Here is a 253,042-nt window from a genome sequence, read left to right on the forward strand (position 1 = left end):
GCAGACCAAACCAGATGAAAGTGCGCATTCAGCGTCTGCTCTTCCAATAATGCAAGCGTATAAGAAGAAATGTGCCGTTTACCTGTGCAAAGAAAGAAACAACGAAAGAAAAATGTCTGAGGACTTCAGTGTTGAGGAAGAGCATGAGTTCTTTGCCAAGCTGAATGCGCTGGTTTGGTCTGCCGGCTTCCGTAGCGTCGGGATCGCGCATGTGCGCGCTTTCAGGAAATCCTATACACTACTGTTTATGCTCTAAAAACATTCTAAATGACTTCGTTTCAAGTAATTTCTGGATGCTACCCACTCAGGACACTTGGAATACATTGGACGAGCAGTATGGAGGAATATTGAAACGTTTTTTGTGGACTTTTATGGACCTTTCTGTCTCGGTCACCATAGACCTCCATTATTTGAATGTCAGCAGACAGCAAGAAGCCTCCCAGATCTCCAGATGCATTTGAGGAATCAAAAAAGTACTCCAGAGTGTTGTTCAGCATGGGGGTGAGTAGAAAATGAAGGCTAATCATGTTTTGGGTGTACTATTCCTTTAAAACAACAAAAAAAAAAAAAAAAAATTAAAATAATTAGTTTCATCCAGACAATTAATTTCTATGCGGTTAGACTCAGTGTTGCCCCAACTTTTTGTTCACCACATATTAAAATAAATAATTTTTCAAGATGATGCAAAGTTAAATTTTATACGGTTACCATTAGTTATAAAACTAAGAAAATTAAGTTTAAGGAAGTTATCATGAGGAACTGTAGAAAATTTTTCCTTTAATAGGGTATTGCAGGTCAAGCTTGCACTACCCTTGAAGCTTTCTCTCTGCGGTTCGTTTCCTGAAAAGAGATCACTCGGAACAAACTCGTTAAATAACGCTTCATAACGTATATGTATAAAATAACTGGGAGACAGGACAACAGATTTTGATAGAAATTGCAATCTTACTCAGATCAGATGTTGCTTAGGGTTACAAAAGGCAGCTGCTTACCAACCAGGCTCACTTCTCAGGAATAAGCATTTTTTTTACAACTCCAGTCTGCCACATCTTCACATCAGTACATCATGCACGTTTGTAGATGAGGAGACATCAATGGCTCCAGTCTTATCAAAATATTACACTTTGTTCTTAGTTGAAGGACGCCGCTCTCATTCCATTCCCAAATCTTTGCCACATACATAATGAAGATTATAATTGTATATAGCCGGACCGATAATTAGATAAACTACTGAGGAAAACATCAGTTCTGGCATGCAACAGGCAGGTAATATTAAGGTGTAATGAACTCGCAAATAATCAATGATAATTATCCTAACATACAGTAAATCTACTGTCCATAATTCTTTTTTCCTGCATTACTTTAAAGGCACACTATGCAACATTTTTCAGTTAACTAATGTGTTCCATAACGTTATGGATGACTAAATGAGTCATTTCAGGTTGAACAAAGGTATTCTCGGCCGCCCTGGTGGTCTGTGGGGGAAATACTGCACTTGCAACTGCAGGAGCACCAACCCGCACCCACAGGCTCAGAAGTCTCGTGAGAGTCAGTCTTGCTTTACGGCGAGAACTGCTACACGCCCCCAGTTAAAAGCATGCTCGTTGCTAGCACAGTGGCGATATTTGTGCAGTTATGCTACGTTCACGCAGCAAAAGCAGCAAAATTGCGTCTGCTGCTTCCTTTTTGCTGCTTGTACCAGTTAGTTCTGACCCGCAGCTGAAGCAGCTTTGCTGCTCTGGCTGCGCGGTGCAAAAGTGTGTCTGAGGCGCATTGGGCGGAGCTTCACTATCCTTTCTCTGCCTTGCAGCTATATTTGCTGTGATCAGTGGGAATAAAGTAGTTTTAATATGTGTTTAAGTGAGAAAATACACCTGAAAACGTAATCAGTGCAGTCAGTTCATTCAGATTATTATCCTGCCTTCAATATTTTTTCTGTCGGAGCCGCTCAGACCCCCACATACCAGGGATGCGCCGACAGTATGGATCCCTTCATCAGCAGCGGTTCACCGCGGCAGCTGGTAGGTGTTTTTCATCTAAATAATCCAAACTGCATATTCTGCCGGCAGATTTCTGCATTTTAAGTTAATTTAGGCATCAATAAACTGTTTAAGAGAAGTGATCATCAGCGCTGTGTCTCTCTCCCTGCGTTAAACGCACCCGACGCGCTGCTTCAGCTGCTCAGATGTGCTGCGCGCCGCGGGACCTTTTGCTGCGCCTTGACGCGCGTCAACCATTGACTTTGCATGTAAACTCTCTGCTTCTGTCGCGCCAGCTACGTCCAGTGTGAACGCAGCATTAGTCATTCGCTGCTAAGCTCAAAACAACCGCGCCTGGCTTGACGGAGAAACCAGGAGAACAGCTGAGCATATTTACGACAGTGCACTTTTACTTTCGCCCTCTGGGGGGAGCCTCGCTGGAACATCAACACCGGTTGCATAGTATACCTTTAAGTTTTATACTTTAAGTAGTTTTAAAAATTTTCCTTTAACAATTTTACTGTCGTAACAAGGTTAAGTTGATCCTCTAAGTTCAACAAAAGTGTTTTTAAACAGTAGGCTTTATACTTCTGCTGGAGTAATAAACCTTAACACCCCTGGGTTTCATATCTACAGCGCATAAAATAAGTATTGAACAAGCCACCATTTTCCTCAGTAGATATATTTCTAGAGGTCCTATTGACATTTTCACTAGATGTTGGTAACATGCTTTCACACATACAAAGAGATCAAACCATAGAAGTCCAGAAATTAAGTAATGTTTAATAAAGTGAATATTGAATATGTGAAGAAAGGGAGGTGCAAAAAGGCATGAAAAACCAAGACACCACCTGAAATCTCTCAGTAATTAGAAAGCATCCTTCCTTTTGTCAGTGCAAATTAATATCAGCTGGTTCAGTCTCAAATGATGGCCTATAAAAAGATGGTAGCAGTTATTACTAACCATTATTTAAAGCGGCTCTTTGAAGTTGTTACACCCACACACACCTTTTTTTTTTTTTCTTTTCTGGAATCTGGGGTACGTACGATTATGGTTTTAATCTATGCTCTGGATTACCCATAATTCCAAGTGGTATTGTAAAAAAATTAAATACTCAAATCCATTGTTCTTTTAAGATGCTGATGAAGATTCTCAGTCATCCAGGACATACTGTAAAAGTTCAAAAAAATATCCACTGGACTTAGTTTCCAAGATTTGAAGACGTTTCACCACTTCTCCAGGAAGCTTTCTCAATTCAAATGTCTGGATCCGCAGTGAGTTTGAGTCTTATGTAAACAAAGCCTTGCATTGCCATTTGCATGTTTCCAAGCAATACAAGGCTTTGTCTATATAAGACTCAAACTCACTGTGGATCCAAACATTTGAATTGAGAAAGCTTCCTGGAGAGGTGGCAAATCGTCTTCAAATCTTGGAAACCAAGCCCAGTGGATATTTTTTGAACTTTTACGGAATTCTTTTAAGATCTTTATTACTGTTTGAAACATATTATAGAGTGTATTTTTTTTTTTTACCACCCCTTTAATGAACTATACACAGTTATTAACATAGTAATTAAAAGGACCACTGTCTGCTTTGCTATTGGTGTCGTGTTTAAACACCTTCATGTTGAAATCTGGCATGTGTTGCGGTATAAATAAGGTCTGGTCAGTCTACCTAGTATCAGTTGGGATAAGACGAATTTTTCGCACCATTACATCTGCAAAGAGACATCCTGTGCAGGGGGGCAACCAGGTGTCAGTGATGGGGCCCCTAAGGGGTTTGGGGCCCCTAAGCAACTGCAGTCTCTACTTTCCGATAGTTACGCCATTGAAACCATCTACTGCCTTGCTTTTTATTCGATGATGGCCTCACCCTGACCCCCTGGTAAATGCGGTCTAGAACCGCCTCTGTTTCCACCAAAGCGCGTGCTTTTCTCAGCGCTAAAATATACCATCATCATTCTTAAAGCCACAGCACGCAGACTTCACCTCAAACTCTTGGTGTTTTTAACTATTTTCCAAATTAAATCTTTCCTGCATCCTTCTGTTTATTTCCCCCGCCATGTCGCCCTTGGTTACCGTGTACACATCCTTCAAATCGTCACCGCCTCGTTTTGAAGCGGTAGGTGGAGGGTGTTTTTTTTTCCACCTGCGTCCCTTCTCCTCTCCCCGCCCTTCATCTCACCTCCCCTTCGGCGGCCCGTTTCCTCATCGTCACCGCTGAGGTCTACCTGCCGAACCTGTGCCACTGACCTACTTCACCCAAACATACAGCATGTCGGCGTTCTTCTAAATCCACTGCCGCATAAAATGAAGGGAAACGGTCGAGTGTTTTAACTTAAGCGCCGCCTTTGCCGGGTGGAAATGCAGGACAAAAGCGGTAAAGGAGCAGCCGTCGGAGGAGACGCAGCAGCCGCAGCGCAGGTAAAAACCCTGGTTTTTGTTTTTCTTTCTGTCTTTATTTATGGGTGCTCCAAAAACATACGCTTTTAAAACTAGAGCTGCTCTTATTGAAGCTTTTCCGCTTTAAATTTGGGCCCGGTACCTACGGCTAACCTCCCCGTCATCAGATGGAGCGGTCTAACCTGTCCGCCGACATTTCTGTGGGAGGTGATATCAGTCCTTAAGATGTACAGATGTGTTCACACAAACTGTTCCCGTGCCGTTCCAACACAGGAACAGCTGGTCGGCCTAGATACTTATCATTTGTTAAAAATAGACCTAAAATATAGACTTAATCATCTCGTTTACTTATTGAATTCATTTAAAGTTATTTTAAACTCCTAAATTAGCTGAAAAGAAAACTAGTTTGCATTATTTTCGCATCTAAATAATAGACCATTCTCATCTCCAGTTTAGGTGAACTCTAAATTTCTTTGTACAGACCAATTAGTTCCTCCAGAGTTCTTCCTCATTGTGTTTTTTCAACATTTCCTTTGGTAATTACACGCCTTTAACTTCCTATCCTTTTCCAGGTTTGTAATATATGCAAAACCTGTAAAGTAGGTCAAGGTAGATGTTACCTTTCAGACTCTAATATCAGCTGTAATCATAATAAAACTGAACTCAGCTCAGCTCTATTGGTTTTTGCTTCCTGCTTCCTGTTTGGACCTGTTCACTTCCTGTTTGGATTAACTGAGTGTGCAGCTGTTCAGAGGATCTCCATCTGAAGTTAAGTTATTTTCTCTGTGATATCTCTGTATCTAAGTAACTCTAACTGACTACTTTAAAACATAGCACCTTCTGCTGCACTTTTCTACTGAGCACTTGTCAGTTTCACACGGTTTTATTTCTGATAGCAAGAAGTAGCTAGCCTAGGCTAGCGCTAGCTTAGCATTGCTATGGCTTCTCTCTCTCCCTCCCTTGACTCTTTTCCAACTCTTCCTTCTTCCTCTCCTCTCTCCTGCTCTCTGTGTCAGATGTTCAGTTATTCCTCTGCCTCCTTTAGTGATAATGGGATGTGTAATAAGTGTAGTATTTTTGTAGCTTTGGAGGCGAGGGTGTCAGAGTTAGAATCCAGGCTTCAGGCTGTTGAACATCCAGGAGTTAAAGTAGGCCCCCCACGTAGCTGTCCTCCAAAAGTGCCTGAGCAGCCAGGCGATTGGGTAACTGTACGCAGAAAGCGTAGTCGTGGATCTCTGCCCACTGGTCACCACCAACCCGTTCACGTTTCTAACCCGTTTTCCCCACTCAGTGACACACCCACTGAGAAGCCCACTCTGGTGATTGGCAGCTCCATAGTCAGAAACGTGGCATTAGAGACACCAGGGACCATAGTCAAATGTTTGCCGGGGGCCAGAACGGGCGACATCAAATCCTACCTGAAACTACTGGCTAAGGATAAGGTTAAATACAGTAAGATTGTTATTCACGCTGGTGGTAATGACACCCGGTTACGCCGATCGGAGGTCACTAAAATTAGTGTTGCTTCGGTGTGTAAGTTTGCCAAAAAAATGTCGGACTCCGTAATTTTCTCTGGTCCCCTCCCTGATCTGACCAGTGATGACATGTTTAGCCGCATGTCGTCATTCAACCGCTGGTTGTCTAGGTGGTGCCCTGAAAACAACGTGGGCTACATTAATAATTGGCAATCCTTTTGGGGAAAGCCTGGTCTGATTCGGAGAGACGGCATCCATCCCACTTTGGATGGTGCAGCTCTTCTTTCTAGGAATCTGGCCACATTTATTAGTCCTCCAAAACCCTGACCACCCAGGGTGCAGACCAGGAAGCAGAGTTGTAGTTTAACACACATCTCTGCAGCTTCTCTACTGTTACCCACTCTTTACTCCATCCAGACAGTGTCTTGCCCACGACCAAAATCTAATAAATTAGCAAAGATTCCCAAAGGAGTAAATCATGATAATCTAATTAAAATCAAAATAACTCAAATTGGGGAAAAAGTTAAAACAATTAAATGCGGTCTGTTTAACATAAGATCGCTTTCCTCTAAAAGTCTACTAGTTAATGACTTGATTTGTGATAATCACATTGACTTGTTTTGCCTTACAGAAACCTGGCTGCAGCAAGAGGATTATGTGAGCATAAATGAGGCAACTCCTTCAAGCTATTTAAATTTTCACATCCCCAGAAGTTCTGGGCGAGGAGGAGGAGTAGCAACAATCTTCCAGTCTGACTTACTGATTACTCCCAAAACAGTTAATACCTACAACTCTTTTGAACATTTAACCCTTAATTTCCCTGATCCAAATTTCAAGGCAAGAAAACCTCTTCTTTTTGTAACTTTGTATCGTCCACCAGGTCCTTACTCTGAATTTTTAGATGAGTTTTCAGAGTTCCTTTCTGATTTGGTATTAAATACTGACAGGGTCATCATAGTGGGAGATTTTAACATCCATGCTGACATTGAAGGCGATAGCTTAAGAGCAGCCTTTAATGCTATCTTAGACACTATTGGCTTTGTTCAAAATGTGAATAGTCCCACGCATTCTCATCTTCATACTTTGGATCTTGTGCTGACATACGGCATAGAATGTGAAGAAATAACAGTATTTCCTCACAACCCTGTCCTCTCTGACCACTTTCTAATAACCTTCAGGATTACTTTAACAGAGTTCTCCTCCCCCAAAAGAAGGTTCAATTTTAGTAGATCTTTATCAGATAGTGCAGTTATAAATTTTAAAGAATCTGCTTCACTTTCTCTCTCCTCTGTGTCACTGAGCAGTGCTGCAGAGTGCAAAAGTTTAGCTTATTCCCCTTCACAGGTTGATGATTTTGTTGATGGGGTTGCTAGTTCTCTGCGTATTGCCTTAGACAACGCAGCTCCTTTGAAAATGAAAACCGTTAAAAATAGAAAGCTTGCTCCTTGGTTTAATGCAGAGCTGCGTACTTTGAAGCAAAATGCTAGGAAACTGGAGAGAAAATATCGCTCCACAGGCCTGCGAGAGTCCTTCCTAGTCTGGAAAAATGGTTTACTGCTGTATAAGAGGACCCTTTGTAAAGCAAGAGCAGCATACTTCTCCTCATTAATAGAGGAGAATAAGAATAATCCTAGATTTCTTTTTAATACAGTTGCCAAACTCACCCAGAGCCATAGCTCTGTTGAACCGTCCATTCCACCTGCTCTTAGCAGCAATGACTTTATGGGATTCTTTATAAATAAGATTGATCTTATTAAAAATAAGATCATAAGCACTCCTCTATCCGCGATTGTACCTGAGGTAGTCATGGAATCTGAACTGGGTTTAGACTGCTTTGATCCAGTTGAACTCTCTGAATTAGCAAAATTATTGTCTTCATCTAAGCCTTCAACTTGTATGTTAGATCCAGTTCCAACCAGGTTATTTAAGGAGGTATTCCCTTTGATCTCCTCCTCCATTTTAGATGTGATTAATCTATCTCTGTTACAGGGATATGTACCTAAAGCTTTTAAGGTTGCTGTAATTAAACCTCTGCTTAAGAAACCGTCTCTTGACCCAGATGACTTGGTCAATTATAGACCTATATCCAATCTTCCTTTCTTATCCAAAATTCTTGAGAAAGTAGTTGCCAAACAAGTTTGCGATCACTTCCACCATAATGAACTTTTTGAAGAGTTTCAGTCTGGCTTTAGAGCTCATCATAGCACTGAAACAGCTCTGGTGAAAGTCACTAATGATATTCTCATGGCCTCAGATAATGGACTTGTATCTGTGCTCGTCCTGTTGGATCTTAGTGCTGCATTTGATACAGTTGACCATAATATTCTTTTAGAAAGACTTGAATATTTTGTTGGAATTAAAGGAACAGCACTAGACTGGTTTAAATCTTATCTATCTGATCGAATTCAGTTTGTTCATGTTAATGATAGATCTTCAACACGCTCAAAGGTTACCTGTGGAGTACCACAGGGATCAGTGCTAGGACCAATTCTCTTTACTTTATACATGCTCCCAATTGGTAGAATTATTAGACAGCATGGGATTAATTTCCACTGTTATGCTGATGATACCCAGCTATATCTGTCTATAAATCCAGATGAAGCTAACCCATTACATAGATTACAGGCATGTCTTGAAGACATAAAAACCTGGATGACTCTTAACTTTCTGCTTCTGAATGCAGACAAAACAGAAGTTATAGTCTTTGGACCAGAGTCTCTGAAAAAGAAACTGATTAGCCAGTCACTTCATTTGGATGGGATTAAACTGATTTCAGATAATAAAGTAAAAAATCTTGGTGTTGTTTTTGATCAGGACCTGTCATTTAGGTCCCATATCAAGGAGGTTTCTAGAATTTCCTTCTTTCATCTGAGGAACATTGCAAAAATTAGAAATATCCTGTCCAGGGGTGATGCTGAGAAACTAGTCCATGCATTTGTTACTTCAAGGCTGGACTATTGTAATTCTTTACTATCAGGAAGTCCACAAACTGTAGTTAAAAGCCTTCAGCTGATCCAAAATGCTGCAGCCAGAGTTCTAATGAAAATTAAAAAGAGAGATCATATCTCGCCTATCCTGGCTTCTCTTCATTGGCTTCCTGTTAAATCAAGAATAGAATTTAAAATCCTCCTTCTCACATATAAAGCCTTAAATGGCCAAGCTCCATCTTATATCAGAGATCTGATTGTTCCTTATGTTCCTAACAGAGCACTTCGCTCTCAATCTGCAGGTTTACTAGTGGTTCCTAGAATTTCTAAAAGTAGAATGGGAGGCAGATCTTTTAGTTATCAGGCTCCTCTCCTGTGGAACCAACTACCAGTTTTAGTCCGTGAGGCAGACACCCTGTCTACTTTTAAGGCTAGGCTTAAAACTTTCCTTTTTGATAAAGCTTATAGTTAGAGTGGCTCAGGTTATCCTGAGCTATCTCTATAGTTATGCTGCTATAGGCTTAGACTTCTGGAGGACATAGGGACCCCCATTTCATCATTCTGCTTCATTCTCTCTCTGTTCTCCTATTCTGCAGAATCTGTTAGTTCAATCTCTAACCTTCTGCTCTCTCTGCTTTTCCTCAGAGTAGCTTTGCCTCGTCTGTTCCTGTTTGGCTGTGACGTCATCCTGGAAAGAAACATCAGCTGTGCTGCTTCTATCAACACCCTTGTTTATAGATGTTGGAGATCGGCCTGTTTTCCAGTGTGGTCCTGTTTCTCTGACCGTGACTGAGTGGATGTGCTTTCTTCGTCCTCTGGCATGGGAGCTGCCTTGGAGCTCGTCTGCCTGGCTGTGTGTTTCCTGGACGGGGCCGCCTTTTACAGCTGCTTTTTGTATCTCTGCTTCTGTCTCCTTGAACCCCAGTCGGCCTCGGCAGATGGCCGCTCACACTGAGCCTGGTTCTGCTGGAGGTTTCTTCCTGTTAAAAGGGAGTTTTTCCTCTCCACTGTCGCTACAAGCATGCTTAGTGTGGGGGATTGTATTTGAGTCAATGAGTCAATGCAATCAACTGGTTTTCCTTAGATAGAAAACTTTGTATCAATTTGATCTGGTTGAACTGTAAAGTGCCTTGAGATGACATGTGTTGTGAATTTGGCGCTATATAAATAAACTGAATTGAATTGAATTGAACTCATATAAGTAATTCTTCTTTAAACCCTGAACAAATAGTGTGACGGTGTATAAAGCAGAACCTCTGCTCTTATCACCATTCTAGTTCCTCCTTGTGACCCAGCACAAGTTCCTCCATGGTTCAGAGGTCGATTGCTTATTGGAAGAATTACATAGTACCTTATAATTCTATGCATTTTTAAGTTGTTCAGTTTAATCCAAATAATATTTGTAATACAAAGTGTACTTAAAGCTATTTTACCTGTTCATTGTAAAAGTATTCTCAAACATTTTGTTTGACATTTTTAGCATAATACTTAGTAGCTACATCAGCCCTGTTAGTGTTAGAAAAACAAACTTCCACATTTTGAGAGATGGTGGTGGCAGAATCATGCTGCGGGGAAGCAGTCTCTCTCTGTTCTGTTGATGGGAAGATGCTTGGAGATAAATAGAGGTAAAATCTTTTAAGCTAAGCCCCAAGAAATTGCAAATAAAATGAGTCTAGGGCAGAGGTTCATGTTCCAGCAAAACAAACCACTTTAAACCTGCAGCCAGAGATACAAAGCCAGGCTTAAGGGGATGCATATTCATGTGTTGAAGTGGTATCTGTATCAGGCATGTAGTACTTGTTCTTGTACAAACGACCTGATACTCTTAACCAAAACAACTTTGATGTTTGATGAAACTCTTGGCATCAAAACAATGAAGTTAACTTTAGCTGCAGCTTTCAATCAGAGCTCCCCGATGCAGAAAAGGGCCTTTCTACTGTATTTCAGCAGTCCTGGGTCTAATGTTTTTATCTGCTTAACCATTCAGAGAATATGAGCAAAACTATTTGCTAAGACAAAGCTTTTATTTTTTGCTCATATTCAGTGCTAGAGGTAGACTGGTACATCAGCAGGGCGATGTATTTGTCTGATATTAATGGGGGTTTTTTTTTATATCAGATTCAAGCACCTAAAACACTGTAAGACAAGGAAAGAAAGGCACAGAGTCAGAATTCTTTTTTACTCATGAGAAGAGTAGTAAGAGTCTGTACAGTTACAAACTCCAAACCACTCAGCCAGCCTCAAAACTCTCCTCACAATTTATTAGAATCAGGCATTCCCTAGCTACATATCTCAGAGCTGCACTAAGGGAGGAGGGAAAAGGCTACAGCTCTCAGACTCAGATAACATAAAAGTAACAATTAATTTCTGCTAGACATCGTGCTTCAGTCATGGTTGGGCTTAAGCAGGTGCTGTGTTGGACATCAGTTGTCAGAAGGTGCAATGCTGCCAATAAGTCAACCACAACTTCCTTAAAAGCAAGCTTACCGGTACAGATAAAAGGTGTTTATAATTGCATACACACAGCATACAGTTTTATGCATTATAACATTATACAGATACATTTCTGTACAATTACTCTAACATTTATATACGCTGATAGGTGTTGGCGTTTCCATCAGTGCATCCAGCAGCCATGCCCTGAGGTCATGTGAAGCGGATGCATTGCTGCTCGCTCAGTCTGCTACCAATTGTTAATTTTTTTTGTTTATTTTGTCAATAAATATTTCCAGTGTTTTTTTATCATGTAAATGGAGAAAGTGAAAGCAATGTCAGCCTAAACAACCATCTCGAAAACTAATCTGCACACATCAGGGATCGGTTAATTTGATTTTAAAATCTGTTTAGAATCAACATCTGCCTTGGGGAAAAAAAACTGTATCAGTCATTCTCTATTCGGTATCAGTTGTTTCAAGTATTTATAATCTGATTACTTGTGCTTGAACTCAGTTTAAAGGAATCTGGTATAGATTCATCCCTAATATGAGGCAAGATGTAAAAAAAAAAAAGGAATGTTGAGAAAACTTTCACCTTTTAGCCTGACTGAGCTTGAGCTGTTTTAACAAAAAGAATAGGAAATATTTCAGTCACCAGGTGTGGAAAGCTGTAGTTGACCTAGTTGCTCCTCTGGAAAAAGCCATCATAGGAGCTGGCCTTGCCACTAGCTACAAATTCTTTTTTTTCATACCATAGACGTATCACCTGTTGCTTATGTTCCTCGCCCAAACGAAGGCACTAAAACAACCTGTGAAGCTTTTCTTTATAAAATGTGCTCCAGCAAAGTTCTGCTGTTGGTTTCTTTATGTCATATCTGGGGAAGTGTTGGCCTAGTGGTTAGAGCAGTGGGCTTGTGCTCTGAGAAGGTTGCAAGTACCTGGTTCGATCCCCAAAGCCCCTGGGTTCCTGAGCAAGACTATTAACTCCCGATTGATCCCTGGGCGCAGCACACTGACAGCCCCTGCTTCCCAAGAGGATGGGTTAAATGCAGAGAATTCAGTTCGTTGCTCTGTACTCGTGACAGTGTAATGACAGTAAAAGCTGGGAAAAAAAAGTTTAAAGGGAGTTATTTCTTCCCACTGTTTGCTAGTTTTTGCTAAGCCTGATTTAATGACTGAACTAGGATGCTATATATATATAGTCAGCAGCTCAACAGGCCAATTAAATTGAGCTGCATGGAGCAGCGGCATCAACTTCTCTGTCGGAGCAACATACCCCGTCTGATAATGATGGTTTTATCTCCCATCATAAAATAACTTGGAGTGTTGTTGAAAATATTTAATGTTAATAAGAGATGTTTACAAGTTTTTAAGAAAATGGCTGCCTATCAATTAATCGTTAACCCATTAGATCAATCAATTTCAGTTTAATTCATTTAGTGATAACTTTCATTCCTAATAAACAGAATTTCACCCTAAATCGATCTAGAATGCCTTTTTTTTTATTGCATTTGAAACTAATTAGACTGATTTTTTAAGACTTATGTTTATAAATGCTTATCTTGTAAAGTGTGATTAGATAATATTTGTTGTGGCCTTCTGTAATCAAATTGAATTACTCTGCAATAGTTTATCATAGATCCAATAGATTACTTCTAACTGAGAAAGTTTGACATGTTTAAAGTGGTGAAATAATGTCTTAAATTATTACAATGGCCATATTTATGCATATTACTCAGCTTCCCATTGATTAACTCTTATTAACATTGAATAATTCCTTGTCTTATGATGCATTTCTACTAATGTCACCATGTTTGTCTTATTGTTCATTTCTTTTAGAACCCAGTACATTTGAATGGGCATAGCACTCCTTCAAATGGCTACAGCCAAGGAATTACACCGACCCCACAGCAGCCGTCGGATTCCAGCGCCCCTTTTCCTGGGCCCCCCCCAGCCGCGGTTGTTGAGAGGGATCAGTGGGGAGGGAAGTACGAGTTCCTGCTCTCCTGTATCGGTTACTGCGTGGGTCTGGGCAACGTGTGGAGGTTCCCTTACCTGTGTTACCGTAATGGAGGAGGTGAGTTACTATAAAGCATGTTGCATATCCTCCTTTTAACTCTGGTGATCTTTTTCATTTTATGATTCCTGCCTTTAATTTTATTATTTATTATACACCCTGATGAGACCAACTCATCAGGGTATGGGCTTTGCTCCCCTGCATGGCAAACTTAGTTTAGACATTTGTGGAGAAATAGAATAGAATAGAAAATCCCTTTATTGTTCCAATATGGGGAAATTCTGGTTTTAACAGCAGCAAGAAGATTATAGTAAAAATGGTCACAAAAATGTGGACCTTAGAAAAATGTGTAAGACTAACATAACAGTAAAGAGTTAAAGATAAACAATAAAACACTGTGCTGTAAAGTGTTTTAACAATATATATACTGTGCACCTTTAGAATAAATAACCAATATCCAGCTATGGACATTTTTACAGCTATGAAAACATCAGCAACATCAGAGATGTGCAAAATGGCAGCAGCATGTTATTTAACTGACTAACGTAGAAACTGTGCATAATCAGCATGGATGTAACAACTTATTGAGGTTGTTGGGAACAGTGGTGGTTATAAAGTCTTATAGCTGCTGGGAGGAAGGATCTGTGATAACGCTCCCTGGTGCCTTTAGGGTGCAGCAGTCTGTCACTGAAGGAGCTCTCCAGTTCTGAAACAGCTTCATGCATGGGGTGGGAAATATTATCCAACAGAGATGTTAATTTAGTTAGGATCCTTTTGTTTCCTCCTGCATTGAGTCCAGAGGGCGTCCAATCACAGAGCTGGCCTTCTTGATCAGCTTATCCAGCTGCTTTCTCTCAGCTACAGATAAGCCACTGCTTGAACAGACAGCTCCATAGAAGATGGCTGATGCCACAGCAGAGTCATAGAAGGTCTTTAGGAGCGCCCCCTGCTCTCCAAAAGATCTCTGTTTCCTCAGCAGGAAGAGTCTGCTCTGATACAGAGCTACAGAGATACAGTTGGGTGCTCAGCCTCATAGCTTCAACTGTGTTTTCCCTCAATAACACACAGGAAATAAGGTCCCTTTTTCTATGCCAGCAATATACTCATCTGAGATAAAACATTTTGAGGCCTGACTGACTGTAAGGCTTTCTATGAAGCTAACTCTTAAACTGCATGGTCTTATCATTAAAACCTAATCGAAAAATATTTTTCTCTGATCCTTACAGGAGTGTTTCTCATCCCCTACTTCATTATGCTCTTTGTGACGGGAGTACCTCTCTTTCTCATGGAGCTGAGTTTAGGCCAGTATGGCTCAGCTGGCCCAATCATGGTGTGGAAATGCTGCCCTCTGCTTAAAGGTAATCACCTCCTCCATTATAGTTTTTATTAGACACCCTTTGGGTAATCATTTGTCTAAACTTAATGTCCTCAAGCTCATTGCTGAGCCGTTGAACTGTGGTTCCCACTGTAAAAAGCACCGTAAAGCCCCTGAATTAATTTCTAAGAAAGCTCCATGTTTGTTTTGTGTCACCAATTGCGTCAACCCAACAGCAAACACATACTCACATAGTATAAACAATGCTGTTAATCATCTGAGCTTGTGATGTGTCTTTTAATTTAAAATAGGTGGGTTGAGTATCCTAAATGTGTACTCAAATAAGAAAAACAGCAGTGCAACATTTTCTTTTTTCTTAAGTAAAGGTAGGGAATAGTCACGTTAAGAATTTATTCAAGTAAGGGTTAAAAAGTACCAAGTGTTGGATCATAAGGGCTTGACTAACATTTAGAAATTATGCAAGAAGACAGACTTTATGCGCAAGTTCTGGTATTTTAAAGCCTTTGACACATAAATATAACAAATTAATAACATGATTATGAATTTTCTTTTTAAATTAGAACAGGGTAAAGACTTTCCACTGATAATATTTACAGTAATGATTACTCAGCTGATCTCCAAATAGCTGAAGATACTCTGAGTGGGCGGAGCAACCAGAAATTTCACTTAAGTAAGATTAATGATACTTAAAAAGAATATTATTCGAGTAAAAGTAAGAAGTGCAGCGTAGTAAAACGACTAAATGTGATTTTTTTTTTTTTTTTAAACGCTACTCAATTAAATCTAACTAGTTACTTCCCTCTTCTGCATTAGGGGAACAATTTCTATAGCATCAAGAAGGAGGATATTATGCGGCATATCAATGAATTACTAAGGTGTACATAAGAATCTGGTTTACTCTCATTTATAGTACAATTTTCAGGGTTTTAATAGGATGCTAGTGTAGCTGAAAAGGATAAAAAAAAATAAAAAGTCAAAAAGTATTTGTTCACAGTATTTGTATTTATTCATTACATCGTGGTGTGCAAAACCCGACCATTGAGGTAAATCTTTTAAAGTGCAAAATGCCACAAAGCGTAACATGTGATGACTTAAGTGTTCAAAAACATATAATTTAACAGGTAGCATGCATAATAAGAAAAGCTGACGCTTGCAGCCTCGCAGCAGTTATTTTGGTATCCAGGGGCGACGAAACTTCATGAAAAAAAGCACTCATTGATGAGGTACCTCCTGCACTTTTATTACTTTAATGTTAATTCGTACTTGCAAGCTATTCAAGTGCAGCTTTCCATTGACTGCTTACGTCCAAGTCGCCTCGACAAAGTGTGCAGAAGCTATGGAATGAGTCTTGACTACTTTTCGTTATAAATTCACGCTCTTTTGTCCATTGAGAGATAAACAGGGTCTTGTGTTTTGGCACGATGCTAACTTTCTGTCAATGAATAACTAAGTATCACTCTGAGTCTTGTTTACTTTTTAACCAATGACAAGCAGATATTTATCTGATACGGCACCACTCTTAGCCAGTCATCTGTTAGACCAGATAGTCAAAAATTTTTTTATATTCTATGATTGGATATTGTGCTGCAGCCCAGCAAGAATGGAAATAAATCTGCTCTTCCAGCCTTGTACCTCATAAAGTAGGATAAATACTCATCCAGCTGTGCAATGAAAATCCGGACTGTTCACCCAAAGCCCGTCATCTGTCACCCTACTCTGCATATAAACTGAAAAAAAAAACTTAAAAAAAATAGATATTTCTTTAGATAAGTGTGTTTGCCCCTTAATTTAAGCAGATAAATAAGATAATCTGACATTGGAATTAGTATTTTTCCACTTACATCTTGATAATTTTATCTGCGCTTGAAACAAGATAAGTTTTCTTAATTTAAATGTACGTTTTATTTCATTGGCAAACTGCCTTTTTTATCCACTTAAAACGAGGGAAAATACACTCCTTAAAAATGAATTTAATTTCTTTTTTTGCAGTGTATCACGGGTAAACCAACCATCAAAAATAGATATTCGCAATAGAAATCAATGAATGCAATTTTTCTTTTAAGGCCAAAGCTCACATCAAGTATTTTGTCTATAAACGATCCTCGAAATGTGCTGCTGATTTTTTTATTTTTTTATTTTTTGGGAATATTAAATTAGATATTGTTTTTCCTCCACTTCTGTGACAAAAGAGATACAATGATAACAAACTTTACTAGCCTGGGTGCCATTCCGAACTTAGTCCCGCCTACAAAGTTTGAGGTCGGGGAAGTTCGGTCTGGCTCTGCTCCATAGTAGCGCGAGTATTATCGCCCACTGCCAGGCGATCCAATCAAATTGTCAGGGCGGGCTTTATACGATGATGGACAGATGACCAACAGTAACGTAATCAACCACGTGACCAATGCGCGCTTGGGTGACAACAATGGCTGCCGCCGGAGAGTTGAGGTGTGTAGATTCTGCTATTAGGTCTGTTCTAGAAGATATCGACAGCAAATTAATTTTAAAAGAGGAACAGAGAAACGCGATCAAGTCTCATCTTCTTATTATAGGCGTGCAACTGCACGCTTTGATTTTTGTGGACAACAACTATGCCTCGCTTAACATACGTCACGCACTCCGTTGCTCTTATTGGTTGTTGGTCTATCCAATTGAGTGCAGAGGCATTTTTTTTCCTGGTTCGTTCGAAACACGCCCCATAATCACAGCTCTATGGAGCAGTATCAGACTCATATTCTGACTAGAATTGAGTCGGACTACGTCAGGCTAAAACTTTACACTAGTCTCAATTGAAACAAAATATAAAAATTTGTTGGGAAATCAAACAAAAGGTTAAAAACGGATGGCAAATGGAAGGAGGCCGGATGGATGCACCTCACATGATGTAAAGGCATGGCTGTAGGATACACTAATGAATAGGTGAATGCATGCATGCATTGGCTTATGCAGATACAAGAAAAGAACTCCTGCAAGTTTCATCCCAAAGTATCAGCCTGCCTCTAATCTTCTGTAATGGTTGAATAAATGTGCACATCCTGAAGCTAGTTTGTCATTGAGGAACCTTTTTGTTCAAATATAGCATCAGGCTTTTTTAACAGCACATCTCAGTTAAGCAAGTCAAACAGGATTTTCGTACATGTTGTTCTTTTCCATCCATTAGAAAAAGCTACTGTCTGAAAATATGCTGCAAAAGATCAAAATGCTCTTGTTGTAAAAAGTTTAGTTTAGAAACACAACACAAGGAAGGCAGTCAATGTGAAAAGATGAAAAAATAGGAGTGAAACTGGTCAGATGGGCTACCGTGAAGCAGGAGGCGATGCAGAAAATGCTTCAGGAATTTCTAGCCGGTCATGGTTTTGCACTTCATGACAAAAAAACAGCAACTGTCTCTATGCTTTTTATATCTGGGATAAGAAGCTGTGCTATAACAGAGAACTTCTTTGTTAGAGTACAAAGAAACCGTCCACACACCTGCTTGAAATCTTCCAAAGCCTTGTAGAAGACACGTTTCTTGTTTTATGAACCTTAAGTAGAACATATCGATCACAATCCCACAAGGTGTTTGGTCTTTAATGTTCAGTGGTTTGCAAGAAAATTTAATATGTTTTTTTTCACCACCAGTGTGTCCAAAAAGAAGACCAGTTTTTTTAAAGAAACATCTAGGAACATCTATGAGGATGCAATGTACAAGGCTATGTTTCTTTTATTCTGATGTGTTTGGGGAAACTTGAATAAGCTAGAATTGACTTGTAATTGATATGTTTAGATGTAGGATCCAGGTAAAATTTTACAAAAGTAAAATAAAATTTAATATAATGCTGCTTTAACTATGTTTTTTTTGTAACGTTTTATGCACACTCTTGCAGATAATCTCTTTTCTGTTTTCTTCTTTTAAAGATTTATTTGTTTTTAATTGAGCTGTTCTGGATAAAAATCAGATCTCTTTGGTTTAAAATGATTCATCATAGTCTGTTTTTTTTACACTACAGAAACATTACGTTTTAATAAAGGTGTGTATGCACTCTGAGAGAATGTGTTGGTAGTTCTAGCCTTACTCACCAAAAAATAAATACTTAAATTGCCGATAATGAAAATAAGAAAACCTGCTAAACTGACTTTTATCGACAAAGCAGATCTAGTTTAGAATCCAGGAAATGTTCCTGTTTCTCACTAACTTTAGTTTGCCACCTTAGCAAACACATCATATTGCTAATGCTAATGTTGAGCACCTCACTGCTCTGCTGGTATTAAAGTTAAATATATACATTTAATCGGAAATAAAAAAAGCATGAGCTTTTTATAAAAATGTTTCAAACATAAGTATTTATCATAAAGGTAACTGAATTGTTCAAGCTATGCAAGGCAATCAATGCCCAAATCATGTTAGGCTGTTTCTGTCCTTGGCTGCACCATGTCTTACCTTATCATCATTTTACTAACAAGTATAATTTGCAGACAACCAACGTTTAGAAATAAACTGTGCATCTTTCTGCTGTTTTTCTAAACATACTCATGTATCATGTCTGTGTCCAACTTCTGCCCTTGCATGTGTATGCTCATGGTGCATTAAAAGACAGCTTGGAAATGGAAGTTGCTTCACCTTAATAACGGGTTTAAGTGTTATAACGGTGAAACAGGAGCCATATTTTCCCACATTTCATTTAAAAAATCCAACAAAAAAGCATGGCTTGCTTAAAAACAATAGACTACGTGATTGGTCAACAACATGTGCTCATTGATGTGTGTTGCCTTTCAGGCTGCCCACCAACATGGCAGGTATATTGACAGTCTCACCCAATCACAAAAGTTACCTGCATTTGGAGGGTTGGCAGGTTCCAAAAAAATGCCCTGGACATTTTACATGCAATGCATCAAATTGATTTTAAATAATAGTGTACTATTGGTTTGTCATATGATCCTTACACCACCGTGTCTTTTTATGCAGGCATTGGAATCGGGATGCTGTGTGTGTCCACGTTGGTGTGCCTCTACTATAATGTGATCATAGCGTGGACATTTTACTACCTGGGCAGCTCTTTCCAGAGCCCCCTGCCCTGGTCGTGTGATGCCCTGAGCAACGCTCTGATCTGCGGTAATGGCACCGTTGGCAATAGCTCCATGGAAGGACGGCACAGCCCAACAGAAATTTTCTGGAAGTGAGTGTTTTGTTTGCATCAATGTTGATACTCGTCAGTGTAAATGTTATTTCACCTTTCAATATAACTAAACCTAAATGTAAAGGAAGCCACATATTCTCTAAGAAAACTTAATAACATTCACAATTCTGCCCCAAAATGTTAGCAGAAATATTGGGTGTGATACTATTGGCTAATGGAGGATTTGAAAAGTCTGATCAAAAAGAACACAGAAATCTGTTGAAATCAAAGTTATTATTATTATTTTTTTTATTATTGTGATATTTTGCTTCTGCATTAAATCAAAATTGAAATTTGTTCAAAGTTTTTTTTTAAACATAAGTGCTGATATTTTAAAGGATGCTGTACAGATAGATTTGTTTATGGGAATATGAATTTGATCCATATCCTCTTTATTAACTATGATTGGAAGTACTAAATATTATTTCCATTAATATTTCAGAGCAGGATGTTTTTTTTTGTTTTGTCTATAATACATCTCAGTGCTGATGCCACAATCCTCTCATTATGTCATCAGTAAAGAATGAGGTTCCTTGTATTCTTTATTTTAAAGCTCATAAATCTATTCTGCTCGTTTGCAGTGAGAAAGTTCTGGGTGTCGTGAACAGTGAGGGCCTTCATGACCCGGGCCCTGTGCGTTGGCCCCTGGCTCTGTGCCTCTTGGCTGCCTGGATCATCATCTTCCTCTGTATGCTGAAAGGCATCCGCAGCTCTGGGAAGGTGAGCTGCTGCTGTGTTTTACTCCATATTAAATTAAAAAAAACACTACTTATCCATCAAACCTACTGTGCTCCTCCTGCCGCCACATTGTCTCAGTCTAATGTATTTCTGTGTTCCTTAGGTGGTCTATGTAACAGCTACCTTCCCATACTTTGTCCTCATTGTTTTGATAATCCGAGGTGCCACACTGGAGGGTTCTCTTCAGGGCGTCGCTTTCTACCTCACACCAGACTGGAGCCGTTTAGCTAACGCACAGGTACGCCAGAGCATCCGTCCCTGCTTTCTGTCAACATTCTTAAATTTTGTGACATAACAAGACCTGCACCTATAAATTATTTTATTAATCAATTAATCTATCCGTTTCTTTTTAAAATAAACCAGTATTCTAAATGTTTTTCTGTGTTTATTTTTATGGGCTTTTTTTGTATATATTTTACACAACAGGAACTGATTTGTCTGGTTTACTTTAATTGGCAGTAGTTTATTTGTTTATTACTATAACTTTGTACTGGGTGTGCTTCGGTGTAGCAGTGGTTAGTGGAAACGACCCATGTTCGGTGGCCGATCTGGGTTCAAATCCAACGTGTAGTCCTTTGTAGCATGCCTCTCTTTCTCTCTCATACTCCCTTTCCCGTCAGCCTATTGTTTAAAAAAAGGAGCCACTAGAGCCGTAAAAAAAAAAAACTTTGTACTTGACTTTACAGTCATGGTTTGGTTAACAAAAAGACCCTTCAGTCTTACACCCCTTACCTATTGTCTTGGCCTTTTATATCGTGTATTCTCTGGTGTTTTTAAACTGTATTGTGAAGCACTTTGTGGTTTTGGTCTGTTAATGTGCTATACATAAAGCCTATAAATAATCTTTGGACATCTAGAAACTCAAATTCATGTTTTTTGGGAGTTTTTTTTCAGTCTTTTATTGTCATTATATCTTGTTTTTTTTTTTTTTTTGCAAAATGCCGTAGTTCAAAATTTTACTTTTCACTTTGCGATCACGACTCATAAGGTTGGGAGAAGATCAAATATGTAAAAAATTCAGTCGGCCATCGTAAGGTCTTCATGGGTTAATCCAGCTGTGAAGCAAAGCTACGAGCCGATTTACCAGAACCTCGCTCTGCGCAGATTGACGAGAACCTTCTTCTTCCAGATTGACGAGTCTGACCAGCGCCATCTCTCGGCACTGAGTCCGACGTGTGGTTTTTGGACATGCAGAGCGTAGGGCTGCACATTGTGAGAACATACATTGTGAGCTGTGAACTTTTAAACCCTGAGGTTTCACTATAAAGTTTGAGCTGTAGCTGAGTACAATAATTGAAAATATCATGTATACCCGGCTTAACCCCGCCTCCCTGCACAGTGCCTGCGTCATTTTTGTAATTTGTCGCCGCCACATAAAATCCCTTGAGTTCCAACAATGCACCTTTTCATAGTGCATTGTGGGAAATTTCGAGTCCACTACTTTTTCATCCACTAGATGTTCGGACAATCATCTAAAATGGTGTAACCACTATATAGTGATTAGGGCGAATGTTCAGACACAGCCTTACTGTTAGCAGAACTGCTAACTAGCTTTTTGGCACTACAGAACCAGAGCAGGAGAATGTGAGTGCGCCACCTACTGGCCAAGAGGAGATACACTTTTATCAATCATGTCGTCAATATATTAAACGCAGCAGTGAGACAAGCAGATCCTGAAAAAAACACTCTACTTGAAGCAGCTGTGTCAAACTGCACAATCTACTTCACAACTTCTCTCTGCATGAGCCAACCTCTGGGCTGAGAGACTTTAAAATAAAACTTGTATTTAATTTCTCCATAATCTAAACCCAGTTTTTCCTTAAACATTACAGGTGTGGAACGATGCCGCCTCTCAGATCTTCTACTCTTTAGGCATAGGGGTTGGAGGGCTGCTTTCTATGGCGTCTTACAATAAGTTCGACAACAACGTCATCAGGTAGGGCTGCTGCACCATTGTGTCTCATACAGTCAAGTCTGAAGATGATGTTCAGATGAAAATTTTCTCTGATTTCAGGGACACCATCGTTATCACAGTTGGAAACTGCAGCACCAGCTTCTTTGCAGGATTTGCTATATTCTCCATCCTGGGTCACATGGCGTGGAGGAAGGGAGTGCCTGTTGGAAAGGTGGCAGACACAGGTAGCTTCCAGGCTTCTCTCTGTCCGCATCTTTTGGGTTGCAGCCAGTAAAGGCCGTCAGTAGAAATCCTAAAAATGATCCTTTGTTGTCTTCAGGTCCTGGACTGGCTTTTGTTGCTTATCCAGAAGCGCTCGCTCTCCTACCAGGCTCTGTTTTTTGGTCTATCATGTTCTTCCTCATGCTATTCATGCTTGGGGTCGATACTCTGGTAAGACGAATTAGACAAAAACCCCATTTACACTACCCTTTTGAAACTGTGTCAAAATCAGTCCGAGCACGGTAACCGAGGTAACTGCTGAGTGTAAATGACATGCACAACTGAACTGGACCGGGTCAGACACAACCGAACCGTGCTAAACTGGTCCTAGTTCATCAGTAGGGCTCGGCGCGGTTCAGTTCTGGCTCGGTTCTCAGATAACTAAGAGCACATGAGCAGACAGCATCATCTCCTTACATTCAGCCTCCGTAATCAGGAAATTTCAGACATTCATAAAAGTACTAACTTCCCTACCGTGCCACACGATTTCCACTAGGGTTGGGCGATAAGACAATGCATATTGTACAGGCGATAGAAAAGTGTCTATCGTGCTTATTCTATTCTATTGTTTCTATAATTTCTAACACCATTTAATCTCATATTCAAGCAAATATTTCTTGAGGAAGACTATCAGGAACGTATTAGTGTAGTCATGTAGCCTAGGGATGGAACGGTTTATGAAAACCATCTGAACCGTTCGGTTCGACTGTCTCGGTTCGGTTCGCGTGTGTTGCGTTCGGTTCATGCGCTGCTCCTTTTTCTCATAGGCGAAGTGATTACACTCCAGAGCAGAAGGTGGGGGTACTGCGACCAAAGCCAACCACCAGTAGTAAGCAAGGAGAAGAAGCGAAGCAGCGTAGCAGAAAAAAAATCAGTTGTTGTGGAGAATTGTGTGGGTATGGCGAGTGGGAAAGAACAGGAGTTGGAAGACGCGCCAGCAGCACTTTATAGGTCTGCTGTATGGGACCGCTTTGCATTTAGAGTGACCTACGATGACGCCGGAAAGAAAGTTGTGGATAAAAGTGCAACAGTGTGCAAGCATTGTGCAACACGTTATGTTTATGCTAACAGCAACACGACCAACATGTCATGCTAACCCCGAAATCCCACATACTCCGTCAGCGCTCCGCTCCAGACCGGCTGCTCAAAGCAAAGCCTACAGCCCGTAAACGAAACCGTGAACCGAACCATGGATTTTGTGAACCGTTCCACCCCTAATGTAGCCTCAACAAAGCTTATATAAGTTATAAACAAGATTTATATTTTTTTTACTCTACAAAAGAGCACTGTCTTGTGGTTTTACAAGATGATGCTGCTTCACAGCTTTTGACTCACACGCGGGTTTGAGACAAACCCGCGTGTGAGTCAAACAGTGACAGCTACGCAGGCAGCCCAAGATGAAGCACTTTTACCAAAAAGAGGGGGTACATCTGTGATTTGGTTACATTTGGATTTAAAAAAAGCCAACATGGAGTAGACAACGCTCGTTTGCAATGCTCAAGACTGTTCCCTCATCCAACGGCAAAACACATTAAACCTCTTCTATCACCAAAAGACGAACCATGAAAAAGAATACAAAAGGATCCAAAAGTGCAAGGTAAAGCAAGATGTGGGAAACAGTGGGAAGAGGTTGCAAAAACAAAAACCACATCCAGCTGAAGATAACAGAGTCGTTGGCACACTTCACCCAGTATGAGAAAACTTCTCCGTGCCATAAACAAATCACAGCTGCCATCGCGCATTACATGGTAACGGCATCATTCCCGTCTATGAAGCTGAGACGGAGAGATTCAGAGACCGTGTCAAAGTCCTTGACCCGAGGTACTTTATGCCCAGTCACATCGGTTTTCAGAGGGTAGAGTAAATGGGGTAAAAAACTGCAGGAATATGATGAATCTGTTGATCAGTGGTTGACACACACAGTCCCCACCCCCCACCCCCCCTTGTCTCCTCACAGTTTGGCAACATGGAGGGCATCACCACAGCCGTATTGGATGAGTTCCCCAACCTCAGAAGGAACACCTTCCATAAGGCCTTGTTTTTGGGCACGCTGTGTTTTGTCTTCTACCTGATGGGCCTCCTGCTGGTGACGGATGTGAGTCTGTTTGGGAATAACGTGAATTTGTTTCCATCTGTACAGTGCCTTGCACAGGGAAGCACTCATGCAACACACAAGTGGATTTTACACAGGGATTTTATTATACAAAAACTAAAAAAATGGTCATTATAAAGTATGTAGAGAATGTTGAAAATAGGTTATACACAAAATCTTAAAAGTGTGACATGCCTTTGTTTTTTATCTTAATTCATTGTAAGGGAATATTGGTGGATACACTTCCTCCCTTCCTGTTTTAGGTCTATATATTATAGCAACAATGACACATAATCGCTACTTTAAAAAGTGGCAGCGGCAGCATTATGCTGTGGGCCAGCTTTTTTTTTGCAGTGGGAGGAGAGTTTTACATCTTGACAGGACAGCCTCCCTTAACAAACAGTCAAAACTACAATGCAATGGTTTGAATTAAAACATATCTGGTTAGAATGGCCTAGTCAAAGTCCATGCCAAAAGTAATACTGACAGTTTGTCAGAGATGGAAAGAGTACAAAGATAATATACTTAAATGAAACTACAGTTACTCTGATGTTTTTTTTCCCAATGTAGATGTTATTGACCAAAGTAAAATAATAATCAAATAAAAGTAAAAAAAATACGTAATTAAAATTTTTTTTTCTGTCAAAGTTTTCTTTTTGTGTGCTGAAGAAATTCACTCTCGAGCTTTTTTTTTTTACAAAAACCACATATTGGTCTGAAACAGTTTTTAACTTAAAGGACTTTTGTTATAAATGAAAATATTACTGAAACATAAAGCAGCTCAACAAATGAAATCATCAGTATTTTGTAGGTGTTAGGCATGATTATGATGCAGATCATCCTCAACAGCTTCTATAAAGTTGAACATGGTTTAGGCGTTCCAAAAAAGTCATCCACTGGACTTTGTTTCTAAGTTTGAAGATGTTTTGCCTCCCATCCAGGAAGCTTTTTCAACTCAACATGTCTGGATTATGTATGGGGGTTGGGGTTGCGATGATAATGGGAAGGAATCAACTCTTATGCTGCATTGTAGGTTTAGGCATGTTTACATGTTCATAGTGGTGAATATCAACTAGATAGTCCACCAACGTGCTCCTACATCCAATGATTACATGCCCCCCAGTTAGCGCTATTGGACACCCCCCAGTTAGCGCTGTTGGTACTTTTTTTAGCTTTGGGTTACGTCCAGCTATCATGTAAAAAAAAACACAACAAATGCCGATTTGCAAGTCAGACACCACTTTCTAACAAGAAACATGAACTTAAAAATTGCTCTTTCTTTGCCTCCTCATTTAGGTTTGATGTCAAGTTATTGATTTCATCATAAAGCTTTTTCCTTTTTATATGCTAAAACTTAATCTGGTGTTTTAAATATGGCCACGGGCTTGTTTTCTCAGTTTCTTTCTTTCCCAATGTTGAAATGTGAATCATACTTTAGCGGAGTTTGCTTCCTGTAATGTCTGATTGTCCCCCCTCCATATCGGTATCTGATCGCTCTGAAGCACACAATGGATCACTAGCAATGCTTTCAGTGTTTTTGCTTTTTTTTTGTTTTTTAACTCATTAAGGGATTTGATTTTTAAATGTGACTAAGTGGATAATCTTGAATCAAATTCTACTTATGCTCAGTTTTTTTTTTAAAACTACTCAAAACAGTACAAAGTGCTCACATATTGGACTTATTCAACAGTAAATGTAACCAGTAACTTTCCACCTTGGAATCGGTGGCCAGATTCAAAATAAATAGAGCAATTCAATAAATTAGAGCGTTACTAAATTTGTTTAGTAAATCAGTTAACTGAGTGAAACATTTAATATGGAGTAAATTTTGTTCCACTGATGTTGGAAGCAAAGGATGTAAAACGGAAATTTGAACAAACTGCAATCCAGAAATGAAACTTTGATAAACATTGAGATAAAAAAAAACAAAACAAAAAAACATTTGTTGAGGAACTTTGCTTTTTTTCTCAGATTTTGGAATTAAACTGTTTTTATTCATAGTTTTATTTTTTTATTTAAATTTGTTTTTTTCAAAACTCTCCTTTTTTTGCAGATTTGGTATTTCAAATATTTATTTATTTTTCTAGATTTTTTATTTTCTTTTTTCAAAACCCTGTTTTTCAGATAGAGTTTTATGAATTGCATTTTTTCAAATTGCGTTTCTCAGATCACATTCTCTTAACAAACTCTCACATTGACCAATAGAAACGTTGCTAACGGTCAGCTAACCAATAGAAACGCATCTTCACTTCTCATTCCACAGGAAAGCCTCAGAGAAGAGAATATGATTTTGTAGAAATAAAGTAAAGTAAATATAAGCCTATTCTTATATATTCTAAGTGTTATTTTATAAAAGTAGCTTCTAATATGACTAAAGAGAAGGTGTGTTCATATTAACTGACTCTGACTGAGATATTCTGTAAAGAACAAAAAAAAAAAAGACCATAGAGGTGCAAAGCAGGTAGATGCAAACCCACACTGCAAAACCTGCAGGGGATTGGTGGCCTAGTGGTTTCAGCATAGAGCTTAGAATCCTGAGGTTCTGAGTTTGAAAACCACTCCCACAGACCACCACACTGCTCCCCTGGCGCTGCACAATAGCAGCCCACTGCTCCCCAAGGGGATGGATTAAATGCAGAGAGTGGGAAAAAAAAAGATCTTAAAATGAGTAAACAATTCTTAAAATAAGCATATTTACCCTTAAGCAGGTAAATACGATGATTTGGAATGGAATGAGTTTGTTTTGCCCTGAAATAAGATAATTATTAATTATTCACTTGAAATAAGAAAGTGCAGTTGTTTCTCTTATTTTAGATATAAATCCTCGCTGTGTGTGTCTCCATAGGGCGGGATATACTGGTTCACTCTCATTGATTCCTTCAGCACCAGTTTTGGCCTCATCATCATCACCCTATTCATGTGCATTGGCATCTCCTTCTTTTATGGTATCCCACCTCACATTCTTTACCCTCACACATCTTTCCTTTACTAATCCCATCATTCCACCGTACCACTTTCAGTTAGTCTCCGATATCCAGTCTCTCATAAATGTCTGTTCACTACACTTTTGTTTTTTTTTTTGCATTTTTCTTTTTTCTTTATCAGGAGTCAATCAGTTCTGTCAGGACATCATTGACATGATCTGCCACTGCCCTCCTTGGTGCAGCAAAGTGCTGATTTACTTCAAAGCCTGTTGGGTTTTCTGCACACCTTTTCTCCTTCTGGTGAGCCAAAAAAATGTCTGATGTCACTTCCTGTTTCTCACAATAGTTTAAAAAAGAAAAACCCCAACCTGTATGAGATCATTCTCACTATTTCAGCTCTTTCTTACGATGTGTGAAAAGGTAATTTGATCAGAGCTCAAACACTGAGTAAAGAACTGAGATGGAAAAGAAATAATTAAAGGATCCAAACCTACTAAACAAACTAAAGCAGTTTCAGTTGCCATTTGTTCTGGAATCCTAATCCAGCTTTTTTTCTCCCTGTGTCTCACCACAGTTCATCCTGATCTACATTTTCTTAGAGATGTACAACACACCCCTCCAGTATGGCTCGTACGTGTATCCGCGGTGGGGCAAAGGTTTAGGTGTGTGCATGGGTGCGACCTGCTGTTTGCAGATCCCCATTTGGGCCATTGTGGCCATCAGCAGGGAAACCGGGAGTCTAAAAGAAGTAAGTATTGCCTCATTGGAACCTTTATACTGAGGTCGAGTTACAGAGGCTTGCAAACATTCAACTTTTACACATTTAGTCACACGACAGCCATTACAGTCATTGTATTTTGTTTGGATTGAATGCTATTGGCCAACATAGAATAATTAATGCCAGCTTTGTTTATCAGAGGAGCAGCCAAGGAGCCCAAGGTTTTTCTGTAAGAGCTACAGTCATCCGCTGCTCAGTTGGAAGAATATGTTGAGATTAAATCTGTTTTGTTTTTTGGAATACAGGCAGCCATGTGTTGGAAGGGGAAGTGGCGGCTTAGTGGTTAGTGCATTGTGCTTGGAATCCAGAGGTTCTGAGTTTGAGCCCCACTCCCACAGACTGCCACTCTGGGTCCCTTAACCCTTAATCCCACACTGCTCCCCTGGCAATATGGGGTTTCTTGAACCGCTGACCTTTCCAAAATGTGACACTATAGATGTATCCTTGCACAACGGCCATGCTATGCTTATGTCTCTGGCTATGCTGGCAGGGCAGCTAACTCTCTTATCTCCATGATTCTTGAAACACAGTTCAAAGCATGCACTCTTGCCAGCTTAGTGACTGTTGCAAAATTTGTGACTTTTCGGACTTTGACCTTCTGCACCATTTGATGTCAGTAAAAGCAAACCTGTTTGTGGAGAACAAATTTATAGCCTCCCATTTGGAACTCGAAATTCAGAGGTGCGGACCTAGCGTTGAGGCTGCGCTTGCGGTCTGGTTTGAGGTGTTCGGATTACTGGTCACTTTTGGCAACGAGTATAAACCAAGCTTTAGTCTGAAAGAAGAACAACTCTTCTGTTTTCCTACTTAAAATAGGTCCCAAATGCGCAAAACTTCCACTGCTGGGAGATATAAATACAATATTTAATGTGATTTCTTTTTTTACTGTCGCACTAAAATAGATCCCTACCTTCTTATAATTCATACATAACTTAAAGGAGAATTCCGGTTTTTAACACTTTTAGCCCATTTTCTGTAGTGTCCAGGATGAAATCGAATGATCGACACCAAAATTTTGACAATTGGTCCTGTCTCTGCTTTTTGGCTCATGCAGAATCCCCCCCTGGCTGCTTCAGAATGGCTTCCATAGTGCATGTCCGATAATGTCCTTAAAACAACCTTAAACGTTCTTTTTTTAAAATATGCTACTCACCGGGTCGTCAGCGCTGTTCAATGACGTTCCAAAAAAAGTTTCGTGAAGAAAAAACGTTCCTGTAGTGTTTTATTTAGCATTTTGTAAATCCCATTGAGTTCTGTTGGAATAGTCAATATCCCTCCGCCACCGGAAACCGAAATGGGGCCTGTTTACACAGTTGTAGTCTTTTCGCAAGGCCCAAGTGTTTATGCTTCACTCTGTGTACTCCGACGTCGAGGTGCTAACGTCTCTGTTAAACACTTTAAAAAACTCTGAAAATGGAATACGAAAGGTGGATTCTTGAGGAGGACATATTGGACTTTGAGTTTGACGGTAGAGGATACCGTCGCCAACTAGTGGTCTGGAGTGTGCAACGCTTCAGATTCGAAGCGGAAGTTTATAAGCGGTTGTGATGTATCGGAAAAAATAGTTCTGGGATTTACAAAATGCTAAATAAAACAAGACAGGAACGTTTTTTCTTCACAAAACTTTTTTTGGAACGTCATTGATCAGCGCTGACGACCCGGTGAGTAGCATATTTTTAAAAAAGAACGTTTAAGGTTGTTTTAAGGACATTATCGGACATGCACTATGGAAGCCATTCTGAAGCAGCCAGGGGGGGATTCTGCATGAGCCAAAAAGCAGAGACAGGACCAATTGTCAAAATTTTGGTGTCGATCATTCAATTTCATCCTAGACCAGTGACGTGCGGTCAGGGGAGGCAGGTGAGGCAGTGCCTCACCAGCCATCATGGAAAGAAAGAAAATATATAATCATAAAGTAATTTAAATTGTTATATTCATCCGGTGGTTTGTACTAAAAAATATTCATTTTTCATGTAGCTTCACCAATTTCGATTTTTATTTGTTCAAAATCGCTGAATTTTCTTATTTTCCCATTCAAATGCTTGGAAGCGATGCCGGTGAGGCAGCAGCGAGCTCTGCCTCACCTTGGATTGCGCAACCCCTGGCTCTGCGCTGGCTGCAAAGCGGAGAGAGCATGTTGCTGTACGGCGTCAATAAAATGGTTTAAACAAATGTAATATGTGAACTTATTTCTAATAATTTGGCTTATGTATATAATGTACAGAGCTTTTTGTCACCAACTGTGTTTGTGTAACGTGTTTCGTGTAATGAGCGATTATAAACGGCAGAGAACAAGTTCGAGGTGAGGCAGGCAGTTCTCTTGCCTCATGGCAGGGGGTGCTCAAGAGACTGAAAACATAAGGCAGGAACAGGACGGATCAAGGAAGGCTTTCTTCCCTGGCAGTGATCTCCATTGAGACAGAGAGACTTTTAAAACTGAAGGAAGATAAGGAGGACTTCTATTCATTTATAAGTAAAGGTAAGACAGTAATAACATTTATTTTGTTTTGTTTTTTAAGGAAATGTGTGTTTTGTGAGCTACAGTTTGTATGTGTAAGGATGCAGAAGTGAAACATAACCTGTAAACTGCTGTCAATCTATGCATCTATTTGCAAATCTGATTCTGATGACGTCAGTGCCTCACCAGCTATGAACCTCACCGCACGTCACTGTCCTAGACACTACAGAAAATGGGCTAAAAGTGTTAAAAACCGGAATTATCCTTTAATCCACTGTGACTCTGCTAATTTTCTTTAAGTCAAATTTGATAACAATAAAATCTGATGGATTCAGATGGAACCAAAACTTAGTCCTATATACACAGGGGCGGATTTAGGAAATTTGGGGCCCTGGGCAAACACAGGCAGGGGGGGGCCCTCTGAATTGAGAAGACAACACATAAAACAGACCCATTATACAGATACAGAAGTGTTAATAGAATAGACATACAATTGTTGTTCTACGTATTGCCCACTTCTTCTTGTCCCTTTTCTTTTTGTTTTCCTCTCTATGTTTTGTACTCAGCTGACTTTTCATGCATCATCTCCCTCTAGTGGTCTGTAGCACCTCTGTTAACCAAAGCTGCACCGTAGCTTCTCTTTATTGTACTTTTTTTTTTTTTTGCCTCTTACTGTATTTATCCTTTGTTTTAGCATCATTTATGTATTTACAGTTGTTTGCACTTTGCTGCTTTTTTTTTTTTTTTGCAGCATTTCCTCTTTGCAGCTCTTTTTTTAATGTATTTTAGTCTAACTTTTGTTAGATGTTTATGCATTGCTGTACTTTTTAACGCCCAGTGATCATTATTCTTCCATTTAGTCATTATACAGCATATTCATCAGTCACTTTAGATCCCAAAGGTTTGGGGTTTTAACACAAGAAAATGTGAACACTTGTGTCCTGCTGTCATAAACAACTTTGGATATCCTAATTTAATAATAATAATCGGTGTGCCTCTGACTTCTTCTCCGCAGCGCTTCAAAAAATCAATCCGACCTCTGAACTCCTGGAGGGTAAACAACTCAAACCGCGCAGCGATTAGCGAGGAGCAGGTGGAGCCTGAGCAAGTGGAGGCTCCTTACACCGTCACGCTCACAGACATGGATTTTACAGCCATGACCTGGGAAATGGGAAGCGATGCATAAGGAGACGGCAGGGATGGGCATTTATTGAAGAGCAAACTATTTGTTTAAGAGACAGATTTTTCTTTTTGTTTTTTTACTCGCCCCAGCAAGGATCTGGTGGCTGTTGGATCTGGTGTCCTGCTGGCCAGTGTGGAATAATAGATTTATTTATTCTACCTTGTATGTATGTATAAATGTTGTTTTTAAAGAACCTGCCTTGGATTGATGCCAGCATACAGAGGTTAAGTTGACCGTCTTGTATAATGAACTTGCTGATTTAAAAAAAAAACAACAAAAAACAATATCATCATGAAGCCCCCTCCATGGAAGGACATGAAGGAATTGATATTTATATCCGACTAAATGGTATTCCCCACAAACCCCTTCATCATCGACATATTTTAACCAACCTTCTTATTTAAACGGAATAAAAAGTATTTTAAGGATAAATACATCAGATGATTTGTTAAATTAAGTATTAAAGAAGTTTCTTATGAATGTTAATTTTTGCTGGCAACTTATATATTTATTTTATTTTCAACATTGTCCGACATGCAAACACTATATGTGTGGAGGAAAACTAGCACTGCTCATCTTCTGGGACACACCACCCCCACTGTGAAACACGGCAGTGGCAGGATCATGCTGCAACCCTTTTCCTTCAGAAGGAACCAGGAAGCGGGTCAAAGTTGATGGGATGCAGGACATAGATTTAATACTATGTTTAATCCTAAAAGTTAAAAACTGTCTGTAAAATGTAGAAAAATAATGTATTGGTGTTTATTTGCAGGATTGGCCTTAATGCATTTATGTACGGTAGTAATGGTGACATGTTGGTGGAACTGTAGTGGTGTTGCCAAGTCTTTTGGTATCAGTAAAGAAAGGAGTTTATTTATTTTCATTTTTTTTTTTTTTTTAGTGACAAAATGAACATGAACCTTCCATTTTTGTTTACCAAACTAGTTGCACTTTGGACCCTGTGTGCCTGGAGGTGGGGTTTGTTCTAAGAAAGCACCTTGAAAGCTGTATACTGTATGCTGCCTTGTTAAACAATCTAAAAACTATTACACTGTTGCTTTTTCAAAAATTTGTGCTTCAACATTTCTTTATTTCTAAATTGTAAAACTTTTCAGCTTACCCCCCACACATGAACTTTATTTTATTTTTTCATATCTACAAATGATCATTTTAACTGGACAAACGTGCACTGATGAAGCACTAACCTTTTAGTCTATTTGTATAGTTGATGAGGCATCAGCTTCACCTGATTAATTAAAGCAACTTTTCACAAATGAGGAGCCTCTGCAGTGGGGAGGGATTTTTACTGCAGGCAGGGAGCTGCATGAATGTATAGGTGATGCTGATTGGCTGAGGAGCTGTAATGTGGGCGGGTGATTAGCATGTGTTTTACTCATTAAATGGTACCATGCCAAATGATAATACAAAAAAAAAACACTTGCTGAAGTCAAAACCTAAATTTATGTTAGATTTGCTCGTTATATCTGGTAATTGAGACGTGATTCAAGTGGAAATGGCTGTAATGAATTTTTTTTATTATACATTATTTAAAAAATAAAATTTATTTCTAGTTTTGTTTGTTCTTCCGATTTAATTTCACAAATTGCATTTTTTTTTTTTTTTTTTCAAATTAAAGATTATAGTGAAACATGATTTGAGAAGAATGTTAAACTCAATCTGGGGGGAAAAAGTACCAAATACTGTAAGAATTAAATTGGAAAGGACATTTGAAAACATAATATCTATAAAATAAAAATGGAAAAACAGAATTTGATAAACACATAAAATGTGACACAACTAATTATTAAAACAAAATCTGTGAAATTCTCTCCATATACAGGTGCTGGTCATAAAATTAGAATATCATGAAAAAGTAGATTGATTTCAGTAATTCCATTTAAAAAGTGAAACTTGTATATTATATTCATACATTACATACAAACTCATATATTTCAGATGTTTATTTTGTTTAATTTTGATGATTACAAATGACAACAAATGAAAATCTCAAATTCATCATATCAGAAAATTAGAATATTACTGAAGACCAATAAAAACAAAGGATTTATAGAAATGTTGGCCAACTGAAAAGTATGAACATGAAAAGTATGAGCATGTACAGCACTCAGTATTTAGTTGGGCCTCCTTTGGCCTGTATTACTGCAGCAATGCGGCGTGGCATGGAGTCGATCAGTCTGTGGCACTGCTCAGGTGTTATGATAGCCCAGGTTGCTCTAATAGTGGCTTTTAGCTCTTCTGAATTGTTGGGTCTGGTGTATTGCATCTTCTTCTTCACAATACCCCATAGATTTTCTATGGGGTTAAGGTCAGGAGAGTTTGCTGGCCAATTAAGAACAGGGATACCATGGTCCTTCAACCAGGTACTGGTAGCTTTGGCACTGTGTGCAGGTGCCAAGTCCTGTTGGAAAATGAAATCTGCATCTCCAAAAAGTTGGTCAGCTGCAGGAAGCATGAAGTGCTCTAAAACTTCCTGGTATGTGGCTGCGTTGACCCTGGACCTCAGAAAACACAATGGACCAACACCAGCAGATGACATGGCACCCCAAACCATCACTGACTGTGGAAACTTTACACTGGACTTCAAGCAACGTGGATGAAGTGCCTCTCTTCTTTTCCTCCAGACTCTGGGACCTTGATTTCCAAAGGAAATGCAAAATTTACTTTCATCAGAGAACATGACTTTGGACCACTCACCAGCAGTCCAGTCCTGTTTCTCTTTAGCCCAGGCAAGACGCTTCTGACGCTGTCTGTGGTTCAAGAGTGGCTTGACACAAGGAATGCGACAGCAGAAACCCATGTCTTTCATACGTCTGTGTGTGGTGGTTCTTGAAGCACTCACTCCAGCTGCAGTCCACTCTTTGTGAATCTCCCCCACATTTTTGAATGGGTTTTGTTTCACAATCCTCTCCAGGGTGCGGTTATCTCTCTTGCTTGTACACTATTTTCGACCACATCTTTTCCTTCCCTTCGCCTCTCTATTAATGTGCTTGGACACTGAGCTCTGTGAACAGCCAGCCTCTTTAGCGATGACCTTTTGTGTCTTGCCCTCCTTGTGCAAGGTGTCGATGGTCGTCTTTTGGACAACTGTCAAGTCAGCAGTCTTCCCCATGATTGTGTAGCCTATAGAACTAGACTGAAAGACCATTTAAAGGCTTTTGCAGATGGTTTGAGTTAATTAGCTGATTAGAGTGTGGCACCAGGGGCCATCAATTTTGAACCTTTTCACAATATGCTAATTTTCTGATATGATGAATTTGAGATTTTCATTTGTTGTCATTTGTAATCATCAAAATTAAACAAAATAAACATCTGAAATATATGAGTTTGTATGTAATGTATGAATATAATATTCAAGTTTCACTTTTTAAATGGAATTACTGAAATCAATCTACTTTTTCATGATATTCTAATTTTATGACCAGCACCTGTACATTCATCTGTCAGTACATTAGTTGAAAATTGAATATTAAAAGTTAACAGTTAAAGATTGTGTATGATGTTTACTCATTGTAATTACTTTTTGCTGTTTTTTTTATTCAAAAATTAAGACAACAAAATCTATTTTTCCAGTGCAATGTTATTTTTTTTGTTTTTGAAGGATTTTCAAAATCTGATCTCATTTTTTTTTTTTTTTTTTTTTTTTTTTTTTTATTATTTATCCGTTATACAGACTCTGCTCATTGATAACATGTACAATTTCAAATATTTTATTATATTCATTTGCCTTCACATTTGGATCTTTTATATAAGAAAAATACAGATCAACAATCTCACACATACACCGGTTTTACCCCAAGAGGGCAGCACTAACAAACTACTGAATATCTCAGATTAAATCAAAGTGTAACAGAAGCGACCACTTCACTGGATGTTTGGGTTCTAACGTCTGAGACTTACAATGTCAGATGAAAATATATTTTCAGATGAAAAAGTGAGTGAGACTGTGACTATATATATATACATACATATACATACATACATATACATATATACACTATATTGCCAAAAGTATTTGCTCACCTGCCTTGACTCACATATGAGCTTAAGTGACATCCCGTTCCTAATCCATAGGGTTCAATATGACGTCGGTCCACCCTTTGCAGCTAGAACAGCTTCAACTCTTCTGGGAAGGCTGTCCACAAGGTTTAGGAGTGTGTTTATGGGAATTTTTGACCATTCTTCCAGAAGCGCATTTGTGAGGTCGCACACTGATGTTGGACGAGAAGGCCTGGCTCTCAGTCTCCGCTCTAATTCATCCCAAAGGTGTTCTATCGGGTTGAGGTCAGGACTCTGTGCAGGCCAGTCAAGTTCATCCACACCAGACTCTGTCATCCATGTCTTTATGGACCTTGCTTTGTGCACTGGTGCACAGTCATGTTGGAAGAGGAAGGGGCCAGCTCCAAACTGTTCCCACAAAGTTGGGAGCATGGAATTGTCCAAAATGTCTTGGTATGCTGAAGCATTCAGAGTTCCTTTCACTGGAACTAAGGGGCCAAGCCCAGCTCCTGAAAAACAACCCCACACCATAATCCCCCCTCCACCAAACTTTACACTTGGCACAATGCAGTCAGACAAGTACCGTTCTCCTGGCAACCGCCAAACCCAGACCCGTCCATCAGATTGCCAGATGGAGAAGCGCGATTTGTCACTCCAGAGAACGCGTCTCCACTGCTCTAGAGTCCAGTGGCGGCGTGCTTTACACCACCGCATCCGACGCTTTGCATTGCACTTGGTGATGTATGGCTTGGATGCAGCTGCTCGACCATGGAAACCCATTCCATGAAGCTCTCTGCGCACTGTTCTTGAGCTAATCTGAAGGCCACATGAAGTTTGGAGGTCTGTAGTGATTGACTCTGCAGAAAGTTGGCGACCTCTTCGCACTATGCGCGTCAGCATCCGCTGACCCCGCTCCGTCAGTTTACGTGGCCTACCACTTCGTGGCTGAGTTGCTGTCGTTCCCAAACACTTCCATTTTCTTATAATACAGCTGACAGTTGACTGTGGAATATTTAGGAGCGAGGAAATTTCACGACTTGATTTGTTGCACAGGTGGCATCCTATCACAGTTCCACGCTGGAATTCACTGAGCTCCTGAGAGCGACCCATTCTTTCACAAATGTTTGTAAAAACAGTCTGCATGCCTAGGTGCTTGAATTTATACACCTGTGGCCATGGAAGTGATTGGAACACCTGATTCCAATAATTTGGATGGGTGAGCAAATACTTTTGGCAATATAGTGTATATATATATATATATGTGTGTGTGTGTGTGTGTTTATGTATACTGCTTCAGTTTGTATAACAGTAATTTGCATATACTCCAGAGGGTGATCAGCGTAACAGCAATAAATTGCAGAGGTCAATATTTGCCTAGAAAATGAACTTTATCCCCCAAAACACCTTTCAACTTCATTGCAGCCCTACCTTAAAAGGACCAGCTAACACTGTGTCAGTGATTGCTCCATTGACACAGGTGTGGGTGGTGATGAGGACAGGGCTGGAGATCAATCTGTCATGATTAAGTAAGAATGACACCACTGAACACTTTAAAAAGAGGCTGGTGCTTGGCATCATTGTTTCTCTTCTGTGAACCATTGTTATCTCTAAAGAAACAACTGCAGTCATCATTGCAATGCACAAAAAATGACCCAACAGGAAAGAGAATCACAGCAAGAATGATTGCACCTCAGTCAACAATAGCGCATCATTAAGAACTTCAAGGAGAGAGGTTTCTTTGTTGCCAAAAAAGGCTGCAGGGCGCCCAAGAAAGACCAGCAAGCACCAGGACCGATGCTGAAACACTCTTAAAAGTGTTTCAGCACTGGGCTACCAGCAGTGCAGAGCTTGATCAGGAATGGCAGCAGGCAGGTGTTAGTGCATCTGCGCGCACTGTGGGGCGGAGACTCTTGGAGCAGTTTGGTGATGAACAATGGCTTTTCCAGCATGATGGAGCACCTTGCCATAAAGCAAAGGTGATATCAGGGAACAAAACATAGAGATTTTAGGTCCATGGCCTGGAAACTCCCCTGATCTAAATCCCATTGAAAACTTGTGGTCAATCATCAAGAGACGGGCGGACAAACGAAGACCTAGGAATTCTGACAAAATGCAAGAATTGATTATGCAAGAATGGACTACTATCAGTCAGGATTTGGTCCAGAAGTTGATTGAGAGCATTGCCAGGGAGAAGTATAGAGGTCCTGAAGAAGAGGGGTCTGACTTGCTGCATTAACACATTCTGTCATTAAAAGCTTGTGATTGCAATTGTATCTCTGTGTACGTGATGACAACATCTGACATACACACCTGAAAACCAGAGGGCAGCAGATCATGTGAAAATATATTTGTGTCATTCTCAATACTTTTGGCCATGACTGTATACATACATATATGTACACACACTTGCATATATATACATACATACATATATATATATATATATATATATATATATATATATATATATATATATATATATATATATCCCATCAATATAAGAATGTTCAAAAAATATTCTAAAGACATTTTTTCACGTTCTAAAATAACGAGTAACTTCAATTTCAGACAAAATATATGTTTATTTTACACAATAACAAAGAAAGTTTCTGTTCTTAATTCTAAATATACCTAACTGACAATGCATGTTTGCAAGATCAATAAATAATAAAAAAAAACATTCCGATAAGTGTTTCCTATATAGACGAAGCAATAAGCTTAGAATATCCGCCTTTCAAAACCAGTTAATATTTCTGACGGATAGTGGAGACACGTTTTCCCAAAAATCCCCCAAAACAAAGGTTTGGAAGCAACAAACACCCACTCTGTTTTCAACCCTCGTGGCGGGACAAACGCAAACAAGCGGATGTTGCGTATTTCGTTTTCCCGCGTTTTTCTTACCCCCGTCTGGGTACGTTTGATTTTTCATCTCTTGTCATCTCAATCAGGTCAGCGTCATCAGGGGAGCTAGGGTGAATTAACATTTTGAGATAATTTCTAAGATATTTATAACGATAAAATCTACCATATTGGGCTAAATATTATGTATTATGGTTAAAAATGGTACCTATTTTAATATTTTCTTGAAATTGAGAGCCTGAAGAGCTGAGGATATGATCACCGCCCCTTAAACGGTGGACAGCGGCTCATAAAACAAGCACACTTTATATCTGTTTCAGGAAGTAGATTTGAGTTTTCTGTATTGTTGTCACAGAACTTGCCCAGTGGGTTTTAAATTTCCCCGAGCTTTGCTTTGACCCCATAAAATTACCTAAGTTTTATTTATTTGATCAACTCTTCAGGTAATAAGAGACTATTAAGAAATGCCGCCTAAAAAGCGCCTTTTCGGAGTGAACCAAAGGAAGGAGCCGAAGCCCACCGCTGACAGCGCTTCTTCTCCAGACAAGCAGGATAGCCCAGAGTTATCTGAGAAAAAGTAAGACCAGTTATACAGAAATAAAAAATGGCATTATTTTACCACCCATCTCCATGAACACGCCACCATGTATTTAAATCATGAACTGATTATTTAATTCCCGTTAGCTTGACTTAGGAGCTGCTGGACAAATTAGTTAGCACATTTGAACAGCAAGGCCTGCTTTTAAAGTAAAACCGGGGAGTTTACAGCCTGGAACATAAAATAAACCATAAACCAGGATATTAACTGGCAGCTAGTGAAGTATGAAGCTGTCATAAAGCAGGCAAATGTGTTTGATTTCTAAATAGCATTGTTACCCTGGGAGGGGATGCTGCTGTCAGCTGCTCTGACTCTTTTTCTGCATCTTTAGGCACAGAGAGAAGGATGCCAGGTTTGTGAGTCTGTGCAGAAGCCTCCATATTTCAGACCTGGTGTGTGAGCGAGCCTGGGCCCTCTGGAAAACTGTTCAGGAATCCTTGGATAAAGTCCCTGTATGTACCTAATACACACCCACTAATGCGTTCTGCACATGTTTAACATATCAGAGCCTAAATAGCTCTGTCAACCCAGCTGCTAATGTTTAAGTCACATTTGTTTTCCCCTTTAAAGAGGTGATGTTTTATTTCAGTGTCCTGGTTGTGTTTTGTTTTTCAGGGAAGTCAGGAGAAGCTTTGGGGCGGCTGTTTGTTTGTTATCGTCACAGACATGGACACCTTCTGCTTTACTGTCACTCAAGTTTTAAAAGCTGTCAGTCTGAAGTAAGTGTTCTCCATGCACAGTTACATATTACCCACAATGCACCAGAACAGTGTCTGATAGGATGCATCATGTGAACAAGCAGAACAGGACACCGAATGTGGTTTTTAACAGGGGTCATAATTAATGAGGGGAGGACATGTTTTTATGGGGCACAGAAACGGCGTGTTATAGACACAGGGAAATTTTTCATCCTACATTGGCTACAGAACCAAAGAACCCCCTTCAGCTCTGCTCTGAATGGTGGGAAATATCCACATCAATTAGTTAAATTCAATTTTAGGTTGTTTAAATTCAAAAATTGTATTTGTGACTTGAAGACGTTGGTTTTATTGTACCGAAAATAAAAAATCCCTTAGCATGGAAAACAGTAATTAAAATATAATTAGCTGCAAAATACATTAGGGCTGAAACAATTGATTAGATTAACCATGATTATTGAAATAAACCTCAACTAATTTAATAATCGATTGTTAAATGGCTGACAACCCACTAAGGTCAACAATTATATCAAAACTATAGAATAATATTTAAACATTTTGCATTTAAGATTAAAAAACAAACAAATAATCTGCTCTATCCAGACTCCTCAAGTGGAAAAGTTTTAGTTTCACCTTTTTAAATTTCGTTAAAAAATCTTCTTTAAGCAACCTTTGGCTATCTGATTATTAATCAATTAAGCAAAAAAATTATAAGCAGATTAATCAATTTTCAAGATAATCTTAAGTTGCAGCCCTAAAATACATGCCTACTAAATATAAACCAAAGTTGTTATTTGGAAGATTTTGTCAATGGTCATCCATAATTTAGAAATGTTACACATTTTTGACTTATTTGTAATGAAAATAATCAGTTTTATCGAAATCAGAATTAGAACTTACAGGTGTAGTGGAAAAGGGTCTGCTTAGTGGCACAACAGCAGGGCCGAGCTCAATTCGTGGCAGTGGCAGCTTTGCAGCAGTTCTGGTGGCTCGTTGGCACATGACACGGCTTTAGTCCTGGCTGGCACGGCGTATTATGGGACGCAGCCACTAACTTATTTTTTCATTTCGTTTTTTACTTATTTTTTTTGTATTTTTCTTGCCGTTTTTCGGCAAATGACTTATTTATAGTACCCCTAAGTAGATAGATTTTTGTATATTGTGATGTAATTGCTTAATAACCTGCATTAAAACTTTTATAATGTCACATTTACTTGATGAAACAAAGTAGTTTATCTGCCAATAAGTGGCCTCTGCCGGCAGCGGTCACTACGCAGCCACTCGGTGGCAGGCTTTGCCAGCAGCGGCCACTATGCTGCCACCATAGTGGCAGCGGCGACTATGGTGGCAGTCTCATAGTCGCCGCTGCCACTATGGTGACAGCATAGTCGCCGCTGCCACTATGGTGGCAGTCTCATAGTCACTGTTGCCACTATGGTGGCAGCCTAGTGGCCGCTGCCACTGTGGCAGTCCACTATGGGGGCCACTTATTGGCAGGTGAACTACTTTGTTCCATCAAGTAATTGTGACTTTATAAAAGTTTTAATGCAGGTTACATCACAATAACATCACAAAAAAACAAAAACTATCTACTTAGAGGTACTATAAATAAGTTTTTTTGCCGAAAAACGGCAAGAAAATAATTAAATAAATAAATAAATGAGGCCGCTCGGGCAGCCTGCTGGCAGGACAGCCGGACTGTCATCATAGTGGCTGCATACTGGCCGTTGCTAATATGCTGCCAGCGAGTGGCTGATGGTGGTCGGTGCCGGCAGAGGCCACTTATTGGCAGATAAACTTCTTCGTTCCATCAAGTAAATGTGACATTACAAACATTTAAATGCAGGTTATTAAGCAATACCATCACAATATAAAAAAAACAGAAAACAATCTACTTAGAGGTATTTTAAATAAGCCATTTGCCGAAAAACGAAAAGAAAATTACAAAAAAAAGTTAAAAAAAACCTAAATAAAAAAAAAATATATATATAAAAAAACAATCTACTTAGAGGTACTATACATAAGTCATTTGCAGAAAAACGGCAAAAAAAAGGAAAAAACTAAATGAAAAAACAAGTTAGTGGCTGTAGCCAGTAATACGCTGTGCCAGCCAGTACTAAAGCCGTGTCTGGCCGACGAGCCACCGGAACTGTCACCATGAGTCAAAGAGCAACCGAAACTGTCACCGGAACTGCCGCAACGCAGCCACTGCCACGAATTGAGCTTGCTGTCTCTCTGGCACAGTGGGTAGCACGGCTGCCTTGCAGCAAGAAAGTTCCGGGTTTGATTCCTTTTTTGCATATTCTCCCTGAGCATGCATGGGTACTCTCCAGGTACTCCAGTTTCCTCCCACAGTCCAAAAACATGACTGTTTGGTTAAATGGTTTGGTTGTTTGTCTCTGTGTTGCCCTGTGATTGACTGGCGACCTGTCCAGGGGCTGTAACCCCGCCTCTCGCCCGTAGACAGCGGGGCTTATCCCTCGCAACCCCTTCTTGGGATAAGTGTCACAACAAAGGGATGGCTGGATGGATGGTATAGTTGAGGTTTTTCGCTAATTTTTGAGAAGGCACAAGCATCGCTCATGCAAGCTTACTTTCCAGAAGAAGATTGACATTTTTTTTCCCACTATGTCAGCGTCACTACCAGTAAGTGAAAATGGGGATGAGCAGGTAGGACGGCCTTACGTAAACATTTCACCAAAATGATTGACAATTAGAAGGACCACTTATTTCATGATCCATCCAGAAAAAGAACATCCTCCACTGTAACTTTAACTAAAGTTCGTATATTCGCTATAACAACTTGTTTAAAATGTTTAAAAATTTGGTTCAAAATAACATTCAGCAGATGTATGACTAAAACTTTGAACTTAATTTTAAATAATAATAACACAACTTTTAAGGCACTGTGTTTTTTTTTAGTATTATGTCTGGAGTACAGGGGCCATAACAGGGGCCAGTTGTAAAAGGGCACTGGCCCCCTGTCGTTCCCTATCTAAAACTGTTCTTGTTTACGAAGAAGAAGGTTTAGCAAAGAGAACAGGCATGCCTTGCTACATCCTGTGGTTTTCTGGTATTTCTATCTGGTGAGAAGATCTGAGAAAACAGCAAACTGCTTTTTTTAGGGGTTTTCACAACTGTGTGGAGGAGGAAGTCAGATCCGGGTAAAATAATCAGTGAGGACTCTGATGGATGTTGATTTACTTTTGACATCTTTGTAAATATGAAACGGAAGAAGAAGAAAAAAAAAAACAGAGAGATGGTTGAATCACGCTGCTGCAAAACGCAGCTAAATGTTTCAGTCCTGGTGCCGTGATTATGAACAGTGGTTGTTTTCCACTTCAGAGGCTGTCTCCTCTAAAGGTCGCATTTGTAAACTGATTACATCACGGCGCTGTGCTAAATGCTGTTCTGATCCATGAATCCTGTCAAATACATCCTTCATTTAAACTCATCTGAGGGATAGATCAGGTGTATCCTTTGTGTTCCCATGATTAAGCGGATTGGTGGCAAAATTCTGAATAAAATGTTCATAATATGCTTTTTCAGACCCAAAATAAATTTCTATGATTTTTTTTTAGGCGAGAATGTGGGTCATTCAAACCTAAATATTTATACTCTGTTCATTAAGATCATCCTAAATTAAATATTCAGCCCCAGCTCACCTCAGCGGTTGTGAGCCGAGCCGTCTGGAGACCTGATTCCCGGCTCACCCCTCTGAACCCACCGCTGGATTAAACTACTGGGTGAAAGTTAAACCCATAACTCATTCAGATTATATCGAAATACCCATGTTTGACTTATTTAAAAAAACATTTTTTCTTGTTCTGTGAGTCTTTGCTGAAATTAAAGTTAAGCTATAGAACGAGATACCTTTATATAACTACTGGATTAGGGCTTCAACTAACGATTAGTTTGCAAATCGATTAATCTGTTGATTTTTGTTTTTGATTAATCGAATAATAATCGGATAGATAAAGGTTCCTTAAAGATTATTTTTACGAAATGAAACCAGGTGAAACTAAAACTTTTCTACTTGAGGAGTAGAAAAGTTTAATGCTTAATGCTAAAATACTGATATATAATGTTTTACAATCTTGGTAAACACCTGTTTTACAGTTGCTATACTCCAGTTAACGATTAATCTTTTACTAAATTAGTAGACAATTATTTCAAAAATCGATTAATCTGATTAATTGTTTCAACCCTAGTTATGTTTAATTTGTTTTTTTATAGACCCGTAAAAGTTTTCAGTTCCTTGATGGCATTTGAGCTTTTTGATCTGTTCTCCAGAAACTAAAAGTCAGATTTCAATGTTTAAGTTAATCTTACAATCAAATACTCCTGCAATTTCTTCTTTTCTTTCCCTAAAATATATTCATTTATTTCTGTTTTGTTTTAGCTTAAAGCAGTTTTTAGATGTGGTGAGACAGCTGGATGTGAACCTTGACACCATAACCACAAAGGTCAACTCTGCACTGACCCGGCTGGAGAAGAAGTACGACGTAATGCTGGCTCTTTACCAAAGATATGAGAAGTGAGTGAGCTCAACAACGGAGTGCAGGTTCAACTTCAATGTGACACAAATAGGACGAAATATTTTTGTTTTGTTTCAGGACTTGTAAGAGTATCTTTGCCTCTACTCCGGATGGCAGGTAAACTGAGTTTCTCAACTGTCATTGATTGTGCGGCTCCATGCAAAAGTATTCACACCCCTTTTATGTTATAGCCCAGCAAAAAGCAATGCTTCAATGAGAAGCCTACATTTAAATGTAAAATCAGATTCATAAGGCTATATAAGCATAAGCAAAGGTGGAGTTAAAGAAACACTCCAACATTTTATGTTAATTTGAGATAAATTCAATTATATTCAGGACAGTATTCAGCATTCAGAGTGTATTGTACGGAGTTAATTTTGTTCCCTTATCTTTGCAAGCAGCGAACATGTTTTGTAAATGCAAAAAAAAATAAAATAAATGAAATCCAGAAATGAAACATTGAAAAAATTTGTAATGGGTTTAAAGGGAAGAAAATTTAACTTTTTAGGCAAAAGAAATGTGAAAAATTACAATTTTGAAAAATAAAATATGAAAAAAGGAAATTAAGAAAAAAAAATAATTTAAAAAGATAAAATAAAAAAACAGCTAATTTACTAATAAAAGCTTTTTTGTTTGAATTTCTTTATTACTTTTTTTAAATTTCCGTTAAAGGAAAATTTTCCTTCCTAAAAAAAAAAAAAAAAGAAATTCACTTCATAGTATTGATGCTCCATGCCGGTTGCCCTTTTCAAAACCTCGCCTATGTAACTTCAAAAGTTTGGATCCTTCACACAACTCTCTCAATGGCTCATGTGACTCAGAATGCCGCTTTACAAAAGTCTGAGTTCCCCTCAAACACCAGCGCTAACTAAGCTAACAGATGTTAGCCAACCAAACACATCTGACCCTTATCTGATCAGACATATATATCTGGTTCTCTGATGAAGGATTTAATCTACAGCAGGCATCCTCAAAGTCGGTCCTCGAAGGCTGCTGTCCTGCAGGTTTTAGAGGTTTCCCTGCTTTAGCACAGCTGATTATGATGATTGCAGTTGAGCAAATGCCTGTTAATCAGCTTTCCATTAAAATCAGCTATGCTGGAGCAAGGAACCTCTAAAACCTGCAGGACAGCGGCCCTCGAGGACCGACTTTGGGGATGCCTGATCTACAGGGATGAATGTGGCCTCATCTTAACCAGCCTGCTGAGGCTCTAAAACTGGAAGGTCTAGTGCCCCTAGTGGCTAAAAGTTGTTGTTGTAACAGGAGGACCTCTGTCGGATCCTCATGTCAACTCCAGTCCCTAAGGTTCAGTTTCCTGCAACTTTTAGATTTGTCCTTGTTTTGAGTCAAATGGATGATTTCATTCCTCTTAATTATCAAGTTACTTTATTCAGGTGTGTTGGACCAAGAACACATCTAAAAGCTGCAGGATAGCAGCCATCAGGAACTTGAATTGCCAACCCCTGCTTTAACATGTCATCTATGAGGACTGCCCTGTATTTTCCTCTTTCTATCTTCCCATCATCTGCTCCCAGCTTCCCCAACTTCAACTGCAAGAATGATTGTGATGCCGCTTCCACCATGTTTTACCAAATGGCAATACGTTTATCCATACTATTCAGGGTGTTTTTAAAAAAAACACATAGTTTCCCTGTCACTTTGTCAGTGGAAAGAAACACTAAAAAGTTCAGGGGTGTGAATACTTATTCTATATTTTTTAGCTCTAATTTTGAGGATACCAAGGTCATTATAAAATGCATTTTTCTCCTTTTTGAAGGGAGCGGGAGACCATGCGGAACTGCTGGACGCTGTTTCTGTTGGCAAAAGGTAGCCAAAACTTTTTGAATAATAAAACCTGATCAGGGGGATCCTCTTCATTCAGTATCGTCTGTTGTTTTGCTTCGCAGCTTCCTGCTCTGTGCTGCGCCGTAGCTATCAGGTTGATTCGAACGTCATTCTCCTCACGGCGGCTTCGGGGTCGTCGTGATGGAGCTTCTCATGTGTTCTTTCTGGTCATGTTTGCAGGAAAGGCCTTGCAGATGGAGGATGACCTGGTCATATCCTTCCAGCTGCTTCTTTGCACGTTGGAGTTATTTATCAAGCGCTGCCCTGCAGACCAGCTACAGCCTTTGTACCGTAAGATTCAGCAACATCTCTCTCAGACTTTGTCTTTAATTCATACATTTTGATCACCTTACAATTATTTAATAATTTCATATTACTTAAACATAAAGATTTAGTTGCTTTAAAAATTACAAGTGGGGTTTAGTGTCAAGAATAACTTGAAAAAGCTTTTTATTGACAAAGACGAGGCTGAAAAATACTGAAATAAGATTTTATATCTGTTCATATATGGACGTCGAGTGAATGTTTTTCTCTGTCAGCATTAGGGATAAACTTATGGAGCAGTTTGCAATAGATATTAAAGAGGGTCAAAGCATCAATGAATTTTGGACTGACTAAAATTAGGGATTCAAGTTATAAATTAAGGAAATGTAACTTAAGGTTGATTAATCTTATCGATTGACTGACTTATTTAAAATTGTCAATTTTTCTTAAAAACATTTTTCTCTTGTAACAAAGCAAGTTTATTTGTATAGCTTAAATCAGTAAAATGGACAATTGTAAGTGCTTTACTTGAATTTGATATTAAAATAGAAGAAAAATAAAAGCCGAATAAAAGCAAATAAAGATAAGAACATAAGTAAAACAATTAAAACAGTTGGACCCCAACCTTAAACTAATTATAACCTAGTTAGCAGTTTAACTTCATGAGTCAAAGGCAGCTCTAAACTAATGGGTTTTTAACTTTAACTTCAAATACTTCAGTCTTTCAGCTGAGTTTATTCCAGATCAGTGGAGCCTAGGAACTAAATGCTGCTTTTCCGTGTTTGGTTCTAGCTCTGGGTGGACAGAGTCGGTTTGAACTAGAAGGCCTGAGTGGTCTGGGAGGTTGATACACTGACAACAGATCTGTTATGGATTGAGGTGCTGATCTATTCAGTGATTTCCAGACTAACAGAAGGATTTTAAAGTCTATTCTCTGAGCTACAGGCAGCCAGAGGAAGGACTTCAGAAGTGGGCTAATGTGATCTACTTTCTTAGTTCTAGTGAGAACACAGGCAGCAGGGTTTTAGATCAGCTGCAGCTTTCTGATGGACTTTTTAGACAAACTTATGAAGACCTGTTGCAGTGATCAATTCTACTAAAGATAAATGCATGAATGAGTTTTCTAGATCCTGCTTGGATATTAGTCCTTTAATCCTGGGTGTTCTTCAGCTGATAAAAGGCTGACATAGTAACTGCCTTTATGAGCCTCTGAAGGTTCAGGTCTGAGTTCAATATTACACCAAGATTTCAGCCATAATCAGTGGTTTCTAGCTGTAGTAGGTGAAGCTGGGAGCTAATTCTGGATCTCTGCTCCTTTGGTCTGAAGATTATTACCTCAGTTTAGTTTTTATTCAGTTGGAGAAATGTTGGTGCGTCCACATAATGATCTGTGCTAAACATCTAGCAAACGATCTGATGGGTTCAAAGTCACTTTCCTCACTGCTGGAGCATTTATATACTTTAGAAAAATGGTACTCTATAATGAAACAGCTTAAACTGGGAAAGGAACTTGGCTTTCTAAAATGGAGGCTTATGAAAATAACTATTGATAAAACAATGGTCAGAGAAGGTATGAGAGATATGTGTACAGTTGTTAAAGTCATAGAAAAATCCTTAAAGACCTTAATGACGCATATGATCTAACAAACTGGGTTTTATTGAGATACCTATGAATGTGAAATTATAATGAAAAGTGTAAGATAGATAATGACAAGATTCCCCCATTAATTCAGACGTTGGTAGTGGCATACACTAAGCCTGTGCTGACAGTTGTGTTAAACTTGTATAAACATGTCACAAACATGGCAAGAATTTGCCTGTAAAAACCAAATCAAATATTTTATCAGAACTCAAAAGTAAATATTTTTATTTTTTTGCATACAAATGGTAGAATTAAAAGATAAACTTATAATAGACAAGCCGACAACCTGGAGTTGCTAAAAAACTTTGGAAAAGAGACAAGAATCAAAAAATCAACGATTCAAAGTTGCGATATAAACCTGGTTGGTGTTTAAAAGTGTTTTTGTTCTGTTTTGCTTGATGTGCGACAGAATCAGCCATCAGTAAAGTTCAGAGCCCTCCGACACGAACATCCCGTCGCAGCCAGAGCAAAGCCAAATCCCGTCCTGCAGAACGAGAGCTTGATATGCAGCTTCTAGAAACCTTATGCAAAGACAACGGATGCAACATGGAAGAGGTTTCACCTTTTTTTTCCCCCTCTGTTTAAAAACAGTCATTATTTAAACCTGTATATGTTAGTGTCGCTCAGCCACCTTCTTCGTTTGCAGGTGATGAACGTGTACCAGACCAGCTTTGTGGCTTTTCTGGACTCCATGGATAATTTGAGATCAACTGATTTTCCTAACGTGAGTGATGATTGTTTTTACAACACCTGCTCTCCTGTTTCGCTTTGCATTTCTCCATGGGGACACATGGTTTCCTGAGTTTCTCCTCTTGCTTGCTGTTGCAGTGGATGACTGTTTGATTTTCCAACAGATGTCGCCTGTCAGTTCTCCACCCTGAAGTATTTGTTTAGACGTAGACGGAGTCAGGAAAGTCAGGGTCTTTTTACTGTAGAGGCAGGCGTGGAAGCGTGCAGACGGGATGCCTCTGTTTGCTGACATCAACACAGCTCTGTAAAAAAACGCTACAAGAGATATTAATTTGCCCCGGCAAAAGGACAGATGGTCAACATTATAGACAGTGGTATATGTTTGAATGTTTGCCCGACCATATTTATGCTACCGTATTTTGGTTTAGGTAAACAGTGATGAAAAAATACGGCTCTTGGTGAGATATAAGGATAGATAAACGCATGCTTTTTTTTCAGTTTTGCAAACAAGAGTTTTTTGCCTAATTTTTTTTTCTACATGATTGGCTTTTGTATCTGAGGTCTCAATAAAAGCATATAAAGAAATAATCATCACAGCTGAACTTCTGCGACTACAAACCTGTTTTATTTAGGATAAATAGACCAATATAAAGCAATGACAACTGGTGTGACAGGGCAGTATTACTTTTTTCACTCTTAAAGGAATAGTACACCCAAAACATGATTAGCCTTCATTTTCTACTCACCCCCATGCTGAACAACACTCTGGAGTACTTTTTTGATATCTCAAATGCATCTGGAGATCTGGGAGGCTTCTTGCTGTCTGCTGACATTCAAATAATGGAGGTCTATGGTGCCCGAGGCAGAAAGGTCCATAAAAGTCCACAAAAAACGTGTCAATATTCCTCCATACTGCTTGTCCAATGTATTCCAAGTGTCCTGAGTGGGTAGCGTCCATAATTTACTCGAAACAAAGTCATTTAGAATGTTTTTAGAGCATAAACAGTAGTGTATAGGATTTCCTAAAAGCGCGTTCACGAGTCTACGGAAACCGCGGCAGACCAAACCAGACGAAAGTGCGCATTCAGCGTCTGCTCTGCCAATTATGCAAGCGTAGAAGAAGAAATGTGCTGTTTACCTGTGCAAAGAAAGAAACAACGAAAGAAAAATGTCTGAGGACTTCAGTGTTGAGGAAGAGCATGAGTTCTTTGCCGAGCTGAATGCGCACGTTCGTCTGGTTTGGTCTGCCAGCTTCCGTAGCGTCGTGAACGTGCTTTTAGGAAATCCTATACACTACTGTTTATGCTCTAAAAACATTCTAAATTACTTTGTTTCGAGTAAATTCTGGATGCTACCCACTCAGGACACTTGGAATACATTGGACGAGCAGTATGGAGGAATATTGACATGTTTTTTGTGGACTTTTATGGACCTTTCTGTCTCAGGCACCATAGACCTCCATTATTTGAATGTCAGCAGACAGCAAGAAGCCTCCCAGATCTCCAGATGCATTTGAGATATCAAAAAAGTACTCCAGAGTGTTGTTCAGCATGGGGGTGAGTAGAAAATGAAGGCTAATCATGTTTTGGGTGTACTATTCCTTTAAGGCACTTAAACTCTACCTCAGTCATTTAATTCCTGCAGCAGATCCACCATAAAACAACATATGAATCACATGAGAATAGAAATAGATTTTAACACCATAGAAAGTTTTAGAATTTGGCACAAAAGAGATTCTTACAGATTGATAAAATATGTATGTATCAGGTCTAACAACTAAAACACTGTAAAACAAGGAAAGAAAGGCACAGAGTCAGAATTCTTTTTACCCGTGATGAGGAGAGTAGAAAGAGACCGTGCAGGTACATCTCCACCCCACTCTGCCGGTCTTCAGCTTTCTCCTCACTATTTATTAAAGTCAGATGGGGGGTCCCTAGTTACACAAGCTAAGGTTGCGCTAAAGGAATAGGAAACAAGAAATACAATTCAATTTGTAGCCTCAGTAAACAGCTCAATTTGCATTTAAATATCTTGCGGTCAAATGGTCCCAGAACCTCCTGGTTTCGTTAAGCTAGAGCAATACTTCCTGAGAGTTGACCTATACTGCTTGTGCAACACCTCTCTGGAACAGTAATATAATACACATTATACCTCATAAGAACAAACATTAAGTATCTGATACATAATTACTCCAACAGTATGCAGTTTAAAGCCACGACCTCTTAGAGGCTCCAGCTTTTAGGCAAACTAGATAAATTTCCGATGAGTGCTTTTTTAGTTAATTGTGTTTACCATAAATGGCCTTTTCTATCAATAGCAGATGTTTCCTATTAACCTGTGCCCATTTGATAAGTGGTTTGTATGCTCTCAGAAGGACAATGTCTTTAAACTCTGCCATCCCCAAGTTTCAATTTATTTCAAAACCAAAATAATTTCCATGCAGAGGTTGTTGTTTTGCACATTTTGGGATTATTTTGGCAAGAAATAAAAAATAATAAATCAACTATCAACTAAATATTCCTGTCTCTGGTTGCAGTTCAGTTGAAACAAGGCTTTAAAATAAACTCCTAATCTAGAACCTGCTTTAAAACATTGAATTTCTCTACTGACTGGAATCAACCAGCGTGTTACTCTCTGGTCCAATGTTCTCCCCAGGTGGATGATATCAACCAACAGTACGAAGAGCACTACCTGAAGAGCAGAGACATCGACGGACGTCTGTTTTTTGACGGGGATGAGAGCGTTCTTCCTCCGAAAGTCGAGATGTAAAATTCCTGGATGATCTCTGCAGTGGTTACAGCTGACTTGGTGCAAAGAAAAGGACAAATGGTTTCAATGTTCTTTGGTTCAGATCACAAGTGGAGAGAACTCCACAGAAGAACCAGCTGGATGAAGACGGGCCGGTGGTTCCTCCTCAGACTCCCATCAGGTTAGTAGCTGGATGTCTCTGCTGGTCAGTGAGTGTATATTAAAATTTAAGTAAGTTTTCAGTTAATTCTGAAGCCACAAAATAAAGTTAAAAGATGCATATATATATATATTTTTTTTAATGAAATATTTAGATCAATAATTTTTTGACACGGCTCTGATGCCGGAAGGAAACTTGAGGGTCAGTCTTTGTTTACCCAATCACCATGGTGCGTGTTGTTTCCTCCTCAGAGGTTTGCTGAACTCTGTTCAGATGCTAAAGGGAGATCTTCCCTCCAACGGGGACCAACCCTCCACCACCCTGGCCACGTATTTCAAAGTGAACCTCTCACTATTTTCTTACCTGTTAAACAGACTTAAGAGTCAGCCATTTGTTGAAAAGGATTCTGTCCATTATTCTTTATCAGAACTGCACCGTGGACCCAACACAGGATGTGAAAAAGCGTCTGGAGACGCTTGGACAGGCGTTCAGTCAGAGGTTTGGCGAGGCAGTGGGGCCTGGCTGTGTCGTGTACGGCAGGCAGGTATGAACAGACCCTCTTGGCGATGGCAACCGAACTGCAGCGCATCACAACCTGAACCAATTTGCACTCTAATAAAACATCCCTTCATCTTTCAGAGATTTGCCCTTGGTGTCAAGTTGTACTACAAAGTAATGGAGGCCATGCTGAAATCGGTGCAGTAACCACTTTGTTTCTGCTTGGAAACTTTCAGTATAAAATGGATGTATCCCATTGCTTACATTTAATTTATTTTATTTTGCAGGAAGAGAAACGTCTGTCTGTGCAAAATTTTAGGTATTTATCAGTATTTTTTATTTTTTATGTTTTTGATAAAATGAAAATATACAAAGCTTCTTTTGTTCAGTATTTAACTTTTACATTTCTTAGCGATACATGCCGTGAATGTGTAATAGTGAAAATAATCTACACCCTCAGTCAAGTCTTGAGTTTTGTACATCAGGTCTTTATTAGAATATGAAATAATTGAAATCTAATCTCCGAAATACAAAAAAAAAATTCATCATTCTGATGTTTTTAATCTAAGATTAAGTCAGATTGAAAGTGTGTGGAGTATGAGATGATCCAGCTGATAGTGGGACAAACCTTAATAAGCCATATTTGTAGAGCAGTCCTGAGGCCTGATATTAAAAGACTCCAAATAAGGAGCATAGCTGTTTCACATGCATTGGCCAATTATTTTTATTCTAGAGCTGTTTTAAGGATCTGGGAACTTTATTCTAACTAAAGTTGCTTGTTTTATTCTTACATTTTCACTTATTCTTGCTGAGTTCTGCCTCTGGGGCCTAGCATGTACCTGTGCTGTTGCAGACGTTCATTTCCTTACTTAAGTAGAAATGTTGGCTATCTATATGTTACTGGAGTAATTATTTTTTAGACAACTTTTTACTTCTACACCTTAGATTTTAAAAATAGGCTAATTAGTTTTGTTTAATTTTAGCTCATTTTCATTATGGCCTGTTGGTATTTACAAAAAACAAAAACAGCATCAAAATAATTTTTTTCGTCCAGAAAATTAATTTATTTGTGGTTGGACTCGGTGCTGCCCCAACTTGTTGTTCACCACATACCGGTACCAAAATAAATAGTTTTTTGAACATGATGCAAAGTTAAATTTGACACTGTTACCATTAGTTATACAACTAAAAAAATGAAGTCTAAGGAAGTTATCATCAAGAATTGTAGAAAAATGTTCCTTTAATAGGGTAGTGCAGTTTCCCGCATTACTTTTAGTAGTTTTAAAAATGGTCCTTTTACACTTTTACTTGAGTAAAAAGATTAAGTTTATCCTCTGACTTCAACAAAACTTTTTAAACAGTAGGATTTCTACTTCTGCTATAGTGATAAACATTAATACTTTTCATACCTCTGTGCAATTGTTGAAGGAAGTTTTCTTTCTGCTTTTTTACTTTCTTTAAAGGAGCACAGAAACGTAACATGCCTTTTAAAAATTACTACACCAATAGTTCACTTTGGTCACATACAAAAGGTTTTTTAACTAAATGATGACACCTCGTTAGGTGAATATATTTTTGTTCTGTTTTTTGAAGTATTTGTTTGTAAACTTAAGCTTTTTTTATTTGATCAGACACGATTAGCACTCAGAATAGATATTAATGCTGGAGTTGAATGAATCGGGAGCTATAGCTGTCGAAGCTATCAGTTTAATGGTTGTTTGATAGCCTGGTTGAGACTCTGGTCTTAAACTGACCCAACCAATCACAGCGCAGGAGGTGCGAGTTTACTCTAGCGCCAGAATTACCCACAATGCAACAGAACCTTTTTGTAACCATATGAGTAAAGACTGCAGCTGCAACTGAGCAATGTTTTATTAATGGCCTTTATTATAACCTGATTGAGCTTGATATGTCTATAGAACTCCCAGCAAACGGCTGCTGTGCTTTTCTTTTTAGGGAATACATTTTTGAGTCACACCCGTACTTATCTGATTGGTTCTAACTTGTCTCTGCTGATGCTGTTAGTCCCGCCAGACTGATACGCCATGTTAACAACACATAAATGTGGCTGCCTAGATTAGATGTAAGTCCTGCAAACAGATCGCGATGGTGTACAACGTTCCTTTTTGCTAATTGTACACTGTGCAAAAGTTGTTCTTATGCTCATTAACCACAAAGTAAACACTATCAGGATATATGCTTGTGGTATATTGCTTTATTCTAAGGTGAATAAAGATGGTGTCTCCTTTAAAAGGTTTATTGTGTAACTGGGCCCCTTTTAAGAAGATGATGGTGCTGAACCTGTTGTATATTTTAGATTTAACCCTAAGTTTTTTTTTTTTTTTACCAAAATCATATTGATTGTTGAATTTTTAAATATTTTAAACATTTATGTTTTTTTTTTTTTGTTCTTGTTCCACTATATGTACTTTTTAAGTATTTTGATATCAGTCGTGAACTTCAACCAGATCCTGTCTTCTGCTTTTCAGTAAACTCCTCAATGACTCCATATTTCACACATCACTCCTGGCCTGTTCTCTGGAGGTGGTCATGGCAACATATGAAGGTGCTTCCCATAATCCAACCCTGAATTAATCATTACCTACATTAATCGTTCTGTTGTTCTTTATTTTAAACCTGGCCTTGTTGGTAAATAATGATTGTGATTAACGGTTTGTGCATTTGGCCAGAGAGTAGCTTCAAGGACGGAGGAGGTGAACAAACGGGAACAAACGTTTGCTTTCCCTGGATACTGAACGTCCTAAACCTCTTCGCATTCGACTTCTACAAAGTGATCGAGAGCTTTATCAAGGCTGAGCCGACACTGAGCAAAGGCATCATCAAACATCTGGAGACCTGTGAGAACCTCATCATGGAGAGGATCGCCTGGCAGACGGTCAGTAACACATCAGCTCTGTGAAGATGCTTACATGCAATTTATTCTTCATCAGTAAGGAATAAAGGAAAACTTCAACAAACTATCAGGGAACCAGGTTCACATTTAACAGATTATACTCACAGATTGTTTATTGTAATTTTAACAAAAAATATTGTGGTCATTAAATGCATGAAACTAAAAGCTGCAGGTTCTGAAATAACCGTTACCATGAAGTTTTTACTTTGGATGAAATAACCAAGTTCTGGTCCTCTGATCCAGACCTAAGAGTTGTAGATCAGTTTTCTGCAACCTTTATCTGTTTTGACTTTAGTCAAGTTAAATGATTTTAAATAAATAAAAAACTTGAATAAAGAGAATAAAATTAGATTAAATGTTATTGTTCACAAAATGTAGATAATCTGTCAGATACTACAACAAATATCAAACATCATAAGCATTCGTCATCAAAATTTTAGCTAAATTTGATCTGCAAAAACTAGTTAATTTGTCGGAATAAGGCAAAAAGGGATTCTTAGGTCTGTCCGTCTGCAACATGGCACCCTAAATCCCTCCCACATGGCAAAAGTTCAAATTCACCTTTCAACACATGAGGTGAGTACATAGAGATTTTATGTGCCAGTCGTAGCCTGTATCAGGCTCAGTGGATTTATTCTCCTCTGAATGGCCCATGATTTTGGACTTTTTCATGTTGAGGAGGCTCCATAGCTTGTTCTTCAGCTGTATAATGAGGCCGCTGAACCACACTCATAAATGCATTTTCAATTGGTTTCTAAATTGTGTGAAAAATTACAATAAACATTTTACCATTTAGAAAAGATCTAGAAATATATTTGTATTTTATTTAACCATTGAGACTCATATAGGTCAAACCCCCGAGCTCAATGCTGAGTTTCACAACTGTAGTGTAATCTTTCCCATATACAGACCTTTAGTTATAAGATGATAGTTTCTTCATTTGATTTTGTCTTTTACTAATGATGAAAATATGTAGCCAAATGGGTTTATTTGGTCATGTGATGCAGCAGTGCATTGGACAGAGAAAAGTTCTCTTAACAGTTATCTGGTAAAAGAACTAGCTCTCATCAGATTAATCAACCATTTCACGTTGGATATTTTCTTTTTCATTTATGAAACGGTACAGTTTGAATTCCAAGGAACTTGAGTGTTTTTGTCTGTGTTGAAAACCGTTAAAACTTTCCGGAACCCAAACTTTGTCATCAACCATGGGTGTTACACAAGCCGATGGGTTGTGTAACTCATAGGTTATTTTAACAAATTGTTGTAGATGTTATAACTTTGAAATGATCTTCTGTACTTGGTTTGTCTTGATCTGGGGAATGCTTTGACTAAACATACTGTTGTTGTTGAACAGTCTTCTGAAGGGAATACTTAAGTTTGTCTGTGATGTTCTTCATTTTATGAAAAATTCCTCTCTGTTAAATTATCTAGATGAACTCATCCCTTGGGTTTTTCAGTCATCTTTAGAAAAAAAATACAATACCCCGGTGTGTCTCACTTAAACACACTGGATTCGGGGTTTTGATCCTGACCTGCAGCAATGTTTCATTAAAAAAAACATGCTTCATTCCTTAGGTTCTGGCTGGGTCCTTGGAGTTGAATAGAAATAGAATACAATATAATAGAAAATCCCTTTATTGTCCACAATGGGGAAATTCTGGTGTTTACAGCAACACAAAGATTAAGAAGGGCTTGGAGATCTTCTATCCTGTTTTCTAAAGATCTTATATTTCCTGTAATGATTAATAGAAGATATGGCTTGAATTTCCTTCTCTTCTCCTAATGCACCTGCTCTGCATCCTCTGCGCTTCCCTTGAAACTCAGCTGGGATTTGTAGAAGTAGTTTTAGTAATTATTATTTCAGCTTTGAGATGTTAACAAGCTACTTCCAAGAGGAAAAAACAACTTGATATGGGTGCTGTTGTTAAGCATCATAACAAATGTCTAAAAAAAAAACATGAAATAAAAAACATTTGCAAACATCCTTTCAACTGCACAGCATCCAATATCAGAGATAAAGATAAAATAAAATAAAAAGAACATCAGAAAAAGAAATTTCCATCCAACATGGAGGAACTGAAATTCTTTTTGAAAATAATCTCAGAATCCAAAGGGTGTTTTGGAACTTTAATATATCTATTGCCCACCCCAGTAGGGGTGGTAAATATGTTAATTAATCAGATAATAATCAGCTCTCAAATATTTTTTGTAAATAGGCGTCCTTCTGGCTGGCTGTTAGAACAACAAATTGAAGTGTAAATTGAGCCAAAAACTCACGGATCGGTACGAACCTCCATATGGACCCTATGGTCCGGTACAGTGCAGAAAAAAAACACGACCAAAATGCTATCCTCAAAGGCAGCTTTTTATTATTTAAATTTCTTGCTGAGATAGCTGCAACTTTCTCTAAACCAACTGTCGTTTGATATGTGTCAACATATTTGAAGTGTTCCCACTCACTTAATGAACAGGTGTCGAACAACGACGACAGACCGTCTTTGCTTTGTCAACCACTCGCTCTCCATCGCCATTATAACTCACAGGGAACCCAAAGTTATCCCACACCACTGACTTGAATGATGATTGTGGGTCTTCTAATTCTAATTAATTGTTAGCACTCTTGCAACAACAAAGCCAAAGCCAACAATGTTACCTTCCCACAGAGTGCAGTTTGTATTTTAAGTTGGCTTTAAGGTGGCATATATATATATATATATATATATATATATATATATATATATATATATATATATATATACAGTTGTGTTCGAAATAATAGCAGTGCCTTTAGAAAAATGAGTAAATGTCAAAATTCTTCAAAGAAATTGTACTTTAATGAACACAGATACATTGGGGACACAGTACATTCTATTCCAAAGCAAAACAATTGCGCAAAGTCATCAAAACTTAAATAATAATAATAATATTTCAAATAAAGTAAGAAATGGCATGTTCAAAAGAATAGCAGTGTTGCCATCTTTCCTTGGAAACTCAAAAATGTACTGTACAAACAAAGAAATTCTTGATAAGTGAACCTAGCTGAGTATCCTAAACTAATATTTTGTTGCAAAACCACGGTTTCTGATGACTGCTTCACATCTGTGGTGCATGGAATCAACCAACTTCTGGCATCATTCCACAGGTATTGCAGCCCAGGATAATTGCACTGTATTCCACAATTCCTCAGCGTTTCTTGGTTTTGCCTCATGCACTGCACTTTTTATGTCAGCCCACAAGTTTTCAATGGGATTAAGGTCCGGGGATTGTGCTGGCCACTCCATCAGTTGAATCTTGTTCATCTGGAACCATGCTTTTGCTCGCTTGCTGGTGTGTTTGGGGTCATTATCCTGTTGAAAGGTCCACCTCAAAGGCATTTCCTCCTCAGCATATGGCAGCATGACCTCTTCCAGGATCCTGATGTACTGGAACTGATCCATGATCCCTTGTATGCGGTGAATCGGACCAACACCATAGTATGAAAAACATCCCCATATCATGATGCTTGCACCACCATGCTTAATGGTCTTCAGTGAGTACTGTGGCTTGAATTCTGTGTTTGCAGGGCGTCTGACATACTGCCTGTGACCCTTAGACCCAAAAAGAACAATCTTGCTTTCATCTGTCCACAAGATATTATGCCATTTCTTTTCAGGCCAGTCAATGTGCTCTTTGGCAAATTGTAAACGCTTCTGCACATGTCTTTTTCTCAGCAGTGGGACTTTGCGGGGGCTTCTTGCTGGAAGGTTAACCTCAGTAAGACGTCTTCTGATTGTCACAGTACTCACTGTCAACTGAAGGTCTTGCTTGATCCTCTTGGATCCCATCATTGGCTGAGTCTTCGCCAGTTTGGCTATTCTTCTGTCCATTCGAGGGGTTGTCTTTCTTTTTCTTCCTCGTTTTTCAGTTTTTTGCTCCCATTTCAGGGCATTTGAGATCATTTTAGCTGAACAGCCAATGATTTTCTGCACCTCTTTGTATGTTTTCCCTTCTTTAATCAATTTTTTTATTAGGAAACGCTCATCTTCAGAACAGTGTCTTGAACGACCCATTTTCCTTGTTTTTTCAGGACAAATGCACAGCCAGCATGCCAGTTGTCTTGATCCTTAAATACGGATCACCTGTTAACACCCTTTTTTCCCAGAATACCCTCCCTAATTGATGCCCTCTCTAATTGAACTCACCACTGCTATTTTTTTGAACACACCCTTTTCAGTTAATCATTCAATTTCACAGAATCCACAGTATGCATGGCTGTCCTGTTGGGTTTGTTGGTTTTCTATACCTTTATTTTACCCCCCAGAAACTTATCTGGGGTATAGAGTTTGAAATGTTAATAAAACAAGTGATTTTCTTGCTGCTGTTGAGGCACTGCTATTATTTCGAACACAACTGTGTATATATATTAGTGCTGTCAAAAATATCGCGTTATTATCGCGTTAACGCGAGGCCATTTTAACGGCGATTATTTTTTTAACGTGAGATTAACGCTATGTGGTTTTTATGGTACAATTTTCCAAGTGCATCCCGCTGCAGCCTGCGGGAAGGCGGGGCTATTTTCCCCCAGTGTATGCATTTCTCATAGGCTTCGAGAGCGGACCTCCTCAAGGGAAAAAGACGCTCATACACTGGGTGACGCTAGTGCCTTTTCTTTAAGCCCCACCACCAACAAACAAGTTGAGTGTCTGGTGCCTATAGCAACCTGAAATACGCTGAGAAAACAGATTACTGAGGTGAAATGGAATCTGCTACGGCACTCTTGCTGTCTGTGTACGTCACAGGTCGGTATCGTGTGTGTGTGTGTGTGTGTGTGTGTGTGTGTGGGTGTGTGTGTGTGTGTGTGGGTGGGTGGGTGGGTGTGTGTGTGTGTGTTCTCATTTTTGTTAAGAGGCTGAAAAGTAACTTTCTAGAGCATAGACTACCTCCATCTAGTGATGTCGGTCTATTGATTTTGATGTATTGATTGAAAATTGTTCATTATTACCTTGGTTAATTAACATCTAATGTTAACTCTACTAAATTTTATAGCAGTTGGGTAAAATGCTTGTCTTTTTTCAAAATACTGTATTAACTGTAAAGACTGTCTTTTACATCAGCCTGTTTTCAGGGCCTTTTTTTTGGCTACATATTTGTTATTTTTGGCATAAATCAGTATCTGTGACCTGTTTTCATTTAAAAAAAAGAACATTGGCACAAACCTAGCCTGTATGTATTTATTTGTATGTCATCGAGAGTATTTAAATGATTTTCAATCAGGAAAAAAATGTGCGATTAAAATGCGATTAATCGCGAGTTAACTCAGGCATTGATGCGATTAATCGCGATTAAAAAAATTTAATCGATTGACAGCACTAATATATATATATATATATATACACTATATTGCCAAAAGTATTTGCTCACCCATCCAAATTATTGGAATCAGGTGTTCCAATCACTTCCATGGCCACAGGTGTATAAATTCAAGCACCTAGGCATGCAGACTGTTTTTACAAACATTTGTGAAAGAATGGGTCGCTCTCAGGAGCTCAGTGAATTCCAGCGTGGAACTGTGATAGGATGCCACCTGTGCAACAAATCCAGTCGTGAAATTTCCTCGCTCCTAAATATTCCACAGTCAACTGTCAGCTGTATTATAAGAAAATGGAAGTGTTTGGGAACGACAGCAACTCAGCCACGAAGAGGTAGGCCACGTAAACTGACGGAGCGGGGTCAGCGGATGCTGACGCGCATAGTGCGAAGAGGTCGCCAACTTTCTGCAGAGTCAATCACTACAGACCTCCAAACTTCATGTGGCCTTCAGATTAGCTCAAGAACAGTGCGCAGAGAGCTTCATGGAATGGGTTTCCATGGTCGAGCAGCTGCATCCAAGCCATACATCACCAAGTGCAATGCAAAGCGTCGGATGCGGTGGTGTAAAGCACGCCGCCACTGGACTCTAGAGCAGTGGAGACGCGTTCTCTGGAGTGACGAATCGCGCTTCTCCATCTGGCAATCTGATGGACGGGTCTGGGTTTGGCGGTTGCCAGGAGAACGGTACTTGTCTGACTGCATTGTGCCAAGTGTAAAGTTTGGTGGAGGGGGGATTATGGTGTGAGGTTGTTTTTCAGGAGCTGGGCTTGGCCCCTTAGTTCCAGTGAAAGGAACTCTGAATGCTTCAGCATACCAAGACATTTTGGACAATTCCATGCTCCCAACTTTGTGGGAACAGTTTGGAGCTGGCCCCTTCCTCTTCCAACATGACTGTGCACCAGTGCACAAAGCAAGGTCCATAAAGACATGGATGACAGAGTCTGGTGTGGATGAACTTGACTGGCCTGCACAGAGTCCTGACCTCAACCCGATAGAACACCTTTGGGATGAATTAGAGCGGAGACTGAGAGCCAGGCCTTCTCGTCCAACATCAGTGTGCGACCTCACAAATGCGCTTCTGGAAGAATGGTCAAAAATTCCCATAAACACACTCCTAAACCTTGTGGACAGCCTTCCCAGAAGAGTTGAAGCTGATCTAGCTGCAAAGGGTGGACCGACGTCATATTGAACCCTATGGATTAGGAACGGGATGTCACTTAAGCTCATATGTGAGTCAAGGCAGGTGAGCAAATACTTTTGGCAATATAGTGTATATATATATATATATATATATATATATATATATATATATATATATATATATATATATATTAACCACAACTTACATTCAAAATACAATAGTTTAACAAAAATCATACAGTTCCAAGTCAAACATATTTCATTAAAACCTCTTGACTAGACCATCAAAACTCTACTCAACTAAGCTGCTATGAAAACAACGAAGAAAAGCATGGTTGAAAACCTTAATCAATTAAATGATGCAATGATATCACCGTTTTGCATGGATTTTAAGTTTGAGAACCAGTTTATCTTGAATTTGGAATGTGGTAAGATTCGCTTTTTTTTATTTAAAGCAATTGGAATGGAAAACCAATTCACAAAGCAAATCCAAGAGGTTAATTTTTATTATTTGGAAAATAACGTTTTATAATTATTAAAGAATTTGGTAATGATAGTGTAATGAGCATATGAGAAAACACATGAACATTAAGTTATGAGTGTTTAAACCCTTAGTGAAACAAACCTGTTTTAGCTTTCTAAGGTACTGCTCGAATAATGTCAAACATGTGGTGCAACCTGTTAGCTAAGCATGTCTTTAACCAACAGTGAGCACATGAAATGATAAAAAAAAATCATCAAACATATATGGGGTATGACTAATTTGTCTTATTCCTTTTGTAATTACTTTGAAAGGCTCTGGGATAATCATACAAATCAACTTAGCGATGTGGTTGCCTAAACATGTAAACATCAACAATAAAGAAGCCAGGTGGTCCCACAATCATCACTCCTTGCAACCCCGCCCCCTCCAAAAGCCCGAATAAATGGCCAAGAACTGGGTTGCTTGAGGGATCAAAGACCCATGAAAGGAAAGTGTGGGTAATGCAAATTAGTTGCGTTATTCTGTATGGAGAAAAAAATGCAATTTGCAAAGCCATAGGCTTTTGGGGGGCAGTGGAAAAGGGGCTAAAGGAAAGTTTCAGATGCTTCAGAAAGTTTCAGATGCTGAAAGTTTATGAAAAATCTGAAAGAAATGCTGCAACAGACTATTTTACAGCAATTTGGTACTGATGTCAGCCACCTGGTCCACTTAGCGTTAGGTAAGTTTGCCGCTTCTGGTTCCTAGAATTGGGGCCATGATGGTGTCTCTTTGATGTGAACTGGTCAGAGAGCAGTCCCCAAAGAGAAAGAGAAGGCCTGAGACAGTTGCTTTGTCCTCAAAACACAGTGGGGGGGCAAAGCCAGTATCTTGTGATACTGTCTAGGTGTGGAGGGATGGGGTGTTGAGCAACGTCAGCTGCGGGGTAAAATTTTCATCTCCCTGACCCATTGGACATGTCCCACACTTATCATGGTTTATGGCACAGGAACTGTAAAGCAAGAAGTTACTGCTAAAGCAAACACTAAATTTTTCTAAAGTTAACATTTGAGGCTATCTTTAAAGTTTTAGAATAATCCATCCATACATCCATTTTCTTTCTCTTTATCTTGGGCCGGGTCGCAGAGGCAGTAGTCTAAGTAGAGATCTCCAGACTTCTCGATCCATGCACACCTCCTCCAGCTGCTCTGGGGGGACCCCAAGGCGACACCAGGCCAGCTTGGAGACATTGTCCCTCCAGCGTGTCCTGGGCCTTCCATAAGGCCTTCTCCCAATAGGGCGTGCCTGGAACACCTCCTGAGGGAGGGTGACCAGGGGGCACCTGGAACAGATGCCCGGGGCACCTTAGCTGGCTGCTTTCGATGTGGAGGCGCAATGACTCTACTCCCAGCTCCTCACCCGAGCTCCTCATTTAGTTTAATTTCTAATTCAATGGAAACACTGCAGTTATGTCACTTTATTTTAACTTTAGCAAAGTATAACTAGGGATGGGAATCGAAAACCGGTTCCTGTTCAGAACCTGTTCTGTGTGTTCCAATTCTATGGCACCGTTTGGCAGCTCGCTTAATGATTCACTTATCGATTCCAGGCAGCACCAGAGCCTAGGGCTGTGGGCAGCATGGCTTACGTCACGTTTTTACTCATTCATTAAGTATGACGTGACCAGGTGTAAGTCTAGAAAAGCATAGCACTAAAAATGGCGTCCCATCGGGTAAACCGGTCAAATGTTTGGGTTTATTTTAGGGAAGATAAAGAAGGCGCTTTGCAATCATTGCAAAGTGGCAATAACATCTGCGGGAGGAAATACATCCAACATGCAGAAACACCTGCGCACACAACATGGCATATATTTTAACGAATGGAGTGTTTTTGACGCTTCCGGACAGAAGCTAAAGTTACGACCAGCATGGAAGGCAACTCTGGTGGTCAGTAGCTAGTTTTATACCGCTGGCTGTGCTTAATGTGGTTCCTAGTAAATCATATGCAATTTCTGGAAATAAACCAATTTCCTACCTCTCTTTGGGTTTATTAAGGGAGTGTGCCTTTCTCGTTAACCCAGCCCTTCATTGCTAGCATGTTTAATTAGAACCACTGGTAGCTGGAATTCTTACATGGTTCTAGCTATTGCAATGGATGTAACGAAACATGCTACAAAGTTGCTTTGCAGTTCAAGGAGCGAGAAAAAAGTGATGCTCGTTTATTTAAATCAGGGGGAGATGAGTTTATTTTCTGAAATTGTACAGTAATGCTTTTGCATTAAACGGATGCCTTCTCCATTAGATTTAGATGGCTGTGACAAGAATCGATAAGAAAATCAATAAGGAATCGAATCATTTCACAGAAACGATCGGAATCGTGAAAATCTTATCAATTCCCAACCCTAGTTATGACCAATGTTTTGTGTACATTTCTAATGAAAACAAAGCTACCTTTACTATTATTATTATTATATAAAAGGTTGTCTCTGTATACATTTCTTGGAAATACCATATCTCCAGTTTAACCTTTTTTTATACCATAGTCTGGATAAATACTTGATTACCTGCAGGGTGTCTTCCAAAAAGTCTACCAACCTCCACTATAAAAAGTTCCTGTCAAACAGATTGTTTGCTCTAAATTGCTGCGCAGGCTCAAACGGCAGTTGGTAATGCCAAAACAAAATTTAGGACAAAAATAACAGCTGCAGCTTCTGCAAACTAAGAGATATCAAATAGTCCACTAGGCCACTTCCTGTAAAAGGGGTATTACTGTATGCCTTTTGGGGTATCAGAAAACAATGGACATAACAGCTTGGTTGTATTCTACTCTGATTTTACTTGCTCGAAGTCTTGCTTTGTCTCGGTCTCACAGCCCCCTTCCCCAGAAAACAAAGATGAAGTTTTACATGAAAGAAGAGCGTTTTCCTGCCAAAGAACTTTACATCTCTGTGCTCTCTCCAAAAGAAAAAAACAACCAGATTTTCTTTTTTTTTTTTTATAAAAAAAGAATTCAAAGTAGCTGCTTCCACATGTCGTATTTGTATTTGTAACATTTGTACACTTTATTTATTTTTTTATTCTTCATAACAAAAGGAAGTTCTCTTACGGGTACAAAAAGTTTGAAATTAAAGGGTGTATTCCTTGAAACTATCCTTATGCACCCCCTGAAGCTTCCCTGTGCACCAGGCTGCTGGAGAAGTAATAGATTAGTGGATTAAGGCAGCAGTTAAAGCTGGCCAGTGAAAGAACCACAGGGTGCATGATCATGGTCAATCTGGCCAGGCCGCAGTGAGGCAGCAGCTTCAAGTGTGTCAGGGTATACCCCAGCAGGTTGACGTGATAGGGCAGAAAGCACAGCAGGTAGACACCCAGGACCCAGTAAATTATTTTAAGGGTCTGACGACGGTTGCGGCGCTGGCGAAGACAGCGTTGCCTCGATTTTTGGACAACACTCAGCACTTTGCAGTAGCAGTAGAGAAGTATCAAAGTGGGCAGCAGGAAGGACCCCAAAACTAAACCCAGAGAGACCAGGATGAAAGTCCTGTGGTGCATAGAGGATGGGTCCAAGAGGCAGGGCTGGTTATGACGAGAAGCGGCCAAACGGAGCAAAGGTAGACTCACACTGAGTCCCAGCACCACACACCATATCGCCCCGCTCACTGCCTGCGCCACACGTTGCCTGCGGAGGGTCAGGGCAAGAGGATGCACCACAGCAAAGTATCGGTCCACAGCAATACACACCAGGAAGAAGATCCCCCCATACAAGCTGATGTATTTTAGGACGAAGGTGATCTGGCAAAAAGCTGCTCCAGAAGTCCAGCTGGTCAGGTCACTGGTTTTGGACCAAGCTCGAGCCTTTTGGAGGTAGTAGTAGATTCTCATTGGTAGGGAGATCACAAAGAACAAATCTGCGAAGGACAGGCTGGCCATGTAGACGCCCGTGCTGTTCATGGTGCAAGGAGACGTGCACAGTCTGCGCAGCGCCAGGCCGTTGGTGGCCAGTCCCAGCAGGAAGATGACGCTATAGGTCACCTGATAAAAGGTGTAGCGGTAGCTTGTGTCCACAGAACAGTTAGCCGTCGAGGAGTTTGGTTTCCATTCCAGGTTGGTTATATTCCACAGCTCCATATCTGAGAAGTTCTCTGAAAACCCGAGTCACTGCATCGCTCTCGTGTCCAGGGAGGTGCCTCTACTGAAGCTACTGTTCAGGATGTTGTACCTGTAAAAAGGACAAATTAAAATGGGATATTTTTATGAAGGTCACTTAACTAAAAATGACTCCTATAAATACCAGTTTAACTAACATGATTGGATGTATAAGCCAATGACATTTTAAAGCCAGCTATTCCTCATAAAATGGGCAAACATTTGATTTCATTATGTTCACAGTGAGCAAAAGCAGCACCGCTCAGTGTTTCACTATTTACACGTTAAATAACTTGTAAAGCTCATGTTGGATTGAGATGGTCAGCTGCTGTAATTCAGGATGTTGGCACATAAGCAAACACGTTAAACATCTTTCTGACAGCCTTATGGGAGGCTTTGACTGTAAGTACTCTTTATTAATGTTTACTCTGTGTTATGAGATGTTTTGGGTTTTTACCCTGCTCATCAGCATTTTCAGTTAAAATATTGGACAGTTGTTTTAAACAGGATATTTCTTAATGTAGTTTGCAAAACAGCTGCTTTGACAGTATATAATAGTTACACTGCAAAAACTGATCTAAACAGAAGTAAACATCTTTTAAAGAAGTGTTTACCTTTGATTTGTGATTGTTAATAAGATGATCTCCCTTTGAAGAAGAAAATTCAATAATACTTATTATGATACGCTGATAGGGTGGTTTTTTTCTTGTATAGTTTAAGAATTAAATGATCTTAATGGTAAGTTATTTGATTTGGTTGTTTTTTTTTTACATCCATACTATGAAAGCATTTAATCAGTTTTTAAATGTACTGTAAAAATGATTGCAACAATGACTTATTTTGTCTAAGAGCACCAAAGTTTGCGCTTAACAAATTTATGGAAAAGTACAACATTGAAGAAATAACACATTTGAAATGCAAAGGGATTACTGTCAACACATATAGTATCTGAAAGGGTTGAAAGGAGGAAGTAACTGATGTCCTAGTTCAAGAGAATGCGGTGCAGAATAATTGCGGTTCCCAGCAAACCTTGCACCTGTGGGTGTTTTGCAGCACTGTTTAATGCCATCATTATGTAAACAAAAGGTGCTGGATAACAAAAGTGTTAGTGGATGAGAACAGCATTTTGGATGGCAGTTTAGTAGATTATTATTAAGGGAACGAGGACATAAAGTCCTATTTCCACTGTTATCAACACCTTTTCCCCCAAAAAAGTTGAGGAATTTTGAATACTGAGATGCTGATTCACTTTCCTAAGACATTTTGAAGGAAACTGCATCTGAGTTCTTATTGTCAGATAATTCACAGCCTGATTTAAAACCACAACTTTCAAGTTTTTACAAAATAGGACAACCATCCGGAGCTGTACGCGTCTATTTACTGATCCAGGCACCAACCCAAACTTATCTGAGGGAAAAAGGACTGATTCTTTGTTTGAAAATGTGTTTTATGTCCATTACATCCCATCAGTTATCTCACCTAAATGTTTTTCTGTATTCCAATAGACAATCAAATAGGCGTGAGCTAAAACTTTATATTTTTACTTTATAATTTATCAAATAAATATGATGAAGAAATGAACATCAAACCTCCACCTCTGCCTGATTCAGTGATTTGTTTGACAAATATATAAATATACAGCTTCCCTTTTTTTTGCCATAGAAATAGTTAAAACTGTCTAACTCACCTATATCTGGGCTGCAGTGGTGATGAGCAGTGAGCTGCTCTCAGGCGACTGTTATTCCCTGCTGCATCATCCTACTGATCAGCATCTCTCCCCTTTTTCTCCCTCCATTTACCATGGTCCACTCCCACGCTCCATCCCTTCACCATCTAGTTTAAATATTTGTGTCATTAGAAAACATAAAATATCCTGATCACCAGGTTATCTGTTTACCAAGCCAGTTTTCTTATTGATTTACACATTTATTAGCCTTTTATTAAAGCCAGATTGCCTCATTTACTCATGTAGGCAGTTATATTTATAGCTTCTGTAGAAGGTAACCTTTAGAGGTGATTAAACATGATTATTAACTTGATTTCTGTCCAGCTGATGTATTGATAGCATCAAGAAGCTGCTGCAGTCATACATTGTTGTAAATCTGTCCCTTTAAGCATCTGAGGGCTTAGAAACTCTCTGGAGATATGGGGAAGTGTTTTTATTTTTATTCTACTTTTATTGCCTTTTTATCTGCAGCTTCAGTCAATATAAAACATTGTACAATTATTTACTTAAAAAGACTTAGTAATGCTGTTTTTTCATGAATGCAGATTTTTTTGGGGGTTACAACAAAGATTTGTTTTGCAAAAGGAAAATATTTGCTGTTCAACTACAGTATGGCAAAAAACGTTTTCCTAATCTACCTTAAATGTTTTAGGGATCATCAAACCAATTTAGTTTAAAGTAAAAATGTAAAATAAAAATGAAATCCTTGATTAGATTAAAAAAAATATTTCAAGCTCAACACAAGCAGAAAATAGAATCATAGTTCTTAAGAAAATGCACAAACCCAAACCTGTTTGTTTGGTAAGTGGTATTTCTGCTGAGATCTTAAGCTATATTTATTTTTAAAACAACAATAAATGAAACCAAAGGGCTGTGTGTGAAAACCTTCACCATTCACTAAGCAATGTGCAGCCACAAGGTCGATCTGCATCACATCCCTCACTTAGAGCGTTGTTTAGATGCATTTAGTACTTCCAATTCAAGCAAAGTCGTTTCATGTCATTCTGAGCATTTATGATAATTATGGTTTACTGATAAATGTGTATTTCAGCTCAGATGGACATGCAATGCATCTGCTCGGTGCACACGGCAGCCTCCAGACGAAGCCACTGGCCTGAGCTAATATGACTGCATCACACCTGCCACCATCGCATTGTTGTGTTCTGTGGCTTTCAATAATGTCTTGTTGATGGGTCAACTTTAACCCTTCAGTCTTTGATGTTTCCGTTGATCGCACGCTGAGATGGGTGGAATACCCCAAAATTGTACTCGAGTAAGAGTAGCACTACTTGCAGCACTACTTTAAGATTTTTTTACTCAAGTAAAAGTAAAAAGTAATCATCCAAGAAATTACTCAAGTAAAAGTTTTTTTTTAAAACTATTCGGTTGAAAGGCTTCTTGAATACTGAGTAATAGTTGGATACCAACATCTGATTTATTGTTTAGAAATTATGCACGCAGACAGACTTTATGTTCATGAGCTGGTATTTTAAAGACTCATAAAGAACACATAAATGTCATGAATCTAAAAGAACAAATTCATGCAAATAAAACTTACACAATACTTAGATAACTGATCCTTACAGTGAGAATTGTTTATATTTTAGGACAGGGTAAAGAACTTTGTCTGTTAATATCTCCTGTTTTCTGTATACAGTGAATTTGGGCATCCCTATTAATCTTAATTATTTTTATTTCTAAATATTTGGGGGTTGAATTGAATTTTAGTATTGAATTGAGGTTTATTAGACTAACAGAAAATGTGCAATATGCATTAACACTAAATTTGGCAGGCAAAAATATGGGCACCTCAGCAAAATGAGACATTAATTTTTGGTAGATCCTCCTTTTGCAAAAACAACAGCCTCTAGTCTCTTCCTGTAGCTTTTAATAAGTCCCTGGATCCTGGATGAAGGGATTTCTTACCATTCTTCTTTGCAAAACAATTCCAGTTCAGTTAAGTCTGATGGTCGCCGAGCATCAACAGCCTGCTACAAATCATCCCATAGATGTTCAATGATATTCAGGTCTGGGGATCGGGACGGCCATTCCAGAACATTGTAATTTTTCCTCTGAATGGATGCCTGAGTAGATTTGGAGCGGTGTTTTGGATCATTGTCTTGCTGAAATATCCATCCCCGGTGTAACTTCAGCTTCGTAACTGATTTTTGAACATTATTCTCACAAATCTGCTGATATTGAGTGGAATCCATTCGACCCTCAACTTTAACAAGATTCCAGGTGCCAGCATTGGCAACGCAGCCCCATAGCATGATGTAACCTTCACCTAAACACAGCAAGTGTTTTTCTTAGAACGCTGTGGTTTTTTTTGCCGCCATGCATAACTACTTTTTTTTATGACCAAACAACTCAATCTTTGTTTCATCAGTCCTCAGGACCTTATTCCAAAATGAAGCTGGCTTGTCCAAATGTGCTTTTGCATTCCTCAAGCGATTCTGTTTAGGGCGTGCTTGCAGAACAAGCTTATGTGGCATCACTCTCCCATACAGCTTCTCCTGGTGCAAAATGAGCTGAATTGTTGAAAGATGCACAGTTCATTTTGCACAAAATGAACTGTGCAAAATGAGTGAATGAGCTGCACGATTCTGCAGCACGATGATGCTGCAGGTCTTTGGAGGTGGTTTGTGGGTTGTCCTTGAATGTTCTCACCATTCTTCTTCTCTGCCTCTAGTAGCTACCGCTACACCTTATTTCAAGTGACCTATAGCGTCATCTTCCTGCCTATTTTTCTTGGCCTATCACTTCTGGGCTTAACAAAATCTGTCCCTGTGGTCTTCTATTTCCTTACTATGTTCCTCACAGTGGAAACTGACAGTCTAAATCTCTGAGACAACGTTTTGTATCCTTCCCCTGAACGACTATGTTGAACAATCTTTGTTTTCAGATCATGTGAGAGTTGTTTTGTAGTGCCCATGATGACTCTTCAGAGGAGATTCAAACAGGAGAACAACTTGCAACAGGCCACCTTAAATACATTTTCTCATGATTGGATACACCTAGATATGAAGTTCAAATCTTTTCCAATTTTGTGTTTCAGTAAGTCATTGAAAAGTAGTTAAGGTTATTCAAATCAATAAAATGATTAGGTGCAAAACTTTACAGGTTTTGCACATGTCAAGTTTTGTTTTAATGCATATTGCACATTTTCTGTCAGTCCATTATAATATTGTTATAATATCTGTTAGTCCATATAATATTGTTGTGTCAATAAGTTATTAGATACATTAAAGTGAAATAGCTGTTGCAAACACCCAAAATAAATAAAAAAATAATAAAGAATAATAATGGTGCCCAAACTTCTTCATATGATTGTATTTACCTGATTTTGGTATAGTTGAAATGACTTACAAAGGACAGAGTAGTCAGAGATTTCACTCGAGTAGGAGTAGCGATACTTTACAAGAATATTACTCAGTAAAAGTAAGAAGTAGGTCACAGTAAACCTACGTACTAAAAGTACATTTTTACTCAAGTTACTCAAGTAAATGTAACTAGTTAGTACCAACCTCTGACCGCGAGGCATCAAGAACAATTGTAGATCTGAAAGAAGCTAAACTTGTTAACATCTAATGGTTTCGATGTTGAGTAGTTTTGGGACTCCAGCAAACCAAAGTGAGAGCCATGACATTAAATGAAGGAAAGAAATACGGTTAACCTTACCATGAACAGAGGTGTTTAAAAAACTGCAATTCTTATTTAAGTAAAAGTACAGATGCTTGTGTAAAAATTGACTCTAGTAACGGTGTAAGTTCTGACTTAACTCCTTTACTCAAGCATAATAAAAAAAGCCAATATTTGTTTCCTAAATGATAAAATTTATACATTCTTAAAAAGAAAAAAGAGTTTCTCTGTGCAGAAAATAGGTTATTTCCTCTTTTACTCACTCTTGGTCGGGAGACCATGAAAATATAAAAACCCATTTATTAATCAAACAAGAGAAATGCTGGTGAAGATTCCCAGTCATCGAGGTCATAGTCATTCCAAAAATGTAAAAAAAAAACAATTCGCTGTACTTTGTTTTCAAGTTTTAAGACATTTCGCTTCCCATCCAGGAAGCTTTTTCAAATCAAAATGTCTGAATTACCATTGAGTTTGAGGCTTTATAGAGTGGACCAAAAAAAAGCCTTGTTTTGGCTTAGAAAACATCCAAACTGAACCAGATGAACGGGTCTGCCCCTTAGGAATGGGCAGTCGTTTGGTTTCTTTGTTAGCCTGCTATACCCCATACCTGTCTATGTGTTTGAAAGGGGAGTCATTAGAGGGAATTGTTGGCCTTGCTGAACAGGCGAGGTGTTCTCTTCCCCTGTAAGGGGGTGGGGATGCGATAATAGCGGGGAGTAATCAACTCCATCGCTGCATTGTGGGCTTTTGAAAGCTGAAATAAGAGGGAGTGGACTCAGTTTTCAAAGATCCTGGCTCCTCCAGGACCTTTGAAAACTTGCTAAAATGAATGGAATCATGAACTCTTTGCTTTAGAAAAAACCCTCTTGGACATATTCGTCAAACTCAATGCCTACAGGCCGAATCCAACCCACCACAGCAATTTATCAGGCCCCAACAGCTTAAAAAGGTGCATCATGTGGCATGCATGCTTTTAGAGGGTAAACAAACAGCTAAGGAAATGTAGGTAAAACAATATTACCAGAGGAGTTTGATATTTTGTTTTTATTTTTACAGCTGCGTCTGTCCTATTTTAAAGACATGATAATGCTGAAGTTGCCCAATATAAACATTAATTGGACACCCCTGCTTTAGGAGGTCGTCCAAACTGCTGTTCAGAATCTAAACTAAAGCTAATTTGATTATTACGACATCAAGTTTATCTGTCTGGATATCTGCAGCAAGGGAGATCATATGAATCCTGTTTTATATTCTTTATCAGTTAGCTTCGGTTGTAGCTCCACTGTTCTCAACAAATATTTTTAATTAACTTAGAATCACAAGAAGCCAGAGAAGGCCTCACAGAACAGAAATATGAGGGAGGTTCAATAAGTAAGGCCCCTGATCTAATTCTAGTTGTTCGATTTAGCTGAAATGTTACATGTGCAATTATTTATATCTCTATAGAGTAAGTAGCAATTCACAGCTCTGAAATAATAGTGGTTTCTGATTAACAGGTGTTTGAACTGAGTCAGGCCTGAAACGGAGCTTGTTGAGTGACAAGCAATGATCCAGGTTTTTGTATTTGAAATGACGCACACTACAGGAAACTTTTCATGAAATGAAAGCAACTTATGGTGATGATGGCCTTAAAATGTCATATAAAACCTGATTACTGCTCGGCTCAACGGGCTCCATTTCAGACTTAACTCAGTTTAAACACCTGTTAATCAGAAACCATGATAAGTTCAGAGCTGTGATTTACTATTTAATCTATAGAGAAATAAATAATTGCACATCCAAAGTTTCAGCTAGTTCAAACAAGAGGAAGATGGTCAGGGGCATTATTATTGAACACCTCTCATTTACACAGAGTGTATCTGGGAAATTCTTTAACACAATGCTAGAGGAGTAGTTATTTAATACATGACTTGGAAGTTTCTAAGCTACATTTCCAGAAAAAGAAAAGGGCTGTTCTATATAATATTAATATATACACACTATACATTAAATGTGATTAGTTATTTTTTCATGTCTAAATACACTGCAGACTCCTGGATGACTTGCAGAGACACAGACCTTTGTCCTCTCCCCTTCTGTATTTGTCATCTTTTATGTTTGTATAGTAAATATGAATAAATCATTTAGTAGTGGTGGCCACAGGGGTGGAGAATGAATGGCTAAAGGTAACCATGGCCACCCTGGACCCCCATCTGGCTTTGCTCCTGCTTTCAGTTTAGATTGCTGTTTTGAATTTCTTACTACATAGAAAAAATCGGCCTGATCCAGGGTCAGTCCTCTGATTTTTGCACAAAATATTTTGTTGGTTTTTGTCTTTATTTTAGGCACTGATTTTTCTGTTCTTTCAGGCTTCTGACTTAAAACTGGAGCCTTTCAGCACGTGGCACCAAGATTGCAAGAACCAGCCTAGCTCTACAGCTACAATACGTTGCTGAAGCTTTCTAAAGCCAGTTTAGGGCTGTTGGCAAAGATGCCTCCCAGCAGTACCTCACTAACCCACTAGGGGGTTAAAAGCCCATGTTAAAGAACTCATTTACATTGTCCTTCTTTTAACAGGGTAGTATTTGAACCCAGAACCTTCTTGGATCTAACAGCTAGCAAGTCCACCTCTGAAATCTCAAAAAAACAAAAACATTTATATTGAATGTTTTGGGCTGTTTTAGTCAAAGTCTAGACCCAGATCTGATCCAGAAGCTTTAATAAAAGCCTAATCAGTACTTTCATAATCAGAAACCCTACCGAATTTAAGCAGGCATAGAAAGAGTGTCCATCTTTCTTTGACACAAAAGTCTTCTTTGGCAGTTTAAACAAACAGTTATTAGTTTTAAGCGGTCATTACTCTGAACATTTTTTATTCGTCAGTCTTTTTTTTACTAAATATCTTCTCACAGCAATGAATTTTATCTGTTTTCTGCCTACCCATTAATTCGTGCTGAATACATGTGGCAAAGCTATAGCCCTCCCTGCTGTTATTTGCTTAAGTTTTCTGCTGAAGAAGCATCTTTTTGCTCGCATGTTTTGGTTTCTCCATCCCTGGAGTGAGTCTGTTCTTGTCGGGACAGAGCCTAAGGCAACAACGTTGAACAAAAATGCTGTAATGCTCAGTCTTGTCGTGCATAGCTTTTATGAGGAGGAGCACATATTTCACAAGCTTCCACAGTGTTCTGTTTGCAAAGAGCTATGGATACACACTCAGGCTACAGCTTAATGGGTTAAATTTGACTCTCAAATCAAGAACATTTTCATGCAACGTTCGTTGAATTTGGTTTCCGTGTATGCCTTAGCTGGTTAGTAAATGCAATAATAGGGATAGGGGTTTATTACATTCAAGAATAGACATTTTAAATGTTTGCCACATTTAAACCTTTTTCAGATTTTCTCCCTCTTTTCATTGCCTCAATGTTTCCACGCACCATTTCCTTTTTAAAGCCCAGCTTTGAATGAAACACTACCTTAAATTCATCATAAGGTTTTTCTGATCAGAATTTTAACACTGGAGTGAGAAGGGGTTTGTAAATGTGCTGAATTGTGAGTTGAAAATATCTCTTTGAACCCTGAGTAGTTGATTTAAGTTCTTATCAACTGTTCGATATCTGCCTGTAAAAAGAAGGTTGATTAAAACTCAGACCTTTTTAAAAAAAGAAAATACTTTTATTTTCTCAGCTTGTAAGTGAAAGGTATTCAAAAAAATGCTAGGTTTTAAAGTGCACATTGGACTTAATGTGACTAAATATGACACACAACAACAAACGGCAGAATACAGCACCCTTAAAAGAGCAATAATACTGGTTCAGCTCTAATAAATAAGATCACAGAAGCATTATCCTCAATAATTGTTAGTTAAACTGGAGCTTATGGGTTCGTTTCCCAATCCAAGCTTGGATAAGGTGTGACATAGTTACACACAGTTGCAACACACCTTTCTGTTTTTATAGCTCCCATTGGGATTTAAGTCCAAAGTCTGTTTTGTCCTGATGAAGGGAATGTTTCTGTTTGGATTTCTGTTTGCTTCACTTCAAGTCTCAGGAAAATATGTTATGTTGTGTTGCTACCAACAACAGTAGCGCTGTTGTCACACGGTGGACTCATTGTGTTTTGATCCGGGTCTGATGCTGCTCAGGGTGAGGCTCTTGGTTTGTAGACTGGGACTGCTCTGTGAGCTGTCCGTGTACAGTTTGTCGAACAGTCTGGTCCCGTTGTACCAAGCTGTCGACTTCCGTCTGATGGAGCTTTGAATTGTCTCCGAGGTGAAGTAGTAAACGACCGGATCAAAGCAGCAGTTGGTCACTGCCATACAGAGAGCTATGGGGTAGATGGTTCTCACCACCCGCTCTGCTGAGCACCCTGCGATGACCTTTGTGCGCACCAGGGTGTAAAAGATGAGATTAACGTTGTAGGGGATGAAGCAAAGGCAGAAGATAAGCAGATGAACAATGATCATCCTCAGGACCTTCTGCTTGTTGAGGCTCCCCCCTCGGCTGATGGTTGCAGGGTTCCTCAATGTCCGTAACACCATCATTGAGCAGAACACGTTAATCATCAGTGGAAGTATGAAGCCCACAGTCTCGATAAAAATCACCACCATCGACAGCTCGTTCTTCCACTGCTTTTTGGAGTAATTCTCGAAGCAGTAGGAAACGTTGGTCTCGTTCGGCGAGCTGGTGTCCAGAAGGAACCCCGTAGGTATGCTGCCAGAGAGAACCATTACCCACACCCCAAGGCAGGCCAGTTTGGCCGTCTTTTTTGTGCGTATTCCCTGCGAGCGGAATGGGTGAACGATGGCCAAGAAGCGATCCATGCTGATGCAGGTGAGGAAGAGGATGCTCCCGTACATGTTGGTGTAGAACAGCGCCACAGAGATCTTACAGAGGACGCTGCCAAAAATCCACTCTCTCTTGATGAAGTAGGCAATCCGAAAAGGCAGGCTTAGGACGAAGAGGCTGTCAGAGACAACCAGGTTCATCATGTATGTGGTGGTCTCATTCCGGATCTTCAGTGTACACATGAAGATGTATACCGCTATGGCATTAAATATAAGCCCCAATACAAACACCAGGCTGAAGACCGTGCTGTACATGGGGTACTTGAAGTCATCATTGTCACAGTTGCTGCTGTTATTCATCTTTAGAGGCTTTTAGGAAGTTAACAATGTTCAAAAATAGTCCTCAACTTTTCCTGTAAGTCAAAAGTTAAAGCCTCCACACCCAGACGCTTTGCAGATTACCTCTCTTGTCTTCCAAAGTCTTTTATTTCTCCCCTTTGTGAAATCTTTCCATTGTTCAGTTCTTTGCAAGTAAAAGAAAGCGTCCTCTCAGTGGAAATGTTTAATCCTGCAGGAAACCCAGTCATGTGTTGCTCCTCAGCTCTACAAACGGTTGAGTGGCTCTTCCCCTTTCGTGTTCTTCTGTCTGTTCTTGCAGTTGTCTTGAGGGCACATGGTGGTTGTTTTACCAACTCCTGGTTTACTGTAAATCAGACAAACCCCAAAGCTGTCTGCTCATATGAAAGTCATACAAGGAACTGGTTGGACGGTTAAAAGGCAAGGCGGAGCCTTCACCTGGAGCCAAAGTCCTCCCTCTTTGTTTTGCAGTGTGAACATTGTATTTAAAAAAAAGCACTGACTCATTTGGAAGCCTGCTTTCTGCACAATTAGCCATGTCTGTATATTCACAGAGATAAGATTTATGGTTTTATCAGATATGTGACACACCTTGCTGATTTCAACCAAGGAAGCTTACAAATACATTGATAAGCTGTCTGAAGAACCTGATTAAAAAAGTCACTGTACTGGTATCTGTGCGTCATCCAGTACGGTGGAAGCTGTCAAATAGTGTGTGCTTTTGAAATTTCAGTGGCGTCAGCATGCATTTATGGCGTGTCTGTGCCTGCAGTAGATTTTTTTTTTTCTACCACTCGCTAAATCTAGACATCCTCCGAACGTGTGTGGTTTGGTGTTGGTGGGTGGGGGTGGTGGGTGTTAGCTTGACTCGCATGCTAATCTTGACATCACTGATTAAAAAAAGCGTGTAGTCTTGATAAAATGAGCTACAGCTGAGGTTTGGCAGTTAGACTTGTATTTGCCCATTGGTGACACATACAATGAGGAGTGTCTTCTGTCAACATCATGGAAAAATGGGTGTTATCTGATCACATATCCCTCATCAGGGTTGTTATGGGGGGGAATTTCTTGAAAGGGAAACATGTTTTGTGAAAATCAGTCATAAATAATTTCCTATGACTATGATAGATGTTGATCACAGCAGCATGAATTTAAAATCTTAGGTGCTAAGGGTACATCTTTCTCAGTAACTATGGTAATAAAGAAAATCTGTCTTTAAAGTACCAGAGTTTATTAACTAAATGTGGAAACTTTTTTTTTTTTTTTACACATATTGGTCAGCACTCAGAAACGCATCATGTAAAGAAACATCATGATGTTTTATATTGATTTTGATTACATCTCTTTTTATTTTGAAACTATTAAACTAAGGCTCTAGGTTTGATATTAGGTATTGATATTAGGGGTGAAACATTAACCGGATTAATACGGATTAGTGAAATAATCATCAACTATTTTAGTAATCATTTAATCATTAACTGGAATGTAGAGTAGGGTTGCAACTAACCTAAATTAAATCAGGTGAGACTAAAACTTTTCCACTTAAGTAGTTCTGGATAGAGCAGATGGATAGAAGAAAAAGTTATTTTTAATCTTAAATGCAGAATGTTAATATACTGCACTAAGTGGGTGACTCTGTCAGCTCAAAGCAGTTTAAGTTTTACAGTCTCTATACTCCAGTTAACAATTGATCCATTACTAAATTAGTTGATGATTATTTAAATAATCAATTGCAATTAATCTGATTGATTGTTTCAGTCCTGTTATAGAGACTCTAAAGCATGCCTTTAGCTGAGAAAGTGACCCACTTAGAGTAGTAATTATACTATAATTGTAAAAAGAAATAAATCTAAATATATATTTTTTTGGGCATAAAAAGGTTTTCACCTGTCAGTATGCTCTATCACTCAACGAGTGGAAAATTTTCAGTTTCACCTGGTTTAATTCTTTTAATTATCATTATAGGATATATGATGTCTGATTATTATTCGAATAAATACCCTAATTTTCGGACTATAAGCTGCGACTTTTTCCCCATTTTTCGACCTCGCGGCTTATATAACAATGCGGCTTATCTATGGTCTTTTGCAGCTAACGGCCACTAGGGTAATACCTAAATCTATAGATTTTACCATCCAACATGTTAACGTCACATTTGCTTCAACGCACAAGTAGCCACGCTGGGGATTATGGACGTCCTCCGGAAGCAGACTCCGAGGAAGACGGACATTGCGAGCGCAAGACAGTTTGTGTGACACCCTCATTATGGAAAACAAACGTTGAAATGCATATGATGCAGCTTTTAAGTTAAAGGCAGTCAATTTGGAAATAGAACCGCTGCACGTAACCTTGGAATCAACGAGTCAATGGTGAGACGTTGGAGACGCCAGCAGGAAGAATTGTCTCAATTCAATTATGTTGAAATGTTAAAATATTGTAGCTTTGCCAAAAAGTTGCCTCTTTCCCGACAATACTCTCGGTGCACGAACCATACGGTAATTAAACATAAATAAACTGCAGCTTATAGTCCGGTGCGGCTTGTATATGTACAAATCATGCAATTTAGTTTCTGCAGCTTATATTCAGGTACGGCTTATAGTCTGAAAATTACGGTAATAAACAGATTAATAGATTAGCTAAATGATGGCTAGTAGTAGCCCTTTTATTTATATATATATATATATATATATATATATATGAACTGGGAATTGTGAAGCAGCCCTAATGTTTCTGTTCTTAGTGAATATGTTTCTCTATTCCTTTGAACTTGAACTCCGACCAAGATGAAAGCAGCTGAACCTTTAAATCATGGGTACACTGTTGGTTTGTCACGGAAAATGTGAGCCTTTTTTCACTAAAAACCACAGTTGCATCTGCATCATGGTGGGGAGGTTGTTATGCCATGTACTTTCCACATTCCACATTTATTAGCAATAACTAACTTCAACAGCTTCTTTGATAAATAGCAGCCCAGAATAATACCCAAGGTGTTTTTGATAACATGCTTTAGATCATTTAAGGTTTTACTTCTTGGACGATGGTTATTTTGTACAAGCATGAACCAAAAGTTTCCTCATGGCACGATTTTCTTGCAGCAAAGATTTATAGTTCGACATCATAAAATACAGACAGCAGTGTAATGCCGAGTATGTAGATAACATGTCACATTCAAATAAAAATCTTTAGAGCCATGTAATGTTCACTTTCCTCTTTGAAAGCACTGGTGTAAGTTTTATTTATTTATTTGATGCAAGGTTGTTTGACAGACATTGTGCTGATGCTTGTCTTTGCAGGGCTCACCTCTATATGAGCTGCTGAAGCAGGAGCATGCGAGCTCAGCAGGGGAGCCAGTTGAGACCACAGCAAGCCTGAACCAGCCGCTGCAGCACAACCACACGGCCGCTGACCTGTAAGTTATCGATCAAACAAACTGGTGCTCAGATACAGTTAAACCGAAATCAGATCTTAGTCTGCCAAACATTCAGTGCATCATCATGTATCTCTTCTTAGCTTGTTGTCTGGTAAGAGGAAAGTTTTCTACCCTTTGTCAGTAATTGGACTGATTCCTCCTTCCGCTCCCTGTGTTGTGATTTCCAGATACCTCTCCCCAACACGCCCAGGCTTGCGGGTTTTGCCCCCTGAATCCCCGGCCACACCCCCTCAAAATCCCGCTGCCTCTCAGTCCGTCCCCCAGGCTCCCTGCCAAGCTCCAAGGCAGCCGAAGTCCAACTCGCTCAGTCTTTTCTACAAAAAATGTAAGATGTATACTGTGGTGCTTCTCTACTCTCCTTCCTTAGAAAGTTTTTACATATCACAGATATGAGTGAAGGATCTGTTCCCTCTAAAATAAAAGGTGTTAAAATATTAAATAAATATGTGTATATAAACTTAAATGCAATTTTCATTTTTTAAACACTCCTAAAAGCAAAAAAGCTTTTGCTGCGTGATGCTTGTCCAAATTGTCAGATGTCCAGTAAAGTGTGTCCAGATGTGTCTGATGTTTCTGCTGCTCCTGTGTTCAATGGCAGAGAGTGGCTTTGCGATATTTGCTTTGATCAGTGGGTAAAAAGTAGTTTTAATATATTTTAAGTGAGAAAGTCCACCTGAAAACATCCTCTGTGCACACAGTTGATCCAGATTACCATCCAGAATATTATGCCTCTGTCTGAGCCGCTCAGACCCCCACATAGCAGCAGTGCGGCGTCATTGGGAATCCCCAGCAGCAGCTGCCTCAGGCCCGGTCGCCTCTTGTGGGGTTTCCCCTACTGTTTGTGGTGGCTGGAAGTAGATGTTAGGGTTTTTCAGGTAAGTTGGACAGGTTTCCAAATTTTAAGGTTTTTTTAGGCGTTAATAAAGTGAGTAAGTTAGTAAAGGGAAGTGATCATAGCGCTCTGCATCAGTAGTGCTGTGTCTGTCTCCCTGCCAGCACCCAGATCATCTTCTCTGATTGGTTCATGTGATGCGTCTAGCAGCAAAAATGTAATTTGCTCATAAGGCGCTGCTGTGATGCATCAAGGTGTGTCGCTCCTGCTGCTCTAGACGTGCTGCAGGACCATTTGTTTCGCCTTGATGCGCGTCTACCATAGATTTTGCATCTAAAGCGACCACTTCTGCTGCCCAAAGCACGTTAGGTCTGAACTTAGCCTAAGATAAAATTACAAACTGATAAACTGAAATTTTTTATCAATCTTCTGGCTAAATAGCTCCACCTCAGTCAAACTGAATGAAAAGAAACAGTGGGGTCATTTTTCAGTTCTTTCCTAAGAGTTACTGATATTGATATTCTAGCTGTGATTCTCTTTCCTGTTGGGTCATTTTTGTGCAGTGCAATGATGACTGCAGTTGTTTCTTTAGAGATAACCATGGTTGACAGATGAGAAACAATGATGCCAAGCACCAGCCTCTTTTTAAAGTGTCCAGTGGTGTCTTTCTTACTTAATCATGACAGATCGATCTCCAGCCCTGTCCTCATCACCACCCACACCTGTGTTAATGGAGCAATCACTGAAACCATGTTAGCTGGTCCTTTTAAGGCAGGGCTGCAATGATGTTGAAATGTGTTTTAGGGCATAAAGTTCATTTTCTAGGCAAATATTGACTTTGCAAACTTTTGGCCATGACTGTACTTTTAGAAATTCTAGGAAGCACTAGTAAACCTGCAGATTGAGAGCAAAGTGCTCTGTTAGGAACATAAGGAACAATCAGATCTCTGATATAAGATGGAGCTTGGCCATTTAAGGCTTTTTATGTGAGGATTTTAAATTCTTATTACTCACACCTAATCGAAAGAGAGTAAGTTTGCCATTTCTCAAATTTTGATGATGTCACGAGAAACAGTCGCTCCAATTTGGCTTTTCTACTTTTTGGACATTGTCTTTAACCCCTCTTATTAGACGCTCCTGTCGGGATGTTAATGTCCGTGGATGGCCTGAAAGCCTCTGTGAGATGGCTGCATTTTCATTGGATCATTTCACCCCAGTATTCTGACCAATATGTAAAGCTTTGTAGTAGTAGTAGGGAAACACAGAGACACACAACCATGCATACTCACAAGAAGCTGATTAACCTAACAGTCATGTTTTTTGGACTGTTGGAGGAAGGCGGAGTACATGGAGAGAACCCATGCATGCTCAGAGAGAACATGCAAATTCCATGCAGAAAGACCCCGGGCCGGGAATTGAACCCAGAACCTTCTTGATGCACGGCATCAGCGCTACCCACCGCATCACTGTGCAGCCCTAGGTGATTTCCTATCTAGGATTTTTTGACAATTGCTTTTTACTTGGTGTCATTGCTGAGAACTTTGTTTTAGGGCTGAATCAATTAATCATATTTACTTGTGTTTAATCCATTACTGAATCACTCTTGAACTAATCTAGTTATCGATTAATTGTTAACTGGAGCAGAGACTCTAAAACATGCCTCTAGTGACTAGGGGTGGGTATTGCCAAAGGAGTCACGATTCGATTCGAATCACGATTCACAGGCCACGACGCGATTCTATCACGCTGCATCACGATACTTGAATTATTGCGATGCATTGCAATATTTTCTCCTCCATGTTTTGTTTTTGAATGACTCGGCGCAGTAGAAATGCTTGTGACACAAGGCAGTGTGCATCAACACATCCGCAGCGACATCTACTGGACTGGAAGTTGTATTACACTTGTTTTTGGCTGATGTTCGCCAACCATTCATGCAATTTTATTTACTAATTTTTTTAAATTAATAATCGATACTTGGCGTCAAAATCGATGCAGTAGATCATGAAAATTAGAATCACGATGCATCATCATGACGATTATTTTGCACACCCCTACTAGTGACCCTCTTAAAGCAGCAATTAAATCAAAATTATAAAAAATATATAAACAAATTTACATTTAAGATGAAAACTAAATCATCTTTTTTGTCAATGCTCTCTGTCCAGAACTCCTCAAGTGGAAACGTTTCAGTCTCACCTGGTTTTATTTTGTAAAAAGTCTTCTTTAAGGAACCTTTGGCTATCCGATTAGTAAACCATTAATTGAAAAAAATAATCGTAAGATTAATCGATTTGCAAAATAACCGTTAGTTGGAGCCCTAATTTGTTTATGCATACAGAGTGAAGGAATTATGTTTATTTTCCAATTTTTTTTTATTTTTCATAGTTGTTTTTTTTGTATTACGACTGTTATTACCAGTTAAAATTTATTTATTTTTCTTAATTGATTGTTCTAAATGTATTTAATGGGAAACTTAAGTTTTGACTGCAGTTCACAATTTATTGGTATAATTCATATTTGATTAATGTCATTAATAAATTAATACTTATTTTATGGTACATTAATTATAAATGGTAAACATCACAATGATTGTAAAAACCATCTTGCCACCCCCACTTTGGTTCCAGTTAAATTACACGCACCTGTGGTTCTCATATCAATAAAAGTTTTTCCTCTTAAGGTTGAGGTGCAGCCCTTTCAGCAACATGGAGTTGAAATAATTTATTTTAGAAATTACTTTTTTGTGTTTGCAAATAAACAGATATTGTTTCCAGTTGATGGTGTACATCTGTGGGAATATTTTGTAGTAAAGTAACTGGTAGAAAATGTCGATTCTGAAAAACTAAATATTTTCAGAGAAACCTGATGATTGTACTCAGGAATGCTGAGCTTCATGTGAAAAGTTCAAAGCAGAGGAATGTTTGTGATAAACTCTGTACCTGTTACGTTTATCTTGCAGTGTACCGCCTGGCCTATACAAGGCTAAAGACACTCTGCTCCTCTCTGCTGTCCTCTCACCCTGAGCTGGAGCCTATAATATGGACCCTATTCCAGTACACGTTACAGAACGAGTATGAGCTGATGAGAGACCGCCACCTGGACCAGGTAGTCAGGCATTTAAGAGTTACCATTATTCATTTCCCTCTCATAACCCCGTTGTACGGATTTAAAGTTTTCTCCTTCTGTGTTTGTTTCTGACTTTGTTAGCTGATGATGTCAGCCATGTATGCCATATGCAAAGTGAAGGGTGTCGATCTGCGCTTCAAGTCCATTGTCTCAGCTTACAAGAACATGCCCAACACCAACCAGGAGGTGAAGCATCACTCATGGAAAATGGTTTCATTTCAAAAGTTCAGCACTTTCAATCCCATGCTGTTTCTCTCAATCCTGCAGACCTTTAAGAACGTGCTGATCACTGAAGGCCACTACGACTCCATCATTGTCTTCTACAACCAAGTGTTCATGCAGAAGTTGAAAACAAATATCCTGCAACATGCGTCCACCAGGGTGAAACATCTTAAGTCTCAATTATAATGAAGTATTGGACTTTTTTCTGTAAACTCTGAGCTCATCAGATGTCCTTCTGCTGTTCTAGCCGCCTCCTATCTCTCCCATCCCCCAAATACCCTGCAGCCCTTACAAGATCCCCAGCTCTCCTCTGCGTGTGCCTGGGAGCAACAACATCTACATCTCCCCTTTAAAAAGCCGCCACATGTCGCCGATCCCTATGACCCCTCGCTCTAGGTCAGCCATGCCTCAGCTTCTGATGATTTTACATAAAACAATGAGTACATTCACCCGTTTTGTTTCTTTATAAAATCAAATACATTTCTTTATTCTGGCTTTACAGAATGCTGGTGTCCATTGGGGAATCATTCGGGGTAAGTAGCAGTTTTCATCTCCACATTAGTTTGACAGTATTGTATGAAATGAATTTTGTTCCAATATCATTACAAGCAAAGAACACTGTTTGTAAATAGTTAATCATTAATAATTATAAAAATCATAATTTAAACTTGGAACAAAAATGTTAATCAAAACAAGATTTTTATTTCCTTTTTTGCATTTTATACTACTACTACTTTTATAATACTACTACTTTAAGATGTATGAGATAAACAAGCACAGTGAAGGGAAATAGAATAATGAATAATGACCGAATAAAAGGCTTAAACATGCAAAGTATTTATTTAAACATTATTAAGACGTTATTTAAAGTAAGTTACATTTCTAAAAGACCATCTTAAATTTGAATCAAATCTGTTTATTTTTAAAGCTTCTATAAACAATAAGTGTTTTAAGGCATTTTTAAAGTAAGTCACTTAGATACAGTACGTCCCGTTTGGATTCTAGTTATAGAAAGAGTATTAAAGTTCAGTTAACTACATCAGAAGGACGCGGATCCTTAAAAAGTCTTAAAAGACATTTAATTCTTCAATGTAAAATTAAGGCCTTAATTGGTATTAAGATGTCTTAAATCAGTCTTTCATAGGTCTTAAAAACATTACCACATCATAAATGTGCGGGGCGTGGCGGCCTAGTGATTAGGGCATAGAGCTTGGAATCCTGAGGTTGTGAGTTTGAAACTCACTCCCACAGACTGCCCTGAGAGAAGACCGTGAACCTGCTCCCCGGGCGCAGCACAGTGGCAGCCCTCTGCTCCCCAAAGCAATGCAGAGAGTGTAATTTTGCTGCGCTGTACTTGTAATGACAATAAAACGCTGGGAAAAAAGAAAATAGGATTTTATTTTTTTAATCCATATCAAACATTAGAATAAGGTACAATAATGTTTTTACATTAAAACGATTCTGTGATGCGCCACTATCTTTCTATCTGGACAATGTGGGGAAGTGTAAATTCAATGAAAATTGTCTAGTTTTCTGCATGGCTAAAACCAGAACCAGGGAATGTAGATGAGGCACGAAGTCACTCCAGCTTGGCGCAATGGGAATCAAGGCAGTGGACTCACACATGCGAAGCGTGAAAACCAAGTTATGGAGAAGCAGCAGGCAATTCTCCGTCCTGTTCCTCCACAGCGTCTCCCACATCAACAAACCAGTAGCAGCAAACCTCTGGATAGTGTTTGGCAGTTTGCCTATAATGAAAGCAGAGCTATTATGGACTTTGAGTTGGGATCAAAAATAAAGTTTGTGAATTCAGTTCAGTTCTTGTCAAAAATAGATCTGTGCGCAGAGGTGCCGCAATGGTTACCACACACGACCCATAAACGAAGGCCTTAGTCCTCAACGTGGCCGACCCAGGTTCGAGTCAGGCCTGTGGTCCATTGCCGCATGTCTCTCCCCCTCTCTCATCCCCCCTTTCCTGTCAGCCTACTGTCCAAAAAAACGAGCCACTAGTGCCGTAAATGCTAAAAAAATATATGTATATAGATCTGTTATTTATGTGATTTTAGCTTTCTTCCTCTATGGAAAGTTTTTCAACTTTTTAAACATTTCTAGTGGGCCAGAAATTAATGGTTTATGTTAATATACAAGAATGAGTAACTCTAATTTAATGCTTTTTAATGCTCTTAGAAATCAATTGAATGCCATCAACAAGTACCCATGTATATACACGGCAAAATCCGTCGTCCTGTTTACCATCGACAGGCTGTCCTGAATTCTTTGTTTTCCAGCCACTTTTGTTGAAATTAGCATTTTCCCATTCTCTAGCTTTTTCTCCTCATCAAGCTTTTTGTCCGGACATAAAGTTTTACAATCAACCGAAAGCAGTTCTGCGCAAATATATCGCAATATATAATATATCTGACAAAAATGTTTTTTTAATGACCCGCGGAAACCCTGAGGAATTTGGGAAAATTTATCGCTACTCAGTTTCTTTCATTTATTATGAAGTTGGTCTTAACTTTTTTTTTCTAGTGGCATTAAAAAGTCTTAGGAAGTCTGGAATTTAACTTGCCTTATGCTGTAGGAACCCTGCACTAGGCGCATCTGCCTGTTGGTGAGGTGTCTGTCGCTCTGATGGCCGTCCCTCCCTTCTGACCTCTAGAGGCCACATCAGTTGAGTTTCATGCTCTCATGTAGTCCTTTTCCTCACCTGCAGGTGTCGAATCGCTTCCAGAAGATCAACCAGATGGTAAACAGCAGCGAGCGCTCCAACAAGAGAAATATGGGTCCGGGAGCCACTCTGAAGCCTCTGAAGAAGCTGCGGTTCGACGTGGACGGGCAGGACGAAGCCGACAGCAGGTTGGTCAAACACCTTCAGCTGTCAGCCAAACACTCTCTCCCATGTTTTAAAAACGAACAAACTAGTCGGTCTATGAGGTTGAATAGTTTTTTTCCGGAGCACGAAAGACAAACCATTGCTGCAGCTCATCATTGTATTTCAATCGAGCTTCTCTGTTTCCATGCAGCAAACCTGGAGGAGATTCAACCCTTATACAGAAACTAACGGAGATGAGTGAGTGAAAATTCCCAAAAGTTTCCAGTTCTGCTTTTCACCTTTAAAGCCTTTTAATTGCCACCGCAGTCCTTTGCTCTGTTTGGTGTTTGTTTACAAAGCGTGATCTTGTTTCCCCAGGCTCCACATGGAGTCGCATGAACGAGCAGAAGAAGGAGGACCCCGAAACGAGGGACGAGTCACAATAGAGACATCCAGGCTGACCTGCATTATTGTCTCATGGCAAACACTACTGTTGGTTCACACAGAAAGTGGAAGACGCAAAGTTTCTCTGTATATTCGATGACGTCTTTTAGTTCTTATTTAAATTGCTCCATAACCTGAAGATACAAGAGAGCTTCTTCACTTTTTGTGTTTTTACTAAATGATTTTTATTGGTTGGACTTTTAAGAGTTCAAAGAACATTTATTTGGTTTTTAGGAGTTTTATTGGTTGTTTTTCACTAAGGAGGTTAACGTGTCCCCCTCTTGGAAAAGATCGATCATGATACAACATTTCTAGTGTTAAACAATGTTTATTTTTCACAGTTATTAAGACCTCCAGGCAACTTCTGCATCAGGATCATTTTTAGATCAAAACAATTGAGATCAGTTTAACCTGAAAGTCTCTTAAAATACAGTTTAGTTTTTTATTTTTTTTTTTTTAAAGGAGATCTGGAGTCAACAAGTCATCTGTCATGCATTTGTTCTGCCCAGGTACTGAAACAGGTGGGTCCAATCTGCACAGATTAAACCAGACAAAGGACACATGAAATCTTTTTATGTTGTGTAAAGTTTTTATGCTTTTCTTTTTGTTGTTGGAAGAAAAGATGTGCCTCGTATGCAAACATCTCCAAATGGGTTTAAGTTAAAGTATTTCTCAAATTTCTCTTTTTTTGTCTTACACTTGTAATTGATTTTAACCTTAAAAGTAGCAAAGGATCCTGAGAAAGGAAGAAAAGCATTATTGATCATGTTTAGAGAGCTTAGAGTAAAGGTTAAATGTACGTTATGTAAAGTTAAATGTGTTTATAGTTTTATCTATTTAGCAGGTCCCATATTGATTAACAAGGAGAAAACTATCAAGTTTTGAGTGCATCTGTTTTTCATTTGTTTTTTTTTTTGTTTTTGCTGTTAAACTGATTATTGGGGGAAAAAAGGATTTCAGCTGATGTAATTTGACTCCATGTTTGTATTTTTCGTGAATACACACTTTTTCAAACTTTTAAAGGCTTTTCGTGTTCATTGGAAAATGTTCTTTATTTGAAAAGGTTCTTTATTTTATGTCTTTTTTATAATAGTTTTTTTCTTGAAGAACCAGAGTGTGTGTGAATGCACCTTGACCCAGATCCTTGTTTTTTTTTGAATGATTAAATAAAAATTTGTTTTTGCTATCAGGACGATTGAAAAACCTTCTTGAAACATCAGGACACACTGTTGACCTTGTTAGAATATCAGTTTAAAATAATTATGTTATGAACGTTTTAGAACATTTCCTCTTTTTGTTTAACTCTGTAACTTATTTCCGTTTTAAATATCAAACAATCAGAGGCTCATTGCGTAGAGGCAGCCTCCTACGCTGAGCTGATAAAGACATTTGCACATGGCAGCAGTCCATCAGGCTTCCTCTTTAGATAAGGCTTTAGTGTGTTTAGTTGATCAGTAGTGAAAAGATGGAAGGAAATCTGAGTTATGCAACAAGTAAACTGCAAACTTTTTTTTTGGGACTTTAGTGTGATAGATGCAGATTAGTCAAACTTTTATCAATACAAAGCTTAAAAGTGGCATGCATTGATGTCAAATCCAACGGTTCTGCAATCACAGTTTTATTTCAAGGATGTTGTTATACTTGGCAAATTAAGAGACAAGGTTAATTTGACTGTTTTCAGCAAGCAGTGAGTGCTGCTGTGAGCTCACAGCTCTGAGACTCTTTCTTCTTCCAGCGTTTTTTTTTTGTGTCATTACATTTAAAAGTACAGAGCAACATAATTGACTCTGCATTCAACCCATCCCCTTGGGGAGCAGTGGGCTGCCATTCTGTGGCACACGGGGAGCAGTGTGGTCTTTCTCAGGGAGCCAGGGAACTCAGAACCTTAGGATTCCAAGCACAATGCCCTAACAACTAGGCCACCACTCCCCAAAGCAGGCATTGGCATAAAGGGTCTCACCTAAGGACCCACACTGGCAGCTCATTCCCCCTAGCTGAGATACGAATCCAGGCTTCCCGTTTGAAGGAGAGGGGTGACTTACCACCTGAGCTAGTCAGCCGCTCTGCAGCAAACTATGAAGATGCAGACAAAGAGAAAAGCAACTCCCCTCTGCTCCTCCATTAAATCTGAGTAGTTCTCTGATCCCGCTGGACTAACAAGCAGGATGGAAATATATTTAAAATAATGTTTATTTTATTTCAAACTTCATCCCATACTGCATAGAATTTATACACATTCTTATCTACTGTGTCGGCCTCTGTTAACTGTCTTTTAGTTATAAGATTGATTTATATACTATTGGTTCAGGTGAAATATTATGAAATACAATTTTTAAGAGTTAATTTATAGTTATAAATATATTTAGATTTTTTAAAGTAATTTTCTGTATTTCCGATGTTGGTTTGTCTCTCCTATGACTGGATCAAAGCATTACTGAATGTGCAAATCAGGTGATGATGTCATCTAATGACTATTAGGACAGCCAACAGCGACTTTTCTTCCTGCAGAGTTGCCAACAGTGGCTGCAGTTATTGGTCATACTTTTGGAAAGGCAGAAGAATGATATTCCAAACTTTCATTTACAGCTGCTTCAGTGATTTATTTATCTTTTTTTTAGCTTAACTTTGAGCAGAACAGCAATCCCTCAGCGTAAAGCTGTGACCTCTGAAGACCGTGTTTACAATCTTTTATCTTTTTTTAGCCGCATGCAGCATTTTGCATGCTATTCACAAAGTTCAGTTTTGCTCTCACCTGACCATAGCAGCCTCCCCAACATGTTTGTTGTGCCCCCCTTCCCCAAAATTTTGACATCAGATTAATTCCTGTGATATCGTCCTGTATTAAATTCTCTAAATAATTTAGCAGGGCAGGATATTACAATATTGGCTCCTTCTGTTGTGTACAGAGGACTAAGAGAGTCACTCAAAAAGAAAAATAACCATTTCAAAATAATCTTTTTCCTTATTCTGTTTCTAAATTGGGATTTAAAAACCACAAATCTTAAACCATTAATCTGATTAATGGTCAATTATTTTTCATTTTGTATTTTTCAATTGTCTTCTTTTCCCCTCTTCATTCATTAATTGCTCGCTGTGAATTCTCTTAATAGTTTTCCTTTCTCATTAAGCTTTTGTGACCCTTGTTAATAAGCTGTTAACAAACTGTTAATAAGCAGTTAATGAAATGTTTAGAAAGGAAAGCTAAAGCTGTTAACAGGCTGAAACTGAGCCGTAAACAGATGGAAATCAAACTGGTGCTAAACCATTAAGCGGAGCTGCTAATCTGCTGTAACCAACCTGTTAATAAGCTGTTGTCGGGTAACTTAAACACTAATTACAATTTCAAAGTGCAAGGAGAAAAAAATATAATAGAAATGGAAAAAGGAATTACCTTTTTAAATGTGTGATATGGAAATGTCAATAGATTTATAAATTGTGGTTTTTAAAAATCTGTTTAAAAATATTATTTAAAAATGGATAGTCAAATTACAGAATTTAATACTTGATTTACAAATTTGAAGACTAATTCCATGATTTAAACGTTTGATTTGAGATAGTTGTTTTTTTCTATGATTTTCCTGATCTTCTATAATTTTATGCCAATTCAGCACCTTTGATAAAGAATCTTAGGTTTGAATCCTGATGGTGTCAGGAATTCTGCCAAAAGGACTCACTATTATAATCAGTACTAAAACAATTAGTCGATCCCTTATTATTGGACTAATTTGATAATGAAATATTCGTTAATTTGAGTGTACAGACTCTAAAATATTTATGGAGAGAACAACCCACTTAGAGATGTATTTCAGCCATAACTCTACCAAAACATGTTTATATTTTGCATTTCAAATGAAAAAACCTTCTGGGTTTGTCAATTTTTGCAATCTAGAACTCCTCAGGCCAAAAAGTTTTCCTGGTTTAAATTAAGAAGTAATCTCCTTTCAAGGAATTTTTACTATTCACTTAATCATAAATGGGATGGAAAAATTAGGCAACCAATTTCCATTCGCAAAATAAACGTAGGTTGCAGGCCGGATTAAAACATGCTTTATCATCAGCCTTGGAGGTTTTTATAAGAAAGTTATGCAGAGATTAAATGGGCAAAGTCTGTTGTAAGAAGAGAAAAGAAATCTAAGAAATCAATTACAATAATTAGTGAATCTTTAACTCTGAGCTGTTCCTCTAAGCTGCTTCAAGCTCCCTACTGCTTCTCGGGGGAGCAACTAAGGCAGCCGCTTTAATTGTCCTGTGGCAGTGTTACCAATGTGGAGACCAGGGATAATTCATGTTTGAGACAGTTTGTTTTCAGCCCAGCCAAGCATGAAACACTTTAACCAGGTTACATTTTAATTGGCTCTGGCCCCGGGGACAGGAAATTTTGTTATTGAGTTTATGGAAGATGATGAATCCATCTAGTCAGGCGGTAGCACATGATCGCCACAGTGCTCTGTTCTCTGATTGAGAGTGAATGTACAAGACTATTGGTATCTTCCACCTCCATCTCTGGTGCTCAAAATAGTTGCTAGAAATGTACTTCATGTCTCCAAAGACTCTGATGGGACTTTCGCTTTAGGATTCACATCGATAAAGCACATACTGGTCTGTCTCCGGGAATGGATAACCTCACGGTAAGTTCTCTTATTTTGATGTGCTTCATAGTGTGAACATCGACATAAAGAGTAGACTTTGATTTGTTTGTGCTGTAAACGTGCTTAAAACTGTTTCCAGTTCTGTCCTTTTTTTTACTTTTATGAAGCAATACCAGTTCAATGTACCTTCATCAGAACAACGGATATTTAGTTTCACTTGCATCATATCTTGACCTTTTTACATTGGTCTGATTTGTAACTTTCCTGCCTCGCTCCCAGCCGGAGCAATGGCGCGAGATTATGAACAAAAAGATGCGCTTCCCTCCGGAGCTCCTCAACGCCATTCAGGAGGGGAGGATAGAGCTTCTATGTGGGCTCCTGAGGACTGGGGACGGCATCATTCGCCAGTTGGATGAATCAGAGGACCGCCAATGGAGGGAAGCTCTCAACCTCTCCATCCGCCTGGGCAATGAAGATGCCATGGATGCCCTCCTGCAGGGGGTCAAGTTTGACTTCCGGCAGATTCACGAGGCTCTGCTGGTGGCTGTGGACACAAATCAGCCCAAGGTGGTGAAACGCCTGTTGGATCGCCTGGACCAGGAGAAAGGCAACAAGATGGACGTACGATCCTTCTCTCAAGCCATCTTCGACCGGTCCATTGACGACTCACAGTTTGCACCTGGTGTGACTCCTCTGACACTTGCTTGCCAGAAAGATCTCTACGAGATAGTCACTATGCTCACTCAGAAAGGCCATGTCATCCCATGGCCCCATAAGATCTCCTGCGCCTGTCTGGAGTGTCGCAACGGCCGACAATACGACCTGTTGAAGTTCTCCTTGTCTCGCATCAACACCTACCGTGGGATCGCCAGCCGTGCCTACCTGTCCGTCACCTCCAATGATGCCATGCTCAGCGCCTTCAGTCTCAGCAGAGAGCTCCGCAAGCTGTCCCAAAAAGAGCCAGAATTTAAGGTATCCTTTCACAAATGTATTCTAATTTCTTTACGTCAGATCAGATAAAAAGAACACAAGAAAGTAGAAAAACTGTTTTGCGGTGTTTGGTTTATTTAAGGGGAAAAAGTAAATTCATCTAGATGTTGTTGATTATGGCAATGTTTGCCGTCTTTGAGATTGCTATAAATAAATTTAGCTAAGCCTGGTTCTAGCATGTTAAAGGTCAACCCACATTATTTTCTGAGTGTGGATTTTAAATATGCCACCTCCATTCTTGCTCTTTGGAGCCATTAAAAGGTGAACTTTTGAGTTTGCTTTTGATTAATCTATGGCCCAAATGGGATTGATGTTATCATCTCATACAGTACAGCTGCAGGTTTTCTTTCCAACCGAACAATAGCTCACTAGGCTCCATTCATCTCATCAAGTCATCAGGTTAAGACTGGACTCACTTGATGAGATGAATGGAGTCTGGTGTGCTATTGCTTGGTTGGAAAGAGAACCTGCAGCCACACGGGCCATTCTGGAACCAGTTTGTAACCCCTGTATTAAGTTGTTAAGTCTAGTGGTTTTCTTCCAACCCTGAAGAAAAACACTTGCTATGTAAGCAAAGCCACCTCTTCCTGTCGGGGTGCATCCCATTTCACGATGTTGCAGCATTACCAAATTTCTCACAGCTCAACAAAGTCAAAGACCGCATTCAATTGAACCGATTTAACAACTTTATATACGGTATTGTTTTAAAATAAGAGAGTTTGCTGCCCTGAGGAGATTAGCTGCTTAAAGAGCCATTTGGTCTTCTCAAAGCCATTACTTTGCCTCACATTCCATCATTGTGCAACATTTTAATAAAGAAATATCCTTATGAAATATTTCAAAATAACAAAAAAATTATTTTAAAGGATATAAGCCATTAAAATCCTGACCTGTGGCATAAATGGAAGCAAGTGATGTCTGCAGTGTTTTTCATGATCTGAGTTGTTTAGCAAACTCTTGAGTTGTTGATTTGGTTATTGGTTAGCTCTTACAATAATTTCAGTACGCTGACAATTCTTGGGAATTTTACCATGTTTTTTTCTAATTGTAGAACATGGCCTCAACTGTGGTTTGTTAGAGTCTCAAAGCCTTCCTATGACCAATGTGTGATTCTCCTGCAGCCTCAGTACCTGAGCCTGGAGCAGCTCTGTCAGGAGTTTGCAGTGGAGTTGTTGGGAATGTGCCGCAACCAGAGCGAGGTCACCACAATCCTAAACAGCTGCGGAGATGAGAGCCAGGACGCTTTGGATGAGCAGGCCTTCGAGGAGGGAATACCCAACCTGTCACGTCTGAGGCTCGCTGTCAACTACAACCAGAAGCAGGTGGGCGAACTGAGGCATGTTCAATTTGGTATGTATGGGAAAACCCTTAATTGCCAACCTTGTCCTCTCTCTGTGTTTGTTAGTTTGTTGCCCATCCGATCTGTCAGCAGGTCCTTTCTTCCATCTGGTGTGGAAACCTGGCAGGGTGGAGAGGTAGCAGGACCATCTGGAAGCTCTTGGTCTCTGTTGGGATCTTTTTTACTATGCCCTTTCTTTGCCTCGTCTATTGGGTTGCCCCAAAGTCAAAGGTTGAATGGAAATTGCTGCTGAGTTTCAAGTCTAGAAATAACCAATCTTCCCAGGGGACAAGCTTGACAGTCTTCTTGTTTTTCTCCAGGCAGGAAAAATTCTTAAAATCCCAGTGATCAAGTTTCTCCTTCATTCTGCATCCTACCTGTGGTTTCTCATCACATTACTTGGAGAATCTATAACTATGGAGATGTATCGAGACAAATTTGCATCCCGTCAGCAGAACATCCTGCACAGCTCATTCCACATGGTGTGGGTGGTTGGTGAGTCCGGCCACTCGGGTTCAACTTTTATGAGCAACTCTGGCATGACTGACATTTAAAGGGGGCTTGATGTCTTTCATGTAGGATTCTTCTGGTATGAGTGTAAGGAAGTCTGGATTGAGGGCTTGCGGAGCTACTTCCTGGACTGGTGGAACTGCTTGGACGTGATGGTGCTGAGCATGTATTTGGCATCCTTCGCACTGCGTGTGCTCATCATGCTCAAAGGTCACTTCCTCTGCCATGATCAGAGCAACAGCGACGAATGCATCTACTTCACTCAGACTGGTGAGAAAATGGCATTGATTTATTCAGCTACAGTGTTTCTGTAGATATTCATCCCTACAGATTCCTAAAAAAGTTGAAAAACAATCTACTGGACTTTGTTTCCAAGTTTGAAGATGTTTCACTTCCAATCCAGGAAGTCATTAGAGGAAATTGTTGGCCTGGCTAAACAATTCCCCCTAACGACCCCCATCCTCCCTTTCAGAGAGATAGACAGGTATCGAGTATAACAGTCTAATAAAGAACCCAAAAGACTGCCCATTCCTAAGGGGTGGAGCCGTTCGTCAGGTTCAGTTTGCATGTTTTCTAAGCCAAAACAAGGCTTTGTTTTTGGTCCACTCCATAAACCCTCGAACTCAACGCTATTTCTGACATTTTGAATTGAAAAAGCTCTTGGATGGGAAGCGAAATGTCTCAATCTTCAAAACAGAGACCAGTGGATTGTTTTTTTTTTAAACTGTTTTGGAATGACTATGACCTGGAATGAGAATCTTCACCTGCATACCTGCAGATGTTTTTTACATTTCAACATGTTGTAACAGACCTCCATGTATTTCATTGAAGTTGTAAGTGATATACCAACAAAAGTTAACATCATTGTAAAGTTAAGCAACAAAAGTCATATATAATTTCTTGTAATGAATTCTAATTGATACATTACATTATACATTAAATATACATTAAAACAGATACACTAAGAAAAAAAAAGAATAAGAGTACAACAGAGAAGGAACCTAACCCTTCAGGAGGCAATTATACCAATGTCTCCAAAGCACAGATGAGTATTTAACTGCACTATATATGACATTGGTCATCAGTAAAATAATTATATTATTAGACTCATTTAGACGACAAATAAATTTATACATAAGCTTTCTCAAAACAGCCATAAAAGTCCTGACACTAACAGAAACAAACAATGCACTGGCACTGGTCCATCTGGGCTTATTTAACAAAAGTCTTAGTGCATCATTATAAGCCACCTTCAACTTATGAAGACTGGCTTTTTTAAAGTTGCACCACAAATATGCCGTATACAGTGATGTGCAATATGATCTGAACAAGTTCAGTTTCACTTTGTCAGAACAGAATACAAACTTTCGGACAAGGATATTTGCCTGAGCGTATATCATTCGGACGTGACGCTAAATGTCCTCATCATCAGACAGACGGTCTGTCAACACATGACCAAGATATTTGACTAAATTTGAGACGTTCAATAAAATACCAGATAGTTTAAAATTTGGAAATATTATGTTTTTGTCCTCTTTAGTGCGACAGATCAAAATTATACTTTTTGAAGGATTGAATTTGACGTCATGAAGCTCATCATATGCTGAACAGACATTAAGCAGCTTCTGAAGACCAGCTGAACTTGGACTAAAGATTACTAGGTCATCAGCATACATTAAATTATTTATAATTGTATCTCCAACCATTCAGACAGTTCTACACAAGTTTAGCTGCTTAGAGAGGTCATTCATATAGAAATTAAACAGTATAGGGAACAAAATGCTACAATAATAATTGACATTAATTAATTGAAATCTAATTACCATGTAGAACATTCTTTGGCTGAAATTAAACCTGCATATATTTTGGATTTCTAACTGCTATGCAGATGTAGAGGGTGATATTTTTGCTCATTCTTTTGGGAGAAATATCTTATGTCGATCTAACATAGATTTTTATGTCTTTATGAACCTTAGTTATATTTTATTCTGAGTTTTCTACCATGCCCTGTGGACTTATGCACTCATTGCTTCTCGGGTTTATTGTTGGAGCTGCTGTCCTTCTAGAAGGTAAATCTACACAGAGCCAACTTTCACCTCAGCAGGTTTTCTTCTAGAATCAGAATAATCAGATTTACTGTCTATGATTGTAAGAATAAAAACATCCCCACAGCATGACACTGCCACTTCCATGTTTTACTATGGGGTATATGTTTAGGGAACTGTTCTGCTTTTTGCGGGTAAAAAAGCAGAACAGTGTAAAATGTTCCCCTTTGGTCCAATCTGACTAAAGGTTCTTTCTCTACATGTTTGCCTTATAGCTTTGGACATATGGCTCATGTCAAACTTAAAAAAAAGCTTCCATCACTTCAGAATGACCGTTTTCCCCCAGCAAAATGCTGCTGCCATCATGTTTAATGTTACAAATAACAAATAACTGTTGGATACTCCTCAAAAAAGGATGACCACAAGCTTTCGTAAAACGTATTATTATAAGTTTATTATTATCTTTGATCAAATTTTGCATAAGTGGACTTAATTCCCTGCTACTTCTTAAGGGAATCGCATGCACTAGATTTTAATTAGGGGATTTAATTTGATGGGAACTGAATACAAAGAAAAGTCCTTCTTTTCAATTTTCTATGAAAAACTATTTAAAACTGGCTTATTTTCCTTCATAATCAGGAATGTCAATGGGTCACATAAAATCCTAAAGGGACAAAAAGGGCATTTGATCTTAAAAGAATAAGGTTATATTCTTTAAGCATCCAACCTGATAATGATCAGATATTTATTTTTGAGCCTAAATAGAATTCCAGAGCCAGGTGTGATGAGCAAACATTAACAGACATGGCTCCATCTGTTGGCAGTACCGTGGAACATTTAGAAAGCCAGACAGCCACCATTAAAGCAGGTACTTAATAGAGCCTGGCCATCCTACTATGCCTTGCGGTGAAGCTGCAACTTGGTGTATTCGAAGACCAACGCAAAAATGATTTTATAAACCAATCTATTGCATCTTTAAGTTCTAGTTAATCCTCCTCTGAGCCTCCTATCAGAACATCAAGGAAAAAGAAAATTCCTGTTCCTAAAAAACACAAATAGGGAAACAGGGTTAAGTTAAGAACCAATTAATTATCCCTCCATCCATCTTTTCCGGCTTAGTCTTATTAGGGTCGCGGTGGGGCTGGTCTCTATCTCTGGCAGTTTCTGCAAACTCCATGTAGAAGGACCCCGGGCCAGAAATCGATCCTAGAACCATCTTGCTGCAAGACAAGAGTGCTACCCACTGCAGCACCGTGCAGCCCACCAATCAATCAGTCTACTTCTAATGTTGTTTAAACCTAGCCTATGGAGGTTAAGAATCACATTGCTATCACGAGTATCTGAATTAAAAGAATGTTTACTCGGGTGTCCATCAACTTTGCAGCCACATCTGGGCACTTCGGCAGCTTTAGCTCCCGCTTGGGTGAAAATCAACATTTTTACTGTATTCCGAGTGCCATTGAGGTCTTATTTTCACACTGTTCTTCGACTTTCCTTTATAATTTTTAGTGGGAACATTTTCTCATCTTTACCCCCTGCATACATAATAATAATTTAATGTTATTGATCTCACATTCAGGAAACTTACCTCTGCATTTAACCCATCCCCTTGGGAAACAGTGGGCTGCCATTGTGCGGCACCCGGGGAGCAGTGTGGGGTTATTGGGTCTTTGCTCAGAGACCAAGATTGGCAGTCTGTGGGAGTGGGGCTCGAACTCACAACTTCAGGATTCCAGGCTCTATGCCCTAACCACTAGGCCACTACTCTTCGCCCAAGCACATGATCTTGCCTCCTTTGTTGTTGTAAAACACACACAAGGCTTTGTTTGCTAACAAATTTAGAAAATAAATTGGTGCAAAAAAGCCCCCCTTAACTTTGAGCCTTTAATAAGAAGCATTTAAAGCATTTTCTTTTTCTCCTGAAGTCCGTGACAACTGGCACCAGGAGGACCCACAGCTCATCTCTGAGGTGCTGTTTGCAGTAACCAGCATGCTCAGCTTCACCCGGCTGGCTTACATCCTGCCAGCCCACGAGTCCCTGGGAACGCTGCAGATCTCCATAGGGAAGATGATTGACGACATGATGAGGTAACAGCATCACTGCATCTGCATATTTACCTTTCTTAGAGAAAAAGTCAGAGAATACTAGCCTGATAAACCAGATTAAATGTGAGATTAAATGTGTAATTTAGTCTGGCCCCAATTAATGCGACATCAGAAGATTGTTGATGAGTCTGTGCCTATTGGTGAACACTCTAACCAATGAGCACAACTGACTGTGATGTAGTAAGCGCAACAGAAAGCTGGTGAGGGAGTGAAAAGAAAACAGCATGTCGGTAAAATGGCGAATACGTCCTTCTCAAAAATGAATGAGCGTAGAGCCTCTGCCTGCTCGCGTTTCAACGAAAACCCCAAATCTAATCCTTCCAAAACTGATTCCAAAGCTCAGTCAAACAAGAACTGTTCAATAAGTGTTGCCATCTTCCTTGTGGTTTCTCCAGCATCGCACAGCTTTGTCGTCATGCCTTCAAAACCCCGCCCACTTTGTATCCAAAAATTCAAAACACATCTCTGCGTTGTGATTGGCCCTCCAGATTTAGGGCCTGGGGCATAGATCGAGGCTAGACCAAACTCGCAGGCAAAAATGATTTTGGCCGCTGGCGGGTGGGGCTAGTTTACTACGCTAAGAGAACACAGCAAAGGAGGTAAAAATAACGTTTTTTTGTCCTTTTGCAGATTCATGTTTATACTGATGATCATTGGAACCGCCTTCCTCTGTGGCATAAACAATGTCTATGTTCCTTATGTCATTTCTCCACATCTTGGCAGGTGAGAACGAAGGCTTTTCAGTTACCTACGTTCTGTAGTTCTACAGAAATGAATGCATTGTGTCTGCTGTAGTTTTCTCTTAAAAGATTGTTACGATATCAACCCTGCTTTATGACTCTTCTGCAGGTTTAATGAGACCTTTAACTTCTTATTTTGGACCATGTTTGGCGTGGCCAACCAGGACTATGTGGACATGCCCCAGTTTGTTTTAGCAGAGTTTGTAGGAAGGATCCTGTACGGCATCTTTACCCTCGTCATAGTTATTGTCCTCCTCAACATGCTCATTGCCATGATTACTAATTCCTTCCAGAAGATTGAGGTAAAGAGTCAGAGGTCTTCTGTGTTCCTGTTTTGTAGAAGATAGAGCTCAGCGATGCAGCCTGACATCTGTTCTGTCTTTCAGGATGATGCAGACGTAGAGTGGAAATTCGCTCGTTCTAAGCTGTACCTGAGCTACTTCAGAGAGGGCCTCACCATGCCTGTGCCTTTCAACATCATCCCTTCACCAAAAGCTATCTTTTACATCCTGAGGTAAAACTAAATCTTCTACCAAAAAAATATGCATGTTTTAGTTTAGATTTATAATTGGGTTTTCTTTCCAGGGGGATTTTTAAACGCATCTGCTGTTGCTGCAACTATAACTCAGAGCAAAAATACCCTCCGATAGCCTCGGTGGTGAGTGTGCGTTCAGTGATCCAAATCTATTTTGTTTTCTGTTGCTTTAAAAATGAGTTTAATGAAATCTAATCTTTGGAAAAAGTCCAGTGATAAGGGATCGGAGGACAGCCTGCCTTACCGACAGCAGGTCATCAGAGCTCTGGTCCAGCGCTACATCGAGTCAGCTCGCAGGGAGTTTGAGGAGACCAAGAGGAAAGGTAACCAACTGGTGATATAAACACACCCCAAGTACTGCATTATGTTATGGCAAAGAATTAAAATAGCTTTTTACAGTTTTAAAACATATCAGGAATTCAGCAGTTGGTGCTTTAACATATTATTTTCACTTTAAATAAAAAGAAACCTGAGTTTTTAAAACTCTGATTCCAAATTACTGTTTTGAACATACAAAGATATTTATTTTGTTTCTGTTCCTTCCATTTAAAGTCAATTAAGACTTTTTAGTTTTAGAATAAAAGATGCATTTGTTAATATACTTTCTGTTGTAGACTAGAAACATCCTTTACTGTCCCAATGTGGGCAAGTTCATGTACATCAGCCACAATTAAAGGAAAAATTAACAGGAAAAAATACTTTACAGATATCAAATTTACTTAATCATATTTATTTACTTTAACACAATTGTTTCATGTTAAAGTAACCGGACCGTGACGGAAAATTATGGCAAAACTGAACCGGACCGTGCCAAACACAACCAAACCGCGCTAAACTACTAGTTCACCAGTAAGGCTCGGCACGGTTCAGTTCTGGCTCGGTTCTCAGATTACAAATAGTGCATAAGCAGACAGCGTCATTTCCTTACAGTCAGTCTCCATAATCATGAAACTTCAGACATTCATAAAAATACTAGCTTCCCTACTGTGTAAGGAACTGAGCTTGAAACGGGTCAATTTTCAGAGGGTAGTGTAAATGGGGTTTTGTTATGGCTGCGTTTTCTGTCCTTTATGCATAGTTTTCACCATGTTTTTATTATCCTTTACCTGTTCTGTTTTAAGAGCATGACGTGAAGGTTGGGCATGCAGAAAAATGACTTTCCATTCAACAGCCAAGGAATCTGCAGCTAAATGAATGTACCTATAATTTACAATAATTGCTTCATCAATTCAAAAAATATGATTATGCCAGAATTCTGACCAAAGTTAACATCAGTTCCAACACTTCAATTTCTCATCCCCAAAAATAATGGGCAGAAGACTTTCTAGTTTCTTTACAACACAACATGAGATCATTGAAGTCGTTAAGCTTATGTTACAGCTAATGCTACAGCTTAGGCTAATGCTACGGCTAGTGCTAAGCTAGTGACTAATCAGAAAATAGCTCCAACCTAACAAAGCTTTGTATTTTGGCTAAAAGAAAGAGAACATTTAGTTGCTACTTTTAATTTTTTTTAAATACTTTGATTTTTTTGATTTCCAGTGAGCGTTAACACATCCACCTGTATTTTAATGATAATTTAACTTTATTGGTCTCACATTGGAGAATTACCTCTGCATTTAACCCAATCCCTTGGGGAGCAGAGGGCTGCCATTGTGCGGCACCCAGGGAGCAGTGTGGGGTTAAGGGTCTTGCTGAGGGAGCCAGAGTGGAAGTCTGTGGGAGTGGGGCTCAAACTCACAACCTCTGGATTGCAAGCTCTATGCCCTAACCACTAGGCCGCCACTCACCGTTTAGAATGTATTCTGGCCATCCAATAATCTGGTTTCTGGAGGTTATGGTCTATTTTCCAGGTGACGTTCATACATAACAAAGGCATGTTCCATTTTTACTAAAAGTGTATTTTAAGATTCCTTATTTTAAGTGTAAAAAGGGTTGACTAATTGAGATTTTTAGGCTGAACCGACTTTAAAAAGAGCACATGTACTGCTGGGTTTGTTCAAGTAAAGACAAGTACTCTAATCAGAAACTTTAGCAAAACTAAGAGACAAATAGAGTTAGGAAAAAAATGTTAACATCATGGTCCAATAAAATATCACGTGTGAGGTATGTTCAGGTCAGATTAAACTGAGACTTTTTACCAATAGCTTTTAGCTGATGGATAATTCAGGAGAAAAACAGCTCAACTGTTTCAATTAGTTATTCTTTAGCTGCCAGACTAAACATTATGAATATGAGCAGAATGTTTCCCGTAACAGGCAGACCGCTTCCCTTTTCTTCTCAGCCTGGAGGAAGTGTTGCATACTATTTCCAAAACCGCACTCTCAATTCATCAAACCATCAGATAATTTCAGACCAGTACAGTACACTCCAGTTTTAGGCCAAGAGGACAAAAAGCTTATTTTAAATGAATGTTAGAGGTTTATTATGCATTTGTTGATTATCTCAAAATCATATTCATTAACAAGGATTTTATTTGAAGCCAATTAAGTGAGGAAAATGCTGGGACACAGAACCATATAAGGTCTGAGAGGAAAATAAAATATAAATATCCATGGTTATCCACACTTTTTTTAACCTTCTAAAGAACAAGCTTTTGATTATCAGAAATTATGAAGGAGTTTTTTTTACTAATTTACTACATTGCAGTTTGCCTTTAACCTGACTGAATGGAAAAACAGGGAAAATTACCACTATTTCCGCTATTTAATGTCTAATAATCTGCTTTTTATCAAAACAGAATAAAGGCACCAATGTTCACAAAATTCTTTATTTATAAGTTTGATTGATTAATTTTCTTAATTGATTTTTTATATTTTGATGTAGATGCTAAACAAGCTGTTAAATCTTACTTGATTTGATGATGAGATCAGGCAACAATTTAAGTAAGTAAATGTATGGAGCTGAAATGCAGCCATAACATTTGTGCAAAATAAAAATTTCTACAAAAAAACGAAAAAAAAAAAAAAAAAAAAAAAAAACACAAAGACTTTTAATATAAAAACAATTTATAACTAAAAATAAATGTTTATGACTTATTTTTTTCTTATTTTATTTATTTCTGTACTTTTTTAAGTTTAAGATTCAAACTGCTGTCCCCTTGGTTTAGGGGGATTACATGGGATGCAGAGTAATGACTTACAGCGTCAGTGCCGGAATAAAATATTCTGGAACTGTCAGAATTAAAAATGTCTTTAAAACATTATAGACGTTGTTTGGTTTTACAAAATAACATGCTTCACTGATCTAATCCATTAATTTCTGCAAATGACTCAAATCTTGTTGAAGCCATTAAGGTATTGACAAATTTTTGCATCATTTTTGTTTATTCGCTTCCTTTTGTATCTCTGCTTCTGTCTCCTTGAACCCCAGTCGGCCTCAGCAGATGGCCGCTCACATTGAGCATAGTCCTGCAGGAGGTTTATTCAGATTAAAGAGAGTTTTTCCTCTCCACTGTTGCTGCATGCATGCTCAGTGTGAGGGATTGCTGAAGAGTCAACAACAAAATGCAAGCATAAATCATCACCACGAGCTCATCCACACAAAGCTTGTCTTGCAAGTCAATGACTGGATGAAATCATCGGATTATCCTTGGTAGCAACTTTTATCCAATCTGACAGTATTGTCTCTGTAAAGTGCCTTGAGATGACATGTGTTGTGAATTGGCGCTTTAAAAATAAACCAAATTTTATTTTGTCTTATTTTTAGTTGCCATTAGATATTTCCTTTGTTCTCAAAGACAATTGGAAGAACCACCAGACTGATTAAAGCAGATGCAGGTTCCAACCATGACCTTTGTTTTTTTTTTCAAAACAAATCATATAAAAATAGAATATTGATGACATTTGTATTTTCCACGGTCCCTCAATGGAGCAACTAGGAAAGTTAGCGCCAAAGCTTTAAATCATAATTCCAGACACAATGTTGTCCCACCCCCACACCCAGGGGGCAGTTTAAAACTGGAAAAAAAAAAAAAAAAAAGGGAAACTGACAGGGAAAAATTTGTTTTGAAAAGCTATTTTAAATATTACTTTCAGTTTCAAATTGATTTTTTATACTCAAAATTATTGTTTTGTAAAAAAAAGTTTTTGAACAAACTTCTTGGTTTTAATTTTGCTCCATATGTTTCCATATTGTAAGAAACTACTTGGTTTTCATGGATTAATATTTTTTCTTACATTTATAATTGCAATTTTCTTTCTCCTTATTGTAAAATTTTATTCAAATTGGAATCCATCATGTGGCATTAAATGTTACTATTGCAGCCCTCATTATAACAGAAAAAACAACTGGAATTAAAACATTTGATTCAAAAATTTCTTTTTATTTCCTTAATTTGAAAAGTATGATATTACAATTTAATATTTTTTTCCAATCTGAAAATAAGAAGACTTAAAGCAAACTTTGTGGCACAATATAGCTCTACATAGTAGTTAACATTTGAAACCCAAATTTTCATATTTTCCCAAACCTCTGGAAATGATCTAGAAGTTGTAGTTAATTGAAGTTTATTCGGAAAATTAAAACGTGTTATTAAATCACAGAAATTCTGCTCACCAGAAGCTTCGATTTCTTACTATTCCTAATGCAAAGGCTGTGTAATCAAATAAGGAATCTAAAGTGTTAGCCTATTAGGAGAGTTTGAAACTAAATTAAATTTTATCGTCTGCAAACCTAATTACTGTGATGTGATTTGTGTTTTCTCCCATTAGACATCGGTAACCGGATCACAGAGCTGAACAAAGCCGTCTCCAGGATGCACATTGAAATGAAAGGGATCCAGCAGCTTCTACTGACTGATGGACACGCTGCAAACGATGCGCTGACCAAGGATGGTTCCTCTGTGCTGGGGAAATACATCATTGGTGCCAAGAATAACTTCAGAGGCTTTAACAGCAGGCAAGATGACAAAAACACATCGCTTAAAGTGACAGTTCATCACAAAGAGGAAGGGGCTGATGAAAGGAAGGCCGATTCAGAGGCGCGGCAGGACACAGATGCTCTATTGAATCAGGTGAATGAAAGTGAAGAAGAAGAATCGAGTAAGGTGACAGACTGCGAAGTGGTAAAAATGGAAGAGGGACGAGCAAAAGCAGAAATAGAGGGTGAGAAGGAAACTGAGAAAAGAGAGCATGTAGTAAGGTTAAACAAGGAAGATGATAAAGTTAAAGAGGAGGTCACAGAAGGGACAAGTTTTATCAGCCCAGAGGAAAAGGTGAAAGTTGAGAGCACACAGGGTGCAGAGATAAAAAGGGAAGGAGAAATGAACTCCCAGGTGACAGAAAAACAAGAAGAAATGAGGCCAGAGAGCAAAGAAACAAACTGTGAAACAACAGCTGCAAAAAAAATGATCGACAAGTTCAATAACATTGAGCTGACAGAAAAATCAGGAGAGGCCGGATGGATGAAGGGAATAAAATGTGGGAGTAAAGTAGAGGGGAGATCTTGCACAATCAAGGGGGTCGAGAACAACGGAAACAAGAAAGCGATTCAGTCTCCAACGGGCAGCAGCGGCTCAAACGACACTGGCTTTGGTTCACAGGAGGGGGAAGGATCCATAGACGCCCCATCTGTAAAGACCTGAGCACAGTGGTTGTTAGGGGCTTTCATGTCTGGAGACAAACTGGAGGATTTCAGAAGTGAATAATTATCAGAATGATCACATTGGATGCAGATATTTAAATATCTTTTAGTCTAGCCTATTGCAGAGGATAACACACAGATCTGGGCAGGAATCTTAACCTTTACCTTGTAATAAAGTCCCCACTTGTTCAGCATCTCCCCCACCAACGAAATGAACTTGCTGTGGCCATTAAAGGGATGATGATAAAAATATGACGAGCATGAATGCATGACACTTGCACCCAGGTCGCACAGGCTGAGGGTAGCATGATGATTATGGGTCAGAAAATGTGCATCTTTTACTTTCAAGCACTAAAGGTTAGATTTAGATCACAAAATTGTTTATTTATTAAAACTCTCAAACTGGTATAAGGTATAGTTTCTTTTCAACGTGGTGGTTTCAAATAAAAAGTGGACAGACGATTAAGCTGTTGCCTTTGCTTCTGCTTTGATACCTAACTTTCTAGGTTTTTAGTTGGAAAAATAACCTTCTGACGTCAGAATTCCTGGTTGGAAAGTTGGATGTGCAGAACAAGCCAGAGATCTATATTCAATATGGCGGCCATACATATACGGTAAAACATGAGAGATTTCTGGTACTGTATGTTCCATAACCTAATGGACATTGTGTCTCTTTTTAACTGACTTAAACCCACAACACACTGTTTCATTACACTAAGTCAACATCTCAGTCTGCCTGCTTGACATAAATCACTGATTAGAGCTGAAAGCGGTTGTATTTGTTGATTTGCTACAGATATCAGTCCAAAACATTTATGAATGATAAGACAGATGTTATAGGCCTAGCTATAATAATAGAGAACATTCCTTTTCTTTCTCCCACATCGGATCATTGTTTCTCATTAGGATTATAGTTCCATTTTCAATTACAAAAATACCCACAAAAATGAGGGATATACACTTTATTGCCAAAAGCATTTGCTAGCCTGTTTTGATTCACATGAGCTTCAGCTACATCCCTTCCTAATCCATAGGGGTTCAATAAGACGTTTCTCTACCCTTTGCATTTAAAATAGCCTCTAATCTTTAAGGAACGCGGCCCACAAGGTTTAGGACTGTTTATGGAAATTGTTTCACCATTGGAAGAGAAAGCCTTGCCACACCACACCAGCCCACACCATAATATCCCCTCCACCAAACTTTGCACTCAACACAATGAAGCAAGATAAGAACTGTTCTCCTGGCAACCGTCAAACCCAAACTGATTCATTTTTAGATGGAGGAGCACCATTCGTTACAACAGAGATCATGTCTCTACTGTTCTGGAGGTCAGTGCTTTGCACAACTACATCCGGTGCTTTGCACTTGGTGATGTGCGGCTTGGATGCAGCTGCTCCACCATGGAAACCAATTCCATGAAGCCCTCTGCTCTCTGTTCTAGAGCTAATCTGAAGATAGCATGAAGTTTGGAGGTGTGTAGCGACCAACTGTGCAGAAAGTCAGCCACCTCTTTACACTATGGGCATCTCCTGACCCCGTCAGTTTATGTAGTCTACCACTTTGTGGCTGAGTTGCTGTTGTTCACAAACATTTTCCATTTTCTTGTGATCCAGCTGGCAGCTGACTTCGGAATATTTATAACAGTCTGGATACCGAGATGTTGATTTTATACACCTGCGACCAGGAAAGTGATTCCAATCATTTGGATGGGTATACTTTTTCTGTATTGTGTATTTTAGGATTTATTTAATTACGTTCAGAGAAATATATTTCATGTTGTGTTTTAATCAAATGTTATAAAAAGATTTTTGCTGCGACAAAGTATGCAGGCGTGGCTGAACTTTAAATTTCAGACTCTTTGTCATAAGACAAAAACAAAACAGCCCCAGGCAATGCTTTTATTGAGGATTATGAAATTTGGTATACTTGTATAATCCACTAGGATGCACAAAAAAGTATCTTGGAGCCATCCTCCAAACCCCACAGAAAGTCGGCCATTTTGGATCAAATATGCAATTTTGTGTTATTGACTCCTGTTGGATCGTAGCAAACTTCTCCTAGCGCTTTTTTAATTACATGCATAGAATTTAGGCACTAGGGATCAAAATTTATCGAAATAGAATTGAACAAATCAATGTGATGTCAAAATCAATTCTAAAACACAGTAAAGGCCAAGGGGGGCGAAAATTCCATATCTCAGCTTTTTGCTCTTTTTGATCTGATCTGCTTCAGACTTCATAAAAGTGATCTTTGAGTCTCTTTTGTCAAATTTATCTGATGACATGAAACTTTGACTCAACTGCACCCCCACGGAATAGGAAATGTCCAGAGGTGCTGTTTAGAAGGTTGGATTTGGGCCAAAAAGATGTAGGCATGGGGCAGGGATAAATGGCTCCAGGGGTTCTGATAGCTGCCCAACGCAGCTTCTGTTTTTAACTCATACATCTATTTTCTGTCATGCTTTATCCCTGCTGGGGTCGCGAGGGGTGCTGGTATCTATTTCCAGCTTTCTACGGGGGAGATGCAGGGTATACCCAGGACAGGTCACCAGTCCATCACAGGCTTTAACTGATGTTTGTGTTTATACAAGATGGCCTGAATTAGTTTCCTGTTTCAATCACATTGTAGTAGGTATTACGGCTTTTTTTTTTTTTTTTTTTTCTTGGATAGGCCCATAGGTGCATGTGTTCATTCATTAGTGCATTCAGCAGCCATTGCTGCTCCCTCCATTTGCTACCCAATGTTAATATTTTTTTGTTTTATTTGTTAATAAATGTTTTTTTTGTTTGTTTTAAATCAAGAGTTGTGTAGAATTTGTTATTGTGTCATTTGTATGATGTAAATGGAGGAAGAGAAACAATATTGGTTTAGAAAACCATCTCCACATATCCAGGCATCCTTTATCCATCCATAAAATATTCAGTATCATGGCCCTTAAAAAAATGTATTGAATGATTTATCTAGATTCAAACAAACCATCTCATTTTAGTTATCTTTGACAAATTGTTTTTTTTATTATTTATGTTTGATACGAAAGAATGTAGAAATGTATCACATCATAAACTGTAGCACTTGTAGCCGTAGTGTAGTACCTAAAAACGTGCCTTTACAAAGCATAATTGAATGACATGGTTCAAACATTTAATAAAAAGCACAAACATTTTACAGTGAATTGATGCTGATCACATGGCTGACCTCTTCTCAGAACTCATCTAAGATCATATTTAAATGTTCCCACAGTGAATTCAGTTTAGGGCTCAAAGCGTTCCTTAGCTAGGAAAATAACTAAAATTATGGATGGAAAATAGTGAACTTTATATTTTCAAGTACATTTAATTTCCACAAAAACAAAACGCCAAATAGCCAGGAGGACCCATCATCAGTTAAAGGTGTAGTGACAGAACTCCACTGTCGCACCACTTCCTACAACCATTTATGGATCTATGGACCATTTACAGGTGATGCACATTGATCTTACCAGCAGTGCCAGAATCTGGCAAGGTTCGCATCAGAGGGATTTCATCCTACAGAATCCCCAATGTTTTGCCAAAGTTGTCTGCCTTTGCTGTTTAAGCTTGACCAATCCTTTTAAACCTGCAAGATTTCATGGGTTATGGAGAACATTTTAGGTTTTAGCCAAGAATCTTTGTTAAACTTAAAAAAATATATGCTTATACATTTCAGGTTTGAGAAAAAATACAAAAAAGGCCAATCTTAATGTAACCAAGAAATTGCAACCTCAACTAACAAAATATTTGAACCATTGTAATTCCTTTATAGGATGAGCCCTAGAGAAGCAAACACTGTTTTACTAACATTAATATAGAAACTTGTTTCAATCCATAGTGAAACCGCCTCTTAGTGCTGCTATCATTGATCAATAAAACAAGATAAATAAAATACTACTGGTGGAAAATCTAAACGGCATTTGTCCTTTTGTTTTAAATTTGAACACAAATATTTTTGTAATATTTCAGTTCTAACTGCTGAAATGTCGACTGGGTTCACAGATGAATGTTTCTGTATCAGTTTGTTAGGAGTTGATGCAACAGAAGCAAGTCCCAGCTTGTTTAACCCCATCTGCCCCCCTGGAGGCATGCACTAGCACACCAAGTCATTCATTTCTCACCTGCTGCATCATCACTCCCAGGGCACATTACATACCTTCTGGAAAATCACCCCAAGATATACCGTCATCACCATAGTGTTGCATAAGACACAATGTTCTGCTTGGATTCGGTTTGTTTCATTAAAGCGTCAGTTTAGTCGATACAGACCAACTGGAATGTTTCTGACAAAGTAGTTTGATGTGTTTTCATCACGATCTAATGAGTAGAAAAACAATTGAGAAGAAGCTGTTTGGGAATCTGAACAAAGATGGAGGAAAACCTTCCCACCCTGCTGCTGATGTCCAAACAAGAAAGGTTTAAATCAAGGTACACACTCATTCCAAACTGTTGTTTTTAATAGTTTTAATTCTGGGAAGATGTTTTTGAGTGCTGTAAAAGTAAAAAAAATAAAAAAATAGTTCCTGTTATAAACGATGAAAAAAAAAGCAAATAAAGTAAAAACCTTAATAGCTGCACCTTACACATTTATCTCCAAGATATAGATGGAAAAAAGCTTTAAAGATAGTTGTTTTATTTTATCATATGTCTTACTGACAGAACATATTCTCCCATCTTTTCCATTTTAAAGAGTCGCTCAATAATTTACTCCAACTAAAGGTTGGATTTTTCCATTTACGTTATAAGAATTATACTACAGCAATAAACTATCAACCAAGCTTTTAATGCATCTCTTTAGGGTTGCTGATAAATATGGAAGCTGCGCTAGTACTTTTAATGCCGTAGAATGGATTTAATTAAAATAAAAAAATGTAAAAAAACACTGCAATGATAACATTAAGTACAAAAAAATTCATCCAATATTTCATTCTGTACAATGTGAAATTGAGCTAAATTGGAGCCATGAAGTTTTTTCAAAAACTTTTCTTTTGAAGCCGAAAAAAAACAAACAAAAAAACAAAACAGTACAATAGACTTGAACGGACAAGTCTGAAAATACTTTTCAAACAAATATTTTACCTTTCAGTTTCAAACTGATGTCCTCTGTGTGGGCGGACCATATATGACATGGGGTTTGGAATAAACCAGTGTAATACCTAGGAATAATTTTCATAGCTGTTGCATTCAGGAACCGTGGAAAACAGAAATGTTTTTACTACATCATCAATATTTTTTTTATTGAGTGCATTTGGAAACTTTTACATCCATCTAAACCATTTCTCAAATATTCAACAAATTTGGCCAAACTAAGTTCACTACAATCCATCCATAAGCTAGATGATAACAATACATTTGGTAATCTTAAAATCTTTTTTTTTTATTCGCTATTCCTTTCTTCACTTCTTCGTTATTCATACATATGTTTGTCCATCCATGTCCAAACACATGCAATCTTAAAAGGATACAGAAAAAAAAACCCAATAACAATAAAAGAACACTTAAAATATGTGGCATTAAGAGGTTATTGACCTTAATTTCGTCACATGACAAAATCTGATCTCACTGGTGATATAAATTACACCCAATTTTTCTTACACTTTTCAGATTCTATTCTCAAGGTGAGCCATTACGTCATATAAATATTATGTATTACTTCAACCCAATCTTCCATTGATGGAACATCTCATTTCAGGAATTCTTGGTTTTAGCTCCCTTACCAACCACCAACTGATCATGAAAATATATTTATCCTCTGAGGTTATCAACCTTTCAATCCCTCTTCCCATGTATTAACTGTCAAATATTAGAGGAAGTTTCTCAACATCATTGATATTCTATATTTTTATATGATTGGTTTTTGCTGCAGTCTTGCCACTGCTCTATCAGTCTGGCTCTTCCTACACTATAAGAACACAGAAAATGTCCCTTTGTCAATATCATGGTTCCAACGTTTCCAACAGGCTCTCAAATATCTTATATAAGTACAAAATGTTATTTTGTAAAACAAGTTACATTTACATAGAACTTCTGTTTTCAAGAAAACCTTCCTATTTACTACGATTCCTGAATGCAACACCTGAGATGACTGTTTAAGTTGTCAGTCATCATTCCACACCCAAAGTTCTCCAAGGCCTGCCCCTAATTAGAGGGTCAGCAATATTAAAGAAAAAGAAAATAAAAAAAACAACTGAAAGTTATATTTTTTTAGCTAAATCTTTTTTGTAAAAACAATTTTTCAGTTTCAAAAATACTTTTGAAAAAATAAATCTAACAAACTTTTTGGCTCCAATTTAGCTCCATATAAATAGAACAACCATTTCATAGTTAAAAATGTTTGGTAATCATAAAATAACTGTAAACTTGGGATTTTTGAAGCCGTTGGTGTGATGGAGCTGCAGAGAGTCGCTGCCTGCTTTAGGAGCCACACATCAGGCATTCGTCCTTGTTTGCTAAGGAGCAGACCATGGCTGCTGTGTTGCGCTCCCTGGCTTCCTCCTCCACACTCTTGGCCGACTGGCTCTCCCTCAGCTTCTCCTTGTTTAGTGTGAACTGGATGGGGTTGGCGGCGGGCTTCGTTCTCAGGTAGTACATGCCTGTTTTCAGGCCCTGTGAGAGAAACATGAACCGGGCTTAGAGGGCTGCCACCCTCACTGCGGGGCGGCATTTGTTCTTTAGGCTGCTGACTTACCAGCTTCCATCCGTAGAAGTGCATGCTGGAGAGTTTGCCGTAGTTGGGCTCAGCGATGTGAATGTTGAGAGACTGACTCTGATCGATGTAAGTGCCACGATCTGCTGCCATCTTGAGGACAGTCTTCTGGGAGATTTCCCAAACTGTTTTATACAGCTGCTTAAGATCATCTGGGATTTCTTTAATTTCCTGAAACAAAAGTTATGGCATGTTAAAATCTGTTAATTAAAATGTAAATTATAACACTATACAGAAACTGATACCGAGTTATTTATTTAGTTCTAATAGATATATTTTTATTAATTTACCTGGATGGAGCCATTGTGAGCAATTAACTGGTTCTTCATATCTTCATTCCACAGTCCTCTTTCTGTAAGATCCTTCAGCAGGTGAGGATTCACAATCTAAAGAACAGATATACAATTGAAAACCTTAAGTTGATCTTCCTTTAAATACTGACTGGGCTCCTGAGACCTTTACTGCTGATCCCCAGTAAGCCAATAGCCTCTGATACGATTAAAAATTATGGCGAGTTCCATTTATCCTCAAAAGTCAAAAACTTCCAACTTCAAAGTCATACATTTCAACTGTGATGCTGCTAAAATTCAGAATTGGGATTCAGGAAATCGGGAAACGGGATGATATCCGACTTCCGTATTCAGTTTGGCTGCTACTTCCATCAAAAGGAGCTAAACTTTCAATGTTCGACTGGAGCTGTTCTCTATCAGGTATGTGGCACTAAGCCCTCACCATGACATCACTCCAAGTCAATAAATTCCAGTTATTAGGATTATAAAATGGCTAGAAAAAAGGCTAGTGTAAATGGGATATCTTTGATCATCAAACCTTGATCAGGGACAATCTGAATCCTACCGAGGAGGTCTGTGTTTTCGTTTCTATTTTTAATAACAGATTTAAATGAGCAAATGTCTAAGCTGACCTGGAACTCTCCTGAGAGCACCCTGCGAGTGTAGATGTTGCTTGTGTAAGCCTCTATGGACTCATTGTTACCCAGGATCTGGGCAGTGGAAGCTGTGGGCATCGGGGCCAAAAGAAGGCTGTTCCTCACACCATGCCTACGGATAAACACGCTTCAGCTTAATAACAGACAATCTACAGGAAAAACAGATTTCTAAAGAAAAGAGCAAGTGAAGATTTTAGGTAGACTCACTTGGCAATTTTTTCCTTCAGTGCCTTCCAGTCCCACAGATCTGTGGGGGTTTTATTCCACATGTCGTACTGAAGGATCTGAAAAAAGAAACAAAAAACAAACCGGAACCCCAGAAATATCAGCACACATCCAGCCCCTGTAATCTGCATGCCAAGATGGATATGTGAAAAAACGACTTACTCCCTTGCTGACAGGAGAGCCAGTGTACGTCTCATAGGGTCCAAATTCTGCTGCCAGTTCACAACTGGCCTCCAGGGCAGCGTAGTAGATGGTCTCAAAGATGTGAATGTTGAGTAACTGGGCCTCCGGACTTTCGAATGGGTAGCGCATGAGGATGAAGGCGTCGGCCAGACCCTGCACACCAATTCCTATTGGCCTGTGACGCTTGTTGGATTTTTCAGCCTGTGGTGCAGGAAGTTAAAAGGCATTTAATTTCTTCTGATTTGGTCCATTTCTCAAAAAATTACACACAGATTCAAATGTATTTCCACATCCTTCACTAATGCTTGTTCTGTTCTGTTGTGTCAGATGGTGGTCGCTTTTACCTACAGCGTTAACGAAGACTTAGAGCAGGAATGTCCAAAGTCGGTCCATAAGAGCTGCTGTCCGGCAGGTTTTAGAGGTTTCCCTGCTTCAGCACAGCTGATTTTCTCTAAATGATAACCTGCAGGACAGCGGCCCTCGATGGCCAACTTTGGACAACTAGGGGCACTAGATCTGTAACTTCTAGGTTAAAAAAAAAAACCTGAAAGCAGCGGACAATACTGCACTGATGCCAAATGAACCAGTCTCCCTAAACCAGATACTAAAATATTTAATTTGCTGAAAGACTAACTTTCCCTCACCAATAAAAAAAAAAAAAAAAAAAAAAAAAAAAAAAAACTTTTCATATATACACTATATTGCCAAAAGTATTTGCTCACCCATCCAAATTATTGGAATCAGGTGTTCCAATCACTTCCATGGCCACAGGTGTATAAATTCAAGCACCTAGGCATGCAGACTGTTTTTACAAACATTTGTGAAAGAATGGGTCGCTCTCAGGAGCTCAGTGAATTCCAGCGTGGAACTGTGATAGGATGCCACCTGTGCAACAAATCCAGTCGTGAAATTTCCTCGCTCCTAAATATTCCACAGTCAACTGTCAGCTGTATTATAAGAAAATGGAAGTGTTTGGGAACGACAGCAACTCAGCCACGAAGTGGTAGGCCACGTAAACTGACGGAGCGGGGTCAGCGGATGCTGAAGCGCATAGTGCGAAGAGGTCGCCAACTTTCTGCAGAGTCAATCACTACAGACCTCCAAACTTCATGTGGCCTTCAGATTAGCTCAAGAACAGTGCGCAGAGAGCTTCATGGAATGGGTTTCCATGGGCGAGCAGCTGCATCCAAGCCATACATCACCAAGTGCAATGCAAAGCGTCGGATGCGGTGGTGTAAAGCACGCCGCCACTGGACTCTAGAGCAGTGGAGACGCGTTCTCTGGAGTGACGAATCGCGCTTCTCCATCTGGCAATCTGATGGACGGGTCTGGGTTTGGCGGTTGCCAGGAGAACAGTACTTGTCTGACTGCATTGTGCCAAGTGTAAAGTTTGGTGGAGGGGGGATTATGGTGTGGGGTTGTTTTTCAGGAGCTGGGCTTGGCCCCTTAGTTCCAGTGAAAGGAACTCTGAATGCTTCAGCATACCAAGACATTTTGGACAATTCCATGCTCCCAACTTTGTGGGAACAGTTTGGAGCTGGCCCCTTCCTCTTCCAACATGACTGTGCACCAGTGCACAAAGCAAGGTCCATAAAGACATGGATGACAGAGTCTGGTGTGGATGAACTTGACTGGCCTGCACAGAGTCCTGACCTCAACCCGATAGAACACCTTTGGGATGAATTAGAGCGGAGACTGAGAGCCAGGCCTTCTCGTCCAACATCAGTGTGCGACCTCACAAATGCGCTTCTGGAAGAATGGTCAAAAATTCCCATAAACACACTCCTAAACCTTGTGGACAGCCTTCCCAGAAGAGTTGAAGCTGTTCTAGCTGCAAAGGGTGGACCGACGTCATATTGAACCCTATGGATTAGGAACGGGATGTCACTTAAGCTCATATGTGAGTCAAGGCAGGTGAGCAAATACTTTTGGCAATATAGTGTATATATATAATTATTTACTTACAATTCACATAAAATTTGCAATGCATTTTTCTATTAATTCCAAACCTTTATTAATCTAGAAATGTTTATTTACTGAGGCTATTGCCTTTTAGATTAATTGACAAAAAGACTAGATTAACAAATTACTTGAAGTATCGTATAGCTTAATTAGCTCTGAGCTAAAGTTGCAGGGCGGACGCCGTCTCTGCAGCAGACAGTGCTCGGCTCGTACCTCTGGCACCGGGTAATAGTTGATATCGATGATCTTGTTCAGGTTCCTGACGATCACTTTGGTCACAGATGCAAGCTTTTTGAAATCAAAGCTCCTCTCTGGGGTGACGTACATGTTGAGGGCGATGGACGCCAGGTTACAAACTGCAACCTAAGTTATAAAAACAGCACGGTCAATGCGTAGAAAGAGCGTCGTCACAATCCAAGCCTGTAGGGGTCACTGTATTCACCTCGTCTTTACTTGTATATTCTACTATTTCTGTGCACAGATTGCTGGATTTGATGGTGCCCAGATTTTGCTGGTTGGTCTTCCTGTTGCAGGTGTCCTTGTAGAGCATGTAGGGAGTACCCGTCTCTGTCTGCGACTCAATGATGGCGTACCATAGTTGCTGGGCCTTCACCACACGCTTCACTCTACCCTCCTTCTCATAACTAAAGGCAGACATGATAAGGAGGATAGGGTAGCACTAGAAAACACAGCTCTTAGGTAAAACAAAACAGCAGCTCACTGTACCGAACCTACCGAGTGTAGAGCTCCTCAAACTCCTCTCCCCAGCACTCATCCAGCCCGGGACAGTCACTGGGACACATCAGAGACCAGTCCTAGGAGGGCAGCAGAACAGACACCAGGTTAGTATCACTTTTATAAAATAAGAAATTTAAAACAGGACTTTTTTTCTCAAGGTTAACCTGGTTGCTTTCCACTCGTTTCATAAAGAGGTCTGGAATCCACAAGGCGAAGAACAAGTCTCTGGCCCTCTGCTCTTCTTTACCAGTGTTCTTCTTCAGCTCCAAAAACTCAAACACGTCAGCGTGCCAGGGCTCCAGGTACACCGCAAAGGCCCCTGGTCTCTGCGGAAAAACCCAACAGTCCATTCAGTTAAAGGTTCTAGGAACATTCCAGCTACCTGTCATCCGTCGTTGCTGCACAGCCTTTTATCAGGAATATCTTTACAGGGTCTGATAACCGTTTATGAAAACATATGGTGTCTGAATCTTTAAATGTTAATCAAATTCAAAATTTGTATGTTGTCCTTGTAGTCAAGTCATTTATATATGTTAGATCAGATGTTTTGTCTGTGAGAATAGAAGCTATAAATAAAGTTACAACTTTGTAGCTGTAAAAGTACAAATCACAAATTCACAAATAAGAATACCGACGAAGCTGTTACAGGGTTTATACAGGAATGAGTAACTCCAACTTAATGCTTTTTAATGCTGTTTTAATGCTCTTAGAAATAATATTAATGTCATCAACAAGTACCCATCAACAGGCTGCAGTCGAATTCCTCGTCTTCCAGCCACTTTTGTTGAAATTTGCTCCCCCCCCCATTCTTTAGCTTTTTCTCCGCCTCGAGCTTCTTTTCTGAACAATCGGAAGTTGTTCTACGCAAATATATCGTGATATTCCTGATGTAATTGTTTTTATAAACATTTTTTTTTTTAAATAAATCATTTTAATTAATTTTAATACCAATTAAGGCCTTAATTCCAAAAATAATAATTTAATAACTTTTAATGATTTTTAATGACCCGTGGAAACCCTGTTATACTCCTTCCCAGGGAGACCATTAAACAAGAGCAGGAAGATGATGGAAACAGAAATATCACTCAAAATGTAAATTTGTTACATGTACTCATAAGTTGGTCATTCTTATGTATAAACTTGTGATTTGTACCTGTAAGTTTGTTATTTGTATTCAAATTTTTTTTTTCTCCTTCCATACGTATTTTCTCGAGTGAAGATCTGATCCCTTATGAATGTATGAGATGATAACAGGTAACAATACAAATCTTTATTTTATTTACATTTATGGACTTGCATTTACAAATTCAGACATGCAAAAATTTTTACAGACAGCTATCCCTTACCACATACAATCTTTGTCCTGCTCACCTTGTTGCCACCCTGGTCCACGTAGCGTGCAGTGTTGTTGTATACACGCAGCATTGGAACAAGCCCATTAGAAGTGCCGTTAGTCTGAAAGTTATTAATATAAAAACGTGTTAAAAAATGAATAAACAAGAGCAGGCTTGATTGTTAGTCCGAGCTGTGTTTCTGTGGCTCACCCCAGCGATATAGCTGCCCGTTGCTCTGATGCAGCTGACAGCCAGGCCAATGCCTCCTGCTGATTTGGAAACCAGCGCGCACTGCTTCAGTGTGTCGTAGATGCCGTCGATGCTGTCGTCTCTCATAGCGAGCAGGAAACAACTGCAAAAAGAGCCCCATGTGTTAAAATACTAAAAATATCAGAACCAAACACAAAGCTTCCAGTGAGAAATTTACAAACATAACAGAAATGGATTTAAGACATTACAGAAAAAGAACTAAGCACTGAACCTCTAAATAATATTAATTTTTTTTAATCTACATAAATAGATATGTACATATCTGCTGATACATTAAAGATTTGCAAAATACATTGGCCTACTGATGTAACTTAACAAGCCACAAATCCTCCTAATTGATATCTGAGCTTTCTTCCTGGCTTAACTGCGTAGTTAGCTGGAATAGATTATGGATTTCATACGTTGGCCTCCAGCTTTTATTAGAGCCAAGGTTGGAGCCTTCCAGGAACCTAATGACAGCAAGGGTTATCCCTTCCAACAGCAGCTTTGATGAGTTTAGGAGCCGTTTTCCTGTTAGGACACCGGCTATATATACAGTTTAACCATCTAATCCATACTGTTATATTTCCTCTGTTAATACCACATCTTATTCATCTACAAAGTTTCCTTCTTCCACCTTGGTTAAATCTCCAAATCACTTCCTCCTGGCTGCAGAGAAGCTTCCGTGTCTTTAGACTTTTCTAGGCTGAACTACTGTAACACAATCTTAATCAGGGTTCCTGTAGGAGCCTTTAAAAGCTCTGTTATGTTCAGAACGGAGCAGCCAGGGTCCTGATCAGAGCTATATGTAGCTCAAGCACTCGACCCCTTTCTCTCCACTGGCTTAAGACTTAGACAAACTTTATTGTCATCTTGGATACACAAAGTGTATACAAAACAAACTTTCGATGCATACAGCTTTCAACAGAGAATGAGCAGCTTACAGCAGTGATCAGAATTTTTCTAGTGTCATAGAAAAGAAAAATCTGTTTAAAGTCATGGTGTAAAAGGCATTAATATGGAAAGGTTCAGTGCAGTGAAAAATAAATACATTTCGTGCAACATGCACAATCAGTTGTGTTCTATTTAAAAGGGTTATGAAAAAAAAAGCAATTTTGGTGGTGCTAATGTTTTCAAGTGTGATGCAGTCTTTATTAGAGTTTCAACAGTTCAACAGTGAAAAAGGTGGTGAAGAACCTGCTGGCTTCCTTTCCCCCTCCAGATTTAGGATAAAACCCCCAGGACCAGCCACCAGCACTGATAGGCTACTGGACTGCCTGCCTATTCCAGACCAGCTTAAGGTCCCACAGACACTGAAGAGCTTCAAAGCTTCTCATTTTAAAAAGGCATTTGTAGCCTAATGATGTCTTATCTTATGTTTTTTATATATTTGGTTTACTCTTGTAGCACTTTGGGATTTTCATTAATATATGAACTGCATAAAAACTTTTTTCATGCTTGAATGATTTCTTTCAAATCAAAGTTAAAATATATGTTAAATGTAAATAATTTATCAAGTTTCTTTTTAAGGTAAAACATCTGAAAATAAATGTTTCGGAAACAGAATGTATGCATTTCTCCTGACAGAGTACATCTAATCATAAGCCTCTTTCTGACTGAAAATACTGCGTTATGGCGTGTTTTTCAAACATGGGTCGACCCGCCAACAATCAGCCTTTGGCTGCCTTCCTATTGGCAAAAATGGGTCTAACCCCAAGCTGGTAGCTGTGTGACCTCTTTCCTCTGCAGCTGGGTTAGCGTTGATGATGTCACCAGTGTGACAGAAATCAGAAAAGCAAACAACAAAGTAAATATCTTGTTTATTTTGTCACAGATTTTAAAGTGGTTCTAAATTTTGCTGATTATGCAGTTTGTTACATTGCGACCTAAAAACCATAAAAATGTCTGATCCACTTGGTCTATCTGCATCTACCAGCTATAAAAAAAACTGTTTTAGCAGAGATTGAGCTTTTTCTACACTAAAGCTTGGGCGCCATCTGCTGGACACTTTTCCCTGCGCATCTTTAGAGCAATGCAAATGCGGTATGTCTGTGTTGTTTGCTGTGTTCGTTGGTTTAATGTTAACGTTTGTTTTTTCAATGTTCTGCAGATCAGAAACTATTCTTAAATTATGCCGACTGATTCAGGCCCCATCTTTTGATCTTTTCCCGTTTTTTTAAATAAAGACAAAAACGAACACATCTGAGTTAAAACTGAACCAAAATTGGTAGCAGCCTGCCAGCATGGTGGTTAGACAACACAAAGATTGATCCATTGGGCCACCGCAACACAGGAGATGTGTTGAACCTGGAAGCATGGTACCATCTGTCAGAGGTGGTGATGGCAGCATCATGCTGTGGGATTGTTTAATAACTGGATATACTGGAGAAAGAGGAAAACTTCCAAATCTTACTCAAGTCAACAGATAGACAGCTGAAAATTGGACAAAAATAGTCCAACTTTCAGATGGATTAAGAAAGCTGACGTTCAACTTGATGGTTAACAGGAAACTAGACCATTTGCAGTTTTACAAGCTCTAATGAGAAGAGTTTTCAAATACTGAAGCACAAACAAAAATGTCAATCGTAAAAAAAAATTTATAGCCGAGCCTGTAAATCCAGTATGGATCCGAGAAAATCCCCAATAAATGAAACTTCTGCCTCAAATCTTGCGTTATTTGCCCGAATAGGAAAAAAAAAAAAAAAAAAAAGAAGAAAGTAAAGGTTATTCATCCCCTTGATGTGTGAAGGTGAACCTCTAACAGGAGCTTTTCCTTCGTTACCTGGACAACTGAGGCCTGTTGGTGCCAGCGTTGAACAGGGTAGGAGAGGCATGGGTGAACCACTTCTCTGAAAGCAGGTTGTAAGTTTCAACAGCTGCATCAATGTCATCTTTATGAATCCCGACTGCCACTCTCATCAGCATGTGCTGGGGTCTCTCTGCAACTAAAAAAAGAAAATAAAAAAGTTTAAGATTATAAAATGATATATGCCTTGAACCATACTTCTGCAGTCAGCTCTGAAAAGGTGAGGAAACGCACCTTTGCCATTGATCTTCAGCAAATAGGAACGCTCAAGAGTCTACAAGGGCAAAAAAAAACAAACCTGTCAGTGTCTGCTAAATGTTTGAAATGCAACTACCAAAGAGAGCAAAACATCTTACCTTAAAACCAAAGAAGTTGTAGGAGAAGTCTCTGTCGTAAATGATGGCTGAGTTGAGGACCTGCAAAGATTGGTGGTTATTACATTCATGTAAACAGTTCAAGATGAACATAAAAAGCCTAAACATTAGGCGCTGTCCCATGTTGACTTACAGATTTGTTTTCAAGGACTATGTCGAGTGTCTCCTTGGAGATCATAGGACAGTGACGTTTGTTTAAGGGGTTGACGTAGTTGTACAGGTCCTCCATCACATCTAAGGGAGAAACAGGCAGGTTGTTGGTTTTACATGAAGGTAGGGCAGAGGAAGTAAGAGAAATCTTATTAGGAAGGTACAGCGAGTGATTAAAAAGAAGGTCATGCTTATACTCTTCTATGCTGGTACTGGTTCAGACGCCCTGCAAGTACATCAGTGACACACAAAACACACAAGAAGAATCAACACACAAAGCGCATGCAAATCAAAGTTCTGCAAATGGCACAGTGTTACAAAAGGCTGCAACTGAGCCCTGCATAAAGGAGAGTGTTTTTGACGAAGAGTTTAAACCATAAACACACTCTGTTTCACAATTCACAAGAGTCAATACTTGCATCCTTGCCAAGTTCTTGAAAAGAACATGGGAAATATGGACTTTGGGAGAACACAGAACAAAGCTGTGTGGATTAGAACAGAAGCGTCTTTGAAAAATCACCACAAGCACGGCTCATCTGAAGCTGCATTTCACCTCATGTTAGTAGTCTCTAGATCAGTGGTTCCCAAACTTTTTGTGCCCAAGGCACACCAAAGGACAAGTAAAAATCTCAAGGCACACTTATTGTGCTAAAGAGCATTTAAAACCTGTGTCATCCATCGTGTTTAGCAAAATATTTGTTATAATTATGTACTAATTCAAAATAAATTGTGACAAGACAACTATATTACTCATGAAATATTTATTAACAAAATATTCCAAAATTTATTTTGAAACCTCATCAAAATAGGCTTCATCAAAGCAGCCACATTCCTATTTAAATCATGGTTCACAAAATTAAAAACGAAGCAAAGAAAACTCAGCAGAACTTAAGCACAAAGAACTATCAATGCAAGGAAGCTGCACTGTCCATTGTCCTGAACTACAAATAATAAAATGAAACATTTTTTTATCAGCATTGAAACGTGTGCTGTTGTAAATATTTTGTCTGCTTACAAATTAGTGAGACACGTGTGCCTGTTGGTGCACACAGATTTTTTTAACCCTTAGTGGCACTGAGGAGAGGGCCACACGCAAGTCCTGTTCAACAGAGAGCCGTGACCTCCTGTTGTTCTTCATGTAAACCAGAGTAGAGAACGCCAGCTCACACAGATAAGTAGTGGGGAAAAGAAGAAGTTGCTCAATTGCGTGGCGTGAGATGTTTGGGTATTCTGATGCAGAAGCCAACCATAACTGATCCAGTGGGAGCTCACTAAATTTGAGTTTTAATGTGCGGTCCGCACGGAGCTCTGCGCACTTCTCTATTTCTTTCATTGTCAGTTTTTCTGTTGAAGATTCCTGGTTGAATGGGTCTCGGATCCAGTCGTAATCCTCAACATCAGCAACATGTGGAAAGTGGAGCTCAAACCTCTCTTTTAAGCTCTGAAGGTGTTCGGCATATAATGCGCGCTCCTTTGCTGCCTGCGGCGCAGCTGATGCCAGCGGGAACATGTCCATCGTGCCCTGTTCCAAAGCCTTGCGCCACCGGATGATAATTCCTACCTGAGCATCTCCGTGGTCAGGGAGTTCTTGAGTTTTTTTTTTCTTTTTAGATTATTTTAATGTAGTTTGCCTCTGTTTTGTGAAAATGAATGCAAACAAAGTAGTGATATGACCGTATAGGCTTTTTATTTTTCTGTTATTATATTGTAATGACCATACATGGTTGTCACAAAATTCCACGGCACACCCTCACTTGACTCACGGCACACCAGTGTGCCGCGGCACACCATTAGGGAACCACTGCTCTAGATAATATTAGTAGGGGGATAATGGTTAAACTACGCAACTAAATATACTTGTACTGAATAAGTTGTACACAATATGTTATCAAAATGCCCTTCTTTATTTTATTTATAAAAAATAAAAAAAATACAGCAGGTCCCATGCAGGTGACAACTGAAATCATGAACGAAAAGAGGTAGTAAATGGATAATAGCGCGAAACAATAAAGCACACTGACTATGCCCTGGCTTCCTTCATTTTTGCTCTCCATTGTTTAATTTCCTGATTTCTGTCGCACTGGTGACATCATCAATGGTAACCCAGCATGATGGCGCCACCAGACACGCTTGGGATCTAGGGGTTAGACACAGCTTTTTCTGCTAGTGGGAAGGGAGCCAAATGCCGATCATTAACGCATAAACCCATGTTTGAGAAACGTGCATTAATGCGGTATTTTCAGTGGGAAAGAGGTTTTACTGTACTTTATGCATTTGCTGCGTATATATGCATTTGCAGACCGTTGGCTCCTCTCAGCCACACTAAAATGTGTTACAAATCTATTCCCTTCTTTCATATCTGATCTATGGAGCTCTGCAGCTCCTCCAGAGTTACCAGGGACTTCGACTCTTTTACTACTGATGTCCCTGTTGGCTAAAGAAAATGGCTAGGTGTAGTAGGCTTGCTGCTCGATTAATTGTTGCTCTGTAAGATCTTTTACAGATTGGAATATTGTTTCACGACCAAACCTGCTTTAAACTTCTCTTCAGCTTTATACCTGACCTGTCTGCTGTGTTTCTAGGTCTTTATGATACTGTTTGTTCATTGATGTTTTCTAATAAAACTTTAATGCCTCATGCTTTGTTCAGACTGCAAGCAGCAGAGGCAGCAATAGCAGTGAGTTTACATGCAAAGTCAATGGTTGACGCACATCAAGGCACAGGAAAAGGTCCCTCAGCATGCTTTGACAGAGAAGCAATTTTTGAAGGCAGGATCCTAATCTTGATGAACTGACTGCACAACTGAGAGTTGTAAGGTGGACTTTTTCCACTTAAAAACATATTAAAACTACTTTTTACCCACTTATAACAGCATATATAGCTGCTTATTACAGGTAAACAAAGGATAGGGTAGCTCTGCCCAACGCACATCAGACCCAGTTTTTCTTCAGCCGTGTGCTAGAATTAAACTTACGAGCATACAAATGAAGCAGCATGCATGTTTTTGCTGCTTGCGGTCTGAACGTAGCATTGGTTAAAAACAACAACAACAACAACAACAACAAAAAAACAACAACAATAATGTTGATGTAATATGATAAAATATGTAATCATTCAGGGGGGTTGTATACTTTTCTAAAGCATCGATTGATTAACTTTATTGATCTCACAGTGGAGAAATGTACTTGTTAAATCAGCTCAAACAGTCAAAGGAAGAAAAAGGTGCATGAGATTATACATCTATATAAATAACCGCCTGGGGAGCAGTGTGGAGGCTGTGGGGATCGACTGGGTACTTCTCAGAGCACAAGCGCACTGCTCTAACCCATTTGGCCAACACTCCCCTATATATAGTACATAGTCCACATATGACTGCTTCTTTTTTAGTAGAATTATTATATGGGATAATTGCACAGGGTATTTATATAGATTTATATTTATATCATTGTATATATAGTTATTGCATTGGGTGTCAAATGTAGAGAAACAGGTTATTGAACTGGGAATCAAATAGTAATTGCACATTATACATTGCACAACTATGCACTGTATGGTTATAGAACAGGACGATTGTAACTACACATGAAAAGCATTCATACCACTGAAAACCTTCTTGGTCTCTCTGTGCAGGTTGGAAACCGCGATCCGAGCGGCCAGGATTGCATAGTCAGGATGTTTGGTGGTAAGGGTGGCAGCGGTCTCTGCAGCCAGGGTGTCCAGCTCCACAGTGGTGACCCCGTTGTACAGACCCTGGATCACCTTCATTGTAATCTGGGTCTGCAGAAATACAGAGGAGCGGTTACATGATGCAGGTTAAGGCAGATTATAGAATCCAGTTTAACTCATTTCTCTACACTTACAGGGTCCACAAAGTCACTGTTGAGTCCATAGCAGAGCTTCTGGATGCGGGAAGTGATTTTATCAAAACTAACTGCCTCATGGCGCCCATCTAAAAACACAACAGAGGGTTTGGTATTTATTAAATCAATCAGAGCAGCTAAATGATTGCTGAGTTTATTTGGCGCGGCTCAGATGGGTGAGCCCGCAGAGCAATTAATGAACACCTGTTTGACGAGATACAACAGAAGGCGCGCGCCAATAATGCAACCGTCACTAGTCAATTAATACTTTTAGCGTTAGTTTATAAAAACAACGTTATTTTAAATGTACAATGTTAAGAGAAATTAACTAAGAGAAAATCTTCGAGCAAACAAAGAAGTCAACAACAGACATTTCATCAGCGGAGTCTTTGTTCAATGTTTCGGCGGAAACTGCATAGAAACAAAAACACACAATCTGAACCAGACTTTCTGAAAGGAAACTAGAGTGAAACACTCCATCCATCTTTCACTCTGCAAATATTGGGAGAGATTGCATAAACATTATTGTATAACAATAACCCTAAACAGCGTATTATTGCAGTTAATTATCTGAAACCAAAAAAGGAAAAAAAGAAGTTAACTTGGTTACAATACCTCTTTTAATCACGTGCATGTTTGTAGCGGAGTAGCTGTTTATTACTAGAAAGAAAGTTTTGGCGCTTTCTTCTCTCCAAATCGCAGAGTGTTGCTCCTTTCAAGTCTCTCAAGAAACTCAAAGTGAGCGCGCGAACCAGTCAAAGCCTATGGAAAGAGCCTTGTTTTTCTTCTTCTTCTTTTTTTTAACGGTGGATGGCAACCAACTTAAGGCGCATTTACCGCCACCTACAGATGTATATATATATATATATATACAACAGTGTTGTGCCTGAACGCGTTCATTGAACGAAAGTTCATGAACTCGTTCATATTTTGGGCGAACGTGAACTGAACGTACTGCATTATTGCCTGGTGAACGTTATTGTGAACTCGTTCATTCTGGCGTATGTGAACTACACGCTCTCTCAGTTCAAGTCCGTTTAACAGGTTGCCAGATTTCTATAAAGCCCCCCAGGCGAAACCCCGGCTAAATCACACCGTAAACAGGCCTTAATATGTAGCGGGAAAAACACCCAATCTGGCAACACCAGCTACCAGCGTCGTAGCCTACAGCCGCGTGCGTCATCAAAACAAAATGCAGCGTGGAAGCAACAGCAGCATGTAGGCGACTTAAAACAGGTTTATGACCAGGATGATGGCAACAAGTTTGCCCGCCGGCTTTCAGTAAAAAAATCCGCACTTCAGTAACCTTAAATTCCTACCTCAGTATGGAGAGATATTTGTGCCATCGGTTTGAGCGCGCAGGAACCAATCCGAGCGCGCAGTGAGACAACACGCGCGCGCGCAAAACCGGTCTGGCGCGCGCTCAACTCTGAAAAACCCTCTCTAGTTGAGCGCGCGCCAGACCGGTTTTGCGCGCGCGCGTGTTGTCTCACTGCGCGCTCGGATTGGTTCCTGCGCGCTCAAACCGATGGCACAAATATCTCTCCATACCTCAGCCTGGTCCCTCAGTTTGTGTTAGTAAAATCTTCTTGATCGGTCTTCAACGGGGGATCCGCGACCCCTAGGGGGTCTACGGAGGTACTGCATGAGCGTCTGCATGGTTAGTTGATATTTTTATATTCCCCCCCTGCATTTCTTTCCCCCACTAATTGAAATATCTTTAAATACTCATTAACATGAAATCAACGCACTGTAGTAAACAGATAAATGGAGGCAGAAGATGTCTTTCAGTCATCAATGCTCACATTCAGCGACACACAGGAGCTCTTTCAAGCTGGGCACCGTTTCCTTCACAACACCTGTCCCATCAACCAGGAATCAGAATCAGAAAAACTTTTATAATCCCAGGGAGAAATTAATTTCTTTACATTACTCCATCTGTAATAGAGTGACTATAGGACACAATTTCATACAATATATATAAATAGGGGGTCCCCGCTCCATCTCGCCATCAGTTTGGGGGTCCTTGGTCTGGAAAAGAAGACCCCTGTTCTTGAGGGTTTTACTATCCATGTAACTTGTTTGTTAAACCTGCCTGGTATAATTTTCCAGGATTCCTTTTTAGTATGTATTGAAATGGAATTTCAAATGGAAAAAATTATAAAAAAAAAAAAAAAAAAAAACATTTGCACCTTAAAGACTACTTTCCTATTTTTCTTTTAATAATTACTCATAAAAAAGACCATTCAAGCAGCACATTTTTCCTGATGTTTTTGAGAATATACTGTAGGGTTGAAAGCTGCAGCTGCTACTAGTGTGAAGTGATGGACAGCAACAAAGCATTAAAGCAACAATGGGGAAATGCTGTCCCCTCAATGCTAATGTAAACCCTGGTTGGATAAGGATTCAAAACTGGATATGAAGATGAAATCCGACGCACAGTTTCAGAGTTACAACTGATAAAATAATTGCTGTCTGTGGTTCTACAGTAGGCTATGGTGTAATTGAGCAATATATGAAAAAAAAAAAAAAAAAAGAACTATGAACTAGTTCGTTTTTTGGAATTGTGAACTATGAACTGAACTAGTTCATTTTAAAATGTGTGAACTGAACTTTGAACTAGTTCACGTAGAAAGAGAACTTTCCCAACACTGTATATATATATATATATATATATATATATATATATATATATATATACATCTGTAGTATATATATATATTTATACATCTGTAGTATATATATATATATATATATATATATATATATATATATATATATATATATATATATATATATATATATATATATATATATATATATATATATATATACACATCTGTAGTATATATATATATATATATATATATATACATACAACAAACCACACAAAATAATATAAATATACTCTCTCTATATATGCATATATTTAAATATAGATCCAAATAAAGAAGGAGGAAAATTAATAATACATACCTCAATGGTTTGCAAGAATCTGCAAATTTATATCCATACACACCCATATATAATTTTTTTAATCTTTAATAGTTTAAATACGATTAAATAAACAAGAGTTTTTATATGAATTAATTGAATTTAAAATAATCCCTAAGTGCTATCATAGAAAATTCTTTTTTTTTTTTTATACTTTAAGTGCTGACTTTCCTCTGTATATTTATTACATTCTAATAAGACATGTTCCACTGTTTCCATCTGGTTACAGTAACTGCAAGTTTCCCTATTCACCAATTCTAAGTCGAGATATGACTACCTCTTCTTTCTGCCTTCCATTCATACCACAGTTATTACTCTCCACAATCATTTGAATGTTATATAAATCTCTAACAGTGTCATGCCAAACCTTACTGTAACCACCCGAGAAAAGATGAAACAAACTCTGTTAAAAAAAATAAAGTTCTTTATTAAACAAACCAAAGAAACCAAACAGGGTTTGACTAACTAAAAAAACTTTACGAATGTTATTCTGAATAATAGGTTTACCCTCACTTGAAAGAGCCATTAGGAACAGAGCCGGGTTTTTTCAACCAATCAGGGCTGATGGTGCATTCAAGTGGTGTCGTTATTATTATGAATACCAAAATCCAACTACAAATTCCACATGAACACTCACTCATGTCGTAATTTCCATTGGAAAGCTGGGAAGATTCTACGGTAGTCGAGTTGCCGAGATGACGTAAACTTTGACATTTCCAACATGTTTTTCTTCTCTAACAAAAAAAAAAAAAAAAAAAAAAATCATTTGAACACAATGCGCTGGTAATTTCCACTTTACAAGTGGAAAGGTTCCTCTTTACCAGACCTCGTGAAGGCAGCATGACCAACGCACCAATCAGAATCCAGAGCGCAGTTATTTAACACCATAATGTGGCGGGAGGATTATATACGTCTCTGCTTGTCACATCCTGAGCCGCTTTAACGTAGGGGCTAGACTGGACTGAAAACCTAAGGGCCCACATTTACCAGGGGCCCACTATGATGTGAAACAAGAAATTGTAGCTAACATGTAGCCTAATATGTTGATCAATCCGTCAGTCATTTCTGGATGAGCCCGTAAAAAAAAAAAAGAAAAGAAAAAAGCCCATTAATAATGTTTCAAGGCAACAGAGAATCATTGGAGAGCTTCATCTACTATTCCAGGTGTCAATGTGCTGCAGGCGAGTGTGCAAGAACAGCTTTGATGGGCGTTTGCTTCTTTTGAGGCTGCTTTATCTTTGATATAAACTAAACTTTTGTTTTCTACATTTTTTTTTAAATTAGCTATAGTTGGAGAATTTCCTTGAGTAGACCAATGCAACACATAAGAAATTCTACTGTCCCTTGTTTATCAAATCATTTGCATAAATATTTATATGGAGTATTTATAGTTTTGGCAGTTCACATGTACATAATACACAGTACATATGTTTAGTAAATGAAATATTTAAGTTTAATTGAGGGCAGTATTGTGTAGTCTTTCATTTTATCCATAAATGGGTCTTTGATTTATGTTGTTAATTATTCATTGCAAGTCCACAGTTTATTTATTAGAATAATACTTTTCATTTCAGGTACTGCATTTTTGAGAGTTATCAATCTCTTATCATATTTAAAAAATTTTTTATACATGTTAAGTCTGTTTAGCTGTTAAGTCTATTTATATTGAATACAATGTTTTAAGAGTTTTCTATTCCATTTCTAAATGGGTCTTTGATTTATAGCTTTATTGCTTATCAGTGCAATGTTCCCAGCAAAAGCACACGTTTGGTGTTAAATATGGGTCACAGATTATATTTGATTATAACATATTACTTGGTTATTAAAGTCAGTTTGTCAAAATTACAACATCTTTTACAAATAATTAGTAAGGAGAATATAAAAATGGATGTGTAACCATATGGTGGGTTTATTGTGTGCCCCAGGACCTCTAGTCAGGTTAAAGTGGCACTGGTTACACCTGTTCTAGTAAGTCTTAACTAAGATAATAGTGACTTTCTACCATTTCCTTATCAAGTTTTTCTTCACAAAAACATGTGAAAAAGAGTCAAATAAGAGCAATAAAACCTTTTACATATCCCATGTTTTTTTTTTTAAGTTTTGCATCAATTCCTCTCCAGTGAAAGATCTTTGTTCACATTTAAAAGATGTTTGAATATAAATGTAAAGTAAAGGTAAAATTTAAAAGCTAAACTTATCTGATTCACAGAATCAGAATCACAAATTCATTTAAAAATATGAATTTGGGATCAGCATATATTTGGTGCGTCTGTTCTTGGCATATGACAATAAAAGCCAACCGTTTTACAATTTGACCTACATTTAATTCAGAATTTTATTTTGAAAGTATCTAAAACCGGAAGTGACCCTCCTAAGCCGCTCTGCTAATGCCAATGGCCCCGGAACGGTAAAGAAGCTCTCCGAAGATGGCAGGAGTGTTTGAGGTGGAGGTTGACGGTGTTGAGCACGACCACGGACTAGAGCATCACAATGAACCGAACCAGGTCAGACTACTGGACCGAACCGACAGTGAGGGGTTATATGAGTAGGTGTAGGTTATCGTCAGCAGGAGCTAGCTTCCGAGTTAGCCTCTAGATTTAGCTCACTGTAGGAGCAGCTAACTGCCACGGTTAACTCAACAACCATTAGAGAAAGAACGCTGTCAGCTAAACTGACAGCTAAACGTAAAACCAGCGCTTCACAAGGAAAATTAATTAAAAACTAAACTTTCACCTTGTTGACATGATTAGACCTGTCTGCTTTTATTCAGTCAAAGCCACTGTTTTTTCCCCTTTATCTTTTGGTTTTTAGACGTTTTCTTTCCTATTTGACTGAGCAAAGATTTTCTTTAAACTATTATTAGTGTTTGATAATGTGGCTGGTGGAGGTCAAAGATCGGGTCACTTAAGTGGAAGAAAATCCAGCACCTAATATGACATTGCGTTTTTTTTTCCAATAATCAACGTTATTAAATATAAAGTGAAAAGATTAGAGTAAAATTTACAAAAGGGTTATTTAGACACATATCTAAACCTTTTGTAGTTATATGAACCATGAACAGAACCTTGATGTACTCATAAAATCCATATGTCGATGATTTAGTGAGCTTTTGCTTGTTGTACTTCATATTATTGTGTAAAGTGACTAAAAGTGCCCTTGCAAATATTATGCCAAGGTTTGGTGACCTGATACTGTATGATCTCTCATACTATTAATGATGAATGCCTTCTCCTTTGTTCACTTTTTACATTTGTACCGCAAAGAATGCAAATTATATACATCTGATCCTTTATTTGCAATTATCATATGTTCATTGTTAGAAATGTGCCTAACTAGGGAGGCATTCATCAGTTCACCCTACCAGCTTTTAAATTAATTTCAGGTAGTTAAACAAGCTTAACAACCTGGAGTGACAGTAGCTGTTAAGCACAGTGGAATGCCTTATTTGAATATCTGGACTTAAGATTGATAGAGCAGCTGTCACAGATGCACCAATTTGGTTTTTATTTGCCTTTTTTTTTTTTTTTTTTTTGCAGGTTTGGCTTTTTTTTTCCATTAGCCTCTTCATAAAATCTTACTTCACATTTCTTGTTAGAGGTTACAATTTTAAGTTAATCAAAAAATAAATGAGTTACAAAGATTTCCCATTTTTCTGTTTTTCTTCAAATTTTCAGTCGAAGTCTGCTCTCTCCTCAATGTTACAGACTGCAGCTTTAAGTATCGAAGGAAGGCCTGTTTTTAAAAAAAATACTTTTCAAACTTTAAAAGGTGCAAGTTTTCAGTTTTGGTGCGTTTCAACCACCAGATTAACATAAATTATTTTATTGGTGCGTTGCTGACAACAATGTTTTCACTATAAATATATATGGGGATGGGTTTATTCTGATCTTTGTAATAATGTATAAAAATAATCATAAAAAAGGGAGTTTTCAGTTTCCAGAGGTGTCAAGTAAAAAATACAGATATTTTGTTACTGTACTTAAGTACACATTTTAGGTATCTATACTTTACTCCATTAATTTTTTTTCTTCCCACTTTGGACTTTTACTCATTACATTTTCACAAAAGTATCTTTACTATACTTTACTATAATATATTTTCTATTCCTTACATTTTTATAAACAAATGTTACTCATTACTCTTGGCTTCAGTTTAATGTTTATAAATATTTATTTCTCATCATGTGCGCCATCCAATGCGGATCATTGGTGCCATCCACATCTAGTGAAAACTAGTGTAATTGGATGAGTCATATAACGCAAACACTCATTGGTTAGACAAAGGAAATCCTCAGAAGCAAGCAGGTGTTCTTCAAACTGCAAACGTGAATTGTCTATGCCATGCTACAATGTAGGATTCAGAAAAAGATGTTGAAATGTCTGAAAGGTCAGACACAGGTGAGAGCGTATCAGGAGATGGAGATGGAAACCAACAAGACCTCCCTCATCCTTGGCCCTATCTCAAAAAAATAGTTGGAAAATTGAGCTTTCTATCCATATAGTGGTATCTGCTGTTTTTTTTTAAAGGTTACTTTATACTTTAAGTATTTTTAGAGGACATATTTTTTCACTTTAACTTGAGTAAAGAGGTCAAGTTGATACTTTAACTTTTACCAGAGGGTTTTTAAACTGCAGTATCTATACTTCTACTTAAGTAACAAATGTGTGTACTTTTGACACGATTGTCAGTTTCTAACCCTGTTCAATAAAGTAAAATGAAACAGTAAAATCTAACAATACAGAGTTAAGGCTTCTCCTCACCAAAATGAATTTTTTAAAATTAAAATTAGACATGCTGATTCAAAATGTTATATTTACAAATATAATAAAAGACAAGTTGTCCTGATCTGATATCAAAAATCAATCCGATATCAGCCTCAAAATGAATATGGGAATATATCAGCCTGCATCCAAAATCTCAGCTGATAGAAGCCCTAAGCTTCTGTCAAAGTGTTTAAACCCATTGGGTCAGTTCTTCTCACAGCTGTTATGGTGTGGATATGAAAAAGTTGTAAAGAAACATCACAAAATAAAAGAAATAAAGGGTGTTCTTTATAGAGGTAGTAGTCTTGGATACTGCAGCAAATAGAGTACTTTGTCCACAAGTAATAAATTGATTTCCTAATCGTTCTAAAGTAACTTTTGTTCACTCTTTTTTTTTTTTTTTTTTTTAACAGTTCGATGTGTCTAAGCTTTCGCCAGAAGAAAAATGGAGGTTAGTGTCTACACCCTGCATGGACTTACCTGAACTGTTCACTGCTGCACATCTGTAGGTCTTGAGCTGATAATAGTACTTCTGTGACTATGTACCAATGATAAAACCACTGATTCCATCTCTTTTATTTATTTGTTTGACTTGTAAAACGTTTAATTCTCTGGTTTTATAATGACTCCAATTTAACCCATTTTATCATCCTCACCTGTATTAGTTACATGATAAACCAACATCCTGTCTCTATAAATCAAAAAAATATTGCTAAAATAAATCACTTGTGCATCTATCTCAACAGAGTGGAGCATGCAAAAATGCACGCCAAACACAAGGGTCACGAAGCCATGCACGCAGAGATGGTCCTGATCCTCATTGTCACACTGGTCGTCACCCAGCTGGTGCTTGTTCAGTGGAAACAGAGGCACCCAAAGTCGTACAATGTAAGACACAAAAGACACGAGCTGAGGGTGAATATGGGAAGATCATCATGTTAAGGTTTTCATATGGAGTACAAAATGTGTTCAAGTGGGACCAGAGGTATAGAGATGCACCAATCTACTTATTTTTTTTTTCTTCTGACTATGGTTGTTCGCTGTACCATATTAATTTGGTATTGAGATTCTGCAGCACTTTAAACGGTGCTATACTACATTTGGCTTGGAGCTTTTTTGCAGCCCTGCCGACGGGACCAGAACAGTGCGGCTGCACCGCTGTTGTGTGCATTATTATTGTGTAATTATTTTTTTAAATTAAAATAAAATCAGTAATTATACTTTTTGTTTTCTCCTTTTATTTGAAAAACATATTAAGTACCGATACCAGAAGGCTGGTATCGTGGCAACTGTATTTTAGGATAGTAGGAAGTGGATATCTGTAGATCCAAATACTTTTCTGATACCAGAGCTTTTTTTGTTTTATCCATCACTGTACGGATGTATACCCACCAAAGGTAACCTAGGATAAGTTTAAGGTGGGGCTAGGACATATGGTGTAAATGTACAATCTCAGATTTTTTTCCTTTCAAATCTGATTATTCAATTTTTTTCACTTAAAAATAACAAATGATATTGCTTTCCAAAACTTGCTTTGATTTCTATTATCCTTTCTGGGAGGTGAGCTTAATTTAAAAAGCAATGAATTCAAGCTGATGAATGCAGATAAATATTCAAGTATCACAACAAATAATGAAAATATACCTGCAGCTAGTGGGTTCATACAGGGAGCTAGTTTATCAGATGTGATGAGATATCGAAATAATAATAATAATAAACTAATTGGACTTCATTGATCTCACATTGGAGAAATTTACCTCTACATTTAACCCACCCCCTTGGGGAGCTCTGGGCCGCCATCGTGGGGCACCCGGGGAGCAGTGTGGGGTTAAGGGTCTTTCTCATGGACCCAGAGTCCATTTAAGTGCATACTTCCATTCTCTTTCAAGTCTTGTTTAACCAACTATATTTAAATCTCGGATAGCGGCAAACTTTTCCATTGTGTTTTTTGTTTTTGTTTTTTTTCTTTGACTCACATGCGCTCTCTAACCTGCACATTTTCCTGTCTTTTAGCTGGTAACTCTGTTCCAGATGTGGGTAGTTCCTCTCTACTTCACAACCAAACTTCACTGGTGGAGGTTTCTGAGCACGTGGTTTATCTTCTCCATCATCACAGCATACATCTCCTTCCGTGCAACCCGTAAGCCACTTGCCTGTACCACACCAAGGTATATCCAATTCTTAAACGTAGGTAAAACCTTCAGTTACACATAACATTAAAAAGTGAAGGTTTTATCTATCAAAAAAAATTGATCAGTGCTCTTTCCCTGTTTGTTGTCAAGCGGCTGTGAATGATTAGTTATATTAATAGCAATTATAAACAATCATCACTGTCTGTGCCTGTAGGTTGGTGTACAAGTGGTTCCTCCTCCTGTATAAGATCAGCTATGCCATAGGGATATTTGGCTACAGCGTCGTCATGTTTACACTTTTTGGTATTAACCTTATATTCAGGTATGTATAAATGCAAATACACACACACACACACACACACACACACACACACACACACACACACACACACACACACATATATATATATTGCTAATTATTAATGAAAATGAATGATTTTTAGCGTCTTTGTCAACAATGTGATTGTATCACCACTAGATGGTGCTATTTTAAAATTCGCTGTGAGAAATGCTTCTTTCAGTGAGTTTCAGTGAATATGACCTTAAACTTTTGTTTTGTATAGTAATTTAGCTTACAAAAACGAAACCTGTGTTTATAGAATAATAGAAGTATTATGTGGGAAAAATAAAAACATGTTCTACTTTTGAAATCTCAGCCTAATGAAAGTGTTTTTCTGTATAATACCCAGTATTTTTTTTTGCATGAATTACTGATTTAGTTCAGGACGGAGGCCATCGGCCTGTGCTCTGCTCTTCTATTTTCTTGAGGCTTAAGCCAAGAAAAAAAAATGTTGTGACCAAACACAGTCATTAAACTGAGTATCCTGTTTAAATATTTGGTTAGCATCTAAATAAACTTGTATGTAAATGGAACCAGGAAGAGATCAAAATATTCTGCCTCATCACTGACTGTGGTCTTAGAAACACAAAGTAAACCCACAGTGCTCCCTTTTTATTTATCATAGGTTTTCCTTCCACTGAACTTTCCATTGACGTGCTGGTATACCAGAGCACACTATAAGCAATGCGTGTGAAATTAGCTGATTTTCCCCTTACTGTATAAGAAGCTGCACCCTCTGTTCCTTCCTGTCTTTTGACTTGACTTTTATCTTTAAGAAGGAGCTGTCTTACTCATCATTGTCTCATTTCCCTCTATTTGCGGTTCATCCACGCATAACTGATGATGTTCGAGGTTAAAAGCTGATGATAGTTTTTATAGAATCATTCGTCACCCTCGGTCCATTTGCTTCTTTTTCTGATTCAGTTACGTCAAAAATCAACAATATTTCCCATCTGTTTAGTCCCTTTTATTTATACCAATCAGTGTAATGAAATAAACTGCACTTTTAGCCTATATTAAATATAAGTATACAAAGAAGAGATTATATAAAGGTATAAACTAAACTTGTATCTAACTACAAACTATGTCTGCTAAAGAAACGTGACGTTTCAGTCTTTGTCACTTGATTTATTATCAAGTGACAGTTGCTCATTGTTTTCCTTATCTGTTTGCTCAGACAAAGGGGGAAATGCCTCAGTTCAGCAAAACTTAGCACATAATAGGGATTACCTGCTAAATGTAGTATTATGCTTTTAAAGTAGATGTTCAAGGCTCGAGCTTTTATTAAATGTGCAAACATGCAATCTCTACATAACAAACATTTGTTTTCTTCGTCTTTTTTTATTTAAAGAAGGGCGTTGCCAAGGACACTGCTTTTGTTTTCAGTTTCCTTATGTGCAGGGTGAGAGGTGAGTGTTTCAGCTTAATATAAAACATAAACACTAATATATAGGGGTTGGATATGTGACTTAAAAACCAAACCTCAGATTTCCTTTTTTTTCCTACGGAATCCAACTAATCATTTTTTTTCTCCTTTAAGTTTCATAATAAAAAATTGCAAACGACATAAATTGCTTTTAAATATGAACTTTGCTCCCAACCATCTCATCTGAAAGGTTATGAAATTCAAGCTATTAAATATGCTGTAAAATTATCATGTTTCCCAACAAACAATGAAAATAAAACACATTAAATGTTTGCAGCCAGTTGGGCACACAGTGAAAGGGTTTTTTAGTTATGAGGAGACCTCTAAGTGCAAAACTGACTGGAAGGCCAAAGATAAAATTTTCATAGACAAAAAAATATATTTTTTCGTTAAATAATTGAATTCCCCCGTCCTATTTATAAGGTTTATTTATTCTATATCACATTTTCGGTGCAGTCTTCACTTGTTTTTTTTTTGTGGCTTATTTGTAATCAGTCTTCTATAGATGTGAGCATTGCTTTATCTTGTTTCTCTCTGTGATTATCGTTCCAGGATAAAGCCAGAGGATGCCATGGACTTTGGCGTGTCGCTGCTGTTTTACGGGCTGTACTACGGGGTCCTTGGCAGAGACTTTGCTGAGATGTGTGCAGACTTCATGGCCTCCACCGTTGGAGTAAGTAGATAAACTGCATGTGGTTAAGACTTCATTTTAAATCCAGAGAGTCGTTAATTAAAGCCAGTTTTTTTTTAAGGTCAGTACAGATTATTTTGGCATCAGTCTAACTGATCCCTGATATGTGCTGCTTTTTCCTTCTTCATTTAACATGATAAAAATGAAACAATCTTGTAAAATATTACACTAGTCTAAATTTAAACAAAAATAGATCTTAACAAATGAAATAAAACATTAACATTGGATAGCAGATGCAGGGAGCAGCAATGCATGTCCTTCATGTGATCTAAAGTGATGGCTGCTGAATGACAATGAACTGGCCAATGAATGCATGCATTGCCCAATACAAGAAAAAAAAAAAAAAAAAAAAAAAATATATATATATATACACACACATATACATGCCTTGTCTGGCCGATACATTAACTATATTTAGCCTTTATACCAGACCACTGGGCCCTAGGATTTGCCTCCTATCAGGTTTGCCTTGATAGGTGATATTTTTCCCCTTTTCTCTGCAAGCTGGCCTGTAACCCGCATATTCCACATCCTCTGTCAGAGCTCTGCTCCGCCCCGCTCACGTACGCCGTGCGGAGCACTTGTGCAGTCATGTTAATTCAATTCAATTCAGTGTATTTATTTAGCGCCAATTAACAACACGTCATCTCAAGGCATTTTACAGTACAGTTAATCAGTGAGAACTGTTCCACATCCACCGCTACTCCTCTGCACATCACTGTTGACATGTATTTATTTCTTAACTTGAAAAAAACTGCAGAAAATAATTTATTTACATTTATGATTAACCGATGCATCGGCCGGACGATATTTTTGCCCGATATAAATCTTCTTTTTCCCCTCTTGTATTGATCAGTGCATGCATGCTTTGGCCGATTCTTCGGCACATCCAGCAGTCATGTTCTGTTTGAAGATATTTTTTGACGTGTGTAACGTTGTTGTAGTGGATTAAGAGAAATAATTTGGGCTTTAAAGAACCAGCAGCACATATTGGGGATCACTTAGACTGATGTAAAAAAAAAAAAACAATCTTTCTATCTTAAATATAATTTTAAACTTTATTTAGGAATCACTTCCTGTGTTCATTGGGAAATCTTAAACCTGGTGCAGTTAGTCCAGCACTGCAAAAAAACATTCCGAAGTAGTCTTTAAATAAGCTTATTTTTTTCTAAATTTGAGCAGACAAATAAGATGATCTAAAAGAATGAGTATTTTCCATTTAAAGTAAGAACAATATACATTTAAAATAAGATAGCATGAGTTATTTTTCTTATCTTAGTTCGGTAGATCATCTATTTCATTAGCAAATTGTCTTATCTGCTAAAATCAAGGGGAAATACTCATATTTCAAGAATAATATAGTTAGACTTTAATTTTGCAGTTTTGTTTTAGAGGAAAGTTCCTGTGCTGCAAAAAAAAACCCCAAAATGAGTTAAAATGTCTTAATGTGTTTTTCCAGTTAATTTGGGACAATATACCTATTTCAACAAAAATTGGCTTACAGTGTTTTATTTTTTGAATTGTTGGCTTTGATTCTTAGCATAAGGTCCATCTGTCTGTCTGCATGGAGTTTGTATGTGTGTCTGATTTACTAGCGACCAGTTCAACCCGCCCTTCACTCGTAGATTGCTGTAGATGGGCATCAGCTCCCTGTGACCCTGAATAAGTGATGGATGGATGGAGCGAGTGAGGGTCTTCCTCATACAGACACCGAACCTCCTGCCCTCTTTTCACCTGAATCAAATTCTTTCTTTCTTTCTCTGAATGTGTTCCAACGCACAGTGTCTGGTTGGTGGGAGGCAGCGACCTCTGACCTCTGTGACTGTCATTGCTTCTCTAACGTTTTTCTGTTTTCTAATGTCAGTATTATAGTGCGTCAGGAATGCCAACCAAGCACCTGTCGGATAATATCTGCGCCGTGTGTGGTCAGCCTATTCTGGTAGATGTCAGTGAGGAAGGGATCATCGAGAACACCTACAGATTGTCCTGCAATCATGTGTATCCTTCCTGTCCTGCTCACACAGATGGGCTTTTCTTGCCAGTGGAAAGGGAAGTTAAGGTGCATCATGAGGTGTTGTCTCTTTCAAAGAGTTAATTTACAGTATTGTTTTGGGAACCACAACATGTAAAGAGGAATTGACAGGGTGTACCTGACCTTTATCCTACACTGTGTTTGATGCTATAAAAACACCATAGGCTACTTCCCCAGCGATGATTGTAATCTGCTGAACGTTGAAAACCACATGACTAGCAGTAATATGTGGTCAACTTTGGTTCATGCATGAACCCTTAAAGCATGGAATGATTTCTCCACATTCGCCAGAGAAAGTCTAACAAACCTGCATTTTTATGCTTTTTTTTGTTTTTGTTTTATTTTAATATTGCTTTTCTATTGTTTTAAATCAAAGTTATTAGGAACTACTGATGAAGATCCACAGAGCCTTTCTCAAGCTGCAGGTTGCAGAACCCTGCTCCAAAATAACCGATGCCTGTTCTACCTGTAAATAATACCACTCATTTAATGTTTTCTGCAAAAGTTTTCAAATCAGGGTTTATGGTAAACTGAAACTGATGATAAAACAAAAACTTTTGTAGCGAAAATATTTTTGTCAACTGAAATGAGTAAAATGACTGCCTGAAACTGTGTAGCACGCTTGTGAAACTAAAACATATGAGATGCAGCACATATCAGGGATCAGTTAGACTGACGTTAAAACAATCAGCATCAGTGTTTAAAAAAAGTTGATCTCGATTCCAAACTCTCAACATGAGCACCACAAAGATTACAGCCACTTATCCATCAAGCCTGATAGGTGTTAGCTCACATCTTTTAAAGGGGTGTGGAAGCAAAATATAACCTGTTTAGATTCTGAGAATCTCTTCTGTTACCGACAGCTCGTGGTTTTTTTTGTTTGTTCCAGTAAGCAGTGCTGGGATTGTTACCACAGCAGGCTGATGTTGGCTTTAGTCGCCCTGGAAAATACTGCAGCGTGCGTGACCCAGCGGCAGGCGCACTTAAAATGTGGGATCCTCATTTGTTCAGTTGGGAAACACGACTTCCAGACGGCGCCGGTGGATGTTTGAAAGTTGTGTAGCTGTGGTCTGAGGTTTGTCACCTGTCAGAGCTTTAATACTCCAGATATCACAGAGGGTTGCATTTAGGAGGAAGCTAGTGGTAAACTTGACTTTATTTTCCGTCAAGCATTTAGACCAAAAAATAAATAAATGCATGTTTCAAATCTACATTTTTTTGCCACTAAAAGGCTCTTTTAGTATAATCTAAAAGTTTTAATGTTCCACGTTTGTTTGGCAAAACCTTCTAATAAAACGCAATCCAACAAAGTACATAGAATACAGTTTATAATGTGCACAATAAATATATTTATAGTTTATTTCTTCAGAATTTATTTCCAAATTACTTTTTAAAATATTTTTTTCAGACATATCTTTTTTTGTTTTTAAGGTTTCATCTTTTAAATCATTTTCCTGATTTTCTTTTGATTAATTTTTTAAAATGTATTTTTCCTACAGATTTTGATCAAATTTATTTATTTTCAAACTTTACTGATTTATTTTTATCCCCCCCCCCCCCCCCCCCCCCCCGTAATGCTGCAGACCAATAGGAACGCTGTTGCTAACGTCCACACAGAGCAGACTTTTTATTGGTTGAAGTTTGCACAGGTTTTAAATTCCTCTACATTACAAAGACTCACTTTTTGATTTTTCTGCCCTTTTCTACAAATTTTCCTTTTTGCAATATGTTCTTTTCTTCCACCAATGTTGGAACTTTTCTCTCCACAGTCCGTCTCCTGCAGCTGGGTTGTTGCACAAACAAAACAAAATTGGGATTGTTTTTTTGTTTTAATATTAATGCTGTTTTCTACAAACTCCTGGAATTTGCTGATGAGTCTCTAACTAAATTTCAAGTCTTTACATGAAGCCTTAACTCCTCATCCAGTTTCCATGAGTTCTGCATAAGAGGCTGGTGCATTGTGGGAAAGAAGCAGATGTGCCCGTACTGCAAAGAGAAGGTGGATCTGAAGAGGATGTTCAGTAACCCGTATCCTTTTTACTGTTTCATCTGTAAAACATTTAATAAACTCCATAACTTTCATTTACTGTTTTTTTTTCTTAATATTAAACTGTTATTTTAAAAAATAAAACTGACCAATAAGACTGTTTTTAATCTTATAAGGGTATTTTGAGGGGAATAAAGAGAACACAACCTGTTTTTGACAGAAGCAGAAGTTTGACAATTGCTGCTTGTTAATGGTAATTAACTGTTGGACCTTATATGTTGGCAGCTTGCATATCAAGTTCTGGTTCCTTTCAGTTTAGGCCATATTGGAGCCATTCAAATGTAGTAGATGATTATGACTAATGGCTAATTTGAAATCCCATAAGTTTTAATATAAACCTGTGAGGTAATGTCTGTCCAATGGGGAGACTGCTGCCTGCAGTTGTCAGGGAAGTAAACACAAAAAGGTATTGCTTTGAAAATATAAAGTGCTTTATCCAAGGATAGTGATTGAAAGTTTAGTGGAAGGAAAAAATAGTGTAAAAGAAACTAGGATAAGAAAGGATGTTTCCATGTTGTGGATTACAAATAGTCAAGATTAACAGACAAATTTGCTTCTGTGTTTTCTTAGCGACTGAATATTGTTTTTATTAGCTGTTGCAAATAGAAGTATATAAATACAATTCATACTTTGAGCTTAACATTTTAAAAGAAAATAAGCTATTGTTGTATCATGTACCCGTTCATTTCCTGAACTGCTTCCTGAAGCTGGGAAAGGCCACACGTGATGTATGGACAGCTTTTAGACTGGCTTCGATACCTGGTGGCCTGGCAGCCCGTCATTATCGGCTTTGTTCAAGGTATCAACTACACCCTGGGTCTGGAGTGATCCCGGACTAAAGACCTCAATGGACAGAAGATATGCACTGGCTCAAACGCATCGGGCCTAACATTCTAAAACCCATCAAAGGTGTCTCTACTTTTTGTAAATATTTATAGGCGCATATCTGTATTTACGGTTGAGTTTAATTACTGTTCTCACTCTGGAGCTCTGTCACTTTCCAAGGATTTGTTTCACATCTCATAACCATGTTAATCATGATTTGGTTGAACCAGTAAAATGGTTTTCAAGATTATTAGAAAGGTGCTTTTTACTGATTGGTCTTAAATATTTGTTTAAAGTGTCATGCTGGAATTTGTGATGTCTCTGTCTGAAAGTTGAGTCATAAATCTTGAATGGAAATCATGACTTCCTCAAATACACAAACCCAGATTCTCTTCTTTTTATTAATCATCTGGCTGCTTTATACATTTGGTGATATATTTTTAGCTTATAGAGGCCTAGGTTACTTCAAAACTGAAGCAAGTCATCTTGTGACTGAAAGCATTAGGTCACTGGGGAAAACCTTTTGATCATATTAAATCCAGGATTCCTACTCACCACTGCATGACACTTTGATGACCCTTCACACACCGGTTATCGCTTCAACTATATTAAAAGGTTAACATTCCCTAGTAGCCCCTGAGAACTAAAATCAATTGTTCTCACTAAAGTAACACTTTTAGGCGGTAGGGACGCTAGATGTGTAACCTACAGGTTTAGGGCCCCTGAAAGCAACTGGCAGAACGGCACTTTCGCAAAGTGAATAAATCTCCATATGTTGGCAAACGACTTGAGACCAGCAGGTTGAAAAATCATGGAGGCTCTTGCAAAGAGAAGTCTTGACTAATCCGTAACCAGAGAACCAAAAATGTCTGTCCAGGTAAGGGTTATATCTGTTTTGTATACAACTTTTAGCTTGATTAGCTCAGACTGCCGTAAAGAGGCGCTCCAGATCAAATTACTTATTCAGAGACGGATCCGCTCCTCGCATAAATTTGTACCAAAGTATTAGAGATAAAAGATTTTGGTGGATCTCTGTCTGAGCTGCCCCCAAGAACTCGCCTACATAACTCTAGAGCAGACTTCCCCAATTTCGGCTCTCTGGGCCAAGAGGTGCACCATATTCTGTGACCCAGCAACACAAAAATAATACCTAAACCCAAAAAAAGTGTGTAGTGAAATACATGCTGGCCTGCGTCAAAGAAAATGGAAGGATCAGTAGAGGTGGGCAGACCGATCCTAGGTTCTATACTATCGATACCATCGCTCCTATTGATATTGAACAATACTCGTTAACACTAACTGCAGCAGATTCACTAGTCTCCCCGTCTGTGTCACAGCGTCAGACCAGCATACCCATAGTCGATATGTATGCGCAAGATGTCAGCTTCTCGTTTATCTCTTTAGTTTTGTACCAAAAATAAACTTTTAACTCCCTTTAGTCATGTACAAAAAATCGCCATACGCTTCAAAAAACAGCAAAAAGTAAGTAAATTATTTTTCTGTACATGACTAAAGGGATAAGCCCATTGAGGTAGTTTTTATGTTTATTTTTTGTACAAAACCTCAGGGATAAACGGGTATTACCTATGGATACGCTGGTCTGACAGGGTATGCTCATCTGACAGAAGATTGGTTAAATGTAGTGAAAACACAAGTTTAAATAAATAGGCACATGAAAAAAGCATGAGCAAGAAAACATCAAGCTACACAAATGGAGAGAGGAGACCAAACAGATCCTCGACCCTCAGATAGACGTCTCTGACAGAGGCGTTTCAAATCTCCAGAGAATATTCAGGTAGATAAGAGTCATCACCTTCATATTAACTTTCAAAGTAGACACTATCAAGTGATATAACAACTATATCAAGCGATACAAGGCTTCGTCTATATAAGACTAACTGCGGATCCAGACATTTGAATTGAGAAAGCTTCCTGGAGAGGTGGCGAAACGTCTTCAAATCTTGGAAACCAAGTCCAGTGGATATTTTTTGAATTTTTACGGAATAGACACTATATGTCATGTGTTACTAGATACCACTCAGAAAGTGTAGTTGAGACCTTGAAAGAACCCAGCACATTTATCCGATTGAAACATATTATCTAAATGGGCAAACATTTGCTAATCCTTTATTTATCCCACAATGTGGAAATAAAATTTATAGAATTAAAGCAACATGCAAGTTCACACAATACAAACAAAATTGCATAAGGATTGAAAGATAAAATATAAGAAGTGGATTTGGAAAAAAAACACTATGAACATAACATTTTCATTGAATACTAATATTATTCGATTGTAATAATAAAATAAAAAACACACAAAAAGAGAGGTTCCATAATACACCAAGCTTAAATAAAATTGCCGTATCGTATCGATATCGGCAATACCGACCCTGTATTTACTAGGTATCGTGATCACTCTGCTCTAAGGATCGGATCGGTCTGTGAATGAATCACGCGACAAAGAGCGCCACAGGCTAGACGCTGTTGGCCAACAAAACATATCACACATATCTGCTCAGATATTTTTTGTTTCTCTGATGTAGAACTTATCCTAGAGCAGTGGATATGACCTTGTCTTTACAAGAAACTCCAAAACTTCTCAATCTAGTCCAAAGGGGTTACAAAACACACTGGTTCATTTAGCTACGATGCATGGAAAATAGCCGATAATCCTGGAATCTATTAGTCTAGCGTTCCTGGTTCCTAAGAGTCACACAATTGTCTCAAATTAAACTAATTTTTGCTTCAAAAGATGCATAGCAGTGGGAAAAAACACACTCTGGAAGAAACTTAAAGAGTAAACTGATTACTAAAGTTGAAAAATAAAAGATTTTGATCAAACTGGGTATTTAAATAAATGTTGCTGTCATTTTTAACATAAGATTTTTAAAGGTCAATTTTAAAGGCTAAGCCCTCAAATCAATAAAAAGCTTGTCTGTACAACAAGCCTAAAATGAGAAGTTTCTATGCAAACTAGAAATAAACACCAATCCTCTAAACATCACATTGTTTAGATGCTGTATTATCCAAACAATGCACATTTACAGGGTTTCCACTGAATGACGATGCACAACCACATACATGATCTCAATGACTCAGGATTCACCAGAGAACCTATCGAGTTCAAAGGAAAAAAATAGGCCTATAGACGGAGCTGAGAGGAAATCCCCCACGTGGATAAAGGGGAAGTATGCATGAATAAATGCAGCAGTCCAGCGCTGCAGCCAGAAGGTGATACTGACTGAAAGAAACAAGCATGAAGCTGCAATCTGCCATTGAAGGTAATTTTGCATGTAGTTTTTGTATCTATTATTTGTTTGCATTTGTTTGTTTGTGATATTTTTATGGTCTCTGCTGCAGTTTTTGGATGTGTATTTCTGCTGCTTGCAGATGGATTTCCAGGTCAGTATTTAAATATGACATTGTTTTAATATGTATTTTATTTTTTTCTCGCTTATCTGTGATGTTCAGTTTCAGACTTTGACTCTCCAAAGATCATCGGGCCTCTTCACAACAACATCAAAGTGGATCCAGGTAAAACTTGCATAGCTTCATGTCTGATAAAAGTATCTTTTTTATGAGTAAAATCCATATTTTGCTTTCAAATGAAATATGTTCAAAGCAGTAATTCCAATCCTGGTTTGCTGATCTTTTCAGGCGAGCTGCTTGTTCTGCACTGTGATGCTTTTCCAAACTGCGATGAAGACGAGGCTGTGATCTACTGGCTTGTCAACGGCACTTTCCCAGAGGAAACACCCAGCAACGACAGAATAATCGAATCAAAAGAGTAAGAATTATTTGAAATTTCATTAAAAGCAGAAACACTTAAACGTCTAAATCATCTTAATGTTTGTGCTTTAAACCTGGTTCTGATCACAATCAACCATCCTGTTCTAGATCTTTAATGGAGGGCTCCATCCTGCAGAAGAATCTGCTGTTAAAAAACGTCACATCGGACGATCTTGAGTCCACCTTCAGCTGCGTTGTAACAAATGCAGTGGGAATGGCACAAAAGTTCATAAAGTTAGCAAACACAGGTTGTAGCAGTAACTGAAAGGGACAATAGGTTTTAACCTGTAACTTACACATCTGACACTATGACGCAGTATTACGACCTTTTTTTCAATAAAAAAAATAAAGTCGTAATACTAAGAAAATACAATCAGAATATGAGACAAAAAAAGTGTTTTAAGAAGACAAAAGCCCCACTTGAATTATTATTATATAGAGAAAACTTTACATTCAGGTAGGCTACTTCTTAATCTGGAAATGTTACCACTTTTTCTTTGGTAATATTAAGGCTTTATTCTCATAAAGTTCAACTTGAATCTTTATCCTGGTAATTCTCTGACTTTATTCTGTTAATATGATTACCTTATTATGGTTATATAATGTTTTAATCTTGTAATGTTACGACTTCAGTCTGGTAATATACGAGGGACGTTCAATAAGTAATGCCCCTTACCCTCCTCCAGTTTTTTGATCTAGCTGAAATTTTTGCATGTGCAATTATTTATATCTCTATAGATTAAATAGTAAATTAGGGCTTTGAACTAATTGTGGTTTCTGATTTATAGGTTTTCGAACTGAGTCAAGTCTGAAACGGAGCCTGTTGAGTGTCGAGCAGTGATTCATACCCCACAGAGACTTGTGATAAAATGAAACTAATTTATGGTGATGATGATTCCCCATAATATGACAGTAAAATGTTTAACAAGATCATATGATGGCAAATCCTCTTCAAGTCCCCCGTGGTCTGCGGTCTTTCAAATACAAAAACCATATCACTGCTCGACACTCAACAAGCCCCTTTTCAGACTTGACTCAGTTCCAACTGTAAATCAGAAACCACAATTATTCCAGAGCTTTAATTTACTACTTAATCTACAGAGATATAAATAATTGCACGTGCATAATTTTAGCTAGATCAAACAACAGGAAGTGGTTCAGGGGCATTACTTATTGAAAGCCCCTTTTATATACTTGAATATGGTTATATGACTATTTTAATCTGTATCTTAAAGTTTTTAATCTGGTAATGTTACGACTTTAATCTGGCAATAAAACTACTTTATTCTGGTATTATTATATTATTATACTATTCTGGTTATATAGCTAGTAAACCTAATATTAGGACTTTCTTCTTGTATGACTTAATCTTGGTGATAAAGAAAACTATCTCTAGTATGGCGCTAATGTTGTAATAACATTGGTTGTTCAGTTTAAGGAATACCTTCAGTTACAACAGAAAAAAAACATAAAGACATTTTATCCTCTCGGTTTCTGTTTTGAGGCATTTTAAGATGAAACCGAAACACTGACTGGAAATCTCCTGTGAAAAGTTCATAGTTTCAAACACTCTGAATTGTTTGTGTGAAAACTAAACAAACTGTGATTGAATTGTTTTCAACTGTCAATACCTGCGTTTAGACGCCCCATTAAGGCACTTTATATTCACTGTGGAAACAAAATAAAAGAAAATCCTAAACTTTTTGCTCTCGCCTGCTTTTTGTTTACTTTGCTTTAAATGTAAAAAGCTGAAAGAAGTGAAGTGGGTTATTGTTGAATATCGCTATGATTCTGAGCTGTCATTGGTGCAGTTTGTCCTGCCATACGGATCCTCACTTTATCATTCCTTATGGAGACAACACATAACCAAACAGTAAAGAAGAATAAAGACTGATTAAGTTATAGCTGTCAGATAAATAAATATACTCAATTTATTCTCTTAAAGAGACAGTTAAAAGAAGAGAAATCTCTGACTTTACTTCATAAGATATTGGGGCTAAATAAGCATATCCCATTTTTATGATGGTTTATCCATCATATCCCGAGGAGGCCTCTGGTTCCAGACCCTCAGGGAAGTGCAGATTACTTTAGCTTTTGGTGGTGCGGTTCATGGAGAAACTCATGGTAGACGAAAAAAGGACTGGCTCCTAAAAGACATTTCATCCCAGTGCTTTCACCCCCACCATGGACTGCTCTCCCTGCTTCCCTCTGGGAAGAGGCTTTGCAGCATTCAATGCAGGTGAAGCTAAATCTGCAAGTTTCCTCCCCGCCCCTATCAGCCTGCTGAACTGTTGAAAAAACTCTAAATCATGTCAGACTCTGCATTGCACTGATTGCACCATGTATATTTAATATTTCATAAAATAAAATACTTTTTGTCTTTATTTGACTTAATCTGAATCTGCATGGCATCGAGAGAAGCAAATAGGACTGCATTTATTTATTTTTAGGAATCTTGGGTTTATTAGGGCCATACAGAGACTTAGTATTACCCAAGTAATGCAATTAGAAAAAAATATTTTATTAATCATTCAAACTGCAGAGAAGTTTAACTCAAGGGCTAAACTGATCTGAGTTTACAGTAAAGTTGAGCACTTCCTTAATCTCGTAATTTAGCATTATTCTCTTTATATCACAAGTTTAATCTGGAGACATTACCACTTTTAATTTGGCAACACTCCCATAAATAAACAGTTCTAATTCTGTTTATATTCTGATTTGCAAATCGGTAACGTTACATCTTTAATTACATAATGCATGATTTTAATCCTGTAACATCAAGATTTTTAATCCCATAATGTTTCAATTTTTAACACCCTTCTTTTAAAATTTTGTTCTGGTAGACTTAATGATTTTAATTTGGTTTTTGTAATAAAAAAAAAAAAAAAAAGAAAATCCTAAATTGGCCCCAATACTCAGTAATAATAAAATATTCAAAGTTTTGGCAGATACAATATGAAGTTCTTTGCAAACATTCATTCACCTACTTCAACATCTTGTCAGATTAAAACCACAAATTAGAATGAATTCTGTGGGGATGGTGTGATAAAACAAAGTATGGCATAAATGCGAGTTGATAGGCAAATGATTTATTTTATTTATTCATTTCACAAATGAAAATATCAAAACTTTGATGTGCATTCATAATCAGCCTCCATTCCACTCTATTAAAACCCAGTACATCCAGGTGCCTCATTAGAAACTCTAATCAGTGGAAATTATTCCCAGTATACATGTAGCTGTCCTCTAATGGCCTCGGTTAGTTAGAGAAAAACATACAGCATCATGAAAAACAAGGAACAAAGAACGGGTCGGGTAGACAGAGATGGATTATTTAAGTCCAGAAGTCAGAAGCTTTAAACATGACACAGCTGAATTCATTGAATGCTGCTAGGAAGTCTGGAGTCCACAGCATTAATTGGCATGAAAAGAGCCAGACGTTTCCTGTTTCCCCTCGACAGGTAGGAGACACAAACAAACATGTAGGGAAAGTCTACTCAGATAAGAAACATTTCTGACCCACATAAAAACAACTCTAGAATAAAACCAACACTGCATATTACCATTAATTCACCACCCCCATAGTTAGACATGGCTGGGGCATAGTCATAATGCGGGCTGCTTTTCCACATCAGAGACAATGATAAAAAAAAAAAAACAGATCTTTAATTCAATCCAATCCATGAAGTCTAGAGATAGATGCAGCTAAAATTGGGTGGAAGACCAGAGAAACAGTTTTCACAAACACTCTTCGACCCGATTTCATGGGCACAGACAGGAATCTGTGCAGGTATGAAACACTGGCTCATTCCACTGCAAATCTGCAGCTAGGGTTGCAGCAAACTGTGATTCTAAAAATATCTACTCAGGACAGTAGTAGTGTTTTCAGCTATTTACCCTTTTTTCCTCCACCTGATAATTTTCCACTACTTTTGCAGGCGTATTGCATGAAAACCTGACAAATCAAACGCAGAGGACTGTCTGTGGTTGTAATGGGACACGATGAGGGGAAGGTGTTGGAGTATAACTACTGAAACCAGTCAACATACTGGGGGCAAACAAGGAGACCAGGGCCCCAAATCACAAAGAAACCTCCTTTATTAGCCTAAAAAGGGCTTCAGATAGATGACAGCAACTCTGAACTACGATAAGCACTTTTTAAATTAGTGAGGTTTGGTTGAACTTGTTAGGTATGCTGTTGACTTTCAAGACCTGGTTGGTTGATGAGACAAAAAAAAGACAAAAAAAAAAAAAACTAAATGAGACATGATTAAAGGTGCTTAGTCATGTTATACACCTCTAAAAAAAAAAAAGTCCTTTATAAGCCTGAATAGCATTCCAGCACTGGATACAATGAACAGGCATAAACAGAGGTTTGCACCATCTGCTGGTGGTACAGCAAAACTACAAGAAAGCCGAGATACAACAGAGCTCAGCGCTTTATAGAAAATCCTCCCCAGGGCCCTCTATCAGAAAATCAAAGGGGAAAAAAATCTTGTTCTTATCAGGAGAAAACAGGGAAACAGCATTAAGGTAAGAAATATTTCAATTAAATAAAATGTAAAAAAAAAAAAAAACATAGGCTAAAACCTGTTTCATTGGATTAAATATAAATGAAACACATCAACATGATATTTCTATGGTAGATGCATTGTTGATGAGCCAAATGTTTATTTTACTGTTTGTACTTGGGCTGCAGAGACCAACACTAGCATTGCTATCACTATTGCTATCACTAGCAGGAGTGCTTGAGTCAAAGCTCATTTATCAAGGGATCAGAGGCACATTTCTGAATGGATTTTATCTGCTTTTAACGTCATTTTTTTTTTTACTGCTTCAATATTTAGAAATAAAACTCCAGAGATGAGATGGCATCACAGCAGACGTCTGGATGTCCTTTAGGTTATGGATACTGACTTCACCATGTCCAGCACAGGAGAGCTCGGCTGGATTGTGGGTGTACTGTCGTACTGTTACACTTTCATTTTTTGTGTATTTATGTGTATTTTTATGTACATATTTTTAGGGCTGAAACAATTAAAATGTGTGAGATATATATCTATATATATATATATATATGTATATATATATACATATATACACACACACACACACACTTATCTGTCCGTATGCTCTATCCAGAACTCCTCAAGTGAAAAAGTTTTAGTTTGACCTAAATAATAGGTGAAACTTTATCACTGAGAAAGTTTTAGTCTGCAATACCACAAAGTATTTTATTCCTCTAACATTTTCTATATTTGATTCAAAATTTATATTTATCCTTCTATTTGTTTACCTTTGATAAAATGACATAACTAGACGTTGCCCATTTAACCCATCCAGCTGCTAAACTCATCTCCACCAAAGTGGATGAAAAAGTTGATCAACTCTCAATATTTGTTCTCATTATTATACTGTTTATGTTTCCTCTATCCTCTCTACTATAGACCTAACATTTTTTCCACTTAAGATACTGAAGAGTAACGTCCTGCCGCCGTTTCTGCGACTAATGCTGGTCAGCACCAGAGGATGGTCCTAAAATAGAAGTCGGACCCAACATGACTTTTAACAAATATGTATTAAATTAATTGACCTTCGGTTTAGGTTTCTCATCCAAAATTAGGATTAAGATTAACCTTTAGAACAGGGGATAAACCGAGGATATTTAAATTAAGTTTCCTTGGTCAACTTTGGTTCTTTTAGGTTTGATTTAATTTTATTGGGCAAAATCTAAACAGCCATGTAAAAAGAGCAGTGTTTAAACATCTGTACGAAAAGCTTTGTGTAAAAAAGTTGAAATTGGAGTTTAAATTAAACCTTTCAATTGCATTAAGTTTTTAAATGAAGAATGAAACTAAAAACATTTAAAATTCAGCTGAAATAGCAAACCACTTGTATTTTCTTGTATTGTAAAGATGGTGGCGCCCTGCCCTGCAGCAGAGGGCCTCTCTAAGGCCCTGGATCCTCTGGGAGGAACTTTTATCTTATCAAGGTAAAAGTTTAAAGCTTTTTTCCTAAAATGACATCACTTGGAGCTTCCTTTAGTCTCAGGGATCTTTATTAAAACGGGCCATGACCTCCGAATATGTTGATAGTGTCTAAGATGAATTTTATTCTAGCAGCTTCTCCTTATTTGCTCCTTAACAACATAAATAAGCAAGCGTAGCCTGCATTAGTGTGTTTTATCCATGTTTTCATCTATTATATGCTAAAATGTTCAACTCCTTGCATAGTCGGCTGTTTACTGGAACCAGTTTGACTTGGAGCCAAGTCAAAGTTTAAAGCCCGACTCCTCCAGGCAGCGCTGCAGGTTGGTTTTACGATCCGGATACGGCGTTTCTTTGGCCTTCTTGATGACAGACGCGCAGTCTTTCGATAAATCTCCCAACTTCGCTGAAGGCTTAAGTAACGGCTGAAGAAGTTCTTGGTTGGTTTTGCTCGCCATCCCGAAGAGGAAACGCAAAAACAAATCCAGATGGCCATCTTCACACTGCAGGCTTTTTTCCACCGCTGCCTTGTAGACATCCATGATTTTTCCTCCTTTGGAAAACAAGGATTTCACACCGTTGCTGAAAATGTTCTTCTCGTGGTTTGTGTATGAGAGGAACGCATAAAGAGCAGCCAGGTACTCCTGCATGGTGGGGTGCAGGAAACTCACCACGTCCTCGTCGAACAGCACCTGTGGGGTTGTTGTGAACTGTTCACAAATGCCGCTGAAAACCACCGCCTCCAGGGACGTACCTTGAGGCCAGTTCCTCCGGAGAACGCTGAACTTGCCCTTTTCCAACATGGTAAAAGCTTGTTTCCCCATCTCCAGAAGGAACGCCTCCTCTTCCTCCTTGCTGCGATTCGGAGCTTTCCTTCTTTCCTTGCGAAGCTGATAGATGAGCTTCAGCAGGAGCTTGGTGTACATATACGTGATGCTCCTGGGGAGTTCCGCTGCTGCTCCCTTCTCCCTAAAGATGCGCTGACACTCATCTGCAACCATTTTGCAGAACATGGGCAGATAGCACATGATGTGGAGAGTTTTTAATGACTTGACATACTCAATGACTCTGGCTGCCTGATTCGGGTCCTTGAACCTCTTGTGGAAGTACTCTTCCTTGTTGGCGTCGCTGAAGCCTCTTAGTTCTAGCCGATCGTAGTGGCCGTCCCACGGGGCGTAGGGGTAGACCTGAGGTCGGGTTGTAATCAGGCACCAGGAGCGGTTGATAAGCCTCCCTCTGAGCATGTTCACCACGTTGATATGCAGGCTGATGGGATCGGTGGGGTCAGAGTGGATTTCGGTTTCATTAAAGTTGAAGTCGGTGTCGTACTCATCTAGACCATCAAAGATAATCAAGGCTTTTTCATCCTCCAGCTTTAACTTATTCTCCCTCAGCTTCACCGTCTCTGGGTAAAGCTTCTCTATGATGTCCCGCAGGGAGACTTGTCCTTCGTCATACTCCTTTAACTCTCTGAATGTCAGAGGGAAGACGAAGAGGAACTGCTGGTGTGATCGCTCCAGAGACCAGTCGCGGACTAGCTTTTTGACAAAAACGGACTTCCCTGATCCGGCCACTCCTTGGAGGAACACCATCCTTGCACCGGTGCGGCGGGACTTCTTCTTGCTGAGAGTTTCTGCAAAAGGAACCGGTGGGTCTGGCTTCTTCTTAGTGTTCAGCTGGGGTATATTCAACACTTCATGTTCAATATTTGGGCCATTGTCAGTGTCTCCTACAATGAGGAAGTCTGTGTAGAGGTCATCCATGGGCATTGTTTCTCCTTCCATGATGGGTTCCTCACAAAACTTCCTCTGCAGAGCACCAGCTAGTTCATAACGCACTTGATCTGAAATGAGAAGAAACAATCCGTTGAGACGTAGATTCAAACCCTTTCAGTCTTTTTGGGGATCATCAAGTTTAAACATTGATGAAAAATGGTAAGATAATTTTAAGGGATGATTTCATAGCAGCTATTCAAACCAAAACCTTCACCATAAATCTAACTCTCATCTGAAGTTTGTACTTTTTTGGCCATTCCTTGGATGTACAGCTACCAACGGATATGTTAACAGATAATGAGTCTTTGAGAACCTTTATGATGTGAATATTGTTCCATTATTGTTGCAGTCAAAGAATGCATGTTTTACATTATAATAAATATAAAAAAGAAATAAAAAATGATTTAATCAAAGGTTTTTTCAGAGTTACTTTGCTGTTTTCTGAGAATTCTTTCAAATTAGAAAAGAAAAACAAAAATCAGATTTAAGCTGCACAGTGGAGCAGTGGGTAGCACTTCTACCTTGCAGCAAGAAGGTTCTAGGTATGATTCCTGGCCCGGGATCTTTCTGCATGGAGTTTGTATGTTCTCCCTGATCATACGTGGGTTCTCTCTGGGTACTCTGACTTCCTCCCACAGTCCAAAAACATGACTGTTAGGTTAATTAGCTTCTCAAAATTCTCCTTAGGTGTGAGTTTGTGTGAATGGTCGTTTGTCTCTGTGTTGCCCTGCGATGGACTGGCGACCTGTCCAGGGTAAACCCCGCCTCTCGCCTATTGACAGCTGGAGATAGGCACCAGCACCCCTTGCGACCCCACTTGGGATAAGAGTGACGGAAAATGGACGGATTTTCAGATTTAATTTCTGCCAAATTAAATTCTTTTATTTTTCACAGATGGTATATTTAAAAAACAAATCTTCAAATGTAATAAAATATAGTTATAGAGAATAATATTTTCAATGCTTTTTTTTTCAAATGTATAGATTTTTACATTGAGTTTTACAAATTGCATTCTTTTCAAATTACGTTCTCACATTCTCTTCACTTCCAGCCCAATATGAATGCTCGCCACGGACCAATAAAAATGTTGCTAACATCCAGCAGACCAATAAAAATGCATCTTTGCTCCTCATTTCAGAGGAACCCCCACAGGCATGACTTTCCTAAAAAAAAAAAATCTATATATTTGTTAAGGAAAGCTCTTTGTTTACACCTTGAAGCTTTCACTCTAGTTCTTTTTTGTAAAAGAGATAAATTGGAACAAACTCTTTAAATACAGTTAATAACGAAATAACCATGAGACATGATGCTAGGGCTGCAGTGGGTTTCTGCCCTTTTCCTTGCAGCGTTCTGGAGGCAGGCCTTCTGCAGGTGATCCGTTTTGCCCTAATTGGTGCTCGTCTGCTTTAAAAGCTGTCATACAAGCAGCAGACAGGAGGCTTCTCCCTCTTGCCTCCTCAGAACCCCGCTTGCTTTGGTTTGTATCCTATGGTTGGGTTTTGTTAGGTTTGTTTGCATTTGCTTATTTCTATTTTGTTATGGGTTTTACATTAATCCATGTTTGATTTCCTATTTTATTTATCCTTTTTTCAGGTTTTGTTTCTTTAGTATAATTTAATTAATTCATTTTCAGTTTAAAGAAAATCCTTGTGTGGTCTCCTTTAATGTAACCCCCACCAAACAAGCCTGGAAATTTTGATCTAACTCAGATCACAGAAGATGCTTAGGGTTACAGAAGGCAGCTGCTTACCAACCAGGCTCACATATGTGATTTTATTTAAATTTTCAATTGAAATAACCACAAGCATGTAGATGTCTCCCTCTAAGGTTGGGCTGCCAATTCAATTTCCACTGATAGTTGATCAACAGGCTTTTGTTAAACTACAGTCATAACAATCGGCTGTGCTGAAGCAGGGAAACCTCTACAACCTAAAGGACAGTGGCCCTCAGGGCCCGACTTTAGGCAGACAGGCTCTGAGGGCACTGTTGCCAACTTAGTGACTTTTCAGACCCATCAAGTGAGTTGTTTAAATAAATAAAAAAAGCGACCAGTGACCAACTCTGCTCCATTTCCCCTCTGAAAATGTGTCCCAGACGCATAGCTTCCGCTGATCCTCCCTTGGATCACAAAGCAGGATGTAATTCAAATTTTTAACATGGCATTTTGTTTTTTCCCTTTTCCCTTTCTTTGAAACTGTTGCCCCAAACTACATCCTCCAGGTATTTAATTCACACACAGCCTCATCCGCTGTGTGCCTCTGCAGTTTAATTTTGAATTTGATAACATATGATTCATTTAGATAATTTTGGTTCAGGTAAAATATTATTCAATAATATTTTTATAGAGTTCATTTTTAGTTTTAAAGCTGTTTTAAGTGTTTTTAATCACTTCCTGTCTTCCCAATGTTAGTATTCCTCTATGACCAAATATGGAAATTGAACTATGGAGTCATCTTGTGAGTGCTGGAGACCTTTGGGAAGCTAAAAGCCACTTTCCTTGCTGGAATTTGGCAACACTGTTCAGGGTTTTATGTTTTGAAGGCCTTGAAAGCTTTCATATCCACCATCTATTGTTACAGACTAAAGTTGATCCCCTCTGCAGTTTGAAAATTGTGTTTTGTAACACTGAGATAATTTTGAAAATGGGATAAATTTCAGTTTTAGAATAGCCTGGGTTAAAAATTGTGGTCATGATCTAAAAACTGTTAAATTATTCAGGTTATGTGATCTTAACATTGGTTTGGTCCGAGTTTGAGGGAAAAAAAAGGCTAAAACAGCAGAAATCTAAAAGGATGCAGTAGGAGTGTGAATAATAATCATTTTATATCAATGCATCGATCCAACAGCAGACGATCCAATGCATCAATATGTCCGCAAAAGTATCGATTCATGTTTTTTTCCCTCCGGTCTATTTTGATCCATTTGCTCCCTGACATAATTCTCCCTCCCGTGCTGCGGTGGCGCTAAACCTATAATGCCCTCCTACCTCGCTTCCTGGTTATACTCTTAGAGGAGGGTGTCAGAGTGAGCTTGACACAGACATTTTTGATTTATGTTCAATATTGAAGCGTGGTCTGTGCTACACACTGTAGGTCTAGATACGGCCGAGACGATGAGGAAGTGGGGGCGAGTTTAGTTCCACAACGGAGTGACATGAGGGCCAAAAAGAGCGGAGATCCAGGTGGACAAAGGGTCCCAGCGTTCTCACGCACCTCGTTCTTCTAGCTGTTCAAACTTCATGAGTTGTTTTCCACAATTTCGGTCATAAAAAAAACAAGCCGGCATCCTGTTTGCGGCACTGTCTGTGGTCAGTTACAATTTGGGAGAGGTGCAGCGGAGCGTCTGTGGAGGAGGTATTGCATTGCACTCATTGCACTGATTTTGTGCAGTATTTTTTGATGCAAGGCCTTTCAGAATCTATAACACAGGGGAATTATTATTTTCCATTGAATGAGGTTTTAATAGGAATAGGTGGAATGCAACTTTTCTACTTCTGTTATTTGCTGTTGTTCCTAAAATAAAATGCATAACGATATTATAGCTTTCATTGATAAAATTCAAATTTGAATCATTGTAAGGTGAGAAAAAAAACAAAAAATTAACCAATTAAACGAATCGTATTGTGGTGTATTCTTGAGTATAGAAAATAATCGAATCGTTGGGTCAGAAAATCGATACTGAATCGAATCGTCATGATGGATGTGATTTACACCCCTAGGATCCAAACAGTTTTTAGAATAATCTAATAATTTGTGTTGTTTTTAAATTGAAATCAACATGCTGTGTCGACTCACTTTTTATGCACAGGGTCTTCAAATAGTCGGATAGGTAGTTATTATCGAGGCTGACCAGAATAGTTCGGGTTATCTGTATAGACATTTCGCAGGTGAAGGTCTCCAGGAGTCGGTCCACCAGATCCACAAGGTCCATGCTTTGAGAGGCACTGAAAGGCTGTGGGTAATAAGTCCACAGCTTCCACTTAAAGATCGAAAAGTCCACCTGCAGCTGCTTCAGGGTGTCACACAGAGCCTGTCAGCAGAAGGACAAATGACATCATTACTGGTATGGTTTGGACGGCGTGGTGAAGGTAGCGTTGCAGCAGGAACAGACCGTAAAAGTGAATTTCAGCGTCAGGGACGGATGCTTGATCTCCTCTGGTTCTTGGATTAATTCCAGCTTGTTGGAGGATTCTTTGGTTTCATCTTTGCTTCTTTCCCTGGTAAAAAAAAAAATACAGTCACAAGTTTCATTACATTTCAGGTCGACTTATTAAACTGTTGCAAATATAACTGTTCTCACTATTGCTACCTGGGAATGATCTTTTCACAGTCATTGCTGTCAACGGAGTAGCAGCTGGAAAACGAATCAGCTCTTTCCAGCTGGACCCTAAAAGAAGGAAGACAAAGGCGCTTTAACAGCTTAACTCTGTGATTCAAACTGGAGCAGCTAAAGGATGATAAAATACTTTTTCAAAGACGTCCGTGATGCTTGTACCTTGTTGAGGATCCCTCCATGTCTTCCTTTTCTTCTGGGTCATCACTGGTCAGTGACTTGTAGCTCTGAGCTGGACTCAAAGCCTGCTCCACATAATGCCTGGTGGGGGTGTGATTCACAAATCAATCTACTAATACCATAACTTTAATGCCTTTGTCTGGTGATCAGCAGGTCAAATATTAGAATAAAATCCCATTATAAACCTCTATTTATAAATCTGGGGCTCCTTTGTGTAACTCCCTTCTAATCATATTTAAACTGGATGAATGTGGAACATAAATTATAGTCAGAGTGACTTAATTAGTTTTACTTTGTTTTCATCAAGACACCCGAGTTGCTTTTATGAGCTCAGTGTGAAAAACAGCTGATCCCAGGCTGTTCTTTAAATTCAGTCTGTTCCTCTGCTTGGTTTGATGTGTCACAGCTAAAGGTAAACTAAAAGAAAAACCTTTTGGTTGATAAACCAAACATGGAGAGGCTGCGTTCAGCTTCTATGTTCCACATGTCTGAAACAAACTCCCAGAAAATCTTAGATTAGCTGAAACACTTAGTTTATTTAAATCCAGGCTGAATTGTTTTCTTTCCCTTTTGCTTATAATGTTTTATGTAAAGCACTTTGAATTGTTCTTTACATGAAATGTGCTATACAAATAAACTTGCCTTGCCTAAAAGCTGGTTTAATTTTTCTATTGGGTCCTCACAAAACAAAACAGATCCCAGCCCTATTTTATCCTACTACTGTACCTCAGAAATAAAATATTTTCATGTACCCCTTGCAATACACGCACGGACCACTAGATGTACATATAGCCTAAGTTGGGAGTCACTGCCATAAAGGGGAATCCACTGTAGCAGCAACCTGTCCAAACAGAAAGCAAACTAATATGTCATGTGTCTACTATGTCATGCACAATTAAAAGATAAATCTAGCCAACAGAAACAATTACAGCATAATGTAAAAATCTGGAAGGGATGAGAGTTTCTGAGCAGCGGTTAGTTAAGAGGTAAATGACTGGAAGGCATCAAACTAAAACCCGAGGATAAAACCTGCCTCTGATCTAAAACTCCACCAGCTTTCTTTGAAACTCGACTCTCCCAGAGTGAATCCAGCTTCCTTTAATAAACACCAAGGAGTTTTCAACATACTTGAGAAAATTTGTTTAAATATATAAGATCAGACACACAACAGACCCACCATGTTGAGTTTGTCCCTGTTCTGGAGGCTGATCTGCCAATAAGAGGCCTCAGCAGGAAAACAAGACTACAATATTTTAGAAACTTTTATCTATTGTTTTCCAAACTGGAATCAACAGATCACTGACAAAAAGACGTCTGCTGTGGTAGTGCCAGCAGACGGATGGAGTCTTAAAATGTCTCAAAAACACAACATCTGCTGACATTACTTTTTTTAAAAATACTAAAGTATGAATTTTTTATCCATCGCCTGAATCCACACTATCTAAATTTGACCAAAGAGACAGTAATCAGAGGCACGAGGCATTATGAGATGGATAAGTGATTCAAGCTGTAATCAGGGAATTATTTAACTGCAACGGAGAAAAAAAAAAAAAGAGACTGAATAAAAAATAAATTTCAGTTATATTTATATCCTGCTTTGTAATCCAGGGCAGAATCATCAGCAGCTTGTGTTAAACATTAGCAGGTCTCCTCTCTGCACTCTTGAGTCTAGCTGCATGCATGTGTTTAAGGGTGAGGCAGCAGCCTGTGAGAGAGAACTGAGGGAAGCAGGGGGAGACTGACAGCAGCTGTATAGTACGGTAGTAACAGTAGAATGGTTCCTGCTTCCAGTTAAGTCGTTACAGTCAACAAAAACACATAGAAAAGTCTTAAGATTTTTCTCAAGTGGTTTTTTTAGAAGCAAAAGTTTTTAGAGGCTTTGAAATTCCCCCAAAATAATGATAAAGTCGTTCGGTTATCAACACTGGACTGTCGTCTCCAGTTTTCCTTCTCTACAGAGAGCAGAGCAGAGGAATGTAGCCACCAGTTAGCTTCATATGCTAACTTCACAGCAAGACAGACAGGAGCCAATGGCAATGGCTTTCCAAAAATGAAGTGAAATTTAACATTTCATGATAAAATAAGTGAGTAAATATGCAGCGTGCTGTATAAAATGCTTTATATTGTTTTAAAATTCTTTGGTAAATTTGAAGGGTGGAGGCTTTTATTTGGCTGCAGCGGTGCACCACCATCAATTACCTGTGGAGGAAACCCTGTCGTGATCACATAGTTTCTGGAAGCTTTTTGTTTATCCATGTGACTGACTGAATTTATTCTGGACTAATGGTCTAACAAATATACAAGATAAAAATGAAAGAATACAAATAGAAAAGTACAATACAAGCACAAGTTACAATTAGATAGGAGATTTAAGGAGACATGAATGATTAGACTAAAAGAGTTAGTAATCAGACGGATGGACGAGTGAATTTAGGCCAAATGAAACAAGCTTTTCTTTTTTTTCGGGGAGAAAACCTCCTACCAGACTTAAAGTACATATCTGCCTCCCTCTAAGGCAATACTCAGTGCTTTAGTAATGAATCCCCTAAACCCGATGAAAGCAGCTAACAGACAGTAATGCTAAAAGCCCCTGTGTTGTACTTTGTTCACCAGTAAAAGCTGCTTTCATTGTGTTTAAGTTTATACTTGTTTTGGCGAGACGGGACCTGAGAACATGGCGATGACCTTTGCCCTTTTCTTGTTCATCAGCACACCCTTTCTATCTCTGTATTACTGAAGTAATTATAAGCATGTTCAGGTCGGTTAGAAAGCACCAGTCAGGATCTGAAGAGGAAAAAGTCAAAGGGGCTAAAAAGTCTGCGTACCAGTTGCTGGTGTCCATTGGCGTTTCTTCCAGGTCCAGAGACGGTCTCCTCTCAGGAATATAGTAAAGATCTTCCTCATCAATGAATTCCTCCCCATCTCCCCTGCCAGAAACGGCATCCCCAATGGAGGAATCATCCGATAACATGATGGAGTCGTCCATTGTTTCACGATGAAGGCGCTACAAGTGCGAGGACCCAGGATGATCACAGGATGAAGTGCCTGAACCTGTACGCCAGAGAGACAAAAAGGAGAGAGAAATACCGGTAAGAACCAGATATTCAGGTTTAATCCGCCCCAGCTGCTCCACGATCATTTTACTTTCTGAACAAGCATGAAAAACTGAACACAACATCTGAGGTGCACTCAGAAAAAGAGCCATTGATTTTTTATCATAACAATAATTGTAGAAAAGGACAGAAATCTGGTTTACAATAATTACTACAAAGGACTTTTCTAAATAAAAAGTTATGCCACTTTATTTATTCTTCAGGTTATTGGTAAATACTAATCCTGGCATCCATATTAATAAAGTAAGCTGCCACTGAGGGAAAGGAAACTATAAATATAAAGGATAGGAACAACAATAATTTGAGTCTTATTGTTCTCATCGAAATGCTTTGCATGGCTTAGGATGATGCTTTTAGGAAAAAAAAATTTATTCTTTAGTGAAAGTTTTCATTATTGACATGAAAAAAGAACAAAACCGTGTTGACAAAACCTGGTAATTGTTCTCTAAGAGCCATGGATAGGATGTGATTTCTGACTCAACTTAATCAATAACTTATCTTATATAATTTCTAACCATTTCATTTTTGCAAATGATTCAATCACTTTACCTAATTTAAGAGTCTGGTCCATTTGCTCCATCTTTTACTGTAGAAGTCTGCTTGTAATCTCACCATAAAACTTAATCGTTCCAGTTTAAGAGTCTCTTCAACCAGTTTCAACTATTCCTGTGTTAGAGGGTTATGCTGCTACAGATGATCCTTCCCACCTACAGCTATCAGCCCTTAAAACAACTGCTTGCAAAAAGCAGGTATAAACCATGAGTTACTGCAGGGTTTAATTTCCCTTTGGGAGTAATAAAGTATTTCTGAATTTATTTTTGGGACTGAGTATTTTATTAGGAGCTTATCATTTAGATTCCAAACTGTAAGGAAATGTTGTTCACTTGGACAACAAACTAGACTGGAGACACAGCTGTGAAGCCGTCTATAAGGAGGACAGAGCAGTTTGTACTTCCAAAGGAAGCTTAGGTTTTTCAGCATTTGCAGCAAGATGCTATGCTAAGAAATCCTGCAAAACCTGTGGAGATTATTTCACAAAGGAAAATTCTTCATAAAGTGAAGAAGATTATTGACAACAGTGACGTTTTTTTTAGAGGTTTTTTTAAACAACAGCTGAGTGTCTTGAGTCAGAGACTTCTCCAGATCCTGTTTAAGACAGATTGCTACAGAAGATTCTTCCTGCCTACAGCCATCAACACCTATAACAGCAGTTTAAAAAAATAACGTACGTGTTACTGCAACATTTAATTTCCCTTTGGGATTAATAAAGTATCTTTTAATTGAATTTCTCCCAACAAATAGTCATAAAATTTGTTGGAATTTAAAACCAAATATTAATAAAATTTGATCTCAAACTTTCTCTCAATACGGGGCAGGATAAAAAAAAAATGTGTTGGCGGTTCTTCTTTCTATCTGCCCAGCCGCTTCAGCTTTTTTATATCCGTTTTATTTTTCCTTATTCAGCTTTTGGAGGTTGACCAGTTTCTTTAATGGTGTGTTCAGACAGCACACGTTGAAGGCGGTGTTAATTATTTCAACTTACTTGGAGTTTCCTCTGTGCCTGAGTTACGCTCGATGCCAGTCGCCTCTGACTATCTAGAAACATAACGCTTAGATTGTTTCCGACCCAAAGCTAATTAAGGAAAATGGGCCACAGCCTTATAGATGCATTGGTGTTGAACTACTGAGGTGTCAGTCTGATCATCAAATGATGTTTTAGTCATAAAGGGTAAAGCAAAAAAGGCTATTTTAAAGATACTTGTTGGTAAAAATGTACATAATCTCTTTAAACAAGCCATCTCCTAGACCAACAATCTAGCTTTAAATTTAGAAGTTAAAACTGTCAAGCCGTGGTGCATTTTGTTCAATTTTGCATGCTAATGTAGGATTTAGTCAGTTGGACAGCACGTCCAGGCAGAACCCACAACTGACACTAATGATATTGGTATAAATGCTAAAGGTCACAAAGTGATAGTGGTTCACATGAGAGAATTGGTTAGAAAAGAAGAATATAAAATATCATAACAGTACTTGCTAATATTACAGCTATTAAAAGATTTTCTAATATGTTTCCTCGCCGTTGAGAATGTTTAGCCATGTTTAGGTTAGAGACTGGTTGTATGGCAGAAATTAACATGTTTTCGTACAAAATAAGAGCATGAACCCCATAAAGAAAAGATTTGATGAAGATTCTGACTAAAACAGATAAGAGTGTCACCAAATTGACCTTAAGCTTTAAAGAGACTTGGGGAAGAAGTCACTACTTTGACAGGAACATAACAAAGCTGGATTATAGCTTCCAAAGAACTTTGGGGAAAATAGAGAATTTTTTCTAGAAAATATCCTCCTTCCTAAGGATGTCTGCATGTTTCACTGAAGGAGGGACATGTACACTTCACAAACGACACCATATCACGAGAGAAAAACATATCATCAAGCAACATCTGGCTCCCTCAAATTGAGATAACCTACTTTTTAGTTACAACGTGGTTCATCGACAATAAAGACAACATTTTTGAGAAGAAAGAAAAACCCTGATCTCAGTCTGAGGTTTTTTGTTTTTTTTTTTTGCAGAAAAGGTGTGTGAGCAAGGTGACATAAGAACCTGGATAATTAATACAAGTCCAACAAAGGTCTGAGTAAGAATACACAAACCGACTGACTCAAAGGCAGCTCCACCAAACTCTGAAGCCATGTGTGGAAAGACCCTTAAACAGAAACTAGTGCATCCTAAAGGTAAACCCCCCAGACCAAAGATGAGGAGAGTGGTATATGGAGTTCAGTGCAGTGAGGAATGCTCTGATCTTTATATTGGAGAAAGCAAACAACCTCTCCACAGACGCATGGCCCAACACAGAAGAGCGACCTCCTCAGAACAAGACTGGGCAGTACATCTACACCTTATAGACAAAGGACATTATTTTGAGGACCAGAATGTTCGCATTTTGGACACCGAAGGCAGGTGGTTTGAAATGGGTGTAAAGGAAGCCGTCAGTGTTAAGAGAGAAAAAAACAACCTCAGAGGGGGTGGACTCAGGTTCCAGCTCTCAAAAACCTACAACGCAGCGATTGAGTTGATTCCTTCATGCCATCACCTCAATCCTCATCACCATGAAGGGGATCAAAACACCTCGCCTGGTCAGCCAGGCCAAGAACGACCCTAATGACTCCCTTTTTCAGAGGCATAGGCTAGTATCGGGTATTGCAGACAAACAACAACCCCCCTTATTGCTAAGGGGTGGGCCTGTTCTTCCTGTTTAATTTGCATGTTTTCTAAGCCATAACAAGGCTTTGTTGGGCTTCTCCATAAAGCTTGAAACTCAACACTAATCCATACACTTTGAATTGAAAAAGGTTCCTGGATGGGAAGCGAAGCGTCTTCAAACTTAGGGAAAAAAAGTGCAGTGGTTTGTTTTTTAAACTTTTTTGGAAAGACTATGACCTGGATGACTAAAAAACTTCACCATCAAACACTGGATCAAATGATCAACAGGGGGCAGGAAGAGTGGGATGATACAGTTGCATTCAGAGTCATAAACATAAACTGGAAAAATAATCCAAGAGGTTGATGTGTTTTAGAGACCTAATTCTGAATGTGAGACACTGGTGGACAGATGAGCTATATATAAAATACAACTGTTCATAACTTCCATTTCTACATCAACTGATGATTATTAAAAATAATTCGTTTATGAATCAAAAGTTTCAAGTAGCCCATGGGCAGATGATCGGAGGCTGAACATCTTACGGTGTTCTGCTGACCTTTCTACCAAAAACTTTATGTAAAGTATTGTCAGTTAGCTTTGCGGAGCACTTCGTTGTCGGTTGTTTCAGATAGAGCCAGTTTACACAAAACTATGACTCATATAATCACAGCCGGAATAAAAATATTAAAGCGCAGGTATTAATGTGATATATTATTATCAATAAATAATAAAATATCTTCAAAATGAGTAGTTAGCTCACCTTGTTTTACCCAAGGCTTCCTAATGCGGAAGTAGTTTTTCTCGTTTGCTGTCAAAGTTCGTCTTCTTCTTCTGCTGTTTTTTGTCGGGTTCCCCCTAAAAAAAAAACTAAAATGGCGCATTACCGCCCCCAGCTGGTATGGAGTATGGACAGGAACCGTTCTTAAAAACACACACAAAAAACGGAATATAATATCAAATAAACCAGTTTTAAAAAATAACTGTTAAATACTTAAGTCACGGAACTTCTCTGTGTTAATTCAATGGTAGGCCTGTTTAATATACTGTTAATAAATCTCATTCTTGCTTTTCTGTATTTCCTGCAGTACAACAGAGAATGTTCTACGGTTTCATTTTCTCCACACTTATCAAGTTTATTTGATGTGTTTCGTTTCCCTTTTATGAATGCAGTACTGTTTAATGCTGTGTAATCCTTAATCTAATCCTCCTGTTTTCAGTTGAATTCTGTAAAACCGTCTACCTTTTCTCTTTTCTACCCCCTTGTTTTTGTAAATGTAAATCCCTTTATAGCAGTGGGCTGCCATTGTGTGGCCCCCGGGGGAGCAGTGTGGGGTTGAGGGTCTTGCTCAGAAACCCAGAATGGAGGCTGTGGGTATTTGCAACCTTCTCATAGCACAAGCTCACGGCTCTAACCACTAGGCCAACACTCTGCATTATTTTACAATCGATCCCTCATTTTCTTCTATATAATACTTTCAACTTTTGCTCTACTGACTGATATTTTCAACTACAATATGCCAGGCAGCTTTCTTTGCAACTTAATTTTTTTATTGCCAATGTGAGGAATATATATCTATGCAAATAGAACAGCTAATCCTATCATTTTGATTCTAAACGGCTTTATTATTATTTTTTTTTTTAATTCAAGGTCTTTGATCTGCGGAACAACCATTTTTCAAATTAAGGCTTAATGAACTGGAATCTTAAAGACTGATTATGTTAGCCTTATTATAATGGTATTGTACATAAATGAAATACTCTTTATTTCTGTCACAGTTTGGTTGAGTTTGGATGACTCAAATGCAGAGGGGTGCAGAGGTGAGTATCTTGAAGATTTAATTGAATAATCACAAATAAACTGAGGCAGGAATCCAAAGTTCCAACATGAAAATATTAAACAAACTAGAACCATGGAGACATCAGGGAAAACAAGCACAAGGAGCCGAGGTAAGACGAGGAATCAGCACTGAGGAACTACACAAGGAGAGTATTTATGGGAGACTGGACAAAGAGAGGACTAACGAGCTGATTGGGAGCAGGTGTGAAGAGAGGAGTCTAGAAAGGAGCTAGGGAAAAGGAGACCAACACAAGAGGGCAACAAATAAAAACCTAAGAACCCAAATACATCCAGAAAACACAACAAAATAGGAATCAAACCAATAAAACCAGAAACACGGAGCAAAGCAAAACTGAAAAAACTAAAAAAAAGACTTGACAGAACCAAGACTGTGACAATTTCAATACTTTTTTTGTTTGTTTGTTTGTTTAAAAATAGGAAGTAAAGTCTCTTAAGAAGGCTGTGAATTGCAGACAAATTTGTGTTGTAAAATGATTAAATATTTTTGTAAACCAGACATCTGTAAGAAAAGGTGGCACGACCTAATAAATGATCATTTAAACTTTAATACAGATTAACATGAAACATATTAGATCTACAATTTGTTTATTAATCTATCTGTGAATTATATTGTAAATACGGCTTAATATTGAGCATTATGCTTCAAGAACTGCTGTAAACCCTGAAGCCAATCAGTGGTATATATATACATAAGGAGCTCTGCCACTGTTCTGTTCCACTACACTGCACTTTGTGTGAGATGGAGGCACAGCAGTGACCTGTATGGGGGGTGATGAGTGCCTGTAGGCAAGATGTAAAAAAATTGGTATCAGAATATACATTATTCTTATTTTTATTTCAAGTCCAGTTTTAGAAAATTAAATCATTTTGAAGTTGTGGCAGTCCCCTTCTCAATGTACATCACTTTAAAATTTGTATATTCCATTTTTCTGTTTCTTAAACATTGTTACAGATGACTCCAACAGTCCATTAATGCAACATCTTCAAACTTGGAGACAAAGTCCAGTGGATTGCTTTTTAACTTTTTTTTTTATGACAATGACCTGGATGACTGAGAATCTTCACCAGCATATTACTACAATTATTTACAAATTTGAAAAAATTAGCTGCTGCAAGTGGTGTATGATCCCATTTCTGGAACAGATTGGTTAAAATGAGTGATTTAACAGAAAGGATGTGAACAAATATAATCTTTTTGAAAAGTTGTTACTAACTGTTTACCCAATGTTGTATAGAGTGTCTTTTATATTTAGGAAGACAAACAAATAAGTTTCATCCCTTTTTATAAAGGGTAAGCAATGGTGACCCTGGTATATTTCTGGTTGTGCAAATGCACTGATGGTACGGATCGTACTACTGGCGCAGCTGATCCTATAACTGGCAAACAACAGAGAACAAAAGAGGACCTGGAGGACTTAATAATAAAAATAACTGAACTTTATTGATCTCAAAATGGAGAAATGTACCTCTGCATTTAACCCATCCCCTTGGGGAGCAGTGGGCTGCCATTGTGATGATAAGGGGGTTAAGGGTCTTTCTCAGAGACCCAGAGTGGAAGTCTGTGGGAGTGGGACTCGAACTCAGAACCTATGGATTCCAAGCTCTATGCCAGGGGTGTCAGATTTGCGGACTGCGGTCCAGATCCGGACCCACCTGCTCACTAATCCGGACCCAGCCTGATTTCAAACATTTATAAAATACCGCATGTTGTCCGACGGCAGCGTCTAATTCACTTGCCCCACTTCTCCTGTTTGTACAGTAAAGCCCTCCGGGAGCAGCACGTGATGCATATTAGCCAATGAGCTGTGTCAGTCAGGGCTGTTGCAGCTAGTTAAACTAGCTGAAGATGACCCTGCACATTTTGAGTATGTTTGACTCAACCTATTGCTGTGAAGCAGTATTCTCCATGAACATAATCAAAAATAAATATCAATCCAGGCTAAAAATGTGCACCTTGATATGTGCTTTAGAATGGCTTTGTCTCGTATCAAACCCAGATTTAAAACCTTGCAGGGCAGCCTAAAGCCCACTTCTTTCATTAAACCAAAAAAATAAATAAATAAAATAAATAGTCAGTTCAGGTATTTTATAAAATATGTGAATCAGGAAATTGTCTATATACCAAACTGAAAGATTGTTCTCTACTTATAAAAACACTTTAGATTTTAAAATGGAAAATTTTTCTATTTTTTTTTTTTTTCCATTTGAAAAGTCAATGTATAACATGGATGCATCAAAACCTCATTTTATTTCAGTCACAGGCGGATGTACTGGGGTGGCATAGGTTGGCAAATGCCACCCTAAAACACAGTCTTGTCACCCCTGCTGCCACCCCAGGTGGTGGTAGGCGTGGCGAGGCTTATGAATTATGGCTAATTTGACAGTTACTGACTGCTAATCCTCAATGTCGGACTGCAGTGAATGTGGCACAAGATTTTTCACCAAACTGTGATAACTGGGATTACATACAGTATAACCAAATGCCATATGTTGCCACCCCTCAAAAATTCCTGCCCCCCTCTCTCCACCCCATTAATATTTTTCTAGATCATTGTGCCAGAACTTTCTGAAATTGAGGGAAAAGCTGAGATGGTTGTTTTTGGAGCAAAAGAGAAACAATTAAAAGTCTGCGCTCAGCTTCAAACCACAATGTTAAAAACAACAGACAAAGCCAGAAATCTTGGTGTAGTCATGGACTCTGACCTAAATTTTAACAATTAAGACAATTGCAAAGTCAGCCTATTATCACCTTAAGAATATAAGGCGATAATGGTTTTTATGGTTAAAGGACTTATGTGTCAACTGTCATCCTCAGTAGACTTGACTACTGTAACGGGGTCTTTACAGGTCTCCCTAAAAAATCAATCAGACAGCTGCAGCTGATTCAGAACGCTGCTGCTCGAGTCCTCACTAAGACCAAGAGACTGGATTACATCATTCCAGTTCTGAAGTCCTTACACTGGTTTCCTGTGTCTCAAAGAATTAATTTCAAAAAACTTTTGCTAGTTTATAAATCACTAAATGGTTTAGGGCCAAAATACATATCTGACCTGCTAGTACACAATGACCCCCCAGACCTTTAAGGTCATCTGGGACAGGTCTACTTCCTGTTCCTAGGGTCAGAACTAAACAGGGGGGAGCAGCTTTTAGTTTCTATGGTCCTCACATCTGTAATAAACTCCCAGAAACCTGCAGGTCCGCTGCTGCTTTCAGTTCTTTTAAATCAATGCTGAAGATTTCTTTACTGTTTAATCTCTTGTACTGCACTGTCATTGTTATTATTGTTTTTTATTTTTTTTATTTTCAACTGTTTCTTCTGTGTTTTATTTCTTTTTTTCAACTGATTTTATATAAAGCACTTTGAATTGCACTGTTGCTGAAATGTGGCATACAAATAAAGCTGCCTTGCCTAAATCCGCTAGCCTGACGTAGTCCGACTCAATTCTAGTCAGAATATGAGTCTGATACTGCTCCATAGAGCTGTGATTATGGGGCGTGTTTTGAACGAACCAGGAAAAAAATGCCTCTGTACTCAATTGGATAGACCTACAACCAATAAGAGCAACGGAGTGCGTGACGTATGTTAAGCGAGGCATAGTTGTTGTCCACAAAAATCAAAGCGTGCAGTTTCACGCCTAGAATAAGAAGATGAGACTTGATCGTGTTTCTCTGTTCCTCTTTTAAAATTAATTTGCTGTCGATATCTTCTAGAACAGATCTAATAGCAGAATCTACTCACCCAAACTCTCCAGCGGCAGCCATTATTGTTGTCACCCAAGCGCGCTTTGGTCACGTGGTTGATAACGTTACTCTTGATCATCTGTCCATCATCGTTTAAAGCCCGCCCTGACAATTTGATTGGATCGCCTGACAGTGGGCTTTAATACTCGCGCTACTATGGAGCAGAGCCAGACCGAACTTCCCCGACCTCAAACCTTGTGGGCGGGACTAAGTTCGGACTGGCACCCAGGCTATAAATCCGCCCCTGATTTCAGTGTTATATTTTGTTTAAAGTAACAGATTATAACAAAAAATGTCTACAGGCCTATATTGGTTGTTGATTTTCTTTATTTGGACCCTGCTGATTTTTAATTGGTTACCCCTGATCTAGGCCCTAACTAGTAGACCTTCACTCCCCCAATATTACTTAAACTTATTGCGATCAAGTGAAACAGAACCCAACTGTAAAAATGAAACAGATATCTTTATTTTTTTTTTGAGAAAGCATTCCCTAAATCCCTGCAGTAATAGCCTACTAGTTTAAAACCGAGCACTGAGTTACACTGCTACAACACGGTGCCAAATGTTGGCGTGTGTCGCTGCTGTGGCACTAATCACCCGGCATACATGGAGAGCTCGCCTGCTGGAGGCAGAGAGGACTGTGACTCCATGTCTGGGAAAGCAGAGGGAGGGAGGGAGGATGCTCAGACCTCTCAGACGGGAGGATGTAGAGAACAGTCTGCGTGTTGTTCGCTGCTGTGGACGGTCCTGGGATGTATTTGGGAAGCAGAGAGCCTCCATCATCATCGCCTGACATGAATGCTAAGTGAAGGCGCTCATTTAAAGGAGTGAATCTGCCCCAGCCTGCTGGGCTGCGCTCATCTCCCATCAGACACACATTTGGACATCTTGGACCTTTTCCTCCTTCCATTCACGTTTTCAAACATTTAAAGCCGATTTCATTATTTTTTAAAGCTATTTGAATACATTTTCTGCCCTTATTTATTTTTAGCCATTTTTTATTGTTATTTTGAGACGCGAGTTTGCAGAGTTGGGTGTGTTTTCCTTCTGTGAAGCTTCAAGACAAACTTCTTCAATGGCTCTGATTATGGAGCCAGTGAGCAAGTGGAGCCCCAGCCAGGTGGTGGATTGGATGAAAGGTGGGTGCATTATTTTCTTGTATTTATTTAACATTTTCTAATCAAACTGTTGCAGTGAGATGAAGTGTTGCGCAGCGATTCCTCACATTCCGATACAAACTGATCCGAGATGCAGGAATGGAGCAAAACACCTGCAGATCCTCAGCCTCCTTGTAAACAAATATTTTAGGAAATGCACGGATCTGTTTTGCTGGATTATTTTAGGAAATGCACGGGGCGATGTTTCTCCGGAGCGCAGCGCATCCAAACTGCTTCTTTGTTTCTATTGTTGGATTAGAGCGTCAATCCTCACGGAGACTGGGAATAAAAACAGAGATCTAGTGATTCTTCCCAAACGATGGTGCCAGAATCCGCGTTCAGACTAAAAACTGGCTGAAATTGTTTTGGGATTCTGAGTGAATGGAGTTAAAAAGATCAAGCACTGTGTCAGAAAGCTCCAAGTTAGCGTCAGCTGACAGACTGACCCTGGAGTTAAAGCCACCTCATATCTAAATAGTTTTTTCACATATTTGACGGCATATTTAGGTCAGTTTCTCTTTTTCTTTAGGCATTATGGTTTTTATTTCGTGGTAATTTAAGCCACCCTCCTAAAAACAAGCTCCATTATCTCATACTCAGGGTCGGAGCTAGATGGGGGGCCAGAGGTGGCCATGGCCACTCTTAAAGGGGAATTTCTTTTCTTTTTTTTTTTTTTACACCTTATTTTACACCTTAACCTTGATTTTACGTTATTACTTCATGATCTACTCCCCTATATGAGTTTTGTGTCATTTGGAGCTGTTCTGAAGATATTCCGTTAGGTTTTTATCTAAGTAATGAGTTCCTATGGGCCATTGACTTGAAGGCACAAACTAAACTGTTCATAATTTATCATTTATGGTACGCCAGCATTCATAGCATGTAGGCGAATCACTGTCCCCCAGATATCCGCGGTTATATTTTTTAACCAGACTCTGAAGAGGATGCCCAATTTTTCCATTTTGCCAGACTCACCATTGGAAAGTGAAAATGGGGATGAGCACGTAGGACGGCCTTATGTAAACATATTACCAGAATGATTGACAATTAGGAGGACATCTTATTTAGATGATCCACCCGGAAAAAGAATATCCTCCTATATACCTTTAAGTGATGATAGAAAATGGGAGGGAATTATGAAATCTTTTTTTTTACCATGATAGAAAAGGAGGTTCTTATCTATTTTTTTTTTTTAATGTAAAGTAAAATCTATTAAATTTGAGAAAATAAATTCAATTCATGGAGCAAAGAGTAACCATTTCTCTGAGGGGCAACCAGAACCAGTTTTTTATTTAAAGGTCCTGCTAACAGCTCAAAGTCTCTCACAGCATTAATTGATGGATTACAGTAAAAACAGATCTACATCACAGTTAGCAACCAGTTCATGAAACAAGGAGGCAAATCATCCTGACAGTGTGTCAGAGTGACATACCCTGTAATAAGTATTATTTTAAAAACATATTTAGCCATTTTTTTAATGAAACAATCATGATTTACGATACAAGAGAAAACCTTTGAAAATATTAATTAATTAATTGATAACTTGCATACCTAATCAGAAAAGCAAATTTCACAGTAAAGCAATTATTTTAAAGCAAGTTATTACACTCAAATGGTAGTCTGTTAATACGTTTTATTGCTTCTCTGCTTTTTCCTCTGATTTTACTGTTGCTGTACTCCTATTAGTTGAAAAAGCAAACAAAGATTGTGAAGAGATTGAAAATGTATCCTAACAAAGCTTTTATTATTATAAAAGGGAGAGTCCTCTAGTTCCTTTCAGATGGTAGCAAAGCTTCCTGGAGGCGTTATCCATCTGTTAAACGGTAATGTTGAAACAAATCTGACAAGCCATTTTAAAAACCTGGAAATTTAAGAAAACATTTTTGTTGTTGTGATGAATTTGTCACCACTCAGCTTTGGTAGCCGTGTCAGCTTAGTGTATTGCTTTGATGCAGAGATTTGTAAATGCCCCAAACAGCTGTTGGGGATTTTTAAATCCTCAGCCCACTCCCACTCTTGGCACAGATTCCTTATGCTTACATTTGTCTGTTTGGGTTACAAAGTTATTCCAGTTATTCCAGCTATCCCAATGTGATTGGAATGGAAGTGGATATTTGTCCCCCTGGGAGGGAATTCTCTGTCTTTTCTTATAGCAGTTGTTTATTATTTGGGAGGGCTTTGTGCTCACGTGTCAGGCCACAGGTCTCCACATCCATACATCTGTAACGCTTCAGCACACACATATATAAATATAGCCTGCTAATTCGCAGCCTGTTGGTCGCTGCTGTAGCTGCTTTTTCAGACTTGTTATAGCGGACCTGCACATTATAAAACAATAACTGGTGAAATTTGAAATCTGAAATTTCTTTATGTGACAACATTGATTTTATTTACAACTAAGATCCGAAAAAAAAAAAAAAAAAACTCTACAGCTGCTATATATTGTTAGTTACATCACTGTAGAGATCTGTAAAAAAAAAAAAAAAGATCTATTTTTTTTTTTGTCAAATTTAAATTCATATTTATTCTATTTCGGTCACGTTAATAACATGCTGCTGTCGTTTTGCACATCTCTGGCGTTGCAGCTGTTTTCCCATATCCACTACTTTAAAATGTCCACAGTTGCATATTGATTATTTATTCTTCGGGTGACTGCACAGTATTTATATTTGTAAAAACACTGTACAGTACAGTATTTTATTTTGTTTATTATTTTTTTAAAGCCTGCCACCTATTTTTTTTTTCACTTTTAAGGTCCACATTTGTGTGAACATTTTCCTATAATCTTTTGCTGCTGTAACACCACAATTTCCCCATTGTGGGACAATAAAGGAATTTTCTATTCTATATTTATAAACCAGGCAGAAATTACGTAAGAATTTTTTTAGACATTCATCATTCATTTTGGGATAAAAACTTCCAAACCAAAGTGGCATTATGTGAAAAAGTAAATTACCCCTTTTTATCTAATAATTGCTGGTATGATTTTTGCCTTGGCAGTATCTATGGTTATCAGGCCTTGGTGAAAATTGCCATTCAGTCCGTTCCAGGGGGAAATTTGGCCTCTTGCAGAATTGTTTTAAATAATGGAGTAGTTTGGACCATCAGTGCTTCTTTTAAGGTTGAGCTGCAGCGTTAGCGTTTCTCTGAAAAAGGCATAATTATTGATAAGCTGAAAAATTCTAGTATTTGAAAAAAAGCTAGATTGGTAGGATCAATGCTCGAGGGGAAGATTTCATATAAAAGCTGAGAATAATAATTCAACAAAATGGATAACTTTGAACTCCTCCTGGCCAGTAAGTGGTGCTCTCATGCCCCCCTGCTCTGCTACTGCTTGCCAGCCAGTTGCCATGGTGTCAATACCCAATCTGTACTGGAAGCATGAGCCGTGGCCCGTACCATCAGGTCCTCTACACATGTGGAATCAGAGATGAATAATGTAATCTAAGGCTGCAAATAATGATTATTTTTCAATTAATTGATTAATAATCCGATAGCCAAAGGTTCCATAAAGAAGATTTTTTTACAGAACTAAACCATTAAGCATTTCCACTCGTTTTTTCTATTTTTTTTTTATCTTAAATGCAACATTTTAATATATTTTTTTACAATTCTGATATGATTACTGCCCTAAAGAGGTCGCTCTGTCAGCTAAAGGCATGTTTTAGAGTCTCTGTACTCCAGTTAACGATTAATTAATTACTAAATTAGTTGAAGGTTATTACAATAATCCATTAATCTGATTCATTGTTTCAGCCCCGATGTAACCATGGTACAGAAATTACTTAAAGTCCTTAAATTATTAAAGCATACTGAACTGTACTGAAATAAATATTAAAAATGACTTTGCAATCCGTGTATCATTCGTTCTTTCTATTTTCAATTGCCAATCAAAAAACAAAAAATAAAAAATTGACTGGTTATTTTGTTATTTGTTTTTTATGGTTAAACCAAAAACGAAAAAAGGATTTGTTTTTCATATATCAATTCTAAGCTCAGATCAAGAATACGAAATGGAAAAACGGACAGCAACGCAGAATTTGTTTTTAATATTTAATCAGTACAGTTTACGTGACCCGGAAATAGCTCTTTGCGCAGCAGTTGGGGTAATGAAGTGGCTACCATGGCGACGCTAGAACCACACACTATGTTGATCGAGAAGCTGTTTGTTGTTGCTAGTTAAAAGTACAGTGCACAGAAAAGTTTCAAGAAAAAAGTTATACCTGGAAAATCCTGCAAATTTTCTCCGTTGTCATGTCCTCCTCAAGAGTCACACGCTTGGATCCTCGAAATAAAACGTAACTGTCCATGGCTGATAGGTCCGACTGCCTTATCTGGTGCAGTTTGATCGAACGTGGTGGGAGTAAGCCAATTGTTTTTTTAGCTAACGCTCCACCAAACTTCCGGGTCATGTAAACTGTACCGATTAAATATTAAAATCAAATTCTGCGTTGCTGTCCGTTTTTCCATTTCGTATTCTTGATCTGAGCTTAGAATTGAAATATGAAAAACCAATCCTTTTTTCGTTTTTGGTTTAACGATAAAAAACAAAAAACAAAATAACCAGTCAATTTTTTATTTTTTGTTTTTTGATTGGCAATTGAAAATAGAAAGAACGAATGATACACGGATTCTTTGCTGGTAGAATAGATTTGTTTGCATTCTTTTCCTTATGTTACCCGTCTGATGTCTGTATTTTGGTTGAAATGCAAACATGAAACCAAAATTACCTTAATTATTTACAAATCCAAAGTTGACAAATGGGCTGAAGTATGGCAGGGATCGCATTTCTCTGACAGATAGGAGTGATTTAAAAGAAAGGATATAAACGGGTTCCTTCTCTGAGCAAAGTTGTTATTAACATTTTACAAAATGCAATTTAATACACTTCTTAAAATTAAGAATATAAATAAGTAACTTTGGATCTTTTTTAAATAAAGCGCAATCAATGGCACATCAGAGATCTTTCTGGTTGTGCAAAGGAGCTGATGGTGCAGATCTGCTACCAGTTCAGGCTGGGTAGTGACAGGTCTTTCCAAAAGATTTACAAATTTTCCACCATGTCAGACTCACCACCGATAAGTGAAAATGGTGACAAGCAATAGGAATTCCTTACGCAAACATATAACCAGAATGATTAACAATTAGGAAGACCACTTATTTAGATGATCCATCTAAAAAAGAACATCTTCCGCTGTACCTTTAAGTGTTCAAAAGTACATGCATGTCAAAGTACTTAAGTATTCAAAAATAGAATTAAAGTTTTCTAACATCAGTACATTTCTGTCTAATTTTCAGAGTCATTTTAGAGAACCTGTAACCTTCAGAAACCACCTGATGTATTGATATGTAGAACCACCTGCTATAGATTCTACACCACCTGGAAAGAACTTCAGCATAAAACTGCCGGAAAAAATATAAGGACAGTTATTTTGATTATTTCTTATTTAAAAAACAATCAAAGAGAAAATGGGAGAGTCGTGATTCTCCTCAGTCTGTCACTATGGAATAAAGGTTTAAGGTTGAATCTATTTGCACGAAAAAAATCTAAAACTGTTTTGAGAACTTATCCTACTGAACAAATTGGGGACATGGCAACAACTAATGCCTTAATAACATCTATATACTACTAATAATATCTGCTGAGTTTCTCACATTTGTGGAATTTCATGCAAATCTCTAAAACAGTTGCGTCCAGATTCCTAAGGGCTGCTATCTGCCATGTTGAAATTCCATTTCAAGAAAGAAAACCAGCACCTGCAGATTAAAAACCTAACCTGAGCCAAAAGGAACAAATAACCAGCAGCTTCCTCGAAATGTAGTGGAATAGAAAGTACAATACTTGACTTTGAAATGTAGTTGAGTGAAAGTTATAAGTACCTCCCCAAAAAAATGGTACAAGGAAAGTAAATATACTCAAAAAAGTACTTAAGTACAGTAAGCAAGTAAATGTACTTTGTTATTTTCCAGCACTGTTAACAATAATTCTTCAATTTCATGTTGCTGCTTTTTTTTTCTTTCAGTAGAAGGAGTGAAGGGTTTATAATTTTGTTTTTGGTGATTTGACAGCGATTGTGATGGAGCTCAGGATTCTGGGTGTTTAAAAGAAGCAGGACAGACATTTCAGCGGCACCTTCAGTTTTTAATAGTATCCAAATGGTATGGAAATATGACATGTGATATTGGTAAATATCAGTGATCGGCCATAAAAAAATGCGAATATTGGATATCGTTCCAGATTTTCTAATCAGCTGCTGTGTTTTTGTGTCACATCTGATCAGCCATGTTTGCTTTTCATGTAAGCAAGGAAAAACGTTGGCTGCGACAGATGAGAGAGGAGGGGGGCTTTCTTTGCTGGGATGTCTTATCTTTCTTTCAGCCAACTGAATGGCAGTGTGCAGCAAATATGTGACCAGAGAAAACTTTTTGACTTTTTGCCTTCCTCATCTAGTGAATAAACAAACTTTCTTGGTATAGTTGAGTTTTTAGGGGGTTATTCGTCCAGCTGATTGACAGTGTGCAGCAACAGGTGGAGGAGCGGGCATGAATATTAGCATTGATTGTTCAAGCTGACTGGCAGCAAACAGCAACCTGTGGGGGAGGGGAATCATGATCTCACTTTCTTTGGTGTGATGTGAAATTGCTGCAGTAGACTTAAAAAGTATATAAACCTGAGGTGGCGAGTTGGCCGAAAGAATCACTCTGGAGAAATGAGTACCTTTATACATCATTTATAAAAGCATGAAAAGTGAGGCGGGGGTCCTGGCTGCTCAGTGGAGCCTTTAGATGATCTGCAGTTTAAAGAACAAATGAGGAAAAGCAGGAAGACGACTGTGACATTCCTCTGTGTCCCATATAGGACAAGTGGAGCAGAGACCATTTCTGTAGCTGGCGCTCACTAATGCTAATGTAAAGTGAGGGACAAAAGTGAGTGAGGAGACGCTGAGGAGGAGGAAGAAGCGGCTGGAGGGGGGTTGGTGGTTGAAGAGTCCTGTTAAATATCCATCCTCCAGCCTTTTCCCAGCCTTGCCAGGTTCCTTTATTTCTATGTGTGCTGGTGATGTCACAGGAGGCCAAAAAAGGGGGCACCCTGTGACCTTCCCACAGCCCCACCCCTGTGTCCCGTCAGCTTTGTTTGAGCGAGGCGCTTTGTTCCCAGCTGTGATGGAGCTGTTTAAACACAACCAAACTTTACCTCCAAATTTGTTCTCAACATACCAAACCGGCAGCATCAGAAAGCAAAGTCAAACGGATCTTTGCATGGTTCAAGCCAAACCTAGGCATGCCAGCTCTGTGTCGTCCATGCTATTCTATTTAGCAAAGTTTAGCAGTTTAATTTGCCTCCTTTTGTTCCTCCTCACCGCTGGGTCTGACTCAGCCACTCAGAACGTCAGGTACCCGGGACAAACTGCTCTCTTACCACAACATTTAGAATGGATAATCCATAATGGAGATCTGTTCATGTTGGGGCTTTGCTTTTTATTTCTCCATCAGGTTGTGGATAATTTGACCCAATCGAAAAATGGACAGGAAAAACCAATAGAGTGTAAAACTGTTATGTGTGCTAAACAAAAGAAGCCCTATTTAAATGTACATCAAATGCCAAACAGAATAGGAAAATCAGCAACTTTAAGATGATGTCACTTTGTTTGACTGAGTAACAAAAGAAAAACAGGTGAAATAACAATTTTTCCCTTTTACCCGATGTATTACAACTGCCCAACTGTATGTCCAACTGCCATGCATGTGGACATGGTCACTTCACCTATAGCTCTTTTAATGGTGAAGTTCTCTCGAAATTTAAAATATGTCATGATGGGTTCTCAAATGGAGACCCAGTTATGCAGAACACCACAAGGCGGACACGAGGATAAAAGTTCTACAGTTTATTAAGCACAACACAATATGAACTGGGATCTGGTTCGGGCCTGGGTCCTGGTTTCACTGGAGTCTGCGTGAGAGACAGAGCTGTTATGAACTGCTGGCAGGGTTTGGTTTTCAAGTGAGCTCTGATAGTACCTTGAGGGTTCTTGAGTAATTCTCCTTGGGGGAGTTTCTGTTGGATCTGGAGAAGAGTTATCAGCAGAGTCCTTAGCTGCTTCAGCGTCTCACGTCTAGCTTGGTCAGACCTTGGTTTGGTTTTTCCAGCTCTAGTCCTGAGCTGCTTGGGGTTTCTCAGAAAGTCTTCAGGGTTTGGCTCTGAGGGTCGGCTCGGCAGGTTAGCTCTCCTAGAGCTTCCACAGAGGAGACTCGGGTTTCCTGGGAACACAGAGAGAGAAGTTAGAATCCAATCTGGATTCAAGGTCATGGAGATTCACAAGGAGCAAGGCTTTAGCGCTGACCAACTGGAACAACACTGCGGCGTTGAGGTAAGGTCTGAAGGCAGCTTATGTAGTGGATCCTCTGATGGTCTTGATGAGCTGCACCTGTGCAGGAGGCTCCCTCAGAGGATCCACGGCGGACTCTGCTGGAGAAAGATGGGATTTTCTCCAGCTCCCAACAAAATAATTGTTGTTGATTGCAGATGTGTCTAGTAGTTCCCATTGGTTTTGCTTGTAAAGCGGGGAGAATGGCGCTAGGTTTACCGCACCATGACCATGTCACTGCTGGAAGATGTCAGGAGTGGAGAAGTGTTACACTTGTTAGAATAATTATCATTGAAGATGTGTGAGTTTATTACACCTTGGTATTGGCTGCCTCTTGCATTTCAGAACTGATGTTTTAATCTAATTAGGACAGTTTCTCTGTCTGGATTTATAATCTTCATTTTGTACGTGGCAAAGATTTAGGAATGGAATGAGAGCGGTCTCCTTCAGCTAAGCATGAAGTGTAATATTTTGATAAGGCTGGAGCCTTGGATGTCTAATCATCTGCTAACATGTATGATGTAAAATAAGATGATGTGGCAGACTGGAGATGTATAAAATGCCTTTTTAACTATTAATCGGGGCTACTTCCTGAGAGGTGAGCCCGGAGGAAAATGATCATTTTTATGTTTTTACTGATTAATGCTAAATTCATTAAATCACCGCAAACTTATTAGTTTTAGGTATAGATAATGATCCATTGATTATTCCTTGCTAACTGGACTTTTCCTTTAATTACGTCCTTTTCAACTAAAGAGGATCTTTTCTGGGAGATTTCCAAAGGAAGAACAAGAGATTTCAGAACTTTTGATTTATTGCAACAGCAATTAGTAGAAGTGATGCACTTTATATCAGAGCAATGAAGTCTATCTCTAGAAAAAAAAATTAGGGTAAGTACATTTTTGTTGAAATAAGAACAAGCAGAACAATCATTTCCCTTGTTCTGAGCAGGTAAGTACAGAGAATTTGCCAATGGAAAAAGGTGAGGTTTGTGTTTAAAATAGGAAAAAACTAATCCATATTATTTTATTTCAGGTGCATAACATGTAATTGTCTTATTTTAGGGAAAAAATTTAATTTCCATTGGCAGATTTTCTTATGTACCTGTTAAAATTAAGGGCAAATATACTTATTTGAATACATTTTTTAGTTGATTTTAGACCAGTGTTTGCTTCGGCTCAGCTCTCAATCAGCAGATTTTCGATCTTTAAACCCATAAAGTGTTTCTACTTTGTATTCAATGCCACTTCTACGAATGCCATTTCTATAAAACCCTCTGACAAGCGTGGGGAGATGAAGCACTCACACTTATAGCAGCCTTATATGGCTTTTTTGGGGGGCTGTAAATATGCTGATTTACATTTCTTGATAAAGCGCTTTCACACGTTCGTGGCTTAAGCTCTGTGGCATAGGCGGACATGATATCAAACATTTTCCCCTTTCTTAAAAATAAATATATGGAGTCAAACAAAATTATTTCAAAGAGGAAGTTCCCTTTAGGGAACAATGACGTTTCTTTTTTTTTTCCTAACTTGTGGTTTTCTTTCAGTGTGATGAAGATGCAGCAAACCAGAGAAAGTGGCAATTGGATATACGTGTTTTCTCCTGTACTAGTTTGCTTTTACACCCAGCGAGCCTGCACTGATGCATACTCTTTATTTAAGTGCTTAACAGCTCTTTACTCTACTTACTACGTGATTTGGGACGGCCCTTAATGTGGCGGACCCTACGTGGGAATGCGCTAACAGGTGCTCAGGGGCCAGTTTGGGATTCAGCCGTGGACTGCATCACGTTTAAGTGGATCTTTCAGGATAATTTCCTGAGGTTAAAATTGTTGCTGAATCTGATGTAGCGTTGGTAACAGAAAGCTAAATTTACAACAACAATAAGAAAATGTTACATGAGGCCCAATTTATTTCATAACTACACAGACACTGTCACAGTTCTGGTTTTGTTATGTTTTTGTTTTGAGTTTTCAGTTTTACTTTGCTCCATGTTTTCTAGTTTTAGTGGTTTAATTCTTTCTTATTTTTGTTGTCTTCTCTGGTTATTTTTCAGTTTTTTAAGTTTTTATTTGTTGCCCTCTGCTGCCCTCTTGTGTTCTCCTTTTTCCCTAGCTCCTTTCCTGTTCTGCTCTGAGGGATCTGCTCCCAATCTGCCCGTTAGTCCTCTCTTTGTTTCAGTCTCCCATAAATACACTCTGTTCAGTTCCTCAGTGCTGGTTCCTTGTTTAACTTCCTCCAACTCCGTCCCTCTGAGTCCTCCTCCTTGTGATTGTTTCCCCCCAGATGTCTCCATGGTTTCTGGTTTGTTTGACTTTGTTTTCAAGTTTTGATTTTTGGATTTCAGATTCCCGCCTCAGTTGTTTCTTTACTCTTCATTATATCATCCTGAAACTCACCTCTGCCTCCCTGCCTCTGCATTTGGGTCCTCACACCACAACCAAATCCTGACAGACACTTAATTCTGGTAATAGATAAAATTGTTTTTTAATATTAGTAAATCCAGTTTGAGATTAGTTTTAAAATAATTTATACTAAATCTGGAGAATTAGAATCACATATATTCTTGAAGTTGGAATTTATGCCCAGCCCTAAAACTAATAAACATTACTGTGTTGAGGTCCCGGTCTTTCAATAACTTATTTTTAACCAGTTTTATATTTCCCTAAACAAACAAGTTTCCACTAAGTTTATGGTGGAATTATGTCCTAATCCACTCAGTTTAGATGAAAGGATGACAGCAAAGTATTTGAAATAAAATAAAATAAAATGGGTACCCTTCATACTCGCTTTGACTAATGAGCTGTAGTTCAATGTAGCTGCAGGAGCAGAAAAACAGTCTGAAATTTCTAGGAAACTTTGAGAGACAAGTCAAACTTTTGGACAGATGGTTCTGCTGTAATCAGTGTTTGTTCGCTCCTCTAAACTACAGCAGGTCTTGTGAAGTGGGCAGTGGAGCAGAAAGTCAGAGTTCAAAGGTCGGTTCATGCTACATATTGTTTTCACTCACCTCCCCCCACCATTGTTTTACAGCTTTTAAACATTTTTTCCTGATTTCATTTCATTAGAGATCACTCAGATAGTTTGTTTAATACATAATAATTGCAGCTTAGTTATTAAATAGACTGACTGGTAAAGCGGGGGTCTCTGTGGACCCCCTTGCACTTAGATGCTAACTGAACCTGATGTGAATGTTTGATCAAGCCTGGGCTCCAAGTCCCATGTGTTTGAATCAGGGGGAGATGAGGGAAGAAAGAGAAGAGAAAGTCGCTGCATAACCCAAACAAAAGCTGACTTCCTCGCCTTGACTGTTAAAAGTAGCAGCTGGTGAGATAGAAAGGAGACTCTTTTTTTTTTGTCAAAAACTATAATTAAAGGGTGTGTGAAGAGCTTTACACTAAAAAAAGGCTAAACGTACATCCCTCAAGAGCTCCTTTGTCCCAGTTCCTGCATTTTTTCCTTACATTTGGGTTTCTCAACTTACTGTAGTTGTAGCACTAAAAGAAAGTATTATTTTCTGTAAGCCAGCAGACCTTTGATCAACCATCACGCTGTCCCTACTTGAAGGTTCATGTTCTCCTGCTCTCCTGTTCCAAGATTTGCTGTTGTGTCATTTCATCTTTATCCTCAAAAAAACACATTAGCAGTAGGGCTGGGCAATTAATTGCATTTGCAGTATAATCGCAATTTAACAAAATGCAATTTTCACAACACATATGCAGTAAATTTTGGTCATATTACATTTGAAAAGAGTAAGTAGCTAAATGTATCCCTCCAGCCCTTAAGCTGACGGTAATACGCTTATAGTGGGTTCGTAACCACACAGACGGGAAGAGAGAGGTGCAGCTACCATGCAAATTCATGCATGCAAGTACAATTAATCGATTCGTGACAAAACCTTACAGTAAAGTCCTGCAACAAAGGACTTTGGACAAGCAAGCTTTCCAGGTCATGAAAAAACAGAAACATTTACATGATTTTGGTTAATATAAAGGAAAATCGAGATAAAATTGCAATTGCAATATTGGTTTAAAATAATCACAATTTTCATTATTGGCAAAATCGTTCAGCCATAGTTAGCGGGCCGCCAATTTGTCATTTTGAAGTCAGAGCTCCTCAGAAGTCACACAGAGGCTGCTGTTAACGTTACTATTATTGGACGATGGACGATGGCAGTGTCACTACGAGATCCGTCCTGGAAGAACGGCTTATTTGTACAACCAGATATACATCCGGCTTTTCATAGTTCATGTAATTAACCACTAAAGAATGCTGATTCACAACTTTATAAATGTTTTATGACTTTTCTGAGGCAATTTGGATGCTTTTTAGAGTTTCTCTGTTAAACTGCTTCTCTTACGTCTTCATTGAACATGCTCAGAGCAGTCTGGCAAGAGATGATTAAACCATGTTTATCTGCATTTTAGTTGTTTCTTGCTTTAGGTTACACACTATATACCATAATTTTAACACGAAAGGAAAAAATAAAACTCAAAAAGACAAGATTTATATTCCTATGCTCCTGGAATTCGCATAGGATCCCATTTCCGCCACAGATGAGTGAGAAAACAAAGGATTTTAAGGCATTTCTTTTCTATTTCTTTTGTATATCCAGTTGTGCAGATGAGCTGATTTCATGGATTGTGCCTCCAGAAGAGATCGGGTTAGGAAAGAGTTAGGGAAGGGTAGAAGCAGAGATACAAAAGGCAACTGTAAACCAGCTCCACAGGCAGCCCCGTCCAGGAAACACACAGGCAGGCAGACTAGCTCTGAGCCAGCTTGCATGTCATAGGATGAAAGAGAACACATCCAGCCAGTCACTGTCAGAGAAACAGGACTAGTCTGAAAAACCGAACAATCTTGAGCATCTATAAACGAAGGTGTTGACGGCAGCAGCACAGCTGATATTACTCTCCAGGATGGAGTCACACCAAAACATGAAAAGACAAGGCGAAGCTCCTATGAGAAAAAGCAGAGAGAGCATAACGTTAGAGATTGAACTAACAAATTCTGCAGTGGGAGAATAGAGATAGAATGAAGCAGAATGATGAAAAAGGAGTCCCTATGTCCTCCAGCATACTAAGCCTATAAGCAGCATAACTATAGAGATAACTAAGGATAACCTGAGCCTCTCTAACAATCAGTTTGATCAAAAAGGAAAGTTTTAAGCCTACCCTTAAAGGCACACTATGCAACATTTTTCAGTTAATTAATGTGTTCCATAACGTTATGGATGATTAAATGAGTCATTTCAGGGTGAACAAAGGTATTCTCGGCCGCCCTGGTGGTCTGTGGGGGAAATACTGCACTTGCAATTGCAGGAGCACCAACCCGCACCCACAGGCTCAGAAGTCTCGTGAGAGTCAGTCTTGCTTTACGGCGAGAACTGCTACACGCCCCCAGTTAAAAGCATTCTCGTTGCTAGCACAGTGGCAATCTTTGTGCAGTTATGCTACGTTCACGCAGCAAAAGCAGCGTCTGCTGCTTCCTTTTTGCTGCTTGTACCAGTTAGTTCTGACGCGCGGCTAAAGCAGCTTTGCTGCTCTGGCTGCGCGGTGCAAAAGTGTGTCTGAGGCGCATTGGGCGGAGCTTCACTATCCTTTCTCTGCCTTGCAGCTATATTTGCTGTGATCAGTGGGAATAAAGTAGTTTTAATGTGTGTTTAAGTGAGAAAATACACCTGAAAACGTAATCAGTGCAGTCAGTTCATTCAGATTATTATCCTGCCTTCAATATTTTTTCTGTCGGAGCCGCTCAAACCCCCACATACCAGGGATGCGCCGACAGTATGGATCCCTTCATCAGCAGCGGTTCACCGCGGCAGCTGGTAGGTGTTTTTCATCTAAATAATCCAAGCTGCTTATTCTGCCGGCAGATTTCTGCATTTTAAGTTAATTTAGGCGTCAATAAACTGTTTAAGAGGAGTGATCATCAGCGCTGTGTCTCTCTCCCTGCGTTAAACGCACCCGACGCGCTGCTTCAGCTGCTCAGACGTGCTGCGCCTGCTGCTCAAAATGCACCGCGGGACCTTTTGCTGCGCCTTGACGCGCGTCAACCATTGACTTTGCATGTAAACTCGCTGCTTCTGTCGCGCCAGCTTTGTCCAGTGTGAACGCAGCATTAGTCATTCGCTGCTAAGCTCAAAACAACCGCGCCTGGCTTGACGGAGAAACCAGGAGAACAGCTGTGCATATTTACGACAGTGCACTTTTACTTTCGCTCTCTGGGGGGAGCCTCGCTGGAAAATCAACACCGGTTGCATAGTGTACCTTTAAAAGTAGACAGAGTGATTGCCTAACAGACTAAAACTGGTAGTTGGTTCCACAGGAGAGGAGCCGGATAACTAAAAGACCGACCTTCCTATACAATACAAAGATGTAGTGATTGTTATATAATTTTTTTGTTTACTAAGTAAATAAAAAGTATGTCGCTTTGAAGCAGAAATTGACTCCACTTCTTAGAAGGGTAATTAAGGAAGGAATGAAATCTGTGATTAAAAAAGATCTTAACAGTTTAAATTGTTTTTCTGAGCTCTGTAAGCCGTTACATCCAACCACTAAGAGAGAAATGGAGGTCCTGACGTCAGGCTTTATGTAAGACGGAGACTAAATAAATGGGTTTTGATCTGTCCTCTGTAAAAGACAAGAGCTCGACTGATTCAGACGGCATATAATCTAATAAAAAAAAGAAATTATAGAACAAAAAAAACAGCATTTGCCCTTTTTTTGAAAATCCGTCATATTTGGTTGCAGTAGATTTCACATTTTTATAGCAGAGTGAGTCATAAAACTGCAGCCTCTGTGTTAGTACTCCATCAGTGTCCCATCAGAACAAAATTGACTTCTGAATCAGAGATTTTTTTTTCTTGCCTGAGAAATTATTCTGTGATGCAAGAGTGAAAGACTGAAATCCTTATAAACCTTGTTTTTTTACTGTGTGAGCGACACAGAAGCATTCTTATATGATTTAGGATGTAAAGAACACATCCATTGCTGCAAATGAGGGATCAGTTTTCTTCAGTCTGCTGCATTTGATCAAGTGTTTGTTTCGTAACGATTTCACACCTGCTTTAGTGCTAAAATATGTAAAAGAAGTTGCACACAGACTCATAACCCTGTTAAATTAAACGCTTATTTTTCAAGCTTAGTGCTGGAAATGTTTCTCTGATGATGTGAAGGGGGGGATGTGTCACATTTCTTGTGTCACACAGACTGTTATCATACTTGCATGCGGCAGAAAGCGACCTGTGATCACACACACAGCAGATTTACAGCACATATTTTGGTATGAGAGGCGACATCGAGCCCGGTTAACTTGTAGAAAGTAAGAACAGATTTTGCAAAAGTTCAGTCAAAATCTGATCCTTTTGTGTTGTGCTTTCTCAGGGCTGGATGACTGCCTGCAGCAGTACATCAAGACTTTTGAGAAAGAGAAAGTTGGGGGAGACCAGCTTCTACGCATCACCCACCAAGAGCTGGAGGACTTGGGGGTGTCCAGGATTGGCCACCAGGAGCTCATACTGGAGGCTGTGGACTTACTCTGTGCACTGGTGAGTCTGAGGCCAACCTCACAGTTAACTACTACTCTCTTTGGGTCACAGAAGGAGCTTTCATGTGTATAATCTGTCGAATTAATTAATAAGACAAAAAAAGAAAAAAAAATGCAGATAGAAAATTGATAGAAAAACCCACAAATTGCTACAAAAGGATTCTACCATTTGGTGTGCGGGTGTGCAGTGGTTAGTACACATGAGCCATGTACGGAGCTGCGGCCGACCCGGGTTCGAATCCAACCTGTGGTCCTTTTCCACATGTCTCTCCCCCTCTCTTGTACCCTATTTCCTGTTAGCATACTGTTAAAAGAATGCACCACTAGTGCTGTAAAAACTCAAAAAAGAAGAAAAAAAAGGATTTTACCATTTAAAGCTTTTTCATTTTTAAGGTAACAGATAGTGCTTCAGGGATCCACCACTTTGTACTAGGAGGCCCATGTGTAGTTCAGGTATAAAGGTTACAAACCTGCTCAGATCACATTGAACTCTGTGGAGGCTTTGGGGATTGATATGGGTACTTGCAACTTTTCAGAGCACAAGTGCATGATTAATCATAATTAATCTTTTCAGGCCTGTCTGTCAGCATGCTAGTAATGGAGGTTTTAGATGCAGTCGCTTTAATCCAATATTAATCTGTGCATTGAGGATAAACCAGTATGGAGTTAACTTTGTTCCATTATTATTGCAGCTAAAAAAAACAATCCATTTGTAAATGGAAATTAAAAAAATGCAATCCAGAAATGAAGCTTTTAAAAATTTCTAAATCAAATAAAGAGAGAAAAGTTTAAGTCGATTCCTCAGATTAAATTTATTCAATTTATTTTATTTACATTTTCTTTTCATATTTTATTTTACAAATTTAATCTATTGAAATTATATTATTTCAAACTTCTCTTTTTCAGATTATGTTTTTATGAATTGCATTCTTTTTAAAATGCGTCTTACAAACACTCTCTCGACCAATAAAAGTGTTTTTTGCTAACGTCCAGCAGACCAATAGAAACAAAACAACCGTTTTGAAACAACAGAAGAAGAGAGTGTTCCGAAACAAAACAACCGTTTTCAAACAGCAGAAAGAGTGTTCCGAAACAAAACAACCGTTTTGAAACAACAGAAGAAGAGAGTGTTCAGAAACAAAACAACCGTTTTCAAACAGCAGAAGAAGAGAGTGTTCCGAAACAAAACAACCGTTTACAAACAGCAGAAGAAGGAGAGTGTTCTGAAACAAAACAACCGTTTTGAAACAACAGAAGAAGAGAGTGTTCCGAAACAAAACAACCGTTTACAAACAGCAGAAGAAATAGTGTTCCGAAACAAAACAACCGTTTTGAAACAACAGAAGAAGAAGAGTGTTCCGAAACAAAACAACCGTTTTCAAACAGTAGAAGAAGAAAGTGTTCCGGGACTAAACAACCGTTTTGAAACAGCAGAAGAAGTAGAGTGTTCCGAAACAAAACAACCGTTTTCAAACAGCAGAAGAAGGAGAGTGTTCCGAAACAAAACAACCGTTTTGAAACAACAGAAGAGAGTGTTCCGAAACAAAACAACCGTTTTCAAACAGCAGAAGAAGGAGAGTGTTCCGAAACAAAACAACCGTTTTGAAACAACAGCAGAAGAGAGTGTTCCGAAACAAAACAACCGTTTTCAAACAGCAGAAGAAGAAAGTGTTCCGAAACAAAACAACCGTTTTGAAACAACAGAAGAAGAAGAGTGTTCCGAAACAAAACAACCGTTTTGAAACAACAGAAGAAGAGAGTGTTCCGAAACAAAACAACCGTTTTCAAACAGCAGAAGAAGAAAGTGTTCCGAAACAAAACAACCGTTTTGAAACAACAGAAGAAGAAGAAGAAGAGTGTTCCGAAACAAACAACTGTTTTGAAACAACCGAAGAAGAAGAAGAGTGTTCCGAAACAAAACAACCGTTTTGAAACAACACGAGAAGTGTTCCGAAACAAAACAACCGTTTTGAAACAACAGAAGAAGAAGAGTGTTCCGAAACAAAACAACCGTTTTCAAACAGCAGAAGGAGGGTGTTCCGAAACAAAACAACAGTTTTCAAACAGCAGAAGAAGAGTGTTCCGAAACAAAACAACCGTTTTGAAACAACAGAAGAAGAAGAGTGTTCCGAAACAAAGCAACCGTTTTGAAAAACAACAGAAGAAGAAGAATAGTGTTCCGAAACAAAACAACCGTTTTCAAACAGCAGAAGAAGAGAGTGTTCCGAAACAAAACAACCGTTTTGAAACAACAGAAGAAGAGTGTTCCGAAACAAAACAACCGTTTTGAAACAACAGAAGAAGAGAGTGTTCCGAAACAAAACAACCGTTTTCAAACAGCAGAAGATGAGAGCGTTCCGAAACAAAACAACCGTTTTCAAACAACAGAAGAAGAAGAGTGTTCCGAAACAAAACAACCATTTTCAAACAACAGCAGAAGAAGGAGAATGTTCCGAAACAAAACAACCATTTTCAAACAGCAGAAGAAGGAGAGTGTTCCGAAACAAAACAACCGTTTTCAAACAGCAGAGGAAGGAGAGTGTTCCGAAACAAAACAACCGTTTTCAAACAGCAGAAGAAGGAGAGTGCTCCGAAACAAAACAACCGTTTTCAAACAGCAGAAGAAGGAGAGTGTTTCGAAACAAAACAACCGTTTTCAAACAGCAGAAGAAGGAGTGTGTTCCGAAACAAAACAACCGTTTTCAAACAGCAGAAGAAGGAGAGTGTTCCGAAACAAAACAACCGTTTTCAAACAGCAGAAGAAGGAGAGTGTTCCGAAACAAAACAACCGTTTTGAAACAACAGAAGAAGAGAGTGTTCCGAAACAAAACAACCGTTTTCAAACAGCAGAAGAAGAGTGTTCCGAAACAAAACAACTGTTTTGAAACAACAGAAGAAGAAGAGTGTTCCGAAACAAAACAACCGTTTTCAAACAGCAGAAGAAGAGTGTTCCGAAACAAAACAACCGTTTTGAAACAACAGAAGAAGAAGACTGTTCCGAAACAAAACAACCGTTTTCAAACAGCAGAAGAAGGAGAGTGTTCCGAAACAAAACAACCGTTTTCAAACAGCAGAAGAAGAGAAGTGTTCCGAAACAAAACAACCGTTTTGAAACAACAGAAGAAGAAGAGTGTTCCGAAACAAAACAACCGTTTTCAAACAGCAGAAGGAGGGTGTTCCGAAACAAAACAACCGTTTTCAAACAGCAGAAGAAGGAGAGTGCTCCGAAACAAAACAACCGTTTTCAAACAGCAGAAGAAGGAGAGTGTTTCGAAACAAAACAACCGTTTTCAAACAGCAGAAGAAGGAGTGTGTTCCGAAACAAAACAACCGTTTTCAAACAGCAGAAGAAGGAGAGTGTTCCGAAACAAAACAACCGTTTTCAAACAACAGAAGAAGAGAGTGTTCCGAAACAAAACAACCGTTTTCAAACAGCAGAAGAAGAGAGTGTTCCGAAACAAAACAACTGTTTTGAAACAACAGAAGAAGAAGAGTGTTCCGAAACAAAACAACCGTTTTCAAACAGCAGAAGAAGAGTGTTCCGAAACAAAACAACCGTTTTGAAACAACAGAAGAAGAAGACTGTTCCGAAACAAAACAACCGTTTTCAAACAGCAGAAGAAGGAGAGTGTTCCGAAACAAAACAACCGTTTTCAAACAGCAGAAGAAGAGAAGTGTTCCGAAACAAAACAACCGTTTTGAAACAACAGAAGAAGAAGAGTGTTCCGAAACAAAACAACCGTTTTCAAACAGCAGAGGAAGGAGAGTGTTCCGAAACAAAACAACCGTTTTCAAACAGCAGAAGAAGAGAAGTGTTCCGAAACAAAACAACCGTTTTGAAACAACAGAAGAAGAAGAGTGTTCCGAAACAAAACAACCATTTTCAAACAGCAGAAGAAGGAGAGTGTTCCGAAACAAAACAACCGTTTTCAAACAGCAGAGGAAGGAGAGTGTTCCGAAACAAAACAACCGTTTTCAAACAGCAGAAGAAGGAGAGTGCTCCGAAACAAAACAACCGTTTTCAAACAGCAGAAGAAGGAGAGTGTTTCGAAACAAAACAACCGTTTTCAAACAGCAGAAGAAGGAGTGTGTTCCGAAACAAAACAACCGTTTTCAAACAGCAGAAGAAGGAGAGTGTTCCGAAACAAAACAACCGTTTTCAAACAGCAGAAGAAGGAGAGTGTTCCGAAACAAAACAACCGTTTTGAAACAACAGAAGAAGAGAGTGTTCCGAAACAAAACAACCGTTTTCAAACAGCAGAAGAAGAGAGTGTTCCGAAACAAAACAACTGTTTTGAAACAACAGAAGAAGAAGAGTGTTCCGAAACAAAACAACCGTTTTCAAACAGCAGAAGAAGAGTGTTCCGAAACAAAACAACCGTTTTGAAACAACAGAAGAAGAAGACTGTTCCGAAACAAAACAACCGTTTTCAAACAGCAGAAGAAGGAGAGTGTTCCGAAACAAAACAACCGTTTTCAAACAGCAGAAGAAGAGAAGTGTTCCGAAACAAAACAACCGTTTTGAAACAACAGAAGAAGAAGAGTGTTCCGAAACAAAACAACCGTTTTCAAACAGCAGAAGGAGGGTGTTCCGAAACAAAACAACCGTTTTCAAACAGCAGAAGAAGGAGAGTGCTCCGAAACAAAACAACCGTTTTCAAACAGCAGAAGAAGGAGAGTGTTTCGAAACAAAACAACCGTTTTCAAACAGCAGAAGAAGGAGTGTGTTCCGAAACAAAACAACCGTTTTCAAACAGCAGAAGAAGGAGAGTGTTCCGAAACAAAACAACCGTTTTCAAACAGCAGAAGAAGGAGAGTGTTCCGAAACAAAACAACCGTTTTGAAACAACAGAAGAAGAGAGTGTTCCGAAACAAAACAACCGTTTTCAAACAGCAGAAGAAGAGAGTGTTCCGAAACAAAACAACTGTTTTGAAACAACAGAAGAAGAAGAGTGTTCCGAAACAAAACAACCGTTTTCAAACAGCAGAAGAAGAGTGTTCCGAAACAAAACAACCGTTTTGAAACAACAGAAGAAGAAGACTGTTCCGAAACAAAACAACCGTTTTCAAACAGCAGAAGAAGGAGAGTGTTCCGAAACAAAACAACCGTTTTCAAACAGCAGAAGAAGAGAAGTGTTCCGAAACAAAACAACCGTTTTGAAACAACAGAAGAAGAAGAGTGTTCCGAAACAAAACAACCGTTTTCAAACAGCAGAAGGAGGGTGTTCCGAAACAAAACAACCGTTTTCAAACAGCAGAAGAAGGAGAGTGTTCCGAAGCAAAACAACCGTTTTCAAACAGCAGAAGAAGAAGAGTGTTCCGAAACAAAACAACCGTTTTCAAACAACAGCGGTAGAAGGAGAATGTTCCGAAACAAAACAACCGTTTTCAAACAGCAGAAGAAGAAAGTGTTCCGAAACAAAACAACCGTTTTGAAACAACAGAAGAAGAAGAGTGTTCCGAAACAAAACAACCGTTTTGAAACAACAGAAGAAGAAGAAGAGTGTTCCGAAACAAAACAACTGTTTTGAAACAACAGAAGAAGAAGAAGAGTGTTCCGAAACAAAACAACCGTTTTGAAACAACACAAGAAGAAGTGTTCCAAAACAAAACAACCGTTTTGAAACAACAGAAGAAGAAGAGTGTTCCGAAACAAAACAACCGTTTTCAAACAGCAGAAGGAGGGTGTTCCGAAACAAAACAACCGTTTTGAAACAACAGAAGAAGAAGAAGAGTGTTCTGAAACAAAACAACCGTTTTGAAACAGCAGAAGAAGAAGAGTGTTCCGAAACAAAACAACCGTTTTCAAACAACAGCAGTAGAAGGAGAATGTTCCGAAACAAAACAACCGTTTTCAAACAGCAGAAGAAGAAAGTGTTCCGAAACAAAACAACCGTTTTGAAACAACAGAAGAAGAGTGTTCCGAAACAAAACAACCGTTTTGAAACAACCGAAGAAGAAGAAGAGTGTTCCGAAACAAAACAACTGTTTTGAAACAACAGAAGAAGAAGAAGAGTGTTCCGAAACAAAACAACCGTTTTGAAACAACACAAGAAGAAGTGTTCCAAAACAAAACAACCGTTTTCAAACAGCAGAAGGAGGGTGTTCCGAAACAAAACAACCGTTTTGAAACAACAGAAGAAGAAGAAGAGTGTTCTGAAACAAAACAACCGTTTTGAAACAGCAGAAGAAGAAGAGTGTTCCGAAACAAAACAACCGTTTTCAAACAACAGCAGTAGAAGGAGAATGTTCCGAAACAAACAACCGTTTTCAAACAGAAGAAGAAGAAGAGTGTTCCGAAACAAAACATCCGTTTTGAAACAATAGAAGAAGAAGAAGGGTGTTCTGAAACAAAACAACCGTTTTCAAAAGGCAGAAGAAGGAGAGTGTTCCGAAACAAAACAACCGTTTTCAAACAGCAGAAGAAGGAGAGTGTTCCGAAACAAAACAACCGTTGTGAGTCTGAGGCCAACCTCACAGTTAACTACTACTCTCTTTGGGTCACTGAAGGAGCTTTCATGTGTATAATCTGTCGAATTAATTAATAAGACAAAAAAAGAAAAAAAAAATGCAGATAGAAAATTGATAGAAAAACCCACAAATTGCTACAAAAGGATTCTACCATTTGGTGTGCGGGTGTGCAGTGGTTAGTACACATGAACCATGTACGGAGCTGCGGCCGACCCGGGTTCGAATCCAACCTGTGGTCCTTTTCCACATGTCTCTCCCCCTCTCTTGTACCCTATTTCCTGTTAGCCTACTGTTAAAAGAATGCACCACTAGTGCTGTAAAAACTCAAAAAAGAAGAAAAAAAAGGATTTTACCATTTAAAGCTTTTTCATTTTTAAGGTAACAGATAGTGCTTCAGGGATCCACCACTTTGTACTAGGAGGCCCATGTGTAGTTCAGGTATAAAGGTTACAAACCTGCTCAGATCACATTGAACTCTGTGGAGGCTTTGGGGATTGATATGGGTACTTGCAACTTTTCAGAGCACAAGTGCATGATTAATCATAATTAATCTTTTCAGGCCTGTCTGTCAGCATGCTAGTAATGGAGGTTTTAGATGCAGTCGCTTTAATCCAATATTAATCTGTGCATTGAGGATAAACCAGTATGGAGTTAACTTTGTTCCATTATTATTGCAGCTAAAAAAAACAATCCATTTGTAAATGGAAATTAAAAAAATGCAATCCAGAAATGAAGCTTTTAAAAATTTCTAAATCAAATAAAGAGAGAAAAGTTTAAGTCGATTCCTCAGATTAAATTTATTCAATTTATTTTATTTACATTTTCTTTTCATATTTTATTTTACAAATTTAATCTATTGAAATTATATTATTTCAAACTTCTCTTTTTCAGATTATGTTTTTATGAATTGCATTCTTTTTAAAATGCGTCTTACAAACACTCTCTCGACCAATAAAAGTGTTTTTTGCTAACGTCCAGCAGACCAATAGAAATGCATCTTTGCGCCTCACTCCAGAGGAAAGCCCACCCCCATAATTGATGAGAATGTTATCTGTAAAACATAAAAAAAATATATATTTTTTTAAAACTCAAACTATGAAAACATAAAATGTAAAAGAGAAAACAGAAAAAAAAAGTCCAAAATAAAATGTTAAAAAATATAATTCGAAAAAAGAATTTGATAAAATAAAATCCCATTAAACAAAGTTATTCTTAAAGCCCTTGTTTGGTTGCAAAGTTTGCTTCTAGATTGCACTTTTTTAAATTCAATGTTCCTTCATTAAACAGGTATTTTAAAGTAATTTAATTAACCAAACCAGCATGATTTCTCTTTAAAATGTTATAAATGTGTAAAGGAACACTTTGGGGTCCAGATGGAAAATCTCCCATTAGATCACAAAACAGGCGTTAATTAGACTTTCTTGTTGTTTTCCAATTTAAGCTGATTTTGTGGTTGCCATGGCCCGAATGACTGGGAACTTACACTGGCATCTCCCATGAGATCTATTGGGGATAATCATCTAAGTAAAGTGTCTTCTTAAAACAGGCAAATCTTTTGGCTCTCATTAGTGCTGACATCCATTACTGGCTCATTTTGAAGTAGTTTTTGCACTTACTGTCAGAGAAGCAGACGTTAGCTGCATGTCGGCATAAAACGAAGCTGATTTGAGTAATGAGCTGATGTAGTGTGAGCATACTTCAGCGTCCTTGGTTCCTATTTGAATGCTACCGTAGGATTCAGTTTTCTGCTCTGGAGAGGAGCAACATCAGTAAGGAGGGGAACATTTTGTGCATGATAATCAGTTTGTAGACTCCTACAGTTCCTGTCAAATGTTAACGTACGGCACGATCATCATGGGCATGAATGGGAAATTAATTTGATTCAGGGTGAAATTATTATACAGCTGACAGCTTTGCCGCATTTCAGAAATGAGAGCTGGCTCAAATCCTGTGGATTTATCGAAGATTTTCTCCAAAAATCCTGTGGATTTATCGAAGATTTTCTCCAAAAAATCCTTGTAAATTATGTGCACACACCCCCCTGGTGATATTTTGATAAATGTCACATAAAGAAGTTGCAGAGAAACCACTCACTCTGTGTACCAGTCAATAAGTCTGTCCTCATAAAGCTGCTTGGTTTCCAGGCAGAGAGTCTGATCTTTTTTTATGCTTGCTGGTGGGGCTTTAGGGAAACCATTTAAACAATTCAGATGTTTTTTGTGTCTGTGTCTGTTTGAACACCAGACGATGTCCAGGTTAGAGCCAACCAGATTTTAAATTAAGGTTGACATTGAAATTTTTTTATTCCAACCACTTTGTGCATTGCACTAGTCCCTCTGCAGCCCCCAGCATCTTACTGCCACCACTTTTCTTCACAACAGCTATAGGTCTCTGCTTGACTGTTTTAAACCAAGTGCATGTCTTTTTGATTAAAAATGCTCTTTTTTTTCTCAACTGTTCTCAAGTTATTTTCCTTGGCTTGTCCTCAGAAGAAGCCAGAGGTTTCAGCTCAAAGGTATATGCTGAAAAGCAGCTGTCTTCCACTCCATTACCATCTCTGTTCATGATGATTGAAATTTGATTCTCCATGGGAAGTGATGAAATAACAGCTTGAGGTTAATGAGCTCTGCTTGTTTTGGAAAACAGGAACAGGTTGACTTTTATCTATCTTATCCAGTTTGTAATTTTAACAGAACAATGATAACTAGCATCCTTCTAAAACGGGCTAACTTTCAGGTTCTTGAGTGTTCCTCAATTATTGAAGATCTTTGGACCATGTTTAAAACACAAATCCGAGCTAGGAATTCCTTTTCTAGGGGTTTTACCAACATTGTCACGGTAGGGAAGATGATGGTGAGCGACACAGCCTGAACTTCTATTGAGTGAATTTGATTCCATTATTTTTGCAAGCAAAGAACAATTTAAAGAAGAACGATTATTCCACAGATCAATCTAAAGAAATAGATGCAGATTCAACGGGCCCAGGTCATCAGAGATGGCAAAAGTACTCACTTTCCGTACTTGAGTAAAAGTACAGATACTTGTGTTAAAAAATACTCTGGTAAAAGTGGAAGTACTGATTAAACTTCTTTACTCAAGTAAAAGTAACAAAGTACAGGCTTGTAAATTTACTTAAAGTAGAAAAGTAAAAGTAGAAACCACTTTTTTCATGCCGTTGCCTACATTTTAAATGGATGTCGTCCATACTACTATGCTAACGCCACCGCCACCAAGCTACAATGATTTGCCGCCAATGAATACCGCCGAATCTGTCGATTCATCATGTAGTGGTGCGTCAAATGCAACGTAGATTCCCATCCAATTAGATTGAATTTGGTATTGATGACATGAAAAATAATAACGGTAACTCCATTGAAATGATTCAAAAACTAAAGTAACGAGTCAATTTTTTAAAATGTAAGGAGTAGAAAGTACAGATATTTGTGTAAAAATGTAAGGAGTAGAAGTAAAAAGTCGCCATAAAAATAAGTAGTTAAGTAAAATAAAAATATCAGAAAAATCTACTTGAGTACAGTAACGAAGTATTTGTACTTCATTACTTCCCATCTCTGCAGGTCATAGATCAGAATCTGAACTTCTTCCATCCTTCATCCCTGCCGGGTGGGGGATGAGCTCCAAAGCTTCTTACGTAATCAGGATTTAGTTTTAAGTCTGTCAGGCCTTCCTGTATTAGATATGATTAGTGGCCCTCCTGCTGTGCTCTCTCCTCCTAAGAAACCCAGACGGGAGAGATTCCACTGGCCTGTACAAAAATGAGTGTATCTGTGGAGATTCAAAGCAACAGCAAGAGTCTGGTGTTTATTTTTATTTCCTCTGCTCTGCATTTGGGGCCCTGCTCCAACTGTGGCTCTTATGAGAGCTGTGCGAGAGCAACAATTACTCAAAGTCTGTTGTTTAAATAAAAAAGTTTTGAAAGCATCACCATTTGACAAACTCTGATGAACTGGTCAAACACAGAGGTTTGACTTTTCCTTACAGCAGGTTCTGTAACAGCTTTTTCCCCACTGTTATCAGACTGCCGAACTGTTGAAAAAAAAACAACAGAAATTCTAAATCAAGTCACTAATTGGGACTCTGCATCACACAGACAATATCAAACCAAATAGTACTCTATTTTTTTGTACTGCATTCTTTGCACCATATATATTTGTTTTTGCACTGCTCTGAATTTCCATATAAATACCTTATGCACCATATTTTCCTCTCACTCAGTTTACATTCAATCCCTGCTGCACTTTATGAAATTAAAATGTTTCTTTTCACAGCTAAGCTGCTGCTCATTTACTGTCTGAAAGCTGAACAAAACAAAATTTTGTTTTGTATACACTGTTTTTACAAAATTACAATAAAAGTTGTCTAAGTCTCAGTCTTCCTTCTGCAGAATTATGGTCTGGAAACTGAGAATCTGAAGACGCTTTCTCACAAGCTCAGCGCATCTGCAAAAAACCTGCAGAACTTTATCACGGGCCGGCGACGGAGCGGCCATTACGATGGCCGAGCCACTCACAAGCTGCCAAACGACTTCCTGACGTCTGTGGTGGATCTCATCGCCGCTGCTAAGAGTCTGCTAGCATGGCTGGACAGGTGAGATTTGCAACATGCTGATCCTGGATCCATCCGTCCATCTCTGCCCATCCCATAGGCATAATAATGATTGGAGCTGCTGCTGGAGAGCATTAAATATGGCCGCCAGCTGGGCTAAACCAAAACAGCTCAATACTCTGCAGGATTTGCTGTTCAAATCAACAGAATATTCAGCTCAGGGCTCAGGGGCTAACTTTTAAAAAAATTAATACACACAATAAACATATACATGTCTACCAGCAAATTGCCAGCTAATGTTTTTTTCCTGGATCTCAATCAGCTTAGAAGGCTAAACCCAAACTTTGCCTGCGTTTCCAAAGATGAGGCTGCAGCACAGTACCAACGTCAGGTACCTTTACCTGTAGAAACACAACAAAAGTTAAAGAAAAATAAAAAAAATCTGTCATGTTTTAGGAGTTTAAGCTCATTTAAAACTTTATTCGATGGATGGATCGATGGATAGCTAGATAGTTTGATTGAGAGCAGCAACTACAGCAGCAATAGGCAATAGCAGCCCATGAGGAGTTTAGTCTGTATATGTTTCTATGGTCCATCCATTCAGGTATTTTTTCAATCACTGATTTTACCTGAAAATGTAAAATGGTATTATATTTGAATTCTTCATATATTTTATTATCAAAAACATTTCATTCTATTATTATTTTTTATGACTTTTTTTCATTAATTGTGATTTATTTTACTTTATTATTTACTATTGTTTTATTGATTTATTGTTGTTTTATTCAGAAAACAATGAAAACTATTTATTATTGTTCATGATTTTTGAGTATTTGTTGATATAGCAAACTCAGTTTTTTTGTCCATTCTGTTCTATTTTTTAATAAAGCAAACTTAACTATTTCTTATATCATATGCAGAAATCATATTTAATAATTATAAATAATCTAATTTTTTTATTTTTATCATCCAGTTTATATTTAATAATAAAATGAGAAAGTGCTATCTTTTTTAAAATGTCAGTAACTTAATTTTGTGTAAAAGTTTCAAAAAAGTTCACCTCTTTAAAAACACCCAATGTAAGTTGGAAATAAAAAACATTTGAAAAAAATAAGGATCGCAAGAACTGATAACTAATGGAAATATAGGAAAAATCTCTGTGAGGGATAAAATCAGGACTAAACTGTCACATGTGATAATTTAAATTATAGCTTCATTGAGTTTTTAAAATATAAAGTCAGCAGAAGGTTAAACCTTAATAAACCTTTATGAACTTAAACCTTTATGTACTTAAACCTTAATGAACTTCGCTACCGGCAAGCAGCATCTTGTCACCTCTTTGTCCGTCTCCTTGTTTTTGTGCAAGGCAGTGATCTCTCCTCTGAATGTTTTGGACATATCTGTTGACTTTTTTTCACCCCACAACCAAGCATCCCCATCAACAGTCCAGGCATTTAGGCAGGTTGATTCAAGCACACCTGATACAATGGATGAAGCTCATGTTTGGATTCATCTGGTGTTTCTGATGATTTCTGAAGGCGCGCTCCAATGACGAGGGGTGGGAATATGTTGAGTCTGGATCGCTCATTTAAAGTAGGATTGAATAATGGATATGGAGGACAGCTTTTCAAGATTAATATTATTGTATTATTGCACCTTCAACAAAGCAGACAAGAATTATCATTTTCTTTGATGTCTGTGATGCATCGGCTCACAGGAAGGCCTTACAGAAGTTCTGAAGACAGGTTGGCTCAAAGGAAACTGAACCAGCCTTATTTTTGAAGTGACTTTATGCCTTGGTTCTCTGCATGCGTGTCTCTCTGTGTGTGTTTGTCTCTGTGTGTCTGATGTCATTTGAACTTCAAAGTTGACAACACTGAACAGAAATAAAAAAGATCTGGGTGTTTTCTTTCTCATAAAGCAGAAACATAATTGGTTTCTTTCATCCTGTTAAAACGGATTCAGAATCAGGTTTCCACTCTTTGTTTGTTCATGTTTAATTGTGGACTAAATTAGTCAGGAATAAATAAACACTGAAAATGAAGTTTGCTTTTATAAATGATTTTTTTATTCGCTTTGATTCTAATTAGTGAAGAACTGGATCTTATTAGCTGCATGTTTGTTGATAGAGAGGATGTTGTTTTTCATCCGTCTCTGAAAGTCTATGATGAAGGACAGTCTAATTGTTCATTTCAGGTGCTCCTTCTTTTTTAGGTCACCTTTTGCTGCAGTGGCGGATTACTCTGTGACCAGAAACAATGTGATCCAGCTGTGTCTCGAGCTCACTACCATCGTGCAGCAGGTAAATAAACTCTACACCATTATATTATGATGCTCAGCTCATGACTTCAGCGCATCTTGACTCATGGTTGACTCCTCCAGATAAACAGGGATTTTCCTGCTATTTATGCTCAGGAATGTTATTATGATTTATTTGTTGATTAATTTCCAAACAACTTCATCAGTTTTAACCAAAGTGATGAAGAGCCATTATCGAGCCACAGGTTGCAGACCCAAACTGCCTGAGATGAGAGTTTGGCAGCAAGAATAGGCAATGTTAGTGGAGATATACTCCAAAAATATGCTGCAGCTGTAACTGTTGCAAAATGTTATTTTATGACATTAAGACTCAGGGATGCTGAATGCAAATCCACATCAGAGTTTCCCCATTTTTACTCCTCCTTCCACTTTATGCACTAATTTGACCACAGCTGTAATGTGACAGTATGTTAGAAAGTTCCTGAGGTATGAATACTTCTGTAGGCCCTGCATTCGGCTGCTCGTGTCGCCGTAGCTGGTGAACAATCAGTCACTCAGTAGATAACGAGGGAAGTGGTGGTTGATGGCTTCTCGCTTGGTCCCTCTGGAAGATAATGTTTGTCTGGAGAAAAATTAAAGTGATATAACAAATTGAAAAGGGACGGGGGAGGGGTTAAGGAGGCCAAATTAGATTGAGCTGAAGACGGAGGGAGGAAGGAAGGCTAGCAGCGAGCAAGAGAGACCTGCCTCCGCATCGGTGACTCATTTGTTTGGTGTTTGTGCGTGCCTGTGTGGGAGGGTTTGAGGGGGGGGGGGGTGCAGGTGCCAAGCTGCTCAATTTCTTCCTATATCCACCTACAGCAGAGAGGCCAATAACTCCATTTTAGTCCAATACTCCTGAGGTAACTATTTTTTTCTTCTGAATATTCCCCAGGACTGCTCTGTGTATGAAACTGAAAACAAGATCCTGCATGTGGTGAGTTTCTAACTTTATCTGGCTGAACTGATCCTATAGTCACCTCCTGCTGGCTTTGTGCAGCGTTTTAAGAACGTGTTCATCCCCTGTTCTGTTGTCCTCAGTGTAAGACTCTGTCTGAAGTCTGCGACCAGATTATCTCTCTGTCCTCGGACCCCATGGTGTCTCAGTCTGCACACTTGGAGGTAGTGCAGCTTGCCAACGTGAAGTCCACCGAAGGCCTGGTAAGGCCCACTGTCAGCCACACTCCCATTGTTAAATGCATTTGAATCAGATCACAGACTCCACACAGCAAGTAAGAAGATAAGATGTTTGTCTAGTGCGAGAAAAATGGCAAAATAGAGTCTGATTGGGACAGAATAAAATGAGAGTAAATATTGGGGCAGCTTTCAACAAGGAGGGAGTTCAGATCTGCCCTGGAAAACAATGGTTTTCTTTTTACTAAAAGTTGAAAGTGCTCTGTTCAAAAAACTTTACTATAAATAACTTCTTTATGACCTTCTTACCTCATCTTACCAATCTAACCAGACATCTGCTAAAACTCTGGGAGTTACGCCGTGCTCCTTTAAGGCAGTTGCATTATCTCAAATTGGAAAGTTTAGTAAAATCTGACTCACTAACTCCATCATTATTATTAGTATTTTTTTTGCATTTTATTCTTTTCAAATTAAACGGACACCATGTAACTTTTGGCCACTAGGGGCGCTAGACCTGTACATTTCATGTCTGATTTCACGTCTACACAGGTTAAAACAGCTACCCTGCAAATTACATGGAAAAAATTTCTTTTAAAAATCAGCAAAGCAGTATCATGGACGCAGATTACCACTGCTATGTTCTATTGGCTTTGCTTTGTAAAACTAGGTATCTGTCATTTTCCGCGGAATGCCTGAGATTTATAGCCTTTGGGGTTCTGTTAGCTTTTGTTTGTCGCCTGCCAGCTTTGTCTGCGTGAATTTTGCTTCTACTAAACATAGAAAGTAATAATAAAGATATCTGACTGTATACTAGGAGCAAATATTTAACTTAGCATTCTAACAATAAAGTTGAGAAAAGGGAATCGGTTTTTACATCCGCCTTCTTCTTGTTTTTCCTCGATCCCTTTCCCGTTTTCTCTTTTTAGCCTCTTCAGAAGGTTTAAACTTTTTCTTTGCCTCATTCCATTGCCCCTGACCAGTAGTCGAGCAGCTGGAAAAATAGTAGAGCAAAAGCCTTAGATCCATGATGATATAAGAGCCTGTGGCATTAAAGCGATACGTTCTTCCAGGTCACATGACCTGGCAAATGACGGTGTGCCTTCTCCCAACTTACATAGTTGATATTTCTAGAGGGGAGTCCTGCTGGTAGCATTGATAGTGTCAATCGCTGTATATTGGCCTGAGGAATCATTTAAAATAACCCATATGTATCAACCATTTAGGTCAAAAAGTCCACGGTGTGCCTTAAAGTTTTTTAGAAACTAATGATCTATGACTTTTATTTTTCCTGTGATGTACGATGGTGTGACACAGAGTTGATTTGTTTTCAGGAACTAGGGAACGTGCTGAATGGAAACCCATTTTTAATACAGCTTCAACACACAGATAGCAGGACTGTAATTCAATTCAATTCAATTCAGTTTATTTATATAGCGCCAATTCACAACAAAAGTCATCTCAAGGCACTTTACAGTTCAACCAGATCATACAGTCAAATTGATTCAAAGTTTTCTAAGGAAAACCAATTGATTGCATTGACTCATTGACTCAAATACAATCCCTCACACTAAGCATGCTTGTAAGAGAGCGAAAGCAATATGCAAAGCTAGCTGTTAAAGAACAGCAGCAAAGACTGGCTCCCTGGGATCTCCAAAACAACCATTGCAACATTGTACTGTCACAAACGTAAATATGTGGAGTTGGTTTAACTCGTACCCATCTGTTCCACTGAATGCGGAATAGGTGCGGCTGTGCTGCAACCCTAGTCAGTCAGCTGCCGAAAAGCAAAGGGAATCTGGTCGAGTTTACAAGAAAAATACTAAATTTGTCGCCTGCCAGGACTTTTAGGTAATAAATCCTACTCATACACTTAATCAACAATCATAATAAATTTGAGAAGTGAACAAAAAAAATCTCTGAATCTGAACTCATTTAGATCTAAAGAAACGAGGGTGACGCCAGCATTGGGCAATAAACCACTTAACTGGTTCTATTGGGAGCCTACAGGTACTCTACTACAGAGTGTTTTAGATTGCTGTTTGTCGCTTTAACACTTCTTGTGGAATAGAGTGTTTGAAAGAAAGCACAACATGGCCTTACCCTGTCGCTTCCACATTCAGTGAAACCAGGATGATATGACTTTTCAATAGAGCTGCTGGCTTTGAAAAAGATGTTTAAAATGAACCTTTACTGTCGAAAACATTTTACAAAATGACCAATAGTTAAATATAAGGGAGGTTCTAGGATTATTCTGGTCTGTTTCTCTGCCAAAGGCTCTAGGGGTCTTGTGCATCCTATTGTAAACTATTTGAAATACCAGCATGATTACATAAATACGTGTTGGCGTCTTCCAGAAAACGGAAAGCGAGGACATCTCTGGGTGTCTCTTTCAAATCAACAAAGAAATAGTTAATTGTTCATACAATCAGCTTTCTCACTTGGTCATTTCGGTCCCCGGACCTAAACAGGAAAGAATTAAAGGGTGCAATGAGTAGAAATATGCATAAGAAAATCTACAGTTCTGGGTGATTCAGAGATAAATTGTCAAAAATCCCACCCTCGTTATGATGAATGCTTGAATAAATGTTTAATAAATGCTTTTATTTTCTGGGTTAAGCATCCATCTTATCGGCTTACAAATTATTCTTAGGTTGATTGATTTAATTGATCGATTGATAAGCAGCCATTTTCAGAAAAATCAGATGCTTTCATAACACGAAATGGCAATTATTTTTGCCAAATACCTGATTAAAGAAAACTATAATAACATTTTAAAAATTATTTTTTTAAATGCTGGCTGAATAAACAAAGCAATATTGTCATATGCTGCATTCAGGCCGGACGTATTTCTGGCGTCAACAACACCCAAACACAGAAATTTGGTTGCTGGATCAAACAGTGGTCAAGTTGGCTTGCAGCTTTGACGTTCCTGCTGCTCAGGGCTCTGGTTGTTTATCTGCTCTGTTCAGTAGCTTTAAGCTAGAGACTCGGCTTTAGTTAATTTATGAGTTGGAAAATAGTTTTAACATGTTTTTAAGTGAGAAAGTCCATCCTCTGTTCATCAGTTCATCAGGATTATGATCCCACTAAAATATGCAGTTCTTATTTGCTCTCTGCTGCAGCCAGCCTGTGGGGGATTTTCTGATTTTTTGAATGGTTGATGCTCTGGTGTCCAACGGCTAAACTTCAATTTAATGAACTCAAGCATCAAACACTCGGACGCCACAACACTCAGATGCCTTTTGACACTGTCCTCCATAGATTTTGCATGTAAATCAGATGCTTTAAGTCCCAGAACCCATCAATGGTATGAAAATACCATTACACATAACTAAACACTGATAAGTATATATATGATTTGTATAAGATAAAACATAACGGGAATCTATAAGGTTTCTGAATGAAAAAAGATGAATAAAATATGCGCAATACTTATGATTTCCAGTGTGCAAAGATGTAAAACTATCATTAAAAGCCAGGGTCTATTGCTGTAACATATTATCTGACTATTTATTGCTTTGTTTCAATGAATTGGATGCTAACTATAATGTACTCTCCTTATCAGCATTAAAAAGTGCAAATAATCCCGCCCTAAACCTACCATTAATTGATAATTATTCGAAAATCCGTTGTTTGTTTACATCCCTTGTCCAAGATTATCCTCCTGCAGAAAACATGAATTTATGCCTAGCATTTAATTTAATACATTCCCTTTTTATGGCGCAAAGATAATTAGTTGTCAATCTGATTTTAAATGAGCCCTGTTGATTAATCCTTTACTCCTCTGTAGCTTGATGTTAATGTGAAGAAAAACTCATCACAATCTTGTTTAGTGCATCAGTGGATAATAAAGATACAGATGATGCTGATTTCATTAGGGGGTTATTAAGACGTGCTCAGATTGATGTTAAAATGTAATTATTACCCCAAACCAAGAGTTATGTAATGAAAATTGCAGCTGTAGATGATTATTTTAGGTATTGTTAATATTTTAATGCAACCTGACTTTTTGATGCTGTTTTTATTTAGAATTTATATATATATATATATATATATATATATATATATATATTTTTTTTTTTTTTAAACAGACTTAGGTTTTAAAGAGCAAAGCAAGAGCATTTTTACCATTTTTTCTTACATACAACAAGAAAGCTACATCAGAATGTATATTGAAGCACTGATGTTGAAGCTAGTAATAATCTTCAGGGCTGTCATGTTCAATATAGAAAGGCCATGTGTGCCTGGGGGACACGGGGGATCTGGGGCTCGGATCCGTCCTCTCTACCTCAGTTAGGGATCCATCTACCTTCAGGTTTGTAATCCGAACAAACAGCGAGGACGACAGAAGGACTGACTGTTTGCCAGCCAGCGGACTAATGCTGCTGTCAAGCTTCCTTCAAGTGGATATATGTGTTTTTAACCATTAGTAATTGAACCCACTCCCCCAGCACCAAAGCATGATATCAGCTTTGATTATCCCCTCGCAGCAAACTGACGGTCACTGCACAGATTTCTGCTGTTTAATTCTCTGCAGAAACATGGATTGTGGACAGTAGTAACGGCATTAATAGTCAGTAAACATGAAGGTTTTAATAAACTGCATAGCTCAGACACTGATAGAAATCGAGGTTAACACCTTGAGCTCTGAATCTCAGTATACTCTTTCAGCCACTTCTGAGCAGACCGACATGTCCTGGATCACAACGATACACACAGAGATTTGACCATTCCTGGCTCAAAAAAAACCCAAACACCTTATTATAAAAAGACAGCAAGCCTTTTACCGACCGATGATGTTCCCCTACTTAACAACAACAACTCAGCTTTCTTTCTGAAATCTCCTTTTATTTCAGTAAAAAGTCTTTTTTCTTAAATAGATCAGAAAAATCTATAACCTTCTTGCTGCTGTAAAAACCAGAATTTCCCCAATGATGGAAAATTAAGGGATTTTCTATTCTATTCTATTCTATTCTATTCCATTCTTGTTCCATTCTATTCTTGTATTATTCTTAGGCACTGCTCAGTGGTGCAGTGGGTAGTACTACTGCCTTGCAGGAAGAAGGTTCTGGCTCCAATTCCCAGCCTGAGCTCTTTCTCCATTGAGTTTGCATGTTCTCCCTGAGTATTTGTGGATTCTCTCCGGGTACTCCGGCTTCCTCCCACAGTCCAAAAACATGATTGTTAGGTTAACTGGCTCCTCTAAATTCTCCTTAGGTGTGGGTGTGTGATGGTTGTTTGTCTCTGTGTTGCCCTGCGATGGACTGGTGACCTGTCCAGGGTGTACCCCTCCTCTCGCCTGTAGACAGCTGAAGATAGGCACCAGCACCCCTCGTGACCGCAGTAGAGATAAAGAGTGACAGAAAATAGATGGATGGGTTTTATTTGTACTTACTTTTTCTCTTTTCTGTAAACAGTTATACTGCAAGAAAATAATTTCCCACAAGGGATTAATAAAGTAATTCTGATTTACAGCTATTTTTTTAAAACAATGAAATTCCTCCAGGAATTTCTTCCAAAAGGAAGAAATGTTTTCTTATTTAAAAATACAATTTAATTTACAATTTGAATCAAACATTTTGATCTTTAAAACCTTGGAAAAATTTTGAAACTGATGGTTATACAAGACTTGAGCTTGTTCCTCTGCAGGCCAAAGTATTTATAAAGTTGTTTCTGACGAGAGAAAACTGCAGGTTGAAATATTGAGGTCAGTTTGAAGCACTGTGCTGTTTTACTGCCCAGCGTCCCATGCAGCTCAGTGTAGCTGCTCCAAAACTGGGTTTTGCTCAGCTGATGGGCATGTGAGTAATCTGCTAATACCCAACAAATAACACAGCCACAGTGCATGTGGTGCAGCTGCAACACTAGGCCAACATGTATTCCTTTATTGTTAGTAATTATTTAGAACAGAAACAGAAAAAAAGATACCCTTTGCTTGCCTGTATTGCCCTGAGCCCTTCGTTGAGTTTTATCTTTGCATTGACCTACACTCAGACTCAACCTCCTTGCTCGGGGCCACAATAAAAGCCCTACCCCCCACGCAAATGCCGGAACTGGGCATGGAAGTTCTCTCATCCATTCAGTGAACCCTGAACACAACAGTGAGCCAAGTGGCCTAAAAAGAATAAAAAAAACCACTCATCTTGAAGCCTGGCTTGCAGCTTCTGTGCGTGTTTGTTTGGTTCTTAAGCTCTTTACATTCCTCTCCTTTCATTAAAGCTTTGAGTTTAAGCGATCATGATTGTATTTTATGCAGATTAATAACCCTTCATGTTTGTTTTAATCTGCTTGGATGCAGAACTGAGTGGTCGACGGAGCCAACAGGGCCAAAATAAATAAAAGATAAAAAGTTAGTTAGATACATTGTATGAAAGCATTTATCTAAATTTGTTTGAAAATGGTGACTTTGATCAAAGTTCATCGTAAAAGTCATTGAAAGATCAAATAGAATAATTTCAATATTTTTTGTTGATTTTTGTTGTATACACTCTGTGCATACAAAATTAAAAAAGGTTGTCTAAGTCTCTTTTTTAACAAACTGAGCAAAGACAAAGTGTAAAACAGAAATAACAAAAATAGCACAACAACAGGACAAAATATTCTTTTAGAAAAACTGCTGTATACATTTAAAATGAAATTCAGAAAATGTGACTATGCAGCTTTAATTTGGAGTTTTAGGAAGACAAGCCTGGAGTCATGAGGTCCACCCAAAGGCCAGCTGTGGTTCTCAGAGGGATGTTTTTTATGGGATACAACAACATTTAAAAAATGGTGAAGTTTAACCTTCAACAAATGAAAAGTTTGATCTTTTACTCAAAAGTTAAAATCCTATTAGAAATAATATCATTTTTCTCATATTATCCATCTTTTTCTCTTCATTTTAAATTCATTGTAAAGAATAGGGCAAATATGTGGTGACTACGAATCATTTTCAGATCAAAACCTTTTACATCAGTAAAATATAAATACTAGAAAACAATCCTAATGAGCCTTTTTTAATGAAGGTATTGTTTATTTTCCCAGCCCACAATGATATACACTACTCAAAAAAATGAAAGGAACACTTTGTAATCAGAGTATAGCATCAAATGAATTAAACTTCTGGGATATTGATTTGGTCAGGTAAGTAGCAGAGGGGGTTGTTAATCACTTTCCCTTTCTAAAATAACCAGAATATGCTTTATGTTTTAGTAAAATGTTTAATTGTTGTGTTACTGTTGAAAAAGTGAAAAATACTAAACAATAAAATTAGTATAAAATGGCACAAAATGTGGCTTGATAAGACTGTTGATCATGTATCTCTGCTCATGAGCAAAAAATATTCAATGATGAAATAAATTGTTTGTTAAATATGAGATCTGTATTAATATGTAATATTCTCTCTAATATGTCAGGTCATTACCTGAGAGCACAAATCAAACGTTTTTTTCTTTGACTATACAAAGCAAAGTCTATCCAGATTTAACCTCATGTTTCTGTTCAGGCAGATTAATTCAGATTTATAGTTAAAAACTGATGATTTACAGACTAACAAGCTAATTCAGATCGCTGCTCTATTTTTTCAGGGTATGTACATCAAATCAACGTATGATGGTTTGCATGTGATCACCGGGACCACTGAAGGAGTGAGTTAAGCATATTTGTTTTCACCTTTGTTCACAAGTCAGGATGTTCACGCCGATTGGAGGCTTTTCATTTCAATTAAACATTTACTGAAAAAACACTACAACCATTTTAAATGTAATCTTTACATCTAACCTAACAGAATCCAGTTAGGAAAGCATTTTGTAACTGTCATTGAGGAGGAATTATAAATTGTATTTATTCATTTATTATTGAATACTGCAATTTAAAACAGTATTTTCAGATTCATTTTCTTAATGGAGATTTAAAAGACTGTCCTTATCGTCTGTATATTTTTGTATTCATTCTTCGTTCTATGTCTGAATGTAAAATGAAACAAAAACAAGAATAAAGTGACTATTTAAATGAAGATTGGATTGGGATTATTATATAATGCTATATTAATTAAATAATTAATGTATTATTCTTTTATTCATTTTACGATTTGAAACAGCCAACTTTTTTTTACATTTAATTTAATAAACTAATATATCCCGAAAACATATATTAAACTGTAAGGTTTCCAACTGAAAGTATTTGTTTAATTAAAGACAGAGGCCCTTAAACAGGAAACCTTCCTGCTGCTTTAGAGATGTTCTAGAACAGATGTATTTAGATTAGACTAAATACATCTGCCCCTACGGATGGGATCTATTTTCTCCAATGCTGGATCTAGAATGTTCTTCAATATAAGGACCTATACAGATATTAACATTGGATCAGTACATTTCTAGTTCCTATTAAACTGTTATTTCTTCCTTAATTAGCAATTCTGCTAAAGAATACAAGGGATTAGAATTTGATCACATCTCCTTTGCAAACATGTATTATGGAAATTAAAAGGATTTCAAATAACTAGCTTGGGGTGCTCCATAAACATTTTACACTAACTATGATCTCTGCTCCTCCACCAGTCCCTGGCTGATCGCTGTAAGAAGATCCATGCGGGAGATGAAGTCATTCAGGTCAATCATCAGACCGTGGTATGTCCATCTGAAGTCCTCGCTGCGTTATTTTACTTTCCTCTGTCCTGTTTGACTTTGCATGTGATTTTTTATGAACTTTTCTTTCTCCGCCTTTAGCTGTAGATCATTAATGAGCCACATGTGTAAGAAATTCTTTATTTAAGTAAAAGATGCATGTGTAAAAAAAAAGAACACTGTAAAAAAAAAGTACAATTACAGAAAAAAACTCCTCTACTTAAGAAAAAAGTTACTAACAAAGTATTTTTGCTAACCTCTTAACACTTCAACAGCTTGAAAAAGTAAAACATCATAATCACTTGTGACTGTCATTAAATCAATAGTGAAGATACACTGCTGTTGGGTTTTAAACTGATTATTGTCTTTTGTAATTAGGTTTTGAGGGCACTAATGAGGGAACTGGATAGATTTTCCTTTTGTTTGCTTTGCTGCATTGCTCAATATACAGATACCTTTTTATTTCCCAATATACAGCACCTAAAATCAATCATTTTAAAGTATTTTATTAGGAGTACATTAGGTTACTTTTAAAAAGGCTGGTTATGTAATAAGTGCAATTCTTTCAATTATTTTCACAAGTTATTACTTTTTATTAGTTGCACTTGGATGGAAATATATGCAAATTTGACTTAATGCATAATGAGCAGAAATGGATTTAAATGTTTTTATCAGGGAACCAGATCTGTTTTAGGTTATTAATTAATATCCGAAGCTTTAAACATTTCTCAGAGGAGCTCTGTTCAACAGATTGTCCGATAATGGAGCAAGGGCGTTTCTAAACTGTGGAGTAAATTTTGTCCCATTATTTTTGCAAAAAAATGCATAGAAAAAAAAAAAAAAAAACACATTTGGTTAATTTCATTTTGAAGAAAAAAAAATAATTTCAGAAATGAAACTATGAGAGAATTTGAATCAAAAAATGGTTTTGAGAGTAACTTCGCTCTTGTCTCATTTTTTTCTTATAATTCACATTTTTCAAAAAGTGACTTTACAGATTTTATATGTTCCAATTCAATTTTCTTTAAAATTTTTGTTTTTTGGATTGAGTTTTGTTTTATTTCTAAAATTGTGTTTCATTGATCACATTCTCTTCACTTCAAGCCCAATACACATACTCGCTCTTGATGCGCACATTGACCAACAGAAATGTTGCAGCTAACGTCCATTCAGATCAATAGAAATGATTCCTCCCTCCAGACAGAGACCTGGCCCCAGATGTGAAGAGAATGTGATCTATTAAAGGCAAGTAGAAAATCATTTAATTTGTGAAACTCAGTCTGAAAAGAAATTGCAAACATAAAATCTTTTTACATTTTTGAAAACATTACATTTTGAAAGAAGGAAAAGTAAAAAAAAAAAAGAAAATATAAGATCTAAAATCTAGAACTGAAGAATAAATTTTGAAACCTGTTTTGAAAATATACCATCTGCAAAGCAGCAGTTACTCTTCAAACCTTTTTCCCATCAAAGCTTTTCCAAGATTTGATTAATGGATTAATTTTTATTTTTCAATTTCCATTTATAGAATGTGTTCTTTGCTTTCAACAATAATGCAGAAAAAAAATCGCCATACTGGGCTACCCCTTTCATTTAACTGCAGGGTAAAGTAGAGAAATAACGCAGTTGACACATGGAAGGATGCACTGAGATGTCAGAGTAGATCCTCTTTAAATAAGGGTGCACTGATTGATTAGTCCTGATAACCTTATGTCGGTTGATTTGTGATTGGCTGATACTTCTGAGAATCTAAGAATTAGCCACAGTCCCGGCCTTTAGCTTCTCGTTTCTATTTGAGAGCACCACCTCATGTGGAAGTTGCCTCATTGTTTTTAATCAAGATAAAATAGGCACATTAAAGGTGTATTATAACTCTATAACACCTGACGGTGTCAGGTATAAAAACAGGTTTTTCCTTCAAACAGGAACAGAAATGCCTGTCGAGGTTTAATGGGAAGATGATGGAAAAGAATAATGCTGGATAAAAACCAATAAGCCTTTTCATTTTTCACACATAGCTTTTTAGATACACAAAGTTACTACAAAATACATTTATTAGTTTGTTTGATGGACAGATTTAATGTTTGTGTTTAGCTTTTTTTTCTCCTTTAAAACAAGTCTCCATCCACCCACACAGCAGATTTTACATAACAGTGAAACATCTTTGCTTACTTTCCATACACTTCAGATGGCGGCATACACTGCACACCTTAAGTCATCTAACTGTGCAAAGTAAAAGAAAGAAAAAGCACAGGAAAGGAGATATATGACAATAAAAAGCGTTAGAAATAGTCCTTTCTGGATTCAAATGAGGAGAGATGCTGTTTCTCTGAATCCTCAATATCAAGCTAGGAAAAGAAAACCGAAGAAAAAGTGCCTGAACTTGTCCTCCTCCTGCTGTAACATCAGCTAATCTTTTCTAAAATGTTTCTTTGACATCAACCCATAACTGCAAAATGCGTCCCATCATAAAGCGTTTGCAGTTTATTTGTGAATGGAAAAAAAAAGCCTCCTGCAGTGCAGAGTTTAAATATAGCTCCTTTTGTTAAGAATAATTACCGCCTGTGTGTGCAGCAGCCAGATATATGATAACAATTCCACAGCTGCTCATTTCAGGCTCATCTACCAAATGCTCTTATTTAGAATATGGTTAAAAGCTATGAAACTAGAAATCTGCTATAAGTGTGTACGCTTATAAATATGAGCTGTTTTATTTTGAACACATGCACATGAACTACCTTCTACAATCATTTTGAACGTTTTATGCGTGCCCCCTATATATCCCATGCATAAATGCATGCTCCTACACTTTGCTTGTTGGTTGCTTTTTATGCTCTTGTAGATTCTCCTCTTGTGGACCTTTTACTGTGCACTCCTGTCAATTCCTGTTACTTTAGGGGGGAACCAACCTGAGAAAGTAAACTGCGAATGATTGGTTACTTTCCAGGAAATCCCGCCTCTTAAGATAATTCTGTTTTTATTCTAGCTGCGGCTAGTAACGTTAGTAAGCATCTTTAGGCCAGTCGCTGTTCTCCTATATTTGGAAAAAGGTATTCAGCTATGCCAGGGGTCGGCAACCCGTGGCTTCGGAGCCGCAAGAATTTGTAAAAATGTATGAATAATGATTTTTTTGTTTGTTTATTTTAACATAATGTGCAGGAGATCAAACATTCACTTCAATTTCCAATGCTGTAAAAATTTGTATAATAAATACATTTAAACAATAAAAGTACAAATTTCTTTTAACGAAAATTTGCATCATTGCCATAGAGATCATTGGTCATAGCCTGCAATACACGTTTGCAGGTTATTCCAGAATTTCCAGGTTCAGAAGGATTCTCAATGGTAGGCCTATTAAGATAAGGCAACCGATGCTCAGAGTGGGTTTTTTCCCACCCAATAAAACCCAGCATTGCTGATCCGATGCGTAGCTACCTTACCGCGTCTGCAGGTGATGATATGGTTGTAGCATTAAAAAAAAGTTGCTAAAGTCTGGCAGCTCGTGAGTGAAGAGCAGCTCAAGGGGTTTGACAGCTTAACAAGCCGGTGCTGTGTGTAAACACATTTGACATGTTGGATGATCCCAAACAGCATTGTCAGTCAGCATGAATGTTAGAACAGTGCACATATTGTGACTGTCTTTAATGCACCCTGGCATACTCTTAGAGTAGGAATAGATAGAGCTGATGATGATTTATCTTGAACATGCCCCCAAAAAACCTTGATCAAGGTGGATTGACTTTGATGCGTTCAGGTTTTATGTTAAAAGGAACCCTAATCAGGGGAAGATTATACAAAATAGCCTGCAGAGGTCATCAAGAAGTTCTCTGGGTCAGTAAAATACATTAGATTAAAATGTGAAAGATGTATTTTTTTATTGTAATGAAAACTATCATCAAGGAGAGAAGTTTTCTTTAGAAAAGTTTAGGGAATTTTTGAGAGACACCCTCCTGCAGGGATGGGGCCTCACCATTATAATACACTAACAGTTGGTTATATCTACAGAATTTTAAACTCTTTTCGTTAAATCAAGCCTCTTTGTGGAAGACTCTGTCAGACCTACTTTCATCTCCTGACTGTCACGCCATTAAGATCCACCTCTACCAATCATCTTCTTCTGCTCTCATCAGCAACACTCAGCTTTACGTCTTTTGCCAGGGTCTGAGTGGCATAATATTTATATTCATTCATGTCAAGAAACTTCCAAATCGATTGCTTGTCTTCTTGTGAGTTTCTCCGGGTTGGAATTCTTTATTTCAACATGTAGGGTAGAGTCCTGCAACGGGTCGGGTATCCGCGGGTCTCCGACGGGTCACCCGCTAAAATGCTCTTTTGCGGGTGAAAAATACATAAATAAAAATAAACGGGTACGCGGGGTCGGGCTGATATTTTTTTAGTGTGGGCGGGTAGTTGGTGATTTTTTGTTTTTATGCGTGTGTGTTGTTATGGACATCAGAAATGTTATATTAATCAGGCACTGGGGTCACCTTTGTTGTAGCTTAAAGCCCTGCTGGCAGTGTGGGCTTCCCTCCAAAAAGGCCACAGTCAGTGCCTACACGTCTGCTGCAGTGCTAATGGCGCTGTTCGTACTATAGCCTATTACTTGATGTGTTAACGGGACGGGTTGCGGGTTAAATATCAACAGGTCGGGTCGGGTTCGGATTTGAATTGAAGATATCCGCGGGTGACGGGTCGGGTTCGGTAGTCATCCTAACGGATTTGGGCGGGTGCGGGTTGGTAAAACTCGACCCGTGCAGGACTCTAATGTAGGGTATTCCAAAGTTTAAAAATATATACTATATATATATTGCGTAATCAAGTTTTTTTGAAACAACAAAAAAAGAAAAGTTCACACCTGAAGTTTTGGAGGAAATATAAATCTATTGTTGATTAACTTAATACCTAAACCTAATTAAATTTCTTTGGTTTATTCCCTCACCGAGGGCATTGCACTAATCTTAACATTGGTGGATAAGAAACCAAACCTAAAGTAGGTGGATTTTATATTACTTTATTAAACAAATCTGTTTAAGCAAACCTTAAGCAGAGGCGGTGGACTCAGATTTTAGCTTTAAAAAACATACAATGCAGCAATTGACCTCGCCCATTCAGCCACAGTACCTCAGTGTTGCTTTAAATATATTTTTAATTATTTAATGGGACATTTAATCATTATATGTGCATTTTACTATTTAATGGTATGTTTCATATGTGATAATATTTTATAAATAAATACAAAGATAAATAGATAAATCTAATAATTTCATAGTACGTGTATTTATTTAATGACACATTTACCTTTATGTATTTCATGATATATTTTGGCCCTCGATATACCTCAGGGATCACATCACAATAATTGTGAAAACAATCTTGAGGCTCTCCAACTGCTGTTGTGTGACCCCCAAGGGGGGGTCCAAACCCCAGACACCCCAAGTTTCCCGGAAGTTCCGGGAGTCTCCCTATAGATAGTTGTTCACGGATGTCCGCTAGTCGTATAAATTATCCCGGATTTTACACTATGCAAGGTGGTGTTTTTTTTAATGCGAGTGAGAGCGGGCAGTACAATAATTCTTGCATCATTAGAACTACTGAGATTGCGCAGACAGAGAGCGGGGTGTGGGGAGGAGGTTGCTGGTGAAAGCTGTGTAGCGTATTTGTCCAAAGCGATGCTCTGTTCAGTGAGCGTTCCAGGCGACTGGTTGTCAGAGAGCTGATTGGATCCGTCTGATAAGTTTCTCTGGGTTACTCTCTGGTAGTCACCTTGTTACCACTCAAAGCTGTGCATCCTGTGAAATGGCAGAGGTTGAATCCTCGAGTAAAAACTTAAAATGTCAGACTAATTTTACAGCAGAGTATATTCAAGTATATCCACCTCTAGTGAAGGTGAGGAACAGAGGCGGATCTAGACCAAATGTACCAGGGGGCAAGGAGGGGGCCAGCGTGTTTTCATGGGGGCACAGAAGAGCATGAAATAAAAAAAGCAGGGCAATGATTCAAATATACTAAGAGCACTGCATGACGTGAAATTTCTTTTCAATTAGGTTAAATAAATATTCTATTTCTTATGAAGTCAATATACATTTATAGTTTAGGACCTTTACATATTTTTGACTTAATTTAAGTTAAAACTACCGTTTTCTATAAAATTTAGATTAGAATTCAAGACAAAACTGTTAAATTCATCTGTAAAAATTAGAGCATTTTTTTCCCTATTTGTTGTGGAAAAAAACATTTAGCAGATGAGAACTGGGATCCTATCTCAGTATCTCAGTACCACTGAAGCTATCACCTTATTGTTTTGGAATAATTACTAAAACAGAATTAGTAAAGAAAACAAATGAAATAGATCCAAAGGACCTATCAGTAACCATGTCTGTTCCAGCGCATATCATCATTAGAATTTCTGGTGAGGTGAGGAATGATGACACCACGGCGAGGTGCACCTCTGCTTTAGATAAACACAAAGAAGAATAAGGAGGATTATCTGAGAATGAAATTACAGAAACTGTATAAAAAACAAAACCAGTGAGACGAGCTGGAAAACGAGAGCAACAAAAAAAAAAAGCTGTGTAACCAAAATATACGATTTAAAGAAGATTCTTCCAGTGGATAGTAAAAAACAACTTTAAGCTAGTAAATCAAATGACCAAGTGGATGTAATGTTATTTTTAGATACATTAGTAGGATAAGACAGCAAAACAAATACCAGAAGTAAGTGCTTTACTAATGTTTGCAATTCACTCTTTGTAAAAAATCTATATTTGAAGTAGCTGTCAAAAGGAAAAATGACTTTCAGGGAAACACAGCGATCTCCGGGTCAGAGGCTGAAAATGCTCAGCATCTCAGGCTGGTTGGAGATAAAGACCCACGATACACAAAGATTCAGTGTAGACATGCAAACAGGCAGAGATTTCTCTCCCCAAACAGGACGTGGCGTATTTAGTTCAGCAGCAGGCAGTGTTTGTCTGGGCACGTTTTCTTTCTCTTCCATTTGCCTTTAGGTACTGGTTAGAGACGATTTACAAGGCTTGAAACTGTTAGCATCACACAGCAGTTTTGTATTCAATTATATAATTATTTGAGCTTCACAAACACTTGCTACTTTGTGCTGGTCTGTCAGCATGAGGTCCGACTAAAACAGGTGGAAGTTTGGTTTTAATGAAGAAAATGTGCCTAAAGTGAAACAGTATGAATAATCTTTAATCTGATTTAAAAATCATCACCGTCCATTTAAAGGTTTCTGATATGTAGGTTAATCATCCGCGCTTTGATGGCAGTGTGTGTTAAAGCTATTTATGTTTGTTAGGTGGGCTGGCAGCTGAAGAACCTGGTGAACCTGCTGCGTGGGGACCCTGCAGGTGTCACCCTTACACTGAAGAAACGCCCACAGAGCACGCTCACGTCCACTCCCGCTCTGCTCAAAAACATGAGATGGAAACCATTAGCTCTGCAGGTAGGGTGGCAGGTTTCAGTTTGTTTTAGCCTGACCGTCTCTGTCATTTCTGTTCTTATTTCTGTGCACCCATATTGTCTGTAAAATGAGAATCACAACATAAATGCATAAAATATAAACCAGGCAGAGGGTTCTGGAGCGGGTAACCTACGAGGTAGCGTACACGTTTTTCAGGAAAACCCCACAGAGTTTGCTTTGTGCTTTGTGTTTTTTTTCTTTAGATATTAGGATTGTTCTCTATCATTCAGATGTGGGATATTTTTAATCACTGGCAAAGCATTAACTAAACAGATTGTTATTGCTAAATTTAAACTTGTGGCTAATTAGCTGAGTGCTCTGGCATCATTCATTTAGATGTCATGATTTCATCCCTAAGTGGCATCTGTTGTCCTACTTCAGCCAATCTAGTTACATTATTAGGACAGCACCACCAGGATGGGTGGGAAGGAGAGGGACAAGCATTAAAGTGGTCCAGGCTTTCTTTGAGTCCCATTCCAGAGAAAAGGTTTTCTCTCCCCTGAGGCCACAAAGTACAGTCATGCTCAGCCTCTTTCCCTTAATGCCGTCTTTCTCCTCTTCTTCTACAAAATTGTTTTGTTTTTTTCTCTTGCTGGCAGCTTGAAGGACGGAAGTGAGACAAATAAAATCTGTCAGATATTACACAGGAATAAATGTAGAAGTTAGTAGGTAGAGATTTTCCTCATAACACTTTAAACTCATAATCCTTTCACAACTCAAAACATTAAAAGACAAACTGTCTTTTCGTTTTTTGAGTTGTGAAAAGATCAAGGTGCAATGAATATATTAAATAACTAGTTTAGTTGATTAATAGTCATTAAAGTCAAGGATAAAACCAAGTAATGATTATTACCTAAATTGTTGTAAATGCAATCTGCTTATACACCAAGGTTCTTTAGTCTTTTACTCAGGGTTAGAGTCCTGGACCAGCAGTTAAAACCCAGTTGTCTTTGATTAATTTAGTCATTTAAACTATGTTTATCAGCAGAGTTATTAATCACTAACAAAAGAAATCGTCTCTGTTCATTCAACTGTTAATAAAAAGGAGGGTGGATCTGGCTCTGAGTGATCATTTCCAGAATTTCACCAGAACTTCTCCATTGTGGGACAGTAAAGGGATTTTCTATTTTTCTATTCTGAATCGTTTCCTCTATAAAGAATCACAGACGACCACGGGTTAAAACCAGCGGTACCTGGCTAAGAATCCCTATTATAGTATTACTGTATCGAATAACTATGTAAACACTTCGCACTAAGGAAAATAACTACAAGGTCAATGAAAAGATAAAATAAAAATGGGCTCTAAGAGTGCGTTCAAACAGTCTCTAAAGGACGTTCAAGTTTTAAGGCTTGTGGGTACATGCATTTAAGATTGTCCTTTAAAAGAGCAGCAGATAAATGGGAATACCAACTGATGCAGAGATCTTAAATGCAATCAAAACAGTGAAGCTTCACTTGGTTTTACAGTGAAAAATGAACAATGACTCAGGAATTAATTAAAATGCAGCACTGGAGCAAAATGGGTTAGCTCAGATGACATCAGGAGACCCGGACTAAGGAGGGGCTCAGCTGGGACAAAAGAGGCTATAAAACGTGCTAAAATGGCTGCCACCACATATACGCTTGGCCAAAGATCAGGTAGCTTAAAGCAGCAATACTAGCCAATCCACCCTTTCTGTTCAGACAAAGGGTAATAAACAGAGACAGAAAAACACAGTGCTGATTGTTCATTGAGCGTTGGCATTCAGTTCAGAACATTTACTTAAAAACCATTAACAGTTGAATTAAAAAGTTCCTTCAGATAAAACACAACACATGCAAAAATATTTATTCTAACCTCATCCTAGCTAAGTAACCAAATAAGTACCAGATAAAAAGTGGGGAAAAAGGAGAGTTACTGTGTGCTGAATCAATGGAAAGTAGGGGACGATATCTGGTTTGGTTCAGTTCTAGAAAACTTCACGTCCAGTTGAACTTTTTCCTGCTTGACCTGGATGACTGAAAATCTTCACAGATATGTTTAGTTGAGTTCCGCTCAGGAACACTGACTTGAATTATTCTGATGTCAAACAATAGGGGGGCAAATACTTTCACAAAATTTGCTTTCATAGTTTATAAAGTACTCAATGGACTTTTACCACCGCCATTAATGGAGTTCATAAAACTGAAATCCTCTTCTGGCAATGCCACACTCGGTCTACAACTAGAGGAGACTGTGTAGTGCCCTTAAGATGGACCACCTTTGGCCAGATTGTTCTTTCAGTCAGCAGCTGTAACATCTGGAACAGCATCCCTCTCACTATCAGAGAATCCTCCACTGTTAACACATTCAGAACTCAGTTAAAAAAAAATCAACAATGTGGCTCATATATACCGGTATATATATATATATATATATATATATATATATATATATATATATATATATATATATATATATATATACACTATATTGCCAAAAGTATTTGCTCACCTGCCTTGACTCACATATGAGCTTAAGTGACATCCCGTTCCTAATCCATAGGGTTCAATATGACGTCGGTCCACCCTTTGCAGCTAGAACAGCTTCAACTCTTCTGGGAAGGCTGTCCACAAGGTTTAGGAGTGTGTTTATGGGAATTTTTGACCATTCTTCCAGAAGCGCATTTGTGAGGTCGCACACTGATGTTGGACGAGAAGGCCTGGCTCTCAGTCTCCGCTCTAATTCATCCCAAAGGTGTTCTATCGGGTTGAGGTCAGGACTCTGTGCAGGCCAGTCAAGTTCATCCACACCAGACTCTGTCATCCATGTCTTTATGGACCTTGCTTTGTGCACTGGTGCACAGTCATGTTGGAAGAGGAAGGGGCCAGCTCCAAACTGTTCCCACAAAGTTGGGAGCATGGAATTGTCCAAAATGTCTTGGTATGCTGAAGCATTCAGAGTTCCTTTCACTGGAACTAAGGGGCCAAGCCCAGCTCCTGAAAAACAACCCCACACCATAATCCCCCCTCCACCAAACTTTACACTTGGCACAATGCAGTCAGACAAGTACCGTTCTCCTGGCAACCGCCAAACCCAGACCCGTCCATCAGATTGCCAGATGGAGAAGCGCGATTCGTCACTCCAGAGAACGCGTCTCCACTGCTCTAGAGTCCAGTGGCGGCGTGCTTTACACCACCGCATCCGACGCTTTGCATTGCACTTGGTGATGTATGGCTTGGATGCAGCTGCTCGCCCATGGAAACCCATTCCATGAAGCTCTCTGCGCACTGTTCTTGAGCTAATCTGAAGGCCACATGAAGTTTGGAGGTCTGTAGTGATTGACTCTGCAGAAAGTTGGCGACCTCTTCGCACTATGCGCGTCAGCATCCGCTGACCCCGCTCCGTCAGTTTACGTGGCCTACCACTTCGTGGCTGAGTTGCTGTCGTTCCCAAACACTTCCATTTTCTTATAATACAGCTGACAGTTGACTGTGGAATATTTAGGAGCGAGGAAATTTCACGACTGGATTTGTTGCACAGGTGGCATCCTATCACAGTTCCACGCTGGAATTCACTGAGCTCCTGAGAGCGACCCATTCTTTCACAAATGTTTGTAAAAACAGTCTGCATGCCTAGGTGCTTGAATTTATACACCTGTGGCCATGGAAGTGATTGGAACACCTGATTCCAATAATTTGGATGGGTGAGCAAATACTTTTGGCAATATAGTGTATATGCGCGCTATCTTTGCATTTGAGCAGTTTTACCTTTTTGTTTTTTCATATTTCTGAATTAGTTATATTCATCATGATTGTATTTGATAATGATTATAGGCGTACATCATCAAATACATAACTGAGAAGCTACTGATGTTTGGCCAAATTATGTCTTATTATTATTGATTTAATCCCAGTTTTAGGAGAACTTCCAGAAAGGTTTGCAAGGAGTGGACAGAGGGGATTATCTTGAGGCTAAATGCTAATACCAAAAGCAACATCAGAATTACAGAGGTTATCTCTGAAGTTTGGTACTTATGGAGCACTTTAGATTTAGATAAGATAAAAAGTGATGATTAAAATCATTCAAAACATTGCAATAATTGGTGAATTTATGTAGCATTTTACCAAAAATCATGGAATTAGAAGTTGCTGTTTTTAATTCCCAGCATAATTTAGTGTCCACGGTTTCAAAATAAAAACTTTAATCCCCCCTCTAATGCCATGTTATCCTGCTATGACTGAGCTGACTGCTGGCTCACCCTGAAGTTAGAACATTTCTTGCTGTCATAGGTCATAGAATGTCAATGCTATGACTATTAGGCATTATGCTGCGTCTACGGATTATCAGGGAATTTCGCCTCAGCTGTTTGAATGCATTGCTTTTGGTGGATGTTTTGGAACTATGTTCTTCTGCAGAGCTGCATATTATGTTTGTGCAACTGTAGCATAATCAGAAAATGGTTTTACAGAAGAAAACTTATCTTGCGCCAGTCTTCTGGAAACTGCCTTTTTTATTTCCTGCTGAAATTTTCTGGTGAGAACTACCTTGTGTGTTAACTTAGCTCTGCATTGGTGGCTGCATGATTATGTAGTGCAGTCCTCAGGAGAAGACTGGCCTCTTTGCTGTGCAGCTTTTGACCTGAACTTTCTTCTATACAGCCAAACTCATGAAGAGGTGATGGCCGTTTGCTTTTCGGTCTGACCTGTCAGCAAGAACCGCTGCCGCTATTCTAAAGCAATCAGTTGCTGATTAGATTGTTAGACGGGTTTCAGTTTGAATCAGTCTCAGCCTCACATATGCTACTGATGCTAGACCGCCATCTTGGCTTTTTATTTTTGATGATGTGGAACAGATCATTCAGTTTTACATGAAAAATACAGTAACCATGTTTTTTGCTACCTTTCTAAACTAGAACTGGTTCCCTCATCGGTGGAAAGAATCCAAGTACTGTGATTTAATAACGCAGTGGTAAAGATATAGTTTATAGTGGTAAAAACAAACAGAAAAAGGTATACATCCAGTCCCTAAAGCAATGACGACGCTGCTCTCTGTCTGTGAACCAGTGTTGCATACGTCCTTTGCTCATTTCACAGCTGAGCTCTGCCGCTCCTCTCTCTGACTAAAATAAACATTCACACACCAACGCAGCTTTTGTAAAGTCCAAATTTTCATTGTGTCATTTGCTGTCCTTTTCTTCTCTGTCCGCCTGTCTCTCTGTCTGTCACACACATCTAAATGCACCCTCTCTCTCACACAAACACACACTGATTCACACACAGCCCATCTTCCCTCAGAGCCCCAGCAGCAGCGTCGCAACGCCCACCAGCACATTAAGCACTCCCTCCAGGCGAGGTAGCTGTGCCCTGCAGGATCTGTACATCCCTCCACCTCCAGCAGAGCCTTACACCCCCAGGTGAGCATGAAGAAGAAACACTGAAGAGTGCAGTCGCTACAGTGGCCATGCAAGAATTTGTGTTTCATTGTTTTAGGGTCAAACATCTCAGTAAAGCAACCCACAACACTGACCTATTTTTTGCAGAAATAATAAGCAAAAAAAAGCTGTTTAAAAAGTGCCGTGCAGTACCTATGCTTATCAAAAAAACAGGAAAAAATAAGAAGCAACATTGCTATTTACAGCCAGACCTAACATGATTCACACTTCAGGGAAATCATGTTTTATTGCTTATTATAGTTAAATCGCTATTAACATTTTGAAATGGTCTCATTACTCTGTATTAAATGTGCTCTTTTAAGTGTGAAAAAGTGAATGAAACTATAGATGTACCCATTCTACTTTACCTTTGAGGAAATACCAATTAAGTTTTGTTCTTAGAAACAAACTTCTTGGTTAAATACAAGTTTAAGTCAATTATTTTCTGAATATCTTTGAGCAGAAAAGTAAATATTTAGTGTTTAGGATAGAAGAATGAAGATGACCTTTTTTTCTTTGCAATTAAAAGGTTTGTTGAAAGATGTGGGTATGATTAACTGAATAGCAGTAGACTGATTAGTTGACGGGTAAGAAAGGTGGATAAAGACTGAACAGGATGGTGGCAGGCAGAGGTAGTCTAGGTTGTGACCAGAATCAGAAGCTGTTGAAAACCCAGAGGGGGCAGGGTGATTACAGGAACAGAGGAACACTGGAAAAAGTATAACGTTGCTCAAATAAAAAAATGATGTCCAGATATCGCATCTAAAATATTTGACTCCACAGAATCTGAATTGAATCGCTTGTTATGACCTGATTATATTATGTTGATGCAAACAATAATACTGCATTTGACACTTAAAATCTTTGCCCAGTTCCAAATGATTTTCTAAACATTTCAGTTGATGAACCAAACTAATATATTGACATTGGACCAACCTAATATACTTACTTTTAACTAAATTAACAAGAATTAATGTTTGTATAGAAACCAGTTAATTTAAATATAACCAAATTAGATTTTTCACATATCATTTCACTTTGCTTCAGAAATATTCCATTTCCCATCTTACAAACTCTATACACCCCAGAGAAGTTGCTACCCGCAACCTTGTTGCTGCAAGGCAGCAGCGCTAGCCACTGCGCCACTAACCACTCTAGCATGGTCTGGGATTTGGACTTGATCACGTGCTCTGACTGCCGCAAAGCGCAGTTCACATTTGACTCAAACAAAAAATTATTACCTGCAGGCCATGAATAAATATATACATATTGAAAGAAATCAAAAACTTTGTTTTGGGTCCTTTGTACGTGTATTTAGTTCAGGTTTAATCAAACTGGATGTCTCAAAATCCAAAAAGAATGAGTTACACAATCAAATCAATAATTTTATCTAGTTTAGATTGAAAAGCATTAGTTTGAATGAACAGTTACATGTTACTTTTTTTCAGTGAAGGCAGGTGGTGCACACAATCACTGGGAATGGACTCATGCAGGCCACAAAACAATCAGGCAAAAACTGACTGTGAGAGGCAGGTATAAATAGGTAGAGTAACCACTGGTAGAAATTTGGATGATTACTAGAGAGGCAGGTTTATCTGCTGACTCTAATTAACTTTAAAGCAACTAAACAGAGGCACGCTACATAATTTTTGTATTTTCTTTGGTAGCTAGGTAACATAAAACGAAGCCATTTTTTCATGTACAATATCATTGTCACTTGGAAGAAACAAAATTTGCCAAAGTGAGACAGGAAAACCAAAAACCTTTATTCTTTTTATATCTATATTAATATTGATGGGTTATATTAACTTAAGATTCTTATCGATACATTTATTAGCTATTTAGAGTGTAAAAACCATTTTGCTATATTGAACCATTATAGTTTGGTTGTTTGGGTCTCCTGAAGGATCCTTATGACACCAGAGATTTCATCTGCCCAACTTTGAGACGTTTTGTGGCGAATTTGACAAACTGATCATTTAATATTTGCTGTAAGGAGATGTGATGAGATGAGTTTTTTCTTCTAGTATGAGGATTTTTTAGACAGTAAAGTCCAATTACTGAAACATTTCGACCTAATAAGCAATCTATACAGCTGGAGACTAGATCCTTTATTCCTGGTGAATATTAAGACTGTTCTTTATTTAAAATATGTAGTTGAATTAAAACCCCAGACATACATGAACTAAGATCCATTTTAACTGAGAGCTCAGTTCGTTCACATTTTTAGCCTCTTTTGAAATCTTGGTTTCTTTTTAAGAGACGACAAGGCAAATCTTACAGACGAGGAGTCTCAGTCGGATGGCCGGACCGCAGAGCGATCCGAGTCACCAAACTCCTATCTGGACCAGGAGTGTCGGCGACAATTCCCTCTGGTAGAGGAAGACTCCATACTCTACTGCTATGAGTACGACCAGAATCAGGAGGCCTCGTCAGTACGCAGCGGGAGCACTCCCACCTACGGTAAGAAATCGTGATCGTTACCAGCTCAAAAGTCGCAGAAATAAGCTGTGTGTGGGTTTCTGAGTGTTCTTGAGACATCAGCAGCTGTTTGATGTGTGTGTGTGTGATATTGACATCCCCCTGCGCCTACTTGCTGCAGGCAGGCTCAGGCCCATCTCAATGCCTGTGGAATACAACTGGGTGGGAGATGACGAAGACCTGGCGAAGCTGAGGAGAGAGAGCAGGAGAGGTGAGTGGGAGGCAGTGGGAGAGAGAAAGTAAGGGAGGCAGAGAGGGACATAGGGAAGCTGGGGTGAGGGGGAGGATATCTTATAATACCTGCAACCTCTCCGATCCCTGAGCCAAGAAGTTGAAGCATGAGCTGGACCTGTCAACACTGATAACACGCTGGATATCAGCTCCTGCCTCCTTCTCCTCCATATGTTCAGAATCTATAGCTCCGTTTTTCTCCTTCATCCCCGTCTCTCTCAGTCCTGCTGTTCTCCGTCTGGATATAAAAAGTACACTGTTGCTTTGGCAACGGTTTAACTATATTTTCTTGAGGTTCTTGCATTTCATTGGTGGCTGCTATGCTAGGTGGTTAAAGCTGCATCTCCTTTAAATCTTACCCTGAGAAAGAATTGAGTGACGTGTTAGTGTCCTCTGAGAGAGGTTCTCGCCCCTCTGGGCTTTCCAGACAAAAAAAGTGATGGTGCTATATTTATCTGCTGGAGACCTTTTATACATGTTTTGGGGCCTTTCTGTCTGACAACAGCCTCCTCTCTAGACAGTATAATAATTTGTAGATGATGCAGTGGAGGGTTTTGGAAACATTAGCTGCAGACTGTTTTATATCATTCACACATTGCTCTGTGTTGGCTTAGTTGTTGGGATGGGATTCACTGATTCTCAGTTTAACCTGCTTCCTAATGTTGGCTGGACTTAGTTTTGTTCTTTCAGACAGTAGTCGTCCAGCTTCAGTTCAAAGGCTGATAAATAATGCTACGTTCACACCTAACGCGATTGAAGCAGCAAAAATTGCCTGCTGGTTCATCTTTGATGCTTGTCAACATTAAAATCAAACATCCAGTAAAGTGTCTCCAGATGTGTTTGATTCTTCTGCTGCTCCTGTGTTTAATGGCAGAGAGCGGCTTTGCTATATTTGCTGTGATCATCTCAGCAGTCAGTTCATCCAGATTACCATCCTGCCTTCAAATATTATTTCTCTGTCTGAGCCGCTCAGACCTCCACATACTGGCGGTGCGCTGTCACTGGGAATCCCCAGCAGCAGCTGCCTCAGGGCTGGTTGCCTCTTGGGGGTTTTCCCCTACTGTTGGTGGCAGCTGGAAGTAGATGTTACCTTTTTTCAGGTATGTCGTACACACTGCAGTTACCAGAATAATAAAAGCAAACATATTTTGCCAGCAGGCTCGATATTTTAGGTTAATTTAGGCGTTAATAAACTGTTTCAGGGGAGTGATCATAGCGCTCTGCATCAGCAGCGCTGTGTTTTTTTCCCTGCCAGCTCTCAGATCAGCTTTTTGATTGGTTGATGTGCCTCAGGTGCTTAGAAACTAATGAGGCACTGGTTCAGCTGCACAGATGCTTCAGGATGCACTGATCCTGCTGCTCGAAACATGCTGCAGGATCTTTTTATCTGCCTTGATGTGTGTCAACCATTGACTTTGCATCTAAACCAGCTGCTTTTGCTGCTTCAATCGCATGCGGTGTAAACGTAACATAAATGTTAACTTACGTTTAGCTATATTTGGATCCCTATTAGTCACTGTTAGACTGCAGATCATCTTCCGAGTGTCTGACAGGTTACAGTTACACAGTAAAATTACAGTAAATAAATACCATGATAAAAGCAGACTTTAACAGGTAACATACCTTACAAATTATAAACAAATTAAAACAGTCGTGTCATCTAAATCAATCATCATGCTATGTATACTATATAATACATGCTGTTAACCACTGGTGAGCGGTTAGGGTCTCAAGGCTTTCACTGCTGGCCTAAAATCAATCAGAAACACTAACCTACATTCACAACCTAAACTTTAATTTTCTTCTATCCAACTGTATTAATTTATTCCAAACAATTTATTCTCTTAATTTTGTAGCATTTCTCTTGGCTGCGCTGCTTCCGTTACGTTTATTTAGTTGCTATATTTTTTGTCCAGTCAGATTCAGCCTCTGTTTGTTGCTATGTCAATCAAATCTGCCCAGGACCTTCAGAATCAGCAGTGCTGGCGGATTTTACCTCAACCATTTTAGTGAGGAACATTTTCTTCAACCAATCAGATTTCAGATTTGCCCCACAGGACAAGGGCTCAACCTTATGTTAGCATTTTCTGTCCTCTGATTGGTCAGTTAAAGCAAAATTTTTACAGCCAAGTTAAGGTAGCGACGATCTGTGTTTTAGATTCACCTAAAAAACTTTTCTAGCTTCAATACTAAATGGAGATACTTAGACTTCCTGCACAAAGACAGAAGGATGTGATATATTTTATTTTCATGCTTTATGCTCTATTTTCTCTGGTAATTAGATGCATAATAAATCTGAACGGCTCCTGATGATGTTATCATGAAAGAGCTGTTAATCTATTCTCTAAAACAGGAGCTGGGTCTATTATAATGATGACTTGCACGTTGATATTGTAGCGTGTTTGACAGCAGGTAACTAACTCATGCTTAAACCAAAGCCCAGTGGCAAACCTCTTTATTTATGCATTAAAAACAACCAGGAAATGCTTGTTCCTTTATAAGCAACTGGTGAAACAGTCTTCTAATGGTGCCAATGTTAACACTTACAGCTGCAACCTGCAGAACATAATGTTAGCTTAGGATGAACAGACTACCAACATAAACAACCCTCTTTAACACAAAACTAGGATAAAAGGGTCATTTCCCCATCTTGACATTGCCCAGCAGCTGTTGAGGCTAACTCAGCCTCGCAGAACATTACAATGGCTGCCTGAGTGACTGGTGGAAAAAAGAAGAAATAGAGCTTGGACTGACTGACACAAAGTACTGACCGTAGCCAGTTCATCAGGACCTGTTATTTTGGCCTACAGTTCAGAATTCATGTTTTTCTGAATAAACACTTATTAAACACAAATACATCTCATTGAATATTATTTATTTTCATTAGCAGTTGTTATAGTAGAAAATCTGTCTCAAGCAGGTGGTTGATGCATTTTGGAAACAGGATATGAACCCCTGGTCTAATGCGCCACCTAACGCGACTTCCTTTTTCCTATTATGTAGCACAAACATATAATCCTTATCTTATTTTACAATCTTATTTTTCTCTCTTCTGCAAACGGTTGCACTGTAAGAAAACAATTTCCCACAAGGGATTATTAAAGTAAGTAAATTCTGATTCCTGAAGTCCTTTTGCATAATTCAAATGAACCATTTTAATCTAGATTAATCCCAAGATTACAGTGAGATTAATCTAGATTAAAAAAATTGTCTATACCCATCACTAATATATATATATATATATATATATATATATATATATATATATATATATATATATATATATATATATATATATATATATTTTTTTTTTTTTTTTAGAAGTGGACTAGATGTGCTTCCCATCCTTATAAGCAAGCCTAGGTGTAATGTCCCACTGAGATGCACTGAGAAATGGATGCTTTTCTGCCTGTGAACTGGTGAAATATGGGATTTCTTTTACATCAGCTTGACTGGTTGTGTCATAATTTCCTCACACAAATATTCTATACCACCTAATTAGTCTACTGTTTGCTTAGACAGGTGAGTTTGAAACTGTCGTGGCTTCAGTTAACTGACTTTATTCCCCCAGCAGGCTGACATCCATCACACATGGCTTTTTTTACGTGTTCAGTCCAGAGTTGGTTTTTTCTCTTTTCCCTGCAGAGAATTCCCTCCTGCGCTTCCCAAGTGAGGACAAACCCTGTGCAGAGAGCTTCATTTTGGGCCGCAGTCTGAGTCAGAACAGGAGGAAGATGGAGCGAGGGAGCAGCCCCACTCACTACACACTTGTTCCCGCCCTGGAAGTCGCCATGTCCACGTCCAGCTCCGACTCTGCGTCACTTTACCATGTGAGTCCCTCTCAGAAGAAAGAAGTAGCAATAGAACAACCATCAGGAGCATGATCTGTTATATGCCATAAGTCTATAATCAGATTTTATATTATAATCTTTTTATTTTAAGGTGTTTGAACGCTCCTCGATGCTGACAAGGTCTAAGAAGAAAAAACAAGGTAGAAACAAATTTGGTCTGATTTTACAACTTGTTTAGACAAGCTTAATTGTTTTTTTTTTCCTTCTCTGCTTCCCTGTAGCTGCCAGCCCGATGGCTTCCATCAGTAAACGAAGGATTTCCTGCAGGGACCTGGGTCAGGGGGACTGCCAGGGCTGGCTATGGAAGAAGAAGGATGCTAAAACCTATTTTTCCCAGAAGTGGAAGAAGTACTGGTTCATCCTAAAGGACACGTGCCTTTACTGGTACATGAACGAAGAGGTGATCAGGAGGATTGTTTTTATTTCTATAACATTGACAGAGATCTTGATTTAAATGATGTTGCTTGGATGTAACTACCTTTGATTGTCTCAGGATGAGAAGGCTGAGGGATTCGTGAGCCTCCCAGAATTCAGGATCGATCGTGCCACTGAATGCAGAAGAAAGTAGTGAGTATAATTTAATATATCATGCTGCGCTGAGATATGATTTTTTTTATTTTGCATCAGATTGAAACAAATACTTGTGTCTTGGTTGCTTCTCATAAAGCCATCAGCAGGAAATGATGGCATACATTTTTACATTCTTCCATAAAGCTTTTATATTGTCCTGTTATATTTCTGTCTTTCCAGTTGTGTGCTCGCACGTTTAGATTTGTGTTTCGAATTGAAAAAAGATGTGTAAAAGTGGTGAAAAAATAAAAGCAATTATTGCAGAAGGTTAATGTAGTTACATACAAACACAATGACTCATTTAGAAGTGAAAAATGAGAGCAAGGCGCCCGAAGTCAGAAAGATCAGTTCTGAGAGCAAAAGCTTTATAGGTGCATAGCCATTTTTTATATTTATACACTAGGAGGTGTTCTGTGCAGTGAGCTGAGCTGAGTATAAAGCCGAGCTTCTGAGCGGTGCAGATCAGTTGCTAAAAGAACCAGTTTGTTTTACCAGGATAAACCATCATGCTCTGCCTCACATACCTGCTCACCGATCGGAGGAAGTGGGCATATTATTTTTTGGGCAGGTACGGAGTGAACAGCTTAGGAACCTCCTGTATCATTATTATTATTATTATGAATACCACTTATGTCCATGAGTTGGATGAAGAAATAGCATTTTAAGAGTATTAAAAGCTCGAAAAAGTTGATTAAGCATCATGTAGGTCTGTAAAGTCAGGCTACTTTTAACTCAATAGGATATTCACTTTTTATTCCAAAACGCCCAACAATATATCAAACACCTCAAAGCATGAAGATAAGAGACTTAGACAGATTTTATTTGTCATTTTGTACACACAAGTGTAAACAAAAATTAATTTCATTAAGTACAGCTCTCTAGACTATTTCATTTTTTAAAGTGCAGTCTTGATAAGGTAAGCAGCAGTGATAAAAACATTTTAATGAAAAACAGTAATGTAAACATATGAGTGTATAGTTAAAGTTCTAACATTCAGGGTTTGTTTTATATGAACTAAACTTTAAACCAATGAATTAAAGGGATATAGTATTGCTAAGAAATTCATGTGTGAGATATTAGCCAGTGCTTATGTCGTAGTGGCAGATTTATATGTTTCCTAATGAAACAGAAATGTTAAAAAGAAAAGTCTGCTTTAGGCCAGCTTTCATATGTTAATGATGCTGTACTGCATGACCTTGTTTGTGCTCTCACATATAATTAAACTTCTCTTTCAGTGCTTTCAAGGCTTGCCATCCCAAGATAAAGACCTTTTACTTTGCTGCGGAAAATGTAGATGACATGTCCCGGTGAGTATCCGAGGCTTTGGTAGCCATGCTGCAAACTCCTCCAGTGCTCCATTTCAATCCCTCTCTTGTCCAAGAACTGAACTGCCTCATTAAACCTCCCACTCTCATCAAAATGGGTAGAAAAGAAAGAAATGTAAGCTTTGGAAAAATCACAAAATCATTTACGGTATGCGTCACCAAGTGTTACTCCCCCACAGGTGGCTGAGTCGACTCAGTATGGCAGTTGCAGGATACTCTGAGCAGGAGAAAATACGTCAGGAACAAGGTGAGATTAGTCACAGCCTTTTCATCAAGCTGCAAAGAAAGATGTTTGTTAGGGTTAAAGAGCTGCTAAGATAAAGTTCGGACGTCAGCTGGTGAAAGATGTCAAATTTAATAGGGGTCATAGATGAAGTCTGGTTACACTGCAAAAAAGAAATAATTAAGTAATTTTTCATGAAATACATGTATTTACCCTTTGTTGTAGAAGGTAAGTAAGACAGTATGCCAATAGAATAAGATGATTTAAAATAATAAAAAAAAAAAGATCCATTTTCCTATTTAAGTGCATAATATCACAAAAAAGTAAAGTTAATGTTTGTTTAATTTAAATGACTGATTATTATTATTATAGCTTGCTTCATAAACACAGGACCCCCACATCCGATTTTCCTAAAATGTTTCAAGGTTCCACCGTACCTGCTGTCAGTACTTAAACTAATCCACAAAGTAATTCCACAGCTGGAGACACTTACTGTTGTTGTTATGTTTTATTCATATCTCCTTATAGGTTGTATCCTTCTTTCTGCTCTTGACTGTTTTGGCAGTTGATCATGTCTTGATTTATTCATTATCATTAAGTTTTATTTAACTTTCAAATTTTAACTTTGGAACGCTTCCAAAACAAAAAAATCCTTCATCAACCTTTTTTCTCAAAAAGTGGAAGTAATAAAAGGGAATCATTGATTTAATTAACATTAACTTCATTATGCTGTGGAAATGTGCTATATATTTTAGGGGATCTGTTTGGTTTTCACATCCAGCAGGTTATTTCTGCTCCAAGCTGAGGCGGGCTGGTTATTTTTGTCCTTCATATAGCTTAGTGTTGTTTGGCTTCTAACAGGCCGACAGGAAGTAAGGCTATTTAAAGGTGCCTACATGCAAACCCTGCTATGGTGGGTGTGTGAGAACTATTTTGTCTTTGGAGGGGGCGCATTTGGTCATTTTTTCTTTTTATTAGATACATAACACGTCCAGAAGATTTCACAGGAAGTTCTCACACCTTATATCTGTCCATCTTCATATTCAGAGCACCTTTTAAGGACTCTAGTCCTCTCCCAGTCTACAGATGTACTTTGCATGTAGCTTATTTTAACTCTGACTGTAGGCTCTGACATAAGGATGTGATTTTTTGCAGATTACTGGAGTGAGAGTGATCATGAGGACATGGAGATGCCCCCGGTGCCAAAACGGGACAGTCCACCACCACCTTATGACACCTATCCAAGAGCGGCCTCCGTGAGTTTTCTGTCTGGTGTTTCAGTAGATGCTGCCGTTGTCCTTCTGTGTGGTACCAACATGTTCATCTGTGTTTGTAGGTAAGCCCCTACCTGGAGCCAAAGCGTAGCCATCTCTCCTCTTCGGACACGTTCCAGTCCCGTTCCTCACACGAGGAGTTCCACTCGGAGCCTCAGGAAAGCAACAGCAACAACAGCATCTCCCCCGGGCCGAAGGCCAGCAGCCACAGGAACTCATGGCAGGACCAGTTGGAAGGCAACTCCAGGATGCACTATCTGCAGACCTATCCTGTGGAGGAACCCATGCAGTCTGAGGACAGGGATCAGCTGGCCATGGAGTATCGCAGGCAGTCCACTTTACCAGCGCAGCGCAGCCTGCTGCAGGAGCAGTACAGGGCCCTGCCTCTGCCCCTCAGGGCAAGCATCGACTCCGACGCCGGAGGGAAACCTCGCAGTTTCACGCTCCCCAGGGACAGCGGGCTGCATGCTATCCTCGCTGCTGCTGCCGCGTCGGATCAGAGAGAGACCCAGAACTACCAAATGGACCGAGCCAGGGACACAGGTCAGACTCTCAACGTCTAGACAGTACATTTGACCTTTCATTGACCTCCTGATGCCTGAATTTGCATGTATGCACATCAAAAAACAAACAAAAAAATCTATAGAAATTGAAGTATAAAGGCAATTTGTGACAATAGTTATTATGGTGAATAATAAAATACTGAGACCAAGCAGAAATAAGTGCCTGCAAAAAGTATCTTGGCTATTTGTGTAATACAAAGGGTTTGATGCATATTTGCAACAACAGGCATCAAAAGGTCTAACCCCCAGATTCCACATCCTGTCACTGCTCTGCTCTGCTCACGTACACTGTGCGGAATACTTGTCTGTTATGTTAATCAATGAGAACTGTTGCACATACTCCTCCGAACATTACTGTCCACGTATGTTCTGGCTGGTTTATGCTCAGAAACTGGGTCGTCTGCTTGTGTTTCGCACTCAAGCAGATACCCCTACCTTCCGCAGACACTCTGCTGCACCTCTCCAAAGCTGTAGGTGACTGCAGACAGTGCTGCAGAAAGGCACTGTCTGGTCAAATCTACATCCACTACTGCACTATGCGTATTTCCTGTTTGGTACCTTACCGGCTTGTTTTGTTTATATGACCGGCGCTGTGGAAACGACTTGTGAAGATGGACCAGCTAGAAGAGCGAGGTACGCGAGAACGCTGGGACCCTTTTTCCACCTGGATCCCCGCTCTTTTTCACCCTCATCTCCCTACGTTGTTGCACAAACTTGCCCCATGTGTTTTTCCACTACCTCACCGCCTAGGCCGTATCTAGACCCACAGCTAGTTCGTGATTGTCCCTCTTGCGTTGTGGCGTGGAATAGCATAGCACAGACCACACTTCAAAATTGGGCATAAATCAAAAATATCTGCGTCATACCTGCGACAAGCTCACTGCGACACAATGCTGTGGGAGTATAACCAGCCCTTTCTAAGTCCTTCACCGTCAAAATATGGAGCCCAGCTATTATTTGCTCTGTTCCAGTCTGGCCAGGTCCACAATTGCAATCGCACCAAACAGGAAAAAGAATGGCGAAAAGATCCAGTTTGTCAAATTAAAATATAGTAACGACAGCTCGTTAACTACAAATTAGAGCATAATTCTTATATATATTCCCCAAAACTAAAACCGTTTAATTAAAATTTTGGATGCAGACTACTGATACTTCAAAATACCAGGAATTAGTTTTCTCATCTTAAAAAATTATCTTATACAGAGAGGCTTAAAAGTTTTGTCAAATCCAGTCACAACAGCTTCCAAGAGCACCTCTCACAGCTTCAAAAGAAACTTCTCATTGGAGGCATGGATGAAGAGAAGCTGAGATTGGAAGCAGAGAACAAACATAGTTCATAAAAACCAATTTTGTATGATCCTAGTTATCTCTGTTACAAAAATCCACAACAAAAAGAAAATATTTAGGCAAAAGCTGCACATATGATGGATGCTGGTGGGGAATCCTGTTCTAACGTGTCGAAAAATTTGGGAAACTTTCCTTTTATAATAATTTTAAATAAAACTAGTGGTTCAGTTATGGAATATAAGGTATTTGTTTTTAACTTATAAATTAAATAATTAAAAGGTACATCTGAAAACATTAAACTTATCGGCATTATTTTGATATGGGCTTTGAAAAGTGAGTCGCAATATAATTATGTCGATGTTATGATTTTTGTTGTTTACCATTACAGAAAAAAAAGATGTTTTGGCGTTTATTATTTTGCAAATTTACAGCCTTCAATTGGCTATAAAGTAGGTATGAAGTTGAAAAATAATGCTTTTCTATCATTAGAACTAAACAGCAGTTACGCTATTCCAGAAAAAAGCCGAAAAAACGAAAAAATCGTTATAGCTCTGCGAAAGTAAAGAGTGTGTTGATTAAAGCCTTCAGTCAGTGTGAAGATGACGTGAGGAGCTTTTTTAAATTACAGCTCCTAACGATGTTTATAAAGTATTTTTGCCGCACAAAATTAGCAAATCCCAGCAACATTTAGCCTTCAGTGGAGCTTCGTCTGTAGGAACGCTGTCGTTGAATCAGTGGCTCTGCGCCATCGTCTCTGTGTTCCTGCTCAAGTTGGTCATAGTCGTTGTGTGGATACATGTTCACGTTGCCGTACAGTTATAACTAACACGCTACTGACTTTTACAAACAAATTAGTTACAGCGCTAGTTACTGGAAAAGTAACGTGATTACTGTAACACATCACCCATTAAGGCATTTGTCCCAACACTGATCAGAAAGGGTCAAATAAAAAGGCTATTGTAGATATTTCCAATAAAAACTTACAAAATGTCTCTTTAACCTAATAGGCAGACAGACCTGTAACTTCCAGGTCTAGAGCCCCTGAAAGCAACCGAGCTTTTCTGCAACAATAAGAACTAAAGTTCAGGTCAAGTAAAGCCCTTTAAAGCAGGGCTTTCCTAACTTTTCTATGCCACGACCCCCTAGACAGCATTACCGTTTGGGAGTGGACCCCCCCAGTCCTCCATTTCTAAATTAACAGACATTGCTACAAAAGACGAATCCATTACTAGAAGGTAGCTCTTAGTTCTATCGATATTCACTTTTTGTGATGTTTTTTTAGCATAAGAATATTAACTAACATCTTTTCAACACTATTGTTTATTCCCACGTAATGCATACAGGTACCAGACCAATGTCATTGTCTGCTTGTAAACATGTTCTGCATTTTGTTTTGATAATCTTAAAGGTTAAAAAAAAGCCAGACTCACATGAATATGTTATTAGAAAAGGCCTTTCAGCCAAAGTGGGACTGAAATTTGAGGTTACAAATCTAAACTCAGGTAAAGTTATATTCAATAGTGATGTTTTGAAATTGTACCTTTTTTCACTTTTTCTCCAATTTCTCAGAGGCCCCTTTTCTTGCTCCTTTAGTAAATCACTGCTTTAAAGCGTTTTATAAAAGAGGGGAAAGACAATCTGTGGTGTTTGTATTGGTAGCATATTGGACCCCGGTTAAAGGTAATCAGAGTTCATTCATTCTAGGGTCGACCGTAATGACACGATGCATGCTGATGAAAATATTTTCTAATTATAACAGCAGTGAGATCCTTCAGCTTGATTTGAGTGCACGCGGCCTCATCTCCATTCATCATCGGGGATCCTTTTAAACTGGAGACATTCAGTCAAAGCCAGTGAATGTCAAAGGTTTAATGTTCACTGTTATTCCTTTACTGGGTTCGATTTGAAGCTGTCCTGTTTGCCATCTCTACTAAACCTTCAGGGCGTTTGTCTACGGAAGATCAAACTCTGCTTCTTGTTTAAGACTGACAGTCCGCTCTCCTTCTTTCTCTCTGCTCGTTCCCTCTCTTTCCTTTGGCTTTTGATTATGCTTGATCCAGATGCCTTTGTACCCTTTCAGCTCCGGGTGGAAACCGAGGCAAAAAGGGAATCCTTTCAGTCTGGGTTAATATTGAAGTCTGAACAAGATAAAGAAAAACTCCCTGGAGGGGCCCCGGGTTCCTGTGCCCGTTTATGTATCCGTTTCTCCAACGTTTCCCATGGAGATGAGAGGAACGCTAAATTAAATCTTTTACATTTCAAAGGACAGCCCCAAAAACTTACCCCCCCAATTCCAACTAAAAAAAGGGACCTCACAGCATACCTCAGAATGCAGTGTGTCTATCAGACCAGAAGAGAGTGCTGTAAGTTAACAGGAAACAATACGAGTAGTTACGTTTTCAGATATATTACCACCTATTTAGCTCTATGATACAGTAAGTATCCTCTTCACAGTAAGAAGTACAAAGTATGTATGACATTCATGCTCATATTTAGCGACAAAACCAATAAATAAGTGCATAAACAAACTTTTGCCCAGCTCAAATATAAAATGTAACCCCCATTATGTTAAGAAGGAAAAATTTAAACAAAATTAAACAGAAATTATTTTTTATCATGCTCTTTGTTCACTGACGTTATCTTAAAACAAATTAGGTTTTCAATGAATTAGTTAAGAATGAAGGTGGATGGTTTCACTGGATTTCATTTAGGGGTTTCAAAGTGATGCCACACTTTTATTTACACTTTTATTTATTTTAACAGTATCAACATTTATGCACCTATTTGTGTCGGTGCTTACTTATTTTGACTTTATTTATTGTGGAAAATGCATATATTAATTAACATTTGCATCAAACACGGCTGTAAATATGCCAGATTACAGCACAACTGCTAGTTTCCACACACATTAAAAAATCAGTTTGCACCAGCAAAAACATCATAAATCACTTATCGATATGTACTTTGAAAGTGGGATTTGTTTGTAAGTATCTAGTTGAGTTAGTTCCTTCCCATTTTTTTACTTTCAGTTTGATGAGTCAGCGGTGCAGGTCCATTCAAAACTTTAATGAACTGTTTAAACAAACTAAATGTTAAAAGTTTGACAAATTTTATGTATCTATAATACTGCAGTGATTAAATTAGAGTGTTTTTTGTTTTTTTTATCCCATCTTTTAGCTACCTTTTTTTAAAAAAAAGGCATTCTCTGATTTGAGCACTGTGCCAGAAGGAAGAGACCAAGAAGATATGCAGACTGCTTTACTCGATATGTGAAAAGATGATGGAGTGCATCAACATCCACGCAGCATTCAGGGTCATAAACAGACTTGACCTGTTTTAAATTTAGCATATTAAAATTCACTTTTTTTTCTAATTTCCTCAACATGTTATTGAATGTCAGCGTGGGTTTCAGACTTAAATGGATCCACGACTAGTTGAACATTTTGGCCTAAAATATAGTACGTTTTTTTACAGCTGGATCCCTTTAAGCCTGGATACTTAAATTCATCGACTAAAGCCAGCTTCACACCTCCAGTGAAGAAGTGTTCTTATTAAAATGGCTGTTTAAAAAAAATCATGTGGAAGTTTTCTTTGCATTTAGTTGGAGGCAGGATTTTGTGACCAAGTAGTGAATACTAGTGAATATTATTTGTAAAGTTTTGTAGATTAGGATTATTTTTATTGGGGGTGTAAACAGTCTGCTTCTTTGTGCTGTTCTGTTTTCCAAGGTCTTGGGCGTGAATGCAGAATGCAAACAGATTCGTTGGTGGATTTGTACCGAGCTCTGGAGCAGACCAGTCTGTCCAGCTCTACTGACCACAGATCAGCTGGTCGGCTTGAGTACAAACGCTCCTTCGTCCGCAGATCTAACGACCCCCTTTTAAACGACAAGCTCCACCGCCTGCGGATCCTGCAGAGCTCACTGAAGGTACTGAGGGAATCTCATTTGTATCCATTTGTGCTGTATTTGCCTACCAGTAATTCATACTTTTTGTTTCCCTGCAGAATGTTCCTCTTCAGGACACAAACCGGTCACTGGGGTTTTTAGGTTAACCCCCCCCCCCCAGCTTTGCCTCTTGCTTGTGCCTCAGATTTGGAGTCAAAGGCACCAAACACATCTTTAACCTCCTCAGCCGTCCATTGATCAGATTTTTTTTTCTTCTTTCTACTACTTCTCTGAAAAGCAGCAAAAAAAGCAAAAACGATGTCACTTTTTGCCTCTTTTCATCCTCAAGGAGGCAGGAATCAAAACCAATTAATAAACTATCTGAAAGCACTTTTGGCCATTTAAAAGATTAATTTGTAAGCTTTTTAAAATCATCACCTCCATGCATGGCGGCCCCTCCCACCTCTCCCATTTCTGTTGCATTGTTTTAAACCTTTATCCCGGACAGCCGCTCCACGCCTGGCTTCATCGTGCATGTGCATTTGATCCACAGTTACGTTTGTTCTGTGAGTGTACAGGGTGTCGTATATTTAATGCTACATTGCTAAAGCGGTGATCACACCATGTTTTATTATTCTTTGGCTACCTATTTAATCTGTACATCAAGTGCTGTGCCTCAGTGATAGTGAATGTACATTGTACCTTTTTAAAAACAAGAGTTGAGAGAAGATTTAGAGAGAAAGCCATTTCCTCAACAGAGGCACAAACATGTAACGTCTGGCAATAATGAACTATCTCTGTAAATGACCATGGAGTGATAAGAATAGTTGTCTATTTTTGTATGCATGCTGTCTACCTGATTGTTTGTATGGCAGTTTTGTAATTCAAAGTGGGTTTGGTTCAGATAATGCTGGTGTTTTCTCTCTCATCCTTCCACCCACATCACTTTCACACAACCAGTGCGGTGTGTTTTCTCTAGTTGTTATAGACACTGGCCCAGAAATGTGATTTTTTTTTCTTCCAATTTTAACCATGAAAGATCTATAAAAAAAAAAAGAAAAAAAGAAGTATTTAGTATATGTTTAATGGGGAAGCATGCTCTGTAAGACTAAAGTACATTACCATGCCATTTTGAAAAAGACTCATATTGCACACCTGGGCCATACTGTAGCCACTTATTGTTTTTTTTATTGATTAAAGTATGGTACAGGCATAAACGAGGCTCGTTGTTTTATCTTCTTCAGGTAACAGGATGATAATGGATTATATGAAGAAATGTCATTTTAAGGTACACTCATGTCACTCCAAAGCCTTACCTCCTCATACATATAGTAAAAGAAAATATGCTGAGAGTTGGGCGCAGTCTAGGCTGTGGTTGACAGCAGCACACTCGCTCTAACAAAGACATAAACAAGGCAAGTAGAGCAATCCCAGCAATGATTGTTTTTGTGACAGATCAGTTGGATCTCTGACCGTCTTCACAAAAGTCGGAGAAAGAAACGCACACTAGTATTCTGATTTTCATTTATTTAGTAAAACAAGGAAATAGATAACAAACCATTATCCAATTATTTGCACTAAACAAAAATGGAAGAAATAACTGATTAGGGCGCACTCTCAATTATGAGGATTAAAATCACAGAGAGGTCAAATCCAATTAATGACCAGTTGGGAAGTAAGCCATTATCTGATCTCCATAGCAACCGTTGTCATCACTTGATCTGAAGTCTTTTGGATAAAAGGGTCTGTCTCCTCGCTTAGCTAGTAATATCCATCCAGTTTGCAAGATGTTAACATAAGGGTATTGAACAGGGGTAGGTGAAAATGAAGCAGGCTCCTTCAGTCCCACAGCAAGCACTGCGTCTCAAAGTTGAACTTTTATTTCCATGGATAAGCTGATATTGTCCTCTACAACATTTTTTCTCCCCCTCGGCCAAGAGAAGTTTTCAGGGTCAGGCTACTTGTGTAACAAACAAACAAAGAAAAATCTCATGATTCTTTTTCTATTTTTGTTTATTGCAAAAAAAAAAAGGGTTATCCATTTTTTTTTTTTTTTGCTTTAATTAAACCAAAATCCAAAATCATGAACTGCCTGAATATACAATGACCATGTTGATCTATTGTAATGCATTTTATATTATTGTAAACTTTAATAAAGAGAAAAAAATATTTTCATTTTCCATTATGAGGAAATAATAAAATATATTTTCATTTAGCCAACCACTATATGTAGGAGGATCTATTAAGAAGAGAGCAGCTGTCCTTGATAAATTGATATTGCATTCCGGAGTAAGCCAATAGCAAAAATCAGATATGGACAATCCATTTTAACCCAATGAAGGCGCCAAATAAATGGCTTCAGCCAAAAAAGTAGATTTTCAACAAATTTGTTGTATATTAAAAAATAATGCCTGGGAAATGTAGACAGCTCTTAGGATCTCTATTTATACAATTTATTAAAAAAAGTTGATTTAGGTGTGAGTCATACTTTAAGAAATGTGATTGAAAACTAGAGCAAGTAGACGTGAAGGGTTTATGTTTTTTCTAGAATGGTAATTTTTTTTGTCATGGATGTACAGATGCAAAAAAAAGATTGTATCCACAGCCAGTAGAGTATACATTTCAATATTAATAGTCAGATGTATTTTATGAAAATGAAATGACAAATAGTGACATAGTGATCCTTTAATTTCAAATTGAATTATTATATTAGATATGACAAGACCTCTAACTAATTAAAGGAGCCTAGTCATATCCCATGACTAAGAAATTTCTGCGCCTGTAGCCTACTTCAGTTTTATTCAAAGCCTTTCAGATTTTAATATATAGCATACTGATGACCTATATTTTATGTGTTTTAAACTTTGCCTGTCTCGCATCTTAAATATGATTAAGTGTTTTCTGTATTTAGGGTCACCTGACTCGAGGTGTAATATTGATTAAGTACAAAATGAGTAAACAAAGGAATTAATATCCCCACCAGAGCTGGAAAGAGAAAGAGGAAAAGTCGCAGATCAAGTTTAAAAAAAAAAAAAGTTGGAAACCAAGAGGGACGAGATATGAGTAGAGCTCGGAAAACATTTTGACCGTTGTAATACACTGAAGTGGGAACCAACAGGAAGCTGCCAAGTCGATGGATTCATAAGTAAGTTCTTCAAGCAGATTGCAAAGTCTTGCAACAATGTTTGCAAAAAATCTTTTCAGGCTCAGAAAGCACTAAGTAAACACTACCAGGTATGACGCTTTTTGTGTATAGCTTTATTTTTAATGTGAAAACATGTGTTATGGTGTTTTTTGCAGACACAGTACGGCTTAAAGCAATACTAAGTAACTTTTGGTCAAAGTATTAACTTAATCTGAGATACACCAAATTCATATTTAGGTTAGTATACAGGACCTCCGCTCCTAAACCGCCACCTTAACGTGGTGAGGTGTTTGCCCGGATGATCCTAGAGGCTATGTTGTTGGGCGCTTAGTTGCCGCTGTAGGGTTTCTCAAGGCAAACAGGCTCTGGGTAAATGGGTCAGACAAAGAGCGGTTCAGAAAGCCCCCATGAAGACAAAGAAATCGAGGCATGTTACGTCGCCTTGAGCAGGAACCCCACCCTGGAGCCCCTCCTGGGGATTTCATCATTCTTGCTGGGGGCTTTGACATCCATATGGGAAACAACAGTTTCATTATGTTACTTTTTTGCAAGTCACAGACTATCCATATTGAATGTCATGTTCAGGCATGGGAATTGTCACTTGGCACCAGGACACCCTAGACTGGAGGTCGATGATTGACTTTGTAATTGTGTCTTCTGATTTTCAGCCACATGTCCTGGACACTCAGGTGGAGAGAGGAGCGGAGCTGTCCCCCAATCACCAGCTGGATACGCTGGAAGAAGAGGAGTCCAGACAGACTTGGCATACCCAACCAAGTAGTGAGGGTCTGCTGGGAATGTCTGGTGAAGCCCTCGGTCAGGGAAATGTTCAGTAACTTGAAAACTTCATATTTTATTTACCTAAGTTAAAATAAAATATGAATCTAAGAAATGTATTTTCTTATATTGAATTATATTTGACAGTCCCTAACCCTAAACTTTAATTGTGATCATTAAATGTGCCTTTTGTATAGCACTATTTTTATCAAATCAGAAATGTAAGGAAGCAAGCCTCTTTTTAAATCTTCTGTTTTTGAAGGATACAATTCAAAACTGGACCCAGAAGTGGAACTTCTATATGAGCGATGAGAACAGCAACTTTTAAACAGAGCGGGCACGAGGAGAAATGGGCTTGTGCATGCTCTCGATATTTGGTACAGCATTGTTGTTGTGATTTTATGTTCTTTTCAATTCCCAGCCAGCTTAGGATTTATAATGCTGATACTTTAAGATGTTTATTGCCCTCCCCTGTAGGGGAGGTATATAAAAAGGTGTAACCAGAGTGAAATTCATGCTAAAACTAATCTGAGTTTAGACGTATGAGTCTGAGCGGCATGTAAGTGCACAGAGCAGGAAAATAACGGCTTTATATTTGTTCTCTTGTGAGAGACAGTCATGTACTTCATACCTGCTCACCAATAACTTCTCAGCACAGCGGGTCTAGTTTAGGTCCTTTGAGATCAAAACATGCCCAATGAAACATTACATCATCTTAGCAGATTAGTTTGTGGTTTATTTACTGAACTACTAATCCTAACCTTAGACACAATAATTATAGTAATTAAAATTAAATCATCTGTCACTGAGGGTCGTCTCTTTTATATTAGAAACAGAGTTTATTAACACTTTAACATTTTTTATATGTTTATATAAAAATGTTGTATATTAACAATAAAATGTAGACCTAAAATGTAAATCTAAGATGTAAAATGCAGCTCCCTGGAAATATATCAGACATCTTGGTCCAGAAAAGTGTATTTCTAGAAACATCAAAGATATTGCGCAGAAATCTCAAGCTCCCAGGCTTCTGGTAGAGGACTCAAGCTTGGAGGAATAAAGGGAGACCCCCTGCGGTATGAAGGACCAGCTCTACTATATTTAATAAACAGAAACAGGGGTGGAGGAAACTCACTTTGGGAAACGGAAAACTTTTTCTGATTTCAGCTTTAGAAAAGTTTGAGGTTTCAGTAAACCTGAAACGGACCACAGGTCTTCTAGTTCCAGCCTACTCTGTCCACCAAGAACTAGAAGCAAACATGTAGAAGCAGCTTCTATGCTCCACTGATCTGGAACAAACTCCCAGAAGACTGGAAAAGAGGTGAAAGCCTGAGTTCTTCTAGGTCAAAGTTAAAAACCCATTAGTTTAGAGCTGCCTTTGACTGTTAAAGTTAATTGAGGTATGATAGGTTTAAGTTTGTGGTCCAACTGTTTATTAGCTTTACTACCTGATTTTATCTTGGTTTTTTTTTATCCTTATTTGCTTTTATTTTGCTTAAATTTTATCTTTTCATTCAGTAAAGCACTTTGAATCTTCTTTGTACTGAATTGTGCTATATATAAAAAAAACTTGCATTTCCTTAATTAAACTGCCTTGAAATTGGTCAACAATATTCTGGACCATAAAAAAGGTTCAAAGTAATGAACTTCCAGCCCTTTTCCACTGATCTTATTAAAGTTGTTTACAAAAGGAATATTTTTTGTTTCATTAAATTCAAATGAAATTTTATGCAAAAAGTTAAAAAGGCTTAAAACAGAAAACTCTGATCCATATTATTGCATTCTTAACTGCATATCATATTATAATATAATAAATGCAAGCTTTTTTTACCCCTCGGCTTTTCATTGAAGGAAAGTTGAACAAACTTGACCCTATTGTTAACAAGTCACGCTGGGACAAACTTGGGCATTTAAATCTCTGTTCATCACTTTAGTTCACCATTAAGTAATTTTCCACCAAAACCCCTCTAGCGAATATGCTTAAGAGCAAATGCATCCAGGCCAAATTATAAATGAGTGACCATTAGTCACTGTGTGCCATTATTCATTTAGAAACAAATTAACACAAATGGGACACCTATTAGGACAATAACTGGAGAATTCGGATAAGTCTGGAGACAACCATTAATGACATCCCTTTAAAAAAATACTGATGCAACACAGATTAAACTGTCTCTAAGGCCATTGACCCTTAGGTTGTGTCAAATTCTTATCAAACTGGATATCACAAATTAGACTGTTTTTGCAACATCTGTGTTGGATTAAGTAACTGTTTACGAACAATCCGCTCTCGTTAGGGGTCAAAAATTAATCTTGATGTGTTTATTTCCCTTTGATTTAAGGAGGAAAGACAATTTGTAGTTGACTTAAAATGATTTATGTTTAAAATTATTAGAAAAAAACATCTCTGTTTTCTTATTTCAAGTGCATATAATCTAATTATCCTACTTTAAGAGCAGAAACACTCATTCCTTTGGCAGGTCAACGGTCGGTTTCATGACACGGGTTTTATCGAATACGTTTCTAAACCTGAAAACTGGGGAATTCAGCCTTTTCCGTTTCTCCAAGAGAGTTTGTTCAATCTCGAAATGAATCCAGATCAATTCAGAATTAAGGATTTGAATCTGAGTTTGTTAAACCTGCTTTGTGAAATGGACCACAGCCTATTTACCTGCTCAAATTAAGCTGCAGTTCTTATTATAAAAATATTTTTTTAGATCTGTTATTTCATTTTAGCTCTAAATCTATTTTTTATGATAATATGGAATCATAAGATGTGAGAGTGCTGCTGATTTGTTCCTTGAACCAATTTAATATTTGGTTAAGACAATTTACTTTAACAATTATTTAGAAATAATGGGTTACTTTAAAGTTCAGCCATACTAAGATAAGATCTCAGTTTTTGTCTGTTAGATCTGAAGCCCACCCAACCATTTAATGTATGTATTAATTTATGCATATATCAATATTCAGAACCACAAATGATTAAAGATATAGTGGACATTTTCTTTCTCTGGAAGCAGAGCACCATCCTACATACTCCTCCACCATCCTGTGCAAGAATTTCCCCAAATATAACCTTGTCTTTATTCTTTCTCTTCTTAAACTTGTAAGATTTCTTCTAGTCACTCAGCCTTTTTCAAAGTATACAATGAGAGAAGTGGAGCTAAACTGAATCACTGAAACCAAAATTAAAAAGACAAACACACAAAAATATGCATGTGCAGCAAGAGCAGACACGAGGGCATAAGGGTAGCACATCGCAAAGTAGGACATGTGGCAAACATTGTGACACTGAAGAAAATAATTGCTTTACTTCATCCACCTGTGAAACAGCCAATCAGCTTTGAACCACACCTCCACAAAAGCCAATCGGCATCCAAAGTTCATCTTAAAAGGCCTCTGGTTCTGCCAGAGGTTTCTTCCCAATGGGGAGGTTTTTCTCTCCACTGTCGCTTCATGCTTGCTCATCATGGACAGGTTCTCTCAGCCTGTGTTTTCCAACTGGACTTCCATCTTCCAGGTCCCTGAGTGAAGCTCTAGCATCAGATCACGCAGTCCACTGGATCTCCCCATAAAGCTCTGCATACCGTCTCGCTAACCAGCAGTCTACAGACTGACCAACTTCATCTATCTCCACTCCACCACCAGTTTCAGGCCTGTGGGGGAAACAGCCATATTCTTTACTCCTGTTCAGAATCAGAATCAGAATCAGGTTTATTGCCATTGCTAGTGAAGGAGTTCACAAGTTCATGCATATCTATTAAAATTCAGCACTATGTTTCCTGCTGAGGTCTGAGCGCCAAAGACAAAGTAATTGTCTTTTCTCTTCATGTGAGTTTTTCAGATTGAATTGTAATTTAGCAGGAGTAAACATGGGTGTATATTTAATAGCGAGATCTTAAGAGGAAATTTAACCTGTCTTCCCTGTTTATTTGGAAAATATTTTCTTTCACTCATTTTCCTGTTAGTACAGTGTATATTGATCTTTCATTTCAAATAGACGTTTCAATAAGCCTTTGCGTCCTAATCAGCCTCATTCATTCCACCTGCTCTCTTTAATCAGATTTCCCCTGCAGCTTTGAATATTTAGGCTGGTCAGTTTCATTTTTCACCGTTTTCCTCTTTGCAATGATGATTTCCATATCTGGATGTAAGCTTTATTTTTCTTCAACTTACAAGGCTGCCTCTGTCAGCACAATGTTCAACTCTCCTTCAGTAACTTGTGGAGAGTCCATGATATAAAGAGAGGAAAAAAACACTACAGAGTCCTGCAGGATATTTTGATAAAAAATTAAAAAAATCCTGTTCATAGTTTACCATGAAAACAACATCTTTTGGATGTTGTTGATGTGTCCTGTGTCGATGGCACAAGTTTTCTTAAAATTGAAAACATAAGGTACCAGATTTAGCTTCTTAGATACATTTACCTCCAAAAAATGTGATGAAATATAAGCCTAATCAGGCTGCTAGAAGCAGACTTGGAGTAACGAACAGGCTTGTGTTGTACCTTTTTTCAACCATTATTTACAAAATACACTCAAGGGGCCACATTGAACCATTTCTGTTTTTTTTTTAGTCTAAAAATAGTTTAAAATATATAAATTTAACCGTAAAAACTATCTGAGGCCATAACCCAGAAATATGCTCTACCTCCTGTTGAACACATAAAATCATATAAATAATCTATGGAGGCTCATCTTTGTAATGTAACAGGGATACTTTATGGCTCATTCTTGGTGATCTTTAACTTTTTCTCTAACAGGACAACATGCCGATCGATTTAATGTGAATAATGACACTTTTTTGGAAAGCAATGTGGACTCTTTCACAGAAGTTTCAGCTGCAGTGAGAGTTTTTAAGGCCATGCCAATTTCCACAAAGAAGGGAAGCTTGTGTCCTCCAGGATGCGAGAGCCACTAAGAATGTGCATGAGTTTCAAATCAGATTTAACTGCATTTTTTTTTTTTGGAAGGGGGGTGGGGTACATTTCAGTATCTTGTCCCATGACAGCACTTGGATCACGGGTGTAAAACGCTGATGAAGTTTTCTTGATGTAATTTAGAGAGGTATGTTCTCTAAAGGCTTCTTGTGAAACTCTAATACAAAAATCTGGTGACCAGTTTGCTGCTTCATATTAACTTCACTCCTGCTTTCTGGGTAAAACTGCACAGATCCAGGACAAACCATCATTCTGGAGCAACGCTGTCAAACATAACCATGCTCTCCTATCGTATAGCAGCCTTCTTTATCTTAGTGCTCTTACTTCTTCATGGTGAGTTTTGTTTTTGCAGATCCTCATAGTTCTCGGCACATCTGTGGACTTTTAGGATGTTTTTCTTTTTATTGCAAAGCCTCATAGACAATTGCTGGGTTTTGTTCACAGTTGTTGAAAATGAAGCAGCATCATTTCCTTGGTCCTGTCCCAGCCTCAGCGGAGTGTGCAGGAAGGTTTGCCTTCCAACAGAGCTGTTCTTTGGACCTCTGGGCTGTGGCAAAGGCTTCTTGTGAGTATCGTTCTATAGATGCTTTATGTGAAAACTTATATATTATAGTAGAAGGAATTCAATCTGTTTTATTTTTCCTTTCTTAGGTGCTGTGTTTCTCATTTTTTATGAGGAGGACAGGTTTGATCTGCAGTGATCCGGTCACACTAAAAGATACTCCATGCATTAAAGATAGAGAGAAGCAGGCAAAACGCTTTGTTTGGCTTTTTAACAGGTGGACTTTGTCACTTTTTAATCAACTGCTCTTGTTTTGTTGCTGTTGTTGCTGATTTTGATCTGACATTAATTTTGTTTTGAATAAAATATGCTAAGCTTTTTTTTTTTTTTCATTTTTAAAATTTATTTTTGGTGGGGTTTTTTTAATTACAAACATGTTTTGACATAAGTTATCAAAGTCGTTTCTTTCTTTCAATCCTTATATCCAGTAAAAGCATCACATGTATGGAGTGCATTTTGTTCCATCATTGTTGCAAAGAGCATGAAAAAAATTCCATCCAAAAATAAAACTAGGAAAGACATCTTAATATGAAAAAGCTTTAACAGGAACTTGTCTGTTTTCTGGAATAATTTTAAAAGGGATTTCTCTATTTCAGAATGAGTGTTATGAATTACATTCTTTTCTAATTTTGTTTTAAAGATTTCTTTCTTTTCACTTCTGGGGAGCACTTTCCTCTGGAGTGAGGAGCGAAGCTGCATTCCTATCGGTCTGCATTCACGTTGGCAAAATTTTTAGTGTTTTGTTTTGAGCTTGAAGGGAAGAGAATGTGATCTATAAAACAATTAAGAAAGAATGCACTTTCTAAAACTCTAAATTTGAAAAAACAAAATTTGTAAAAAATATAATCAGAGAAAATAAAACTGCTCTCAAAAGCCCATTTTTGAGTCAGAAATATTTCAAAGGTTCAGTTCTTGATTGCATTTTTTTTTTTTTTTTTTGATTAGGATTTACACCAATAATGGAACAAAATTGATGCCACTCAAGGTAGCCTCGTATCGCACAACTGATGAGCAGAAGGAAGGCTATACTCTTTAAAGGTCCCAGTCCATCACAAACCAACACTGGGACGAGATCACCAAACATTTATGTTTTTAGAACCCAGAAAAAAATGACCCAAACCAGGATTCAATTCTTCAGACTTTTTTTTGCTGCAAGTTACAATTTTTCTTGAATGTTTTGTGGAACGTTCCCACATTTTCAAATGAAAATTGTGCAAAAATCATGAAAACTGTGTTTGGTGTTTTTTCTTTTTCAAAATTGTGTTTTAGGATTAGATGTAGAGATGGGAGCAGGAATTATGTTTATATTAGATAGGGGAGTGGCAGCTGCATAGAGCTTGGAATCCAGAAGTTCTGAATTCAAGCCCCACTCCCACAGTCTGAGTCTCTGAGCAAGACCCTTAAGCCCACAAATCTCACCATGCGCCACACGGTGGCAGCCCACTTTACAATCAGTAAGTCCACAAAACATAGTTAAAAGCTTTAAGCTTATCAAACACTGCAGCAAAGGTTTTGATAATAATCATATAGAGAAATAATTTTTTTCTAGCATCCTTGGTTCCTTCTTAAATCCAAAATCCCCCAACAAGTTTCCCTCTTATATACAAAACGATCATCAACGATCTAATTGTCAATTATGTTCCTAATCGAACACTTTCAAACTGCATGTTAAGTGGTTCACAGGCAGATCTTTTCTGTTTTTATGCTTATCTCCTGTTTGTCAACACCAGGTTTTAGCACGTGAGCCAAACACCCTGCCTAAGACTAGGTTTAAAACTTTCTGCATTAGGAAATTTTCTTAAATACTACAAATAAAATGGCCTTCACTCAATCTGCTTATAGGATCTGAAGAGGAGAAACACAAACCAACCCTAGGACATGCATACCATCTGCATTCTAATATGTTCTCCCAAGAAAACATGGTGCACATTCTCTTAATACCACAGTTGTTTACAAGTTGTGTCAAATAACAATAACCCCACAGATGACAGATACCTGGGTGCCTTCACTTTAAGCCTGGATGAATCCTTTTTAAACTCTCCTTATAACTATGAGTGCTAACATAGGAGCTTGAACCTAAAACAAAGATCTCACATGTAAGTCTCTTTGTATTTCCTCATTTTGTTGACATCCCTGTGGGATTAAAAGAGCTGACTGTGCACAAATCAGTCTACAGTTGTAAGGATTGAACACTATATAAAAATGTTAGTAAAAAACCTACTTTCTAACTGTTCTGTGAAACTATCCTGAGCTATATCTATAGAAATGCTGTTATAGATTTAGGCTGCTGAAGGACACGATGACCCCTTTTCTTCTACTGTTTTCTAATTTTTTGCATTACTTGCAATTAATTAAACGTTTTGCTTTTTCTTCTTGCTGATTCCATCCTGTTCACACAATGAAACCACTAAAGAAGGACTACTTTAGAATCAGAATAAGACGGTGCAGACAAAATAGATATGTATACAGAATACAGAATCTATAACCATATAAAATATACAATATAAAGTATAAAGCTATATACACAGTAGACTGTATGTTAATGTAACATAGGAGATGCAACATTGGTTTAGCTTCTAGGTCCTGAATGGACCTTCTATTAACTTCTTTCTTTTAAATCATATAGAAAGTGCTTTTGGACTAATGCATCTCTGTCATTTGTGTTTCTGCTCTTTCTTCTAAAATCCCCAGTCGGTCATGGTAGAAACCCATTAAGCTTGATTATGTCAGAGCTTGAGGAGTTTAGAATAATCGGAGTGCAAGCAGAGCTCTGAAATGAAGATAATTTTACTAAAAATAAACCTATAACAAAACATTTAAGAAGAAAAAGGGGAAAATGAAAACAGAGCAGAAAATGGTGCATATTGGCTGGATTTCACAAGGAGCGTGCTACAGATGACTGTTTAGTAAATGTGAGAGGAAGAGCTGAGAACAGAGGAAGTAAGTGAGGCAATCAGAGGAGAAGTGAGAACAGCTAGATTCTCTTCCAGGTCTAGATCAGTGTTTCCTAACCAGGGATACCCGTACCTCTAGTGGTCTGATTGCATTGCAAGTGGTACGTGAAAATATTTTATTTCTTAGATAGTAAAATAAAATAGCTTTTATCAAACAAAAAGTAAGTTTTTCTCATATGTTTGAGTTCACCTTCAGTTGTGACACACATCCAAACCAAGCAGAGGAACAGACTCAGCTCAGGTGTTTTGATGTAAATAAAGTAACACTAATCAAGTTAGTCTGATTATATTTTTTGTTCAGCATTTTGTTCCCATTTCATCAGGATTAAATGTGCTTATAAGGGAGTTACTCAGAGAAGCTCCAGTTTAATAAATCTGGGTTTATAATAGGATTTTATTTAGTATTTATTTCAATTCCTTACTAACTTCTTGGCAAAATATAAATTTTGTTTTATTTTGAGATGGAAAGCATAAAAAAATAAAAAGTTTAAATGCTTAAATTAAAAGATTATTTATTTCAGTTAGTGTGCGTTGCATTTTTGGACAATCATCAACACTTTTGACTGAGAGGGGAACTCCTGGTAACACAAAACCCTCAGTTGCTTTAAATCCAGATTAAAGCATATTTGTCGAGAGGGACCGCTGACTGAGATAGTGAACCATTATTAGTTACGTTTCCAGTCTAATATTCATTCCACTTTCTCAATCATTTTATCATTAAGCCCCCTTTTTTATCTGCCACATTTCTT

The 253,042-nt window shown here is 38.4% G+C and overlaps 10 protein-coding genes across 21 annotated transcripts; 6 read left to right on the forward strand and 4 right to left on the reverse strand.

Moving 5' to 3' along the window:
• Nucleotides 1-4,129: 4,129 nt before the first annotated feature.
• slc6a7 (solute carrier family 6 member 7) lies at nt 4,130-33,143 on the forward strand. Of its 2 annotated transcripts, XM_038294573.1 has the most exons (14): nt 4,131-4,403; nt 13,059-13,296; nt 14,463-14,594; nt 19,515-19,725; nt 20,307-20,445; nt 20,567-20,701; nt 22,296-22,399; nt 22,478-22,602; nt 22,698-22,810; nt 24,597-24,734; nt 27,577-27,676; nt 27,837-27,955; nt 28,230-28,403; nt 31,907-33,143. In XM_038294573.1, exons 1-14 carry the CDS (start codon nt 4,344-4,346, stop codon nt 32,075-32,077), a joined length of 1,959 nt encoding a protein of 652 aa, XP_038150501.1. In that variant the 5' UTR covers nt 4,131-4,343; the 3' UTR covers nt 32,078-33,143. The 2 variants fall into 2 exon arrangements, with proteins under 2 accessions (XP_038150502.1, XP_038150501.1); XM_038294574.1 differs by lacking the exons at nt 27,577-27,676; nt 27,837-27,955 and having other exon boundaries at nt 4,130-4,403.
• A 6,112-nt stretch (nt 33,144-39,255) lies between these two features.
• Nucleotides 39,256-89,023, forward strand: rb1 (retinoblastoma 1). The gene is made up of 27 exons (XM_038294521.1): nt 39,256-39,527; nt 39,880-40,000; nt 40,164-40,267; nt 44,649-44,783; nt 44,863-44,901; nt 46,562-46,611; nt 46,810-46,920; nt 48,945-49,090; nt 49,182-49,259; nt 51,881-51,990; nt 52,077-52,154; nt 52,385-52,472; nt 52,561-52,677; nt 52,773-52,829; nt 52,919-52,950; nt 55,121-55,197; nt 55,322-55,527; nt 80,423-80,538; nt 80,727-80,884; nt 84,354-84,499; nt 84,602-84,706; nt 84,788-84,901; nt 84,990-85,138; nt 85,245-85,275; nt 87,459-87,601; nt 87,769-87,815; nt 87,936-89,023. The coding sequence occupies exons 1-27, from the start codon at nt 39,415-39,417 to the stop codon at nt 88,001-88,003; spliced, it is 2,739 nt and encodes a 912-aa protein (XP_038150449.1). The 5' UTR covers nt 39,256-39,414; the 3' UTR covers nt 88,004-89,023.
• On the reverse strand, nt 65,535-66,717 carry LOC119789584 (lysophosphatidic acid receptor 6-like). The gene has a single exon (XM_038294524.1). The coding sequence runs from the start codon at nt 66,622-66,624 to the stop codon at nt 65,650-65,652; it is 975 nt and encodes a 324-aa protein (XP_038150452.1). The 5' UTR covers nt 66,625-66,717; the 3' UTR covers nt 65,535-65,649.
• Nucleotides 75,640-77,592, reverse strand: LOC119789583 (lysophosphatidic acid receptor 6-like). Its single transcript, XM_038294523.1, has one exon. The coding sequence runs from the start codon at nt 77,130-77,132 to the stop codon at nt 76,083-76,085; it is 1,050 nt and encodes a 349-aa protein (XP_038150451.1). The 5' UTR covers nt 77,133-77,592; the 3' UTR covers nt 75,640-76,082.
• A 3,410-nt stretch (nt 89,024-92,433) lies between the features above and the next one.
• On the forward strand, nt 92,434-108,236 carry LOC119789585 (short transient receptor potential channel 2-like). The gene is made up of 13 exons (XM_038294525.1): nt 92,434-92,629; nt 92,870-93,562; nt 94,702-94,902; nt 94,986-95,150; nt 95,240-95,414; nt 95,499-95,699; nt 99,400-99,562; nt 100,211-100,303; nt 100,430-100,622; nt 100,707-100,834; nt 100,906-100,978; nt 101,064-101,178; nt 105,568-108,236. Exons 1-13 carry the CDS (start codon nt 92,615-92,617, stop codon nt 106,437-106,439), a joined length of 3,087 nt encoding a protein of 1,028 aa, XP_038150453.1. The 5' UTR covers nt 92,434-92,614; the 3' UTR covers nt 106,440-108,236.
• Nucleotides 108,237-112,702: 4,466 nt separating this feature from the next.
• Nucleotides 112,703-126,753, reverse strand: LOC119789586 (ribonucleoside-diphosphate reductase large subunit-like). The gene is made up of 19 exons (XM_038294526.1): nt 126,595-126,753; nt 125,980-126,068; nt 125,719-125,896; nt 122,103-122,203; nt 121,952-122,011; nt 121,830-121,869; nt 121,572-121,734; nt 118,751-118,892; nt 118,578-118,661; nt 117,371-117,532; nt 117,204-117,283; nt 116,911-117,112; nt 116,682-116,831; nt 114,486-114,707; nt 114,306-114,382; nt 114,075-114,210; nt 113,443-113,538; nt 113,135-113,323; nt 112,703-113,052 (listed from the first exon to the last, which is right to left on the reverse strand). Exons 1-19 carry the CDS (start codon nt 126,611-126,613, stop codon nt 112,861-112,863), a joined length of 2,382 nt encoding a protein of 793 aa, XP_038150454.1. The 5' UTR covers nt 126,614-126,753; the 3' UTR covers nt 112,703-112,860.
• A 4,574-nt stretch (nt 126,754-131,327) lies between these two features.
• On the forward strand, nt 131,328-143,589 carry rnf121 (ring finger protein 121). Of its 2 annotated transcripts, XM_038294550.1 has the most exons (9): nt 131,328-131,477; nt 134,150-134,187; nt 134,483-134,624; nt 135,750-135,904; nt 136,083-136,190; nt 138,187-138,307; nt 140,190-140,323; nt 142,284-142,385; nt 143,112-143,589. In XM_038294550.1, the coding sequence occupies exons 1-9, from the start codon at nt 131,400-131,402 to the stop codon at nt 143,230-143,232; spliced, it is 999 nt and encodes a 332-aa protein (XP_038150478.1). In that variant the 5' UTR covers nt 131,328-131,399; the 3' UTR covers nt 143,233-143,589. The 2 variants fall into 2 exon arrangements, with proteins under 2 accessions (XP_038150478.1, XP_038150479.1); XM_038294551.1 differs by lacking the exons at nt 142,284-142,385; nt 143,112-143,589 and adding an exon at nt 140,734-140,844 and having other exon boundaries at nt 140,190-140,384.
• Nucleotides 143,590-143,773: 184 nt separating this feature from the next.
• LOC119789596 (interleukin-18-binding protein-like) lies at nt 143,774-147,343 on the forward strand. Of its 5 annotated transcripts, none has more exons than XM_038294552.1 (5): nt 143,774-146,513; nt 146,593-146,634; nt 146,704-146,766; nt 146,890-147,019; nt 147,130-147,343. In XM_038294552.1, exons 1-5 carry the CDS (start codon nt 146,489-146,491, stop codon nt 147,284-147,286), a joined length of 417 nt encoding a protein of 138 aa, XP_038150480.1. In that variant the 5' UTR covers nt 143,774-146,488; the 3' UTR covers nt 147,287-147,343. The 5 variants fall into 5 exon arrangements, with proteins under 5 accessions (XP_038150480.1, XP_038150481.1, XP_038150483.1 ...); XM_038294553.1 differs by having other exon boundaries at nt 146,710-146,766; XM_038294555.1 differs by having other exon boundaries at nt 146,623-146,634.
• Nucleotides 147,344-152,094: 4,751 nt separating this feature from the next.
• Nucleotides 152,095-166,462, reverse strand: nlrc3l1 (NLR family, CARD domain containing 3-like 1). Its single transcript, XM_038294547.1, has 7 exons — nt 166,375-166,462; nt 162,121-162,346; nt 159,278-159,376; nt 159,092-159,169; nt 158,894-158,999; nt 158,578-158,812; nt 152,095-154,851 (listed from the first exon to the last, which is right to left on the reverse strand). Exons 2-7 carry the CDS (start codon nt 162,279-162,281, stop codon nt 153,293-153,295), a joined length of 2,238 nt encoding a protein of 745 aa, XP_038150475.1. The 5' UTR covers nt 162,282-162,346; nt 166,375-166,462; the 3' UTR covers nt 152,095-153,292.
• Nucleotides 166,463-171,855: 5,393 nt separating this feature from the next.
• Nucleotides 171,856-241,130, forward strand: LOC119789588 (connector enhancer of kinase suppressor of ras 2-like). Of its 6 annotated transcripts, none has more exons than XM_038294530.1 (22): nt 171,856-172,352; nt 188,124-188,287; nt 199,160-199,362; nt 201,517-201,622; nt 202,514-202,555; nt 202,660-202,779; nt 210,318-210,377; nt 211,290-211,358; nt 218,665-218,811; nt 224,071-224,204; nt 226,483-226,685; nt 226,825-226,914; nt 230,580-230,764; nt 230,877-230,925; nt 231,007-231,185; nt 231,279-231,352; nt 232,591-232,662; nt 232,860-232,927; nt 234,059-234,159; nt 234,240-234,720; nt 239,756-239,955; nt 240,033-241,130. In XM_038294530.1, the coding sequence occupies exons 1-22, from the start codon at nt 172,289-172,291 to the stop codon at nt 240,078-240,080; spliced, it is 2,859 nt and encodes a 952-aa protein (XP_038150458.1). In that variant the 5' UTR covers nt 171,856-172,288; the 3' UTR covers nt 240,081-241,130. The 6 variants fall into 6 exon arrangements, with proteins under 6 accessions (XP_038150458.1, XP_038150459.1, XP_038150460.1 ...); XM_038294531.1 differs by having other exon boundaries at nt 224,086-224,204; XM_038294532.1 differs by having other exon boundaries at nt 201,535-201,622.
• The last annotated feature ends 11,912 nt before the right edge of the window (nt 241,131-253,042 follow it).

The sequence above is a fragment of the Cyprinodon tularosa genome, unplaced genomic scaffold, assembly GCF_016077235.1.
Source record: "Cyprinodon tularosa strain WSP-4 unplaced genomic scaffold, ASM1607723v1 ctg341, whole genome shotgun sequence".
Classification (NCBI taxonomy): domain Eukaryota; kingdom Metazoa; phylum Chordata; class Actinopteri; order Cyprinodontiformes; family Cyprinodontidae; genus Cyprinodon; species Cyprinodon tularosa.

Bases quoted from the DNA above. Each gene is read 5' to 3' on its own strand.
- slc6a7 (XM_038294573.1), top strand. From the start codon at position 4,344: ATGCAGGACAAAAGCGGTAAAGGAGCAGCCGTCGGAGGAGACGCAGCA. The intron at 14,595-19,514 runs GTAATCACCTCC...CTTTTTATGCAG, and splicing joins ATGCTGCCCTCTGCTTAAAG to GCATTGGAATCGGGATGCTG. The intron at 24,735-27,576 runs GTGAGTCTGTTT...GTGTCTCCATAG, and splicing joins GCCTCCTGCTGGTGACGGAT to GGCGGGATATACTGGTTCAC.
- rb1 (XM_038294521.1), top strand. From the start codon at position 39,415: ATGCCGCCTAAAAAGCGCCTTTTCGGAGTGAACCAAAGGAAGGAGCCG. The intron at 40,268-44,648 runs GTAAGTGTTCTC...GTTTTGTTTTAG, and splicing joins TTAAAAGCTGTCAGTCTGAA to CTTAAAGCAGTTTTTAGATG. The intron at 52,830-52,918 runs GTGCAGTAACCA...TTTATTTTGCAG, and splicing joins TGGAGGCCATGCTGAAATCG to GAAGAGAAACGTCTGTCTGT.
- LOC119789584 (XM_038294524.1), bottom strand. From the start codon at position 66,624: ATGGAGCTGTGGAATATAACCAACCTGGAATGGAAACCAAACTCCTCG.
- LOC119789583 (XM_038294523.1), bottom strand. From the start codon at position 77,132: ATGAATAACAGCAGCAACTGTGACAATGATGACTTCAAGTACCCCATG.
- LOC119789585 (XM_038294525.1), top strand. The intron at 94,903-94,985 runs GTGGGCGAACTG...TGTGTTTGTTAG, and splicing joins TCAACTACAACCAGAAGCAG to TTTGTTGCCCATCCGATCTG. The intron at 100,979-101,063 runs GTGAGTGTGCGT...CTTTGGAAAAAG, and splicing joins ACCCTCCGATAGCCTCGGTG to TCCAGTGATAAGGGATCGGA.
- LOC119789586 (XM_038294526.1), bottom strand. The intron at 121,735-121,829 runs GTGCGTTTCCTC...TTCTTTTTTTAG, and splicing joins GCTGAAGATCAATGGCAAAG to TTGCAGAGAGACCCCAGCAC. The intron at 114,211-114,305 runs GTGAGTCTACCT...GTTTATCCGTAG, and splicing joins CTGAAGGAAAAAATTGCCAA to GCATGGTGTGAGGAACAGCC.
- rnf121 (XM_038294550.1), top strand. From the start codon at position 131,400: ATGGCAGGAGTGTTTGAGGTGGAGGTTGACGGTGTTGAGCACGACCAC. The intron at 134,625-135,749 runs GTAAGACACAAA...CCTGTCTTTTAG, and splicing joins GGCACCCAAAGTCGTACAAT to CTGGTAACTCTGTTCCAGAT. The intron at 138,308-140,189 runs GTAAGTAGATAA...TTCTAATGTCAG, and splicing joins TCATGGCCTCCACCGTTGGA to TATTATAGTGCGTCAGGAAT.
- LOC119789596 (XM_038294552.1), top strand. From the start codon at position 146,489: ATGAAGCTGCAATCTGCCATTGAAG. The intron at 146,635-146,703 runs GTCAGTATTTAA...TGTGATGTTCAG, and splicing joins GCTTGCAGATGGATTTCCAG to TTTCAGACTTTGACTCTCCA. The intron at 147,020-147,129 runs GTAAGAATTATT...ATCCTGTTCTAG, and splicing joins AGAATAATCGAATCAAAAGA to ATCTTTAATGGAGGGCTCCA.
- nlrc3l1 (XM_038294547.1), bottom strand. From the start codon at position 162,281: ATGGACGACTCCATCATGTTATCGGATGATTCCTCCATTGGGGATGCC. The intron at 158,813-158,893 runs GTCTGTTCCTGC...TTCTGCTGACAG, and splicing joins CGCTGAAATTCACTTTTACG to GCTCTGTGTGACACCCTGAA. The intron at 154,852-158,577 runs GTGAGTCGACAC...TTCTCATTTCAG, and splicing joins GAAGACCCTGTGCATAAAAA to ATCAAGTGCGTTATGAACTA.
- LOC119789588 (XM_038294530.1), top strand. From the start codon at position 172,289: ATGGCTCTGATTATGGAGCCAGTGAGCAAGTGGAGCCCCAGCCAGGTG. The intron at 199,363-201,516 runs GTGAGATTTGCA...TGTTCATTTCAG, and splicing joins CTGCTAGCATGGCTGGACAG to GTGCTCCTTCTTTTTTAGGT. The intron at 210,378-211,289 runs GTGAGTTAAGCA...CTCCTCCACCAG, and splicing joins TCACCGGGACCACTGAAGGA to TCCCTGGCTGATCGCTGTAA.